General features: G+C 39.3%; 1 protein-coding gene across 1 annotated transcript; it reads left to right on the top strand.

The window, feature by feature from the left end:
- The first annotated feature begins 124,261 nt into the window (after positions 1-124,261).
- Positions 124,262-286,412, top strand: TRPC4 (transient receptor potential cation channel subfamily C member 4). The gene is made up of 11 exons (XM_056329817.1): positions 124,262-124,759; positions 185,262-185,666; positions 210,021-210,539; positions 244,066-244,402; positions 260,294-260,433; positions 268,857-269,170; positions 270,996-271,191; positions 272,890-273,084; positions 281,019-281,060; positions 282,861-282,950; positions 283,824-286,412. Exons 2-11 carry the CDS (start codon positions 185,289-185,291, stop codon positions 284,538-284,540), a joined length of 2,928 nt encoding a protein of 975 aa, XP_056185792.1. The 5' UTR covers positions 124,262-124,759; positions 185,262-185,288; the 3' UTR covers positions 284,541-286,412.
- Positions 286,413-288,358: the final 1,946 nt, after the last annotated feature.

Below are 288,358 nucleotides of genomic sequence, written 5' to 3'. Positions count from 1 at the left end.
GTGGAACTGCTGTTGTGATATGCTGGACTAGACGAACTGCTTCCAAGCTCCGTCACTGTATGTACTGATTTGATTGCTGGAGTCTGATGTTCTGGCATATGCATCAAAGGAGGTGATTTGGGAATTGCTGAGGACATGAACTACAACTTGAAGTGTGCCTAGCACTGAAAGCTCAGGGATCTCTGTTGATTTTCAACAGCTGAGAAACTCGTATTACACTTCTCAAAAAGACTGTCTTTCCGACAGCCCTGACAGACATTGTTGATGCAGGGTTACAATAGTCTGGCTGAGTCATAGTAACAGATCTGCCAAACAGCATATGCAAAATGCTTATATACTCTGATGTGGAAAGAGATTGTATTGTCATTCAAGTTATTATCCCCAAAGAAACCCAAACATTGGGAGAAATCTGCCTCTCTGTACTACTTGCTTCAGTCTGGCTGAAAATTAACTCCTTTAGGATTGCTAATAGAACTGAAGGTGTTCTACTGACCCCTGTATAAGATAGAATATAATTTATTAAGTGTTGTCTAATTAGTAAAATAAGACATACTTCAAAACTATTAGCTAGTGTTTTTTACTCCTCTTGTTTATTTAAATAGTGCCGATACCAACGTTAGCCAAGGACTATATTAATGATAATTAGCTAGTATTTAATCTCCTTAGTTTGAATAGATTTTTAGGAAAAAAAAAGCCTTTATATGAGCGGTAGAATTACTTATTGCCTGTTGTATATTTATGTGCAGTGGTTGACTTTGTGGTTATCTAATACTATCACCACTCAGAATTAAACTGTTCAGAGGGCTTGGGATCCGTATGATCAATGCAGGACACAGAGAGACCTCCAGCTCCACCTTCCTCTCTGCCAACGTACACATAGTGCTTTGGTACGCAGCTATCTGTGGCCATGAAACCTGCAGGAACTATGAGACCTTTTTGCCTAAAGGTGTACAGAACAAGAAAGTGTGGGAACACAAGCATACGCACATATTAAAATGGGATGATTGCCTAAAACTTGCTTCTGTAAAGCAGCCTAAATAGAATCATAGAATTGTTTAGGTTGGAAAAGACCTTTAAGATGATCAAGTCCAACCACTAACCTAGCACGGCCAAGTTCACCACTAAACCATGTCCCTAGGTGTCCCATATTATCTGGAAACAACCTCTCCCATAAGCAGGCACCCCAAATATTGCTTTTGTAGTGAATGGTACAACACACATGCAAGAACTACTGCTTGGGTAAGGAATTTCTGACAGGACCTGCTTCTAATGACTCAGTGTTTAAGCAATAGCAAGACATATAAAGGGGATGTAATACATGGAACCAACCCCCAAAGACCATCAGTCATACTTCTGCCTGTGAAGTAGAGGAACATAACAAAAAATGACTCCTTTTACATTTCCAGAAGGATGGGTGAGTGAGCAGGCAGCAGTAAATACAGTAGCTAAATGAGATGGTCTAAGCATTTTCTGTATTCATTGACAATATGCCTCTGGGTGTGCTTTTTTGATGAGGTGTTTCAGATTTTGTTCACACTTCTATCCACTTTGCCCCCAAAGTACAAGAGTTCTCAAATCAAACAAAGTAACAAATTGTTAGTGTAACTGCACTTTTCCAAAATGAGCACAAATGTCTCTCAAGAAATCACTGTGTGCTCTGTGCTTCTATGCAGCATGAGTGGAACTGCAGGATGCAAAAGCTTTGAATCTCATGGGAAGAAATACTGTACATCTTACAGTTCCATGAAAACAGTAGTCCTGTTTATAGCTAGGAAAAGATCCATGAATCTTACCCTGTTTTTGATTAATATGAAGTACACAAAAATGGTCTGTTTAACAGGGACTAGAACTCCTGTTTCCCCTCTCTGATGCAGTACGGTCCTGCTCACCTTCCTAGAAAACAAAGATCCCACTCACTCCTTATGACTGCTTCAATAAATCTTTCCTTCTGCTGCTCACAGGGTAGAATGATCAATAGAAAAGTAAAAAGCCTCCACATCAGAACACTCACATTTCTGGTACTTTCAAGGAGGTGAGAAAGAAGGCCAATGAAGTCTAAAAAAGCTGGTGAAGGGTCTGAAGCACAAGTCTTATGAGAAGCAGCTGATAAAAGGAGGCTCAGGGGAGACCTTATCACTCTCTAGAACTGCCTGAAAGGAGCAAGTGATAGGACAAGAGGAAACAGCCTCAAGTTGTGCCAGGGAAGGGTTAGACTGGATATTAGGAAAAATTTCTTCACCGAAAGGGTTATCAGGAGTTGGAACAGGCTGCCCAGGGAAGTAGTTAAGTCACCATCCCTGGAGTTATTTAAAAGATGAGTAGACATGGCACTCAGGGACATGGTTTAGTGGTGGGCTGGGTGGTGTTTGGTTTATAGCTGGACTTGATGAACTTGAGGGTCTTTTCCAACCTAAATGATTCTATGATTTTATGAACTGTAACTCTGGTGCTTCCACAAGCAGAGGAGGTTATTGCACCTGAGCCTTCTAATCTGGAGAGACTTACTTTTAACAACTGGGAAATTGTACAGGAGCAGCACATAATCGTTGCTAAACTTAAACAATGTGGTTTTGCAGATTAGATGTTTGTAAAAAGTTGGGGGCAAATTCTAGTTTTGCTTACCAGTTTGCACCTTTCAAGGGTTATAAATGAAAGGACCTAAACAAGACACCCCATGAAGGCTTGACACAGTTGCTGAACTGCCTGGGAGAGCTTTTAGGTTAGGGAATTATACTGAATTAAAAAAAAAAAAAAAAAAAAAAAAAAGAGTGTCTGTGGTGTCTGAATTCCACTTAAGCCCCAGTTTAAGTAGCATTATGGATCAAATCTCTTATGTTTTCTCTATCAAAAATAGTCCTATATGCAGCTCCCTTATAAAAGGCTGCTTAATTTAGGAATTCCTACCACACTGCTGAACAATAAGAAAATGTTATTCCTTATATGTCCTGTCAGAAGCACAATAAGACTCTAAAGAGGTAACATAAGGCAGTTATTTTATGAAGATCACACTGTGCTTTACAGATCCACACCTTCTTGGACCCGATTAAATTCCCTCATAAATAAATAAATAAATGTAGCACCTTCCCTTCACTTCTTGTCAAATGCTTTAGGCTGGAGTTCAAAGCAGCTACTGCGCAGTTTGTCCAAAAAATTGCTTTATGGATTTTTTGATTCTGAACTCAGTACCTGTAATCTTCTATGGCGAGCATATTTTTCTTTTGAGATCAGAACCACTATTTCATATTGATGCTTCAGGATTTTGTCTCCAGAGGTGAAGGAGTTTCTTTAAGTTTTAAGAATTCAATTAGGATCGTAAGCCAGACAGAGCCAGCTTTGGCAAAGCTTCCTCGGCTCTTTTTTCCTTATTTAGTAAATAGAACCTGCAGAGTGTGGGGACACTGCTATCTCCTCTGAAATCTTTGGCTTTGGTGTGCTGAACTGGAAATGAGATATATAGATCAAAAGAACTCTAGCAAAACAAGAGAGAGTGCCTTTGGAAAGCAGCAAATAATTTTTTCAAACCAAGAAACTCTGCCTGTTAATAGCAGCATTAAAGATCTGCGAAAGCTTTGTGGAAAGCTTTGCAAGATATTTTGTTTAAAAAATAACAATTTAAAAAAGTAATTTATATGCTTACACTATTTGTCTTCCTGGGAAAGATAATACTAAGCAAACAGAAAGACAGGGTTGTCTACACACAGGAAATCTTGCTGTTAATTGAGGTGGCTTTTACATTAGACAGGTGGTGTGCAGGCTGAAGTCACGTGTTTAGTGCAGCATAGTTCATGAATAAGCACTTTAGCTGCTGTAGTCCTTAGTTCTGCATGGGGTAATTTGCCCAGCCAGATGAAGTATTTCCACCCACACAGAGGTACATGACTTAGATACACAGTCCTTCCATCTGTCCTTTCACGGATCTAGCCGTTGGTCCTTGGTTGCCTGAACGTTTTCCTCTTACCAGTCCTCACTCTGACAGCTGTCTCTGGGTTTGCTTTTCGCTTATCATCCATTTACACACCATTAAAAACAGTGATATGCAGCTCGTGTATATATTCACAGCATGTGGACTTAGAACTTTAGGGTTTAGCTAATTAAATTTATAGGTCTCCACACTTCCCTTCTTCTAAAGCAGGTATAAAGATATAAACATGCTGACACTGAGCTTGCTTCTTAGTGACCTTTTATGAATCTTTTAGAAACAGGCTGCAACAGCCAAGGAACTCCAAATGCAGGTTTATGGTAAAAAGCACAGAGGGAATAAGGCTTTTTTCCATACTAACAACCGTGTGAATAAAATGCACCACAACAATTTTAAGTGTCCTGCTGTTTGATGGAATGTTAGCAATACTTTTTCCAAATTCAGCAGGACAAAAAAGCAATGACAAGGGAAGCTATAACTGTAGGATGATCTTTCAGATCCTACGTCTTCATATCCTATCCACAGAACATCTGCAAGTGCCCAGTATAAAGGTAGAAGGAATATTTCATTTCATTGAGGTTTATATAATATTAATGTGTGTGGCTGTTCTAAAAATACATGTCTGTAGGCAATTCTATCTTGCGTGTGAAATTTTTCCTGGAACTTAAAAAAAAGGGGGAGTTGAAAAGATCATGTAACTTTACATGTAAACATACTGGGAGCAAGCATATGCTGAAGGAATAGCTTGATGTTACAGAATTCCGAAATAATTTCAATTATATCCAATAAATTCAGAAAAGCCCTGGAACATCAGATGCAGTATTAGTCCCTTAGTATGGTTCTATTTTTGGGTTTTAGCAGTTATGTACATTTATAGAGATCTATTCTTATAAAAATAGTTTTAAAATTACACAAAGCAGAACCAACCAGGTGGTGATTCAAAGCTCTTTTGAGTAATCTATAGATTAGATTGGCCAGCAGTTACAGCTGTGAGGCAAAATTGTTTATAATCATTTAGTAAGGCTTTTATGTACTGACTTAAATCAACCTTTTTAAAATAAAGGCCTAGAAGACACACAGATCAACTTTAAGAAGCTGAAGTCCTGACTCCCTGCTTATGAATCAGCCCAGTACCAAGGAAGAACATTTAGATGGAAAATGACTCATGAAAAATCTCTAAGGACTGACTTCACTCACTTAGAAATATGTATATAAGTGAGAGCCAGAAAGCCCACGGATTGTCTGCATAGTTTAAAAATTGAGTCAGCGATCTCTGATAAGATGACGGTGTGTCATGAAATTTCAGGCTTTGATCTGTAGCCTTGTGAATGGATTTCCTTCTCCCCGCCCCCTGAATATTAACTCCAAGATGGAAGCTAAATAGTTGTAACATGTGCCAGTGGAAAGCTGGGTTGAAGGGTAGAAGGAAAGAAGAATTCAAATGCCTTAAGTTTTAGGATTTCTAATGCAGCTTTTGGTTTGCCTGACCTTACTGCAACTCACTCTTTTCCAAAGATCACATTCCTGGAGATATTGTCTTCCTTGTCCCCTGCTGAGATTTCTCCCATTGGTGGGAAATTTCATTAAAAAAATATCCTACCTTTGAATTAAATTCTTTCTAAATATTGTGAAGTTCTGGCAGTGGTGTGGTGGGCTTAAACACCACTTTGGAAGAGTAAATATTTTGCTTTAATAGAGCACCAGATTACACCAGTCTCAGAGATGTGTTGGCTTTTAGGAAGCTGACCCTTCCTGAAGTAGGATCAGCAGGATTTGCAGTCTTACTTCCCTTTCAAATTAGGTAGATTAAGCTTTATGGTGCCTGTACTTAAAGTATTTTATTTATTACAAATGTAATGAAACATATGAGGACTAGAGGCCAATAGAGTGCTTACAGTCCTAAATCCTTGGATTTTCCATAAGGATGTATTTAAGGCATTGAAATTCATGGTAGCAATGCTAAGAGTAAAACTCTGTTGAATCTGTGCCTAAAAGTATTTTGTGTTGATTGAAAAGAAGTATATCATTTATGTGAAGAAATACACTTGGAGATACTCAAGTCTTTCATTTTTGTGAAAATGAACCTCCAAAATCACAAGTACCCACACACAACTGCTTGGAATAGGCTTTGGTTCAGGCTTTGTGCAAAGGCAATTTTCCTAGGAAATGACTTTTTAAAAGACAGTGGTAGAATTTTGACTAGAAATGTCTTCTGCTGCTTGGTGTTACTGTACTGATTTAAGCTTCTTTGAAAATGCTGTGCTAGGAGACTTAGGTACCAATTTCTGTTATTGGTAAGGTAGGATTAGACATGTCTTCCTGTAACACTGCCATCAAATCTAGGAATCTACAAGGAGCTTTGAAGCTCCTTAGAAAATATTAGTCTCCATTATTTAAGTCACTAGACTTTCAATTGTGTTTTTTATAGAACAATAAACACAGGAGTTATCCCATCTGCCCTGAGCCTGTAGATATGTCCTAGCTCTTATAATACTCATGTTGTTCTACTTTTAATTTCATTTACCTTTTGAATTCAATGTAATGTACCTAGCTTTATTGGTTTAGGTAACAGGTGTCAAACTTTGTGTGATCCTGTTGATGGGATTCCTCTTATCTGACTGCACACGTGCACAGCTGAAAATGTAAATATCTACATCTGACCACCTTCCCTAGACTGCCTTTATTGTCTGTAGGAAGCAGAAGTATATTACTCTGGCCTCTTTCAATATCCATTTTAGGAAGAAATGATTCACTCCTTTTAAGGTCTTCTTTCTCTCTGTTGTAGATAACTATACTGCCAACATTTAATTTTAGCATCTATCCTATGTAATATATGCATAGTTGTTCTTCCCCGCCATGGGATACAGTATTTTTCTTACTTTTAATGATGGATTTTCTTCCTCTTGTGCCAGGCAAAAGCTTTCTCTTTTTTTTTTTTTTTCTTTCTTTTCTGTTTACTAAGCTTGCCAAACATATTTTACTGTAATATATCTTGTAAAGTGGGGTCTTGTCGATATGAAAGCATTTTGTCTGGGGCAGACTGTTGCAAAACAAACAAAACTGTGAGGTTTTTTCCAGATGCCAACCACTTCAATTACAGGTTCAAAAGTGATGGAAATTATTCCAAGACATCAGAGATCATAAGATCTCTCAAACAACACAAACCTTCCTATCTTGGCAGCAGGTTGTTGATAAATGCTATTCAATCCATTGTTTTCTTTCTCATATGCAGATTGTATTCAGAGATTTTATTAATGATTTAACACATATTAAAAGTTAATGGCCTGACCTGAGATTCTAGGACTTGTTAAAGATGTATTCCACTTGTTAAAGCTTTATTGAAAATCAGCTCCAAGACAACATTCTTGACCATGCATTGAACCATTTCAGAGTATCTGCTTGCACAGTTCTGTGCCTCTTACAAGGAACCAGTTCTACACCTTGTTTGCAGCCTGATGCCAGGAACAGTTTTTCATAGACAATAGGCAGCTTGATTAGCAAGCAACCAGTCGAGATTTAAAAGTGCCCTTATGCTTCCTGATGGTACTCTTGAACCAAATCATAGGCTAATAGGCTATAAATCAAAGAAATATAAATAGGAATATAGAAGCTCTATGTATACTAATTATCCCTATAGATAGGGGTATAGAAGCCCCATGTTTACTAATTACTGTATTGTGGACTGTGGCTGGGCAGAAGAAAGGGAAAAATGAGAGGAATACTGTGAATCACTCCTTTGTACTGCTTTAGACCTTTGTTTGTCACGTAACAACTATGAATAATTTTTCTATAGGAAGAGAATAATTGGTATTAATGACAGTAGTTGAAAGCATAATAAAGTGTGATGGCAGGAAAAGCATTGTGATCATGAGAGAACTGTCATTTTTCAGAAGCTACTGGTTTGTTCATAAGCTGACTTGGCTAGTCATTTCAGCATCACTGCAGCTGTAATCGTTTGTCTTAGCCATGGTAAGGTGTATTTGTAGCTAAGACTGAGTGGACTATGGAGCAGCTGATGTGGTACCATGAATCAGGCCCTTGAGTGGATAGGTGGCACACTTTTATCCATGATGCTTTCTGTTCCCTGCTTATACCAGCACATCTAAGAGTGCTGGGAAGCCAGTTACAGAGCTTCTATTACCAGTATTAGTTTCTAAGGTTCAAAAAAACCTTTTGGTCTTTGACAGTGACTGCTTCCATTTTGTGTACATCCCTGATTCCTCTGCTACTTCTAGATCTAGAACATAATTTTCAGAAATTGGCCTTGCCATGCAGTGCCTTTCAAGAAGCATAATTTGATAATAGTAATATTATAATCATCATAAAAAATAGTAATGAAAATCATACTCGGAGCCCTTCCAGACCATCCATAGCATCAAAAGCCTAAACCAATCTTGACTGATGAATGTAGAATTCATACTAAAATTTTAATTTGGGGGCATAAAAATAGTGAAAGAAATGTGCAATCATGCGTTCTTTCACAGTATATTTCCATGCACACACACCCACACAGAGTGTATATAAAATATCAGAATAGCAGCATATGAGCTTTCTAATCATCTTAAATTTAAGAATTATTTATAAGTGGTACTCTTATGAGAAGATGGATTTGTTTAAAGTTATACTTAATTTAAAGACATTCTTTAGCATGTGTTTTCCATCTCCAGTTTCCATGAATAAGTATTTTGGGTGGGCCAGGCTTTTGCAAATCATGACTAGCAGCTAACTTATTTAGCTAAAAGCCATGACTAATTAATTTTCAGCACTGGAAATGAATATTACAAACTAACAAACAACATTCAAGGACTATATCTAAAGATAGTATATATGTCTGTTATTTTAATTTTGTTACAGCTGAGGCTAAAGGGGCTTTTCAGGGTCTGCGTCTCACAGAATATGCCCCTGTAGATAAACACACTCTATATAAAAACCTTTAGAATTCCCATGTTTATGTTAAGGATAAATCTTTCATGTATAGATATACATGTTGGCTTTTTATATTGATTAAAATGTGCCATGGACACATGAATTAGTCCCTAAAATCTATATTCTTTCCAAATTAGGCTTGCAAAAAGCTGTTAACCCAATAGCTTGCTCATGGCATACAATTTTTATATTTGCCTTTAAGAAATTAGTTTAGTGATTTAGTGTTAACATTCAGTGAAGTAAAACAAAAAGCACCCTTGTCTTGCAGTACTGGTAAATGATGATTGCTGGAAGATGGTATGAAGGCACCAGAACCTTTTCATGGAGATAATCTGTCTTTCCAGAATCAGAGTTACTTTGAATCACATCACCAAACACAGGCAACACAGAGGATGCAGAAGAGACTTCCCAGCAAGCCATGGTCAAACAGCAGGGGGGGGGCTGAAGTTCTGAACAGGCTTTTGAAACAAAGAGTTTAATTTAGGGAAGAAAAATATGCTGCACTTACTGGATATTAAAAAGATTGAAGGTTACTCAGGTAAGAACTTTTTTTAATATTTTGAAAATAAAATGGATTCTTCCTTTAGTAAAAAAATTACTCTGACTTTGGGGTTAAGTGTTTTAAATTTAAAACTGCATCTCTGTGATGTGTTTAGTGACTATAACAAAGTGATTTCTTGGCATTGATTTGGCCTTCAGTCTGATGGTTTGGCTAAGTGTATGCTAATTAAAATTTATAATATTTGTTACAACTGAACTTTAAGAAAGATATTTTTAGACTAGGTAATGATACGCTAGCTACAGAACTACACATGCAGCTGTTTGCTGTTTTAAATGTCAGTAAATCTGCAAACATCTCACCTTTTTCCCCTGTCTTTCAATTTGCAGACAGGTTTTTCAAGGAAAGTTGGTTTGTCATATTGATCTGTAATAGGACCTGAAACAGTGAATCAATGCTGTTATACACAGAAGACATAAATACAAGCAGTCTGTTGCAGCTGGAGTGGTGCAATTCCCTCATAAGAGAGAAGTAGCAATATGTTTATTGGTATAAAACAGAGCTTTAACAAAGTTTGATAGCAAACGTGACAGTGGTTTAACATGATTCGATAGCAAGGTTCACTTGAGTGTTTACTGCACAGAGGACAGGGTCAGACAAAACTGTCAGGGAGACCCTCCCATTGAGTCATTGAGGTTCAGAAAGGACCCCCTTGCCCTCCAAACTCCTTCTCAGATGTGGCTAGATCCAGACTTAGTCAATGGTTTATTCTAAAGGATTATATGTGCACAATCAATCCTTTGTACCAGTTAGCTAAGATTTCAGTTTAGCATGCTCTTAATCACTTACCAAGAATCTGTTGCAGCAAGGAATCTCTCAGCCTCAAGGTGTATCCTTGAGAGGCATCCCTACTCAAGGGGAGATCCCGGAGGGCAGCCCGCTGCCGTGCAGGAGCACTCGACTGGCTCTGGGCTGTCCACTATTTATGGAGTAAGATAATCGACTCGGTCATATGGGAGTATTGACTACAGAAGTTAGGTTCTTCCACGCTTGGCTTGAGTGGGACCTTGACCAGCACTGTTAAGTGGGCACATTGTTCACAGCAGTCCCTGGCTGTTGTGTCTTTATCTGTCTCCTCCAAATCCACTTTAAGTCAGATGCTGGTGGTGATCACTGGAGCATTGCCACAGGAACAAAGGTCAGGATGAGGGGTGAGGAGCCCACCACCACACAGTCATGTGAGACCTCAAAAGAAAGCAATACCTGGAAATCAGAAACACAATTTTTACTTTGCAAATTAACTTAGAAGAAAGGGATGAAATGGGAAGGCAGGCCAAAACCAAACAGATGAACACATGAGACTTAAATGTTTTACTTAATTGCTTGTTAAAGGTCTGAAAGAAGAAACAGAGTTCAGCATCAGTCAACTCCAACATCATCCTTGCTGAGTAGATGGGGACCTGCCCCCCAGTCAGTGAAACAGAATTGTCCCAAGTCTTGAACAATCAAGAACACTGAGAGATTCACGTGTGTCTGAGTCCGTAGTAAGTTTTCTCAGGAAGGGCTGCAACCCTACTGTGTGTCACGTGGGCAGAACACAGTTGTTTAAGTTGAGGAGGAAGGTCCAGGAAGACCCTTACTGAACTGTTCAGGTGTGCTACTGTCTATGCTTGCAGAGCCCGCACTTTGTTAACTGGCTCTCTAGATGTCTCTGTTAGTGATGGAGGAAGGTTCCTCACCTCTTCCTTTCCTGAAGGCAAGTCAGCATGGGTAGGGATGGCAATACTTAGACTTTTCATATCAAACCTTTGCGGTTAGGGCTCTTAATGGGGCTTTTTTCTGGAACTCAGCTCTGACAGGGAAGGCAGTGGGTGTCCCACTTTAGGTTTTTCTGCTGAGCAGCCATAAAAAACTTGTCATAAGAGGAACAGGAACTGCACCTCCAGGCATTGTTTGCTGAGTGCCTCAAGCTTACGGTGTCAGGATTAGGTTGTTTTCCTCCTTGTCCCTTTTTTATTTTATTAACTTTTAGCTGCAGAGGGGCAGAACAGAATGAGTAGTAACAGCTCATACTAAGTCATTCCCAAAAACCTGAGTGCACCAACAGGTTCTGCAGAACCTATTGCACCCACTCCAGCACTTTGGCTGTGGGTGTTTCAGACCATCTCTGGCACAGTGTGGCTGTAACCTTGGGTCCAGCTGCTGGAAAAGAACTGCGGGAGAAAGAGCCAGGAGAAGCCTCACTGGGGCCTACCCTGGGCTCAGGAGCTGCATTCGGGCTCAGACCTGGCTCACAGCCCCTGCCCACATCACGGCCTGTGTCCAGCCTTGTGACATGCTGACCTGTTGCTGACTTGCTGTTCCACCACCACAGGCAGTCAGGGCTGTTAGCTGTTCCTGGTTGCCATCACCAGACCTACTGTGCTCCTTTTGCTTGAGTAAAGTGTGACAGGTTCTTTGTCCAAGGGCCTCTGCCCTGTTTGCCTTGGTGCCCCTTGGTTCCAGGCTCACCTTCCCTTGCACAGCAGCCTTGCTGCTGCATCTCCCTGCTCCCTCGTGACCAAGATACTTGCCCACATTATGAGAACTATGTAAATTGTATGCTTTCAGATGGACATGGTCATAAGTCTCAGGGTCCCCATTTATAGGGAAGTGACAACCACTATGATCTTGACTTACAAAAAAAGTCAGCAGGCAGCAACTCTTCCTCTTTTGAATAGGAAGCCTTAGGATAAAGCCATAAACTTTGGAGTGAGTGTCAGGAACTAAACCCCTGACAAATAAATGTACCATTATTGACAGAGAAAGACAGTTTCCTCAAGGTGTGCACTTCAGCCCTGCAAGGGATCCCTTGACACTTCTACACATCCCCTCCCATGCTGCTGTTGTCCTACTGCTGATCCTCACTGCTGCTATGAATCCCAACATTGTTCTCACTTCGGCTACCCCAGATCTAAGGATTTTGGCTACTGCTGTGAATCCTACCCCTTCAGCCCATGTCCTCACTTGTTCAGTCAATTGTACAAGTTTCACGACACGTAGGTAATCAGGACACCAGAGACCCAAGAGTTTTGGAAGAGATGAGATTAGGAATGTCTTTTTAGTTGGATGACAGTAGTAGAAGTTTTCTATGCCTGGGAGATGGTGAAGACCACCTTGCCTTTTCTACCTCTCCTAGAGGTGGAAAATTGTTCACTGGAAGACAGTGAAAATGTTGCCTTAATGTAAAGCAGGTCTTGGCAGCACTGGTGTTACTGCCATTGCATCTATGGCTGATCAACACCCACAAACATGGCTCAGCTAGAAGCAAGGACATGATGTATGCACGGCCAGCTGATGCTTAAACTCATTGTCTGTTAGCAGCTCAGGTGGTACAGAGCGCAAGACTCTAACATAAAAACACAGATCCCATATCTATGGAGTAAATGAAAAAAGCAGAAATGGGCTTTACTAATTAAGGGACAAAGCAGTGCAAGAGGGCATATTCGCTGTGACCAGATCTGGACAGAGGAACTAAATTAATATCACAAGGTCAAAACTCAGCGAACTTGCTGTGTTTAACTGAAGGTCATATATGCACCAGAGAAATTATATGAAATAATTCCTCTGTGTCTCTAAATCCAAAGAGCAAAGCATACCTACAACCTGGATTTAAAGTGTTAAACTTTATCTCTTAAGTAAGGAATTTTTTTAATTATTATTTTTATTTCAATTGCTGTAATAAGCACTTTTCTATTTTATTTGCTTTGACTTCCATTTCTTTTGACAGATGTTACATAGTCAGCATTTTATTTATTATTTTTTTTAATGCACTGCTTTTCCAGTCAGTAACACTGTGAAACCTGGAACACTAGAAGGAAGATGCTGCAACATTAGGAACCAGTAAGAAACAAAGGTATGCTCTATGCATGCTCTGTGTCATTCATGGCATCACTGTCACATCAAACTCTCCTGAGAGTTCCCTTTCGCATCAAACCAGAGAGAGTGGAGATACGCAAAAGAAGTGCAGTTGGTTTTGGCAGCCCCAGCGAGAAGACACAGCTTTGTTCATGTGTCCTGCCTAACCCTTTTCAGCTCCTTTTGCTGATGTAACCAAATTTCAAGGAATAGAATTTTAAGGAAATACAGTATATCAGGATATAAGTAGAATGTGTCCCTACTTTATACCTGTTAATAGAAAAAAATATTCACCGGTAAGACCAATGACATTTTTACACCCCATCAGGCTTTAATCTGCAAAGAAGGTTATGTGAGCAACAGGAGTTCACACATTGCAAAAGAATAAAGGCTTTTCATTGCTTTCCATATATCCTCCCCTCCCTCTTACTAAGTTAGCAAGAGAGTGGTAGCTAATAAGAAAACAGTCTTTTCAGTACTAGGCAGCACGGAGTTCTCCAGATTAGAGCCCCTGCTTTGTGTCATGGAAAAGACACAGAGATGCTGCAATTTGTGTTTGTTGAAGGGCTGGGTTTCAGTCCGGTCGTGTAGCTTGGGGGTATGCATCACAACAAATCCCAGGTGAGATTGTATTTCTTCTGGAATTAAAAGTGAGATGAATCCATTTTGATATACCTACTTCTACATCTGAAGTAGGTGGAGAATGGGAAGCAGAAGCAGAGTGTCAGTAAACTAAATTAGGTGTTCAGTGAGCTTCCTGAGAATTTAAAGGATAATTAAATTAAGCTTAGCTCTGGTTCATACCATTTGCAAACAATTTAGATAATGCAAATATGCACAAATAGCTGTGCCATTACATGCTGCATTGAGATATTGCTTCTCAAACTTGCCCTGCACTACATTTTTCTTAGTATATCATCGCTTACATTAACAGTAATGTCACATCATGCTCAGAACTAAAGAAATATAAAATTTTCTACTTTATAATGAACATTTGCTTACAAATGTTTATAAATAATGTCTGAAGGGTTCACAATGACCAAATGTCTCGGGTAATAGCATGACATGAATTTGAAGGAAACCTTTTTAAAGTACAGTTGAAATGGAACACATTACATCATACCATATCATACTAGAAATGTTTGCATTGTGAATGTAATTATTGCTGTCTATCTCTAATAAATGAAACATTCCATTTCTAATTGTTTTTCTGCTAAAATAAACTGTCTCAAAATAAGCATTATATTACGCAATAACTGCAACCATGTATCTTTTTCTTCAAGTTACATTTATGCTTTTAAAACATGCCTCTGTACACACTGACACGTGCTTTCCTATTAACAGCTATAAGTTGTTTGCCTCTATTTAATGAACTGTTGAATGTGGTTTAATGAATTGTGACTGAATAGTAGATTTCTGGGGATATGCTGAATGTGATAACACATTCTGTCTCTCTGAGACGTTATCGTCAGTGATCGTGCATATCCTGAAAAGGAGTAGTCTTGTGTTCCTTTCTGACACATAATTACTGATCTGATATGCAAAATTATAAAAAAATTTCAACATATAACAAGTAAAAAATACTAGAACATTTGCTAGTTCCTGCCACCCTGTTCTGTGCACCCCAGTTCCTTCTCCTGACTACCCAGTTGTCAGCACTGCTGATTTCCTCTAATTTAAATTATGAGGTATCTGATATGTGAAACATGAGCCTACTGTCTGTAGTTAACTGAGGCCCTTTATAAATTATAGATCCACTCTGAAATAGGAAAACATCAAATAGTTGATGCTAGTAATGCACTTGTGTGGTTTATTAGATTGTTGCTTGTGTATCCACAAGAAAATTGTTAGAGCTAGAAAACATCTATTGAAGTCAAATATCTTTTTTTTTTTTCTTTTCTTTTTTTCCCAGGTGAAATTGGTTTTAGGTCTAGAACAGAAATGGTGTCATATTCTAAGATACGTCTATTACCTTGTGCTATCCTGTCACTAGGGAGCAAGCCCACTGACCACTAATCTGCTGGAATATAGTCATTTTGAAGTCTGAAAGGAAAAAAAACTCCACACAATTTTAGTGAGCATATTTGGCCATTGAAATTTCAGATTTCCATGTTTTCTTTTCTTTCTTTCATTTGTCCATCTTTAGGAAAAAACCCCAGCAGTTCTACAGCCATGCCCCCAACTCAGACAGGCTTGCTGTCTGGAAGAATGACACTCCCAATTGCTTAAAAATTATTAAATCCTTACTGTATAACTTTTTCAAAAATACAGAATTATTTGAGAAAAAAAACATATCTCAGTAAATACACCAGAGTGTAATCATTCTGACTCCCACAATTATTCTCTCCTTAGGACAGTCATATCTTTGGCCAAAAATAAAATAACATTATATAATTATTTTTTAAATTTTTGAACCTTTTAGCTCTGAAGAAAGAGAATCTCTAAAAGTTGTTTTTCCAATCCATTAAAAATCACTAGTCACTAGTTGAAGACCAGCGTTTTGATAATTCATCCTTCTAAACTAGGATTTTCAGCCTTCAAAGATGAAATCTGCATTCTTAAATCAATATTTAAGTTCCTGATTGAATATGAGTTCTTTTAAAAGGAACTCAGCTTCCTCAAATCATATTGGATTTGTAGATTCTCAGTAGCTGAGAAATTAATGGATTTCTCTGAAAATTTTATTTGCAAAGAATTTATGGAGTACTGTTTTTTCAAGGCTTGTGGTTTACATGTGTTTTACAAGCCCAGAAGATAATATGGAAGAGAACACATTGATCTCACACAGATTTCAGTGAGACCGCTCCATCACCTACAGTGAAATGTTTCTGATACCGTCAAAGCAAGAGGTGAATGGGGGTGGATTTTCTAAGTCCTTCATTGCTCATCATTGGCCTCCCAGTGCTTCTGTTCCTTCCTGTCTAGTCAAGCATCTGCTACCAGAATAAGTTCCAAAGCTTTAATGAATCACATATTTTTTGCATTATATCCAAGATTTTCATCCTCAAGTTTTTGGCTTGATACTTTCTGTATGCCTGTTATTATTCCACCTGATTTTCTAACACAGTCTTGCTGCTTTTGTCTGTCAAAGACTGCAAGATGCTTGATCAGAACAATGATGGAAATTAGAAAGAAGAAATCCTGGCATGTAGGGATGATGGATTTAGAAAAAGCCAGAAAAGCTATTAAGAAAAGAAAAGAAGAGGGGGAAAAAAAAAGGGGGGTGGGGAATTATTTTTAAAAAGGGAGGAAAAAAATAGCACAAAATCTTCCAGGATTTTGCATTATTATATAGTTGGGCCTAATCTAGCAGTCTGGTCTTTTAATGAATATTGACACACCCAGGAGCAGACACAATGCAGTCAGCTAATGAACGTTATTGCCTTTTCTTTATGGCTTCTGGTGTGATGCTCTCAAAGGTAAATGACCATGGTGTACAGCCTCCATTCTTTTTGCATACATATGGCTATCTCGGCACGGCCTGGAGGTATAAGATCTAATTATGAGCTCAGGCTCTTTCATTTCAATAAGGAACATTAAAAGTCTGGGGAGCAGAGCTAAACATATTTTTTTTTTCTTTGTAGTATTGGGAAGCACAAAAATTCACAGTCATTTAAAAACTGAAAAAAAAATTAATATTAGAATATCTTGTCCAAACTTTTTGCAATTCTTGTTTTAACCTTTTTTTTCCTTTGTTTTTGGAAACAGCATTTTCATTTGAAGATTGACCAAGCTCTTATTTTACTTCATGTTTTAGTGGGTTTTTTAAAAGGTAGAAGTCTAAAATACTTGGTAGTGCATGGAAACATAAATCACAGAAAACATCCAATATAACCCCAAATACCTTCTTCATTTTTCCAGTTTGGTTATGAAAATAGAAGGCAATTCTGTGATTCAGAAAGCTATGTGTTCTGTTTACAGACAGAGAGCAGGGGAGCAAATGTTTTGCACAGCTTGGCAAGAAATAGGAATCACAGAACAAAGGTTTGTGTCTTGAATTATGTGGAATGTGTCCTGGAACTATTTCTTCATCAGCTGACCATCTGACCCATAAAATCTCATGGAACAAGATAAGCAAAGTGATTATGCAAATTGTAACACTCCCCCTCCCCCATATTTTGGCTTAAGAATAGATTTATTTTCTTTTAAACACTGAATTATTAACAAACCAGTTGATATTGTGACTGAAGTCTAAATAAGATTATTAGATATCCATTGATGTATATGGAGCCAGAAAGTGCACCCTCTGGCAATATCTGGTTTGAATCACTAGTCTGAATTTAAACATCACAGAAATCCCAGAAATCTATTTTAGGTACTGTCATGAGTAAACTGAATATGGTCTTTAGATTCTTGAACTTATGTCACCTATAAATAATAGTGTGCTTAGGCTGCCTTAATCTGACTGAAATGGAAATGAGTGTAATATGTAGTAAAACATACGCTATATAGTGAGATCTGAATCTTGCGTTGACACAAACTTTGATTTAAAACATCTTAGTGAGAAATGGATGTTTAAACAAACACACCCCAGCATGAGAAAAAGAATCTGTAAATAGCCTGTAGGAATAAAATCAATATATATAAATAGAAGTCCTATGTAATACTTTACACAAATATTTCTTTGAAAAATAATTGCACTGGATGGCTCATGAATGTTTGTATTTAATGATTTACTGATTAGCTGTTGTTAAACTGTACATTTGGTTACAGCGGACCTTTCATCTCTTCTTATATCTCAAAGGTACAGGCCACTGTTTAATCTGGATATACAATATGATTAAACATTTTTGACATATAGTCCAAACATCCCATGACAGATAATCTTTTTAGATTGTGGTAGGTCATTTTGCTGCTATGTGCTGTGATTCAAACTTACACATGAAGGATTTGAAAGAGTGTGTGTGGATGCTTTGGGATTACAAGGAAGTAATTTTGTAATAATGCATCTCATGGAAGGTTCTGTGAAGCTTCAGAAATTGCCTGGAAGTAGTTATCCTCACCATTTTGGGGTTTGGGGTGTGTGGTGTGTGTAAGAAAGGGTAGGAGAGAATTTTCCTACTTTACCTGGGTTTAGAAATAGCTTGTATTTTCAGGACAGTGTATTGAAAAAATGAGGTTAACATTTTCACAGGTCTTTTTCTTTGGTCAAACTTTGTTCCCTCTGTATTCTAAAATAAGCATTTTATCACTGATCCCAAGGAATGCTTAATCAGATGACGCGTGAGTGCTTTTGAATATAGATTCGTTGGTAATTTAAGAAAAAAACAGTACTAAGTAACTGCGTATTAGAAATAAACTTAAAGGACAGACAACTCCTATAAAAATAATATGGTCTACCTTGAAAAGGCATGGGTCAGCAAAATCAAGAGAAACTGACCATCTAAACACAGATATTTACCTTCTTCAATCTGAAACTGAAGATGTTTGATAATTACTTCATTGAAGTTTTCAGATGCATGCATGAGAAGTACAAGGGAAGTGGAGCTGTAGTGCAATTACAAGAGCTAAATTTCATCTGTGAAAAGAGCTGCTGAGAGTGGGCTGCTGTGCAGTTCGTTACCAAGGAAGGGTGGGTGGAAAAAAAAGCACAGAACAGAATTTCTATGAGGTTGAAAAAACTCCTGTTGTGTCATAAGAATGATCACTGGAGGATATGGACTGTAACGCAGCTGAAAGGGATTGCTGTGTACTTGTGAGATAAACAACACATAAGGCAGAAATTAGATGGCAAATATATGCTGTTTATTCAAGTGCATGGTGATATTTTCAGTAGTTTCTGCTATACAGATCATTTATCTGAGTGTTACATGCATTCCATTATTTAATCTGCATATTTGTTTCAAAGTGGTATTAACTTCTTTGTATAGCTTAACAGCATCCCAACTTTATAGTGCCATTATCCTGATCACCCCTCGGTCTGTGATCACTTCAGAACATGGAACAGCTGTGTTTTGTGTGAGTGCTTTGGAAAATGAGGGGCTGTGAGTCCAGCCTGTGAAAGAGAAAGACCATATTCCGTATGTAGAGGCAGCCATAAAAATGGTCTGGCAATTACCTTGAAAGAAACATCTCATTTAAAAAAAGGTGAAATGAAGTTGTAATTTTAAAACTTGACTTTCAATCCATTTTCTTAAAGCCGAGGTTAAAAATCAGTTAACTTAAAGGATGTGGTCCTCCAGGGTTTGAAGGAGGGAAGAGAATTATATTACAGATGAGATTCCTCTTGTCTCATGATAAATCTAATAGCCATAATATCTATCTGGATTTTACAGTAGGTAGACCAATATATTTAAAGCTGAAAATCTGGAACCCCCATAATGTTGATTATTTATGATATCTATACACTTACATCTTGTTGTGTATGGGTTCTGAAAATAAACTACTTACAATTTTGAACATTCTCTCTGCCATGAGCTGTTACAGTATTGCACCTTTCTAGGTCCAAATACTGCAAGGGATATTTGAACTGGTAAAACAAACCACTTCGTTATTATTAAAGGTAGTAAAGCAACAGTAACCTATTGTTCCACATTACAGACCTGAATATATATGATTAATTTTAAGCTCAGTATTCTTCAAATTCATATAAAACTGATTTCTTTAACATTCAAAAATTAATTCCTAGGAAAAAATTCCTAGTAACAGGCAACAGATTGATTATCTCAAATTAGACCTTCAAAGTATACGGAAGGAAAAATCCATCAGGATTTTTGCCTGCAGATCACACAAACTCTACTTTATCTGCAACTTTTACAAACTTGTAGTAAACTTTGTGTTATCCTCTCCTCCCCAAGTCAAATTGGGAAAACATGCAGCATATGCCCATCCGAGTGACTTGATGTTTATGTAGTGTGTCATACGTCATAACGGGCAGCTATAAATAAGTTGGTTTTGAAGGAAATCTGGATGAAGCTAAGAGCCAGACCCAAAAAAGGACTTATGTGGCTTAAGAAAGACTTGGAAGTATTTAGGCTCCTAGTGATCTGAAGAACTGCTAAACTGCATCAGCTTAACCCTAGAGATGCTTAAAAACTATATTATTGTCTATTTTTGAACATTACATTTCCCTAGGTAACATAACCTGCTTCTGTATATGCCCAGAATTGCCCCAGTGTGACTTAATGACTGTGCCCTTAAGCACTTAACTCATGCTTAGTGCATGATGTCTGCATCATAAACTGTCCCTAATCCCTTCCAGCTAGGAAAATAACTCATGCCTCTCTTTAAGGGGAAGCACCTGACAGAGGGTAATGTTCCCTCCTGCTCCCTTCTCTGCCCTAAGCCATGTGTTTAACTAGTGTCTCAGTTTCAGAGAAAAGTGAGGAAAATGCTCCTGGGCCAGGTAGCCCGGTGAGGAGATCAGTCAGTGAGGAGGAAAGAAAAGTGAGCTGAAAATATCTCAGGGAGCAGAGGGAATCGGTGCTGCTCTGCCCACCTTGTCTGAGGGCTGTAACACCTGAGCTACTGCTGAAAAGGTGGCTGTGACATTTCAGAGAGGGTTTTCAAAGAGCGACCTTTGATTCATTTGAAAAGGAAGGGTGCACACTTTAAGCTCCACAAAAAATATCCAAGGGTGAATCACCAAGACAAATAAAATGTTCCTCACGCTCCTGATTCCCGCACATTGGGCAGGAAAAGTTGGTGGCCCCCCAGCCAGATCTAAGGCAGCCAGATCCAATTAACTATAGGGAGCACCAAAACACCCACGTGGGTGCAAGATCCTGCTTTAGTACTTAGGAACATTCTTTCTTTTTTTTGGCATTGGAAAGATAAATATTTTGTTTTTTCACTCCCTTTTTATCTAGGGTCTAATGGCAAGCTAAAATTCAGAGCTTTGTCTTGCTTCACCTAGGGTCTGTCCTTTAACAGAACCTGTGAAAGCCATGTGCCATTTCATGTTAACCCTTCTTCTCAATGACATCTTTTCTTCCTTAGTCACACTGATGCCTCAAAGGACATCCTGTTTCTGTTGGATTTTAATCATAAGGTAAGTATGAGAAATTTGACATGCCATGTTTTAAAGGACTTTTATTCAGGCTCCCATTTTTCCAGTGCCTAATGGTCCTTGGAAATAATGGTGAATGTGTAAAAGATGGCTGTACCATTTCCTAAGGAAATAAACACAGATAAAAGTATGCAAAAAAGAGCTGTTATATTTTTTTGTTGCAGTTTGTCTATCTAAAGTCCTTGGCAATCAGAACTCCATGCCAGATGACTTCAAAATGACCCCTTGTCACAACAAAAGATTTATCAGGAAAAAATCAGCTGGATTACCAAGTGCTTTTCCCCACTTTACTTTCCAGCACATCTGCATTAATGGAGCTCTCTCCAGCTTCCGTATCAGTTTCCAGAGGCTTCATTCATTCATGAAAAATCACAAATGATGTGAATCAAACCACTAGTTCCATTTAATTTGTCCAATATGTTTCAGAAGAAATAGAGTGTAAGATATATGACTTTGATATATGGACTTTGCATTGGTAAGGTGTGCTTATGTTGACAGTGGGGTTACCTACATTTGAGGGAAATAACTTGCAACACAGTTACCTATTTAAACATAATGCTTCCAATATAGAGAAACAAACTCATAAAGGATTCTGGTCATCGATCCTGTTCTAAACTTTTAACTTAGAATTAAATCACTGCCTCTCCTTTGGCTATAAAGGGAATTCAGGAAATTTAGGAACACTGACTGAGATTCAAATACCTACTTCACAGACCTTTAAAACTCAGCAGCTCTGCACTCATCTATACAAAAGAGATGCCCAGATCGCAGCCTGAGCACACCACACCCATGAACACTGGACTACTTAGTATGATAGAAAAGCATAAAATACCTGAAAGACCAAAGCTTTATCTAGTCAGAAATGTATCTTTGTGTAAATCCAGTTTAAAGGCTGTCTTCAAACTGTGGGGAAGCAACAACTAGATGATGAAAATAAGATCTTTCACCTCTGAAGTACACATAATTAATCACTTCATTTCCTCTCGTCTGTTGCTACTTCATGTGAATATTAGAATAAATCAATCTCAAAAGTATTTTTAAAGAGTCCATTATTTCTTACACATTCAGCCTAACAAATATCTGGATGGCTAGGGGCATTTCACAAAGCGCTACAGATACAGAGGTGATAATAGATCGTGAGAGTCGAGTATGAAGTATCCAATTCTAATACTTGAATTCCCTCTAAAGCGTAGGTGCCTTTCCCTGATGCTGGACTGCTATGCAGTGAAGTCAATGAGATGAATGAATTTCTGACTGCTGATCAATCCTTACTGCAAATCTAAGCAGTATTAAATAAAGTATTTACAGAATGTCTCATAATACACAACACAAATGTATGTATATGTTCACGCCATGCAAATTCATGCAAAACCAGACAAAAGAAATTGATTAATTCAGAGTGCTACTTCACAAAGTCAGAATGACTATCCCTTGACAGATAAAATGAAAATACACCCAAATAAAAGAAGAAGCTTATTGGGCAGTTTCTTATTAAGTCCCAGTTTGCCACACTTGGGAATGGCTGAGCCAAGAGTTATATTTAAATATTAAGGTTTCCCGTGCTCAGATTTTCAAAGACAGCCTTGCAGTTCTGTGATCAGATATGCCCAGCTCTCTATAGATGATTGAGTTAGAACATTTAAAGATATCATTCTGACTCTAGTCCATGGAAAATAAACTGTTGCAGCTGGATACATATGTATGTATATATGTATATTTCTGTATGTATATGTGTATATATATGTGTCAGCTAGGGAGTTAGAGTTCTTTGTGATGGGAATGATTAGATATAGTTTTGAACTCTAAAATAAGCTTTGCAAGGCTGAAAATCCTTAACAATATACTCTATTGTGGTTTAACCCTGGCCAGTAACCAAGTGCCACGCAGCCAGTCGCTCACTCCTCCCCGAGGGATGGGGAAGAGAATTGGAAAGGAATGTTATACTTTCAAGTATAACAACATAATAACAACAGCAGCAACAATGACATTTATAATGAAAAGGAAGGAGAGGGGGAGAGGAATGAAATCCAAAGGGAGGGGAGGAAAGAAAACAAGTGATGCACAATACAGCTGCTCACTCCCTGCTGACCGATGCCCCACCAGACCCCGAGCAATGATCAGCAGCCCCAGCCAACCACCCACCACCACCACCCACCCCCCCAGTACATGAGAATGATGTCTCATAGTATGGAATACCTCTTTGGCTAGTTCAGGTCAGCTGCCCTGGCTGTGTCACCCCCCCAAGTTTCTTGTGCCCCTCCAGCCCTCTCACTGGCAAGACCCGAGAAACTGAAAAGTCTTTGACTTAGTATAAACATTACCCAGCAACAACTAAAACATCAGTGTGTAATCAACATTGTTCTCACATCAAAGCCAAAGCACAGCACTGCACCAGCTACTAAGAAAATTAACTCTACCCCAGGTGAAACCAGGACATCTATGAGCTAATGGTTCTTACTCATTTTCACTCATTATTGCTATGTAATCAAAGCAGTCAGCCCTTACCAACCAAATCCTGCAACACCTCGAGGCTAATCCCGTATTGTTAGCTCTGATGGCAACAGCCGTTGATGGTTTTAGCTACTGAGGTCAAGATTATCAGGTTCACAGGCATGTCAGTAAAAGAAGCCAGATTTGAAGTCAGTAAGTGCATAGGTGGGTGCTCAGCTCTACTCACCTTCTCAAATTTGTGATCTTGTCCCTTTGTGAGATGTTTCACTTTCTGGAGCATTGCCAGCCTTTGGCCTCCACCCTGGACTATGTGCTGCACAACACTTGGGGCAGAAGAATAGTTTTCACAGGTCACAACAGGTGCCTCATTCTGATGTGGGCTGTTTTATTTCCATTGCTTTGTTGTTGCTGTGTTGTTTCGGTTTTGGGGGTTTTTTTAACAGATATATTTTTTTCCCCTCCATCTCTCATGACTGTGCTTTCTCAATGTTTAACAGCTGATCATCAGCAAGTTGTAATTCTCAGGTGTCTCCTTGCAACCTGTGCTCATATTTTCAAAGCTTTTGTTGTTATCCCAGGTGTAAATTGTATATCTTAACAAGAAAAACATGGAATCAAGGTCTCTCTCCCACAGTAATTTCTTATACCAAGTTGGTAAGAAGCCTGAAAGTCCAGGACTGGGGTCTTGCCAACTTAGCATAAAGCACAATTAGCAAAAGGTCTGTTGCTAGCATGGCAGTACTGGTTTTATTAGCTTGTATGGGTATGTTATATTAGCATGCTTGTCTTTGGGTTCAAAAGACGATAATTTTAAAGTCTTCACAGTGCTGTTGTATGTTTATGAGAACAGGCCTCCGTTGCAGCTATGCGATTATTGTAAAAGGAGTTTTCTTATCCTTAGTGAGTCTTGTGCTCTGCTTGCTCAGTTTCATGCACCATTTACAACCCAGACTATGTAGCAAGGGAGAGGTAAAATGGCTAAAGTGGTTGTCAATACCTAGACAGTATTTCCTTTGGAGGAAAAAACTCATCAGCTTGTTTTTATGAATTCCCTGACTGCAGTAATACAGTGAATTTTCTGTGGGAGAAAGAATTATTTTTCTTTCCACCTTAAATTTTCTAAGAATCACAATGTTGGAAGGGTAAGATCGGTTGCGAAAAAGAGGAGATAGATCAGAGATTTTCACAAATAGGACTACTGTATATCCAAGTATCCATGAATATAGTTTTAAGCGGGGTTTGGTCCATAAAGTCAGTTGGGACATAATGTAAGGGGTTTGTATATTGTAAGAGGATTGGAGTATTCATTAGCCTAGTCAGATTTGAAGTGTGGGCAAATAAACTCTGTAGCACAAATAAAAAACTCTAAGAATGAGATAAAGCAATAAACTTTTTAAGCTGGCAGGTTGGTTCATTTCTATAAAGAAAAAGGATCACCAGGATGTGATAAATTAATGATGATGTACAGAGGCTGCCGAATTATTGCCCAAGCTCGCTCCTGCCTGTCTGCTAGGGAATTTGTCCTGTTGCTATTGTCTGGAAATTTATTACCTTTATGTCAGAAATAGATTTGTTTGAGAATACATTCAGGTGAGTTGAATAGGCCTTCAAGGTCAACTAGAAGAATGCTATAACGATGGGCTATATGCAGATGATGGGTATACCTTAATGGCAGTCATTAATCATCAGACTTACCCACTGCAACGTTCTCTAGAGCCTCTTTTTTCATATAAGGGACTATCTTTGTTCACTCTGTGAAATATCATTAGGTAACTCTGTCTCGATAGGTTGTTAATGCTAAACCTATCCTAACACAGTTTAATCAAAGACTGTATTCTACATCTTTAGCTAAAAGCAAACACAATGGCAGTTCCAACCTTTACTTGCACACTAAGGGGTACAAGTCATAATGTCTGAATAGGTTCTTTTTTAATCAAATATGACATTTTAGTTTGACGTATAGTTTATTCACATGGTTTAGAAAATACAGGTTACACTATAACCAGAACTCAGTAGGATAGCCCAAAACTAAAGCTAAATAAGAAATAAAAAGAAGTATACTGCTCAGAAGTCTTTCTTCTCATCCCAAAAGTGGGCGGACTAGAAAATACAGTTAATTAAAAAAAAAGTGAAGTGTTACTTTTTTATGAGTATAAACAAATCACTTCCTCCTGAAAACCACTTTCAATCACCTAAATGGAAGATTTCATAAGAAACACTTGTCAAATAAGAAAGCACAAAAGAATATTTTTAAAGGTTTTACATATAACATTCGTACATACTTAAAAATAGTTTGAAATACATAATACTGAAGAACATACAGTGCAGTCAACAAAATAAATGTTTTGCTGCAAATTGTACATCATTACACTACCAAGCACAAAATACTAAATAATGAATTTGACAGTAAATCACAATCCTAAATTCCATTTAGGGGAAACGAATAAAAAGAATTGTGAGAATAAATGCTGTCAAATGTAAGCTGAAGAATAAGATCTGTTATAATTCTTTGTATAAGATTCAAACCATGAAAAATAAAGTGAAATCTGTTCTAAAACAGTGGTATATATTTAACTTACTATTCATAGAAACCAAGTTTGGTAGGTTTTTTTGGTTTTTTTCTTTTAGTTTTAATCAGATTCCCATTGTGTTCATAAAATAGAAATATTTCATATCAATCTCACAGTGTCAGACTAGAAGAGGTGCTTAATTAGTACATTTAAACATTTGATAAATGTATTTTTCTGAACATACATATGTTTGAAATTCTTAAAAAAGTTAAGTGAAAAATTCAGGCAAGAAACCATGTCATTTGTTTGAAAATGGAATTATTTCTTGTCTTTTAAAATAGATTCATTTTTTTCATGGTTCCTTGACAAATGCTTCCTTTCCAACCCCAGTTTCCGGGATTCATAGAATCATAAGATATCCCGAGTTGGAAGGGACCCATGAGGATCAACTCCACACAGGGCAATCGACAAGTTAAACCACACATCTAAGATCATTGTCCAAATACATTTTGAATACTGATGCCACTTCCCTGGGGAGCTTTTCCCAGTGTTTGACCACCCTTTCAAAACTTTTTCCTAATGTCCAATCTGAACTTCCCCTGACACAGTTTTAAGCCATTCCCCACGTGCTATCATCGGACACCAGGGAGAACAAATCAGCGCCTCCCTCTGTGCTCTCTCGTGAGGAAGGTGTAGATGGCAATGGGGTCACCCCTCAGTCTTCTCTAAGCTGGACAAATCACGTATTTTCAGCTGTTCCTTGTATGGCTTCCCCTCTAGTCCTTTCACCATCTTTGCTACCCTCCTTTGGACACATTCTAGTATTTTTATATCCTTCTCATATTGTGAATCCCAAAATGAACACTGTACTCGAGGTGAGGCAGCACCAACACTGAATATAGTGGGACAATCACTTCTTTCAACTGGTTAGCTATACTGGGCCTAATGCACCCCAGGGTACAGATGGCCCTCTTGGCCAGCCAGGCACATTGTTGGCTCATATCAAGCTTACCATCAACCTCATCCTCTCTTTCTGTAGAGTTGCACTCCAGCCTTTTGTCTCCCAATGAATACACATGTCCAGAAAATGACACCATCCCAGGTACAGAATCTGACATTTGTCCATGTTAAATTTCACTTTGCTAGTGGTTGCCCAGCTCTCTAATCTGTCAAAGTTTCTCTGTAAGGCCTCTTTATCCTTGAGGGAGTCAATTGCTCCTCCTAGTTTAGTATAGTTGACAAACGTAGTGTGCATTCAACTTTTGTGTCCAGGTCATTGATAAAAGCATTGAAGAGAACTGTGCATAACATTGAGCCCTGGGGAACACCACTAGTGACTGGACACCAACTAAATGTTACCCCATATAGTACAACTTTTTGAGCCTGACCCTTAGCCAATTGTTCACACATCATGTTGTATACCTGTCTAGATATGTGCTGGACATTTTGTCCAGAAGGATGCTGTGAGAGACAGTATCAGAAGCCTCTCTAAAATAAATTTTAGCACACACACCCCGCCCCGCCCCCCCCCCCCCCCCCCCCCATATTCAGTGCCTCCCCTTCATGCATTAGACAGGTAACCTTGTCATAAAAGGAAATTAAGTTAGTAAAGCCTGATTTTCCCCTCATAAACCCATGTGGGCTTTGACTGATGACTGCACGGTCTTTCAAGTGTTTTTCAATAACTCCCAGAGTAATCTTCTCCATAGTTTTACCGGGTACCAAAGTAAGACCGATGCTTATAATTACCAGAGTCTTCTTTCTTGCCTTCTTGAAGACTGGAATAACATTTCCTAGCTTCCAGTCAACCGGGACCTCCCCAGATTTCCAAGACCATTAATAAATAACTAAGAGATGTCTTGCAATAGCATCTTCAAACTCTTTCAGTACCCTGGGATGAATCTCATAGTCTTATGTGTATTCAGTTGCAGCAGCAAATTCCTCGTTATATCAAACAAACATTGAGAAAAGTTGTGAGTAAAAAGCTGGCAATACTAGATGCAGGTAATTTGAGCTTTTTAAGGTCTTAAAATGTATACTACTTGCACACCAATGAGCTCTTGCTACTGCCTGTAATGACTGGGGTAAGTAACGTTCCTGGTCTGTGTCTCAGTTTCCCCTAACCCTCCTTTTCTTCTTCACTTGATGAAATTGGAAAGACAAGGATCATCCCTCCCAGTGCATGCTGACAGTATGGCCCTGTGAGACCTGCACTTCAACTGAGTAATCATGGTAATTTTTAAAATTTTTTTTGATAGGGTATTTCTTTCTGTCAGTTGAAGTTATTCCTACTACCTCACTCATCTTTTGCTTATACCCTGAATCTGGTGATGCTTAGGAGAAAAGAAGAAACTGGAGGCATGACAGAGGTGGCTCTTAACAATACAACTCTATTCAACAACATAAAATTAATCTAACTTTTCTTAAATGAACCTTTTGTAATTGTTTGTCATTAATGATGAGACATCCAGAGCACAGCAGTGTAGGGGAGCTTGAAATCTGTAGGGTGCCAGGCTAGAAAATTCAAGATAAAGGTTCATCTTTTGTGAAAACCAATTAAAAATTCCTCACAGCTTTGCAATTGCAAGTTAACTGAAGGAGGAAAAGCTCACACAGGCAAATGTCCCAGGTCATGTGCTTTCTCCTGGATTCTCTTGTTCTTTCTGTGAAACCAGTAGAAAGGAATTCATGGCACAGTGGTCTCAGGCAGATTAATTTTCGTTACCTTGGGTAGGAGTGAGTTATCAGTTTTCACTGATCAGCTAATCCAAAATGACAAGATAAAATGACTGGGAGTATGCCCTTAGCTATCTGCAGGTCATGACTCATGCACAGAACATGGGGCATCACTCAGGCTCTCAGAGCCATCATCCACAGCTCATGTAGCCATTGTCCCAGGCTGTTCCTTTGGAAGAGGAAAAGGAAGTATTTCATTTGAAAGGGAGGGAAGAGAGCTGCAGGATGCAAAGAAATGACGATTAGAGACTTTTAATTGTTCTGGAAAAAAACCCCAAAAACAACCAACCAAAAACCAACCACAAAACCAACAACCAAACCCACCAAGGATTTGTTATTGTTTTCTTCTTTATCCCCTCTCCTCACAGAGTAGAAGCTGCTCTGCTGGGAAGTTCTCATTTCTGTCTCTTCTACAGGCAGATGCTGGAAACTTTAGAGAAAAGACATTCCTAGCACAACAGCTTGCTGAGGGGGCCACAAACAAGGCAAGTGTGGCCGGGACCATCCACATAATTTACATCTTTTCAAATTGGGTTGGTGGAGATGGAGATACTTACAAGTTCAGGTGAGAATCACTTCTCACTGTGTATGCCAAAACTGACCAACAGAATATTCTCTCAGAAACTATTCCTATTTGTTTTCCCATTTAATATTTTTTTTAATATTTTTTTTCTCCTTTTATACAGAACGAACAGTAGATTCATTTATTTCCCTTTTTGGGCAAAACTTCACTTCTACCAATCTCTTTTGCAAGAATTACCTTTGTCTAAAACCACAAAAATACCATGAGGTGTATGAAATCTTTATTTGTAATTATTTTGTATACCCCCACTAACTTTTAGAAAACTATTCTAGCTGTGGTCCTTTATCTGATCTTGCCAAGGAAGCTGGAAGATTCTACTCTTATGACAATTTCAGATATTGGTTTTCCTATCTGTAGAATTATAAAGCTGCTGGGAATACAGGTACTCCAGGTAATCCAGTCCAACCCATCAGGATACAGCTAAACCATTTGTGACAGAAATCTGTCTAACACTCAGTGATAGAGATTACCTAAATTTACCAGGCAATCTATACTCTTACTGTGGTGCCTTTAGGACAACTTTTCCTTTGTATCACCCACATTTTTCTGCTGAAATCTAAATATATGTAAGAGTTCACATTCCTCCAGCATTTGTCTGAGTAGGCAGCTATCACAAATGCAGGTCTTCTTGTAGGCACCAAAGAACATCAGATGCTGAACATGTCTTAAAATCAACCCATCTTGTGTTCAAGCTTGGGTGACATAGGTTTCAGTAACCATTTGTAATCAACCAAATAAGTGCTTTGGATTTTGACTTTATTAGGATTAACAAATCACTGAACATATCTAAAAGTAAGCCACCTCTACTAAGGTACTGAAATTTTGAAAGAGATCCATAAACACTCAGTTTTGAAAATGTTGACTGAGACACGTATCTTATTAATGTTGTCTTTTTACTCCTAGGAAGTTATTGGATAGTACAAAAGTTGGTGATAACCAGGATATCTGATATAGGTATTGCTCAACCTATTTTTTGGAAATATTTCTTTGAATAATTGACATTTAAAAAACTAAATTAGCATACTTTGAATTATTTAGAAACCCTCAAGTGCTAAATAATATGTTTGCTATTGTACCACCAGCTTTTTGGCATGTACACTGGCAAAAAAGCTCTTATGATACTCTCAATTTTATGTTGTGTTTCCATTCAGATTGTCTGGTGAATCTTGTTGATAACAGCACCTAGCTTGCACACAGAATTGTCTTTCAAAGTATTAGCACATGTATAAATTCCAGTAAGCATTTGATCACACATACTGGAACAAAACTAAGGGACTCTACCCGAAGTGTGTGGGAAGTGATTCATCATTCCTTTTCTATTCTGGCTTCTCCATCATGATAGAACATTGAGAAACAAGGATTTAAGTGTTTTTCCCCCTTCTTCAGAGCACTGATGTTAGTCAAAGTCTTCCCTGCCCTAGGAGCTGCCCAAAGCCTAGCATAGGTTGTTCAGTGAAGGGGCTGCTCACTCACTTTCAGTGAGGTATTGGCAATTTATGCAAATGTTAGCTGCAATGGCTGTTTAGGTCTGTGATTATGTGAGTCCTGAAATTACTTTTGAATAGTTTATGTTGAAAAAACAAGCATTTTTCTCTAAATGAAATGTTAGTTTAAAACACAAACAAACAAATGAAAAGTTGTTTAGCTCGACATCTGACAGCAGTGTGCTTATGAACTTACTATAAACATCTTTTCAGAGACATGGAGAAATTCTGAGTGGACTCATACTAAAGCATTATTTATGTGTCTGTTTCAGTTCTGTTGATGGCAATAGGATGTAAATACACATACACGGCAAGTCTCGATGTATAAATGGGGTCTTGGAGCAAGTTTCAGAAATGCAGTGGCACTGATGGCCAACATTTATGCTTGAAGCAGACACAGCACAGGAGAAAGGCTGTACTTGTACTGCACTACTCATACGCTTTGATTCCAGCCTGGAAAACCTACACATGGGCTGTAATGGCTCCAGCAAAGCCAGAATTTCACCTGGAGAATACAATACTGTGCACACCCTTCTGAGCCTTGATCTAAAATTAAAATTATTATTCTGTGTTTACTTATTAATGGATAAGCAAGTTACTATGACAGATATTATTTTCTGTGAGTCAGACCATTAGCTGATGTCCTAAAATTATATGTTTTAAAACTCCTTAGCAATTTGGTAATCTTTTATTTCTTCTCCTCCTACCCTAATGTAAGAATATTGTATGTATACAAGAAATTGTGTACAAGTTCTATGAATGATCTGTGTTTTTGTAAATTAACTGAATGTTTCTCTCTCACACACTGCATATTATTCAAGTATCCCAATAACTGATGCTTACAAAGTAGTGTGTTTTGCATTACGAAGAAAAATAATCCTTCTTCTAAGATATAACACAGCAGTATCACCACAATTTCCACGCTGTTTTACACAAAGTTATGTCTGTATTAAGGTAATATGGACACAAGACACTGAAAATTGATTTTCAATTAAATATATTAGTCAGATTCTAACTCTAGGACATCACTAAGCAATCATCTTAGCTCCAGCCTCTTCAAAAGGATCTTTTTAAATTGCCAAATTTACATATAAGTGCATTTTCAGTGAGTGTACTGTGTTTCTCACAGAGGAGCTGACCTAAACTGGTATTTTCCTTTTCAGGATGTATAGTTAGATTTAAACATTCATTATTTAAAATTTAAAAAAAAATATATAATTTCTTTCAAGTGAATTAAGTGGTTTTTTTTCCTTTCCCAAAAGGAAAATTTAAAAATGAAAATTAAATATATTTTATTTATTTATAATATAAATAAATTAAAAATAAATAAAAGTTAAAATAAAAATTAAAAATGAAAACAAATCAGCATTTTGTTGCTCTCCAGCATCAAGCAGCTTGTCTTCTCCATACTAATAATAATGTTCAGATACTTGCTTCCTCCCCCTGTTGTCTCAGTACTTTCCAAATACTATACCTCAGAGAACACATGTATGAGAAAGCTGTATTTTTAAAAGCATGATTCCAAACTACCCCATGATTGCCCTCATCATTTGGCTGCCTTGCACAATTGAAAATAATTTTTTATATATATATGCATTTTTGATAATGTGTGAGTTACCTGGCAGACCTAGAGACAGAAATCAAACCTTTGGCTTCAGTGCCATTTTGAGAGAGTTTTACATTATTTTGCTTCCAGATTTAATATGATGTATACCTCCCAGGACTGTCTTCTTAGTGGCTCCAAGCAAACAAATAAGGCATATTTCATTGATTATTGCTTTTCCTAAAAATGCAAATCCAATGCTGTTTATTGATATGGGCACAGACCTAATGCAATATTCCGGTTCCTAAGAAAGATTAAGTCAGATTGTACCTCATGGTTCCCTCTCTACTCCTACTGAGTGGTCAGTAGGTGTTTATTTCCAAAAATCTGTGCCAGCTTAAAATATTGCCACCTCACACTATTTTTCATTTTCCCTTCCCTAGGTACAGCTGTTGCTACAGCTCTGCTAGGGAAACATATAATTAGGCAAAAAAAGGGAAGCTGTTTTGAGCATGTCTGGTGAGTATTAGAAAATATTTCTATACAGTCCTTGATATCAGCAAAGCTATAGAGCTGGAAATCTCCAAAGGGTGATAAATGAGCACTTGGGATAGGTAAAAATCTCACTGCTTGATCCAGAAGACAGCATCTATCCATGCTATTTTGAGCCCTCCGGCCCATGATTCTTATGGAGAAATTATGACTATTTGCTTGATTCAGCTTCTAATTAACCTCCCAGCACTGATAGCTCAGCACAGTCATCAGCTGTGGGATGTTCTGAATCAAGTAGCACAGCCTGGACTTCATTTATATCAGGATTTGGCCTGGCTCATTGTATTTGAAGAACTGAAGGAAGAAGATAAGTGAATACATTGTCAAATGCAAATTGATTCAGCACTCAGCTACCCTCATTCTTTTAAAATCCTTTGACTAGAAATTCATTTAGTCACGACATAGAAGCCCTTGGTCTGCTTACTGACACCTATGGAGAAGCTGTAGCATGAAATCTCTCATTACAATTTGTTCTTAGCACTGTTCCAGGCACTGGAAGGCATGAATGACAGAACATGGTTCCCATGAATGCAACAGTTCAAAATGAGACAAATTTACCTAAAAAAATCTATTCTTCATATTCAGATAAATTGACTTTGTTTTATGAAGAAAACTTCCAATGGCATACTATAAAAGATACAATAATTCAATCTCACCGGCTGTTTTGCTTCTTATCTAAAATTATGTCTTCTAAAGACCTCATCTCCTCTGTTTCATTACAGCATTCAATATTTCGAGAATGTAATAAATGCTAAAAGAAATCTTAATACACAGCTTAGCAGGAATCTGACAGACTGAACAGAAAAATTTACCATGAATTGTGTCTCACCGTGCAGGGTGTATGCCCGAACCCAGCTGACTGGAGGTGCAAGGTTGATTAGGGAGACCTTGATAAGAGAAGAAGATGTACAACCTGACTTTGTCATCCCAGTTTGTAAATGAACTATTGAGCCTGCAGAGAGGCTTGATTGAACACAGGAATAAACTAACAAACCAGCTAGCTACTCCAAGATGCAGCAAGTACAGATGTGGAAGGCAAGGTTGTGATGCTGTTTGTACAGGGTGACTGTGTATTAAAAGGGAGTGAGATCCTGAAGGGAGGACGTGCTCCAGTGCATATTATCATCTGATCTGTAATGTTCCAGCATTTACTATCACAATATTGCCTAAATAAGGTAACAACTGATAAATCGAACACGTGTCCTAAGGGCCTATGTTCCTGAATGATGGGAAATACGACCCTTGGGGAGAAGATGACTGTAAAGTCTTGAGGTTTGTTTTTTCTTCATTTGCTCCCCACCAGACTTGTCTAACACATATTTAACTGTTCTGAGTTGATCTGTCTAATACTGCACATATAAAATAACAAGTATATTGGGTCACAACAACCCCATGTAACAGTACGGGCTTGGTGAAGAGTGGTTGGAAAGCTGCCTCACAGAAAAGGACCTGGGGGTGCTGACCGACAGCCAGCTTAATATGAGCCAGCAGTGTGCCCAGGTGGCAAAGAAGGCCAACAGCATCCTGGCTTGTATCTGAAACAGTGTGGCCAGCAGGGCAAGTGCTGGGCACTGGTGAGGCCGCACCTTGAACCCTGTGTTCAGTGTTGGGCCCCTCGCTGCAAGACAGACACTGAGGTGCTGGAGCATGTCCAGAGACGGGCAATGGAGCTGGTGAAGGGTCTGGAGCACAAGTCTGGTGAGGAGCAGCTGAGGGAACTGGGACTGTTTAAGTGTTGGTCTCTTCCCCAGGTTACAATAGAACAAGAGGAAACAGCCTCAAGTTGTGCCAGGGGAGGTTTCGATTGGATATTAGGAAAAAATATATTCACTAAAAGTGTGATCAAGCATTGGAACAGGCTGCCCAGGGAAGTGCTTGAGTCACCATCCCTGGAGGTATCTAAAAGAGATGTAGATGTGGCACTTCGGGACATGGTTTAGTGGTGGACTTGACAGTGTTAGGTTTACAGTTGGACTCGATGACCTAAAAGGTCTTTTCCAACCTAAAAAGTTCTATCATTCTAAGATTCCATGATTCTAAGTGTATGAAGGTTCTTGCCTAACTTTCTTTTGAGCACTATGGCACATTTTAAGCATTTGCCTACTTATCCTTTAGATCTAGGAATCTGTGCAACACAGGATTCTGTAATCTAAGGTAAACAGCTAAATTCAAATTCTTCTCTTATTTATCCCTGTGTAGCTAGGGACTAAATTCCCTGAAGTGAATAGGATAATCCTGGTGTAAATAGGAAGAGAAGTACGCTTCTTTAGTTCTTGTAAATATTCCCTTTAGAAAATACTTTTAATGTGTAGAGCCGATTGAACTTTGAATGCTAACATGTTTTCATTATGGAATAAATAGAGCCTTTGAAAAGGCTTTTTAACTTTTTCTCTGTAATGTTCAAAATTACTCTGTGGGAACTAGCTCTTTAAAAAACCCCAAAACAAAACAAACTGAAATCTCCTTCTCCCCCAGAACCTTAGGGGTTCAAATTAAGTCAATCGAAATCAAGACCTTCTGTGGGCTGAGAGTAAATGCTCTTTTCCTCTGTAATCTGTGACCTCCAATAGGCCATTTTATTTCTAATCTCATGCTTTGCATGCTGTGAAGAATGAAATGTATTTAATTCTTTGACTCAGCCTCCCTTTATGACTGCATGAAAGAGCTGGTGAAAACTGCAGGTGAAGTTTAGTAGGAAAGAATAAAGGAGAAAGTGCTCTCACGCATGTTCCTGTATTCCTAGGGCTGTTGCAAGTGTACACACAGCATGGGAGATTACCTACAGTGATAAAATCGAGGGTTAGAAAGAAATTCAGTTCTGGAATGATAAGAAAGAAAGATAACCACATTTTATTTGTTTAGGATGGGAGAGGCTCTTTGCGTGACTCTAGGACTACCTCTTCAGTGTTTGTTAGAATAGAATAGGATAGAATAGAGTAGAGTAGAGTAGAGTAGAGTAGAGCAGAGTAGAGTAGAGTAGAGTAGAGTAGAATAGAATAGAATAGAATAGAATAGAATAGAATAGAATAGAATAGAATAGAATAGAATAGAATAGAATAGAATAGAATAGAATAGAATAGAATAGAATAGAATAGAATGGAGTTCAGTTGGAAGGGACCTGCAACAGTTATATTGTCCAATTGCCCAAACAGCAGCATAGCCTTTACTTCAGAGCAGTTACATCATTTCCCTCTGACTTGTGGGAAGCTGCAACTCTTTTTAATGCTGTTTGGCAAAGCAGATTGCTGTGTGCATGCAGTGACTATTTGGTTGCTTCTCAGGGAACCTGTCTGTTGGACCATTTATTTCATGTCTACCTGTGGCTGATAAAAATGTTTCAGGCTTTGGAAGAAATGCAATCACTTTTAGCCACTGCTGCTCTTTGGAACAAGATGGATCGTTTATATCTATACTAGTGAAAGAAATGTGTTCGAGGAAAAGTCTGAAACAAAGCAGTTCATACACACCCAATGAAATATTTTTATCTCCAAAATAGGGCATGTGCATGAAAACAGCCTACTGGGAACAGTGCTTGCTGCTTGCTAAGCTGCTGAACTTGGAAATGCATGAAAGCCATTTCAAGGATCATTCAAATAATTTTAAAGTATATTCCATTATTGTTAGCACCCAGGAAAGTTTCTAGACACTGTTTAATTTACTAGTAGAGGTGTAACCACAGAGGACCTGGGGATTGTCTGGCTGCAACAACTACTCATTTGCAGCCTGTATTTTCCTCTTTTTATCCTCAATGTTTCTATGTAAATGCCAATCTGCTTCTTTCTGTTCTTCCACTAATATTCAACGCTTTGTCTCCTCTACCCTCTAATACTAATATTTTACCCCCTGTAGTGCTCTTAGTATAATTCTTTATCTCTTCTCACTTTTCTTGTGAGTTCACTCTTTTCATAGGCAACACTTTTACTGTACTCCCACATACATATGATTCTTTCCCTCACCTCTATCTTTTTCCTCCCCAGCCTAGAAGGAAGAGGCTGTTCCTCCATTTTCATCCTCTCCATACTTACCTTTGACATTGCTGGACATTTATATTATTGTTCAGTGACTGAGATGCATAATTGAAGGAGATTTTATAGAATTATCCTTGCTGTCTATGTCATAGAAGACAAAGACTTCATACGAAATGGAGAAAAATCTAATGGAAAACACCTTTCTGAGACAGTAAAACAAGTCCATTATGGAAAAATCTCATTTTTGCTCAGTGAGCTAATGCCAAAGATTCCACAGCAGTGGGATTTTCTTACGGTGCTAACAGCTGTGTAGAGTTCTGCCCACCACTCCAGGTAACATTGTCATGGTTCTTTTCACAATAATCAAACTATCTATCCAGTCTAATTTTCCTCCATCTTCCCACTAATATATTCAAAGAATCATGTAATGGTTTGGGTTTGAAGGGACCTTTAAAGATTATCTAGCCCAATCCCCTGCCATGGGCACAGACATCTTGCACTAGACCAGGCTGCGCAAAACCCCATCCAACCTCACTTTGAATACTTCCAAGGGATGGGGCATCCACAACTTCTCTAGACAACTTGTTCCAGTGTCTCACCATCTTCAATGTAAAAAATTTCTTCCTTATGTCCAAGAGAAACCTGCCCTCTTCCAGTTTAAAACCTTTGACCTTTGTCCTGGTCCAGCCTTTTGACTGTTTTTGTGGACCTCCTCTGGACCCGCACAAACAGGTCCATGTCCTTCTTGTACTGAGAAACCCAGATACAGACACAGCACTGCAGGTGGGGTATCACCAGAGCAGAACAGAGGGGCAGAATCACCTCCCTTGACATGCTGGTCATGCTGCTCTTGATGCAGCCCAGGATAAGACTGGCTTTCTGAGCTGCAAGTGCACGTAGAGATCTTTGTCTTCAGGTGGAAGTTTACAAGCCAGAACTGAACTTTGTACATGGAGGCATACAATAAGCAGAGCATGGGACACAGAAATTCAGAAAGAGGAATTTTTCCAGTGTCATACTGTCAGTAGGGAAGTAGTAGAGGTTTCCAGCACACTCGCGCTAATTTTTTTGTCTCTTTGGTGTTCTGCCAACACCAATCAAGTTTTTATTTGAGAGGCAGTATTTTGTGGCATGTGGCATCCCTATTTCAGGAATAATAAAGGCAGATCACAAGCTGGCTTTTTAAGCTATGATATGTCACCTTTTTCTAAAAATGATTGTGCGACATGATTTTCGCTCCATTCTACATGTCACAAAATGCCGCAGTCACCTCTGATTTATTGATTTATATATTTGTCAGTATAGTCAATTCTTCTTCTGTCTAGAAAAAGTATAATATAAATTATGTCACATATATTAGCAGCATACATCAAAGTAAAATTCAAATACATTTAAAAAGAAGATTTATTCTAATTATTATTGAAAGAATGAACTGAGGGATGAATAACTCAGTGGCTGTATACTTTTGTTCTGTATCTTCATATCTTGCCTTATTTGTGCCTTTTTTTTTTTTTTTCTTAAATCTAGGATGGACCTGGAATTCCTTTAACTGAAAACCATGTTAAAGTTGTAAGACATGGTATTTTTCAAACAGTAGACAAAATAAAAGCCAATCAGATAGGTGTTTTTAATTTCATGATCCTTAAAAATCCCCACAAATGTTGCATATGTATTTGACATCTGTGCTGCCCTTCTATGATCTTATCAAAATTATCTGGAATATTTACAGTATAATAGGAATTGTTGGCCTCCCCACTGCCAATGCATCTGAATCTGCTCTTATGTGGTGGTCTTTCTAGAGTGAAATATGTTGCACTTATGACATGTGTCAAGGCTACAGTTACATTTGACAGGAGAACATGAAAAGCTGAAAAGTAACTTGCAAATATTTATCTTTTAGAAAACTAAACTTTTTCAGGAATAGTTTTAGTAAATGAAGGTATAACGTCTAAATGATAAGCAAAGCAGTAACTGACCAGTATTTTTCTTCATGAGACACTTAGCCATCAAGCCCTAATGAGCAAGCCACTTTCAACCTCTGAGTAGTGTTACATGTTCAGTTTGCCAAGCTACAATGACAGTTTTCATTCAAAACTCATTTCACTTAGTTTTAGGCATTGACAGCATAGAGCAAATGAAAAAACCCATGGCATATCCAGCAAGAGATTCTCAGCTCTATCATGGATGCTTTAAGATGCCTGCTAAGGCAGCCTATCTTAACCTACTATCAGCCCACTATCAGGAAATTGTAGATAGCCTTTGGCTAGATGCTTAACCAAACTGCCCAAAGACGAATCCTACACGAAGCTTAGTGAGCAAATCAGAGCAGTTATACTGCACAACATGCAAAGTGTTTCTTACTTATATGCAAGTAATTTGAAGTATACATGAAGTACACATTTTTGTTCAACAGCAATGGAGGCTTTCAAAGCAGAGTTCTGTCAATATCCTCAACTTCTATTTTATTTTTTGTCATTATTTCCTTTATTTATTTATGTATTTATTCATTCATTTATTTATTTTAACTTATAAAACCTAGATGTTTTGTTGTTTTTGTTGATTTTGTCCTTGTTTCTTAGTGATAACTTCCTGTTATGGATGTGATGGCGTGGACACTTACTTCAGACTAGAAAGAGACTGCAAAATCCAAATGTCAGAATCTCTTTATATGAGCCATTAACTAATACTTACAACAGAATCATGTCTGATTGTTGCCAACTCTCAGCTAGGCCTAAGCCAATGACAACAAAGGAAAATGTTCCAAATAGTTCCCAAAATCACACTCACTTCTACTAATACCTTTCATGTTTTATTTCAAGAAGAAATAATATGATACCCTGAAGCACAGAGAAAGTCTTGGGGTCATCTAAGGTGGAAAATGTAGTACCTTAACCAAAAGCTTACACCAGGCTCATTGCAGTCCCATATTGACAGCAGATGTCAGTATTTCTTAAAGGTTATATATATTAGAAAGCAAAAAGTGCCCTGAGGCTTTGAAAAGGATTCTGGGTGCTTGTGAACACTCTAAGTGATCTAATTTTGTAAGCAACAGATTTTGTTCTTTTCATCACCTTATTTTTAAACTGTGTTGAAGAAGGTGTTTGTCATTGAACCAAAGGACTAACAATTTAAATTTATGTATGGTCTCAATTCTGAGCAGTGCTGAGTAGCCTGAACTTAAACATGGCTTTAGCTGGGGTTGGAGGAAGAAGTTGCTGTCATTTCTAAGCAGCTCCCATCACAGTCAGTGGGGATATGAACTTGAGATATGGAGGAAGTAATTAGGTCATGATACAAGAAGGCAACCTGCTAATCTCAGAGTGGGATGAAAAATACCGTGTAAACTTTTAGAATTTGTTAAATATAGAATAAAGGTTGAATATAAACATTTCAGAGACAATGATGTTATTACCAAATAACTTTCAAATATATGTGTAAGAAAACAGATTTTCATCCAAATTATTCAATCCCTTACACCATTTAACTCAAACACGTCCATCTGTTGAAGTCTTTGAGACTACTCATAAAAGTAGTTGTGCATAAATCATTAAAATTCAGAGCAAGGATTATAGAATCTTTCCTCAGATCATATGACCTTGAGTGACCTGTTGGAAAACGGTTACACCTATACAAGCTGAGGAGCTGGCCCAAACCTTTGGCTTATCAAAGGAAGAGAAATTTATATTCACTTCAAAGATCAGCTCCAAACGTACCTAGTAGTTGTTAACGCTTTTAAACAGTAGGGAGTCAAGAGTCAGAAAACCTCATGTGGTGCTCACAACGAACAGTTACAGAATTAATGTTGTTCCAGCAACTACTCAACACTGAGGTAATGTCAGAAATACTGTGCACTTTTCCAAAATGCTGTGTAGTTACGAGGGCAGCTGTAGTCAATAGCAATGAAGACATGGTTACAACTTTCCCCAATGCTAAGAGAGAAACCTAGGCATAACAAAGGCAATGGGAAAAGTTTTAAGATATATTTGATTTACACAACTATAATTGTCCATTGGCATTCCTAACATGCACCATACCTGGATTCATGATATATAAATTCAGAGAACACTTTACAGTCTGAAAGATCCCCAGAAAAGCAAAGAGTATAGAATTATAGGCTTACTTTGATCAGATTCAACTTCTTGCAGGTGCAGAATTGGTTTGTGTTTTGTATGAATGAGATAGGAAATCCCCTGAATGACATTTCTGGCATTCCTGGAGCTGCTAACCACTATCACAATTATTACCACTGAAGGTAGAAATGGAAATTATACCACCTAACTTTAGACTACACCAGTCAGTCAAGCTTCTCTTTATAGTTATTGGAGAGAACTAAGCTGTTTTAGAATGTCATTCCTATGACCAAAGACAAATATCCTCAGGAACAGAAGACTCCACCATAGAAGTGTTTTTTCTTTCCAGTAGCTATAATGAAAAAGGTAATGGAAAACTAACACAGATGTAGATATTTTCTGTATAATCCATATTACCATGTATATTTGCTGTGATTAATTTCAGATGAGAGATTTTGTAACAGAATAGATGGTAGTTGTTTGCAGAGCAGAGACTGCTCCATTCCAGGTACCCCTCTATGGAACCTCTGTACTGCAACTGACTGAAGCATAACTTCTGAAAAGCCATATAGCTTTGGTTTCAAGACATGAGGTATGGGGAATCTACTTTTTTTTTTTTCTTGTGATAAATATTTTTGTTTCCTATGATTAATACAATGCTATAAAAAACCACTCACACTTAATTTCTACTTGGCATTTGCCTGGTTCTATGTTTTTATGTCATATGTCTTTCCCTTATGGATAAAGGAGCTGAGCCAAAGGTAATTTCATCTTTTAAAACATCTACATGCTGTAATCAAGTAACTTCTTGGTCCTCTAAGCTAAATAGCTTAAGCTCTTTAAAAGTCCCAATGTAATTTTCCAGCCTTAACATAATTTTTGTGGCTTTTTTTAACCCATCATGTAATGCCCTTTTACAATTTGAAACCAGGAGAACCTAGAATCAAATGGTCTGGTGAACTGAGGGCATCAGATCTATTACATGTTCACTATGAAACAGGTTGAGTGGAGTTAAAATTTATAAAGTATTCATCAGATAAAAAACTTCTTAAAACCTTCTGTCCAAAAGAATTGCTTCAAAAAATTACACAAGGTACTGATGTAGTATGCAACAGAAGGGGGCAAATTAGTCTCATCTTACTGTGTTTCAAAGTTGTCTAAACATCAAATGATTGAAATTTTATCTTGAACTATTTTGTGTAAACATGTGCAACAGAATGCAAAAAACCCAGCCAAACAAAGAAAAAATGAGCAAAAGTAGAGAGTAACATGAGTACAACACTCAGTAAGCTCTGAAATGTATGCCATCAAGGGTGCTCAACTGCAACAACCTGGCTTGATGGCTGCATCTACTCTTAATTCGTAGACAGGGTAAATTAAAAAAGATGTATTTACTAATCCTTAAACAAATTCTTTCTCTGACTTTAGTCCTGGTGGCACTCCACTGACTGGTTCTATTTATCAGGCACAAAATTCGCCATGTGAGTTCAAGTGATAGAAATATTAAGGATTTCCACATTTAGATTAATTTTGACAGCAAAATTTTGACAGCAAAATATTTCCTCATGTTTGCAGATATCTCACCTCCATGAGCTACACTCAGTTCTGCTTACAAACTGTGGCTGGGATCCTGCTTCTTTTGTCTGGGAGTAGGATTAAGTCCCATGATTTTTTAAGGGCAGCCCTCTAGGCAGTTTTAAAGCAAGTGGTAGGTACGGGAAAGGTTTTATAAACAATCCTGTTAGGTGTTAATAGGATCAGAATGATTACCTCTCCTATCATACTGAAAATGCACCCTCAGAGAGATTTTTCTTCACACTATTTATACTTAGGTAAGCCCTCTGCAGAAGTTTCAAACCAACCACAACTTTAAAGTAGCACGAGTCTGCACAGGCCAAAGAGATGTTATGACACATATCATTTGTGGTGGAAGAACAAGCTTTTACATAATCTCTCTGACACTTGGTACAGATTTTGCATCATCCCACAAAACCCCCTTCCTCTTTATAAGGAGTGGAAAGAAACAATGTTCAGAGAGCCAGGAGTTCTGGCCAGTTTGGGGTAGTAGAGAGTTGTCAGTTAAACAGCCCAGACTGGTCTAATATGTGTGTCAGAGCTGGTCAGCGAATCATGATAATCAGGCCTCAGCTTTCCTCCAGCAAAGCAAGAATGTTCTCCTTGAAGCATGCCACAGACTGAAGTTTAGCCAAAATGAAACTGTTGTTTCAGGAAAGACAGCGAACCCCTCATTTCTCACAGGCAATTGTAAAAAAGTAAAGAAGTAAGGTATCTGAAGTCTTGCCAGCTCATTTGAAGCAGTGGGTAGTCTACCAGCTTCTGACCAGAAGCTCTTGCTACAGGATTCTCATACCTCAGAAGGACACCCTGCTGATCAAAAGGCAAAGACATTTCTCACTGTGAGAATACGGATGTATTCAAGTGTGCACACATACATACACCAATGCTTCATATGCACACACATACCCATCCACACATATGTCAGGTGCCAGGAAATAAACCTTTCCTGGCCACTCAGTATGGCCATTACCACATACAAAAGTGCAATCCTTCAAGTGTCGTTCTAAAAGTTGTCAACACAGACTTCAACACTGCTCACTTTACAGGTAAATAACACAGTATTTATGCAAAAATACAGGAGAAAAACAAGATTTGTAATGTTACAGTGATGATCTCTGAACACATCTAGAGAAATGCCCTTTGTGTTTTGATTATAAGACAAGTAAGTTAACTGATAAATTCAAGAATGGAGAATTCTCCTGCTACTCAGTCTGGACATTCATTCTTAAATCTCTTTGTGTTCTATTTTGTGTTCATTCTGATGCCCTTGATTACCATACAGTTTAAGGAATCTTTCACTGTAGGATCTACTACCAATCCTGATAATGTCTTGGTGTTCTTTATAAGACAGTGTTTGCTAATGACCAGAGAAAACACCCAATCAAAAGAAGTGGTATTTTATGTTATTATTAGTATTTCCACTTTGAGCAAACTAATTGGACTAGAGTTTAAACTAAAATTTAGAAAGGCTATGACAAGGTGGAGGAGTTGGGAATGAAGCAGTGAAGTTGAGCCTAGGAAAAAGGGCAGGGGAGAAAGTGCAATTTTAATTAATCAATTCTCACTATCCAAATCTATTTCATTTGGTGATAAATTAATTTTCCCCCAAGCCAAGTCTTTTTTGCCTGTGCTGGTAATTTGTAAATGATCTCCTTCCCGTTATCCCAACCCATGGACTATCTCACCTTCTTTCCCCTCTGGCCTTGCTTGAGGAGAGGGGTGTGAGACAGAGTGGCTGGGTAGGCATATGGCAGCTGGCAGGGGTCAAGCCACCACACTAGCCATTTCCTTATTCCATACTCTATATTATTTTGGAATCAGACTTTTCTATCCCAAAGCATCTATTTTTTGCTATAAGTTTCTCTTAGTCATGTATTGTCCTTATAGTCTCTTTAAATGAATGTTTTGATACATGTCCTAGAAAAACACACAGGCATTACCTTGAGCCTTGGCTTCAGTAAGAACATTTCAGGCACATTGTTCCATTTCGATTGTCCTCTTCATTCTGTTTTATTTTATACCTCCTGTACTTAGAATGTAGTATTTTCTATCTTTTTTTCTGAATAACGTCTGGCTATGATGTGGACCAAAAATAACTTATCCTACGACATTGCAGATATTGAATGTGAATAGGCACCGAGCAGTAAAGACTATTGTCTTACTGCTGAGAAATTCTCATTCCATTTCATAAAAAAAAAGATCATAGAAAGTCTGTGGTACTTGTCCTAACTCTATAAGACCTCAGGTTCCATGACGCCAACATAAGGAATAAGCATAACACTCGGATACTTAGACCACTTTAATGCAGGTCTTCAGGTCAGCAGCTCTCAGTGCCTTATATACTACATTACAGGGAATAAGAGACCTGTGCAAACTCTGGAAATCAAGGAGAACAAAGAACTGATAAGCTTTATGATCAGCGTAACAGGCAGCTGTAAAAATGTTCTGGCCACTGTATTAAACCTAACCACTTGGTTAAGTTTTCTCACAGTAAACGAGAACTTCAGCAATTGATCTGAAAGACAATTTTAAAGTTAACACTTCTGATTTGTAAAAAAATTACAGAAACAAAGACTTCATGTCCGAGTAATGTCAACGGTATTATTAGCCCATGTATTAAATTAATATTGGTCTGAGATACTCAGAAGATACAAGCACCTGAATAACCAAAATGGTAATATATCTGTATATCTTTTTGGAACCAGACTTTTCTATGTATCATTTTCTTTTAGTCTTTTATAGGCCTTATAACTTCTTCAGATGACTGAGATAAATTTGCAGATATTAACATGGGAAGTGAGGACAAGAAGTAGCAAAAGAGTATGAGCTGGGTCTGCAAAATGTAATAGGCAACGGAGGCTGGCAGCAGGGGATGACTTGACATGATAGTTAACCTCTTGTAATTAAATGAGGTGTGGGTGATTGCTTCAGCTGAGGGACTGAAAGAGACCTGACACCATACAGGCCACTGAACTGAAAAAGTAATTATCTTCACAGCACAGACCAGGAAGCATAACAGTCACACAATATTCTGAAGAACCTTTTCCAACAGAAAACACTGGTCATGCCAGGACCAACACTATTAAATTCTGCATATTTTCACAAATATATCTAAGCACTATCAATTATTTCAGGGTCCTCTCCCAATATCTGGCAGCTATTTCCCCTGGTTTTACTTCTGATTTAATCTTATTGATACATAGACATTCACATAGAAAAGTTCTGGATAGCTTACTAGATCTTTTTATTTTTCATATTTTTTCATATTCACTATTCGCTATTTAGAGTCCAAACAGCAAGCAGACATCTCTGTACAGTGTCTAACAAAAAGAGAAATTAATCTGCATCTCACAGTCTTAGTCTTGACCCATGACCCATCCTTGTTCAACCATTTTATCTCAAATGCCCAGATAATTTTTCCCACAAAAAATTTGATTCTGATAAAGTATTTACTTATGCCTTCCATTTTCTCTTGACTGTAGGAATGCTAAGATGTTTGGACTTTAATAAATATCTAGAGTTTGAAGAAGTATAATATACACATATAATTTGTGATCAGATTCAATCAGGTAAGATATTAAAGACTCTAGAGTCCATTTTTCACAGATGCATTTGGTATTTTATACAAGCTTTTCTGCTAGCAATCTAAGAGGGCATTAGAGATGTAAGGAAAGAACCATGCGTTTGCCATGTTCTAAAACAATTTCTCTAAGTCAAAATGCAAAACATGATAAAACATTGTGAGGAAGTTACCCCCCCCCCCAAAAAAAAAAAGAAAGAAAATCAGAAAACAAACAAACAAGCAAAGAAAAACAACCTAAAATGGGCCTTTCAGAAATGATCAGTATTTCCAAGGCCTTCTTTTAGGGAAATCAGTAGATTTACACTTCATCATAGTCGTAGAACAGATTTAAAATAACAGGTGGCTGTATTTTATTTCCCTGAGAACATCTTACAAATCTGGTTTTAGGAGGTTGAATGGATATGGTCTATCAAACCAAACACATCTTTCATGGGAAAACAAAAACACTGAAATCAGTATTTTGGTGGAGTTTTTATTAATTAGCTTGTGGGGTTTTTTTTATTTCATATGTTGATTAATGAAAGATATAAAATATCACAGCAGAAAATATGTGGATGTTTAAGGTCTAGAGTTAGGAATGTAAAAGTTATTATCTTAGTTAATATCAGCTGGTTACCTAAATAACCTTTTCTGATAGTAGCACAAGCTGCCTTTCAAACATAGAAGAAATATCTTAAAAGATAATTAAAAGACCTGAAATTAAGGTTTACTTTTATGACTTTTTTCCTGCCTTAATAAGGGGGTCATGAATGATATGTGTGCTTGTGCATACATGTGTAAAAGTGTTAAAATTGTCTGGATTCTGTTTGTTCTGCTAATTATTGGTAAATAAACATCCACCAGTGCTCCCTGGAAATTTTATTAAATTTAATATCTCTAGTAAAGCTATATTAATGAAATTTTTAAGTTAGCACTTCTGATGTAAAAAAAAACAAAACCAGAGTTATAAACTTTGTATGTGAGTAATGCAAACAGTACCATTAACCCACATGTCAAACTCATGTTAGCCTGACATATTCACAAGGTCTCAAGAGCAGAATGATGAAAACAGTAATATAGTTATGCTTATCCATCAGTACAGGATGTATTACTACTCAGAAATCAGCTTCAACACTGGGACGTCTTAAACTAAAACAATATAAATAGATCCCATTTGCAATCTAAAAACTAATCTTAAAAATGTCAAAGTTCCAAACTTATTAAACTATTAAAAATTGCAACATTATTATATTGGGGAAAGACCATAAGTTTGCACACAGAGTCACAGAATCACAAGATAGTTGAGGCTGGAAAGCTTCACGATTGAGTCCTCTCTCAGACAGGGACACCTAATGCTAGTTGCCTGGAGCCATGTTCAGCCAGGTTCTGAATACCCTGCAAGGATGGAGACTCAGCAACCTTGCTGGGCAACCTCTTCTACAGCACATTTTTTTAAAAAAAACAAATATTAAATTGATGACCTATTGTTTCTCTATTCTCCCACTGATTAACTTGACTAAGTTTTAAACCCGTCTTGGATTAGAGCTATACAAGGGACAAGGCCTGGTTCTGCCATTTAGCAGCTTCAGCACTTTACATTTCTTAATTCAAAATACATTTTCTTTAACATTATACACCATTTTTTCTTGGAGTTAACCTTATACTAGGAAGAAAATGTTCTCAGAATTTAAAGTGGAATGCAAAACTTCCCTTATACAAGTACAGTTTTAAGTATGGTCATGCTGCAAGAGAAATTACATAGAAATTTATTGAAGACAACATCAGCTAATTATCCACACATTGATTTAATACATCAGAATGAATGAATCTTTTCAGAATACCAGTCTTCCCTGATGTCACTTCCCCACCCCGGCCCCAAATCAAGTGAATCATTTCTCGGTCCTTTGTTCCCACACACTCTAGAATTCTTTGGTTATACCACATACTGACTTCCAAGAAGTATGGAAAGAGTCAAGACTGTAAAGATGAGCACTTCTTTATGAAAAAAACTGATTAAGAGCACTAGAGAGAGAAGTATAACTGTAACCAGCATTTGCACTGGCTGTTTCCCCCATTCTTCCTTCAAAGGTCTCCTTCACATGCATCAGTTCCTGCTTCTACTCACTCACAGGTGAAGAGCACAATGCAGTGAAAGGCTCACTGTGAGAGAGATTCTTACTTCCCTAAACAGAAACCTTTGTCTTCAGTTTTCTTTAAGAAACCTTTTCTTAACTAAAGAGAAACATCTTCTGAGAGTTCTTGAAATTCCTCACACCTCTGAGTTCTATATTACCATGTACAATTATGCTGTTATTGCATGAGGACTCGTACCAAAACCAATAGATGGAGAGTTTGGAGGGATCAAACAGCTCTTAATAACAACAACAACAAAAAGATAATCAGCAAAACTAAATGTGTATTATCAGTAACCATTCTTTTTGTGGCTCTTTGGCATTCAGTATGCCCTAAAGAATCCATTTCTGTAAGATGAATTCTAGGATAATGCTCAAGAAACTTTGGGGAAGAAAGTCCCTTCTTTATAATCTCTACTGCATTACATAACAATTGTGAGTTTGGTTAATTAGTGCAATTAACAGGCAGTGCTCAGCAGTCTGAGGCAGCTCCACTAATCTGTCACTTTACCTTAAAATGAATCTTTGCATTCAAAATAACACAGGCAGTTAGAGTCCTCATCTGTTGTCTCTTGATGAGCTTCCCACTCCAATATACCTTGAAGATAGTGATCATGTTTTAAAGCTGCCCTCTAATAACTGCTCCTTTTTCTGTCCTCTCCAGCAGTGCTTGCCCACCCCAGTTCCTGTTCTAAGCCATCATTTCACAGACTCATGAAAATGAAAAACCCTCCTTCTCTGCCCACTTGCTTCTACCAGGAGCTGCAAACGCCTCCCACATTCCCTACTTTATACTATAATTAGAACAAATATTTGAAATACAAATACTGTCTACTTCTCCTGCTGCAGTCTCTTGTTGCTCTCCTGTCACTCTCCTGTACTGCCTAGAAAGACTTTGAGCCTTATTGAAAATCATTTTTTCTGGTGATTTTTTTTTTTTTTTTTTTACATAAGGTTTTTGTTTAGGCACCTCAGCACAAGAAATCTTAAACTGCTTTGTTACACATGCTTAAGGGTCTGTGCAGGGCCTGTATTGTCTTTAGAGCCACCAGTAGGTCTTTTAGCTCATTCTGTACCTCACCTTCTCCCTCAGTACTCACAACTTCGTAAGCCCTGGCAATCAGATATTCTTACACTAATTATTTCTTTTGAAGCAGACAATAGATGCTGTGATGCATTTCAGTCTAACTAAAACATCCTTCATTTATTGCTTTGTCCCTCAGAAAGTTCCCTGTGCTGGAGCTGGACCACTGTTCTCTCTGCCTTGCACAACTGAACCCAGTACCACAGCAGTGGTCCAGACTGAAGGTCAAGCTTTGGTAGAACAGTCTCTCTGGAGACAACCTGAGGTAGGCTAAAATGCAGCAACATAACTACCAGAAATGAGCAGAGAGAGAAGTTCATATTTTTCCTGTCACTCATCTGTTTGCTTGAAAACAAATAGCAAACCAACAGCAACATACCATGCATCTACTAAGATCTACTAAGACTACATCTTCCCACCCCCATCACGATGACTCTTCTACAGACCTGCTGAAGTCCCACAAATCCACCAGACTGTGAGCTAGCAAGAAGATATTCTAGGGTAGCTGGGAACTTTTATTGTTAGGTGTGGTTTAGGCAATAGAGGCTTCTTTTCACTTCCATCATGATTATTACTCTTCCAATCTTTTATTTAATGTTTCTGAGACTTTGACACCCTTGAATTGTTAAAGGGAACTAGCCTAAGAATGAGAAAAATGCTGAGGCAGGAGGGAGGAACACCGTGGTTTTACTGAAAAGACACCTTACAGATCCAATTTTGAAATCACACTAGTGTACCTGGTTTAAAGCATCTTTGATTGGGGCAGCTCCCCAGACACTCTCCATTAAAAAAGAAAGTGTGGGTAGGTAACCTTCTGCCTTTCCTTCAGTGGCTGACACATCAGGGAGTGGTCTTGGAGCCCTGAGAAGCGCAACTGAAAAGCATTCCCACTTCCATCACCAACTGTCTCTTGACACCTCTTCTGTCTGTGTTTCCAGTTACAAGAAAAAGATTGGGCTGGAAAAAGAAGTCAAAGTGGGACTCTACCTGAACCCACTGTGAAAACAGCAGTTCTTGTGAGGCACAGCTGTTAAGAATTACACTAAGATCATAGTCAGACTGCCTACTAGGAAATGTCCAGTTTTTTTCAGTTGGTGATCAGTATATAGGTGCTATTTGAATTCACTGATGGCATGAAAAGTGCAGGATTGGAAGGCATGGGGCTCTATGTCTTTGCTTTGCTGAGTCCACATAGACCCTTTATTGTATTGTATTGTAGAAACTGGAAGAGGTGGTGGAAGTACAGCCCTCTACCTGAATACCTCTGTTTGTTTGTTCCTCCTTTCCTTGCCTTATTGGAATCTGAAATTCTTCCACTGCCTTATCTGTATACAACTGAGAACCATGGAGCACTCATCTTGTTTGCCAGAACAATGAGATAAATTCACCTGTACATGCATGCTTATAGCTGCGATAAAAGAACACTGAAAATTGAACATTAGAAATTAAAAGAGCAAAGTAGAATAGTTTCTGGGGTCTGGAATCAGTTCTATCTTGTGTTTGTATGCTCTGTAATTAGAGCTGCATTTCTGGTATACAGGAGATGTTGTCTTCTGAAACGTAGTTCTGATTCAAATCTGACCAAAATGTTTTTTCTTAATTTTTATAGCAAGCAGAAATGAGAAACTGACATTATTGTCTATTTTCGTTGGAGATCTTTGGGTAAAGCTTAATGAGCCAGGCATGTTTCGAGAGAAATATCCGAGGCTCAGCAAACAGGGATGCTCTTACAAAACTTCTTGTATGCCCAGTGACAATTTTGATGCAATATTTTATTTTGTAATTTTGCACAGTCTTTTGTAAGCTATCTCTGGCTGATTCAGGCTTCATTTCCACAAGATAGTTAATATGTGTCTTTCCATCACCACATGTAGGATTTGATCAATGCGTTTTTCTTCTGTGGCTAGTGGTACCATGGTTTGTCCCCAGTATCAATCTAACATAATGTTGTGCTGTACACCCAGATCTGGAACTTGAAAGTATTCCCACATATGCAAGATTAGACTTAGCATTATAAAGTCAATAACAAGTTTTTTATTTATTTCCACTAATCAGCACTTTAAAATGAATGATTAATTTCATTATGAATTATTTTGGGTTGTTAATCCATAGATTTTTTTTTTGTTTGTTACAAGTGTACAGTTTCAGAGAAGACAGGAAAAGCTTAGCTTGTTTAGCCTAGTGAAATGGAATCTCAAAACGGTATGATTGCTCTCTATAAATATACCAGGAAAGTAAATATCAGAGGAGAAGAAGAGATGTTTAAGCTAAGGAGAATATTGGCGTAGACAGAAAAAAAAACCTGATTGTGAATACCAGGTTTACAGCTGCAAGAATCTGAATGGTTTTCCAGTTAGTAAGTGAGGGGATGAGAAAGAAAAAACTGAAAAAAAATTAGGATTCTGTGACATATTTGCCTGAGATAGCAAGGTCAAAGACAAGTATCTAAGAGGTTCCCTCCTGTATAGTGTTCCTGTATTTAATGTGTTTATCTTCAGAATGATTGAGACATCTGGCTGAAAATATCAGCACAGTGCAGAAATACTCATCTTGCAAATATCAATCCAAATGGTTTATTCTTACTTGCAGTAGGAAATTGCCAGCAGTAGGCATCTGAGTCTTATTAATGAGCGGTACTACAAATCTCCCCCACACTATCAGTAAGTGTGGCATATACAGGTTTTCCTTAAAATAAATGACTCAAGATTTAGGATTCTGTAAATGAAAAATAATTAAATAGCAACCACAGTTCCTCTCAGACACAGTTCTAGGCTCCCAACTCTTATATCTCCATATAGCTTACAGATCAAATTCTGCTCTGTAAGTGCACTGCTGTAAATACACAGGTATTTCTACTAAGTGACCCTCTTATTTTTTTGATGTACATGTGGAGGTGATGTTAGTTGATTGTTAAGGTGATCAGATAGGATTGTGAAGCCTATTCCAGTGCCTCTAGAGAAGCACTGATTTTTATTTTTTTTTGTCTTCTCCCCTATAGGAGCAGAAATAACAAGGGAGTCTAACACCAGCAAAAATTAAGACCTGGTGTTACTATGATATTAGTGTGGTGCAGACATACTAAAACTACTTTGGAAAGATCCAATTTATTTGCTAAATCTAGATGGCGCTACTATTGGCACTTTAGCTATGACTGAAAAGGGTAGATCACCACAAATTCCAGCTAAGCATTACTTTTATATTTAAGAGGTGCAATGGGGGAGAAAAGAGAAGTGCAGAGACAACCCATGAAAGAACCTAGCATTATGTCTTTACCAGCTGTCAATATGGTTTATAGATGGAAGATGACTAGCAAATTCCTGTATTGCAATCCATAGCCCTTCTCAATTGTTCCCATGTGCAATAAACAAGATAAATAAGTTTATTATATTGCCCCTAAACTTCTACCCACACCCTGACCAGCTTGTTTAATGTTACCTCTGCTGTCTCACTGATAGCCTTCAGTCAGCAGCAGCATCTATTAAGGGAAGAAGCACGTGCTCGTCTTTAATCCGTCAGAATAATATACTGAAGACAAGTAGATGATTCTGTGTCTATGAAGAATGAAGAAACAATTATTTTCCTAAGAGTGAAGACCAGGCAATTCAGCTGATAACAAATAGAAACAGCAGTTTTGAGAGTGGCTGGTTGTTGCCAGTGAGACTCATCCTAATCTGCACGAAGGGCAGAGGCCAGTGGCTCTTCTCTGCCTGATTAAGGATTTGCCTGCCTTGAATTTGATGAAGCATCTCAGAAGACTGGTGAATGTGGGAAAGCACGTGTCTTTTATGCATAAGGGCTGCATTAAGTCTTAAGAATTGCTTGATAACTAACACTAATAAAAAGATAAATAGATAAAAAAGACTGCTCTCTGTGTGTAGCAAAGGTACCCAGAGATACCTGGCCCCTAGTAAATCAGATAGATAGCTTTCCACTGGACCTGCTGGAGCAGGCACATACTGAAGGAGAAAACATGAACCAGGTTTCTTGATGCTGGGTATGTTGCTTTTAGGAATAAGTTAATGCAGAAAATGCTGTCTTTAAAAACATGCCCTCCTAGTGGGGTGCTCTTCTCACCAAAAAAACTCAAGGAGAGGAGTCTGCTCAGAAACACTGTCCTTAGTGTCATATTGTTTCCATTTCCGTAGCAGCGTACCGGCCAAAGGCCCCCACTAACCAAGGCATTTGAGTAGGACTACAGGAACAGTAATAAATCTTAAACTGAAGTGCCATAGATCGTTACCTCAGTTCTTCTGTAAATCCTTGTTTATTTTACTGTTACTGCCTGGAATAAAACCATATTGCAAAGCTGCTAGCCAGCATGTAACGTTGTAATACTGGGAGTAGAAGATTCCACCAAAGTCATTAAAAGCTTTGAGGTTTACTGGGAAAGCCTTACCACACTAGGAAAGGAAGCTTGTTCAACAAAGTCAGCTGCTAGATACACCATCATGAATTTATTGTCCTGGAAAGATGAAAAGGTCAGTGATCATGATTAGCTCTGTAACACTTGGCTTCCAAAGGACTGCAACTGGTCAGGTCTCCGAGTTGCTCATTGTGGTGATACTCCTGATTTCACCCCAAACCTTGTGAACTGAAACAAATGAAGAACAAAAATATGGCACTTCAATAAACTTTTTATACTCAAAATATGAATAAAATTTCACTGCTGACTGTGTACATCTACTTTAACAATATGCTATGTTGAAAGGATTTTGTTCTTTACTCATCCTCTCCAGCATGCCATTTTTGTATGAAGGAGCACTAGCATATATGTACAAATTGTACTCTGTGGGCTTAAGCATCACATGCCTCTTTCACCATTAGTCCAAGGGTGTGCAGATAGTTTTTGCAGTAGTTTAAAATAGTCTTCAAGAGGTAGCTAGCTGATTCTTCATGGTAATCAAAAATGTTCTTGACTGAAGGGATGTTTTCAGAGATCATAACTCTACTGCAGAAGTATTGCCCTTCAGTTCCTCTTTACCGTTCTTATGTGCCACAGAAATTCTGTCACTAATTTCCAATTTTATAATTCAGTCTGAGTGACAGTATGTTCAAAGTCCCACTCATTAGTTCTCTTGGTGATTGAAATAGTCCTTACACATCAGGGTGCCTATAAAATAAGCTCCTGTGATCATAGAACCCTGAAGACAAATAGCTATATGTGCCTCTAGCACTGCCTTCTTATTCGTTTTCAAAAAAGTAAAACATTAAAACAAATAATTCTAGAGACAGCTAAGCAGGGGACAGTATAATAAGGAAATACAGTCATTTTTTTTCCTTAGTACATTTTCATGAGAGGCTGTGAACGGATTGTAAAAGCTTTGCTGTAAATAGGCTTCCTGATATAGCTGTCTAATAGCTCCAGGATTTTGACAGGACCCCAAAATGCATCAGCCACTGCAGAGGCATACAGAAATCAGTATTAGTATTGTGCAACAATTTGGGCCAACAAAAATCTGAGACAAAAAGGTATATTTAAACAGACAGTACATGCACTTACAAGAAATTGTTTTAAAAGCAAATTTATGAATGCATGTAATGAAGACCATGCCTTTTTTAGGACTGCGGCACCCAGCTTGTTCAGGCAGCTGAACCAGGACCTCAGTTGTAGCAGCTAAGTGCTGCCATCTCCGATTAGCAATGCTGCTTCTGCAGCTGCTTGCCCCAGGCATCTTTTCAAATGTCGGAAATATTCCTGGAGATTTGAGCAAGTTTAAATGATGAGGGGGGAGGGTAGCAATAGTCTAGGACAGAAATTCATTATGAAGGGGCAAATGGAAAATCTAGAATGGCTATCGCAGAAGTCTTCAGTGTAAGTCTGAGGAAAGTAATGATCTCATCCATGTCCACTGAATTCAGTAGGAATTGATTCAAGTTCATAAAAAAAGAGTGGTAAGAACTCCTAAAAAACTTCTGTGAATTCTAAAAAAATCAGTTAGAATGTTCTCATGATTTTTGTAATTTATGCATTTGTTTACATAATTTTCTGAACTCAATTTCTTTTCAAGTTACTATTCTCTTTCTAATATAAGTAATGGATCATTTGAGCACTGTGTGTTTGTATGTATATAAATATGCATTATGCATATATATATATAAACCATTTTCTTTCATTTATAAAAATGGGTGACTCAGAATGTGCCCCTAAAACCACTGAAATTCTGTACAGAGATGTAAGAAACTGCTGCCAGAAAACTCCTTTAAGTCCTTAGTCATCAAGCTTTTGTCCATTATTCTTTCTGCCAGAGTACCTCATCAGCTGACGTTTCAGGCAGTATTGTTGCCCTAAGTCATAACACAAAGAATAATTTTTTTATTTTGTGTTTTATTTGAGAAATAAAATGTAAAATCTCATTATCGGGTAGCTAGATGATTCAATGTGTGTATTTTAGATTTTAACTAATCTTAAAGTTTAATGTGCCTGAAATCACAAAAAGAAAACTACTTACTGAAGCAGTTTACAGTTCAGATGCAGTCTTGCATAGAAATATTTAAACATTTTAGGCTAGCTGTCTTGGTACATCTATTCCTGAGTCTCTGTACTATACAACAATCCAAGGGTTAATCTGCCATGGCAAGGAGCTGGATTTACCTGGTTATTTACATGATGGATGGATGTATCCTAGCCTGCAGCCTGCACGGTGGATAAGCTTATAACCAGTGAGCAGCCACAGCCAGTGTGTGTACTTTTTCCTTCCTAATCTTATAAGCAATGGTGAGCACAGGTTGGTTTGTGACGAAATGATTCATGTTGTTGGTAGTGAAGGTCATCTCCTGCTAGAGAAATTTGGCTAAGTTAAGCAATATCTTCCACAAATTGCTGGGCTGTCCTCCTGAGCTCACTGGCAGCACCCAGCTCTGGGTGACAACTCCTCAGCTGATGTGCAAGGTGCTTCCCCAGGGCCACCACGTCCACCTCACCTACAGGGGAAGATACTGCTACTGCAGGTATGCAAATCTCTTGGGACCAGGCTCTGGTGTGCAGACAGCCATGATAGCATGATGGGCCAGACACACACAGTCATCCCTGCATTTTCTCTGACAGTCTTAGCAAAAGAAAGCCCAGGTCCATACAGATGCTTAAAAATATTGATTTCAGCAAGTGCAATATTTTTTTCTGCAGCCTGGGCTGCATAGGTGAACCGTGGAAATTCACTCCTGTCTTGGAATTGGTCTGCCTCCTTGGTTTTTTTTATACTTCTAAACATTTTCCTTGCTGCCAAGGAAACCTGGCGTAGGAAGAGCAGTTCAGATGGCTCCTGTTGCTAAGGAAACGACCAAGGATGCCTGCAGACCTCTGTGCAGAGCTCTTAAGTACAGCTGTGCACTTGGAGGGCTGAGTTCCATGTGGATGAAAAGGCTATGGAGAAAACAGAATTGCTATTTTTCATTTTGTTTGATATCATGAAGGTCTTTAGCATTTAGTGTCTGAGATGGATCTTCCAAAACCATAGCAGTGAGAGTATCTCCCGTATTCCCTTAGCACTATTGCCTGCCTGTACTTGCAATCATTTGTGTACAGAGCAAATAATCAAGCAACATCTGTAACTGCCCTATCCAATTCCCCTCAGTCTCATGTTGAGTTATTCCAAAGAGATAGACAGGAAGGAGACATAGACAGATGTGATCTGTTTGGAAATGCAAATGATGACTCTTCAAAAGTTTTTTGTACATCTGTCTAGTTAGTATACAAAACCAGCAGCAACCTTCTAAGAGCAGTAGAAATTATATGTATTGGTAAATCACATGCTGGAAGGGTATTAGATTAATTCTTGAGAGTCCCAGTGATATTTCAAAAGTGTCTATTTTGTGAAGAGTTTATGTATGCAAATTCATGTAGCAAATCCGATGACATTTCTAGTCTCCCTCAAGGACTTACACTTGGCTGCTCATTAGTTGACCTTCATGGGCTTCTTATCAGATATGCACAGGCTTGTTCAGCTTTTTTACTATAATAGTACTTCTCTTACTAATTTCAGCTCACACGACACAAATTGTTTGCCTTGTAGCTTAACCAATGGTCTTATAATAATAAAGATTCAAAACTAATTGCTGAATGAATTATTGACCAGAAATAAACTGAACACAGAAGGCAAGTAGCAATTCAAGATGTGAAATAAATAAGATTTTATATGTCAGTCCAGTGTGTTCAGTGCACATACTGAGTGTTTCTCTTCTAACAGGTAATTTTTAAGCCATTCCTGTACATCATTTGCAGTATGTGAACTCTGGGTATATAGACTGTTATAGCCCTTTCTCTGCCTCAGTGTTTGAGGCCCTCAGTAAAAATGCTAACAGGTACACAAGCCATTATGCTCTGCATCTTGTGGAACTGGCCAAATAAAAAGCAGCTGCATAAATTAATGACTCATATGGAAAGCTGCAAGACCTTTGGGTTTATACTAGCAGCAGAATAGGAAGCAACAGCTGGAAATGAACTGAAAGCCCAGCTTTTACCTTTTGTATTAAAAATGTAGTTGAGGTTGCAACAGTAGAACGCTGTTTTTCTTTAGCATGTCTCCAGACACCAAAATACTGACCATATCATGGTGAAAAGAATATAGTTCAGCTGCATGTTCAGCATCTCTCTGTCTGCCAGCCACAAAACTAAGAAGCTAGTCACACTTTATCTTTGTGTTCATTGTGAGCAGTTAATTTGTGAATCTGACTCATCCTTAGTAGTTTTGGACACATCTTTGAAACACTATATTGCTCTTTTCCATAACTGTCCTTCCAAAACCTTGCCAGTGTGTTACCCTGTTACTACACTGTAGTGCATGGGGGCTGTGAAGAGTCAGAAAAAAATTTAGACATTTGAGAGGGTTTTGAGAGGATACCTTTGCAAGTTAGGCACTTGTATCAAAATGAGATCCGTGGTGGGAACAGCTGACTTCTTTCCTCAGACAGGCTTTCTGAGACAGAAGAGTCCAGGAGAAGTAAGAAGAAAAAATGTTTCTTTTCTTGCAAAGACATCAAATTAAGAAACATAAAATCACATTTTTTACTGTAACAAGAGAAGTCTCTTTCAGAGAATCATGAAAACTGAGAGAAGTAGCAGCTTATTATTTCACTATACCTCTTGAGCAGAGTGCTAGCTTGAAGAATAACACACTACAAGGTCAAACTCTTGGTCTAGATCAGTCTGACTATGCAGTTTAAAAAGCCTTGGTCTTCCATAACCTGTACAGGTGAACTAATGAGAGGGCAGGGTCAGGTTCACTATTTTGCTGTATGACCCTAAACTATAAAGTTTCATGACAAGATATTAAGTAGAACTGGTACATTATAGTAAAAATCCGTCACAGAAATAAATCCAATATTTCAAGAAGAAATTAAGAAATGGTTTGTTGAAAGCAAAGCCCAGCTCTGGAATCCAGCTTCTTTAGATATTGATAAATAGGGAATCATGACTCACATTGCCTTGCACTGAGATGTTACCTTCAGGAAACAAAGGGCTAGATGCAGTTAAAATCATATCTAAGTGTCATGTAAAGCTGTGCTAAAAGATTTTTTTTTTTGCTGCTGTTTTCCACTATTCCAATAAAAATAACTGAGTTCAGTGTTAAACTCCACACTTCGTACAAAGAATCCTCTGATCCTGCTGAAAGATGCTTTCCCGAAAAAGATAAAAGAACATGTATGACCAGGGTACTCAGAGCAATCCTGTGGAGAAGTGACAGTCTAGCAAGCAACGGTCAGCAAGGTTTAGGTGCTGTATACCTACCAGAAATCCCAGGAAGACCCCTGGGGAATCTGTTGTTGGTCCATCTTTGTGTTTTTCAGAAATCACTTGAACAACCAAACTCAGGTTGAGTCTGATGGGGAGCCTGTTATTCAGTTAGTCATTGATTTCTAGTTAGTCAGCACTGTGAATTCACTGCAATGCCACTCTTTCTAACCCTGGTGATCTGTGATTGGGAGCTGACTGGCATTTTTACCCAATGAAAGTAAATGCTCTTTTCCCAAGGGTACAATAATTTCTAACACATGGATAAATTCCCCAGTATTTCTTTAATGGTTTACCCCTAGATTTCTTATTTTCATGAGTTTACAGAAATGGTCATTTTACTTACCTATAAAAAATGATGTTTAGTTTTCCTGAACACATCTGAAATAAAACTCCATTTCCACAAAACTATAAAACTGAGATGAGTGACTTCAACAGCTGTAGAGAAAAACAAAATTATGAATTGGGAATATTAAAGCAGGTGGTTCAGAAGCCCCTGGTTAGAGGTAAGCAATAGTTATGGCTACAATTATGATTACTTGTGCACAGTTTATGTTAGAAACCTATTAGCAGGCAATGAGAACAGATCCTGTAATGGCAATAGGGAAATGGTTTTCTCTAATGAAGCAGAACTACGATTCTGACTGGGAAAGAAAAAGCTGTTACTATGGCTGGAATAGGAGAAAAAATGAGCAAAATGTTTGCCTAGCTCATGATGATTTTCCTTACATGATTTTCAACTCACTGAAGATTTGAATTTTCAGGGACCTAAAGATTATTCACATTGAAACACTGGTAAATGTGAAGCTGTTATTATAAAAATACCAGTTCACCCATCTTGAAAAACATCTGGAAAATGTAGATTAAACACATTAGCGGAGTGAAAGATACAGGTAGAAGCACACTACTCAGAGCTCCATGATCCAGGATTCTCTTCTTTCTCTTAACATAGTATTACCACACCTTAGTTACCACTTACTTACATTTTTTCAATAATCACATACCACTGGTATAGTAACAGTGTGTATCCAGGAGATCAATACCTCTCAAGCTCTGAGCAGTTCACAGAATCACAGAATGGTTGAGGTTGGAAGAGCTCTGGGAGGTCCTCTGGTCCAACCCACCTGCTCAAGCACTTGGCCCAGGACTGTGTCCAGATGGCTTTTAAATATCCCCAAGGATGGAGACTCCACAGCCTCTCTGGGTGACCTGTGCCAATACTTGGTCATCCTCACAGTAAAATGGTGGGTTTTGATGTTCAGAAGGAACCTCCTGTGTTTCAGTTTGTGCCCATTGCCTCTGGGGCTGTCAGTGGGCATCACTGAAAAGAGCCTGGCTCCCTCTTCATTACAGCCTTTCATCAGGTATTTATACATATTGATGAGGTCCCTGCCCTGAGCCTTCTCTTCCTTCGGCTGAGCAGTCCAAGCTCTTTCAGCCTGTCCTCATATGAAAAATGTTACAGTCCTTCCATCATCTTAATGGCCCTCTGCTGGGCTCTCTCCAGTAACTCCATCTCTCTCTTGTGCTGAGGAGCCCAGAACTGGACAAAGCAGTCCAGGTGTGGCCTCACCAGGACTGAGTAGAGGGAAAGATCCCCTCCCTTGACCTGCTGGCAATGGTGTGCCTAATGCAATCCAGGATATCGTTAGCCTTCTTTGCTGCAAGGACAGTAGTTCTTCCATTAATGGCAGGTGTCTCACTAACAGCTGGGCAGGAGCCAGCTATTAACATAGTGTCTTTCTGGTTATTTGTTTAATTCCTTTCACAGTGAAGAAGTTGTGGATGAGGGATCACAAAGATTCAGTTCTCCTTCCAGATTTCCTAAATGTGGTGAATAAACTTGGGCAAACTATCAGACCTCTATGTAGCTTTTCCTGAAAAAATAGGTATCAGTATTTCCCATGTGTGAAGTATATTGAGACTTATTCATGAGAAAGAAATTTAAAAAATGTAATTTTTTTATATAAGAAATTGAAAGCTACAAGAGTTATATTATGGAAATGTCCAGCAATAGACAGAGCTTTGTCAATGAAGTACCTTTTGTAATAACTCCATGCAACAAAGCAGGCTGGGCTCTATCTGATGAGAAGCAACTTTGGAGGGCAAGACCTTGCCAGACACTTGAATCAAAGCAAAGGACTCATTTTTGCTGCAACCCAACAGAAATAAAATCCCAAGTGCTGCAAACAGATTTATTTTTTTTTCATTCTCATTTACTTTTGCTTTTGGAAACATTTAAATATGTTCAAAAACTGTAGAAAAGTTAGTGAAAATGTTTGACCTAGTTTTGTTTAGTTTTTATGATGAGCTTTTGCCCACCCTTATCAAACAAAGGGAAGTAGGACTCTTCTTGTGATGGAGCCATAAGGACTGCTGCAGTCAGGCTAGGCAGGAGATAAGCCCATCTGGGAATGAAGGGGTAAGCAGGATCCCAGCTTTAGGAACAGACGTGTCTTCCCAGCAAGATTCCTAAAGGTGCGTCAGTGGTAAGTTTTCTTATATCTTTTCAGGGACAATAATGACAAAAGCTATAGAATAAAAGATTTTTGTCTTGATTTCTGCCTACATTTCTATTTATTTCTTTACTTTTCTTTGCTTGGAGTTTACATTCACCATGAGTGAGCTAGTCCTACAGTTCTACTTGCAAAATTTGCCTTACGTTAGCAATTCTGTCTGAGATCACATTTCAAAACTACACCCAGCTGTTTTAACTCGGAGGATTTGACTTCCCTCCCAGTGGAGTATAACCACCAATTCAGATATAATGACTATGCAGCTACCCTATTTTCTGTACCATTATAAATCATCCTTAAGCAGTAATCCAAGCATCCTTGACAGAGGTCACAGTTGAGACACCTGTCTTTGAAGGATCACAGTGACAGGAAGCTTTCTCTTTGGAAACCATCAGCATTTGCTAAACGCCCTACATTCCCTGTCTCTGTAAACGCACAGGTCTGAGCAGTGGGATGATGACAACCAAACTGTAGCGATGTTTCCTGAAAAGGAGGAAGTGATCAAACCTTATTTATTCCACTAACTCGTAATTTGCTCTGTGTGCTGGCTTTGACCTTGACTTACTGCCAGACGCCCACCCAGCTACTTTATCACTCCCCCTCCTCAACAGGAATGGGGGGAGAAAATGAGATGAAGAAAAGCTTGTGGGCTGAGATAAAGACAGAGAGATCACTTACTAATTACCATAATGGGAAAAACAGACTCAACTTTGTGAAGATTCATTTACTTTATTGCCAATTAAAAATAGTGTAGGATGTTGAGCAGCAAAGACAAAACTGAAAAAGCTTCCCCCTACCACCTGCTTTTTCCCAGGCTTAGCTTTACTCCTTTATTGCCAACTCTTCCACCCCCCACCCAGAGTGGCACAGAGGGATGAGGAATAAGGGTTGTGGTCCCAGAGGCTCCTCTCCGCTGTTCTTTCCTCCTCACACTTTTCCCCTGCTCCAGTGTGGGGTCCTTCCCACAGGAGACAGTCCTTCACAAACTGCTCCAGTGTGGTTTCCCCATGGGCCACAGTTCCTGCAGAAAACTTGCTCCTCAGTGGGCTCCTCTCCATAGGTGGCAGCTCCTGCCAGGACCCTGCTCCTGCATGTACCCTCCATGGGATGCACCATTTTTCAGGGCATATCCACCTGCTGCAGCATGGAGTCCTCCGTGGACTGCATTGTTGATGTCTCCTCTGATGTTATTCTCCACAGGCCGCAGAGAAATCCCTGCTCCAGCTCCTGGGGCACCTCCACACCCTCCTTATTCCCTGACCTTGGTGTCTGCAGGGTTGTTCGTCTCATATTTTTCTTACTGCTTTCTCACAGGTGCTGCACACCATTTTTACCCTTTCTTAACTATGTTATCACAGAAGTGTCACCAGCATCACTGACAGGCTCAGCTGTGTCCTGTGGTGGGTCAGACTGGGTGGGCTGGCACTGGCTGTGACCAACATGGGCAGACCCTGGTCTCTTCCCACAGGCACCACCCCTGCAATCCCCCTGCTGCCAAAACTTTGCCACAGAAACACAATACACTGTGATAGTCTCTCTGCTATTGCAAGCATGTTCATCCTTCATGTCACCTGGCTTAAGCCTTCATTTCACATCCCACTTTCACAAACAGTGACACACACACAGGGATACCAAAGCCATTCTGCTGGAAGCTCCCACACTACAGTGAAGCATGTCTGGCTCATGTCATAATTTTACTAAATATCTTTATGACAATGTTTTAGGGATTTTCACAAACAGTGACACACACACACAGATACCAAAGCCATTCTGCTGGAAGCTCCCACACTACAGTGAAGCATGTCTGGCTCATTTCATAAGTTTACTAAATATCTTTATGAAAATGTTTTAGGGAGATTTCTCTGTAATTTCAGGAACTGTTCAGTACCCCCATATTTTCTAAGTGTTCTCACTTTCAGCAGTGGAAGATGTTCCACTTGATATCAGAAGCATGGCTGACAGAGCAGAATCAAAATCCTTGTCTGTCACAATGTGAGATTTCTGCCTGTTTATCATCCACAGTTTGGATAAGAAAGCAGGTGATGCAAGACCGGCAAGCAGCAAAGTTATGCAATAAATTAAAAAAAAAAAAGAATTCAAATACTCAAAACCAGAGGGAAGAGTTTATGTTTTCTCTTATATGCTGTCTCTGGGGCTCTGAACAACTGCAAGGCGAACGCTGTGATGTCCACTACATCAGACCTTTTACTGACATCAAAACAGCACATCCCGTACATGGCCTCAGACACAGGGGACAAGCGTGCTCACACTACAGAGATATCGTGCTGTTGGAAGCTGTCTGCTAAATATAGCAGTAGGACTGGTTGGTGTAGGTCCAGTGACTCTGTGTGTGTGTCAACGCCTTTTAGTCAAGCGTCCCAAGGACATGCTGTTTAGGTGTGCAAGGGTGTATCAGTCTATTCAAAAGTCCTTTGCCCTTCCACCTTAATGGCTGAGTCTTGTCACTTGCAACTGGGTTTCACAGAGGAAAGGAAAGTTAGGCTTCCTCAGCTTTTACAGCAATGGAAAGCTGGGTAGAAGAAGAGGTTAGTCTCCCCAGTTAAAGCAGGGGTAACAGCTCATCTGATGTATGTTATGCAATCAATATTATGCTTGGAAACAAGAAGTTGTAATGACTCCAGCTACAGAGAAAGCTTTGATCCAAGTTCACACCTTAGCAGATATGAGGTAATTTAAGTTACAAACCCACCAGAGCCCAAGCTCCATTAGGTCCAGTGGCCCCAGGGCTAGCTGGTTTTCTCTATGATCGGGGTTCTGTGATTCTTAGATCCAAGTTTCACATTCTTACTTTTTCTAGAAATCAGGCCCTTTTTAGCCAAAGGCTACCTATGTTTCAACCAGGTATGACAGACAGAGCTTTCAAAGATACCAGTTTTGTGGAAACAGGCTGGAGGAAGAAGGGAGTTTCTGCTGTTGCCTCCATTATGGAAGCCTGGCATCAGAGGTCACACAGGCAGAGGAACTCAACCCTGCATAAAAAATTTGTAGGAAACTGGGCTTCTTTGGATCTGAGTCTCACAGCGATGAATCGGGACTTATAGACCTCAGTGACCATCCCGTACACCAGATGTCCAGCCACGGAGGTCAAGGGGAACAAGTTTCAACTTTTTACACCTCAACAGATTCAGATTTATATCAAAGCTTGTGTTCAACTTCAGCCTTTTTTGTCTCTAGGGCATTTGAAGCCTCTGGAACAACGATGTGTTTTAGTCTGGCCTTTCTCCACACCCATGAATAGGTTCTTCTGCCAGATCCAATTTTAAATAAGGAAAGGCTATTGCTTCTGCAGGAAGGGAGGTTTAGGATGAAGGGATCTCAGTGCACAGCCCATACTACTACTTCTCAAAATTTTTCTAGGATATAATATAATGGGTTGGGTTGGGTTGGGTTGGGTTGTTTGGGGTTTTTTTTTTAATGTTTTACAGTCTTTTAAATAGCTTTGCATTGAAAAACCATCAGCAATCTGTTAGGTATAGGTTAATCTATGACATAAATTGAAACAGAAGCACAGTTCCAAAATAAGTGCTGTTTGGTGTTTTGTCTTTTCTTAGATAAGTTTTTGATATTTCCAGCTTGGCTGACAGGCTGAGCTGTGTCCTACAGTGGGTCTCTTTGGGAGCTATCTGGAATTGGCTTTATCCAGCAAGCAGCAGACCCTGGCCTCCCCTTGCAGGTGCAGCTTCTCCACCTGTTAGCAAAACCTTGCCACCAACACCTTCCTAGAATGAAAACAGAAGATGGACATGTTATACACTGGACAACCAGAAATATTGCAGTGAGAGAGCAGAATCCCAAGATTTTCCTCCATGCTCCCATGAAGCATCCTGAACCTCTTTCTCCCTCTTTGCTTAAACTCATGGATCATGTCCTGCTCTGCATTCTCCTCTCAAATCAGGCACTTTACATGGCACCTGCTTTTTTTTTTTTTTTATTTGATTTGCCTCACTTAAAAACATTCAATCAAAATTTCTTGCCATTGTGTTACCTTTTAGCAGCTCTAAAGATATGAGAATGAAATTCTGTTTTAAAAAGGCAAACGTGGTGAAAAATAATTGCATGTACTCATTGAAAAAAATGCAGGTTTGGCAATAGGGTCACCATCCGTATCATATATTTTTTCCCTTCATTTTTTTTAAAGATTTTCTTCTTTTAAATTATGTTGTACATATTGATGTTGGGTATCCAGTCCTTATTTAAATTCATAAAATGTACAGTAGATAAACTTCCTAAATGTAATGTATAGTTTGGACTGTGAAAATTAGAAATGATTGAGTTGTTTTAAGCACCAAAAAAATCCAGCATGTAGAAGCTCAGTATATTTTAACATCAGATGATAAAATTAAGATGATAAAATTCTAATTATTTTTCTTGTGTTGTTACAAATAAAACAAAATTTCACACAGTGATCTCATTCAAAATATGGGATTTAGTTGAATATGTTTTGAATTCTGTTTAAAATAATCTCTGAAACTTGTTTTCCCTCTTTTAATGTTTGTTTATCTTTATGCAAAACTTAGGAAGAAGTTATTCATGAAGAACAAACCAACCTGTCCTGGTTTCAACTGGGATAGAGTTAATTTTATTCTTAGTAGCTGGTGCAGCGCTGTGATTTGGATTTGGTTTGAGAACAATGTTGATAACGTGCTGATTTTTTTTCAGTTGTTTCCAGGTAATGTTTATACAAAGTCAAGGACTTTTCAGTTTCTCAGGCCTTGCCAGGCAGAGGGCTGGAGGGGCACAAGAAACTTGGAGGGGACACAGCCAGGACAGCTGACCTGAACTAGCCAAAGGGATATTCTATACCATGTGATGTCATGCTCAGTATATAAACTGGGGGTGGTGGCCAGGGCTGCCGATCTCTGCTGGGGGACTTGCTGGGCATCAGTCGGGGTGGGGGTGGGAGGGTGGGGGTGGTGAGCAGCTGTATTGTGCATCACCTGTTTTCTTTCCTCTCTTCCCTTTGGATTTCATTCCTCTCCCCTTCCTTCTTTTCATTATAATGGCAGTTGTTATTATTATTGTTGTTTAAATTCAATTATTAAATTGTTCTTATCTCAGCCTTCAAATTTTACATTCCTTTCCAATTCTCCTCCCCATCCCTCTGGCGGGGGGAGCGAGCAGCTGCGTGGTGCTTAGTTACCAGCTGGGGTTGAACCACAACACAACCACCGAAATGACAGGCACCTGCTTGTCCAGTCTGTCAGCTTATATTGGAAGTGAGTACATAGCAGCAGTTAATCTCACCTGTAAAATTATAGCCACAGAACTAAATACTGTTCCTAACTGGTACAACCAGATGCCGAAAATATGCTTTCATGGATTTTCCTTTCCATTTTTAATGCAGTATATTTATAAGATACACTACACTAAAAAAACAGTGTCCTTTTCAGTTAACAATTTCACTAATAGCCAGGCTAGTATTACCACTGAAGCAGAAGCTGGAATTAAACATCTCTGTCTGTCTTTATCTAGATTTTCATTATCACAACATCATTTCTCTAGATACATTAAGAAGAAAAGCCTTTTCTTTTCTGAGTGCACAGTGAGTACAATGCTACCACAAATATAGCACAGTAGATTATAGCACCACATTTCCTCTGGGTCTTTATTCTCACATCCTGTTCACCTCACTTAGCATTATAACATAGCTTCATAAAGTTTTTTGCATTTCCTCAAATGCACCTTTTCATCATCCAAGATGGTCTTTACAGGCTGATCGAAACAATCCATATTTTGCTTTCTGGTGGAGTTATCACATGATGTTACAGGGGAATCGAGGCAGAGGATGGCTGTTGGGAGGTTCTCCTCCCAGGGAAACTAGAAAAGGATGGTCTAGAAACTAGAAAAAGTGATGGTCGGAGCTGATGATGATAAAAGACACACAGAGTGGAAAGGAGGCATGACGGACATGATATGCAGCATGGATGAACATATAGATTTGACCTTAGGTATTGATATCAGAAAGGTTTTCTTTGCAGTACTGCATTCACACTTTTGTGAGAAAAAGGCAAAAGAAGGTTTTATTTACCGTTGCTGCTCTATGTGCAATAGGATTACATCACCTACATTTTGCTTATCTCAGTACCAAAAGAGCTTGCTGAGATGGAAGCACTGAACTATTTCTGCGCTGTGTCTAGAGTGCTGTGCCATGAATGTCTCTGTAAGATAAGGCACCTACAGCAGTGAAGACAAGGCCAGTAACATCCAGTTTGCACAGCTCCTACCCACACCCTGGTTCAGTGCTGAGGCTAGCATGAGATTCGTGTTATGCTTACTGCTCCATAAGCCCTTAGATTGCTACTGATGGTAAAGCAGCACTTAACTTTTGGGTACTTCACCAGTGGAGACCATGCCATGAGACATTAAGGATATGTCTATACAATAAATTAAATATAGTCAAAACAGTCTCCAGTACTAAGAACAATTGGCATGCAACAGCTGTCTCCGTATTCTCAAACTTCCCTACGCTCCAAAAATAGGCAAATGCCTTTCAGAAATTGTCCCTGGCCTGCTGTAGCTCCCAGGCCATTCCCTGCTATTGTCTGAGAGAGCTGGCTAGCTCGCAGAGGTGAAATTTATGGCTCAGACTTTTCTAACAACCTAGAGTGAATTGATTTCTACAGTACAAGTGATGTTGCCTGGCACCATTTAATTTTTGACTACACTAGGACTCTGTTTTACAACTGGCTTATACGAACAGGCCTTTGCTTCCATGCAGGACTCCAGTAATTTAGCTGGAATTCTGCATGATAACAAAGTCCTAACACTGCAGGTGCAATGGGAGTGCTGGGACCAAGTTGAGAGGAAAGATAAAATGTCAGTGACAGGTGAGAAAAAAATTGGAATACATAGTCATTAGCCATGAGAAAAAAAAAAAAGTAGGTCAGCCCTACTAAAGGCACTTGTAAAAGAGTGGTTTCAGCAGGATTTTGTTGTGGACAAGATTCCAATCAGCATCTGTAACTTTAGTAACATAAAAAAAAAAAAAAAAAAAAAAAAAAAAAAAAAAGAGCAATAGGAAAAATATTGCTTCTAGTCTTTTAACTTGACTATGGGAAAATACTTTGTTGGCTTTTTAACTATTTTACTCTTTTGCAGTATGTACACAGTGTTGCAGAGACCTTGGCCTAAATTTAATGTCTTAGGAGCACCAAAATATTACCTGTGGGTTGAATTTTTTAATGCACTCTGTTTTCCAGTCATGTCTGCGATTAACAAGTAATTCATGGGAGGAAAAAAGATGCGATGGAGAAATAATAGATTTTGAAGTGACCATTAATTAGAGCTGATCAGAAGCTGATTAATGTAGCTTCTGTTTTTAAAATAAATTCGCTTTAGTAAAAAATTCTGTCTTTTCACAGTCAGAAACCCAAAACTGTCTCAAGAAGAAATGCAATTTTCATTAATAGAGATTAGTACTACAGTGACTTGTGGATCTAGAAATATTTTTTTAAGGTATGAAATATTTATTTTATTTATAACAAAGATATAATTTGCATACAACAATATAGCTTTTATAATGCTGCTTCCATTTGAATCTGACTCCAGAGAAATTAAGGGAAATATATATATATTGCAGAGAAGGACTCCAGATCCTGTATATGTTAGTATCTTAAAAAAGGCTACAAAAGTAATAAAAAAAAAAAAAAAAAAAAAAGCCTAAAAGAATTGTAACAAAATGCCTCCAAGGAAAATTACACTAGGTTAGGTGCCTAAAAAAAGAAGGTATCCAAAACAGGATGATGCTTTGGAACCACTTGACTTTCTTCCTGGACTAGCAAAGGTGTTTCAGTGGCTGCTGGCTGTCCAATAGTATAAATTAATTAAATTTAGATTAAACTATTCATCCTTAAAAGACCTCAATTTCTTACAAAAACAGCAAAAATCAAAATAACATCATCATAACACCAACAAATGTGTACTATTTACACAGACGCCACCTCCCATCCCTTCACCACAATTACCACAAAAATTCCCCACAATTATTCGGCTTTCTAACATTTTCACCTATCAAGTGACTCTATCGCTCTCCTTCCACCAAGCGAACAAGAAAGAAAATAAGATAAAAAGCTCTGAGTCAAGGTAGGGATGGGGAGGTCACTCAGCAGTTACCATCACAGGCCAAATAGACTCGACTTGGGGAAATTAATTTAATTTATTGCCAGTCAAACAGCAGGATAATGAGAAACACAAACAAAGGTAAAACACCTTCCCCACACCCCTCCCTTTTTCCTGAGCTCAACTTCATCCCCAACTCTTCTAGCCTCTCCCTGTGAGCAGTACAAGGGTATGGGGAATGGGGAATGGGGGTTGTGGTCAGTTCTTAACACTTTGTCTCTGCTGCTCCTTCCTCCTCACACTCCTCAACTGCTCCAGTGTGGGGGTGCCCCTGTACTGGATCTGGCTGAGCCCCACATCAGCCCTCATAGCACTGTGCTGATAGTACTGGTGACTAGAAAGGTGGTGATGACACGCCAGTGTTTTGACTACTGCTGAGCAGTGCTCACACAGCATGAAGGCTGCCTGTCCAGCCTCCACCCTCCTCTCACCAGCAGGCTGGGGGTGGGCAAGATCTTGGGAAAAGACATAGCCAGCACAGCTGACCCAAAGTGACCAGTGGGATGGGATATTCCATACCATATTATGTCTGCTCAGATATAAAAGCTAAAAGAAAGTAGGAGAAACACGGGGGGGCATTCATTATTTACAGTGTTTGTCTTCTGAGGCAACTGCTACACATACTGAAGCCCTGCTTCCCAGGAAGCAGCTGAATGTCACTTGCTGATGGGAAGTAGAGAATAACATGTTTTGTTTTCCTTCACTTCCACATGTGTGACTTTTGCTGTTGGTTCATTGAACTGTCTTTATCTTGACCCACACTTTTTTTCATCTTATTTTCTTACCCCCTGTTTTGCTGAGGAGGAGAGTGATAGAGCGGCTTGGTGGGCACCTGGTGTCCAGTCAAGGTCAACCCACCACAGCCTCCCATGGGAGACAATCTTTTATGAACTGCTCCAATGTGGGTCTTTCCCACAGGCTGCAGTTCTTCAAGAACTGCTCCAGCATGGATACTTTCCACAGGGTACAGTCCTTCAAGAACAGGCTGCTCCAGCGTGGGTCCCCCATGGGGTCCACAATCCTGCCAGAAGCCTGCTCCAGCATGGGCTTCCCATGGGCTGCAGCTTCCTTCAGGGCACATCCACCTTCATCTGTGTGGGGTCTACACAGGCTGCAGTGTGGATATCTGCTCCACTGTGGTCCTCCATGGGCTTCAGGGGAACAACCTGCCCCACCATGGTCTTCACCACAGGCTACAGGGTGATCTCTGCTCTGGTGCCTGGAGCATCTCCTGCCCCTCCCTCTTCACTGACCCAGGTGTCTGCAGAGTTCTTTGTCTTACATTTTCTAACCCCTCTTTCCCACCATTTTTTTACCCTTTCTTAAATGTGTTATCATAAAGATGCTACCAACATCAGCGTGGCAATGACAGTAGCTGGTCTGAATACAGCATAGTATGCTGCCTCTGTGCTGCTGAAATGAACTGTTTTTCAGGAACAGATTTGCTTTCTTGCTACAGGCAATTAAATTACATTTTTATATTAGGTATTTAGTTCCCACTTCAAGAAAGGCCACCAACCTTTACTGATCAAGTCGGGAAGCGTGAAATAAATTGGAACTTTCTCTTGTCTCAATTAAACCTTTTCAGCTAGTATATGGTTTGAAGGAACTAAAAAGACAAGTTTTCTGATGGTGTTTTGGGGATACTGGCCACAGTTAAAGACGTTCATCTTGTAAACAGAGGAGTGACACTACCGTTATGTAGGTCGGCAGTAAATTCAGTTGCTACTTTTGAAACCAAAAAGGATCCTGCTGCTCTTGGTGTACATCTCCTTTGCATGACCATGAAATTAGAGAGTCCTGGGTGAACCAGCAACTGCAGATGAATTCCTGAGATTTCTTAAAATCCAGTAAAGCAAAATGTTAGGACCTAAAGGATATTCTTTGATAAACTGCTTAGTCTTTTTATGTTTACAATAAATGTCAGATGTTTACAATATGTCAGATGAATCACATAGAAGTGCCCATTTTTCTCAAGTATGGGATATTTGATAAGAGGATTAGCCCAGCTGTAGATCTTTGCAACTAAAACAGGAGAAATAAATTCCAGTTTTCACACACTTTTGTATACCATAGTCACACAGTTATAGGTACTTCTCTGAAGCCTAACAATCCAAGTTGGCATGTTACATATAGTATAGACAGAAAATACTACCTGAAGACACCTCCACTATCATCATCAGAGCAGATGTATAAAACACTCTACCTCCCTAGTTTAACTAATTGAAAAATCTAAGGGATTCACTGGTTATCCAAAAAGAAAGGAGAGGCAAAGAATTTAGGTTATCTAGTCAGAGAAGTAGGTCAACATATTCCCTAATTTAGAAGGAGAAAATAAACCATAATGAGAGCAGCCAATCAGGATAGACCTTTTTTCTTACATTTAAGTAAATTATGGAAATTAAGGAAAGATCAGAGAATCGTTGGAAAGTTACAGCTCTCCCTGAGACGTATCAATCATTTTCATTTCTCACATACAAACATCACACTGCCTCCCTTTTAGGCTGCAAATTAAGAAAATTAATATACAAACATGAAGTTTGAATAATTTAAAAGTGTGATGGTTAACCTCATTTCTCTAGTTAGTAAAAGGAAAGGAAGTCTTCAGAAAATATTCTTTGTTGATATTATAGTCCAATTCTTACTTTCTGGTGGCAACAGAAGTTCAATTTAATGGCTTTGAAAGATACACCAGTAATGACCCAGAACCAAAATAAGCATCATGCCATTAGCAGGCACTCAGCAGGCAGTGAGCAGGTGGAAGATGATTTTGTGGTTCAGACTCAGTTCCTACATATAATGATCCTGTTTCCTCTGAACTATCTGAAAACTGCCCAAAAGGAATCAGAGAGGACAGATACGTGCAAGATACCCACCTTACTCATTCATGAAGGGACTTTTTCAAAACATTCCAAGAGCTGGACGAGGTGGACAGCCATGGAGTTTAGTCCTAGAGTCAAAACAGAGGTTCAGCAATGTGATGTACAAATCCAGATTAGGATCCCGAACAACTGTGAGTCTAAAGAAATCTGTGTTACACATCTAACCGTATTGTCCAAGCTGTGACTGAATCAATGCTAATAAACACTGGTTTGCCTGGAAATATTCTGAGGCATATTCAGTATACTTATATAGACACCACCTGTGACTGTATTTGGGTGAGTCCCTTAACTCCTCTTTACTTAATTTTTTTGTATGTTGATGCTTTATGCAGAAACTGCAGTGATACTGCCTTACACAGAAAAGCAAACCTGGATACATACTTTGGGTGTTATGTGAATGAGTTAAAAAAAAAAAAAAGTAGTAGAAGTAGCCCATTTAGAGTGCTGCATTCTCATATTGCATGCTTTATTTAGAAAGGATTTCTTGAGAAAATATACTAGAAAAACAACATTTTCTGTATTCTCCACATCCACTACTTTAAAAAGAAAGAAAAATTCTTATCTGAGGGGCAAAAGAGAAGAGTCGTAATTTTTATGCCCTTTGATTAACCTGAGCAATGACCTCTCTGCATGATTTTCTACACTACATGACTCAGCTATGGGAAAGCATTAATTCTTGCAGGATGTTTCCAAGCAGAATATCTGCATTGACTCCCTGTCTTCTCTCAATATTAATCTAAGCATCATAGGGATGATGAATTCTTCTCATATCTTCTACCTTCTCATAGTATTTAGGTTGTTGTGTTTCAAAGTAGAATATAATCCTCAATAAATTAAAAAAAAATAATATAACGGAAGATTTTCCAGAAGGTAAATTATAACTAATAACTTGCTACAGTCATACTCCATTAAAAGAGGTCAGCAGGTAAGACTAGGTGCTGCGTTCCGCGGTTTGCATTGTGCTAGACTGTTCCCATCTCCTGTATACTTTGTTCCAGAAGAAAACCCTGAGGTGTAATGTTCCCACTACATGTAGTGCATTTGTTGGGAAAATATATTGTGAGTTTATACATGGGTGAAAGCAGCTGTCATGTGGCTGTGACCAACCAGCACACCTCCACAGCAGAGGAGAGTTCAGAGAAGGGCAAAAAAATCAATGAGCTCAGGGAAGAATGTACCATAAAGAAATCTAAACTTGTCTCAGCACCAGGGAGGCTGGAGGGTAATGTTAGTTTTAGATAAGACACCCGCACCATTGAATCATCAGGTTCCCTGAGATAATACAGAATAATGTCTTCCTAAGCTACCCAGATAAGCATGCCAGGGGTGGGAGGGCATACACATGGCTCAGCCCAACAGAAATTACAAAAGCTGGTCAACTACTAGAACAGATTCGGAAGAGACCTTGATCAGGCTTCAACTCAGGCGTGCCTTCCTAGAGACTGGGGACACCCAGCATCGTGACAATGAGCATACAGAAACTGATAACCAGAAACATGTTTTTACTACGATTCACCCAGTACACTGCAAGTGGTATATTATTTTTCTGTTGTGATTTCAGTACATTGCTGCATTACTCTGCTAAATCAAAATCCCAAATATACCAAATAAGTAAATTTGATGGTTCTCTCCTGGTCAGAGAATATTGAACTCTGAAAGTGGCAAATGTGGAAATGTTTTTCTCAAGATAGTCAAGACAAAAGCTAGATCAAATGTTAGATCAAAAGTTGAAGTGGGTCAACTGAAATTTCAAATAATACCATCAGAGTTCACAACTCATGGAAAGCAAGGCATAGGAAGCATACAGTCCACACCTGGTTCTCATCCCAGTTTTTAAGTCACAAAATGGATCACACCTGTCTCTGAGTTCTAGGAATATTCCCATGTCCCAGTCTTTCATTGTTGAGCTGTAGACTGTCTGGGATACTCGTAAACAATTAGTTACTCCTAAAACTGCAGATTAATACTTACTATGAGATATATATATATATATATAAATTAAGAAAACTTCCATGGCAAGATTGTCTATTATGCTTTTGTAGGAAAGTAAAAGAAGACTTGTAGACAGGGACACAATGTGTGCTTGCCTCTGCAAATCAGTGTGAAACGCTACACAAAAATAGCTAGCTTTCAAAGCATAAAGAACATACTTACAAGGATACATTAGATCAAACTGTCAGATAAATGTCACTGGGCATTTTAAATGTACAAATAAAATAATTTGGAATACTACTGTTTTGGAAATTTGTAATAACATTGTTCCTTTTTTATTGGTAAAATATAGGGAAAAGCAGTAGTGTTTCAATGAAGAAAGCATACCAGATGATTCTCTCTCTACTGTTGAATAAAAGACTGTGATAGCAAATAACACAGCTGTAGTACCATAGTATAGCATTGAATGCTCCTTGAGTTATTTATTTTCTGTGTTTAGTAAGGTGTATATATATTTTTAATAGAGGAAGTGTATTTTTTTTTCCTTAGAGGATGTCAGGTTTGGTTTTCTACAGTGGCTTTTATTAAGAAGAACTTGTCAGTCACTTCCCAAGTGCAAAGTAGAAGTAAAAATAAACTTGAGGCTCTTTCACTCACAGCCTCAAACACCAAAGCTGGTGTATGAAGCCAGCTGATTTGCTGCATGTGCCATGTCTCTTCACACATTTCATTGAGTGAGCAAGCCACAGGGGGAAACAGGGTGACTCACAAATGAAAGTAACAAACTGCAGCACACTTTGACCAGATTAAATTAGTGAGAGAGAACCTTCTCTCAATAATAAAATAAGACTGCTTGTAACAGACAAAGCACTGGGTTTTGGGGTTTTGGGGTTTTTTTTTGGTCATTGTGACATACGTCATAAGGTGAACACATAAAGCAGTAGGTGACAGTCTACATTCCTCTTTGCAGTATGTGGGGTGGATTCAGCCACACAAACATATGTGTCTACTGTCACATTAGGCACTGTGGGGGTAGCCTGCAAGCTTCTAGCTGGAGCTCCAGAAAGTTGTAAGTTGCCTGTAAACATGCCATCAAGTAGGTATCTGGGATAAAACAGGATTTTTAAAACAGCACTAAATGTCTATAGGACAACTCAGGCCAGTTCTTACCTTCTTTGCTGAAGTATATACGTGTTGGTGTCTCTGTCTATCTATACACATACACATGCATGTATGCCACCCACAGTCAAAGGAGATAACCATCTATATTTATGTATGTGCGTGCAATTTCCCTTACACAAACACATCCATCCTCTGCATCCAGAACAAGGCTTTTTACAGACTGCTGCACCACATACACCTTCTGACAGGCCATGTCACCTCAACCAGCTCTGCAGTGTTCACTATGCAATTAATGCACGACATTACCTGCTCTCCAGGTAACGTTATTTTTTTAAAGTTATGTAGTGATCATTTTAGTACAAGCATATTCTCTTTTTTTTCCCTTTAATCTAGATGACCTGGTCTTCTAATGGGGCTGATGGGTTCTTCCAGAGAAGAGTTAAGCACCATCTGCTTTCACAGACAAATTCCCAGTCACCATTTCCCTGTTGTTGAAATATTGTCAATCATTTGCTAAGGTCTAAGATTTTTAATAATACTGGGGTTTTTAAAGTTCCAGTTTCTTCTCTGCCAAAAAGACTTTTTTTTTTTCACTATTTTTTATTTTTTTCATTATTTTGTCAGCAGACAACATTTGGCTAAGAAGAAATTTACTCCTCATTACTGAACATTACTCACTACTCATCACAGACCATATTCTCAATCTGTGAATCAAGTGAATCTGTGCATCAAGTGAGGCATAAAGGGGTACTCAGGCTTTCTCCACAGGTGCTCTGTATTGTTGATAGCAATACAGAGAAGGTAATGGTTAATCAAGCATATCGCCTCCCTTCTTCTCTTTACTGCGTGTGAATTGCGCACAGTCTTGCTCTTTTCTCCTGTCTCAGAGTGCTAGACAGTGTGTTTGATTTGGTGAGAGGAGGAAGAAAGCAAGTCATCCTGGGAAGCAGGACTGCACTTTATGTTTTGCCATAGAACAAGGAAGAATCAAAGTCAAGACTGCTTTTCAAAGATGGGGGTTCTTTTCTGAGGAACAGTTTCCCCCCTGACTGAGTACATACAGACTGAAATCTAAACTGGAAATTGTTGTATTCTGTATGAGCAATGCAGCAGACACAAGTTACATCTATCCAATATATTCAGTTAATAATTTCAAATGAGCATTGCTTTGCTTTCAATAAAAGGGCTGACACACCTTCATACAATCAAACAGTCATACAATGATTATAAATGTATCCATATTTTATTTAGGAGAGATGTTTTGTTCCAATTAGAGAGGATTACTGTACAATAATTGGCATATCTCTAAGGGCTGCTTTCTATGAAAAGGCAATAAAAAACCTTAATTCTGAAATGCAAATTGCATTTAAACCAACACTTTTATTCTATTTCAGTAAACTCTGATCTCAGTTGGAAAGAACTGTGTAACAATTATATTTTTGTACAAGATGGGAGGAGTGGTGTGGGATATTGTCCGCTATAGATGTCCTTGGATCAGTCATGTTGGATGGAATTCATTTCACCTGTCTTTAGACAAATATATGTTAGTCATCTAGTTTAATCTAGTTTTCCTGGACTGCATGGAGACAGATGGGCACCCACACAAGACAGCTGAGCCACCCTCAGCTGTTCTGCATCTATGGGATGGATGAATTGTACTCCAGATCATCTTATGTCTTCCCAGTAATTAAAAAGAGGGCATAAATGGCTAGTTTAGAACAGATACCTAAATTTTCAATAGCTGAAGCTATGCTACATGAACCCCGAGTCTTTGTCTCAGTGTGACTCAGTTCTTCATAGTAATGCAATTTCATCATTAAATTAATGCTTGTATTGGGTTCGTGCAGCAAGGCTTTGGTAGTGGAGGACGGGCTGCAGGGATGGCTTCTGTGAGAAGCTGCTAGAAGCTTCCCCTGTGTCCCACAGAGCCAGTGCCAGCCGGCTCCCAGAGGGACCCACCGCTGGCCAAGGCCGAGCCCATCAGCAATGGTGGTAGCACCTCTGGGATAGCATATTTAGGAAAAGGGGGAAAAAACCCCAACAACTTCAGCCAGAGAAGAGCGAGAACGCACGAGAGGCACATCCCCGCAGCCACCATGGCAGGCAGGAGGGGCAGGGGGCTCCAGGCCCGGAGCAGAGGTTCCCCCCAGCCCGCGGTGAAGCCCACGCTGAGGCAGGCTGTCCCCCTCAGCCCGGGGAGGCCCACGGAGGAGCAGATCCCCACCGGCAGCCCCTGGAGGCCCCACGCCGGAGCAGGTGGGTGCCCGCGGGAGGCTGTGACCCGTGGGCAGCCCACGCTGGAGCAGCTCCTGGCAGGGCCTGTGGCCCCGCGGGGAGAGGAGCCCGGGCTGGGGCAGGTTTGCTGGCGGGGCTGGGGACCCCGGGGGGACCCAGGCTGGAGCCGGCTGTGCCTGAGGGACGGCACCCGTGGGGGGACCCGGCTGGGGCAGGGTGTGAGGACTGCAGCCCGTGGGAAGGACCCACGCTGGAGAAGTTTGAGGAGGACTGTCTCCTGTGGGAGGGACCCCACGCTGGAGCAGGGAAGAGTGTGAGGAGTTCTCCTTTGAGGAAGAAGGAGCAGCAGAAACAATGCCTAGTGAACCGACCGTAGCCCCATTCCTCATCCCCTGCACTGGCTGTAGGGAGAAGGCTGTGAAAATCAGGAGTAAAGTTAAGCCTGGGAACAAGGGAGGGGTGGGAGGAATGCGTTTTTAAGGTTTGGTTTTTATTGTCTCGTCATTCTACTCTGATTTGATTGGTAATTAATTAACTAATTTCACAAAGTCGAGTCTGTTTTACCTGTGACGGTACCGGATGAGTGATCTCTCCCTGGCCTTTTCTCTGCCCATGAACCTTTCTTTGTCTTTTCTCTCCCCCGTGCAGCTGAGGGGGGAGCAATAGAGCGGCTTTGGTGGGCACCTGGTGTCCAGCCAGTGGCAACCCATCACAGTGCTGGTAGGTTTTAACTTTAATCCACAAGAAGTTCTAAATATACTTTGACTACATACATCTTTACTTACAGGGCAGTGCCACTGACATCAATTCTATTGTTCATATAAGAGCATCATTCATTGTCTTCTTCCTTTCTAGGGGAAAATTTGTTTCCATTTCCTTTGTGCTTTGTTCATTCTCTCTGGCCTTTTCTAAAGCTGATAAAGGACTAATTGTCCAGTAATTAAAAAATAGGAAATTAATAAAAAGTTCTACATTTCCAGAGTTTTTCTAGAAATGCCAACTGTGACTGAATACAATATAAGGCAGCAACTAGTAAAAACTTTATAAACATCTACCTGCAAATTTTTAAAGAGTTGACTAAGGAGTTCTCTAGTTACTGAATACTGATTTTCAATAATTCTTGCAATATTGGGAAGGTTCCTGAAGACTGGAAAAGGCTAATGTTGCGCTTACAATGTTGCTCAAAGTATTTAAAAATAGACCAATCTGACCAGCATCAGTAAATACGGGAATGGCTGACACTCTGTTAAATGAACAATTAAGAGAATGATTAATGATTTATGGAAAACCATTAGATATTTTCCACGTAGTTTGCTCTTTTAATGATCTCAGTTTGGGTATTAAAGGTAATGGATGCTGGTGTAGCATACCTTCACTTCTGTAATGATAATGACTCAATATTGTTTGACATTTTGATTAAGAACTAAAATGATCTGAAATTAACATGATGCACCAAGTGCATGCATTAAAAATAGCCATGACAGATCTCAAAGATAATTAGAGAATCAGCCAGTGTGTTTCTGAGAGAGCAGAAGGAACTGCAAGAGTGAGTTCTTTTTGAAACATGCAGTTCTTTTCAATAACTTAGAATAAAGCAAAACCACTGACAAATATTGTTGATGGCACGTATTTTTGCAAAATAGTAAGTATGAAGGGAGAAGGTGAATTCCCCAGGGCTGAGCAAATGGATTGCCTTGTCTGCTAAATGGAAGCAGATAAGATGCTTTTTTGTACTGTCAGTGGAAGTTAAACATCTGGAAAATAGGTGTTATTGAGAGAACAGGAGAACTTCTGCTGGTTGGCGGTGCTTCTGGAAAGGACTCTGGGTTGATGGAGGAGCAACAGCTGAACTCTTACAGAATGTCTGTAAGACCAGTATACAGTATACAGACCCAAGCAGGACTTGGGTGGCTACATTTCCTTTATACTGATAGAGCTGTGACTGTCATCTTATCCACATATGCTGGTCACAATTTGTGAGGGTTGTTGATAGCCTGGAAACTGAGAAATCAAAAATCTTGCCTTATAATGGCATCCTGGGAGAGGAAGCTATTTTGTTTATCAAAAATTCTAGAGTGATAAAGACTTCCCTTCAGTACCTATACTGTGATAACTGGATAACAGGTACTTCAGTCCAGCTGCCAAAGATATAACAAGATACAATCCATACTGGAAGTCGGATTAGGCAAATTAAGGTTAAATTAAAGATGTATTTTTTACAGTTTCAGCCTAATTACTCACTAAGAAAATTTACAATAGTTCCCAGGGCATATTCCTGACATTGAACATTTAAAACTAGGATACATTAGTCATTTTTAAAAGTCTGATTCAACTAAAAATATGGTAAAATGACATGGCTGATGTTAGAACCAGCCAGACTGTTTTCTTCCAGGAAGTCTCAGTTGAGGTTTTTAAACAACAGTGAATCAATGAAGTTGACCTAATAGACGCAGATACATTTATTTTTGAAAATGTTTAGAAGCTCTTAGCATCCAAAGTTCAGTCACTTGCTCAAGGTCATGCAGAACGTGTGCAGCAGAATCAGACACTAAGCCATGATCTCCAGTACTCTTCTTTCAATATACCCTTCTTTCTCACCATTTGAGGACCATTCAGACCCAGCAGTGTCCCCATTCTGAAAATCTTGAGTGTTGAAAATAAGCAACAGAAACAAATGCAGTTGCAAAAGCTTTTGTTTCTCATTAATTTTCAAATCACTTCTAAGCTGATAAAGCACAATTCAACCCACACTGGATGCTATGCATGGTTAACTCAGGGTGGTGGTAGGAATGTTATTACTTCAAATGAATTATTTACACCTAACTTCAAAATCTTTAGTTTGCATGCTTTTTAGCTCCAATTTTTGTTACAGATTTGCTAAGCCATCTTGTCACGCAGGCCATCCTGTTTTGTGCAGTACAGCCTCTACCTAATGCTTGTCATACAAAAAATTCTCTACTACACCAACAGCCACCATCTAAGTCTCCAAAATGGCCAACGAAACCTCATGAGAAGCAGTCTACTTTTTATACGTACTTACTTTGTTTAGCTGAATGCTTGGCATCATGGTACTATCTTTTTTACCTTTAAATATAATGGATTGACATTCCTTAAAGGATATTGATCCTTCATGTTTTACATTTGACTGGAACTCACACCCAAGCATAAGACAAATTTAAAAGTAAGAGATGTGCATGCAGAACTCAGAGTCTGAGATTTGGACTAAACACAGTGGTGCCCAAGACTCTTGTGGTATTATACCAAAACATGTCCTATGAGGCACATGGGCTTGGACAGATGGCTGGCATCACAGGAAACAGAGACAAGTGTGCAAAGACAATTAAAAAAATATATAATTGAGCTTTAATGCTTTGTTTCCTCAAGTCCACCTACACTTCAGATGTTAAAAAGAATTAGGTCTCATATAACCTAATTATCTATCTGCCCAGATAAAATTACGCATTTCAAAGGATCTTTGTGGCACATTTTTTTTTACTTCAGCTTTATTCTTTTTTCTTTTGTTTAAAAATGAGCCATTTCCCCTAACTTAGTGTGCATGAAAACTAGAAAGGTAATTTAAGTCACCTATTCTAGGTATTTGAGGTTTTTTTTTCTAACTACTTAACAACAGCTAGTTAAGAAAAACAGACAGTGGAAAAAGAGAGAAGTGGGAGAGCAATGTATTTTACAGGCACATTAAAAATTCTCATCTGTGCATCGGTAAAGGTGTAGGTGGCTGAAATCTGTTAGGTACGTAGTAACCTAGCAAGAAAGGGGTTACTCAGTTTCTTTCTTCATGTAGTGTCAACATAATTGCTCATTACATTAAAACATTACCTCAAAGGATCCCAAATATTTGTTAGCATGGGTGTTTCTTCCCCCATAAAAGTGGGCTCAAATAAGAACCATTCACCCACAGGCTTCCCGACAAGGAAGCTGGAGACATGAGAATTCATGTGTCAGCCAGCCTGCGAACCAAGTCTGGCTCATCAGGCTAGGCAATACGCAAAAGAAAGGTCCTTGTTTTTCTCTGTCTCATATCCAGTTCACCGAACAATTTTTTTATTGTGGTCAGGAGGGCTTTCATAATATAGGGCTCAAACTTTGGTATTTCAATCTAGCACAGTATAATCAAAAGTTACTGGCTTTGTTTATTTTATCTTCAATCTATGCTGTTATATTACAAAACCATTACAGAAGATATCAAATGTTTTGGGATCTAGGATCATTATTTACAGTGCAGGAGGCAGACTGTGAACATCCCATAACAGACTTTCTATCTGTCCATATTGCTTGTTAGGGGTGTTTCTTCTTAAGCACATTAGTCAAAAGGAATGCTTTCAAATGATCGAAAAATACTTAGTTCAACTAGGGGCCAAGGCTTTGCATCCAGAACAGTTACCTTTAACATTCTACAAGTTGTATTACCTGAGGAGTGTGTCAGCCCCTCACTGGAGCACCAGGACCTCTTTGTAACCACATTCCAGGGAGCGTGGCATGCCATGGGAAATGGTAGCTATTTTGTCCTTTCACAGACATTTTTATCCTAAGAAGCAGCACCGAATAAGGAGATCAAAGATTGCTGTCCTGGAAGGTGTTACCTTATTTTTGATATTGCCTTATCTTACCAGGTAAGAAAAAGAACAGCAGAAATACCATATAGCACATGCCTTTGCGTCTGCTCATAATGCACAACTCATTGCACAGCCCATATCTACTGAACACCTTTAACAGCCAAGAACAGCAGCAATAAAACAGGAAAAAAAGAAGAAAAAAAAGAAAAAGTAAGTGTAATTTTCCCTGGGAAGCCAAGTTTGAAGGAATTCCAGGATCCCTAGTGCCTGAAGGCTCTGACTTTATGTGAGGCTGGAGCTCAGCCCCCACTCAGCTATGTTTTGCAGGTGAGCAACTTCATGCCTAAAACTGTCAGTCCTGGAATAATCCGTAGCTATCCCACTGTTACACACCCTGTCATTCTGTCAGGCAGAATTTTGTAGGTTTAGGAACACACTGCTTCCAGGGTCTTAAAGCAATTCATTTTCATTTCCAAAGTAAACGTGCCAGATTCCTTAACACAGATCTAGGAACACTGAAAACACAAACTTCTTTGTAGGGCAGTTCATCAAGCATCCAGACAAAAATACTTCCAATCTGACATGTTAGAAAGTAAACATTTCAAGCTCAATGAAATAGAATTTTCTGCCAAAATAGTTTAGTTGGATTTTTCCCTACTATGTCTAACTTTGTAAGTCATAAACATTGAATGAAGTCACTACACTGATACAGTCAGCTAGGGGCATTTCTGCAGGGCAATCAATTTCTTGAGGTGTCTGTCCAAGTGGACAACACATACCATGTAAGTTAGATCTTTGGAATAAGATTTTAATAGCTGAGGCAATAAATCACTATGTTTTATTTTCTCTATACATTGCTCATGTTTTACATTCTTAACTTTTGTCATGTATTTGTTTCCCTTGAATCTTTGTTTTCCCTGCTATGTCTGAAAACCCTGTGGCTAAAAGTATTTGTTGTTTAAATATCTTTCTTATGGTAAGATATCATCCAAACTGGAATATTGTGCATCTCTGTTGCAGGGAAAGGACCTCTAATAAGTAATCAACATCTGAACAAGAGAGTTTATGTAAGATTTATTATGGAATCAGACTTCAAAGCAGCCTCACTGTGTGCCAAATCTCCTAATGAACACCATTTTTCATCTTACTGTATATTGTACATGATCCAAAGCCCTGCATGCGCTTTCTGAAGGTGAGAAGAAAGCCAGCCATATAACATGTTACATATAAAAATAGAAGTGCAAAATGTCAAATCCCGAACTCATAAGATCCTTGAGAATAGTTCTGACATATCAGGAACCAGGACTGACTCAGGGTTTGTACCCTGACCTTCTGCCACCCTAGCGAAGACAGTTCAATTGTTACTGAAACTGTTCTTCTGTGGAATTTTACCATCCATTTTTAAAGCTAATCAGCACAGATTTTGAAACACCACCCTCCAAATTGTGGCATTGGAGGAGCCAGTCCACAAGAGTCAACCTGCATAGCTGAGGCAGCAACAGGGACCTGGGGAGCGAAGCCGTTCAGCTGTCCCACTGTCAGCAATACCTGCTCCTCCAAAGCCAGACCTTGAGTGGTCTTAGTGAGATCACTGTGCCTCTGTACTGGCATATTCAGACTAAGAACACACCACATTGAATCTCTGCCTTATCTTTATATTACTCAAGTGCAGGTATTTATTCCCAGATTATTTTAACAGCTACAATAGTCTGAATGTACCATTTGCCTTAGTACAATCCCATTGCAAAGTAATGCAGTCAGGACTTGGGTCTTCTTTTTATTTTAAGCTGATGAAGCCTCTGCCTGGCAATGGTCTCCTTTCCACTATGACTCATGTCCTCCTGTGTCTCAGTGATCATTTTTATGTCAGCATTTGAGATTTTTATTTGGTCTGGAAATAGTATAACCAGCAGAGATTTATCGGTTATAATTGTTAGCTGACATACCTGACACTCAGTCAGAATGGTTAACTCAATTCCTTATAAAAATCCAACACCTTAAGGAATGAACTTCAAAAAATGGAATGTGTAGACTGTTAGATGCCAAAAGTTTATGCATTCATGTCTCAGAACAGGCTCAAATGATCAAAGTATCCTTAAGATGCTCTATCATTACAAATTGTTCTCATCTACAAAATAAGTCGCTTTTTGAGAAAAAGTTTTTAGGGAAAGTTTTTGTACCTGAGGGCATAACAGAAGTTTCCTATGAGTACAAAAGAAAAAAAGGTGTTAGGAATTTAAACAGTTGGACAAGAAAAGACTAGCAGGTAATTTTGATGATGGTGACCCCTTCCCTAAAACCTAGGCTCAATATCTGCAAGTTTTTCTTTTCAAAGTTATTTTTCATATTCATTAGCACACTGATCTTTATCACTGGCTTTCAGAACAATGGGTCATGTTGGCTGGAATACTAAGAAAAATGAAGATACGTAAGATAGAAAATACGTTATTATGATGTTTGCACCCCCAGACTGGTACTCCCTGTGGATTTTAATTCCTTCTTTTTTTTTTTTTCCCTTCTTTTTTTTTTTTTTTTTTTAATTATTGCTGCACACAAAGGGTAATTTTCTAGGGCTTGGTATTTTTTGTTCTTTAAGAAACATTAATTTATAATTAATAGAAAATTTAACAAAAATTTTGTAAGTTCTAATTGTTTAAAATTGGGTCTAGGAAGATTTGTAAGTTTGAATTCTGCTATTCCTGATGCAGTGGATGACAGCTGAACTCTGCTAATGAATCTAAGAATAAATGCAAATGGAAACAAACGTTTCAAAGAAAGCTTCAATTTCTGACACGCCATGCCAAGGACCACCACAAAGGTATTTATCATTACAAAGGAGCATAAACTTTACAATGTGCTGTTTTTCCTCCAGAAAATGCTGTTTTTTCAAAAGCAAAGTTTCTGTGAATATGTGGCTTTTGGTAAATCTTCCCTGATTTTCTGCTAAGTATTGTTCTTAGCTTCTTGGCTAACACCACTAAGCCTGGCATGGACTGCCCTGGTGGGTGTCCCTTGGGGCTCCTGGAAACCCTCTCAGCTGGCTGCCCATGTTGGTGGTTGCAGGAGGCAGCCAGCCCACCAGGCCGGACAGGTCCTGTGCTCCAGGCGCAGAGCTGGTACTTGGTCTTCAGAGTGTTTTTCCTCCATGGCCTGGGCATCCCTTTTCCATTTGATAGCTATTCTGCAAAGGTGGGCAGTGCAAATGCTGTGCCAGTATCATTTGGCTGCTGATCGTTCCATAAAGCACACATTATTTTTCCAACACTTGGCATGCCAATAAAGAGTGACCCTTTGGACAGGGTAATATGCACATGGTGATCAAATTTGGAGGCACACTTTCAAGACTTTTCCTCATATAGGAACTGCTGTAGAGGCTGCCAAGCCCCTATGGACTGGCCAAGGAGGCAATCCTTATCTACTCCACCTACCTAAAGTCTGTAATGTGCACACACACACCAAGAGACAGATTCAAGTAAGTGATGTTTCAACTTGTTGGCCACATTTTCAGTATCCCCCAGTAAAACAGTTTTTTTTTCTGTTAAGAAACAAAACTTAGACATCCAGGTGTGTTTTACAATATTTTTCGTTACATTTTCTATACTATATATAAGTAAATCTCTAAAATAATGTGTAATTTTGAAACAAGAATCTGAAACTCTTTGACTATAAAGATTAAACATTTATTTTTGCTAAAAAACCTGGAAAAAACAACACATTTTTTTAGCTTAAATACATTTATAGAAAAAGTTGAAGACATTTCCACAAATTTTGGGGAATTTTTACCCCAAAAATGCTGTTTTAGTAGGCAGCATTCATATAGATTGTAATGAGAAATATACCGTGCTTAGAACTTCCTCACTGCACTGTTAAGACTACCAGACAACCTAAATCAAAAAAGAAGAATTTGAATTCTTAAAAATAAAATGCACATATTATGTGCAGTTCTCCTGTAGTCTCTAGAAACAGCCTGGATTGTAACCTTTAAGATATCCATTTTAAATTAGTCTTGAAGAATGCAAACTTTGAAAAGCAACAGAGTTGAGAAGGTGTGGGAATCATGGAAGTATTTATAATGCAATTTCAAATAAAATTATTTTCAAAAATGATATTCCTGTGGACTCAAAATTTTTTTTAGGCTGCAATACAGATCTCTCTGGTTTTGCTCAGATGCTTTTAGAAATTTAATTAACTTAAAAAAACCTCAAATTTATACAATACAAATAATGAAACAAGAAGGAGTGAGAGTGTCACGAACAAAATAGCTACCATATTTCTTGGTGTGTTGAAAAAGAGACTTCTTGAACAAAAATGCTACTTCCTCCAATCTGATGATGTGCTAGGTTTTAGACCAATATAAATTGAACCTAAGTGAAAAGTGGGAGAGAACTGGATTCCTGGCTTAATGGGAAATTACTCAGATTTATTTATTTTTACTTCTACACTAGAACAAGGCCAAAAAAGTCAGTATGTCTTATGAAACAAAATTCTTATGGAAAACATGAAAGTCCCCACTTCAGGCTAATGAGCATTTTTTTCTCACTTAAATTTCTCACTTCAAATTAAATTTTTAGAAACCCTGTCCTGGTCTGAATCTTTCATAATGCTTGGCTTCCACCATCCAGTGATTCAAGGTGAATGCTGCTTTCTTCAAATTGCTGACAGAGAAGAAAGATCGTTTGGGAGCAAGGATGGGAAGAAGGCAGAGAAGAGAAGAGCAAAAGGGAAGGACAAACAATAAACATAAATTTCCAGCAACTCTTTCCAGAAGATTCAGCTACACCCAGTCTTTATTTTTGACACTGTACCTGGTGGTGCAAATCAAAGTTCTTCACCTTTCTCAAAGCTGCTTGGATTTCTGCAGAATGAACTGAAATCAAGAAAAAGGTGGTTTCAAATTCTCATTTTATATTAATCTCCCCAAACCCCTCAACATGAAACCAGTGCTATTCCTAGGAATCTTTCACCACTATTTAACCACCTTTAACACATCCTAACAAAGTGTTTCTTCACTGAAGTACTCTGAATATTTGTGTGCTTGCTGTGCTGATTTTTATTCTTTGAAATACAAGACCTTCCATGAATAAGGTTCACATGCTTCTCAGTAGCTTACAGTGTGTTGTGTCCCCTGTACGCAATAACTGACACTGTGATTTTTTCCAGAAAAAAGGGGTATCATCATTTTCATATCTCAGCACTCCGTATCTTCCTTCATCTCTCCTGCAATCTACAAGGAACAGAGACATGCAAAACCAAGATCCTTTAGGATCTCTGCCTGTTCTTTAAGCTCTGTGGAGCTTTTTCTGCTGAATTCCAGGGTGTGGAAACAGTAAAATCTCAGTCCAAGGCATTCTGCTGTTTCTGTGCCTGGCTGTTTTGCAACCATCTCCCTTTTGTGTGTTTTGCCCCAGTCCTCAGCTCCATGCTTTGCCAACATGGGCATCCTGGCCCATGGTATCAGTGTGTGCTGGCAAAGAGGACACATGGGTTGCTGCTTGTATTTCTGATTTCTGATGACAGAGTCCCTCTCCTCCCCATCCCTTTCCTTTAACAGAAGAAACACCTGGGGACATATAAGTTGCGTAGGTATGTATGTACAAGTACAGCTACTGCCTCTTGTCACTGGAGACTCGGGGTTGTTCCAAGGTGGATATTTGACGTGAAGCTACAACTCAGCAGTGCATCAGTGGTCATTGATAATTGAGGTTTTCCCAGATCTTCTATAGATCAGGGTTTTCACATAGTGCAGAGGAAGACAGGCTGATACAACAGCAGAGGCCTTGAGAAGTAGAGATGCAGGATGTGGTGTAGGGGAGTACAGGGATGGGATGGTAAGAGATGGGGCAGAGGCTGGCACTGGAGACCTTATGGCTATAAACAACTCACTAGTGGTCAATTGCAGAGACATTGGACTGGACTTCAACAAAACACATTTTGGGGGTTGAATGACCCTGAATGAATCCTAGAGCGAGTAAGAAGAAACCACCAACACGGGCATACTAATCGTCCCATCAAAGGACTCCAGACACTGACAGCTTCATGTAATAGCCCCAGTGCCAACACCAGGATGAAACCAGTGAATTTATGACCCTGAGGAGCAGAGGAAGATGAACATAAAACCAGGAAAAGGGGTAGAAAACAAGAGAAGCATGTATAACGAGTTTAACTGCATTGTTATCATTACTGGAAAATTTTCTGCATAGATGTATTCTTTCCCTTTCTGCAATAATTACTCTTGGATTAGCAACGATTCTTCAATTAGACTGTTAAGATTTTAATTATACTAATAAACGCTTGAGTTTATACAGAAGATGTGTTTTCTTTTTTACCAAAACAAATTTTTTTTGAGTGAAACACCAGGTCCATATCCCAATAAAGAAGTAAGAAATGTACTTACTGGTATAAACAGTAATGTTAATATGACAAGAAGACATGGGTGTTGTCAGAATAGCATCTATCGGTTGTAATATTCATACTGGGGCAGGCCACTACATGAACCCTTGAAAAATGTCCTTTTGCCCTGCCCCTAAATGTTACCTGCTGCAGAATGATACATCCTGAAAAAAATAAGCAAAATATATGGTTATATGGAGCTGTGTATGAAGCTGTCTGCTGCTTTGCCTTCTGCTGAAACAGTCTCAGATGACATTAAAAGTCAAAGAATCTCTCTTAGCTAACAGACATCTGCAAGACAGGAACAGTGAATTCAGCTCATCCCTGGATTTCCATGCCTACCTGAATGGACTGTTATTTTTCTTTTATGGAGAAGACTATCGGACCCTATGTTCTGAGTTTTGTTACTTCCAAAATATACAGGGTTTAAAGCTTACAGCAAGCCTATAGTTTAAAATGCTTGTTTCTTGAGTATGTGAATAAAATCGCTGCATATATCAAAAGAATAAGAATTACAGGCTATAATCCATTACCCTTGAGTCACCATCTATCACAGCCAATAGCAATTTATTAGTGTCGGAGAAAAAAATGGCATTCCCCTTGTCAAGATGAATTCTGAACAGCCTGTTATTCAATGAAAAAGCCATCATACTCTCCTTAATCAGCAGACAATAGTAAATTAAGACAAAACCCAATGATGTTTCTTCCTTTAATCACAATTTAAAGAGAAACAAAAAGGCTACAGAATGCTGATATGGGTCTGCAAGGGACACAGTGCACTGGTGGATGCCAGATGCAGAGTGCAGCATTTATTCTATAGGCCTATGAGACAAAAGATACCACCAGTAATTAAGGAAAACTGGTCCAATTGCAAATGGTGAATAAGTTAAATTTTCTTACAGTGGAAATCAGTAAGACAGTCAAAAGCCATTGGGCATGTAAATGGAACAGGAAAAGCAGATCTATTGGGCATACTTTGAGCTTGATCTCTTTCCTAATTATTCTGTTTGTATTTTAATAGACTGACTATTACTTCAGTGGTGTAACTCTAGGTTGGTGCTGGTAATGAGATTATTCAAGATTTTTATTTGTAGACCTGAGGAAGTTCCAGATAGTGTGACTAATATATTCTGCTGTGACATCCCTTCAATAAATACACCATTAATTTCTTTGCTTTTTCCTTAGCTAAAAATAAGTAGCCATAATTTACACAGTACTGTCAGCTTAATGCATATTAATTATGGCTGTAGGAATTCCCATCAACCTCTCTAAGCCCTCATGGGTTTAGGAAGTATGGCTTGCTGCAGAACCATTTTTTTAGTTACCATTTTGACACTGATAATTCATGCTACAAAAGATACTTTCACTATGCTCCCTCTTTCAAGATACCCTTTACAAGGGTTATTTTGTTACCCCCTTTCTGTTTTGTCTCTGGTTAAAACTAAATCCTACAGATGCAAAGGACTGACAGATTTTGTATGAGAAAAAACAAATCCAGTCTCAGAAGATATGATTTTAACACCAGACTCAGATCAGTAATCCTAAATTTTACGAGCTCCTATGAGTAAATGCAGCTCTTCTACTCTCACAGAAAGCTACAAACTAAATTAAGTCTTTGATCATGAAGTAGACCTTACTCACCTCAATAAATCATGGGGGAAGGCAATTTGGCAGCCTATTTGTCAAAAGACAAGTTATGTGAAGACATGTAAGCAAATGTAATAATTTGTTCTGTTTTCTGCATTCTATTCACTGATTTTGGGAGGTGGGGAAATGTCTTCAGGCAAACAAAATGTGAAGGACTATCCACTAGAAGATTGCTGCTGGAAGGAAACCACCACTTTTTTGGCATTGAGGAGAATGTCACAACTTAAAACAAACCTCAATCTTTGGGCTTTTTCAATTAAAAAAAAAAATCCAAAAAATAAAAAGATTTTTATGTTCATTCTGTTTTGCTTAAAGAGCTAATCTAGTTTTTACATATCTACAACTGTTCCCACAATGTTTTGCTCATAGATTCATGGCTTGGCTAAACTGATGGTTGGCTATTAGCATGTGTGATTATTTCAAGGCTCATTATGGCTCTGACTTAGCACATTGTTTTATGGGAGATGGTGAACTTCCTCTGATCTCCCCATGCCTGATCTCCAGGATTAACACCTTCATTCTTCACCTGAAAGCAGGTCTGAAAATCACTAGACCCCTCCATGACCTGATGACATTCACCATAATGTGAGAAAGGATTTTTTTCAGTCTGAAAAGGAATTTTTCCTAAATTCAGCGAATTAGCTTGCACCCAAATCTATTCTCTCAACTGTCTGAATGTGAAGGAAGGAGATTAAAATCAGAGATTAAATGCACTTGGGCTGCTGTGGAGCCATCAGGGAAGAGTTTTATTTTTATATCAAAAGTTAATAACCTCTAATTTTCCCCTTTTCTTTTTCAGGAATAATATCATACAGTTTATAGTAAAAGGAGCCTGAGAGGTGAATCAGAATGGTACAATATTGGTAGAAGTGCTTTTGCTTTCGAAAACATATGGTAGGAAATCATGTAACATTATGAACATTACGCTACCATGTGAATAAAGCTCATGGAACATAACATGCCTACCTTCAAAGATTACTTCTGAAAATGCATTGTAGAAAGTTGTGATAGACATGAAGGTCTTCTGATTGCAGTGCATCTGTTCTAAACAAGAGACAATGTTTCATTGATTTAAGAACTTTTACTTTTTTTTTTTTCCATTTAAAATGCAAAGAAGGAGTTTTGTGCAAAAAATTCTTGCTTGTTTTCCCAGCTGCATCAGTTTGTCCAACACAAAAAAAAAAAATCCCCTCTCTTAAAGTCCTGTTTTGGTGCATATACATACTGACGGATGCTGATACATGCATCAAACCTACATTTATGCAAGTCAATAATCAACCGATACACTGACTGAGCAAAGTTGATACAGTACTATTTACTAAATTTTGTACCTATAATTTTAAATATTCAGTTCTACAGTGCATTCAAAATGTTAATTACTAACTAGATCTGATATCAATTCTAATTTTCCAAGAAATAATTGTTGCCATATTCCTCTTTTTCAGACATGAAGACAATCTGCTATATATCTGAATAGCGATCTTTGGTTTTATGTTGTTTATAACAACAAACTGTATTCTGAATTAGTCTTTTTTAATCCTTCATGTATAATTGCAGCTTAAACAAACTGATACTAAATATTCTGATGGTATATTTATTTATAATGATAAATCATTGTTCTGCTTCTTTGTTCTGTCAGGATGTGAGTAAATAAATCTGATATAACCATGAAACTTATTTGCATGTTTGGAAGACTATTAACCTTAGGGAAATTGATTTATTTGCACAATTCAAAGGAAGTTGTATTTGTATTCCTTTTAGAAGTATGGCACATACTTCTAGTACATAAGTGTTTACCATTAAAAAATTTCTAAAAAGTTATCAGACTCATTTTGAGAAAAAAATATTTCTAAAGTTACTGTATCATAAAATATAAGAAGTCATAATGTTTTAATTAGACATGTAACTGTGGTATAAAAATAGGCCAACCTCTAAAATCAGATTGTATGACATTACAGATATGTAAAAATCAGGTTTGGGGGTTAAGTATTCCATTTGGAAACAAAATAGCTACATGCTATAGTTATAGCGTTAAACTGCTGGCTTCTTTCAAATGTCCATAAAGGAGAAGAAAGCACATGTGTTCAAAAGGTTTTTCAAGCATTATTAAGTCTAGCGCTGTCTAATTTGATCATGGACTCCATTCTGCTAGCCTTCCTCATCTTAATCCATTTATTGTAAGGGACTCTTCCAGGGCTAAACCTTCAGCCAGGCTGAAAGCATTAGCCTTCATTTTGTAGAACATTATTATCTAATTGAGTATGTGTCTGTATTACTGCTTAATATGAAAACAATACATTTTTCTATGCATATATTTGTTTTTGACATTTTTGATCCTATACTATATTTGTAGTCATCATTTTGATACCTTGTTTAACTTATAAATAAGAACATTATAGCTATCTGAAAAGTAAATTAACTGCAAATAAAAATCCAGATAAATCCAGTTAGAAGCTATGTTCAAGCTATGCAGGAGCATGCAAATACTGGGGTTTTAAATCATGGTTGTATTACAGATGTGAGAGCCTCTCCTAGTTAACGTCTTGATCTGTATACCCTGGTAACATCTTGCTGTTCAATGAGGAGCCATCGTATTTTTTACTGTAGTCAGGAACTATGATTCCAGGGTATGTTACAATATGCATTAGTCAGTAAGTCTAAATGCAATCTATATAACTGGCAGCAGCTATTAATTTTCCTTGTGGGAGAACTTTATGTTTGAACAAAAACCAGCTTTCAGGATAAATTCAGCATTGGATCTAGATCACATTAACTTCCCACAGGTCATAGAAAACCACATAAATCAGTGAAATTTAAAATCAAGACTGAATTCAGAGCTATCATACTATACACTATAGTTTATAGTATCAAACTATATCATAGTATTATTATATTGCAGTATAGTATCACAATACATTACACTGTTTGGAGAATGGATCTAAACAAGACTATAAACTCCTTTAAATCACTGAAAAAAATATTCCAAAGTACCCAGAAAGAACTAAAAATGTTTAGCCTATATCACAGCTTGTTTTTACAGGCACCTTTCCAGCCTACGGACCAGCTGTTGAGCTTTTGCCCTTCTGAGTTCTAACTAAAACATTTCTCCTGTTTTTTTAGGAGCGTGACTGCCGTTCTTTACAAGATGATGGCAGGAATATGGAGAAGTGGGGATGCACAGAGGAAGAAAGAGAAAGGCACAGATTCAACCCATTCCTGGAAGCTATCAGAAGTGCTTATTTCTGGTATTATGCCCATTTCATCCCCCAAGTGCCTCTTCAGTAGTTTCTTTCTTTTATTTAATTAACTTTCTTCAAAGGTTTTCCAGCCAGAGATTGAAAGGAGACAGCACTATGCTACCATACTCGCAGATCCCAGCCCCCTCATCTGAGAGGAATTTCCCTCAGTGGGTCCTCCTTGAAACAGGTAGATAGCAATACACATGCTGGGTAAGAGCATCCCTAAACCTACCTTCCTTCCTTCCTTCCTTCCTTCCTTCCTTCCTTCCTTCCTTCCTTCCTTCCTTCCTTCCTTCCTTCCTTCCTTCCTTTCTTCCCCAAAGCGGATGCTGTTAACAGATAGGTAGGCAACCAAGAAACTGGGAGAAAGTTAAGGTGACATAATTGATTAACTTTCTAATTAGACTGACATTCAAAAAGATAAACCTATATGTTGTGAAAAAGGCATGACAATCTGTGTGACCTAAATTCATCTCTGTAGAAGTAAGAGTGCATCCATGTGGAATAGCTGTCCTGCTTTTGCAGGACAATTCCTTATAGCATTTCCCCCCAGGCTGGCTGTTTTGATGAGACTTTTAGCTTTGCTTTCATTTGGGTCCCACGTGAGCCCAGTCAGCAGGAGTCTGCCCTGACTAAACCATTGTTGTCCAGGGATGTCAGGGAAAACTTGTGAGACTGAGACAGTGCTGGCTGTTAGGGGCTGCCGTCACACCAGGCAGCAGGCTGAGTCCTGCCCAGGTAGGGTGACCTATGGCCAAAGCACAGACCCACAGCCCAGCCCTGCTGCCTTCACCACGTGCATACGCTCAGGAATTTCCTTTGGTGTTTTCTGTTTGAGGTTTTCTGGTGATAAAATACTGACGGAACAAAAACTGAACCAGTCATGTCTGGGTGAAGGGAGCTTTCACTGGAAAAGTTTAAAGCTGTAGGGGGATAGACAGAAGAAAGGAAATAAAACCAGGCTCTGAAGACCAACTTATCTAACTATAAAAGCAATTAAGTGGGATGCAGAATGCCATATGACTGTAGAGGTTTGACCATTTAGGATTCAGTTTGTACCTACTGCTTTGTGGAAAACTTGGAGATAAGTTTGTTGGTTGTTTGTTTTTTTTCTAACTGGATGAGTAATAGAAATGTTTTTGAAGACTTGAAATTTTAAAGGGGTAAGAAATATGACTGTCTGCATTCAATAATTATCCCATCACTGTACCATTGACATATGAGCATTGTCTTAGGAGATATCATCCTGAAACCTTTTAAAGCCATTCATTTTATTTTAAAGTCATAAAATCCCTTGGTTTTATCTCCCATCTCTAATGTAAACAGTGCTTTTAGAGCCAGAACCAGGCCAGTTTGAAACATTTTGTTCTCATACTCAGGAGGGACTAAATTTAAAACCGCTAGTGAGCCAACACCTGCTACGAATAAAAGATAGGCCCAACTTCATGCTCCAAATTTATTTTTCAGTGCATATGGGAGATGAGGTAAATCTCCAAGAGGCTGCTCAAAAGTTTCTGGGGGAAAACACACATAAGCAACAGTACTAGGAGCATAAAGTATCATGATAAGGGAAAAGTAATTGTTTCAAAGGATTATCACTAAGGGACAGCCCAAATTTGTAAGCATTTTGAGATTTTATTTCTTTATACCCCAACTGGTTAAAACATAGAAGTAAACTGCATAAATCTATTTCAGAAGAAACTGAATACAGAGAAGGAAATAATCAGAGGCTGTGGCAACGTTTGATTCAGAGATGTAGCTGATGAGATCAGACTTATATTTGTACTTCTCAGAAAGGATGAGGGCCAGTGAATCATGACATTTCTCTTCTGGCAATGAAATGTACATTTAGTTCTATTGTATGCCCAGAATAAGATTTTAAAGCATTGCGTATGTTTTCTTCACGTTCTCCATGCAAGAATGAGTGTCACACTGAGAGGACTGACTCCTTATGCCATTAATAGGCAGAAAAATGTATTTTGCTTTAGATATAATTTGAAACATCACTTTTAAAAACATTAGTTTTCCCACACTTAAGTTTGGGTTTTTTTAATCTTTCATTTTTTATATATTGTTGTACACAGAGCTCCTATAGAGAGCCACAGTCCAAAAAAAAGACTGTCTGAATGACAAATCCAGCTGCATGCAATCACACTGCTTTTTTATCCTTTCTACACCCCTCCCTGAAATACTCTTCTGCCAAGTTGTCTACCAAAATAAGAAAATCTAGTTAGCAGGTTTTCTATAATCACTTTCCCCATGCTGATGAGTTAATATTTATCCTTGTATTCTCCACATCCATTTGATTTATCCACCTGTGGACGAGAAGGGATATTCCTTTATATACACATAACTGTAATACAGGCATGATGGCATAAGGCTTCAGTGAAATCTCCAGAAGCACAGCAAGGATCCTGGATATGTGCCTAGGCTGCTAGTGTATGCTGAAATCAATAGCAAACCTCACTATTGCTATTGTTTTGTGTGCTAGTTGTATTTAGGATGGCATTGTTATGACAAGATGAAATACAAGTTTTACTCCACTGTGAATAAAATCTCAGCCTTCAATACAGAGATAATCTCTTCCTTAAATATTAGTAGACAACCTAGCTTGGACCTCTAGGAATCATCATACTACTTCTAGTGCTACTGCTACTACTAAGAACATGAGGAAGTTTAAAATTTCAAAACCACAATCTAACAAGGAAACAAGAAAGGAAATAATGTAAATCAACTCTGAGGGCACCAGGGCAGTACTGTCAGACCAGATGGAAATTATCAGTACAGCTTTTCATTTTATTGGATGCGTTATAGTCTCCTGTCAGCAACTTTCAGAAACCCCTGGAGTTGTCTCTGACAGGGAATTTTCTGAATGGCATCTGTTAAAGCAATATTGAAAATAAAATGTTATTTGTTTTTACTGCTATTCTAACAATAGCCTTGATAACATACAATTTACATAGTTTGCAGACATATAAAAAAGCAAAGCAGATACAGACAAATCTGCCCTTATCTGCCTGCATGCTGCTTAAACTTTGCAGATATGCTGTTACAGATCCTGTTGCATCCATTTTAAATTATAAGGCTATTCTTTTGCTGGAAGATGTTCCTCATCGTTATTATCCTCTTTAGTGGAGTTCAACAAATAGAACAGATATTTGGTTTATAACTGAAGTGCTGAAGTGGTACTTAATGTAGTAGAAACTCAGAATATTCCCCATGAAAGTAGAGAAAGCTGGACCATGACACTCCTGTTTCACATTGTGAGTCCAAGACAGCCTTTGTATCTTGACTGTCTTTCCCACCAATAATTTTGCCATGACCTGTTTTCATGAAGTTTGTAAAATCAAGCTTAAAGGCAACTCCTCAGTTACAGCACATCCACAGCCCCCCTCTAACTGTAATGGAGTTTTACCATGTTTTTCATCCCATTTTGTGCAGGCTCAAAATTAGGCTCATATTTCTCACTGTTGTTATAAACAGGCAAACACGCTGGCTTCATAGAATCAGAAACTCTTTGTGTTGCCTCTTTGGCTCTAATTTTGGTTTACGAGAGCTGTTCAGTTTGGCAAGTTAAACATCACACTTCTGCTCCTGACTTCTATGGCTATCAATATAATGAGCTAATTAAAACAGAAAAATCAGCTCTCTGCTACCTACAGAAATGTGTGCCTCCCCGTTCTTCTTTGTAATGGCTAGATTTCAACTTTGATGACAATGACATACTATCTAAAAAGTATCCTCATGGTTTCTAAGAAATATCATTAAACCTGATTTAGCATAGCTGCTATCTATTTACATTTCACTCATTCCTGTATGGATGAAACATTAAAATGTAGATATTTTGTTTAAGTAGATGAGGACAAAAGCTTTTTTCCCCCTCTCATAATAGCTGTTTATATTTCATTGGAAAATCAAGTGATGAAAATATTTGAAAATTTGAAAACAGACATTTTTATACAGAAAAACTGTAACAGCTTTTACCCCAGCCTGATAGTAAAAGTAGTTCACATGTTTTCTGTTATTACTCTCTTCCATATGACAGATTTCCTGGCTGGAATACATTTTTCTGTAATGCATTACTGCCTCCCGCTCCTGGGACTTCTATCTTTAGGGAATCATTGAAGGCTGAGCCTGACTGGGGAAGGTGACCAGAAGGAGAAAGTGGCAACAGCAGGAAATTACACTATAACTTCTATGACACAGGCATTTCTAAACAGAAAAATATATTTTCAGTGAATTACATTAGATTCCTATGTGCAGTGCTCCATTGTTTTAATTAAAAATTTTCATGTGATCTGGTCTGCTTTGAAGAAAAATATCTTTAATCAAAACTCAATTTCCACTAGGAAAATTTGGGGTTCTGTTGTTTTGCTTTGTTTTTCACTATGAAGTGTAGGTGTAGCATTCAAAGGTAAAACATGGCAGAATTGGACTGAAAGCTGCTGAACTCTACAGTGTAGTTTTACAGAGGTAGAACAAGCATACACTTGTTCTTTTTGCACTTACCTGAATCCTCCACCCACGGCAACATATTTCCAACACTTTCTACATCCTCAGCTGTGCTCCCACAAATCCTAAAGGGTATGAAATACCTTCTTTAGGTGCTCCACTATTCTGTGAGGGAGAGGACCTTGTACTTGTATATGGTCACTGTTTTCCTGTGATAGGAATTAACAAAATAAATAAATAAATAGATTAAATAAAAAAATATTATTTTAAAATGCCTGCAAAAGACTTTCCATATCAATGTTTTCTATTTTCACAAAAAAATATTGAAGACATTATAATATGAACTTTAAAGAATTTTAATTTAAGGAAGGTATTCTTAAAATCATACTGAAAAAAATCCATTTATTTATGACAATTATTAAGGACATATTTTCACACTATTTTTTTATTAACTTTGATATAATCTGAAAATATCAAATCACTAATTATAAGCCAATATTATGGAATTCACACTTGTTTAAGTGATGAATGCAAAAAAAATATATTATTCCCTTGCTCTTCTAACTACAGCTCTTACCACTTCGTTCCTAACGTTTCCGACTGTTAGTATATTGAATTCAACAATTCTTTTCTGGAGAAGTTAGTAAAATACAAGCATTTTTACAGAGTAGTGCAAAAGCTGGCCTGTAGTGTATTCCTGGATCTACTCCAAGAGCACTGGTGTCAGTAAAAGGGTCTATTAATCTCAGTGATCTTTTATCAGGCTCCGCAGAAAGTGTGGTATTGCAGATTTCCTTAGCACAGAAGTAACAGAAAAAAGCTTATTTTAATAAAATTCTTGTAATCAAAAGCATTGTAAATATGTTATTTCTATTTCAGGATAGGATGGTAGTCGATTGTATCTGAAAATGTAAAATCTTTCAAAAATATTTTCCTCTACAGACTGGAAACCCAAAGACTTCAAAGTGATTTCCCACCCCCACCCCCTTCCCCCACTGCATTTCCTGCTGGTGTTTTAGTTCCTTCAAATATATTTAAAATAATAATTATTTTACTTCCAAAACTTTCTAGTCATGGAGGTCTACCACATCTCTCCTTCCCACTCTTTTTTGGACATGTCTATAATATTTTTATCATATCTCAGAAGGGATTTACGCTTATGTTTTCAAATGTTTTCTGTAATCCTTGTGAATCCTACAGATTTCAAAACACGTTTTCTTCAACACCTGGAGTGGCCTGCTTTAACCCATTTTTAGTCAAGCAGTCTGCTGTACAGTGTCTTGTATCCCAATGACATATTAACATTTAGATTTAAAATGTTAGCGTTCAATGAGACACTGTACTACACTATCTTTAAATCATTTCATCTATCACTTTCTTGCCACACTTTTATGTACGATATGATGAGAGAACTAAAATACTTATGACCATCAGTATCTGTGATGATAGAATGAGCCAAAAACTTCAGGGAAAGGTAAAACCCATCCTTCATCCAGTAGTTGGGAAAAGGAATCAGGCTTTTGCTGGTTTAGATCTGATTCACAGTAGGTGACTAAGAACATGAAGATGGAAAGCAATTTGGATGAAAGCAGTTCCAACACAGGTGTTTGTGATTGTAAACAAGGAGAAAGAAATTCCCATGTGGCAGTTTTCCACAAACTCAAGAAAACAGTGAGAGCTTCTGAGATGGTTCTCCAAAGGATAACATGGTTCAGATGAGCAAGCAGTTTTTAAAGGGAGGCAATATTAAATGTGAAGGAAAAAACTGCCCTTTTGTTATACGTTACCATTGCAGTATCAAAAGGCTTGTAATGACCATAACATTAACAGTCATATAAAAAAGAGGCTCACAGAGAAAGTAACAAGGATACATAGAAAAGTATAGTACAAGCTTGTACTTCAAGGAAAAATAAATCACTTAATGGAATATACAAAGAAACACATAAAACTGAAAAGGCACAAAAGGTACATTAGAAAAAGTAGAGCAGTATAGGCCTCTGTAAGGAAGACAATAGGTTTTTGACATGGAAAAGAATGAATTTGTGTTTTTTCTTTATTATTATTATTATTGTTGTTGTTATTATTATTATTGACATTTATATTAATATTCATGTTAATGTTATTTATCTAACTTGTTTCAAGATTCTGTAAAAAGGTTAACAATAGCTATACATTCAGCACAATTACCAACAGAAGCACAGGTCAAACCAGAAAAAATGGTATTTGGAGTTGTCAGCAAGACAAGAAGTATACTGCAGGATTTCCTGGAGGAAACACAAGACCTCAAAGATCTTTAATGGGCAAACACCATAGCTATTTTTCAAAAGGTATAAAATGAGTAGTCTAGGAATTTATAGATCAGGCAGACTTGCTTCAATATCAAAAGGGATCCAACAAAAAAAAATGCAGCATTAAATTTGTAAGTGTTGAAATATTCTTGATGATAAGAGAAGATGATAGTGAGTGTGAATTAACAATAATTATTATGCCAATTATATGCATTTTTCTTCTTTAACCTTTTAGACCACCTGGTAAGAGACAAGTAGATTACTCCATAGTTGTTGCCTTATGTAAGGCTTTATGGTATCCCAAATTACATTATTGTAAGCAAAATAGAGAACCATGGTCTGGATTCAGTGATTTTGTAAGGTAGGTACTAACTGAAAGACAACATTCAGACTAACTGAAAGACCAGTCAAAGACTTCAGTTGAACTGAAGGACCCTATCAATGAAGTCTCATAGGCAACCTCTGGAGAGCACACTGGGGAAATGTTGTGCTGATGTCCGGGATTTGGGTCCTCCAAGCCACCAGGACAGGAGTTGGCTAGAGCACATTGTGAGCCTCCTCTTCCCTCAGATCTTGCCTGATACTGTTTTCACAGAAGTCAAGGAGAAAAAAAATTGAAAGGCAAGAATATGAAAGAGGGAAAACTGGGTAGAGACAACTACCACAACAATGCATCTCAGCTTCAACTGAATCATAGGGGGAAAACAAGTCATCGGTGAAATGCAGTTATTCAAAACTGACAAGCATCTTACATGTGAGACATGAAAAGTCCTCAGAACTAGTTATGCTTTGATGGGAGTACCTATGTCCACTGTTGGAATCCACACCTTCCAAACTGCAAACAAGCTAGGAGTTGGAAAGAGAAAAGTATAAGGCATAAGAAAATAAGATATCTGAACAAAGCATATGTAAATTACATTTTTGTGTGACCTGGAAAAACAACCAGAAAAGGTGACATGAACATGTCTTTGAAAAGAAGCTGCTGATTGATTGTTCCATCTGTGTTCCTTATGGGCAGGAGGAGCTGTACCAACTTATTCTGCAGAAAATCTGATTTAGAAGAAATATTAATAATATTAGTAAAAAATTTTTCTAACTTGAGGTTTGTTAAATGACTTCAGCAAACTGCATCACAAGGTCAGCAAATTCCTATCAAACAGGATTTTCAGGAACTAATTAAGCAAATATTTGGAAGGACACCAAGTGTAGGATACACTTAATTCTGCTTTACAATATAGGATGAATTGCAGGGTGCCTTGCAGCTCTCCCTAGACCTACATTTTTATTATTATGTATATAACGAGCTTCAACATCAAATTGTTTTCACAGTCTAGGAAATGATGACCTGAATGTCAAATTTGCTTATGCTGATTCATGCTAATGTAATCAGCTAGGTAACTGGTGTTTCTACTGATAAAACATAACATGGGCATGAAAAAGAAAATAAATTTTACATGGGTTCGATCCTAATTAAATGCAAAAGAGATATACTTATTCCCAGTATTATGATTATTCTGGTTCTCTCCTAGTAGGTAAACATTCATATTCATGGAGATCTGAGGGACATTTGTATTCCTTACTCACAGTACTCAGAGTACAAACAGGATCACACCTGATTTCATCATAAGAAATAAAACAACCATGGCAGTGGTTTAGGATTTGCTCTTTTGTTGGCCTTTTCCTCCCTGCTTCAGCTGAGAAATATTTACTGTATAATGATGGATCACGTAATCTTACTCTATTTCTTAAAGTATTAAATAACCTTTCTTTGTTTTCTATGTCTAACAGCTTGCCACATGGTGTTTTTCAGTGAGGGAACACAAGGTCTTCAGGTAGCTGTTGGCCTGTATTGGACTTCCCATTTTACCCAACAGTGCGGGATTTGGCAAAGCCATTCACAAAAGCTGTTTGACAATAGCAGAGAGGAATACAGGGGCAATGAACAATTTGACACTCACCGCTCTTCCACCTTCAGGCCTTTCAGAGTGACCAAAGAAAATCTTTGGTCTGAATGACAGTCTTTTGTTGATATGCCATGTAACTTGCCTCTGGGGTTTTTGATGTATCTTTTTGCACGCTGAGCCAGCCCAGGCTCTCAATAGTATCTGTCATAATAACATGACTTTATTTAAGTTTAAACTTAAATAAACACCCTCAATGAACAGTACCTCTTGAGATGGTCTGCTACCCACAGCAAACACATTAAAATCACAATTCTTATACTCACCCTCCTTTTTCTTGATCTCTTGTGGGGTGTCTCATGGCTACCATCATCATCACATCTACCCTCGGATCCAGAACTTTCCTTCCCAGTACTTCTTCGAAGTGATGTGCCAGCAGGCTAATAGACCTCTCAAGTGCTGACAAATTGTTTCATTAATACTATAGGTAACTCCCTCTTTCTTTCCAGTGGTTACTAGAACCTGCAGATGCCATTTTTGTGGGCTAACACAGTATGTCCTTATGTCACCAGGTTTCTATGGATGGAGCTGTATGTCCCTGTCTTTTCTATAATCTTTATCAAATATTTTCTTAGCATTTGAGAGCTCAGGTTTGCAGTCTGTATTTCCAACTGACAGTTTCTTCAGCACTGCAGACTTCTAAATAAAGTCCTGAATTAAACTGTTTTTTTTAAATAATGACATTTAGAAAAGCATTAGATTTCTAAGGAATTATCTACGATATCGAGATATAATTTTATCACCAATTCACAGTTATGTTTCTATCATTTGATGTAAAGATAGGAATAGAATATCTAACGTCATCCACCACAGTCAGTAAGATGAAGTCATCATAATTATTACCAGCATAGTAAGAACGTTTCTGATAGTAAGTGACAGGATATAACAAGGTATGCTTTGTTGATCTGTATTAAGCTCATTGACTTGCCAACAGTTACTGAGAGACTTCAGGTGGGTTTGTGGGGTTTTTTTCTTTCTTTTCTGTGCATAAGTTGAAATTGCAGTTTTGATAAGTTTCTTAAACTCTTTTGTTCCTTTTCTCCATATTCATGCTGGCTCCTAACTATAACCTTCCAATGTGATTTAAATAATTCACAAAATATGACACCTGCTGATGCCAGGGTAGGATATGCCAGGGAGGCAGTGTGGTTTCCATTGGAAACCTTACAAAGCTTTTACATGGGAACATAACATATTAGCCTATGTTTTGCTTTGAGTGTTAAGAGTTTTATGAAGCCAGAAGTCCCAGAGTCAAGCCTGAGGAACAAAAGAAAAAGCTTACAAGGAGTTCAGGAAGCCACTTGATGATTTTCACACAACTCTGTTAATGACCACTGAAGTTTTCAAAACCTTGGGTCTGAACTAATTTCTGCCAGTCTGCATGTAATTTCTATTGGCTTCATTAGTGCTGGAAAGAGGAGGGTGGAATTCCAGTTAGCGTATTTGGGATTGCATGTGTGGTCTGTGTTTTGTTGTTTTTTTTTTTTTTTTCCTTTGGACGTGGTCCTACCTGTCCTTCAGAAACTCAGCCAAGCAAATTTGGAGACATTTTTTATTGCCAAGGAATCTTGATTCATTGACTTATGTGTTTCCCACCTACTAGCAAAGAACCTGCATTGCGAAAATTTGAATACCCTCATCTCTGACCATCATACACATTCTCTTTGTCTTTGGGACTGTGAGACTATACTGCAACTTAGGAAAACCTCAGTGTGGTGAATAAAGCAGCCTCTGCCTTCACCATTATCTTTGCTGGGGAGCATCATCAGTAGTTCCTGGGTCATTGCAATTTTTTTCTGGGCAATTCATAATTACCTTCATAAGTACAGATTTAGGCTTTTCTACTATGGCCACACAATTTACTTCATCTTGCAACAGGTCCCTCCAAAAGCTCACCAACTGCTTTAGAGTATCAGAGAAAGGGAAAGGACCCTCAAGTCTGTAATTGATCACACATTAATGTGAGGATTGATTCCTGCTGTTCTGTGGAAAGAAGACACCATTATTTTAAAACAAAAACAAAAACAAAAACAAAAACAAAAACAAAAACAAAAACAAAAACAAAAACAAAAACAAAAACAAAAACAAAAACAAAAACAAAAACAAAACCAGCAGCCGGAACCACTGTTATAAAAACACCCATCAGTGGAATTGTTTGTACTGATGGGATCATAGACCTGATTTTTGGTGGGGAATTGCATTGGGTAATTGCATTTTGCACAAAATGCGGTTCAGTTGAATGTGAGATTCTTTTGCCTTACTCAGTTGTGTATTGCTGTTACATTTTGTTTAATGACTACCTCTGTCTCCTGTTTTCAATACAGGCATCTGTATTTCGTCGGTAAGAAATGTTCTTTGTCAGTGAATTCTTGTCCAGAAGCATGAATTTTGTTAACATGTGAAAGCAGTAAATTTTCAATGAAAGTTGAAATCTAGCATTGTGTTGTTTTGAGGTTTTTTCCAGGTAGATGGAGAAGTTCTTATTTGTTAATTATAATTGTGTTTTATTATAGATTTTTTGCCAAATATAAAATAAAAATAAAAAGAATATCTGTGTTCAGTAATGTTTATAATTTAAATCAATAAAAGGAAAGGAGATAAGCAACTGCTTTCAAAAGGAAAGATGCAAATCATACTTAAGAAATTAATGTGTTTTCCTTCACTCATTATTTCCATATTTCTTTTAGCTGCAAAGGGGAAGAGGGCCAAAAAACCAGCTACAGTCATAGATGTGGTAAGGATTTTTTACTTTTCTCCCTTCAAAGAGCTACTGAACCAGAAAACAATTTCGACAGCAATACTTGCCATCAGCAGTAGCAAAACATGTAGACCTAGTATTTTTCAAGATGCAATGCATTTCCACAATTCTTTAGTAAAATGGCCATGGGGACTATTTAAATATGATATTCATCAGCATTATCCAGGGCTATGCTTTTTCTTTTTTTCATTGCAGCACTCTACCTGTACCAGAATGAAAACCATTGTGTTTCATCAGTCAACAGCCTAGAAAGAGAGTTTAACATGCTGGTGTAACCTGTGCTTGGGTCAATTGCAAAAATACATCCATTAGAAAACAACCTGGTGCCCAAAGAGCAGGTCAATCAAATATACCTAGTGTTGCACAAGTGACTGTGGAAGAACACTTAAAATTTGGGCATAAGTTATCTAGAGAGACGCCACATTCACTCTGATGTTCCCTTCAGGTTTGGTTCGTTGCCTTCAGAAGTTTTATTCTAAATATGTATAGGGTACTTGTTTGGTGTTCATTGTTAATATTTTGGACCCAGCTGTGTTTTTATAATACATGATGCTGTCTCACATCTGTACATGGGCTTATAGTTCATATTTTTGGATGATCATTTGCACGTACAAAACTTTGAACAAGACAATTCCTTTCTGTGAATGGGGTTCTTAAAAAACAGCATCCTCATCACAGCTCCTGTAGTTAACAATGTTTCACACCCAGAGACCTCTATTATTATTGCTACCAGTGGTCCATATTTTTATCTCTAGAAAAATTTGAAAAGCTAAGCTTTAGAAGGAAATAGAACTGTCCTTGGCAATTCTACAAAACTACAAACTAATTCACTTCAAAAAAATCACTAGAAAACAAAATAAATGTCATTCCTGATACCATCACAGCTATAACATTTAAAGTCTTTCTCATAGTGCCAATAACTTGTTTTATCTTTGAGCAGGCTGCCTGACTGTCCATCTAAGAAAGAACTTCTTTTCATTTCATTTGAAAATACAACCTTTAAAAGAAAAAAAAATAAATTTCATTATTTTGGTATAGAATGCCATTTAATTATACATTGACTAAGAACTGTAAAATTTTGATCCATTCTTATTTTTGTATGCTATCACTGGCTTTTGGTTTGCTTTTTTGTTTGTTTTTATTTCTTTTTTTTTCCTTTTTTTCTTTCTCAGTATGTTATTTACCATAGTTTAAACCATTTCCCTGAGACAGGCTATGGATTGATATTGTCTGCCAGACAGCCCTGGTTTGTTCCATACATTTTGCCTGGGGCCATATGATGATCACTGATTCTTTCCAAATTTCTGTCACAATGTTTGTCCGCTCATTGTGCTGAAATAAATAAATTATTAAGAGCTACTGGATTATGTTCTCTACAACACTTGAGTGAAAGACCTTCACTTACCTCTATGTAGAGCAGAGTACTTCAGATAATTACATTTTGCCAGAAACACGCTTACAGGTTTTAGCTATCTTTAGAACAGGAGGCATTGCAAATGATTATGCAGTGTGGTTTTCATAATTAAGTATATATTTGTGGTTAGGAGATCTGGCATCAACTTCTTCACTGTCCTCAGTAAGGCTGTTACTTCACCCAGTTGCTGACTTGTCAAAGTCCCTGCACAGTCTTTCTGTTTGATTTTATCCTCCTGTCTTTCATTGCTATTCTCAAACTGCCATTACTACCTAAATTCACAGAAGATGAGGCCAAAAGTCCTGCAGGGCAGCACAGGGCTTCCGTGGTGGCCCTGTGGAGGCTGTGTGCCTGCGGCAGGAGCACCAGCCTGATCCCTGTTTCCTGGCCACACTGCTTACCCGTGTCATGAGCTCCACGGAGCCACCCAAGACACCTCTGTACCCAACTAGATAGTGATTGCCAGAAACACAAGTCCTCAGTTTTCATGTTTAGCGGTTTAAGCACCCTCTGATAAATAGTTACTCTTCTTCATTAAAGGCAGGGATGATGACAGTGGTATCACTATAGGGAACAAATGGCACCTCATCACCACTTGACACCACCCATGCTGTGATGGATGCTTTTAACATAAAGCGCATATACCGTAGCTCTGTAGTCTCAGGCAGTGCTGTCACAGCGTACTGATAATTCTCAATTCATTCTGATGCTTGCATGCCTGCACACAAGTGCACACTCTCCTACACATATGCTTATCTAGTCATGATAACCATTCTCAGTTAAAAAAACATAAATTAAAAAAATGAAATTTTTCCCTGAGAGAGAGATATCAAAATTCTCTTAAGTGGGGATATTGCCTTAGTGTCTATTTAAATAAAGCAATGGGAAGGTTGGTAACTGGCATTTGTGTGTGTGGTTTTCCGTGTACTTATTGTTTCTCAAACCAAATGTCTAAGTGAGACAGTAATAATAAGGAAAGAATAGGAAAAAATGTATGTAAGAATGTAAAAGAATTAGAAAAAAACACACTTCCTCTCTTACAAAGCTAAAATGAATTTGATAGCTTTATGATGAATTAATGAATTATATTTTTGTTTTAATTTTGTTTATTTTGTTTAAATATGTGCAATCACACACTTAATAATGTATGAACATGCCATATAAAGTCTGACTCTGAGTTACTTTAATGTCAAAATAATTAAAAAATAAACCAAAGATTTTAAATGTATAAAATTTGAATTTTAAGCTATACAAAGTGGGATATAAAAGTGCAGTAAATGATAGCTCAAAATGTGCTTTCAAATTTTTGTAATTACTTTCATGTGAATAAAGACTATTTATGCAAAAATAGATCTACACGAGTATCTTCAAATGGATATTGGTGACTTAAACATGAAATAAATAGTTAATTGTTGGCTTTCTGAATTGTTATAACATTTATTCTTAGGATAATATGGCATTTCCATGACTTTTATGTCATGGAAATACACGTATGTAAATATACATTTATGAGTATATTTGCCAAGTGAGTAATAGAATTATCCACACATAAATAATAACAGTAAAAAAAGTCTATGAAGAAATGAACAACCAATATAGTTGCTCTGAATTTCAATAAATGAGCACAACAGACAAACATACCTTGCTTCAAGGAATCTCAGCAATATTCAGGTCCAAAAAAAGAACAGTGCAATTGCATTTGAGAAAATTAGTATCAGCAAATGTGCACTGTAGAGCACATAAACATTATTATTATAGCCAAACTATGCTCATTCATGCACAGTAACTTCATTTACTCATATCAGATTGATGTAATCAATCAACATATATATAGTCTCTTTACAATAGGCACTTCCCTGCAAATAGATGACAAAATTAAATCGTGAGAGGGTGGGTAAATACTCAGCAGCGTTTGGTGACATTTGTTTAACAGCTAGTTAGAGGGGTCCAAAAAAACCCCCTAAACTGTATGGATAGTTGAAGCCCAATGTTCAAGCTCATTCCCTGACTTTTATTTAGTACATTTTTCACCATGGTTATATTCATTGTGCTACGGTATATACGACAATTTTAAAACAAGAAATAGGAAAAGACATGGTAGCTTTTCTTTGTGAAGCTCTGGGTATTTTTGCACTGTCAAAAAACTTGGCTCTTCATTGCACTCCTGGGCCTTTGTCCATATAGCAATACAGTTATTTTATACTGGAGTTTCTTTTCTGAGTGTTCCTCTCACAAAAAAAAGCTCAGCATGGCAGGATAGGTGTGGAGCACATGCTCTGCCCCCCTCCCCTCCTTGCCAACACTATCCCAGCAAAGTCTGCACCTCCGAGCACCCACCCATGACTTCACGTCACACCCCTGGACATTCAACTTACAGCTTTGTTTCTTGCCATAAAAAAAATAGCACTGTAGTACAGTCCTCAGACTGTTTTGGATGCTTTGAACAGGGTGGGGGTGGGGGCACAAAAAGTAAATAAATAAAAATATCCCCCAAACCTCACAACTACAAGAGACCCCAAGCAAGTAAAATCTGATCACTACAGTTTAGGTTTGCCAGTACATGCGCAGATTCTGTGATCATGTATGTCCTCTGTTTAAAAATACAGATGTTCTCTGTGTATCATTAATGACATAAGATGAAACCTTACCAAGCTCCATTATAAACAAAGGGCTGCTTGTTGAACAAGACAGTTATGAATAGTTTCATGTCACCCACATCTTCAGGCAGATTGGGTAGCAGCCTGAGAAACACATTCATTAATGTCTGGGTCCTTCTAGATCGTAGGTTGGAGGTTGCCTAATGAAGATTAATAAAGAAAAACAGAAAGTAGAAAAACAACAAGCATTTCCATTCATATCGTTACCTAGAATATTCCAGGTGGGACACCAAGACATAGGACTAAATGCTAGAACTGGAACACTGCCTCTGTATTACGTAAAGAGACTTTAATCACAGGAAGGAAGACTGTATATATTTTCCTTCAGCTTCTCTGTCATTTTCTAAGATGGATTTATTTTTTATTAGACACATGCTTTTACAGGCAATAGACAGAAAATAGCCAATGTTCAGTTTGGATCATGTCCTGCTATCAGAGAAGATTTATTTCTTCAGATGAAACTGGCAAGGTGCAGCAGATGGTGACTGAGACCATTTGTTGCCAAGAAATAAAATATTTTACAAATCCATGCAAAATACAGAGTTAACTTTCCATGTGAGGTAATTCTGGATTAAGCTGACTTCCTCCAAACCTTCCCATGAGCTTCAGTAGCTTTGAAAAACATTTCTGAAAATACATCTGAAAATAATACTTCAGAGAAACATGTCAAACAAAATAGCAAAATTAAAGAGCATTTTTGGAGCATAGCTAGGAAGGTCAGCTGAGCTTGACTTTCAGAATTACTGGTTATGCTCCTGGTGAAAAATTTCCTCATCTAAACTGCTTTTGATCTTTTAGTACAAGCCAGTTAAGTTGTGAGAGAGAATACCACTGCAAAAAAACCATATCTGATTCCTTAAAAGAAAGTAGTTCTCTATAAAATGTCTGAATCCAGGAGTAAAAAGCCAGGGAAGTTCAAGCATGTCTGTGTGTGATTTAGTGCTTCTAACAGGGTTATTAATAAAGCATTTTGGGCTTCTAAAATAATTTTCTCTATCATCTTGTGATAAAGAAACAACTACAACACAGCACGCACTGCTCTCAGTGTGGGGTTTTTTTTAGAATAATGAAAAAGAGGGAAATTTGGATTATTTCTATACAAAGAGGATATTTTCTCCGCTGTAGTTGGTAGGACAGTATAGCTGGGGTGGTGGTCTGGGTCGGGGGAGAGGCATGCTGAGCCAGCTGTTGAGAGCTGGCTGTGGATGCTGGGGTGGAAAGGAGCAACCCAAGCTGTAGGTCCCCATGCCCATGCCTGCCCTCGGGGATCCCAAAGGACTGGGGGGCTGCAACCAGCTACGCTGGTGCCTGCGGGTGGAGAAGCCCACCCCATCAAGCTGGCATGGCACGTGCTGACTTAAGGGGAATCCAAAGGGGTCTGAAAAATGTCTCATACCCATCCAGCTGTTTGACTGTCACTGCCTCACGCTTGAATGACAACTGGCGATGTTTCAGCAAGGTTACCAAGGCAGTGGAGCTACGACTATTTGTGTAATTAGGCTGATGCAGTGTCACTCTGAAAAACAGTCAAAAAGGAGATAAAAGAGAAGTCTCCTGAATATCTCAAATTGCCTGCATATCAGTGCAAGAAACATACATTAAAAAGAAAAAAATCCTTAAGAAGATAGAAGTCAATACTTTAATTGGCTTATCAGAAGCTGACAAGAATATTAATAGAAGTGTACAGCTTGGTCAGGCAACAACAAAGAATATTTATTTGCATAGAAGTGGTCAGTAATAGAGATCAATGATTAAAAGCATTTGTCCTGGGTGTTTTAAAGGGAATAAAACTGAGAAGAAATATGAAAGCAGTATTTTAAGTATGCGCATGAGGGTTGCAAAAGTGAATTTAAAAAGCTCTTTCCACAGGACCTGGATGACATAGCTTATTTATTGAACACATATAATTTATGTGTTCCTTATCAGGGTTAAGTAAGATGGCCCATCCACCTAAGGCTGGTAAATTGTCATGGTTGGGTAAGATGACACATCATGATACTGAGTCCTTTCTAACTCCTACCTGCAACTAACTCCTAACCTCTCCTCAAGCTTTTGTCACACATATGAGATCTCCTTTGTTCCTTCCTTGCTCCTTAGGGTCATGACTCCCACAAAAATCAGTTTATTAACAGTCCAATTAAGTTTATATAACAGTTTGCACAATTACAAAAGGAGGCGTTAGTCTAGACGTGAGGAGAAGCTTTCTACCAACACTGGGAATTGTGCGCTAGACTGGTTTAGGTGGCAGGACTATGGTATTTCCAACTTAAAAATAGTATAGAGCTGTACAAGGATCTGTCAGGCAGGGTTCCGTGGTGGCCAGTTCTGCTTTAGGATGTTTTAATTTCTCCACCACAGCACTCCTAGCAGCTCCAGAAAGCTACTCTCCAGTGAGACACTGCAGCCACCACCCCTGACGTGCTTCAGGACTTACAGAGGTCCTAATGCAGAGTCTGAGACTGAGTATCCTGCCTTTTTTGTGTGTCTTTTCCTCTAATAGTTCAATTACTCAGTAGCTGTGTTTTGTGTTTTGATTTTGGAGACCCAGCTTGGTGAAGTGGAAAACAGATCTGAGTGCATCGCTCAGCTCCCGCAGCATCACTGCATCTCTTGGGGCTGCTGCATTCCTGGCTCCAGCAGCCCTCCCCTGTGGCTGGAACAGTGATGAAGTGAGAGATGTCTCCCATATCAGGACAATAATTAAGGACACTTTTGCACCATGATCGCGGTCCTGTTTTCTGTCTAACAGGACAGATCAAACCCAGGGCTATCTGGCACCAGTGCTATCCTCTCATGGGGCAGAGACAGCAGAACCAAGAACTGGGAAACGTAAGGCTGTGCTCCATGAAGAGGATTTCTACCCCATTCCCCTCCTGTAGGATTTCTCCAAAGACCAAAAATAACCTAACTGAAATTCTTTCCAACATATGTTTTGTTTATTAACACACAATGGTGTTATGTCTTACTGTTTACGTGGGTTATTTCTTTTCACTAACAGTAACCTATTAACACTAATGCAGAAGGTTAATTTTAAAAGATTTATTGTCTCTAAATTAATTATATTAATTTAATGAGCCATCAGACTTCAGCAGTTTTCCCAGATAGAAACAAGATGGAAAAGTGTCATTATTATTATTATTTTTAAATTACCTTCTTCAAATTTAGCATTTTTGATGGTCGATATTGCCTGTTTTGGAAACTGTTGTTTAGGAGACAAAGCATGAAGAAGTTCTTTATTCATGTGTAAGGTATGAAAGCAGCTAGCGCACAGGAATTTTTTCTAGGGTGACAGATGAAATGGTTCTAACATTATGAAGTGATTTAATGTTAAAACCAAATGATGACAAATACAAATATTTTAGCAGAGGGAAAGGTCTCTATAGACATAAAACTGTTACAGAAGTCACATCCAGAAAGAAAATGATTTAACAGTCACAGGACCTCAGTGATTAGAATATTTGATTTTCCCATAGGTCAAGCAATCTCTTTAGTTTTGGGAAACTATTCATAGATTTTAACGTGCATACTAAAACTAAAAATTCTTGAAAACCTTGACAGTTGCTTGCATAAATGTTACACAATTACACGAAGGAGTATTTCCACCCACAAAATTATTGAGGGGGGTGGGGGTGGGGCGTGGGGGGAAGATTTCTAGCAAGTCATGAAATACTACATTATGTATTTAGGCAAAGTCTTTGGGTAGCAATGATGGAAAGTGTATAATCTCAGTGAAAGTGCCAGCATTACATTGTTTTACAATGGATATGATTTTAACCAAACTCCAGAAGGCAGTTATTGATAAAGCTTTTGGATTTCCGTATTCAGGTCTTTTTTGCAATGTATCTAATTCTTTTTCCATAAAGTCTTACTCGGCAAAATCAGCATTAGCTTTTATAAGTCATTATTACCAACAGTGCTGTTCTAGTTTACACAAGCACAGGCTACTCTATTGCACTAAACATCTTTTTTGCACTTTTTGTACACTTATTTATTACCATTATTTTACAGCAACAACATGTATTACTTCAGTAGCATTCCAAAGTCTTTAATCTCTACCTCAAATTATCTAAACAGCTGCTTCAAATATTTTTCTCCCCTAGAGAAGTGTCATGAATAAAGCGGATGACTGTTAGAAACACATCTTCATTATCTCTCATTCTGACATTTAAAGTATATTTAGATTAACTGTATCTTCTCCTTTTGCATTCTTATCTGCATGATCATTCTAGTTATTGTATTCATAGTCAGGAATTTTCAGAATTTTAGTAAATTTAAGAGAATGCATCAGAGCATTTACAAAATGTAGATACTCAAGACTGATCTGGAACAAGTTGAAGTAAATGTAAGGAAACGTTAAGGAACTGATTATGAACAAACTGATTTATTTCAAAGCGATGAAACAGTTGTTTCACTATTTTTCTCAGTTCTGCCTCTGATGTCTGAGTAATTGTGATTGTAGAGTCTTTACAGACCCTGAAAAAGGCAATTCAGTAACTCCACTAGGCTCCACAGAGAGTGTGTAGAATAAGACAGTACAGGTCCAAATTATGTTCACATCATACTCTGTTGCTTCATAGAAATTTTCAGTTGAAAAATAGTGCCATGAAATACAGTTACTCTTTTATTGTGTCTCTCAGTTGTTTATCCCATCTCAATGTCTGACAGGTCTAAATTTTCTTACTGGAAAATGTAGTACCCCTTCAGCATCAGACCATGTCTAGGTTGAGGGCCCAGAAGGCACAAACCATAGCTGCCTGCCCAAGTCCTCACTAACCCTCACTTCCAGTTATGGCACTTTATAGACCATGTGGTGCCTAGAAAATGAAAGGATTCATAGATTATCAAGCAATCTGGATCTTGACTTAAAAGAATGCAGTCGAGACGATGTAACTCATTTTACTCCATACACTTACGGACATGACATTTGTAAATTCCTTATTCCAAGTTGCAATATTGCTTACCTGTCCTTCCCAGAAGGCTATGCTCGGTTGTGTTTCTGTGGGCTACAAGGCTGAGATCCGTTGCAGATATTTATATGAAGGCTAAGTGCCATGTTCTGTCTTGAGGAGAACGTGGCATTCCTGTGGCAAGATGTATCTCATCCATAAAAATATTTTGCCTAAGCATTTTGTCTACATTGATTGCAGTGCAGCTTATATACAAGAAAGTATCTCATACAAACATCTATACTGCAGTTTTTTTAACATCTGGTGAGGTGGATCTCACTGGAGTTCTTAGGACCTGCATAGAAATGAGACACCCATGGAAGCAGGATCTGAGCACCATATTACATGCTAAGCTATCCTGAGATATGGAGGCTTCAGGTTCTTGAGGAGATGACAGTATGGCTATGATAGATCTCTATTTTCTTGATCCCAGCTAGTGGTCCCACCATAGCATTGATGGAAAACATACTCTTGTGTAAATCAATCACCCTTCCCGCAGCAAGGGCAGCAGTGACCAGAGTCAGGGAACAGATGCAGCAAAGCTGTTGCCCCTTACTCCCACACAGTCAGTCATCAAGCAATGAGTCTAAAGCTCTGTGCACTAAGACATACCTGCACAAAACACCCAGAGAGAACATGCTGTACTACACCTTCATCAAACAAATCGAATGGCTGTGTGACTATATTATGGTGAGTATGGTGCCATAAAATACTGACCAGCTTCTCTCCTTCAATAAAAAATAGCTACACACATACATGATACACATTTTTCAATAAGATCGTACATGGTTTTTATTCATTGGTTTAGAATTGAGCATGAAATTCTATAAAGTGTGTGAGATAAGAAATAAAAGAAAGAGAAGGGTAAAATTTATTCTTTATGTGAGCCTATTTCATGCCTTACACAGATGAGCACCTTACACAGCTGTGCAGGGACCGCAAATTGTCTCCACAGCACCATCTATCGGTATTTCCTTGGCCATGAAACGTGCTGCTGAAAATACACACCTGGGAGCTACACACCACGCTTGTTCTTCCCACTGGCCTGTCCAGCTTCTGTCACTTCTCTCCAGCTAACAGGTATGGACACAACACACTGGAGGAACTGGGGAATACAATGGCATCCATTTATTTTAAGATAAATAGGAGCTTGCTCTCTCAGAATTACTCATTAATCAATGTTCTAAAAATCTACGCAACAAATTATCCTGCTTTTCTGTTTCACATAATCAAATGTGAAGTAAATTTCTGTCAGAATTTAACATCACTAGGAGAAAATAATACCAAAAATGTAGTTAAGGACTGCATTAAGCTCTTTGAAATCCAGGAAACCAATTTCATACTGTTCTATTACACACACACATACAAAAAAAAAAAAAAAAAAAAAACCAACAAAACCAACCCAGAAAGCTATGAAAGCACTCTAAAATGGTAACAATAAAACCTTTAGTCAATTTTCTTTTAATTTCTTTCTGCCTAGCTATATACAAGCATAAAAGATCTGGCAAAGGATTTTTTTTCTAATTGTTAAAGGAAAGCAACTTCAATCTTGAAACATCCTTCAATATCATCTTGATATCCTGTGGCTCAATGTCATCAATATGACCTGCCATAGAAAATTACATATGACCATTATGCTTAACTGTTAGTGAGTCTCAGTATGCATAGCAAGACTGGTTATAAGCAATCCTTCATAAACAGAAATAATCCTTTTCCAGCACTTTACATTCATGAAAACATTTAAAAAAAAAAAAAAAAAGATTAACTTTTTATCTAAAATGCAGAATCAGTGCAGAACTCATTCTAGGCAAATCTCTTATTGTTACTACTTACAGGGCATTTAATGGTTTTAAAAGTATTTATGATTTCTTCCTAGGTACTGAGTGCACAGTCATAACGGTGTTATAAAAAGAGGTGATTGCGATATTGTAAGAAAGAAAACCAAGTCTCAGAAACAGGACAAAAGACGTATTTACAATGTAGGAAGAGAATTGATGTCTCAAGCCTGAATATCTTCCATCTCCTACTCATTCTAGTGTCTGTCTGCAAAATGGGTGAATTTTATACGCTGTCTGAGGTTCTACACAGTCTCAACACAACCCACCACCAAGATGAACTGTTATCCTGCAGATTGTAGGAAACAAATCATTAATATACCGTAAAAGCCAAAGTTTTAAAAACATCTCACTTTATCACACAATTTAAAAGCATCACTGATGTATTTGTCTGGTGGAGAAGGAAAATTATGGGGTTTTTTAAAGGCTTGGGTAATTAGTCTGTGATTTTCATTTACAACAGAGTTCCAAACAGAGTTTGAGGAAAAAAATATGTATGCTTTATCAAAGTGTGAGTTGAAAAAAACATGGAAGTGATAAAACTGCCAAAAAGCACCTTTAAGGACAGGATTCAGTTGCCTGATGCCATTTTAGGCACTGCAGAGCTCTTGGCTGGCAGGATATCCCGTCTGCTCCTTTGGCCAGCTGTGGATCTGCTGTCAGGCTGGGGTTACACCTGCCAGCCTTACATGGACCTTTGGGATACCCTAAGGAACCTAAAATGGTGCTGATGGTTGGGCAATGGAATTCCTCATTTACAGTCCTATTGTCTTAAACCATAATGGGCACAAGCCAAATTCCTGTGCTCGAAGCCACTAGTGCCCTGCTGGCTTTTATGGGACTCTGCCCAAGGGGAAGAATTGCCCGTTTTCAGATGTAAGGGCCAGGACAGATATTTGCTCTCTTAAGCTACATATGCTTCCAAAGTTGAATCACGCTGTTCAAATGGCATCTGAGAGTGCAAACAGATTGGCTGCATGTCTTTCTTAAAAGCATGAAAACTTAGTTTCCCAAAATATCGTCTGTAAAAAGGGGTACACTAAGTTTTGGACAAAAAATGTCTCATTACAGGCACTCAGAGAATCCTAAAATAGGAAAAAAAGCTACTCTTAGGAAAAAGTTCACATGTTTCAAAGATATGGAATCCGCAACTTTCACATGTGAAATCTTCCAGTATTTAACTCTTTTTTTAGTTAGAAACAACCTACTTATGTACAGTTCAGGTTTTCCTTGCTAAGACAAAAAATCAGTTACTCCTACTTCTCATGAATATGTTAGCAGTCTCTTTACAACTGTCTTTTAGACAACTATAAACTATATAATACAGCTTAAAGGTATCTTTTCTTAGGCAGAACAAGCCCAGTTGAAATATTTCTGGAAGATGACATTACCTTATCATCCATGATGCTGACCTCTAGGCTCCCTGAAGGTGTTTTTTTTACACCACTGCCAAACATGAGGTCTGAGGTTGATGTAAAGTGTTGCTTGGCTAGAGCAAAATCATGATTTCTCATGTGTTACACTCCCACTACTACATTCTGAACAACTACTGCTTTCTTGTCAATACTGCTGGTTTTGCAGCAGCTTCTCATGGCTGACTCTCCGAGCGCATGTGCCATTAGAACCTCCCAACTTTTCCTACCAGCTTTCTAAGTATGTCACCACCTTCTTTCTTTTCAAGTGCTGTTCTCTGGTGTTCCCATTCCTGTTATTTCAAACTCACTTTTACCAGATCCGAGAGGCCTTCATCTTTACATTTTCAGCTGTTCTGCCCCAATAAAACAGAAAAAAAAAATCTTTACACTCTACCTGCTGAGGATGTAAACACACATCTTGACAATTCCAAGAGAAGTCTCCTTTTTTTTTCTTATTTTTTCTTTTTTTTTTTTTTTTTGGGGGGGGGGGGGGTGGCGTGGGGTGGGAGTGGGTGGGTAATGTTTTAGCTTGTGTTAAAGATGTTCAACTACCTCCTCTCCCAAATTGTTTTGAGGTAGACCTCTTTATTGAAACCCTGTTTTTTCTTCCCTTACAGACCTCTGAGGTATCTGCCTTCTCTTACAAGATCATGAACACATTCTTGGTAATATAATGTTGCCTTCTTTTCCCAGCCTTTCTTTCCTGAACAGCCTGTACCCTTCGACATCAACACTACAATCCTTTGATTTATCCTACAAAGTCTCTGTCTTGCCAATTAAGTTATAGCTTTGTTTGTGTAGCAAGACATCTCGTTCTTTCTGTTTATTCCTCATACTGTTAGAGATGCCTAAAATGTCTGGCTAGCTGCCCTGGAACCCTGTCTCTTGTTTCTTTTTATCTCCTGACTGAAATATCCCACTTGTTTCCAAGATTTCAGGTCTTTTACCAGGTTAACACCCTTATAAACACAGGTAAAGGTTTCAACTCTCTCAGAAAATGAGAAAGTGATCATTGCTTAGGTTTACATTTACTCTTCTTAAACAAACTGTGCTTTGCCAATGTTGCTGAATGCTTTTGCCATGTAACTGTAAGGATCATGATTCAAACACCTAATGTTGTGTGTCTGTAGTGCTGGGGTTTACATGTGACACAGGAGTCCAATCTCCTACAAGAGCCAAAAGGGATCTAGTGGATTCAGGTGCCGGTGCACGTGTGTCCAGTGCCCTGTGAGATGCTGGAGTATCTGAACTAACCTCCAGAAAGGTACAGGTCGCCTATAAGACCAGTTCCTTGGCAAGGCAAGACAAACCTATCTGTTTGCCTTCTGCAGGTGCCTTGGATAGCCTTGAGAACCTCAAACAGCATGAAGTACCTCTGCTCCAGTGTTTGCCCCCTTCAGCAGAGTGCTTAGTGACTATTTAGCTCATCTGGAAGTCAAAACTCACATTCAAAGCTGAACTTTTCTCTAAGATCCCATGACTGTATTGAATAGATTTCCACGGACTCTAAAGTGAGCTTAAGACACTCAGCAGTTCAGATGTGTACACCTAAATTTAGATGCCTTAAATCTGGAGCTGAATCGTATTTCTGCACTGGGTTTGATCTGTTAGACCTGTGCCTTCCTAAAACCTCTACACTGAAAGACTGTGTCAGAAAAATCTCAAAAATGTGACAGCTGGGTATTCTGAAAGAATTTAAGTGCTTACTTGGAAGCACAGACATTTGAAAATCATGGATGACAAAACCTAAATGGCTTTGAAAAACACCAAAATTTTAAAGGATGTCATTCTGCTATTAGTTAAAAAAATGGAACAGACAGCAGTGAACTGTAGTGCACCAGTTTCCACCCTCTGATGTCAGAAAAATAAGCTTAAATCATTCAAAAACTCTGGGTAGGAGAGGAAAGGAGAAAGTGTTTGTAGCATTTCAGTAAGAATAACGTGAACTCTGGAGAACTGACAAATGTAGCTAGGTAAAGGAAGTTTAATTGCTTGCTGTCCACTAAAAATATGAATTGTTGGGATTTAAATAGTAACTAAATGGGAAGCCTACTTAGGATTCTGCATGCTTCTAATGTAATCTGCAAAAATAAAATTAAATAGCAATTTAATTGCCAATAAGCTAAGGGACCTGATTTCCTCTTTTAAAATACAAACCCAAGTATCTTCTCACCTGAATAACTTGGAAGTCTTGAGAAAGTCAGACAAGAATCTGCTTGTCATGACCTAAAATTAAGATAAAGAAAATACCAAAATTTGGTATTGGAAATTTTTCAGTAGTTTACTTGTGTTTCGCCCTGTCTTCACCCCCAATCCCCACCCCCCTTTTAATGAAAACAAACTAAAAAAGAAACAAAGCAATATGATTCAAGAATCTGGTTGACCTGGCATAGAAAAAGAGCCTGAGTGTAAGGGCCCCACAGCTGAGGTCAGTACTTGCTTTAAGGAAAGTGTTACTGTTTATTCACTTCCTTGGATCAATGTCCTTTGCTTCTCTTTTCCCTTGTATGTTCTTGTCTCTCTCTTCACTCTGACCCTTTTCCCCCACTAAACCTTCACAAGAGCAATTTCTTCACCAATAAGTGTTTCATAAAGATCAAATATTTCCGCTGTCTGTTCCCCATCATTGTGTCTCCCCCCCCCCCCCCCTTCTTTCACAAATTCCTCATGTTCTTCAATAATTCAATAAAAGGAATCTCTTTTTTCTCAAGTCTTGAAAACTTGAGTTTTGACTAATGGTATTTAAGCACATAAATGGCAATACGCTGAGTTATGTGGAAGGGAAGCTTAACAGTATGGAATGCCTGGTGTGGGCTGGCACACAGAACAATTTAGCGCTTGCAAAAAGTTCTGGCTGGGAGAAGTACATGGCTTGTAACAATAGAACTAACAGAATTAACTTGTTACAGATTTCATAAATCAGAATAATACAGAGAAAAAGAATGTAATCCTTACTCTTTGCAACAATGTAGTCTCCAAAACAAACATAGATAAAATTTTAAACTGCAACAAGGTATTATTGTACTGTGTGATTTCACATTTTACACCATTGCTAATGAGTAATAGACCAGTGGAAGCATATTTAAAACTACATGAAAAACAGAAACCTGAGAAAATCTTCCTCCATGTATCCTAAATTAATAAAAAATAATACAATTCATGTTTTAATTAATTGGCTAAGATTATTTTAAAGAACTGCTCTGAATTTCTTTCTTATATATGTAAATCTCCATCTTAGTGAAAATTTCATAATCCTTTAAACTTTCATGCTACTAGTAAGAAAAGCTTTCATTAATACAAAAAGAAAAGATGCTGAGACGTAGGAATATTATGGCACCAGAGCAAATCTGGTTAAACCTTCTGCATTGCTTTTTCTTTCCTCTCTAAAGATAATGAGCCATCTCTTCAGGTAAGCCAGTTCAGCTTCACTGATTTGGGTAAAGTTACATTGATTTGCATCTGCTGCAGATGTTTTTACTGGTACCCATTGATATCAGAAGGCAAAATCAATTCGTATTTTATAAATGCTCCAACTTGGTCATATTTTTCAAGCTGCTTTTAATCTTTGGTTTTCTTTTCGTAGTGGTTCATGACATAAAACAAGAGATATGCCCCAGTGATATTTGCACAAACTGCAGAGGGAAAAATCCCAGTCTGCTTGGTATTTTGGATATATAAGATTTAGCTGAATTGCAAATGGTCAGCTGCCAGGCGTGCATCAGGTGTTCTGAGGAGAATGGTGTAACATGGGGATAGAAACAGAGAAGATCCCAAGGGCAACGTAATTTAGTGTGACACTGTGAGCACATTAAAGGAAGGCCCAGTTACCACATATCCTCTAAAACCTCAATATGCGATATGGGTTTCACAGAATGTTTAATTTTCCCCCTATACCTCTCTCTCCCTGCCACAATACTTACTGCTGAGAAACAGTTGGCAGCTAGCTGCCTGCTAGGAATAAAATATACTAGCATAAACTCAGAACGTTGCAAAGATCCAGACCCCACTGTCCTGAACCAGAGATAAAATTGTATTTACTTCATTTTCATCTGAGTAATACCACAGAGATTTTATCTGAATGTTAGTTTAATCGGGAATTATAAGCATTGCTCAAGACCCACAGGAGGCTGCAAACAGGTTATCGTGTGTAAAATGCCAGAAAGTGTAAAGCACATTGATAGTGCCATGTTGCATTCACCGCTGAAAAGGAGAAAGGTCACAAGCAACACATAAAAAGACAAAGGAAATACTATTAGAGGTATTTGCTTGTGGAAAATTAAACATTACACTCAGAACTTGGCTTCTCAAGACCCAGTAAGGAAATGTACGGGGGGAAAAGCACGCTGCTCTGGGAAAGTGAACATCAAATACCTCTGAAAGTAACTCTTGTCTACACTTCCAACCTGTAGTAACACAGTGTGGTCTCAGTAGTGGGCATAGCATGCACAAGGGGTACAAACGCTACAGTAACAGGCAGATCAGCTCACACTAACAATTTCAATGCAATCTAATGGTGTAGCCTTTCCCACACTTCATTGCAGGCTTTCAGGCTCTCTGTGCACTAGGGAGCCTCCACTTACCCAATTCTCTCCCCTTGCTTTTGTGTGGATGTGCACGTATGGGTCTATGTATATACATGCATTGCACACACGTATGCGTGTGTACTAGAACAACTGGCTCAGCTTCCCATAACAGCTGCTTTTGGCATTTGATCTGTATTTGAATCAACACGAGTTGATCTCATGAGTTCAATTAACATCTCTCAGGGGAGCCATGCAGAGGCCTGCTTCAGCGAGCCTGCATCACATGCCGCTCAGCACACTAGCCTGCCTCCCGAGCAGCTCCCCAAAGGCACGATGTTTCTGCCGAAATCCTAACAGATTTGGGGCACATCTCAAATATGCATGCCGGTGGTTCCCCACAGCAGCCCGATGCAGAGGCTTGATGCTGCAACCGTGGAAGTCCCAGAGCAGAATCAACCTGCGATCGGCATCCTCACCGCTCAGCTCCGGCCGCACTTCAGGCGGAGTAGCTGCATCACAGCTTCGCTGTGCTCTGCTCCCCCCGGAGCCGTGCTGCCCCCGGAGCCGTGCTGCCCGTGCGCGCAGCTGCCACCCAGCCCGCTGTGGCTGCCAGCTCCCTAACGTTGGCTGTAGCGGCGTTTTCAGGTTCGCCTGCCTGCTCAGGCGCTTCACGGCTCAGTGCGCTGACGCCTGCGACAGAGACAGGAATGAAGCGCAGCACGACGGACACTCTCGCTCTTTGCATTTCTTGCACAAACACACAGACACACCCCACACCCCGCGGCCCGGGCAGCCGGGCCCTGTGAGGGCGCTGCTCGGCGGGCAGCGCGGAGGCTGCCGGTGGCCGCGCTGCCCGCGCCCCGCTGCGCGCCCCGCCGGGGCTCGGCCGCGCTGGCGGCTCCTGCCCTGCGCTGCCCCGGGCTAATTTCAACCCCCGTCCCCGCGGGAACGCGGACTTGGGCGCTGTTCACCCACCGGACGAGCCCGGCCGGCGCGCAGCGGTGTCGGGCGGCAGTCAGCCCCGCGGCGGGGCCGGGGGTGGCAGGGGGTCTCGCCCGGGCTGGGGGCAGCGCCCGCCGCGCAGCCGGGCCACCGCAGGCTTCGCGTACGATGGCAGGTTCCCCCCCAAGCTCCGTGTCTGCACCGTGTCCAGAGCACAACGCGGAGCCGAGTCCAAACGCTTCTAAAAAAAGAAAAAAAAAAAAAAGACCGGACTATCTTGTCGTGCATCTTTGTCTCCGCACGTTGCGTCTTTTTCCTACCATTTCTAAGCTCGTGCATGTAAATTCCCAGATTTTTAGGGAAAGAAAGAGCAAAGGGAGGAAACGCTGTCTAGCCTTATTCCGCCCGATCCTCTACTACGCATCCTGGCTCGGCTCGGCCCCGCACCCCGTTAGCGCCCAGGCCGGCCTGCCCTGGCTGCAGCGGGCCAGGCTGGGGCAGCGCAGGGCACGGACGCTGCAGGGCGGCCGGCGCACGGCAGGGCGTACCCGGGCGCAGCCTGGCCCGAGCCCCCGCTGGGCGGCGCGGCCGGAGGCTTCGCGGCGCCTCAGGAAGGCGCAGCGCGGCCGGTACCGGGACCGCCCAGCCGCCCCGCGCTCGAGGCGCACCGGGAGCGGCCTCCGGGCAGGGGCACGCACAGTACCCCGCTGCGACTGCAGGTAGCGGCTTAGGTCTTTCCCGGCTGCAGAGAGACGTAACGGCAAACTTTCTGCGGCGCGGGCCGCCGCTCGCCGGTGCGTTCGCCTGCGAGCGATCCCGCGCGGTGCGTGGTCTCGGCTCACCTACAGCCGGGCTCCCGCTCCAGGTGCGCGCCCGCCTGCGCCTTCCCCCGCGTCTCTGCCCGGGGGACACACCTGGGTGCGCACCCGGCCGCGGAGCATCCGCGCAGAGGCAGGGCGGTGCGCGGAGCCCGGCGCAGCCCGGCGCGGAGCCGCGGTGCGCGGCGCGGCCGCGGGGGGGCGCAGGCGGGCAGCGGCGGTGCGGGCGCGGCCGCGGGGGGCGCCGGGCGAGGAGAGCGGCGCGGCCGCGGGGGGCCGGCGGGGGCAGCGCGGCGGGGGCGGCGGGAGGGGGCCCGCCGAGGCAGACCTCGCCGCCGGCCGGGGAGGGAGAGCATCGGCGAGGACGGGAAACCCCAGCGCTTGCCCCTCTGCGCTCTTTTTGCCTTTATTTCCGTGTCTTTCCTCCCTCCCCATGCTGCGCAGCCTGCGCTTCGGTGGGAACCGTCGCATCGGAAGGAGCTGTTACTTTTTACAGCCGGCATGAGGCTCCCCGAGGGAATAAGGAGGTGCCGCACTAAGCAGCCGGGGAAGGACCTGCCTGTCATCTGTTGCACCGGAGCCCGGCTGCAGGCGCGATCCCCGCAGCTGGAGGTGATGGACACCCGCTAACTCGTGGGCGTGTATCCGAGAGTGCCTGCATGTGTGGCAAACATGAAGAAAATAAAAATGGGGAAAAGTGGCTGAGATGGATGAGAGCCAGTGAAATAAAACAAACACCTTTTAACGGGATTTCATTTACAAAAGGGTACTTATTCCAAGGGGAAATGTAACCTCTAAAACTGTTGGAGGAAGATGCCGGCAGTCAACGCATGCACCTAAACCAAGTAAGTTGTCACCAACTTTGATATATTCTCTTTCTGAATCTTTGACTCCCTTCTTGCCCCTCTACCAAAAAAAAAAAAAAAAAAAAAAAAGTCCCTAGGGCGGTCTGGGGTAACTTTTGCGCCGACGCAAGCGTAAAGCCACATTGTGCACCTCTTCGGTCACAGTCCGGAGGAGCATTGCGATCCCTTCTTTTCTCTTGCGCGTAGTAAGCGTGTGCTGTTCGCTCGCAGCCGCTGCCGTGGGACGCGGCATCCCTCGGTGGCTGGGCGCAGCGTGACACCTGCAGGGCAGCAGCCGGCCGGGCACGGCGACACGGTGGGGCGCTCCGCGGCCGCCCCCCGCGCCGGGCAGCAGCGAGGGCGGCCGCGGGTGGGGGGCAGCGCGGCCCCACGCACTTGGGTGGGCTGAGGGACCCGCGCCGCTGGGTGCTGGCGGGGAGCCGGGGCGCAGCTGGCGCGTCCCCGCTGTCCCCCTGGAGAGGGACCCGGCTCCCCGGCGGTGCGGTCCGCAGGGACCCCCTGGGAAGGTTCAGGTCCTGCCGGGAGCCCCCGAGGGGAGCCGGTGGAGCGGCGGGCAGGTGGGCAGGGAGCGCGGCGGAGCGGGCCGTGGGACGGCTGCTGGGTGCGTGTGGTGCCCGGTGGGGCTCGTCCCCCCTCGGGTTCACGCTGGCAGCAGCCCGGCGGCGGGCGGGCACCAGCCGCCCGGTCCTGTTGGAAAAGCAGCTGATGCTCCGGGGTCTCGAATGCGGACAGAAAATTGCGCTCTGCGGAGGGGCACTGCTGTGGGATGCACTGCAGCTGGTAAAACCTGCAGCCTCGTTCATCTAGTATTTCCCTGTTTTTACAAGAAAATGTCGTTCATGCACTTTTGTTTCACTGGACTCCGTTCCTGTTAGCATGGCAACCAAAATTTAGATTTCTCAAAGCGTGCCTCGTGAGATGGATGTTGCAATGCTAAAACACCTTTGAGGTGGAAGAAACTAAACCCGCTTTCCAGTCTGTCTTTTTCTTCCAGAGAATGGTTACTACTCCAAAAAATGAATGAAAAATAATAAAACTGAGATTGCACCTCAGTTTTGTCCAAGAAAGAAATACTTCTTTTTGTAAGAATTGTGTTTTCCTACAGTACAGACAGAACAGGAAATAGTTTATTCTAAGTCCTACACACTGAATTAAATGCCAATATTGCAGCACCTTTAAATCCAGTCTACTTGAAATTTCAAATTTAATTGTACTGCAGTGACATAGCATGTTTCAGTGTTTACATTACTTTCTCCAAAGCCGAGGCCTGGATACCTTTGTAAGGTTATCTACGCAAACTTACAGGTTTTTTTCCGATCGTTTAACCTCATTCTCATAAGCAAGAGTTTTCTGTACAGTCAGCGAAGCCAGGCACCTGAGTAAGACTGCTTTAGAACTGTCTTAGAATAGCAGAAATTCTGGACTTACAGAAGACCTGAGTTTACACCCCTTTTTCAGGCAAGACTCCAAAATAGGCTTTGTACTGTAATAGAAAAAAGATCTGAAACTCTCATGCACAGTTTAGCTTTCCTTGGGTGTTGCCTTCTATACTGGAAAACATTGGTTTTGCTTGCAGAAGGATCAGGTTCTTTAATATAATTTTTCTTTTTCTTCTGTTGTTCAGACTTAGGAACAGATGAGACTGTATTTGGAAACAGCAAAACAAAAATACGTCTGTCTTTTAAATTCAACTTCAGCCACTTATTCTGGCTCTATATATAGTAGTCATGGCCCTTAAAATAGCTCCAGAAAGAAATTCCATTTCTTTTTATCTCATCTTATTTAGAGCCAAATACTGCTAGTTGGAATTTAAGTCGATTGAGGTCACTATAGATCTGGTATGATTTTGAATGTGCCTGCTGAAAATGCTGGGTCCTGAGCAATGTGGCTCCACTCTTGGTGAAAGTGGATTTCCATTATTCCACGTTGGAAAGCCCGCCAAGTATGTATCAGGGGACACATGTAGAGAAAACACTTAAGGGGTTAGCTTTCACCTTTTTGTGTGTGTGTGTGTATATTGCCTCACTTAAATGACAAGTAAAAATGAGCATGACTGCTCTTCCCAACACCTGAGACCCGTCTCCATGCCACTGCACTATTGAATCTGTCAGTGTTTTCTGGGACATGATTCATTGGAGTGAGGTGGTAAAACCAACAGGGAAAATCCTGTGCAGCATCTCTGCCTGCCTCTAGTGATTCTGGTAATCAGTGCTAAAAGGGACTGAATTCCTTTTGAGAATGATGACTAAAGCACCATGGCTTGTCTTGTGGAAAGGCAGCAAGAAGCTGGAAGAACAGACTTTTTTTATAACCTGTTTCAAGAAAAAGCAGACAAGAATAGAGGAAGCATTGTTCTATTCAGACACTTAATGGTTTCTATGAGTGTCAAATTTACTGTTACCTTTTCTGTTCAGATTTCAGTTGTGTTGGATTATATTCTGGTTGCTTTATCAAATATAATATTTAAAATTACTGAAAACAGGTTGAAGATAAAACTTTGCGTATAAATCAATCTTCCATCACCATGTTTTGTGACAACAAAAAAAATCCCAGAAACCATCTGTTTTAGAAGCCCTGAATCCATTGAGGATGATGAGACAGACTTGCCCTTACTTTACTACACTGACACTACTTTTAAGTAGTGTAGTATATAGCATTAGTATAACACTAGCAACAACGGTGCCAGGATCCTCATGTCCACTGTGGTTTGTTCCTGCAAAACAAATTCACCTGATTAAATACATATTAATTAATACAGTTTTAAATAGTGAACACAGAGGAAGGCTGAGCAAATTAAATCTTTTTGTAACAGATATCCATGCAGAAATCCTTCATAGGTGCATTAGCTTTCAGTCAACTAGAATTTGAAACTGCTAAAAGAGGAACACCTGGAAATAAGACACAATTCTTTTGCACAGTGAAGTTTTTAAAGACATTAAAAGGGTTTTTTGGTGTGCCACACAGGCAAAAGCAACAAATAAATGAAAATTATTTGTTGTAACAGGTTTTTCTTAGAGTTGTGGCTAGGTTTGGGTTTTTGCTCCCTTCAAACTTCTGTTTTGGTTTAAATTCTCAAAGTACTTCTTCCACTGTTTTACAACCACTTATAATTTAGAAAGTGACTGGTGTGAAACAAAAACTGAAAGGAACCTTGGGTAAAAATTACTTTTTTTTTTTTTACAGCTAAGCTGTTTTTCAGAGACTGTGGGCTGAGGTGGGACAGGAAAACTTCCTTAAATTTGAGTGAATTTTACATATGTCTAAGAGTATGAACCCGAACAAACCTAACCTCTGAAGTCTATGAGAGCTTCTGCAATTGCTTGGTTGCTGAGCCTCTGCTAATACACTCATCAGAAAAGCTTCTCACGTACCTGTGCATGTCAGGTGAACCATCTGAATGCTATGACAATAGCATTACCTGTTATATTATGCAATGGGTAGAGACAGGAACAGTGGCTAGAGAAAGATTTTTCACTGGGCTTTCCTGAGACAGAGGTTGTGGGATTATTCTGGAGATACTTTCCACATATTACTGACAACTTCTGAGGAGCAAGCAACCTTTCCCCAAGAGGCAAAGGCCCCCATGCCACCACTGGTGCGTGGACAGTCATTGAGCAGCCAAGTCTTGTGGTGGTGCCCCTAAGGTCTTCCAGTCCTAGGTCAACACATGCTGGTTTTCCATGACACACAAATTATTATTTTTATTATTATTAAGTGATTACTTTTATCAGTTTTAAGGACTAAAAATACAGCCTTCCTTGGCTCAGAGAATTGTAAAGTTTATGCTACCTGCATTCACATCTAAGAAAAGACTTGAAAAATAGATACCAGGGTCCTCATGTCCTGGTGGCAGCTAGTCATGTGAAGCACAGTTCAGTTGACTTGCAACTGCCACTCTAGATGGATGCTGGTCTCCTGCAGGTCTTGTAGCATACAGACAAGCCTTTTGTAGCTATGCCTGATACCCTGAACTGACATGAAATACCTGTTCATCAGCTATTGAGGTGAACCTGTATGTAGTGTCTCTCTTCCTTTCCCGGAAAGAGAAAGGCAGATGCAGAAAGTGAGCCATCCTCTGTATTTTGTCATCTCCTTTATAGCAGAGCAAGCATCCTCCAGAGATGCCTGTCTCTCTTTGCTAACTGTGCAGTAAGACCCAAGACAAGGAACCTTCCTTCTTAGCTTGGATTCAGCTAACCTAGCTTGTGCAGATCAGGCTGTACAGCATAAAGGTTAAATAAGCACAGAGGTCAGTAGATCCAGGACAAATGGTTGCTATAATCAGACTAAAATGCATATTAAAAAAACCAACACCCAAAAACAAAACAAAAAAAAAACCCAAACCAAAAAACCAAATCAAAACATGCATACACATGCACATGCTCCAAGCTGCTGTGCTAACTTTAAAACGCTCCGTAAATGGCATGAACTCACAACTGCCCCTTGAATGCACACTTCTGGGAGTATGCCAGCTGCCACCTCTGCAATCCAGTTTCCTCACACAAGATTCTTCAAAATATATATAGTCTTTTGCAAACTGTCAATTACCTAAAACATTTGTCACTTTTCAGCTCAGGTGTCTGGTTCTCATGCCAGTCAGCGAGAGGCAGCAGCTGCTAAAGAGATGACATTTTTCTCAGTGAAGGCCAAGTAGCAGGGGTGATTATTAAACTAGGTCATAGAGAATGAGAGGGAGGAGCATTAGTACAACTGTCTTATCTGCCCCAAAATGTGTGGTGACAAGTTGGCCTGACCCGAGAGCTTTGCTGCTCCTTGTGAGAGAGATAGAGGCATTCTGTGGGTAAAGACCTTCCTGCAGGAGGCTCCGTATAGGATCGACTGAGAATTCAAATTTCTCATTTTAACCATCATTTAACCAAAGCACCCATTCACATCAGAGGAGGACAGCAGTCCTAGGAAAATCAATGCAGTCCTGTGTCCATTAGATGAATGGACACGGTTTTGCCTGTGTTCCTTCTGTGTTACCCTAAATCAGGGGAAGAATACTAAAGGATTCTATTTTGAAGATAAAATCTCTAATAGTTTAGCAGATTAGCAGTTTGGTATCAGACTTGAGAGTACTGGACTAAGAGGGAGCAACAAATTTGCTCCCAATGAAAATTCCATTGTCCTCTGTATTTATATGGGTTTTGATTCTAAGAATTGATATATTTTAAATTTAGTTTGTATTTGCCAATAAAAAATTTATTTCATGCATTGATTGCTACTATCATTTCCATTCTAAAAAGTAGAACAGGTCAATTTACTTTTTGAGTAGAGGAATGAACAGTAGGTTTATCAGAGAAGACACAGGGTCGTATTGTCTCTGATTTAAAATTAACCCCAGTACATTTTTATATAGTAATTTATATCAAAACCATGATTGCTGACAAATCTTGAAAAGCTATAAAAAGGGATTTTTGTACCAAAGCTCAGGGTTTTTTCATGTAGCCACCACAAATCTGATTGCCAGTCATAAACCAACCATAGATGTTCCTTGTATAGTCACTGGAGAGAAACGGAAACCTCCAGTGGACAAATTAATCCATCTGATTCATACACCTGACAGAGAGTGGGGGGAATCGGGTATTTCTTGTTGATGATTGTTGGATTTCACACAGGTAAAGTAAGGCAAGGTGAATCTCACCTTACTGGTATCAAAAAAATAATTAAAAAAACATATTCAGAGGGGACAGAATAGAGATGTCTGTTTTCTTCTAGGGTCTCTCAGGGTCCTATAGACCTTCATGGTACTGATGCAGATGATGATGTCACTTCGTAACAATAACTAGATGACTACAACGTAATTCAAATATCCTGTTGTCTGCTTTCAGAATTTTTAGGAATTTGTGATTGGATTGGGTAGCTGAAATACGGCTTGTAGCTGTGGCAATGGGAATGGGAGTGTCAGCTGGACCCTTGTAAAAGAAGAACGCACTGTCCTGGGCACTCTCATCCTGCCTCCTGCGAGTGCAAGGTGTCTCTTCTGGAGAGAACATGCTGCATCTGTGGAGCCAGGGAAAGGAGGCACAGATTCTCTTCCGATGCTCTCAACATTGACATCTCCACAGTGTACGTTAGACTACTGAATACCTAATTACAACAGAAATCATCTTTCAGTGATGACAGAGTGGTTTTAATCTCTGTTCCTGTGGAAATGTTCATTATTACCAAAACACTTCAAAATAAATCCTTTCGCTATGCTTCAGCGTTGACTGCTACATACAAACTGCCTATCTTCCACTGGAAAATAACTAAAATGTCCCATTTGTGTTTCGCTCATACTGGCAACATTTTGTTTTAGTTTGGGAGAGATGCTTCCCTTTAATTTTTGCTGGTAATCACTTAAAGCGATTAGTACTGCTGTCAGTCCCTTGAACTTGTTCATGCTACTTGGTGAGTTTGATTTTCACATTTGGTGTGTTCTTTAGTACACTTGTACCTGCAACACTGTCAATTTAAAAAACGCATGCTTTCCCTGTGGTGGCTTTATTTAACCGCCTAGCAGATACCCTGCAGAAGGAATTCTGGCCATGAATAAAACCAAAACCAAGTTGCCTGCCAAACAGTTGTCTAGTTTGCCCTAAGCCTCTTAGCTACAAACCCGTCATTCAACAGGCAGTAATTGCTTGTCTTTGAATTCATCTCGACACCTTAACATCAGACCTGTGAGTCAAAGCTAGTCTTTATAGCTTTTAGAAGGAACCTAGTAACTTCAGAGAGTGATTCATGTGACCTATCTTGAAGGAAATTAATTGCCCTCTGCAGAGCGTGCATTTCTTCCCATTTCTAATAAAGAAAGATTGGGGTGACAAACCAGCCTTGGATGCCAGTGTTTTGGATTCCTAGGTTAGCAAATATGAACTACGCCTTTATTTTTCAAGTGTTTTAACTCAAAGTACTTCATCACGCCACATAATGATTAATAAAGCCTCCTAAGACTAATATGAAGTATATGCTATACTAATTTTTTTAAAACTAATCGGAAACCTGGCACCTACGGCACAGAGATCACAGATTGCAAATTGATGGCATAGTATTATATATATTATACTATTATATACTATGTATAAAATACATAGTGTGTATATGTACACACTATATATACGCCATGTATATCATATACTATTATATAACATTATATATAATAGATGGTAGGTATTTGTACTAAATCCCGTGCTATAACTATTCTTGTATTTTCTTGTAAAAGGCATTGGGCTTAGTACAGAGCAATTGCAAAATAATATTTTGGTCTGCCCACTTAATAAAAATATTTTTGTTCATGATTGTTTTAACTTAGTGATATTAACTTTGAGCATATTTATGCAGAGGCCAGTTATATCAAATACTGGCGTGATCTGAGATGATTTCATTTACTGCTGCCGTGTCTTTACGTAGAACTAAACTTCCACAATTATTTTTTTTTTATTTTTTTTTTAGGATTTGCTTCTTCTACAATACCTAAAACAAGCACACTGAGCATGAGTTCGATTATCTCTTCTTTTGAGTGTGAATTTGTTCACAGGGGAGGGAAGCAGGGCATGCTCAGTGAGCTGGGTTGCCTTTCAGTGGTCAGGCACTAGTCCAGCCTCAGAGCTGCGCTGACTTACTGAACTGACAGCACACACTGGGTTTTGTAGGGATGGGTTGGGATAAAAGAAGGATTTCTCGCTCATCCCCAGAGTGCTTCCTCTTCACTCACTTCTTAGAACCCACCCTCATTTTGCTACCACTTCTGCTGGCTTTTGACCAGGTAGGAGCTTCCTTCCATCTGAAGTATTCCTTTCTGAAAAATAACCTTTGGGTTAACTGCAGACAGGATCCAGCTTTTTAGATCTTTATAACTAAAAAAATGATCCAGTGCATAAGATGGGATCTGGATATATGCCTTCAATCCATTCTGTCATTTTGTTTTCTTAAAAGAACATTACTCTCATAATAAGCTATTTCCTTGCTTAGCACCTTCAGTGAAGCACCACACTGGTTTACCAATGTCTTCTTACTGATGTGCTCTTGTGCATTCACCCTTGTCAGCTATTAAGGTTGGATTTGCCGCTTGCTCAGCATGTCAAGTCCAGAAATAGTAGTTGAGCTCTTGGTGACACTGAAGAAGATTTTATTTGTCTTCAGTGTTACGAAGCACCAGAATCTCTGGGGAAGAGCCAGCCACCTCACCCTGAGGAGCAGTGCCCATGTGTGGGTCTGCAGTTCTCTCTGATGAGATGGCGTTCAAGGAGCTCGTTAGCTGGTCAGTCCTCAAACTTCTGTAGTTCTTCAGGGCACTGCTCATAACACCTGAGAAATGTGTAACTTAGCACAGCATGTTTTGCACTACCCAAAGCCCACGTGATAGAGTCCTTACTTTCAGGAAAAATCATTGCTGATTAATTATGCTTCTCAGTGATAATATACCACCAGGCTTCTCTTAAAACCAAGGTTTTGCTGACTTTGGGCAAGCCTTTTGAGCAAGGGCATGAGTGGGACTTTGAAGAGGAAAGAAATAAGTTGACGTTTCAAAACAAAAATGGACAAAACAGTAGGTGTTTTCATTTCAAAGCAGTCATATAAATAAAAGGCGATAAAGACCATGACTGTTGAGAGACTCTAGCACATTCAGATAGGTCAGCTTGTGCTCATATTCTCCATAATATTCCCGTTGACAATTAGATAATAGGTATCTTTCAAGGCTTGATTTCCTTCTGGAAACATAGTGGTTTGGCAGAGAAGTATGCTGGGCAAAATGACACTTTAGTCATTCCATTAGTGCTTTCTTGCCTAATTGTCTATTTACTGATATTTTAACACTCTTTACATAAACCCTTTGCTACAAAGCAAAGCCTACAATAAAAGTATCTAGAACAATCAACAGCTCATACTGGCAAAGATATATGGTCAGCATGTGATGGAATTAATTTTGAAGAAATAAAATGCTACCTGGGTTTTGTAATTTAACCTTAATTCAAGAAAGTATTAAAATGTAAAATCTTGGTGTTCTACTAAAAGCAATGCTTCAGAGCATGCTTCTTGTTAAGCATTGACTTTATTCTTCTTAGTACAAGACGTTTGCCTGAATCCCAGTTTAGGGAGTATAAGGTGAATGTTTTACATACGAAAACAAAGAAAAACATCAATATTACACAAATGTGTATAGAGAATCCAGCATCACACATGCTAGAACTATATTAAAAATGTTTCTGCCATGCATGTTTGCATTTTCCTTTGGAAGTGTTGCTTTGGATCACAGAGATGCAGCCTATTACTTGATTTTTTTCCATTCCTTTATCATAGCTGTCTGAGAAAACTCCTTTTATTACGTGCTTTTATTACATAGGTAGCTGTCACTAAACAAGCCTATTTTATAGCCAAAGATGACATACGCAAAAACTCTTTTAGCAGCTTTTGCATATTGTAAAGCTTCCTAAAATCCCACAAGTTGCCTGCCTTTCAGTTTATTTGCATACTTACTTGTTTCAGATTGTAACTGTGTGTGCTCTTTGAGCTTAGAGAAATATGAAGATCACAGGTGAATTTAAAATGATGGTGATGTCAAAGTAATTTGAAATTCTAGCACCCTAATGTGAAATTTTACAAAATACAAAATGAAACAATTGTGCCTTCTCATCAATCATACATGCATTGGTTCAGATGGAAGATGTAATTTTGGAAATTTGCCCCCTTGGTTCCAAGAGAATTATAATGCTCTGGCAGCTTCTTGTTTCTTCTCAATAATTTAGCAGTTTATGAAAAATGTATTGTGTCTCCTCCACTCCAATGCAGTCAATGCAATTACAAGTTGTGGAGAATCTAGTCCAAAATCTTGCTGCTGTTGAGTATTTTAGAAAAATGTGTAGGCCTAAAACGTTAATCTATTTGCGGTCATTGCCATGGTTGCACCCTGCATCTGCCCTGTGTAATGTTGAGATGGCTTTCAATCATTTTCTCCATTCTTTATTTAAGTATTTCTTTCTGTTGCAGTTCACAGACTGATATAGTGAATCTTTTCATGGAGGGAAGCAGTGAATCTTTGCTTTAAGTACACTGCTATAGTTGACAAGGACTAAAATCACACTGTATCTGATTATAAGAATTCCTGCATCTTTCTGTTGCTGGGAAATTGATTTTAAGAATGAAAAATTAAGTAGGCAATGACACATGTAATTTTTACACAAACCTCTTTTTTAATAGTTTGTAAAATATTCAGCAGCCATTCTGAACAGATTTTTTATAGAATTGCTAGAAAACTGATTGCCATTTCAAGATTATAGCACATTAAAGCAAAAAAAAAAACCCAAAACAGTCTTGTAAGTCCCTGTTATAAGCAAAACTCTAGAGTATTATTACATATTCAGTATCTTCAGGCTGTTGTTCATCATTCCAGTAGATCACATATATTTCATTGAACGTGAAGTAACACAGTTTTAATGTTTTACCTACTTATGTCACCTGTGAAACCAGGTGTTGTTATGCAGGAATCATCAAAATTTTTGTTCAATTTCCTCACTCTCGCTTAATGTCTTGTAATAGCTCAATAATTCTTCTGAGTAAGAGCTCAAAACACTGCAGCAGAGCTAATTTCCAATGCAGGCATTCCACTAGCCAGTTTTTTTTTAGGAAAGGTAAATAGTTCTGTTTATATTTTGATAATTTTGAAGGAAATAGTAGTGTCTATACCCATAATCTGAAAGGTTTACAGATTTATGGATGCCCAGATTGCATTCTGTGTAAAAATATGTTTATAGATACTTATAGTTTTATGTGTATTTACATTAACACAGATACCTTTATATACACACGTAACAGAAGAACACATATGTATGCTTACAGATAGAGATATTTATGTGCACTATGTGACTGAGACATATTAAAGGTTAATTTTTGCTCTGGTGAGTAAAAGAGAAGAGCTATCCAAAAGTCAGGAATATAGCCCATTGAAGTGTCCATCTTGTGTGTGTACACGCAGAGTTATCTGTATCTCGTCTGGGAATATTTACCTCTCTCTGCACTTGCTTATGTGATTTAAATGCTAAGTGTTTGAGTCCAGTCCTTGGCCAAGTATGGCTTCTTTGCCACCCCAAGCAAGAGCTGTGAATTGGAGTGTGATGGCAACCCTCCAAGACACAGAAAATTTGTAGCCATCCAGAGGCAGTTCCTTTCCTCACAAGAGTCTTGCAGGAGGTGGAGGCTTCTTAATAGCCAGCAACTTCTGGGCATAGAGCTGACAGCCCTGACGCTGTGCAAACTTACAGGCAGCTTCTACTAAAGAATTTTTTTCTTAAGCCGGGTAGCAAATACAGCTTGACTAGGACTGAGCTAGTATCTTTCACTTTACTTATTATCCAGAAGGAAGTTTTTTGGTAAATATTTACGCAGAAATAATAACTCATCCATTTTGAAAACACAGCAGCCTATTAAGCAGCTTCACGTAAGTCTAATGATAGCATTTTTAACTGTTTGATCCTTAGATGAACTGCACATGGCAGCTGTGCAGGGAAAGCTTTTGAGAGGAGGCAGGATACTCTTGTGCTCTCCTGCTTCAGAACTTCCTCAGAAACCCGCTTCTGAGTGCGGAGACCACAGCGTGCATGCTATAGAAAGAAAAGGTAGTTGATCCTTCAGCATCCTGCTGGTGGTTTCACAGAGCCATTGCAGCAGCAGAAGCGTGGGAGCTGACAGCGTTTTGCGATCTCCTGCACTCGGGTGCAAGAACTGGTAGGAAAATAGAGGAGGAGGGTACAAGTACAATGAAAAAGGGATTTTAGAGTAAGCGGTGTATATTATCTAAGCCAATCTAAAAACATCATCCTGGCCTGACAGTTTCAGTCCCCCTGTGACATGCACCTGGAAACGTTCCTGGGTGATTGGTTCAAAAAAGCAGTTACTTGAAATCTCTGCCAAATCACCTTTGTTGGCAGAAACAGGAAACACATAACCACCATACTTAAACTCTTCATCATCTCTGTGCTCACCTGTCTACGACACACTGAGCAAGCAGCCCCTTTTTTTCTTGAACTTGTGAAGCAGCTGCACAGGGTGACTGAGTGTAAAAGTCAGAGGGGCAAAGCCAGCTAATCCCTTTGACTTCTCCAGATAACCATGTTTGAGTTTCTCACAAACTGCTCCTTAGAAATTACTTTTCTAATCTTCATTGCACACGCTTAAAAAAAAAATATTTAATTTTTTTTAGAATTGTGGCACAGAAAAGTTAAATCACTTCTGACTCATTAATCTTTAATATCTATCATCTGTAGATAATTTATCCAGTTCCTTTGACTGCTAGCTAATAACTTATACAGTGGAACTGGTAAATTCCCAGATCAAATAAGGGTAAGTGCTAATACCAGGACAAAATTAATATAAGGATTTGGCTTGGATTGCCAGGTCAGAAATTAAAATGATAGCCAACAGCTGTACACAAAATAGATTTGGTAGTTCAAGTGAAGTAAGTAGCAGCTGTCTGAAGAATGCAGATAAAACAGAGACTCGTTTTTGCTGAGGTCCATAAAGCAGGCTCTTTATTGATTTGGTGATAGGTTTTCAAATAAATGTTTTCACAGTTCTTTCCTTTAATAGTCTACTGCTTAGCTCCTTGTTGTTTATAATAATATATTCCCTTTATAATCATTATAATTATATTACTGTGGCATAAAAAAAAAATAAATACACAAGGTTGGAACACAGACAGACCTGAGGGCATTGGGATTCCTCCTCCAGCTGTCTAAACCTTGGATGCCAATGCAAAGAAACTGAATAGCCCTCCTCAGGGGCAAATCATTGTCTTCAAGTATACTAGAAACTGAATCAACCTCTGAAAGTTCTTTTTTGAGTAAGAGATCCCAAGTAATTATAGCTTAATATCTCTAGACTGCTGACAAAGAATCTGTTCTTGATCAGAGTGGTGATGTTGCAAGAAGAGTGACAGCTGCTAGCCTCATCTCTCCCTTTTTCCCTTTGCTGCCTTTCTGGGTTTCAGTAGTGATTAGAAACATGACTGACCTAAAATAGCTAAGTACAGGCACCGCCAAATTTCCTATAACATTAAAACCAAGAAGAGGACATTTCCAAAATATCTATATCAAGTTTTATTTAAAAAAAAGGAAAAGAAAAAGAAAAAAAAAGGTTGCTACAGGATTACAGGTGTAAAATGGATTAGAGATGAGAACAGAAAACAATAGTAATTAAGACCAATTCAAAAGAAGATTTAACAGCTGTTCAATTCCAAAAGATTAAGAGAATGTTTAAATAAAACACACAGAATAGGAAGAAGCACACCAGGGAATAGAAAATACTAAAGAGATTTCAAAGAGGTTTTAAGGGTAGATAAAACCATGGCTTGTTGAAGAGGGAAGAGATGACTTAAAAAAAGAAGAGATTGAGGGGCCCAGTGAAGCCAGATTACAGTGAGCCAGAAAGCCAAGAAAATCACTTGCTTTGCCACTTGCTAGTGTAGATGACTGAAATGGGTACTAGTAATTTGACAAATAATAGTTTTTAGGGCATACAATAACCAGAGCTATTGAACTGCATTTGTAGTGTAACAGTGCTGTTGTCCTCATACACAGGTATGTCTTCATTGCTTTCTGACCTATAGTGTCTGGCACATTTAAATAGAAATCTTAGCTTAATGAATTTATGAAATAATTTATCATTTCCTAAGCTCCAGCCCTGCAAAGATTTGTTTTATGCACTGTGAGTGATTGCCTACCCAGTTAAGTCAGTTTGCTTTGCCACTGACTTCAGCTGCGGTATTACTTCCATTACTGAATAGTCATAATGCCTTTAGTATTTTAGCAGCATTCAGGATTGAAAGACACTGTGAGTGGTGGGACAAACTGGCTTACTGGAGTGTTGGCAGTAGAGGGTGGAACATTTTACCGTATACCATCTTGGAGATTTCACATGAAAGAAATCAAAGGGTACATGAGAATGTGCTTAAAATTGCCTGGGAAAGCACAAAGAAAACAAAACATGATAATACCACTGGAGCCTTAAATAACATTATCTGAGTGACACCAGAAGTCAGCTATGTAGTATCATGGATGTAATTGCTGAACTTTAGCAGTCCTGGCAGCTTTTGAGAATCAAATGAATCATGTATTTGGGTGATACAAAATTCTTTTCATATTTAATTCTCAAAATATTCTCTAGCTGTTGAATAAGAAGCAACCCAGACCAAGATCTACATCAGGTCTTGGCAGTCAAGTAGGAAAGACTCCAAACAAAGGAAAAAGTTGTAACATCTCTTAAAATTAATATAATGTAATAGATAGATGAAGCTGGGCAATGGAAACAGTCCTTTTTTCAAATAAAATCAATTGAAAGTGTGAGACTGCCATTTCAGGTGTCAGCTTATCTTAATAATTTGTGTTTTTCAGAGCGCTGTAAAAATGGTGTAACTTTCTCTAGAAATAAGTGTTAATTTCCTAAGTACAGGGTATGTAAATCTCATTACTTGTGCATAGTAACACAGTGAACTGGTAAACTGAGGTGGATTAAAACCTAGAAGATAACTGAAATGAAGAAAATAACCTGTGTTGAAGTTAATGGAAGTTTTTCAAGTAATTTTAATACAGTCACAGCTTTACTGCTTCCATCTAAATTCTTTAAGCCTAATAGCTTGTGTTTGACAGTGGCAAAACCCATATTTCTAGATAGGAGTACAGTAACAGGAAGCATATATCATCATTTGTTGTATTTGTTGTACTCTCCCAGACTCCAACCACTTCAGTGCACGTTATTTCTTTGCCAGATACAGTTTCTCTGTGTTTTGTAATCCTCTGCAGGTTTGTGTTTCATGAACTCAACCAGTCTTCTGTGTAACCCATATATACTTCTAGCATCTTCACAATTCTTCAGCAATGAATTCCTCAAGTAACTGACTGAAGACTCATCAGCTCTTGTTTTTTCTTGAACCTGACTCCTACTGCCTTCACTTGATTGCTCCTGGATCTCATACCTGAAAAGCCAGTGAACAATTAATCCATGTCTGTCGTCTTCTTGACACCCATAATTACACAGACCTATATTAGACCTTCCATCTGTCATTCTTTTACAGAGTGAAAAATTGTAAAAGACTTTGTCGTTCCACTTCTGGAAGCTCTTCTGTAAGTTTAATCGTTCTAGTGCCCTTCTCTGAATGTTTTCCGGTGCTTCTGGCTCCTTTTTTTTTTTGAGATAAGGAGCCTAGAAATGCATTTTCAGTCCTTTGTGCCACTCTGAAACTAAAGACATATATATTTCCATTAGTATGGATGAAGGAAATTCTGTTTGACAGGAAATGGGCATATTAATTAGATAAAATTAATCTTATCTTTTGGCAGCCATGACTCCAAATTCTTTGCCTTGCCTCTTGTTATAAAAGAAGAGTTACAGAATACTTTCCTTTTTCCTGAAGCCAACTTGGCAGAGGTAGCTGAGACACGTGGGAATATAACTGGTCATGACTCATTTAGGCTTAGACAAGAAAGGAAGATTTATAAAATATCTTCTATTTTGTTTACGGAAGTGTATTTCAATGCTGGGAGCTTAACTTCTGTTCTTCTCTTTGAAATAAAGATCACACAGCTCTGTAACACCTGAATCATTATCTTGTGGAAGTGCTTGCTAAGAGTAGTAATCAGTCCTTTTAATTCCTGCACATGTGTTAAAATTCTGCTTATTGCTTACTGTAGCATATGGATCTAATGCAAATTGTACACGAACTTTCATTACTCACTTCAATTTTCACTGCTTTTGCCCTCTAATGATTCTCTACCCAGCTGAACTTGTCATTTCAGTTTGTCAAAAACGTATCTCAGGCAGGCTGTTGAACTTGGAATTTAAGAGAATAGGAATTTGCTGAGTATTCAATACTGAAAATAAGAGCAGGGAGACTACACATAGAGCCGTTCAGAATCTACTGTTCTTTTCTGTCTGTTGCACTCTAATTACATGTGCCACAAAGTTGCAGTTCCTCTTTTTCTTCAGACTTGTGTAGAGTTTCAGTGTATGTGCTTCTCTTCAAGGCATCAAAGGAAAATAAAGCGGAGATCCTTTAGCAAAAAGTTAACAGTTCATTTGTTTTTTCCAATTTGCCCATTGAAGGGAAAGGAGTCATGATTCAACCTCATTTCTCTCACATCTATCAGGAAGGTTTAGAATTGATGTTATAGTAGTGTTGAGATGCATTCATAGTCAAGTTCCCACTCAGTTGGCATTGACAGCAACATAACCCAGCCACGGGCTACAGCGATGCTGATTTTCATCAATCATGTTTTGAAACTTCGCACATGCCAAAGGGTGATGTCAGTTCCCTAATACCACAAGGTGTTGTCTTTGTTACTGTGTATGAACAGCTGAAGCAGAGGGAGGGCTGAGTATGTGAAAGCCACACAGAAAGCCCATGGCTGAACTGCTTCCAAACTTTGAGGAAACATTAACCTTGGAAGTGTTTTACTGTCTACATACCCATCCTGTCTTATAATCAATTTTTAATTACAAGCAATACAAAAGTGATATGATTCTATCATGCATATCTGTGGCAGAGCATTAGGGAAGATAATCTTATAGTTCAGAAATGCCACAAAGTCTAAAACTTAAGTCAGTGCTACATAATGTGAATAAAACACCCTTTGTGCTTTTCATTTTGTTGTGTTGCTGGGTTCTTTCCTCAGCAACTGCATCACAAAGCTTGTTCTGCTTTTGACGTGTTTTGATCTGGGATTCAAATATTCACTTGATTTCAGCAGTGCCAAGCATCTTGATCTTATTGACATAGATCACACTGTTTGACAACATTTCTCCTTGCAAACCCTTGAGACATCACACATTTGCATTACTTGTTCAGAAGGAAAAAGGCTCAGCCTGTGGTGACTCAGTTTGACTTCTGCTGAAAATCTTGACAGAGTTACAGAACACCGCAGATAAGCTTTAGTCATATTTGACTAAAGAAAAAAAAAAAGGTGAAAATATAAATTAAGTGGTGACACATACAAGCATCCTTGAGGTCCCTCAGTTTTCTCTCTTGGGCATCAATGATGAATAATACTTATTGTTATAGGTGGCCTATTCTGCTTATGGGACCCAGGGGGTTTCCTCCTGTCCCAGCCCAATGGATGGGAGGCTGCAGTTACATGTCCCCAGGTCCAACCTGCCACCGTGCTGATCATGTATTCCCAAAGGACAGATGTGCATGTGGGCACGCACACATACATAGCGTGGCTGGCCACATAAATCAGCACAAGCAGAACACGATGCCTTTACCAGCTTCTGCACCCAGTACTCAAATAAAGGTGAACACCAGAGAAGGTCTGGTCCTGTCCTTCTTTGTATGGAAGCCCCTCTGGCTGCTGGCCTTAAGCGCGCAGTGTAGCCTGGAGCTGGTCCCAGGTCCCCTGATCTCCCGTGGTTGCTGGCACCTGCACCTATGAGTTCCTTAAGCTCACTGTTCCACTCCAAATGCTGGCACTCAGACCCCTTACCCTGGTTTCATGCTACCCAGTTTTAAGTTTGCTAATATTCAATCCCAGCCACTCAGAGTAGAGAGCACACCTGCACAGAAGATGGTTAGAATTAAGATTTAATGAGAAGAAGGGTCAGACTGCGGTGATCAAGTGCAGGGCTCAGTCAGACAAGTGAACTGACCAGCAACCTGCCTAAACTTGACCAGCTCCTTTTATCCTGTTGTCTCTTTAGTTTCCTGTATTTGTTTCTTCCTAATCTATGACAATCCCTTCTTTTCCCTGCTTTTGATCGTTAGTCTAAACATCCCTTAGTAAGTTTTGCGCATTCCCTAGCCCACCCTAAAACATCCCATAATAATTTTTCCACAATCCCCAAAATATCTTCCCCCTGTGTCTCACATGAAGTCCTTTACCCTGTAGGCAGTAACCCCATCTAGCTGCTAGCATGGCTTTCCAGGGAAGCTGTACTGCCTTGGCTCTTCTGGGTGTGTTTCACACTGCAGAGTGATTGAATCATTTGCCTGCAAGGATCTCAGAGAGCAGCCAGGTCCAGGTGCTCCCTTTGCATAGGTGGGCTATTGGGGTTCCTCCACCTGACGCAGCTCCTCTGGTCCTCAGGGGTCACCATCTTTACTGCAGTTAGCCTTTAGTCAGATAATGTAACATATACTGTCTTTGTGGTTAAATGACTGAATGAGCGGATTTGCCAGGAGTCATCTTTGTGGCTCATTTCACCTTTTTAGTTATCTCTGTGAAAAGTCCTGAATGGCCACTGTAATTTGTACCGTATTTGAATAAAGTCAACTCCAAATAAAACTGGACAATGTAACAGCAAATCTTCATTTAGGGAAAGGCAAACTGAAAGAATGCAAAGCAGAGAAAAGATTTTGCCCTTTTTAGTTGATGCTGCTGGACTTCTGATGATGCTAGTTACACACATGGTACTCCTTTGCTTTCTTCACTGTGTCATGAAGCAAAGTGCCGGTAGAACATACTTAGCTCTTTCTCAGCATTTTTAGGGTGGGCAAAGTAGTAGCTCTGTACTGTAGCTCAGCGCAGAAGTGATCCTGTTTCCTTTCAGTGCACATTATAGTAAAAGCTAATACTGTGCTCTTCAGCTTCCTGGACAGAAGATAACAAGTGCATCATTCATACTCTAGATGAACTCCTTTGTAGCTTAATATGTTATCTTCCCTGATCCAGTCAGACAATTTAAACTGTCTCTGTGCCACCGATGCATCCAAGACTGTTTCATATTTTATAAAATCCTGGTTTACCTGGAGGAGTCTATTAGATGCCAGATTTTTGCTTTCTTCTCTAGTGAATGTAAGTTGCTTGAAAAGCATTGCTGCTTCATTGTTTAAAATCTCTGTGATCTTTCATTAAAATTCATTGTTCCTACTGTGATGACAATTACACGCTCCAGCTAGGACTCTGCTGAGACCCTGTGGTGGGTTGACCCTGGCTGGATGCCACGTGCCCACCAAAGCTGCTCTGTCACTCCCCTCCTCAGCTGCGCAGGGGAGAGAAAATAGCACAAAAAAGCACATGGGTTATCATAAGACAGGGAGAGATCACTCACCAGTTGTCATGGGACAAACAGACTCGGCTTTGGGAAATTATTTCAATTTATTACCAATCAAATCAGAGTAGGCTAATGAGAAATAAAAGCAAATCTTAAAACACCTTTCCCCCCACCCCTCCTTCTTCTCAGCCTTACCTTTACTCCTGATTTTCTCTCCCTCCTCACCACCGGTGGCGCAGGGGACAGGGAATGGGGTTGTGGTCAGTTCATCACAGTTGTCTCTGCTGCTCCTTCCTCCTCAGAGGAGAACTCCTCACACTCCTCCGCTGCCCCAGCGTGGGGTCCCTCCCACAGGAGACAGTCCTCCTCAAACTTCTCCAGCGTGGGTCCTTCCCACGGGCTGCAGTCCTCACACCCTGCCCCAGCCGGGTCCCCCCACGGGTGCCGTCCCTCAGGCACAGCCGGCTCCAGCCTGGGTCCCCCCGGGGTCCCCAGCCCCGCCAGCAAACCTGCCCCAGCCCGGGCTCCTCTCCCCGCGGGGCCACAGGCCCTGCCAGGAGCTGCTCCAGCGTGGGCTGCCCATGGGTCACAGCCTCCCGCGGGCACCCACCTGCTCCGGCGTGGGGCCTCCAGGGGCTGCCGGTGGGGATCTGCTCCTCCGTGGGCCTCCCCGGGCTGAGGGGGACAGCCTGCCTCAGCGTGGGCTTCACCGCGGGCTGGGGGGAACCTCTGCTCCGGGCCTGGAGCCCCCTGCCCCTCCTGCCTGCCATGGCGGCTGCGGGGATGTGCCTCTCGTGCGTTCTCGCTCTTCTCTGGCTGAAGTTGTTGGGGTTTTTTCCCCCTTTTCCTAAATATGCTATCCCAGAGGTGCTACCACCATTGCTGATGGGCTCGGCCTTGGCCAGCGGTGGGTCCCTCTGGGAGCTGGCTGGCACTGGCTCTGTGGGACACAGGGCAGCTTCTGACAGAACAGAAGCCACCCCCGTAGCCCCCCCTTACCAGAACCTGCCACGCAAACCTGATACAGCCCCAGACTAACCTAATGCTTGACCCACTAAATTCACAATACCAGTTCAAAAACAGCACTCTTCACATTACATCTTAATTTCTTTACAATTAACAGGTCTCACTTCTCATTAATTAATTTCTCCCTTTTCTTCTTGATGTTATTGTACTTATCTGTAACTGTGCAAAACAGATATTGTTTACCCTGAAGAATCACATTTCCTAATGGCACACTTACTATTAACAATAGCACATTATAAGACAGGGATTGGTCAGTGATTATTTTATCTATTTTTTTACAATGTTACGGTTACATTTTATCTAGTTTTACAAAGATGAATAAAGAAACAGACATCCAAAGTTTTCATTATTCATTGGTGTAAAATAATAACTAAGCATATTTCCATTTTAAGGCCAATTGGGATGAAAAGTATTTACACATACATTTTGGAGGTAATTATCCACAGAAATTATTATCTGTTCATGAGAATTAAGATAATTTTGTCATCATGAGAATCACAAGTGAGTCATAGAGAAACAGGGGAAGAGAGAAGTCCTGTCAGCCAGCTTAGACCTCTCTGCTCCATCAGCATTGCTAGAAGTGTAGCTAATGAAGGAACAAACCACAAAGGCAGACATTAGAAATATATTCCCAAGCAAGGCATCTGGATCTTGCAGTTGCCAAGTATGGTCTGTTTATACTCATCGTAAATGTTAATGCTATGACTAGAAGAGAAAAAGGAAGAAGAAGGCAGGACAAAAGAGCAAGTCGCAGCAGTAGCAGAACATGGTAGTAAGTCATCCTTCCTGGAATGGACTGGTTATGTTACAGGAGATGAGGCCATATTTCATTCTAATCACTGGGCTTTGTGTTTGCAAGCTGTAAATAATAACTACTGCCTTGGAAAAATTATCATAGTTCATAAAAGGACCTAAAAATTCTAGATGAGTATGGTTGGACTGTACATTTCACTTAGCTGACTGTAACAAGAGAAAATACTTCAAGAAAAAGTATGATTTTGATTTTTCATAGTACTTTTAGTGCACCATATGAAAAGCTAAGAACTAAAAGACAATGTATATTAAAAATACTGCCAACAGGTACTTGCAAAACAAAAACTGTACTAGACTTAGAGCAGTGAACTCCACAGTAAACACTGTAGTATGTGGGTGGTGCTACTTCTGCTGTTCATATACAGTAAATACCATTTCACTTTTGCTTGAGAAAGAATACTTAAAATTGCAAAATAAATGTCATAGTGTAATCAAGTAGTTAACATTTAGAAATGGTACTATATTGCTTGTCCATAGCTAGAGAAACTAACATTAAAAGATTACTTTTTAGGTACAAAATTTCTAGACATTTCAGCCTAAGAGATATTTAAATTTGCAGAAAAAAATTATATGCAGTGAGAAAGAGCTTAAAAAGATACTCAGCTTTATTTGAAAATAATCACATCTATATGGTTCACACAGGTGATACTAAGTACCTGAACACACCTGCATATGCCAGTGAAATGTTTCATAAATAACTGCCAAAGGAAAGTGCTAACCCTGAACTCGATAGCATCCAAATAGTTTGGAAGAAGATATTAATTTTATGTAGAGCTTCTTTTTATTAACAATTGTAATAGCAAACCAGCATTTTTCTTGCATAGAGTCACCTTTCAATAATTGTGTTTATCTGTGAACATTTTAATCTTTAGAAGTTGTTTCAAATGTTTCATAAGACAAGGGCAGCTGTTCTGTAATTTTGAAGATTTCTATGTGTTAGGCAGAGCAAAAATGAAGAAACGACATAAATTTTAAGATTTTTTTGTTTGTTTAATTATTCCAAAGCAGTGAGGCATGTACAAATACCGCATAATATACACACATGTACACAGTGTCTCAATAGCTTAGTCACTTCAGGGCAGAATATTGTCTTAAAAAGTGGGTGCCCCTCTCATTTTTTCTCAGTCACTGTGGGTGAACTCATGAGCACAAACATTCATAACTGAACAGAAGCTTCAAAGTTTGATAAATTCATTTCAGGCTGATCTTTGAAGTGAAAACAAGGAAGAATCTCATCTGCTACATGCTAAAGATGAGGGGAAAGCATTGCGGTAAACAGAGCAAACAGAGACATTTAAATGCCTGCAATGGTATGGACATCTAGCTATGTATTCCAGTGTCTGATTATGGCACAGTGAATGCCAGATAATCTCCAAAGTTCTTCCTGTGGTATTGATCCAAAGATTTCTTCTGTCTCAGACAAGCCAGTGGTTTATTGTCAGTAGGAGTCTGTGCCACATGAAGGTTCCCCACATGCTGCAATGATTAGTCAATAGTGGAGGGTGAATATTTGCGAATTGCTCTATGATATAAAAGAAAGAAGAAAAAACTGTAGAGGGATGAAGCTGGGTTAATTATCATTAATAATATACAGCTGTGGGCTGGCTTCAGGGGCGGTGGGTTGGTTGATGTAGATAAGGTGCAGCTGTGGCTGGTTCTGTTAAGGGGTTGGGCAGCCGAGGAAGGGAGAGTAGCCGAGGAAGGGAGAGGAGGAAGAAGCGCATGGGGTGAGGAGAGACCAGGAGAAGGCAGCAGAGGGACTGGTGTGAAGAGTATGTTGGTGTGAGATGGTAAAAGACCTTGTTGCAGCTTGATAGTTTGGAGAGTGCTGTGACAAAAAAATTATTTATTTCTAGCTTCCTAACCATCACATAGATTAATCACACTAGACATAATCATGTGATGGATACTTCCAGGCTGATATAATACCAGTCAAGACTGCTAGTGCTATTATGATTGCCTTTAATAAGAGGAAATTGTTTTAATCTGATGATTTTTATATTCTCAGAAGAATGTTTTCTCACTACTATTTGTTCAAATTATGATCTTGGCTTGGTTCAGTTTCCGTGAAAATTTTGCATGTCAGAACTAGTTCCTCACAGACACTCCTGACTACATGAGCTAGACTTACTTAAGCAAGGAACAGAGATGGTGTCAACTGACCACAAGAAGTAGATTTACAAAAAGCACACCTCCTGTTATACCTGTGCTGCTAATGACAGTTGTTTACCTAAAACATTCTTAAAATACTCTTCATTATGGTGATTCCATAACCTTTTCTTCACTGTGCTTACAATTAAGAAGTTTTCTATTGATGTCACAGATAAGTTGAAATGAATAAATACAAAACACAGTACCAGTGAAGAAAATGCATGAAAGTAGGTTTTAATAAAAAAAAGTCTAGTTAAAGTAACTGCTACCCTGTACATAAATCTTTTGCAAGCAGGCTGAGCAGCAAATGGAGACTCTTGGAAACTCTCTTGTGCTGTAATGAGGATATGGTGTCTGTCATTGTGGAGGTTTTTCCCTGTATAAGTCTAATAGGAATTTAAAAATATATTCATTTAATATATATGATTTCTAGAGCTCCTAACTTCATTTTGGTTATTTTTTTATGTGTGGTTTTTTGGTGTGGTTTTTCTTTTTTTTTTAAATGGATAAATACAGTGTTTTAGAGCCAGTCCAGTATGCCTATGTACATTTTAGATGAATGTATGAGTAGGCCAAATAACTTCATTCCAGATCCATTCTAACTCATAAATGTTGACTTAATTTTGAGTTTTGAGTCATGTCAATCTGCAATATCTTCATTAAGTTCAGTAAGGGCAGTATTAGACGTTCTTCCCCTGGCAGGAATAAGAAAAAGAGCTCTTCTGTATGCAGTTGTGCATGCCCCAGGTAAAATCAGTTTTACAATCCTAATTCTGTGATTCACTGGGCAACATGACTCACCCAACAGTATCTTGAATTCCAGCCTGATGCTCTTTGCTCACCAGGTAACTGAGCAGAAGCGCAGCTATTCTGAAAGCTTTTGTTCCCCTTCCTAAAATTCTGTCCTAAGCACATTATACAAGTGTGATCAGACTTCTCGCTGGTACAGTAATTGTGACTATATATGAGTGTATGTATAGTTCTGCAAGGTGGAGCTGCATGCATGGGTTCTTTTACTCAGTCTTGCAATATTTGTCTTTTTATCCCTTTAAATGGTGGTAAATGGGGTATGTGCCGTTCTTCTGGAAAAAAAACATATATGTAATTCTTAAACAGGCGCTTAGAATTTAAGCACACAGTGAACTCAGAGGCTACTTTACTTTTAATAGTGCAGGATGAATGTCTGAGGGAGGAGGAAAACAAAATAATTAAATGTAGGAACATAATCTGTAAGTGGAACAATTCCATAAAAATTTTGTTAGAGGCCAAAGTTAGATCCACTAACTACACATTTAATGCCTTTAATTGGCCACACTGCTTGCATTTCAAATTAAATTTGCTTTTCATTTATATTAAAAGTTGCTTTTATGCAGTGGCTCTGTAAAAAAAGAAATCTCTGCATGTGCAGGAAGAAATTCTCTGAATACTTTATGTCACTTGGCATTTAAGGATCTGAAAGTATGGCACATTTCTTGAATTCCTATACATAATTTTGTAGCGAAATTCTGGCATGTATTACTCAGTCTAAACCAGATCTTTGTGTAGTTTCCTTTCTGTCTTGGATTTTTGCTTTTCAGGATATGATGGACAGGGAGTGATGTAAAACAGTAAACCCAAAAACTTGTAAGTAAATGTAGGCAACAAAATGACCTGAAGTAATGGTCTCCTTAGAGGTTTGCTGCATGTAAAATGGTACAACTCAAGGCAAGATGAGAAGGTTTTCATAAGCTGAATACATTCAATTTTTTATATGCTCTGTGCCCCTGTGCATTCATAACATCACTTGTAATGGCCGTGTAGGGCAAAGCCTTCAGAGTACCTTTAAACCACGTTAAACCCCACTGAGATTTAAGTAAGTGCCAGAGTGCTTTCTGAATCAAGGATAGTCTTCTGCTAGCTCTGTAGGGTGGTTTTAATAAAAATGCATTTACAATTTATGTTCATGTCCCACCTCTAAATTTAAATCCATCACAGATGCCATTTTAGAAAAAAAAACCAAACAAACAACAAACCAAACAATGGCCCTACCCATAGCAGTGATGTGTTACAAGAGATGGTAGAGAAGAGTTGAGGGTGAGTGTTCATTTTATGCAGCATCCCCTGTGATGCTTCGGTTCCACTGCCCCTTTGCCTTTGTGCCCTGTGTCTCAGTGCTGATACACTGCCCTGCAAGGTTGCACTGACAGAACCCAGTCAGACAACGTATCTCCTGCTTGTGCGTAAGTATTGGAAAGGCAACTGAGAGATGTGTACCATCCATACCTTGAGGATACAGACAGTCGAAGGCTTATGCTGTTCCTGCCACGCTCCTATTCAAAACCTGTCAATCACTGTCCTACTTTTACAGACCTAGTTTAGATTATGGAAACATGGAAACACTCACTCAAGCAAACATTGAGCTTACTGGCCTGAAAAAGGACCTGTTTTTTTTTCTTTTTGGGGGAGGTGGGGGAAGGAACATCTTCCTGCTGGGATGGGATTTCCTTTTGTTGCTTTCTCCAGCGTTCTTAGTATCTGAGCATCTCTTGACAATCTCCTAGGGTGCCATTTGGCTTTTATGGATGAAATTCTTGTTAGGCTGGGATCGAATGTTGTTGGCATAGCAGCACTATATTTTGGAGGAGTTTTAGGGAAGTCCATGTTTGGACAGCTTTTCATGATTTCTTCAGTCTTTCACTGGTTCAGTGCTTCATGATCCAGCTATGTGAAACCCGGCTCCTTGACTAGAGATCATTTGCAGAGTTTGTCTCTGGGCAGTGCTGTGAGTGTTTTCTAAATTGCCATGGGTGTTGTGGTCATGGGAACTTGAGGACCTGGCAGCCTTACTGAGTACGATGGGTAAAAGCTTTTACCACCTGAGTTGGTAATCACCAGTGTTCCTTTATCAGGAAAAAACTTTACATTAGTCCATGCCTAGTGACCCACACTGACCTTATCTCCCAAGCATGTATTCTCAGCTGTGCAGCACACACAGTCATGAGGACGGTTTCCTCCTGTCTGTCACAGTGAGTCTGTGTCCCCTCTTGAGCCAGCCTGGGGTTCCCTCACTGGGAGGGTCCCAAGTTATGCTGACAGATCACCACAGACATAATGAAGATTCATAAAGTCATTTTCCACCTAAAATACCAGAGGGGTGGAATTTTATTCTAAGTACAGGTCTTAAATATGCAATTTTAGGGTCTTCCATAAACCGGTGAGTCTGGAGTATTAACCTTTTATGCTTTTATGTTCTATGTTCTGAAGCTGCTTTAGCTCTGTCTGGACTGCATTGCCGTGTTTAGTGATAGCAATTGCATTGTTGCCTCTTTGTAAGATGACAGCGTGTTTGGCAGATTTTATCTAGTATGGCTGGTCCAACCTTGTAATAAAAATGTTATTTTGTTTTCTGGACTAATTTACAATTGGAGGAACAGATCTCAGGTAATAGCTATTTTCCTTTGCTGTTGCTGCTACTACTGCTGTATTGTTTTCCTCAGCACTGCATACCCAAAGGTTTCTGTGGATCTTAAATTCAGCCAAATACAGTGAAATACCCTCATCAGTGTCTTGTAGGCTTTGAGTGTAAGGTAAGCCAGAAGGACTGCAGCTCCTTGTGGAGATGCAGTTGGTGAGGTTGGGGATGGGTGGAGGAGGAAGGGCAGAGAAGGACATAGCCTCTTCTGTGGTGTAACAGGAAGCGTGGGGCCCAGAGGGTGGTGGTGATGGGCCGCTCTGTAACCCGACAGCTCTCCTTGCCCTCCCCTTCTCCATGTAAGCAAATCCATGACTGACTCTTCATCAGAATGACTTTCAGTCAAATGAAATATAGTCTTCTCTTTTGCGTTTGGACTAAGACATTAGAGAGAGGACTTTGCCTCCCCCCAGGCCATCAGCTGCCTTTGTGCAGCAGTGCCAGTCAATACAAATTCAGCCTCAGACTTTGCCTGTAAAAGAGAGATAATCTCTCGTTCAGGGAACAATTTCAGCTGGGGTTTGCTGGTTTATGGACACCAGAATACAATTAGCTGGCAGTGAGACCAGCACTGTGCCCCTCTCGGCAGGGGCGTCCTGTCAGCGTGGCCGGAGCAGGGACACGGTATCAAGCACTTGAAGACAGAACTGACAATAAACGCATTCTTTTCATTTGTATTTCTAGCTCTTTCTGAACTAAGGCTTCTCGCAGGGACTGTGAAGTTCAGAATTGTACCTTCTAGACAACGCAGTATAATTCTTCCGTTATTTATCATGTTTTCTTGAATAATAACAGCACAAGCTGTAGAACCTCCCTGAACGTATGTCTTGCAAGGACTGTGTTTCAAAGTCATTGCTGTCGTGTTACGTCAGTGTGCTGTGTTTGAATGTCAGTGCCATCTATCACAAATAGGAAAGTAACTTCCTGTGAAAATAATTAAAAGAATAGAAATGAAGTTAAAATGAAAGCTACAGGCTTTCCCTGTCAAGCATCTAGCTTGCGCCTCTTCTAATATATCATTAATTAAAGCAAAGTGTTCCCATAAGTGTATCAATAATTTCAAAATATTACAAAATCTTACCTTTATTTGAGCTGCAATATTAAATTAAGGAAAATGTAGCAGGTTTTATTCAATATTTCTTTATTTGCTTTTCTCTGTGATTATTCCTCAATATGTAATATAAAAATATGTCATTCCTAATTAACTTTTACAGTTACATAATATTTAACTGTTACATTCTTCACCCTAACTGGGAGAGAAAACCTCTGTCTTTTGCTGACATTTTCCCTGTCAAAAGACTTCTAAATTTACTGAGACTGTTCATTATTCCTGCTTTCATTTAGCTGATTTGTGATTTGCATCATCATGCAGCCTCGTTTATCCTTCAGGCACTGAAAACCAAAGTACAACCAAGGTAAATTTTTACCAAGCAAATCAAAACCACACAGCCAAAGTAAAAATGATCTTCACAACCAGGCTGTCAGCAAACACAGTGTGAAGACACTATCTCAACTCAAGCTGCTCGGCACTTTGTGGATAGCAAAACTCATTTGCAAATTAGTATTGGGTGGGTGGCACCTGAGCACTCCCTCACCTGATGAGGAGAAGTCTCTCATGGAGCAGCAGGGTGTGCATTACTTCTCATGGGGAATGTTTAAGAGGCATTTGGACAGTGCCCTTAATAATTCACTTCAACTTTTGTTCAGCCCTGAAGTGGTCAGGCAGTTGGACTAGATGATCGTTGTATGTCCCTTCCAACTGAAATATTCTATTCTATTCTAGCCCAGTCTATTCTAAAGACCTATCCCAGGCAGGTTGGTTGCATCTCTTTGCCCAAAGGGAAGAACAGAGAAAACAAAGTAATATATAAATTGTGTGTGTCTCTGTTACCTCAGTACAAGGCTGTATATAGCTGAAGCCTATTCTTTTACCCACCTCTGTAGACAAGTCACAAAACACCAAGGAAGATCAAGGCCTCATTCATATTGTAGAGGTCAAGATGCCCAGGTGGAAGAGACATGCAATTCATCTGACTAGATGTGCCTGGCAGGCAGAAATGCAGTGTGACGCCAGCGTGTCTGGCCAAAGGTGGGCAATGTGGTCCTCAGCTCCATCCTTGTCCTGCCCCTGTGCTTGGAGCCCAGGATTCCAGAGAAGGTTGCAAATGGGTTGACCCAAGTCTCTCAGCATGTTTGAGTGGGACAGTCCAGCAGCAGCTGAATCCCCTGAGTATGGGGACATCTCCCCTCTGGCCTTAGTGGGTTGGAGGCTTCTGTTTTCTGTAACAGGGTGGTACATAACCTGTGATAACATTTTGTAGTGAGGAACGCAGGACTGTTGGCAGATCTTCACAGACATCAGGGGTGCTGGCAGACCAGCGTAGTTAAGGCGCGTTAAGGATCAGTAAACTCCGAAATAAGGCTTGAACCGACATTTTTTGCTCTGTGGAGATTCTTTAGCAATACTGCTGTGGTGCCTCTTGCACCGTATCCTAGGTGCTTGCTAATTCTCTTCTTTATGAGGGTCTTTACATGAGAGCAAAACACCTACTGAGGAAATGAATCAGCGTTGCACGGTTCAGCTCTTGGTTTATTTCAGGCAGTTAAACATGGGCACATGGGACATTTTTTTCAAATTTCTAGTTCCATTAAGGTGTAATGAACCTTGCCTGAGGGTGCTTTATACAGATCACCTGAATCTTTTATAGCTGCTATTTGCATATTTTATATAAAGAACCCTGAATCTCGGTGTGGCATCCCTCTAACTTTATCAAACAAATATGAAGATAATAAGAGGGAGGCACCAACTTGCTTGCAAGAACAAGTGAATTTCCCCACACAGACACACACACACACAAACCAGAGGTTTTTATTAATTAAATTAGATTTATAATGGAATATTTCTATAGGAATAGCTAGCCGGATTGCTTTCCTGTTATGTGAAGAACAGAAATTTCTTTTAATATAATTTGGTATTTATGTGACTTAAAGATTGTGTGAGCATTTTTAATGAAGTCACCTAAAAAGTTATATATGCCATATTTTGTAACCTTACATTTTGATCCAAAAATCTGTTTAGTGTTACAGAGATTTGGATCTATTTCAGTCTTGTATAACATAACTGCAATTGATTTTTGTCTTTAAATATGTAATCCATAACAGAAATGTCATCACTTTTAATAGCATAATGTTTAAGTATTCAAATATGAATACAAAAACATAAATATCCCAGTAGGAATGCAGACCTGTTATATGGTACGAGCATCTGCAGTAATAATATTTTTTCAAATAGTTCATATTACAGTTTGTTCTGTGTCCACTCATTTGGTAATGTGTACTTAACAAATTAAGACTTAAAAAAATGTACATCACTGCATCTGAAATCTGAAGTAGAAAGTAAAGAACGTAATACATTCCACTAATGAGATTCATGAATTGCCATTCAGTGCCAATCAAAGTCAGTAAAACATCAAGATAGTAAGAATCAAACAGATTAAAATTGAGTCTGACATTTAGGAGCACAGTTGAGATCAGAATTATATTTTGGATGAAAACTGCAGGGGGAGATTAATATTTTCAGAATGTTGAAATAATCAGATTTGATATATTTGGAACGATGTTTCAAAAAGTTTTAGTTATTTTGTATTTAATTTTTAAATAATGTAAATGCACTATTAATGTCAAAGTTGTAACTTTTTTTTGTACTTTTGATTCATCAGTATATTTTCTCCCCACACTTCCATCTCTCAGCATTTCATCTTCTTGAGGAATATTGAAATAGTCTAATTTGGAACAAAGCACAATTTTGAAACTTTGAAATCCACTGTAAAAAGGCATCTTGATCCTCTGCAGAGTGTTAGTCTGTCATTAAGTAATGACCCCAAACTAAAAGACTTTGTCAGTATTTCAGCATGCAGATTTCATCCTATTGTTTGGCAGCACATTGTGTAATAAATACTCTGTAAATTGTAAGAGTTGATTAGCACATTCATTAGCTGTTTGGACTGTTGATATGATGACAGAGTTTTAATGTGATTTGATTTATGAATTATTGACATAAAACATGTTAAGTATGGAAGTCTGCAGAGAAGAGAAGGCCCAGATAATACACTCAGACTAACTAGCTATTATTACAAGTATCATGCGTTTCATGCCAGCTTTCTGGGCAGCTGGGGCAAAGCTACCACCTCTGGCAGGGCCTTTCCATGTTATTAAATTTTCCTGAAAAATTACTTTGTGATAAGTAATGGAAAAGATAAGCAGAGTCGTGAGGGACAAACTGAATGCACGTTGCTCTGAATTTGCATGAGTTTCCAAAGAAATGCAACACCCAGGGCTCTGTGCCTCTGAGCTGAAGGTCTTCTGTAGGCAGAGCAAAGGAGAGGAGAAAGTACGCAGGCAGTCTGTTCACATCAGCTTTATTTTCCTGAACGTTTCCTTGGGTTGTTTCTGTGCTGGGGAAGAGAGTAGAGATTACCTAGTACAATTTAACTGTTACGCCCTCTCTCTGCTCTGAGTGGCATTAAATTCAGTGGTTCCTGGAGCTCTGTCTGTAACAATATTCCCTGCCTGGAGCTACACCAAGGTGGAACAAGTAGCTACACTGGGAAATGTAAGAACAAATTAATGAAAATTTAACTTTTAAGTTATAGGAAGAAGGAGAAGGAAAAAAAGAAATACCAAGGCGGCAGTTTGGTTTTGTTGGCAGATTTGTCAACACAGTGTCTCAGCTACAGTCTCCACAAGCTAGAATTGCATTGATAACCAACCTTTGTTTTTGCCATTTCTGTTCAAGCTCAGCAGGTTCCTGCACCACACCATAAGGAGCGACATATTCACATCACAGGCTGGAGCTCCATGTTTAATTCACTAACACCAAATAAATCCAGCAGCAAACATAGCTCTGATCAAAGTACAGAGGAGGGAAGGTGTATGTCTGCGCACTGTTCATATGACATGTACGTGTACTACATAGGCACCGATAGCATCCCTGGGCAAGGGCTGTAGAGCCATGTGCTGGCATTCACACCACCCAGCACGGGGGCACTAGATGCCTCCTGGTGTTAAGGACTAAACTCACCCTAAGCCCATCTGCACTGCCTTTAGTAACACCTTCTGAGCGTGTCCGAAGGACGGGTGGGTGGAGGTTATGCGTGTGTGTATCAGCACAGCAGACTGTTTTCATTTGAAAAGGCTACGGGGAGTGTAATTTATTTTAGATGATAATTGCTGGCTTTCTCTTCTTCCATACAAAGGAAATCAACAAAGCAGACATTATTACTCCAACTTTAATTAGATATTTCCACACCCTCTAGCTTTCAGGTTATTGTTTTTTCCCAGTAACTTTCTCAACCTCTGTTGCTCTTCTGTTGGAACAGATGTAGTCTGTAAGAGCTACTACAGCAGCTCTTTAAAAAATTCTCATCTAAACTAGCAGTACTTGCTACTAGTAGTTTTTACTCTTAGTTCTATGTGAAAAAACTGTTTGGTTTTTTTTTTCAAATTTGGGTATTTTGTATAGAATTAAAATTGTATGAATCAAACAACTTATAAGTAGAAAATAATTTCTTTGTCAAAAAAAAATTGTCATAAGCTATTTCTGCAAGCAGAAATACGTTCTTGCTCATAGCAGTGGAAGATGATGCAGTAATTCACCTGATTTTCAGTAAAGCTACTGATCTCAAATCTGAATTTGATCAAACCAGAAGAATAGACACACCTCAAAAGGTCATACTTGATTTGAGAAAATTTGTGAGCAGTATATAATCTGGTTTACATTTCCTAACACAGAGGCTTAAATAGAAAAGAAAATAAATAACTGGACTCTTTATCTTTCTCTAGCAAGAAATACCGTAAAAGATGGTTCTACAATATCCTAATCTCAGCTATGTGTATTATTTGCTTTGGACAGTTCTGGTGGGACTTAAGAAAATGGGGATGTTTTCCCATGTCTGACGCAAAACAAAAAAAAACCCTGAAAATAAGCTGAAAAGGCACTTATTTCCAACTGAGTTGTGTTTCCCTTTCAGAGTACTTCCTGAATCAATGTCTTCCACACCTTATTTAGAAGATACTGTAGCAAAAAAGAAGCACCAGTTGATTCCCACCTTTTAAGACAAAAGTTTACAATCCTTAATTTAAGGCAAAGATTAATATGTTTTACTTTTAAATTAGGAATTGCACCGAAGAACAATTATTGGAACTGTATGTAATGATACCACTTTTGGTGTTCTGTGTTAATATATTTTGACTACTTACCAAAAAAATTAATAATCATTTATTAATCAATTTGATAATCATTTCAGCCTTGTGTCCTATTACATTTAATAATTCAGGTGGTGTCAGTAACAGTCAGTCAGTGGTTATAGTTTAAGATCCTATTTTCAAGTCTGCCTTCAGAAGCGTTCATTTGGAGACGATGTACTACATCCACTTAGTGAGTAAACGTCACTGATCCATTAAAAAAAATAATTACAATCTCAGAGCAGTTTCTTAAATATAGTCTCTAACACAGATGAGAAGAATTTTGACATGGTCCACAGAGAGGAAAGAAAATGTTTAATTAATTAGAAGACTCGAAACCTTCAGTTATTCCACAGACTTCTTGCTTAATTTTGAGGAGATGTCTTTTAAAATATTTTCCGCATGTCATTTTGGTGGATGAGAAGGGCCACACTCACCAGAAACACAGCAATACTTGCAAAAATGCTATGGCAATGGACAGTGCTTTTGTTGGCATAGGTGATGTCACTTAGGGTGGTACTGGAATTATTTCGGGGAAGAGTCCCTTGAAACATGAGACTTATCCCACATTCCAGTCCTCACATAGCATGTTTCTATCCAGAGTGCAGTCTGCTGAGGGAAGCTGATGATGGCTCTGGTGCTCTCCTCCTAAACCACCATCTTCTTCCTTCCCAGTAATGAAGGTTTTCTTTCTTCACACTTCCTCCAGTCTGCAGTGGATTGCACCCTTTTTCTGCCAGCTTTCTGCAGCTGGTTTTCCTGGGTGCTGGCATCTGAAATTCCCAAGCTGTTGTTCTGGATCACCTGCTTCCCTTTCTGCAGGTCTCCTGGATTGCTCCCTGAGCACCTGCAGACCAAATTAGCGGCAGCTTCCCACATGAGCACGGTTCCTGGGTCTCAGGTGGGACTCATCCTGTTTGTTGCCTGATCCCAATCCCTTACTGAATATATTGTGATTTAAAGTAGCTGTCCCGTAGAATTTAATCATAAAGCCAAAGGTGTTGTTGCCTTCTGATTAAATAGAGGTAGATGCTTGTCACAAAAAAGTGGCTGCCTTTGTGGAAGAGCTTTCTGCGCTTATAAACAAACAGGCAATATGCAGTGGATTAAGCAATAAGCAAGCATTTCCACAGCTCTCTGTCAGGGTTCACATGTCATCTGGTGGACCATGATCTTTTTTTGGACCCACAAGGAACAAACTGTGATATTAGAGATGTTGAGCTTCTGTTCCATGGCAGCTACACTTTGTGTACATGCTGCAGGGATAGTTGTTTCTAAACATATTGGGGTTTTTTTGTGTTTGTTGTTTTATTTTTTAGTTTCCTATGTAGCCTTAGTGTCTCTTTAAGACTGTTGTGTGGGAATGAAATGTTTAGTGCTGAAGGATCGGATCCAAAAATAGAAAAGAAGTAGTTCTGAACATAAACAATCATGTGAAGTACAAACCCTAATGATGAATATCATTATTAAAAATAGGAAATGGTGGTAGAAATGCTACTGAAGTATTCATTTCTAGTAACAACTTATTTGTTCTGTCTCCAGTAAGATAAGTGTCCTGGAGAAACTCTATGGAAGGATGTGAAATTGAAGGTAGTAAATCAAAGTTTCACAATGCCAGGTTTTAAAAGCTGTAGTGTGCACTCCTTTGCAGCAGAAAGTCTGGAGAACCCTTCCTTCTGGCTGCTCTCATGATGAAATTATTTACATAAATAAAAGCAAAATTTGCAGAAGCTGACATCTCCTGGAATTTGGTCTTTCAAAGCTATAGCAGCTGAAAACCCTGTTGATAAACATATGGGAGTTTTAGTGCCATTAATTATTTACAACCACTGTTGTGGCTTGAAGGTGGCTTCTCCTAAATAACATGTAAGAATACGTCTGATGACGTTTCAGCCCATGTGTCCTCTTTCTGGAAGGGGTGGTATGTGGGGCAGATGTTGATGTTTCAGTTTACAAGGTGAAGGGTCGTGGAATGTTTTGAGTCTTGATTTAGGACCAGGAACAAGCCCTGTGGCTGCTTGGGAAGAATATTCTCAGCTGAGAAGCAAAACATTCCACGGTCCTTAACCAACTCAAACATCAACATCTGACCTTCACACAGTGGCATGAATGAAAAATTTAAAATCCAAGAATTGTACCATTTTAGATCTGAGTTGTCCAATGTGCCTGGCATTGCCATACTGTGACTCCATAATTTTTAGATACAAGTTGTACCAGAGACATTGTGTTCACCTAACAAGAAAGGGAAAAATAAGTTTTCCAGTGGTTCATCATTTTTTTTATATAGCAAGTATGTAAATGGCTACAGGGGCTTGGGTCAAAGAAGTTCGTATAAATTCATTTCATAATAGATGAAAATAAAAAGAAGGTTTCCTTAAGGATACTATAGTATAGTCTCCCAAAACTGATAAAACTTGTCAAGCTTCAGAGCAGCTACTTTGAAACATGAACTAAACTAAGACCTAGTTTCATTAAGGTTTAATACACATACTTTATTAAGTGTTAAAATTATATGTCACACCTTTTTTTTTTTTTACAAAAATGATTGTTGAAATAGTTACAAAGGTGAATATTAATTCTACTATGCAAAACAACTCTAAATCTATAAAAATGTGTAGTACAGATCTAAAGAACTATCTATCCAAAGCACATATTAATATATTATTAAGCTTTCTCCTGCTGCCTTTCATTACTCTTCTGTGTCCCACATGGGAAGAGTTTGTGGGTTAAATCCATTTCCTGGGTCACATCCTAAGAGTCTTGCTACTTCATTTAGGCATGTCTAAATCTAAGCAAATCCATGTCAGCCTCCCTTGTAGTCCCCGAGATCTCCAAGAGGAATTAATCTGATCCTAAAGGAAATATCTTAAGGTATTTACGAGGAATCTCCCTCTGCAGTGGCCTGTTTCACTACACTAACTGTCAAGGAGGACTCCCCTTAGTTAATCAACTAAATTTAACTATGCTTACTGTAGACAACTAAATTTAGACAAGTAAGCTTAGGTGGGAGGAATTCCTCCACAACAGTTTACATGCCAGTTAGAAATGATGATCTCATTGTCGTGGGCAAAGATGAAACTGGCTGTTTGTCTTGGTGAGAGTGAAGGCATAGTACAAGGACATGGGGAAGCTTTCACGATTGCCCCATTCTGTGTCTGTTTTGAGAAGCTACTGGAGACAGGCATTAGTCACTCCAGTATGTTCTTCAAGCAATTAACTTTAAAACTGATTGATAGTCATTTCATTTCAAGTCATTGTCTTGTCACAGTTAGATGATTTTCTTTGCCTGCATCCTCTCAGTCAGGGTGAAATAGTTTGTTACATTCTTAAACTGCACAGCCTTGGGTACACTTGCAATGTGAATTAATGACCAGGGATCCAGAAAAGTACAGAAAAATCTCAGTTCTTTTTTTCCAAGTCTGTTTCTGGCATAGTATGTGATACTGGGCATTTATAGCACTGTTTCATTTTTCATACATCATCTATTACATTCCACAGTAACTTTTGCAATAACTACCATGATGGCTTTGTATTTCTGGTATTAGCTTTTAGGTATTCCAATAAGACAAATCATATATTTAGGTAAGTAATGAGGTATTTTTTATTTATCAACTAGACCACTGTGGAAGGTATAGTTCAGAGCATCTTATTTTAGCTACTTTTTAAATATTATTATTATTTACAAGCTCAGGATGGAGGAATTAGAAATATTCACCAGCTGACTGACAGAATCTTTGATTTTGCACTTTGCAACTGCTCTCTTTGAGGTGGAGAGTGATGGTCTTACAGGAGCGGTAACTATTTGTGGTGCATTAACTGGATGCAAGATGACAGCCTTTTCCCCTTTAACACAATACTGCAAATTTGATGGAATAGTCCTTGGAGTTTCATTATTCTGCAAATGTCCAACTATTAAAAAAAGTCGTAACTGGATCCACTTTAAAGGTGGTTTAAGTAGCAGGAAACATCTCATATCCCCTTTACCTGGCAACCTACCAGACTGCTTGACATCTCTGTCTCCATCCTCCAACAGCATTTTGCAAACTGTACAAGTAGAAGATTCAAGTCATGCAAATGTATTTTCAGAGGAAATGTGTGCTGAAGATGTATTTGACCATATGATCCCTGTAATTTAGAATATTGCCACGTCTAACTGAAGCAAACATTAAAAAAAGAACAAAGATTTCTCATGTGAGGAACTTTTTTTAAATTTTTTTTTAGTAAAGATCAGAAATAGTATCACAATACAATGTGTCTCCATTTAGGCATTTGTAGGTGGTGTGTGGAGAACATTATCTTAAGAAAAAAGAATATACAAAGCATCTTTATTCAGACTTAATGTGGCAGTAAGAATTAAGCAGATTTGCTTCTAAAACGGCCACATGATAATTAATTCAGCAACTCTAATGGTTTTCTAGATGACAGAGTTGGTTCTGATCTGTAAATGAACATAAGCAATTGGAAATCCCTCAGTTATTGTTCCTTGGAGACCTTACCGGAGATAGTTTTAATCATAAAATAGTTTTGCCTTGTCTTACGACTGAAGCAATATTTCACTACCATGATTGATTTGCAGAATTTCTGAAGAATAGTTAAAAAAGCCAATGAATCTTTCATATCATTCTGCCTATGTTGGTCCATTATATATAATGATATTACAAAATCACAAAAACAGCTGCAGAGGTTTTTCTTCAGTCAAGGGGATAAAACAGTAGAGGTAGCTAGAGACAAATCACTCTTGACTTTTTCTGGAGTCAGTACAAATCATGGTTAGAGTTTGAGAACTATAATTTTAAGTCTGTAGTGCCATCCAAAATTAAATGACTTTTCCTTGTTTAATGATTCCCTGTTTAATGATTATACTCTGCGTACTTGATCTGTACAGTAGAATGCATAGAAAACATTAATCCAACTACTTTCCAATGCATGTTTAGAATCCAGATTACACACCAGCAGAGCAACATTTTTCTATGGCCAGTTATAACTGAAGAGTTTATAGGGCAAGAATTATAATTTTCTGTTCATTTTCTCTATTTGTAGACCATATCATAAATCTGAACATATTGTGATTACAGTCCTGCTGTAATTCTAACATCATGCTTGGTAAAAGGCATGTCTTGAAATCCTCTCCTCCCTGAAGGTTTCTGTTTTATCTCCTTACCCTTTAGTACTAGCCAGTCCTGGATGCAGAACTGAACACTGACTCTTCCAGCCAAGTGCTATAAGCACTAGGCATTGGCATCACGCTCTCACCCCTTCTGCCTACTCTAGGTGATTTTGAATCTCTTCTTTAGTGGCAGAATTCAGAAGGAATACTCAAAAATATGATCCTTCAGAATAACATTGTGATTAGGAGATAAGGATATAAACCATCTCAGGATAATGCTTTCAAGGTTTGGCCCGGTACTCTGAGCACTGAGCCATTTTCTGAAATGCAAGAATCACATGCCTTTCTGGTTTGAAAGCAGTGAGGCCAGCTCATTTTCCTGAAAAACAGGTTATAATGCATTACCTTCAAGATGAAGACTGTGAGTCTTACCTGAAGAGGAATAACTTCCTATAGATCTGTGAATGGAGACGGGGAGAGCAGACACAACTCTCTTCCCACAAAGAGGTGGGGTTTGAAACACGGAATTATAGAATGTTTTGGGTTGGAAGGGACCTTTAAAGGTCCTATTGTCCAACCTGCCCTGCAGTGAGCAGGAACATCTTCAACTAGGTTAGGTTGCTCAGAGCCCTGTCCAACCTGACCTTGAATGTTTGCACTGAATAGTCCACCCATCAAATCCATATCTCTCCACTTCAGAGAGAAGGATGTCACTGGGGACTGTGTCAAAGGCTTACAGAAGTCCAGATAGATGACATCTATAGCTCTTCCCTGTTCCGCTGGTGTAGTCACTCCATCATAGAAGGCCACTAGGCTGGTCAGGCAAGATTTGCCCTTAGTGAAGCCATGCTGACTGTCTTGAATCACCTCACCTCCCAGTCCTCCACGTGCCTTAGAATAGCTTCTAGGAGGATCTGTTCCATGATCTTCCCAGGCACAGGGGTGAGGCTGACAGGTCGGCAGTTCCCAGGTTCCTCCCTTCTACCCTTTTTACAAATGGGTGCAGCGTTTCCCTTTTTCCACTCACTGGGGACTTCACCTGACTGCCATGACTTTTCAAATGTTGTGGAGAGTCGCTTGGCAACTATATCAGCCAATTCCCTCAGGACTCTGGGATGCATCTCATCAGGTCCCATAGATTTATGCACATTTAGGTTCCTCAGGTGGTCTTGAACCTAATCTTTTCTTACAGTGGGAGAGACTTGCTCCCCCAGTCCCTGCCTTGAGGTCCATGCATTCGAGGGGTCTGTTTCTTCCAATGTTGCTGTCCACAAATGGAAGGACAAAGGAAAAAATAAACCTATTCTTTGGATTCCCTTACAGACCATCCCAAGGCCCTGAAGTCTTTTGATTGCCTTTGGACTTTGTTGCATCTTAATTGCCACCTGCATGGAAGAGCGGAGATGGGTGATAGTCCGAGGGCTGTACCAGGCTAGGAATTTTGCTGGTGATGTCCTTAACTCAGGCTCCAGTGAGGCAGCAGATTTCCCTAAGGGGAGGGTCTGTCTGGCATGTTTTGGACCCTCTGTTCCCCTCAGAAGGGAGTCTCGTACCACTATAACCCATCTTTTCTTCCTTGTGGAGGTGAACGTGATATGGAGGGTAGGTCTTTCTGACCTCAGCAACACCTCTAGTGTAAATGGACCATCATCCACATAATCCATTCACTGATCTTCCAAATCCAAAGCCTCATGCCTGTTGTGTAGAGGCACCTGGGAAGGCAGGGTAGTCAAGGAGGGGGTTCACCTGCTGTCCAGAGTGTGGGCTTGCCTCCTTTCACACCTTTCCTTTAAGTTACTGCTTTCTGCTTGGCAAGGGGAGATACAGGGTCCCCTTGATTTTGTTCTTTTTTTTCCAGTGGCAGTTCATGTTTCGGCCTGAGGGAAGGCAGACCACGGTTCCAGCAGTCTGTCTCTTTCTTGGACTCCCTGAAGCTGCTTAACCTTCCTACTTCTTGTAGCTCTGCCACCCAGCTGAGCAGATCACCCACCTGGTGACATCTCACACAGCTGTCCTCCCTGCTGCCATCTGTTAGCAGTGAAAGGCTATGGCACACTCTAGAGCCTGAGATCTGGGTGGCTGCATGTTCTTACGGGAGCTCTGCTGGGATTGCCACATCAGTTCTGGTGAGGACATAGCTTTCTGCTTGGTGAATACCGTATCTAACCTCTTTCTGGGAGGGTCATGATGACCAGCTGAACTCACCTTTTGAGCTGGTAGGGTGACAATGCCCTTCCTGCATGTCCCTCTGTGTATGTGATCTCCTTGGTTATATTTTTTTTTTAAATGCTCTCATTTTGAGACCCCATCCTGAAGGATTTAAGTGTTTCAACACTAGAGTAAGAACCTATTCATGCACTGAAGATCATGCTGTCGTATAGATAACTGAACCCTTCCTTTGATCAAACAAGTGCGTCTTAAAACAAACCCCAACTGACTCCATGTACCAAGCACCAGAACCCATGAAAACAACCTCAATACTCTCAAGTAACAATGTGCCAGGAGGAACGTTCTTAGTTATTTAATGTTCAGAGCAATTTATGTCAGCACTAGAGTTTGAACTCTGAAAACAACAGGTTCAGCTATAGTTGCATCTGTAGCCTGGTATCGTATCAGCAGAGTACCCTGTAAGTGAATCTGCTGATTTTCCTCCTCCTTTCATGCTTTGTTTGGCACTGCAGAGCAGCCTGAATCATGTGGACCAGATTCCTCCATGGGACCTAAAACCAGAGCATGCCTACCACACTGCAGCTGCTAATACACAGCTCACAGGACCACGACAGAGCTCACCTGACGTAAATCTGAAATACAGGGCTCTCAGCAATTTTTGTTTCACTCCAGAGGTCTGCTTCTATTGCACTGCATTATTTGCTGAGGCAGATGCGGTCTTAGAGTCTCTATTCCTCTCAGCATCACAGCAAGAAAAAATAATGCTCAAGTTCCGGCACACTATTGTGACCCACTTAAGGCTTGCAGATGCTTTTAAGGAGCACAAAGCAGGTCTAAGCAAACGGGTGCCTGCCTTGTGTGGTTCTGTGTGGCTTGGTTCTGTCACATGCAGATCTGCAGAAGCAGGTGGTTTCTGAATAGAGCCAAAGCAGCGGGGCTTTTGCCACAGCAGACACAGGTACAGGTACGCCTGCTCCTGCTTCCTCTTTGGTGGTTGCTCTTGATCGGGCTTGGTTTGCAGAGTTAAAAGCAGTGTTGCAGTGTTTAGTTATTTCAGCAGTCACTCAGGTGCTCTCATCAAATCAGACTGGACTTGTAGAGTAGAAGGAGAGCTGGTTACCAGCCAATTCAGTTCTTCACTTCTACCTTCTCACCTGACACAAACTGAAGTTTGGCACATAGGCTGCTAACAGTTTTTTCAAGAAGGCTGGTTTGTTTTCCTTTATACTCGCTATTTTTGGTTTACTCTGGTTTGGGTTTTTTTTAGAGGAGAGGCGTGGATGAAATGAAAAGTTGATTGAAGAAGTGTGAAAGTAAAGGTAAGGATAAAGGCTATTGCTTCAGAGATGGCACATGTTACTGAAGCTGTCTTATGCTGTCACCCCTGAAAATGTGGCAGCAACAAGTTGTGAATGCACTAGAAAGCTTTGCCCATTTTTCCCTAGCAAAGCGCAGACATATAGCCAGTATACCCCAAATCTTTCTGCTTAATAGATGTCATAGATGAGAACAACTGGGATGAATGGCTGTCAATAAGCAGGCTGTTCACAACATTTACTTAAGTAGGTTGGTGTAAGTATCATTAGAAATAATGGGGTGAAAGTTAGCAAAGTAAAATATTAGCTGAATATCTGGTAAGCATTTTGATTAGTGAAGTGTGTTGGGCTGTGAATTTTTCTCTCCTAGTGTTGACACACTTGCATATGTATTCATCATTTATATTCTGTGCTTTTTTGCCTTTCTAATGTGATATGATAATCATGTATCTATGAAAATTATTGGGAAATCTTGGCACCTCTGATTTAATCCTAGCAGTATATTATATATCTCTAGTGGGGCAAGTAGCAAGCCAAATATCATAGATCAGAAATAACCAGATGGCAGCCCAGAAGGGCTCTGACGTCTGCTCAAATGTGGAGTAACAGGGTACCAAACTGTGGGATGATGACACCCGGTTGCCTGCTAGCACTCTGTGTCAAGGCAAAAACTTCAGTTGCCCCAAAAGTGGAGCAGTGCCTGCAACAGCATCATATGTGACAATAGCTGCTAATGTTTTATCTCTTCATTTTCTCATCAGATATGGATTTAATGGGAGACATTCTTGACTTCACTACTGGTAGCAGCAAGTGCATGTCAGACTCTAGATTGTGCAGTGAGATGCAACTCCACAGGCATCTCCTGTCCACCCCAGTATGCTGCCAGCATCTTTGAAGTCTCAGTCTTTGCTGACCTCCTGACACCAGGGGGAGAAGAGACATGCTGCTTTGCATCCCTCTGACTCAGTGTGTGGCTTCTTAGAGACTGCACAGTTTGACAGTAACACCCCTGGTGTTGCAGCTGCCTTGCTGCACATTGTATGCATTCTTCCTTCCCCAGCAGACATCTAAATGCAGCGTGCTCCTTGGCTCTTCCTAAGGAGTAACCTGGCAGAGGATGTCGGCTGTAGAGACAGCCAGTTTCCTGCCTTGTCGTGAATTTCACTGACCCAGTTCAGGTAAACTGACTCTTCTTTCCCTACTGACACTTATTGTCCTGCTACAATTAATTACAGGTGATTGCGGGCAGCCACAGGGAGTCTGTGAGCTGGAGCTTTTCCTGCTGATCAGAGACACCAGATGGTTTACCTCCATCATTGGTTCTTGGGCAGAGTGACACTCGGGGTGTGTGGGGCAAAACATGCCTTGCCTGTCACTCCAGAAGGGCATGGGTCTTCCACTGGGTTTGTGTCATAACCATTAGTTCCCTGTGGACATCTTTGATATCCTGAGGTATCATCTCATACCTCTCTACACACCAGTGTTCAGGCAACTGATTTCTTCTCAGCATGTGGGATTTGCCTCCAGACCCGCATAGGATCTAGATGCAGGTGTCTGTAAGTATGCTAGGTAGTGTGTAGCCTGGAAAGCCTTGCAGCTGACTGGCATGTAGGTACCTAAGGGGTGAGTTAAATCACTTTGTAAGTGCTGCTAATTCTACTGATGATGCCAAAACGGCACAGAGTAACTGCTCAGAGATGAATTTTGTCTTTAAGCAGCAAAGGTCTTTATTTTGTGCAACGCTGGGGAGCTAGCCGATTCGGACCTGACAAACTAGCTCCCAAGTTTTCAGTGAAAAGTCAGGTAATTTATACAGTTTTCCTGAGAGGTTACAACATCTTTACATACATACTCATTTGATTTCGACACCTAATAATTCTATTCATAACAGGTGGGATCTAGGTGGAGTAAACCTTTCAACTTTCTTTGTTCAACGATTTCCTGACTCATGGTCTCCTTATCTCCTCCAGATGTCCACCTTATCTTTTCTAATTATTCAGAGTATGTTCCTTTAACATTGTCAGTGGTACATTGCTTTACTTTAACATCCTCAGTGAAACTTTTTCTTATTCAGAGTACTTTTCTTATTGTTCAGAGTACATTCCTTTCTCAACACAAACAGAGCATCACCCAGAGCATTGTACCAAACTCATCCCGGCTAATCTTTTTAAGACTTTGCTCTGTTTCACTGACTAAAGTTGTGATAATGTTGCCTAAAGGCAGGTATCTAGTGACATTTGAGATGGCATCCTGTTAGCCTTCTACCTGTGGGGAAAGAAGGATATAATATACCCTTTTGGGCCAGTCCCCAGGAATTTCTCAGCTGTGTAAGATATCTTAAAAGTCATGGTTTAAAAAAATCTAATCCTATCCAGGCTATCCACAGACAACAGAGGGATTTTAGGGACTTACTTCAAATGTTGATGTCTACATTTAGACATTTAATGTTGGTGTCTTAACCCTTAACTGAATCCTGCCCACAGTTTTATCCTCCAAAAAGAAGTAGTCCTAAGGGCTTGAGATTGCCTGAAGCAAAATGCCAAGAACTTGCCAGTAAATGGTCATCAAATATATGCAGCACCTTGACACAGGTCTCATCCAAACAGTTGCTTGCTTTTCAGAAAAAAATATGAGTATAATTTCAGGGTCCCCTGCCACTAGTATGATTCTCAGTTCTGTGTAATTTACTAAATTCAGATGGACACATTCTGTTACTTCATCCACTGCCCCTTTTGTTGTTGTTTTGTTAGTTTCTTTTCTGGTCCAGTCCTGTCAGTTGCTAAGCCACTGCTAAAAATGGTGAACATTTTGTGCTCTTACTGATATCCACAATATTCAAGATCAAGATACCCTCATTCAGTCAAACTGGGTAATTGTTTCCGAGGAGAGGGTTTTATTACCAGGTGGGTTTTTTTTTTTATCTTGAGGTTGGCCTCATGCTTTCAGACAATTAGCTTGATGAAGTTCTTCCTGACCATGCTACTGTGCAATGAGCAGTGGAATGACTCTGCAAAGGTGATGTCTGAATTATACTACCTTTAATTAGTCCCACTTGTTTCACTAAGCTGATAAGTGTGATTAGTGTAGAAACAGTTTGACCTCTGAAAAACAAAGTTGCTCTTTTTTTACCATGAGAATGGTTACTGCAAATGACATTAAAACCTCTTCCAGTGTGTCCTTACTCAACCAGAGTTGAGTAAGCATTCAAGTAGAACACCTACCAATTGCAATTTCATTTCCCCCCTTGTTCCAAGCAGTGAGTGCAGAGGGCTGAGGGATGTGTGCTTCAGTAACATGCTGTCCCAGGCATCTGATAGTCTTAATTTTTTGCTGCTGTAAAAATATTACTTTGAATATTTTGACTCTTCATGTTTCCCAAAGGGAATCTTCGTTCTATTCATAAGCCTTAACTTTAAATGGGATGATTTTAATTTGTTTGTCTGCTTTTCTCCTCAAAGCTCTGGTAAAATAGTACCAACTGTTTTTATGGTGGATGATGTGATGTTAACAGTTCCTGATTATTTGTTAAGGGCTGTTGCATGTCTAGAGCTGTAGCTCTTGATGGAAAGAATGTTATTATGTAATTTTAGATTTCCTTGAATAGAAACGACTGGTGTTGGCCAGAACATCATCAGTGTGCAGTGTTCACTATAGCTGGTTGTGGCTGGATGGGTGGTGATGTATGTCATGTGGGGCAGCACAGCCCAGCAGGGTCTGATGGAGATTCCTGCCAAGGATACCAGTTTGGTTGTAGGGAAGCAATGGCTGGAGGGCATGTTGCTATAATGAGATGTGCTTTCAGTGAAGATGTTACTGTCAGGCCAAAATAATTTGTTTCTTACTTAGTTAATGCACGTCCTGCACATCGAATTCCTAACAGAGTCATTGTTAGTTTTCCAGCATTTTCTTTGCCATTTCATTTGTGACCTGCTGTTCTCCCTATATATCTGCCTCGGATACTTGTTTTTCTTTCATCACTTCTTAATATGTCCACTCTTATCTACTTCATAGACAATTTTATCTCTTGCTTTGCCTCACTCTTTTACTCCAGCAAGTTTCCCTGGCAGCTAGAATTCATCTTGGCCTGGATCTTTGTCTTCCATCTTGCACTTACTTGGAGTCTTAAACCAGTTTATTTGGTGTCGATCTCCTATGTTCCAAAATCTATGTGTAAACACTTCAACATTTGTTCTGATTTTATGAAATACAATCTTCTGAGAACCTGCACCGACTTGGATGGAACCTGATAGTATTTTTTTAAAATCATGTTTAGAACTGTGATGCTTTAGAAAAATTTGCTGATAAATCAAAACACTGGCCTGATCTCAGAACATGGCAGTGTAATAAGCGAGAAGATGAAATACAGAATGCTGCAGCTATTAATATGTAGACTTACATTGTCTTTACAAACTCATTGGTTTTTATAGCTACACCAAACTGTTCTCATTCATATCAGTAATGTTACTTTATTCCTTGCTCCCAGGAAAAATTTTATTTCAGAAGTTTGGTATCAAAGTACATTATTTTCAATTTCTTCCTGTTCCCTGAAGTTCAGAAAGAAAGCTGAATTCCTTCTTAAAGGGAAAACGAAAGTACAGGTAGTCTATCTATTTCCACTAAAGATACCTTTAATCCATTTAAGGTGAATCCCAGTGTGACTGTATTCTACAAATGTAATATGAAGGCATATGTTGGGGAGTTTGAAAAGTTATTCTGTGAGCAGGTGCTAGAACTACAAAAAATAAGTATGCATTGTCTATGAGTAACTTCAGATTGAAAATCAGGATTTAAAAAAAGGGTATTTTGCAATGATATTCTAGTAGGTGCATGGAGTCAAGAAACAAATTATTTTCAAGACATTATGAAGATTACTTAGTAGAAGTATCTACCAGTGTTACTAATAGCTGGGTTTACATTTGGTTTATGTGGGTTGTGCTCAGCCTCATATATTAAGCTCTTATCTTTAGAAAAAATAAATTTGCAAATGGAATCTCCATCACTAGCAGCTGAGTTTGAAAGAAATTCATACACTCAGTACATAGCTGTGCAACATTATCAAGAAAGGGACTATGGAGAATGTAGGATACATTCACAACGATGATTAATTGCAATAGCTTGCACATGTGTATTTGAAGACCATCTTCTTTAAGTAGCTTAGGGTCAATTTCACCTTTTAGAAAACTAATTTAAAGGAAAAGTAGCTATTACTTCCCTTACCAGGTATAGTGGATTGCACATATATATCCCTTGAATATGGGTGAGCTTCTTTTATCTTTGAGGACATTTAATGAGATTTGTAGTAGTCACCAATGGTTTGGTATGTTGGTTTAGCACAGTATCTGAAAGAGGACATGTGCCACAACTCATGGTGCAGTCCATCACCTGCTGCTATAAGTATTCATATTTAGAAGGGAGTTAGAGTAAGAAATACAGGTTTCCTGAGAAGGAAAATCTTTCAAAACAAGATTGGTCTATAGCCTGCAGTTATGCTATTGCATTATCTGATTTACAATAGTGACAGGAACCTGCATATCCCGCATATCAGGAGGTATTCCTAATCAAGGTAGGGGCATGTCTTCCTTTATATATTTGTCTTCCTTTGGTTTTGACCAAATGCAATTTCGTATTTGCCATTCATTTCAAAATGAACTTTTTGAACATCTTTGGTTCAGAAGCTTATTCAACTGCAGATAGAGGTTTAGGCCTAGATTTATATCCACCTATGCCAGTAAAAAGAAAGAAATGGAGATTTGACTGAATTGCTTGCAGCAGGACTTAACTTCTCTTTCTCTAATAACTGTAGAAAGATTCCAAGACAAATATATTCCAACTTAGAAACCTTAGCAAGCTGTCTAAATTTAGGTAGGTTGAATCTAGGTACAGCACCACTGAATGTGGTTAATGTCTACAGTATTTCCCTCTTGCATTCACTGATATAATACGGATGTCATGCTATTTACTTGGAAAAAAACTCTACCAGTAAACACTTTAAACTTACCTTTTTAGCCACTTGATGATGGCCTTTGTTTTGCCTTACTGGCAAATCTGATAAATGAAATAAAATGAAGAAAGAACAAAATAATGGCTCATATTTATGTTCCACCTATCATACCAATAAAATAAAATGGTGGCAGATATAGTTAGAACAAAGTTTTCAGGAACAAAGTTCAGGCAGTTCACAAGGATCCTTTGACATTCATAATTACAAGAGGTCGCAGGGTCAAAGACTTACTGATTACTAACAGAGGCAGAGATATATGTAAATAAAGAGAAAAATTACTAGAACTCAAACACTGGGGAGGAAGCCGATTGCTGCAAGGCTGGAAGAAAAGAATTCTGATATATATGCATCATTGCAGAATTAAGTACATGCATCGTGAGGTTTCTTTTGCTTTGCCTTTGAGACCAGTTACTTCACTATTGCAGGAAGCAGAGTATGAAACGTTAGTCTAATCTGTCCAGGAGTGCAAATTACAATATTAAGCATTTATAGAATAATAAAAACCATGATTTTTTTAATTTTATTTTTTTGCATACTGCTGAAAGCTTATTCATGGAAAACATCTGAGGAAGAAAAGAACATGGAGCAGATTAAAGGTTGATGACTATGATACAGCCTTGAACAAGGTGATTGTAGGTCTAGAACCTGATCAAGCAAAATATCTAAGCATCAGATAGGGACATATTAAAATAATTGAACAAGAAGGCAGAGAAGTGTGTCTTGGAATAACATGTACACTTCAGATCACTCAGAGAAAATGATATGGCAAAGAAATAGTGCAAACATGGAAGGAGACTGAAGATTCAATTCAGCTGCCTGCTTGTAGGCACCTGTTACCGGTTGAGTGCCTGAGGGTACCAGGGGTTTGGGGTGTGACACAAGAGCTGGAGGGGACCCTTGACCTTTCAGGGCAGCAGCTGGGTGACAGGTAGGGCACCGTGGGGCATTTCAGGTGGCATCAATGTGCAAGGAATAGGCTGGAGCTCAAAAGGACCCAGGTTTGTGCAGACTGGCAAAGTGAAGTCTAAAGGAAGGACGGAGTTTTCTCCAAATATTCTGAAGGAAGGATAATCCTGTCAGGAGTCCTCAACAGCTGAACCTAATTTAGGATTGAGGAAATTATCTTGCCAGAGAAATGAGGCTTTGTCCACCGCTACTCACAGAAGCAGCCGAGGGGAAGGTAGGTCAAGCAGGGGGATCCTAACAGCTTCTAACAGGGAGTCTGATCTGTTCAAGGGAAGATTTTCTGGGAGAGCTTCCCGTGATAAAGAGGCTGGGTTTGATGACCCAGGAAGCATCTTCCAGTTCTGGCTTCTCAGGATCAGGAAGCAGCGCTGATTTTCTCTTGACTTGCCTTATGACAGAGTTCAGATGAGGTATTTGTAGTAATCTTGCAATCTGTGAATCTCTCATAACATCTAAGTTTCTTGATAGCTAAAGTAATGTTTCACAGAGATTCTGGTAACCAAATTGCATTTTGCTGAAATTTTAATAGCATTCCCTGTTCTCTTCAGCTTTTATTTGATTGTCTTGCTAAGCAGGTATGCTCAAACTGAGAACTGGTTGCAGCTCTGAGTTAGGCAAGTTTGTCTTTAGATGAACTTGTCCCCTCTGGTGCAGGAAACATAACACAGAAGCGTTGCTTACTTTCTAGTTCTAGAGGGAATTGAATGTTTACTTTTTAAGCTAGATGAGTGAAAACCTGGCCTAAAAGAGTGCAGAATTAATCCTCTGCTAGTTGGAAATCATGACAAGATCCATTTTCCACAGTGAAAGTTTTCTATATAAATTATTTCCTACTTTTATCTCTATCAAATATATTTTTCCTGTGAATAACATGCTGGATTAATTGTATGTTTGGGAGAGGAGTCATTATTTAGGTGAAAAGTCTTTACATAATACTTAATAAAGGAGCTCATAAATGAGTGTTGAGCTAGATTTGTTGTTAGGATTTTCAGATGATCTGTTTTTATAGGTTATGTGTTGTAATATGGTGATGTACGTTCTTTTGACCTTTTTCTACCCAAGGAAGAAAATACAAACTTCATGAAGGGTGCTCAAATTTTTGCAGCTATAACCAAGCTCACATAATTACTGCTGGGTCAGGGATTATAGAGCCCTATGGTAGACATGCCTTTGTAAGCCAGGGAGTCCACATGACAGCTTTCTGGTTTCACCACTTCCTAGCAATGAGAATTCTCTTATTGTAACTATTTTTAATTTTCATTCCTGTTCTCATATTGCAGGAGACTTTTAATCTTGAATTGTGATTTGGGCATATGCATCAATAACAATTTGGCCATGCAGGGAAATTTGTGGGAAGCAATGTTCCCCTGGATTTAAGCAGCCTTATGTAATACCTCATCAAGCTATTCATTAGTGTATGTTCTGTGCTATACATTTAAAGGTCCTGAATGACATGAAGCTGGCATTTAATGAGTTATGTTAAATAGGAGTTGTCAGGCTTCTGGCTTTCTCTTCTGTTCTTTGAAGTCTATTGCTACAAGGGCAGGAAGGGGTTAGTCATCACATAAGAATAGAATTTATTGAAAAAAAAAAATTATTATTGTCAGACTTTGGTTCAGATACTTATTAGGTTTTGGTATTAAGCTAGTTAACTAACTGAATTCCATATTTGATTGATTTCAATCAAATTCTTTTGTTGAGGTTTATAGCCAATGGGCAACCACCTTTTCCAGACTTCTATAACTACATTTTATGTTACCTAATTAGATTGTGGAATATTGTCTACTATTGAGTCTAATTCTTTTGCTTTGCTGTCAATTTGATTTTTATTTGACTGATCATTATAATTCTTTTTACTTGAGTTAGTGTGTTGTTATTGGTAGCTGAACTTAGGTAATAAGTTTTCTTGATTTTATTGTCTTACGAGGTCTTTTAATGAAATATATTAAAATGCACTGACTCACGTGTCTCTAAGCAGTGTGAGGGCAGGATCATTAAAGATCTGGGTGGAAACAGGCCAATAAATTCCAAAGACCGAACAATTTTCCCTAACTAGTCTTTATTTCTTGCCAGCTGTATTTTTTATTTTAGTTCAGCCTCTTTCGAGGCTCCCCACAAAATACACATACCACTCTGAGAGCAGCAGCCAGTAATAAATGTTTACATGAGCATATATATTTGTACACAGAGCTCTTCACAGCTGGCTCTCCATTTGTCCTAAATGCTAGAAAGTGTTTTAACGTACCCTCAGGGTGGCTTAGCTGGTATATCTGAAAAGGGACACACATTGAGTGTTTTTATTGAAGACTTGCTAATAAAGGTAATTGGGCAATCTGCCTAAAACCTCCTTTTTTGGGCCAAACTGCATGCTGGCTGGACCTTCATCCTACGAAGCATGGATAGACATGTGGATCTGCACATAAACATATACTGAAGCTTCAAAAAGTCACTGCCACTTGTAGCATAACTCCAACAAGTAATGCTCCTGTCTTCTATTTCTCAAACTACCCTGCCTCCTCTCCCCATTCCTCCTCAAGTGAACTTGTACAGTCAGACCATTTCTGCCCAACCATAGTTTGATTTCTCAAAATTGTGTACTTTTTCTTTTCCCATGCTTTCCTCATTTGTAGGAAGGCTGCCCGCCCTCTCCGTGAGCAGGGGGCAGCCCGATCCCCACGTCTCCTGAGAAGTGTTGCGGTGCTGTATGAATGCTGCAGGATTACATCCACATAGCATAAGGTCAGCACTACTGTTGGAAATGCTGGAAGAAGGCCTCCTGTGTAGCCAGATGACACTGAAGTACTTTCTCTTGAAAATTATTGGAGAGCTGCTTGAATTTACCCAGGAGAATAACACCAGCCAAGGAGACAGGGAGGTCAGCTCAGCTGGATGGTGCAGTCACTCATTAAGATCATTACCTGTGTCATTGCCTTCTCTGTCATTCCCACCCCAAACTGGCTGCCTACTGCATATAGGCTGGGCTGACGTTGTCATTCAAGCTCCCTCATTTCAAAGAGCAAGTTCACCTCAGCGAGTGGAAAGCAGTCCTTCCTTTGCTCTGGTATCAAGCTTAAATGCTTCAGTGTTCCCCTCTGAGCAAGAACAAGTGGTTCAGGCTTCAGGGTCATTCCCCCACTTTCCCAAGGATATTTGCATACTGCTACCCATCAGCAAGAGGTAACCATACATCCTGATTTTTTCAAAGGATGCTTCTGTCTAGTTTAAATAAAACTGGGAAGATGAACTAATTTAGCATGTGCTAGAGAGCTATTATCAGATACTTCTGTGAGCTTGTGGTGCTCATTTTTTTTCATGTGTGGAGCTATCTGATTTTTGGCCCATAAGGTAAGTCAAATTAGGCTCAGTTTTGGCTGTATTTTGAAGAAGCAAGTTCTTTAATATTTGTTTACATTAACAATGCATAAAATGTATGCCTGGCCCCAAATCATCCTAGCCCTATATGATCTGTTAATTTATTATATCTCTCAACGATGATTTTTCCATAATGTTCTAAAACAGATCTTTTTATATTTCTCAAACCTCAAACTGATACCAGTCCTGACCTTAAAGGTCACTGTTATAAGAACCTGTCATTCTCAACTAACATCTGATGTGATGTCAGCCCTAGAAGATGAAATTTTCCTCCCATTCCGTGTAGCCTAAGTGAACTCACAGAACATCCTTACACTATATACATAGCACTATGCTATAAACCCCCAAAATTGCTATGAAATTGCATCCTGTCTTAAAACTGACAAAAAACCATCTAGTCTGTGTCACTGCACTGAAGGTTTATCGCATTCAGTGTCAGCATTTACACTCTTCTGGGACTTGATCTCTTAAACTGCTAGTGTAAGACAGTGGGAGAGTTTAAGCTGTCATACATCCATTGTGTCTTGGCCCCTAAGTTATTCTTTCTAGCTGATGTCCTGCCTTGTTGATTGTGGAGCCAGAACACATATAAGCAAGCAACATGACAGCCTGCCTCTCATCATCCACTGACAGCAATATACTATGTCACTTTTTTTGCTTTACTGCAGCTTGGATTATGGGGTACTTTAAACCCAAGCACAAACAAGACATTTACCTCTATTTCAAATTAATCAACAGCCTCATAGAGAACTTACACCTTATTGCACTATTCTGCTTGCATGACTCAGTGTTTTGGACTTGTGCTATTGTTAGCTTTTAAGTCTGAAGCGGATCATAGTCCTAACAGTGAAAAATTACTTTCGGGTGAGGACCCCATATACTGTATTGCCAGCTATAACAATTGTAAATTACACAGTGCTAGCAGGCACACATGGGTAGTGGAACTCCATCACCTGCAGCTGAAGTTGTTAGAAGCCAACATCTTCCTACACAATTTGCAGGCACATTTTAGAAGTTAGCATGGACCCCAAGTTATTCCCAATAGGCAGTTCTCATCCAGCTGTCTTATTTTGGGACCAAGAGAGTTTAACAGTACGGGCACAGCCTACCCAGTCAACCTCAGTGCTAGAGGCATGTTTAAATTACTTGTCTAGATATTTGGTTATACAGCAGTATCTGGACTGATGCTGGGTTCGAAAATCAAAGGTTTATGTGCATTTCTTTTGTTCTTGTTCAAATGAAACAGTCTGTCCTGGTGACTGAAAGTGAAAGAACTTCATACTTCTTTCAGTGAGTGATTTATCAGAGCTAGAATCTTGCTTTCAAAAATTCCCTTTGAACATAATTGTTACTGTGTATCAAATAGTATTATCTGTCAAATCAAAGCTGGTATGTCACAGTTCTATTTTAGAAAGAAAATTTAATACTTTCATGAATATAACAAACGTCAGAAACTTTCCTTTACCATTAAAAGTGTGTATAAAATAGTTTCAGATCACAGAGAAATCTGCATGCTACTCACTTGTCATAAATGTTCCTGTTTCCTGCGCAGGATGATTCCATAGTTACTTCTTAGGAAGTTTCACTTTTTTTTTTTTTTTTTTTTTATGCAAATAGCCTGAAAAGCAAACTCATGAGCAAAATCAAAGTTTACTTTGGATGACATCAGAAGAAGCTATATAGTATAATAATGCTATAATAAGCCTAGCTTAGTGATCAGCAATGGAAATAAAGTCTCTTTAGAAAGGTAATGTCAATGAGGAGGATTTCAGAATTTGCATGTGTGGATACTATGGAGTGCATCTGTGTCCATCCAGCTGCCCATCTGCTGAAGGAGGTATGTGGTCATTGGGTGTCTTTTCCTGTCTCTGAAAGGGTTGTGATGAATAAGCACAGGTACTGTGGCTGGCAATAGAAGTGTCTTGTCACAGAGGCCCTTGGTGCTTGTTGGTGGGTCACTCTGATACTCCTCTTTCACCTGGCTATGATAATGTTTTGGGATAAGGAAAAGCAGGCAAGGGAAATGTGAGTCAGGGTCCTCCAGAAAAATAGTGAGGATATGATCGTACATGTAGGAGAAGCAAATAAGGCAGAAGCAGAGGTTGAATAAAAGCCAAGGAATTCTGATTGCATTTTTTTTGAGCTTTGACTTTGATGGGGAAACAACTGTGTACCTGTGGTTATAATATGTGCATATATATACATGAGTAGCAGCAGAAGATAATTTATTTTACCATCAGTAAAATTAATTGTATCGGCTTTTCTTAAGAAATACCAAATTATCAAATAATGATAAATAGAGTGGAAATGTCAAAGGTTTGCAAAGAAGGTGGAATATTGCCATTCGTCCCTGAAAAAAAAATATGGAAAATACAGTCCTATATCATTTGAAATAGTGGTCTGTGGCCACTGTAAGTTAAGCTGCCTGTTAAGAAAGGAATCTTAACCTCATAAGGATCTATTTTCTGTCAAAGTATGACGGTTTTCTTCTTTTTTTCTCCTGCTCAGGTGCTGATGATGTTTCCCTGACATCTGCAGCAGGCAGGAAGCACTGTATAGAGAGTGTGAGTGTGTGTGTGCATTTTGATGGGTGCAGCTGCTGTAGGCTGATGATAGCTGACTGTCTTCAACTATCATAGCTATTTCTTTTTCTTTCTTTTAATTCCGTATATCAGAGAGGGAGAGATGCTAGAAAATCCAGTAACTTGGTAATTACCAGACCCTCCTGAGAAAAGATTTAACTAAGATTTCCCCTCATTTTAAGCAACTGTTCTGAACTCTAAGTTACTGGCTGTCCCAGGTCTGTGGAAATTTTCTGATGAAAGAACTGCTGAAAAACTGGCTCTGTTTTTGAGTCTATTCACTATTTATAGTTACCAGTGTAAATGAAAATACAAGCTTTCAGAATCTCAGTATGCTCTCTGATACTGGTTTGCTTACTTTCATCTAAAATCCACCCCACATTTAATTTGGAATAAAGATTAATGCAGGTGTGTCTTAGACTTTTTTTTAGCACAAAATGTAATTGTGACTTTTGCTGCCACAAAGATTTTAAAAAAAAAAAGCGTAGGGGAAAGGATTCTAAACCTAATTGACTGAGTCTTGAGTTTAGAAAGGAAATTAGAGTAACCAGGAGCCTACAAACAAGGGAGAAAGGACTGATCAATACAGTAAGCTAGGTTTTAGAGGTCACAAAGTCCGGTAATGTGAGAGTAGCCATAAATCAAGCTGAGGAGGCCCTTGAAAGGAAAATTAAAACCAAATTAGTTTTTAACCATGTTAATAGACGTGTATGGCTTTTCTCATCATAGTGTAGCTGTCTAAAACAAGCCAGGCAAATTACACTTGGAAAGTGCCTTGCTCTCAGCTGTAAACAATAAGGGCGGGAGTCAGTTGCTAAAGCAGAATCTGTGTGTTTGGGCCATTTGAGATGTCCAGGGTATGAGCACAGGGCTTGCATTGTCCCAAGGGTAGCAGGTATGACAAGGGACCTGCCAAGGAAACCCGTGCCCTTCTGTAGAAACAGTGGAAGGTAGGTTGAGATACCATAGGCAATGTGAATATATGATAATAGATGTCAACATTAAAATAAATCAACTATGCTCCTAAAATTAAGTGAGATGAATTTTCCTTGCGTACCCCATTTGGACACATCTCATGCCATTAGAGAAGCACTAAAACATTCTGCCTGGTTTTCTGTCATTGCAGATGGCTTGACTCTAGGGGTCAATAGATCCATTATATTTCATGTGTTATAATTACTTACCTAATAGCTAAAAGCTTTACCAATGCCAAGTTGCATTGTATTTTAGATTTAGTATTGTATTTCCAAAACCTTCCCTTAAGTTCTTAAAGTATATAGTATATAACATGGTCAGACTAATGGCATGAAATTAATTGAATATTTTTAATAATAATGTATATAACATTATTCAATATTTTTGTTAATATTTGTTCCACGATTTCTACGGCTGGCTTGGTGATGAATAGCATATTTGCAAATACTGATAAAGAAAATCATAAAGAAAACACAGAATCATGGAACGATTTGGGTTGGAAAGGACCTTAAAGATCACCTAGCTCCAGCCCCCCTGCCATGGGCAGGGACACCTTCCACCACACCAGGTTGCTCAAAGCCCCATCCAGCCTGGCCTTGAGCACTGCCAGGGATGGGGCATCCACAGCTTCTCTGGGCAGCCTGTGCCAGTACCTTCATTGTAAAAACTTTCTTCCTTGTGTCTGATCTAGACGTGCTCTCTTCCAGTTTAAAACTCTTGCCCCTTCTCCTGTCACTACAGCCTTTGGTCTCTCTTCATCTTTCTCATAAGCCCCCTCTATATAATGGGGCTGCCCTAAGGTCTCCCCAGCACCTTCTTTTCTCCATGCTGAACAATCCCAAGTCTCTCAGCCCTTCCTCATAGGAGAGGTATTCCAGCCCTCTGACCATTTTCATGGCCCTCCTCTGGACTTGCTTCACCAGGTTGATGTCTGTCTTGTGCTGGGGACCCCAGAGCTGGATGCAGTACTGCAGGTGGGGTCTCACCAGAGCAGAGTAAGGGAGGAGACTCACCTCCCTCAACCTGCCAGTCATGCTTCTGTTTATGCAGCCCAAGATACAGCTGGATTTCAGGGCTGCGGGCACACATTGCTGGGTCATGTCCAGCTTTTCATTCACCAGCATCCCCAGGTCCTCCACAGGGCTGCTCTCAATCCATTCATAGCCCAACTCTCTGACCCTGTTTGATGCTGGCTTGTTTTTCTAGTTGTGGGAAAGTTTAGGCAGGTGTTTTATTGGGTTTTACCTGTATTTAGAGAAACATGCACTTTCATAACAGATACATTTGCAGCTATGACATAATTATCTAGTAAATATTCTTTTGAAATTAATACCTCTTTGTTTTGATATAGTGAGGCTTTGTTTCTAGCACAAATTTTAATCCTAAAACATTTCACAGCTGGGTTTAGAGTTAGTCACCACAATTTCAAAATATTCTGTGCATATAGTGGTCTAGTTACTCAGGTATTCCAGAGACACAGTATGTTGTGTAATATCTTCATGTAAAGTGCCTTAAAGAGTAAGGTTCATCCTTGCACGGCTTGATATTATTAAGTTTTTGCTCTTTTATTATAAGTGCTTTACCTAAGTTCCTTATCTGGATTAGTAGAGCATGGATTAGTAGATCAGAATACTGATCAATGTTCTGTCACTTCCTAAAGCAGTAGTATTTTTCAGTGCTATCAGTTGAGTCAGAGGAATCACCAAATGTCTTGCAAAGCCAGGTGTGATGGTTTGTTTTCCTTTCAAAAGTACAAACCAATCCACAGGTTATGTAGAGAAAGGATATTGTAATACTTCTCCAAACTGATCAAAGTATTTGTTTTGCTTTACCAAGTCCATTATATGTTCTTCCTCAAGTCAGAGAAGGTTCCTCCAAATTGAATAAATTGTATTAGATATGTTATGTTTTAAATACACCCAGTTAGGATTATTGGGATGACAGGCAAGAGCAGAACAATGCTGAAGATCAGTTCTTCCCTTTGTCTCGAACTTCTTTCCCAGTCCCTAATTCTCCTCACCAACTTCAACAAAGAGACAAAAATAATTCCTCCAGGATATGAATTTGAGCCCCATGAGTCTGAATATTTGGATGACTCAGGTACAATGTATCACATGGTGTTTATTGGCTTCTGGTTATAATGAGAGTCTGATAGGTGATTACATTCCTGTTTTCAGGGCAAGTTATTTTGTCTTTATCTCTCCTCTGAAGTATTTTTGTTGTGTGTCAGGTGTATGGACTCTGTGCAAACTGTAATTCCACTTTTACTAAGTTTTGTACCGTAAATTGTTTATTTTCCTTCGTTCCTCTCATACTGGTCTAGTGTACTGGACCTCTTTTTTTCCGTAGACTCTTGTTCCTGCAGAGGAACTCAAAGCAAATGGAGGCGTCCTTACTGTTGCTGGCTACTCCTAGCTCTTACAGCTCTCATGGTGTGCCCATGTAAATCTGTCATACGCGCATATTTACATGTGACAGCACAGTATCAGTCGTTGCATAACACTATCTAGCAGTAGATAATACAAAAAATAAATGTTTTATTTTTGTAAACACCATGAACCCCTGAACTGTTATCTTTGATGTATATATCATCTTCCAGGAGTGTACTGTATCAGCAATCAATCTCTACTTTCTAACTGCATGTAAACATATTTCTGGTTATGATAAAACTTAATTTATGGCTGATTGTTTTCAGGAAATGGTACTGGCAAAAGAGAAAGACTAGCTGAGGACAGTTATTTAGAAGAATAACAATGTGTGTTTAATGTGTCTCTTCTGAAAGAGACAAACTAAGCTTAGATCTAATTTTCCCCATTCAAGAATCACAAAAAGGTAAACACATGAGGTTCCAGCAAGTATTTTCCTTAGGGCTTATAGGAAAGCAATAAAAATAAGTCCTCAGACTTACCATAAAAACAAAGAAATAAAACCCTCTAAAATCATCCTCATGATATCATCATAAATCCTGTCTGTAAATTGCTGTACTCTTCTTCTACCATAAGCATCTTTATGATGCCAAATTTGACTAATACAATTTAATTGCTGCTTTAACTCCCTATTAGGAAATGATCCATTTATTTGTTAACTGTGCTTTCAAGAGAGCGGAGCTTTTAGCAATAACTTTCCAGTTGCAGTCATTCATTTTTTTCCAGGGGTCTTGAGGAACACTTTGTAGATATTAAAAAAACTGAATAATGTTTGTGCATTGTTGTGGGTTAACATGTTTGTGCATTGTGGGTTAACACAACATCTGCCTGACAGATGTGAAATAGACCGCCTATGAAACCCAAGTCATTCTGAGGTGGCAGCTGGAGGCAGGCAGGATGCCCTTTAGCATCCAGCACCAGATGACAATTTGTGAGCAGTGGAATGAAGCCCTAGATCTCCATGGCTGTAACAGGAATACAGCAACCCACCTTTCTTGTAGATACCTGTTGAACATCTACGTTTAAGTCTTTTAATTTGGAGCTGAAGATATACAATACTTTTTTTCTTCTTGAATCCAACTTGCAATTTTGAAAAGCAGGAATGAAAAGCAAACTGGTAAAATACAGTACACTAACAGTAAGAATGTGATACCTCTGTTCCAGGGGTACAAAACTGTGCAATGTATATGTACTTGATTTTACTTTGAGATTAAAAGAATATGATCCACAAACTGTGCAACCTCTAGCAGCCCACTGCAGACTAATACCATCTTGGAGGGATAATTGGGAAACATCTTGAAAAGGATTGCAATTTGCTTAGCCCCTATATATGGATCTAGAGGGAGATTCTTTCTGATGTGTCTCCTTTGCTGTCTCCTGCCTGCCTCAAGCTCTGTTGATATGCTCTGAAAAACAAAGGAAACAGTAAAAGCTTTTGTGCTTACCTCTCAATACACTGCATAAGGAGACTGAAACCTATGGATTACTACGTTCCTCACAGTGTTTAGTGAAATTTTTGATGAATCAAAACTTCACAATAATAAAAATACATATTATCTTTTCTAAACTAGGATCTCAATAGAGGTATTTTGGTTTTTAATGCCTGAAGGAAATGGAGGACAAGGCAGTGGGTTACTGTAACTTGCATTGTCAGTTGAGGGAATGACAAGAAACTCGAGTTGACTAGTATGTTGTTCAGTATCTAATTGAACAGCTGAAGAAAATATTTATTGTGTACTTTGTTCTTTGAAGTAAAATTTTTCTCTTCCCTCTTTTGTCAGGTAGAAGATAGAGCCAGGAGAAAATAATCTTGTTAGAGGGAGTTATTTTTGCAAAGTCTTTGAACAAAGTATGAAGAGTAAAAGCAGAAACATTAGATGCTTTATTATATGTAAGCCTTTAGAGTTGTTTTATAGTTGTAGTGTTTCAGTATTAGTTCTAGTTTAGAAATAAGTAGTTCAGAATCACAACCATGATTACTATCTATCAGTCCTTGGGAATTTATCTCATATGGATTTTGTTTGTCCTTTTAGGTTCTGAATTCTAATTTATACGATAGTAAGTGCTGGTTGGAAAAGTATTTTATAGGAATGTTTTTTCTGATAGCTTATGAGATTGAATCAAAATCTTAATACAAGAGCTCACTGCTGAATTGTGCCTGCCACACATAAGTCAGAGTATTTCAACAGTACTAGGAAGACGTAAATACTGGTAACTATTCCAACACTAACATGTTCTTTCTGCCTAGGCTAAAGAAACAGATAAGAAGGGCTGTATTTAGTTGTCCACACACAAGCATCAATGACATCTGGATTGTGTAGGATATCAGAGACATTTGTATGGAGGTACCATATGTGCCACTGGCCTTATGAAAGACCCAAGCCATGGTGGAGTGCAGATGAGATAACTAGTTCATCTCAAAGAAGTCTAGGTACCTTAGATGGGCAACTAAACCAATCTCCAAATGACAAAACCACTACCACAGTCAAGCTTAAAAGGTGTAGTGCCCTGTAGTCTACTGGGCAGCAGCAACTGGGTATAAGCATGCTCTCAAACTGTTGGCAACATGAGGTAGTGGCACTTAATGAAGAAATTAAGGAGGAAGTGGAGCTACACATTTGGTGCAAACTACATTGTATTGTATCACCTCATGCTTGCTACAGTTTTAGGGAATACATATGAGCAAACGGTGTGCTGGCAGATACGCTTTGACTTGGTAAGTTGCAACCACTTGGTTGTATGTTTTGGTTTCCACATTTTGCTGGTGATCTTACAAGTTCTGTTGATAGAGGCCATTTGTACTTGTTTCAGCATCAGGTTTTTACTATGAGTTTTAAATGCTTATATATTGCAAATATTATTTTGGTGCGGTGTACCCCCAAAACATATTATTAATTTAACCTTTCTTTTTATATTGCAGAGACAAAGTATTAGAATGGCATAAAATATGGCCCAGTTCTACTACAAAAGAAGTGTCAATGCTCCTTACAGAGATCGTATCCCTCTTCGTATTGTACGGGCAGAATCTGAACTGTCTAATGCAGAGAAAGCCTATCTGAACGCCGTGGAGAAAGGAGATTATGCCAGTGTAAAGAAAGCTTTGGAGGAAGCAGAAATTTATTTCAAGATCAATATTAATTGCATTGATCCCCTTGGAAGAACTGCACTCCTTATTGCAATTGAAAATGAGAACCTTGAGCTCATTGAGCTGCTCTTAAGTTTTAATGTTTATGTGGGAGACGCTCTGTTACATGCCATACGGAAGGAGGTAGTTGGTGCTGTGGAGCTGCTGTTAAATCACAAGAAGCCCAGTGGGGAGAAACAGGTATGTGCAGGATTTTCTCTAGGTCTGTAATCTACTCTAATGAAAAGAGAATAATTGTGCAAAGGGAGTAAGCAAAAAGAAAACCAAACCTAACCATCATCCTTGCACACAAGTATTTAAAATCAGAAAATTAATGACTGATACTGTGTGCATTTTACTCATACCATAAGGTGTCTCTAGAGCCTTTACCCCAAGTCTCCCAGCCTTTCCTCATAGGAGAGCTGTTCCAGCCCTCTGACCATTTTTGTAGCCCTCTTCTGGACCCATTTCAACAGGTCCATGTCTGTCTTGTGCTGGGGCCCCCAGATCTGGAAGCAGTACTGCAGGTGGGGTCTCACCAGAGCAGAGCAGAGGGGGAGACTCACCTGCCTCAACCTGCTGGCCATGTTGCTTGTTCAGCCCAGGATATGGTTGGCATTCTGGGCTGTGAGTGCACGTTGCTTGCTTATGCTCAGTTTTTCATCCACCAGTATGTTCAAGTCCTTCTCAGCAGGACTGTGCTCAAGCCCTTCATCCCCCAGTCTGTATTGATATTGGGGATATCCCCAATGCAGGTGCAGGGCCTTTCACTGGGCCTTGTTGGTCTTCATGAGGTTCATGTGGTGCCCACTTCTCAAGACTCTCAAGGTCATCTCTTGACATGGAATCAAATCTGCACAGATCCACAAGGCTTATCAGTTTAATGTAGTTAAGTCACATGAGATCTAGGTTCCAGTGAGAAAGGGCAAACATGTCCTGCATCCTTCCTACCTGCAGCCTGAATAAGGTTTTCCACTTAGAGCTGAGTGAATTGTTAACTGCCTTCTATATAAAGCCAGAATCGGGCTTACATTTAACTGATCATGCACAAAACTTCCTTCCTGGAAGACTGTGCAGTAAGAAAAGTCAAGCTTTTTCAAGCCAGAGCTTTGCACCCATTATAAACTCACTCAGAAGAATCTTGAAGTTGATAAACAGGTTTTGCCCATGACACCTCTGACATGGTAACATTATTCCTGCAGATATTGTGGGAAATCTTTAATGATTCAAAGATCATAATAATTCCAAAGAGAATATTAGTGGTAAGATGTGGTCCATTTAAATTAATTATTAAATTCCCTTTAAAGCTGATGAAGGTTTCAACCCCTCCGTGTGGAGGTCCCTGTCTCTTAACTCAGCAAGGCAACACTGGGAGACATGACCCAATTGATCGGTCTTTCAGCCCTGTCTCCTCCAGTAGTCACCCAACCTATCAAGTACAGCTAGAAAGGTACAAACTTCTCTCCCTTTCTCCCTGTCTTCTCTCAAAGGAAAAAATCATTATATACAGTCTCATTCATGATAAATTCAATGCCTGCTCTGCTTCCCCTTGCACTGCCTTGAGACATCTCTAGGAGGGAGCTAGACTCTTGCGTATCCTTCTCATTTTAAGAAAATACTGGGGACAGGATAACATAGCCCATAAATTCTGATATTCCTAGGATTCTTGCAGGAAGAAAAAACTTGAAAATAGTTACAATATTGTATTATATTTTCATCTATTTCAATTTTCATGTATTACAGGTACTGTATTAATGTATTTCAATGAATAGTATGTTGAGATGATTACAGCCCTTTCACAGATAATGCATGCAATATACTTTAATTACAGTATAATGCACTCACTATGGATAGAATTGCAGATAATAGGTAAAGAGTGTAATTTTTGCTGATAAAATAACATGAATTCTATGCTTTTTTTCTTATGGAAAGAAAGAAATACAGTAAGTCGGTCTTTGTACAAATGTGTGTCTGCTTTGTCTTCTAGACAGTAAAAGCAGAGCTCCTTTGTAATGGCAACAGGTTTACATCACAGAAAGGGAAGAAAACTAGATTCACATTAGATTATTTCTCAACTGATAGTGCAGATGAGAATACAACTTACAGGAATTTCTCAATGCAGTGGACCAGGACCTGGAAGGATCAGTGCACAGCCCTGTGTCAAAACAGTTAAACCACCTGTGTCTCCATTCTCCAGCCTCGATAGTGGAAGTTGCCATGCGCAGAGTGGAGTTCATCTCAGTTGATGTTAGCCATCTAAGGCTGTGTCTCATCTCTGACCTGGCTGCCTGGGCTTCCCTTACCAATGGACGAAAGGGGAGATCCCTGGAAAGCAGCTCTTGCTGTCTTTGTCAGTTACTTAAGATGGCATAAAACACTTTTTGGACTAGCTGGAGAGAGAGTCTACAAACTTCCTTACACTAGTTTCCTACATTTCAGGCTGTTGTTTAGACTTTTTGGTATGTGCCGCAGCTACTGTAATGGAAACGCTTGAATACAAAAACTTGGTTTAGGTGAGCTTCATGCTGTAGCAGACGAAAGATAGGTGTACTGTTTGGGTGCATTCTACAGTGTTAAATTAGCCACAAACTGCTTTGCTCCAAACTAGAGGTTAGCTCTCTGGGCCGGAGTTTAAGTGCATAGTTTCAGTGCTGGACTGCACTGCTGGCTGGTGAGAGTGCTGCTTCTCCTTCTCGTCCTTTTTTCCCTGGTTGTACTTGCTGAGGGTCTTCCCATTACTATAAAGCATGACAAATAATCATGAATTATTTGGACAGAGACATCTTTTGTGTCTGTACCAGGCTACGCTTGCCCATTGCAAATGCTAATATTGCTTGCAAGCCAGTGCTTTAAAAAAAAATGTTCTCTAAACAAATAGATTATTTGCATGCTCATGGTGTTGTTTGCACTGGAGACCCCAACAACCATTAAGCATCTGTGGATGCCATCTGTGTAGATAGTCATGTTGGTTCTTTTCTAGAAACAGGACATGCTGAAGTATGTATGAAGAATGTAAAAGTGGATTACATTTTTACAGTAATGCTGCAATGAAGCAGATAAAAGTGTGCATATTTAATATATTATTTAATAATCAAAAGTACCTGCTGGCTGAAAAATCATTACAGTAGGCTAAAGATATAAAATCTGGATGCTTATAATTTTATACTAAAATTTACATTTTCGCTGTTTAGACAGAGATATGAGATATGTCTTTTTTCCCTGGAGAATCAAATTCTTGTGAAACTATTTCAAATTGCAACTTGACTTTTTGATTACTTTTATTTGTAAACATCTGACATATTGTTTAGATGATGATTCATTTTCAGACTCTGTACTTTTAATGACATGATATCTTTGCCTGTTTGGTTTTCCTTTGTTGTATAAAGCTAGTCATGTGTGGTAAAGTCGTGGCCCTTTGAAGTTAGTGGGAGTTTTGCCATTGATTCAGTGAGGTCAAGATTTCATCATTTTGCTGGGGTTTTTTTGCCCCTGATGGAGTTATTCACGGAGGAGACAGATAATAGTAAGAAAGATACGTGTGCTAAATACTGCCAAGTTCAAGAAACAGTTTAGATTCCCAAATATTAAATTACTGATGAAAGTTATGAACATTCAAATGCAGAAAAACCCCAATATGACTCATGATTTACAAGTCAATGAATTAGTTCTCACTATTTCTTTACAATCATGAGTTAATATACTATGTATGATGCATAGCTAATTTCACCTTCATACAATAATGTAATTGTATTTGTAAACCAAAATAATTTTTACGCATAGGTTTTCCTACATAATTCAAGACCTCATTGACAATGTCAGAAAGCCAGAAAATGTATCTTCTTGTATCAGCAGAAAGGTACAATTCTGCAGGACTTCTGAAATGTATCTTTTGAAATAAGTGATTTTTCTCCAAAATTTAATTCTTTAAACAATTAAATGTCTAAATAGAAAAGGAGGAAAAATGAAAGATGTTAATTCTGACCAAGAATCAGTGCATTTAGTTAAAATAATATATTTTTGCATTTTTTGAGAAGTTTTTCAATCAATATCTTCAAAATTAGGAGATGCCACTGAATCTTACTCTTTAATACTTCTTCCTCAAAAAACCAAACCAAAACAAAACCCCCAAACCAAACCACCACCAAAACCCAAACAACAACAAGCAAAAGTCAGATCTCATTAAAGGTATATCTAAAGTCTCTAGTCTACTAACCACTCAGCTGTTTGGCTCTAGCTAATACCTATATGTTTTGTGCTTTGCATTTCAAAGTCCTTATCGGTTACAGTGGCCTTGAGCTGATTATCAATATATGGATACATCTGGTGCCACCTGGTGACTACAGATGGGGCATGTACCTTTAACAGCTTTGAATTGTATCTGACCCCTGTTAGGCAGTTTGTGAGTATTTTGTGGTACACATTTATGGAACTCAGGAAAATCATGTTGTTTGCATTATATTTTCTACACTTCTTTAGCTGTAGCAGTTGCTAAAGTACACGTGAAAGAGAATAACACAAATTAAGGTGAATGAGTTGAGGAAACTTGTCCAAGTACTTTTAAATTACCAGTTCCTCAAAGCCATATGTCCTTATTTATCTGCCAAGTCACTTGTTGCTTACCCGGATGGATAGTTGAATGCCGAATTAAGAGGGGAAAAAAAGCTGTTCTTTAAAATTTGGTATCTGCAGAAAATGTTTTTATCGTGTTAAATTGCATGCAGCATCCACATATGGGATGGGGGATAGGTAGAATAAAAAAATGCGTAGAATACCTTTATTTAAATCGCAGTGTGCTCTACTGCTTGAGGAACCCAGGCATCGATATCTGACTGGGTGCTGACCACCTAGGTATGCATGTATACTCGGCGAAGACTGAAGCAGAGGTGTGGCTGTCTTCTAAGGATGCTACAAAGCACATAAATGAAGCTGAAGAGTCGGTTATTAAACTTGAATCTATGTATTTGCTAACAGTCTAGATTTAGGGCATGGGAACCTGACGGCAATGTTTGCAGGCATTGCCTGGCTAGCAAAAGCACACGGTGGTGCTTTTATGCCTTCCTGTTCACTGTTAGATGTCAGTCTCATGATACTGTGGGTATTTTTATAGGTGGATACCCTGGGGACAGCTTTCTGCAGATGTGTGAAAAAAATACCATGCTAATGGCAGACTAGCGTTTACAGACATAAGGGAATTGGTAGAGGAGGGAGAACTTTAGGACAGGGAGGGAGCTGATTGTGCTGATATGTCCTTGGTTCACTCCTCTGGTGTGGAAGTCAATTAATGTGAAAACACTGTTGGGCACAAAGGGAGGGTTGTGGTAAGAAAGTGGAAGCTGGCCAACTCCAGCCCCTGCAGCTTTCTTCCAGTTAGTTTGGAACTGCAAATTTTTTAGTCATCAAGGCAGTTTGGGAGGTAAATCTCCTATATAGCAGATTACTCTGTGGGTGCTTTGGATGTACAGAAGAAAGGTCACACACAGTCTTTCCCAGAGCTGCTGGTGTCCTTAGTGAGACTTCTGTCCCGGTCTCCTGTCCACTGGCCAGACAGGTTTCTCTATTAACAGGAAGATCTTTCTGCCTGTAGTGCATCAGCTCCTTGTACATCACCTCTGCATTTCCAGGTTGTCCCAGCAAGGGACACAATATCTAAAATTTCCATCTCTTGTTTGGTCAACATTAACAGAACAGTCAATGTGTAACAGTCAGTGCATACTTTCAGATGCACTAGCTTAGGAAACCTTTGTAAGAATTGCTTCAATTAACTCTCGCTCTGCAAGAATGCTGTGAAATGTGCATTTCATTTCCTGAAGGTCTTTTGGATCAGCTTGACTCCTCTCTCCTTCTGTGTGCTGTGTTCTTACACTATGTGCAGAGAAAAGAAGAAATTGCTGGCATAATGCTGGAAGTAGGAAGCTGAAAAGAGACTATATCCACCTCCTACAACTTTCATGGCCTTTTTGCTTTCCTGGGACAGCAGTAAAATCACATCGTAAACTGCTTTATGCAAAATTGCTGCCTTCTACTTACTGTGCTAAGAAATGTTATACATGTTGAATTTCTCCATCTCATACTTGCAACCTGTGTTTCTGCTGCTTGCTCACTCCCGCAGAATCAGTCATGGTTCCTACCAGTCAAAGTTGAACCAGGGAGCCAGGCATCAGCTGCTTCAATGGGCTGGCCTCTAAAAATGCAAGTCCATGGTATAGACGTGTTTTCATTGGATTTCATGGATTTTCCTGGAAGTGTCCCAAAGGGCCAAAAGTATAAGTTCAATGTGTTATCTAAGTATGGGGAGGAAAAAAAAAAATTATTCAAAGAGGCAAAACCTAAGCCGCCAAAACTTAAAATTTACAGACAGGCATTTCTGAAGGACTGAAAGATGCAGCGTATTCCTTGGTGAAGAGTGTATTGCATACGGGTACCAGAGACAGGGTGTAAGAGTCTGGCATGTGGTTAGGAAGTGGTAGAAGATACTGATACCTGAATTAGCGTCTCAGCACCTTCCTGCGCTCTTATTGCCTTTCCAATGCTAGTAGTTAAGACAGAGGTGACCACAGCAGGGATTGTCAATGCCACCTGGTTACAGTGGACCTGGAAATGTCCATCTACCCTGAAGTAACATGTAGTCACTCTGAAAAATCCTCTTCCACCATCCCAATTCTTCCCATGGTTCCCATGCATTCTACAAACATGGTTAGCTACTGTTCGGGTTGCACTCAGAACTATGGATTCAAGTTTCTGATTTCACTACCACATTCTGAGTCTCCCTCAGGAAGAGCATAAGGATAGTTACCATTTTCTCTCCAGAGAGACTCTCTCAGACTGTGAGCAATCCTTCTTCATCACATTTAAGGACCTCTTCAGTAGTCTTTCTGGTCATGGTCATGGTAGGCTTTACAACTGGGATATTCCTGAGCAGCTGGGTGAAAGGTATGGCATGTTCCAGCCTTTATCTCTGAGGGAAAGGACTGAAATGAAAGAGACAAAACTTTTGTGTAGAGGGTAAGGACAGCAAGCTGTGATTATATGCTTTTATTTTCCAAGGAAAATGGCATCTGGGAGAGATGGGTGAGGTGAGAAGTCATATGTAAGAAGATAGCAGCTCTGATACTTTGCAAACCAGATGTGAATCCAGGAATCTGAGGCAAACACAACCTAATTCTGGTGTATGCCACATGCACAGTGCCTGCCAGGGACATTTTAGCCATGTGTAAACAAGAGGATCCAGAATGTTAGGAAGCGTTATCCAGGTGGACCAGTAGGAAAGCTTGCTATCCTGGGACTTTTTGAGAAGTGGGGAAAGAAGGGGCATTATTTTACTGTTACAGGCTAAAGTTATATTTTATAAATCTTGATGCATTTAGCTGATTGATAATTATTTGGAGTGTGGGAAGGTATAAGAGGAGGTGTTGACAATACAAGTTGTCTTTCACTTGGATCTACTGCATGTAGTTATCAGAATAAACAATGATTGATCTTATGTCAAAATGTGTCTCTTTATTTTTAGCAGTGTTGCCATGTACTTTTGGAGAGAATAAAAGGGCGTAAGAGAACAGCCAGGAGGAGGGGAGGGTCCTGTGTGAGGATGTGTCAAGGATGTTGTACAGTATAGTTTCCAGACCACTGGGGCAGGCTGCTACGTGGATGTTCAGGCACTCACCTAAACTATCTGAAAGGGGTTACAGAAGCAAGGCCAGATAGCTTTGCAGGCAATGTGTCTTCAGTCTGGCAGTATTCCCAGAAATATAAGAATTCTAAAGGTGAAAAGTCAGGAACCAGCATGAAAGCAGTACAGAGCCTGAAGGGTCATCTTCCATTCCTGAAATGCTGGCAGTGTAGATTCTGCTCTTCTGACAGAGTTCCTATCTCCTAGGAAATTCCCCATATGTGCTTCATTACCCACTCTGTTCCTTTCATGTCTCTTAGTATCTTTGGACTTGAAACTGCCCTTTGAGGAGTCCCAGGGTCCTCTGATGAAGCCAGTGCTCTTCTCAAGCTGCTCATAGCCCAGCTACAGTCTCAGGCTCAGGCTCCTCTTAGCATGTGCAGAGCTTTGGCCCATTATTTTCCTCCCAAGCCCTGTGGGATGGTACTGTTTTCCCAGCCCTGCACTGCTCCACAACCCAGTGGCATACATGGGGAAGTTGCTATGTCAGAGTTGTACCTTCCCCAGTAACAGTGTGGGTCGTCACAGAGACGACCAGGGAATACGTACAAGCTGTAGGTCCAGCACACCTACACACCAGGCTTTAACTGCAAAGGTGTTGGACCTGTTATTTTAAGATGTTATTTTGAATTTTCACCTATTTACTGAACTGGGACTTATATTGGTGAGGCAGGGGCAGGAAGAAGGAGAAAGATTTTATGAGCACTGCATGATACCTTGTGGTTTTTCTTATCTAAACCCTTTCTACAGTAACTTTGGAAAATATCAGTTGCAATCACTTGTGTAATGTTCTTCATCTGTTGAGATTAAAGCATCATTAATGTTTTGAAAATGTCTCCCACAGAAGTTCATGAACTAAGTGCCTTTTTTGAGTGTTCTGATTAATGACAGTCTAGCTAGTAATGAGTATGGAGGAGGCAATGCAAAGCTATTTTGTCGGGCTTGAAGTACACAGTCTTGAAGTGCAATGTGAGGGCACAAAGTTGGTTCTTCCCACTCCTAACTGCCTGAGTGGGTAGCTGGATATTTTTTTTTTCCCAGTGGCATGTGATTAATTAGAATTTTCTGACAGGTTTTAACATATTGATAGACAGAAATGAATGGGAGAAGCTGTGTAGGGAGATGTTTCAGTTTACTGATGAAATAGATGTAGTAGCCTATCCACATGTTCATTCTTTCATATAATCGTGAAAAAAAAAACCACACATGAAAAGCACATGAAAAAAACAGGTAGCTTTTAAGGAGAGGTGTACTGTAAAGGTGGAGATGAGTAATTGCATATGAGGTGGAGATACGGATTTACAAAAGTATTGTTCTTTGATTTTTTAGAGGGATGCTGGCTGTTTTCAAGTTCAAAAAATGCTGTGCTTAGGTGTCATTACGTGTTGGCAATAAACTCAAGCTGTCTGTGTTTATATGCATCAGAGGTAGGGTGGGTGGCTGTGTAGAAAAACCTGTCACAATTACTGAAGGAAGATTCCAGAAGCTGGTATGCTGGTGCCATCCAATAGGGCTGCTAGCAGGTTCGATACTGAGGTAGGCAATGTGTTCCACAATATGCACCCATCACCTTGTAATGAATGGTAAATCATAATATTCCAAAATTGAAGCAGTGGCAAAAGAACTATGGCAAAATATGGAGAAAAGTGATAGTTTCTTGACCTGTAAAAAATGAACCATTTTTTTGTTGGCAACATAAAAAATAAAACAAACCCAAACCAAAAAAAACCAACTTACTAGCAGGATCCTTACAGATAAATCCTGGCAGGTGTATATTCTTGATGATGGCTTGCACATGCTGTGAATATAATCCTCCATTTTAGCAGTTTGCTGAAGTTCAGAAGATAATGATGATGACGAATACAGATTTAGTTCAAAGACTAGTGAACCAAACCTATACCTAAAGTTTAAGTGTTGCAGATTCAGAAAGATTAAGTGCTTTTCTGTCATTATTTGCTGTTTTTTTCATACTTCTTGTTTTCAGCTCATGCTGGAAATGAAAACAGTTTTCTACCACAAGAAGATGAGTGCAGATAAGCAATACACATTTGAAAATCTAAAAGAAATAAAAATCTTTAGAAGCTTAATGCAAAAAATAGTTCTGTGGGAAAGTCAGATTTCTCCTCAAGAATTCTCCTCCACATTTTCCCTTCTTTTTATATTTGTTGAGTCTCACTTTACAGCACTCACCCAAGTTTGCAATCAGAATAAGGACAGCATACAATTAACAAAAGAAAATGTCAAAAATCTCTGCCTTCTACAATTAGCAGTGCTCTACTGTCCTCTTTATAAGCCTCCCTGCCTGGAATAATTTTTGCCAAACCTACCTGCTTTTACTACCTGACAACTCAACAACTGCAAAGATAGTTTCAACTAAAGATTTTAACAGCCTTTCAGTGCTTGAAAACAGGTTAAGTATCAGCTCTGAGGCCAGTAGTATAGTACAAATCTATTAAGACCAAGAGGTTCAACAAGTAGAAACTTTGAGGTAGTCTTGTCGTCTAAGGTCTAGAAATCCCCATAGAGTCAATTATCTTTACATTTGGCTGTGCAATGTAACTTATGAAGTTAACAAATTTATAAACATTAAAGCAGTAATATAAACAAACCAGTATCTTCTATGCCTGGAGCAGCCTCTCAGGGGACAGTTAATGACTTTGCCCTTGATAAAACAGATTGAGAAGATCTGCACTATATATAAATAGAAGTATACAGTTGTATGTAAGGGGTGGAAGTCAGCTCCTGATTCAGGTATCTGAAGCTGAATGCGATAGATAGATAGTAGCAGTAGAGCCAGGGGTCTATGCAGAGATGTCCCCTGCATCAGGGTAGCCGTCTGCCCTCCACCTGTGCTGCAAAGGGGTGGGACCCTCCAGTAGGTCTTGTGTCATGTCTACGTAGAGCTCTGATTCTCCAGGGTATTTTAAATGGTTCTACATTCTACATGGTGTGTCTAGATACCTGAATCACTCCTTTAGTGCTTGCATATAAGTCAGGTATCTGAGCTCCCAGTAAGGTCAGTGAAGAGCTCGATGGTCTGCTGATGAAATGCAAGTGTCTACTGTAGGCTAAGAAAAACAGTTCTCTGGATGCTGCTGACTACATCAGCCAGGGGACCAGCTGGAAGGATCACCTGTAGTGGATAAGTGTAATGTGAGGCATCCTAGTATGTCTGAGATGTGTATGGGCCTGGCAGTTATGACACAGGACCTGTACAAGACCTGTGCCTTTGTGGTGAACTGGATGGAGGTCATACAGGACACCTGGACGTATTTGAAATAGCACTAGACACCTACATGGGGGCAATTGAGATGAGCCTCAGATTTGCGCTCACTATCACAGGAGCTTAAAAATCTAATTCACATAACAAGTCTATAATTAGGTGTTTAAATCTAGGGATAAATGCTATCCTGTGGGTTCAGCTACAACATACCTCCTCTCTGACAGTGTCCAATGCAGAAACCCAGGAAAGACTTTAGGAACAAGACCACTGAAGTCCTATTGTTGAAAGAAACTATTTCAAAGGCACAGCACTTTCTGATGGACATAAACTTCCAGGTAATCCCAATGCTGCAAAATGGTCCACTGAAAAATATTTTCGGAGCCATTCCAGACTTCTTCCTTGTCTGTGAACCACTGTGCTGAAATGGAGTCACCTGGAATTTGCCTGTGGAGATACCTCTTAAACAAGTTGTATTCAACAAAGAGTAGAACTCAAAAGACTGTTCAAAGTGAACATTAGTCTTTGAGAATCAAACATGCAATCATACCTAATGATCTTTAAAATTAATCACTTTCCAAACATTCAGCCATTGGAAAACCATATGAAAATTCACAAAACAGAAACATGCCACTATCAAGAAACTTGCTTATTTATGGCCCTCCATCATCAACTTTGCTTTTGTCATAGTCCATCCATTGTCAAATTGTCATCATTTGTCAACAGTCCTGGCTAACTGGGGAGGTCCCAGAAGGCTGGAGGTTAGCCTGTGTGATGCCCATCTACAAGAAAGGCAGGAAGGATGATCTGGAAAACGGTCAGGCCTGTCAGCCTGATTTTGGTGCCGGGAAAGTGAGTGCCATCATGTGGCACATGCAGGACAACCAGGAGATCAGGCCCAGCTACCATGCGTTTATGAAAGGCAGGTCTTGCCTGACGAATGTGACCTCCTTCTGTGACAAGGTGACCTGCATGTAGTGGGTGAGGGGAAGGCTGTGGATGTTGTCTGCCTGGACCTTAGTAAAGCCTTTGACACTGTCTGCCACAGCATTCTCCTGGGGAAACTGGATACTCGCGGCTTGGATGGGTGTACCCTGCACTGGGTAAAAGCTGGCTGGACAGCCAAGCCCAGAGAGTGGTGGTGAATGGAGTTACGTCCCACTAGTGACCAGTTACAAATGGTTTTCCCCAGGGCTCAGTATTGGGGCCAGTTCTGTTTAATGTCTTTGTCATTGATCTGGACAAGAGGACTGAGTGCATCCTCAGTCAGTTTGCAGATGACACCAAGCTGGGAAAGAGTGTTGATGTGCTTGTGGGCATGAAGGCTCTGAAGATGGATCTGGACCTGCTGGACCAATGGACCAAGGCCAATTGTATGAGGTTCCACAAGGCTCAGTGCCAGGTCCTGCCCTTGGGTCACAACAGCCCCACGCAGCGCTACAGGCTTGGGGCAGAGTGGCTGGGAAGCTGCCTGGTGGGAAAGGACCTGGGGGTGCTGGTTGACAGACACTGGACAGGAGCCAGCAGTGTGCCCAGGTGGCCAAGAAGGCCAACAGCATCCTGGCTTGTATCAGGAACAGTGTGGTCAGCAGGACTAAGGAAGTGATCGTCCCCCTGTATTGACACTGGTGAGGCTGCACCTCGAATCCTGTGTTCAGCTTTGGACCCCTCATTACCAGAAAGATGTAGAGGTGCTGGAGCCTGTCCAGAGAAGAGCATCGAAGTTGGTGAAGGGTCTGGAGCACAAGGCTGATGAGGAGTGGCTGAGGGAACTGGGGTTGTTTAGCCTGGAGAAGAGGAGGCTGAGGGGAGACCTCATTGCTCCCTAAAACCACCTGAAAGGAGGTTGTAGGCAAGTGAGGGTAGGTCTCTTTTCCCAGATAACAAGGATTAGGATGAGAGGAAATGGCCTCAAGTTGTGCTGTGGGAGGTTTAGATTGGATATTAGGAAAAAAATTTCACCGAAAGGGTTGTTGGACATAGGAAGAGACTGCTCAGGGATGTGGTTGAATCACCATCCCTGGAAGTATTTCAAAAAAATGCGTAGATGTGGTGCCTCGGGACATGGTTTACTGGTGGACATGGGAGTGTTAGGTTTACAGTTGGGCTTAATGATCTTAAATGTCTTTTCCAACATAAATGATTCTATTCTAATATTCCTTCCTGTTAACATCCAGCTGAAACAGCCCAACAAATTCTAAAGTCACAATGAAGTGACTGATAGAGTCCATTAACATGATTGCAGAGGCTTACTCTTCCTAAGAGACTGCCAATTTAGCCTGTCAATTTACCAACTGTTTTCTGGATAGAGGATACATGTCACATACTGTGCTGACAGAAGTGTTCTAATTGTCCTTTAAGGCAGTGCCAGGATCTATTTCTTCCACGTCTTCACCCCAGAATGGCAGGAGGCAAAGTTATTTCCCCTTTTAATTCAGCTACTAAAATATTGCTGATGATTAGTAATAAAATATTATCAAAGTTTGCAGGCTTGTCACAATATGTGAGGCCTTCTGGCAGAAAAAAAGGAAACCTGAAATATCTACCCTCAGAGCCTTATATTTCATATTACATACTGCTTAGATGCAGCTGAATATGTGCATAAAATACAAAGAATTCTGCCACCATTTTATGTGCTACCAACCAGCTTTATGACATCAACTGTAAGTACAAACAAGCTGGCTGACAAGATGGAATTTCTCTTCCCTGATCATTTAATCCTCTGTTACTACCATGCACTCAATTGAGTAAAAGTGTACTTACATAAGCTCAAAGAAAAACAATTTCCCTATCGTAAAGCACATTAGGAATACCTCTTTACCCATTTGATTACTAGGATGCATGTGTATGAGATAATGTACAGATCAAGATCCACAGTCAGTGAGTAAACTCAAACACAACACTAAGACTAACTTGAAACAAGGGGAAGTCACAGTATTGAAGAGTTTGCGCCAATCCATTCCCCTTGGCACCAGTTTCAAAGGCTTCTTTCTAGAAATCTACCCTTAAATAACTCTAACTACTTATTCTGCCCCTGGTCTCTCACCACATAGGGCAGGTTATAATAATGCACGCCTCTCCCACTTCCTCTTTGATCTCTTTGCAGTGAAAATTCAAAAGGATTTTTTTTTTTTTTATTTCTGGCGCTTTTCTATTTTTTCTGAAACCTCATAAGCAGTAGGATTGTTCAATTGATTCTTGCATGCAGGGAGGATCTTAAAGCATCTGTCATTAAGGAATTGAACACAGCTGAGAATATCATTAACCTGTAATAAAAATCAATTGCCAAACCTTTGCCTGTCAAAAAAACTTTCATTTTTCATTCCTAGCTTAGTTGCCTGAGCCTTGGTCTCCTCTTTTTACTTCAGAAAAAAGTTCTGTTTGTATCTATGAAACATAGAAAACTTATAGTATGATTAAAAACTAGAACTGCTGCTAAATAACAAACCACTGAATAACATACCAGGAATAATATACTTATGTAACAGATTTCTATGTCATTTTTCTGCATCCTCTGCGGGTTTATGGAGTTTCTGTGTCCCTGCCATACTCTTTTGTATTCCTTCCTCATACTATTTTGAAAAAATATGGAACATTTTACTTAGTGTTTTGCAAATTTGCCTGATTCCTACTTTTTTCTTTAAGAATATAACCCTTTTAATTTTCTCAGACACAAAATTTACTTTCCAGCCATGAAGCTATCTCAAATTACTTTGCAATGCTAAATAATTGCAATCAGCTGTAAAGAAGTTTAGCTAATTCCCAACCTTCCCTCTGAGACACTCCTATCTCCTAAACAGTTTATTGATACCTAGAGAGGCTACTAATCTGTTATTGTTCTTGCTGCAAAAGCTCTTCTTCAAGAACAGTCTTTGTTAGCCAGTGGGACGTCTTTTCTTGTTTCTAATTCATGAAGCTCAGGACAAAACAAAGGATCCATCTCAGATTCTAAGAACTCATTTTTTCTAACATTTCTCTCAAGACCTCACTGGATAAGCAAGCTAATTTTCTCCTGCCTCCCCAGTTGAATATTTGAGCCATTTTGGGAGAAAGCAAAAAACAGGGATAAGCCAGAACTCTTCCACATTTTCCTGATCAGACTGAAAACATGGGGTGTCAGGAAATGGAAGGTCAGACATAAACTTCACTAAAATTATTTTGCCTTTATGAAACATTCTGTGTTTGAGAAAAGTATCTGTGCATGCATTTAAAACCATGACTTGGTGAAGGACCACACTAGGTCTACTTTAATCATTCAGGAAGTTGCAATATTGGCTTCACTCATCATGCAAACTTTGAGAAAGGCATATATGACCTTTATTATGAAGCAGCAGAAATAACTTGAGTTCCCCTTTAATCATTTCCATAATAAGATTATTTTGCTTTCTTAGTTGTCATGTTTTTCCAAACCATTTCCAGTTTCTTCTTGCACTGTCCCTGAGTAAAAACACAGTTTGCCTGTCATTTTTCATTATGAGCACTTGAGCAATGCCCCGAATTCTTCCTTGAAAAACTCCTCCACCTAGTTTCAAAAAGATACGCGCTGAGAGAGCAAGTATGAGTTTCAGAGCTGGAAATAAATTCAGAATATCCTGACAGCCTTTTACTGAGTATCTACTTTTAAGTCATTTCCCATCCTTGCTCACGCTACTGACATTGAAGGAAGGGTATATCCATCCACTAATAATGCTCATAGGAAAACATTAATTGAAAATGACCGCTCTTATGTAGGGGCTGTATTTTGGATTAGCTGCCAGAGATACAAGGAGGAGGATAAAAAAGAGAATTTAAGTACTGAAGTCTTGTGTCATCAGTCACACCTAACAAATGCATGTCCCACATCTTTGAAATCAATTATTTTTTCCTCTGATTCTATCTGGAAATTGTCACCAATTCATTTTGCTGCATTTCCTCTCCATTCTTTATTCTCCTTTTTCAAGTAAAAAAAAAAAATCTATACTTTTACACACCAGGGAGTTTCCTGAAGAAAATAATCCAACATTCTACTTGTAAGCACCTAAAAGAAAACATGGACATGAATAGCAGCCTACCAGGATTTATCAAGAAGAAATCTTTTCATAACAGTATAGTTTTCTTTCATCGCCAGATAGCAAGCTCTGGATGTTGGGGAAAAGCAGTACATATCATATATAGCTTGAGTTTTGTAAGATTTCATAAACTGTCACTCAAAACACAGTCTACGAAAACCACTTGTAGAACAGTTGCCAGTAGTACCTGGTGACACAGGCTGAGTGACTCAAACGGAGGGGTGAAATGAGCAGTTCTGCAGGGGTCTGTCTCAATCAATATATTAATTCCTGGCATTTAGGATGAAATAGAGGTCATCTTAAATCTGTAGACATCACAAAGCTGGGGGGGATCACAAGGCTGTTGCAGGGCACAATTAGGGATGGTTTTGGCAAAAAAAGAAAAATTATTTCTGTAATAAATAAAACAGTTCAGTAAGAAAATGTGTAAGCTTCTAAGTAGAGAAGAAGTAATCAAGTATATATTGGAATTGAAAATGATTAAGATAACAGTTCTGCGAGGGGGCTTAAAATAAGACTAACAGGAAAAGACTGGACAATATAATATTACTGTGCAAAAGTCAACATCGTATTTGGTCACATCAGAATGGGCACAGATTGTAAGCTATACATGAATTTGTCCTCTGTTATACTCAGAAGTGGTAAGGAACATGCAGAAAGAATTAAGAAGGTTCAGAAAATTAGAAAGTCTTCCCCATAAGGAGAGTCTGAAGGAATGAGTGTTTAGAAGAAAAAACTGAAACTATAGTAAAGAAATAACGTGTCTTCTGTATCCACGTTTTGTAGAGCAAGACATTATAGGCTCAAACTGGACAAAGGTAAAACAAAGTCAGAAACATTGTCAGGAAATGGTGCAACGTATTAACCCAGGACTGCAGGGCTTTAAGAATACATTGGTCAAATACCTGTGGGGTTTGATCTAGGTATAGATACCATACATTTGGTTCAAGGGAGCAAACAAGACCTTCTGACAAGTTCCTTCCTACTGCCCAGTGCTCCTATTGCTGAATTCTTCTTACACTGTTTGGCTCAAATGTTCTGCAGATGTGTTAAGTATATACTGTTGTTTGTATAATGTGGTTATGCATGTCATCCTCGTTGTTTCCAAAAGTGATGTTGGTTTCAGTGGGTTACTAAATGCTATTGTAATTCTTTTTCTTAATATGTGACATTAATGCCTTTTGTGCAATGTGGCTGGCACAGACTAGAAGTCATCAGTCCATGCTGTGACTATTGTGACACACAAATTGATTCAGCTGTAATAGGATGAGCATGAAAAAACATTAGAAAACTATAGGCTGACATCAGGTAGGTTAAGTGTAACTGAAAAAAAAACCCAACCCAAAAATAAAAACAAAAAAACCAAAAAACTTTGAGGTTTTGAAAACTCAGCTTGTACTTGGAAAAAAATAGAATGAAAATAACTCAACCTTGTAAATTTAACTGTGCAAAATTCCCATATACACAAAAAGGCAAGCACTGAAGCCTCCTTAAATGTGACAGGGATTTTGTATTAGCTGTGGCAACATCCCTGTTGCCAGTCATGTCCCAGCAAAGCTGAAAATAAATTTTCAGCAAAATAAATAGACATGATATTCTAACTGGGGGGAAGTTATCCTTTGCTAACAATAATGCATATTAGGACAATTAGTCCTGATCCTTGGAAATATTTTATCACACATGGGATATATACACTGAGAAGGGCTTGCAAGGAAGCAAAAATGGCAGCTCTCTACCCTGCCAATAGGAGACAGACAAAAGCAGCTCCTAAAGGTAACACAATCTGCATTAGCTGTTCATACCTTCCTCTTAAAAACCCTGGAAGAATGGCCAGAATGATGAATCCAGTACTTTTGAAAAATACGTGTCTTGTATCCCAGTAGTGCAAGTTAGGAAGCATGAGCTGTGGTTAGCTGTGGGTTAGTATTAGGATGAGATAGCATAGCCCATCAAGTTTTGAGCTAGTTCAGCATACGGTTTGTGTCTGCTGAATAAATTTTTTGGGGGCTGTATGCTAAGGGGAGTGTTTACCTTACCCAACTTTAGCTATCTAAAATTAGATCTCTGTTTTGGGTTGCTTTTCAAAAATTCTCTCTCCTAGACACCTTTCTTGGCTGACTTGAAATATAATATCTTTGTAAGAAAATATTTGGGACATTTTTTAAAATTAAGGGTTAGAATTGTCATAAGAAAATATTATAATCACAATAAGCAAATCTGAAATAAAATAACCTTCTTATTGTTAAATTATAGGCAAATTTTGGAGCAAAGTAAGGTTTCAAAATAAATAAAGTAATCCAGAATCTTCCATTAAAAATGTCCACGCAAAAAATATTTTATTTTTTAATTATTGATTTTTCCCTATATCTTCCTGGCATCAATTCATAACTGGATTTACATCCTGGGTTGATAAAACATGTGCTCAAAAAAGTGTATCCAACTGGGAAAAGAAGCAGAAAGAGTTGGTCTGCCTTGGCAACCTGGAGTTACTGGCAGAACTTTTAACAAAACCCATGTCCTGAGGTCCAGATAGGTTGTCCAGCTGTTATTGCCTTGAGTCAGATTTATGTTTTTTCTTTGTCTCCAGGAATCCTCCACTTTTCTCATTCATAACATCATTTGGAAGCTGACAAAAGATACTTCCATCTCAAAGCTGCAGCCCAAAGAAACCTTCCCACCATAAAGTCTCAACTTGTGGTTAGGATTTCATTTTGGCTAGTCAGCCCTTTCATTTTGCTATGAACCACAACCTATAATTAGCACAAGAGTGAGGTTTTATGGCCTTATGCATCTGGCATTCAGAATTTTAATTGGAGGTCTTAATATGTTTTATATAAGAACCAATATTTTAATTTTTTAAGCACAATTTAAGACACAATATTTTATTTAAGACCCAACAGGGTGCGCATCACTTAACCTCAAAATATGTACTGCCCCATTTTTGTCATCTCTCTTGCTTGTGGTTAGACTCCAGAGGAAAGAAATCTGGAAGATGAGCATTAAACACCTTGACAGCATTGAGCTGAACTGTGGGCATGGAAATGTTAAAAGACACAATTTGTAATGAAATCTTATCTGCTGAACTTAAACAGGCTCCATTTCAGATGTTTAATAAGTATTCAAAGTATGCATTCTTAAGAAGTTACAATATCTAAAAAATTTAATTGCACATTCATACATGAAATGAAATGTTTATTTCATGCACATTTAGTCCTCAGACTATTGTCGATTAACTTTCAGTGCCTTAAAGCAAGGGTGAGGTTTGGGGGGGTACATCTGCTTCCTAAAAAAAAAAACAGACATGGAGGCAGAATGTTATAAAAGGAAAGAAAATACTTTAAGTAGCACATTAGAAGTGTGGCACTTTACCGTTAGGAAATGTAGTGAGGCCAAGGACAATAAAAAAGTTGAACCTTTTCCAGGGAGGCCAGGGAAGCTGCCTATGGAAAGCAGAAGATGATAGCATACCAGATGGGTGTTGCATGGCTTAGGATCACACACGCTGCTCAGAAATGATGCTGTCCCTGAGCTCAGCTTGGCAACTTCCATCCACTTGCCTGCCTTACATGCTCCATGGCCCAACAACATACCAGCTGTGCAATGCACAGCAAGCACCGGGGACGAGGAAAACGACTTTCCGCCAAATCTGGGGCCGTGGTTGCAAGCCTGCAGTTTCTGCAGTCTTGTGAGGATAGTTTCAGCACAGCTTTCAGGATAGACTGTGTACAGACCCCTTCAGTGGTGTGACAAGTGAATTCAAGTTATCTTGAAGTTCTATCTTCAAATTGTCTGATAGTTTATCAGTGACAGTGCGTGTGAAAGGAGTTGGGGTAGGAGGAAATTTTGAGTCCTTCCTGGTTGGAGATACTTCCATCATCATAACCGGGATGTATTGCAGCTGATATAATAATATGAAAACAAAGAGAAGAATTGAACAAACCAGAATGTAAGTCAGAAAACTATATATGCATAAGGGTAACTTGTGTGCAGTGGGCTGTACTGAAATGTAGAGTTCAGCATTTTCAAGGTGTTTGGCTGATGACAGCTATAGAGCAGTAGCGCTGAAGCAACTGGTGAGCTTGATGACACAGCTTTATAATATCAATTTTCTTATATAATGTGGTGCTGCAAGAGATGACATATGTATTCATCTTGTTACCTGTTATATATACATTTTTTATTTTGCTTCGGACTTTTCCTTCAATCATGCTGTCATGATTGATGTGACTCAGAAATTTATTTACCTAACTACTTTCAGCCATTGCAGATTTCCTCTCTTTTACAAGCAAAAGGCAAAATAATAGTAAATAAATAAACCAAGACAAGAACCAGAAAAGCTATCTGTTTGCCCAAGGAAATAGGTTGCTTTACATAGATTTTGAGCTCTTGCACTTAAAAAGTAGGACCTACTTTTTAAGTGCAAGAGCTCAGAATCTCTCTGTTAAGATACTGCAGGAATGAGAACCATTATGAGAAATCTGGGTGGAGAAATGGACACACCTAGGGTTTCCATTTTTCCTCTTCCAAACTGACTATTACCTTTTCCTATTTCCTGGATATCTCAGAGATCGTCAGCAATCAATAGTCAGAAAAGTCAGAAAATCAAAGACTCTACTTTGATGTTATAGGGACAGAAATGCCAGATCTAACTGGCATTAATTTAGACTGGATTTCTCTTTCTTGTCATAGCAAAGGGGCTTCTCTTCACACCGACTGTACACGGAACTTAAACACATATTGAAGAGGGCTGTTCCACTTAAAATCTAAAAAGAATTGTTAGATATCTAAGTTGGACTCACTCATTCCCACTTAAAATAAGTGCAGAGAAAATGAACGCAACAAAGAAAATCCAATATCCTTGAGCACTGAAGTGTACAGACTTTCAGCTACACTTTCTTTTCGTTTTTTTTTTTTCTTTTTGCCTACTCATTCCCATACAGATACGCGTACAATTACACACAATCATCAGACTGCTTTGCCTCAGCCCTATAAATAGTGCTGAAGTAGAAAATTATCAGCAAAATATAAGAAGGCAAAAATCACTTGGCCTTTCTAAGTTTAAGCAGCCTCACACTTGACATACTAACTCCAAAGTGTATGATACAGTTACACCACTGCTAAGCCTTGGAAAGTCACAGTCAGTCACTCTAAGACCTAGTTAGCTTCCTGTTCTCCCAGGATTTAAGGATCATATGCTGCCTGTGAATGTTCTGTCAAAGCTTTAGATTGTGTGGCTAATATCAATGTGTGCTGGTTATTTGTTTTGGCTTCTCTAAAGAGAATTATTTTTCAGCAGTTTGAAAGTAAAATTCATCATAAGTCTGGTGACTTCAGAGCAAGTACTCTGGGTCATCAGTTAAACGCTGAAATATTGAGTGCCATGAGACCACTCAGAATTTCAAAGGAGAAGTACTTCATTATGCTCCAGATGAGGGAATAATTTGACCTTATTGCTTTGGCATTCTGTATATCTTTGGTTTAAATGAGTAGGAAGTCTTAAAATAGAAGGTAGAGGGTCAGAGGTTAAATTCATGATGTAATTAAAGTTGCAGTCTTAGGGTTTGCCCTTAGTTTAAATGTTTCTGTAAGTTAAGGCTGAAATGATTTAATACACACTTCTATATTTGGGTCAATTATGATGGTATGAATTCCAAAATGTGTGCATTAGCCTTATAGCTTAAGATGAAAGGTTTTGATAAACTATGAGAAAAACAAACAGCTTTTGAGTTAATGGACCCCATGTATAAGTCAATCATTGTAATGCCATGTTGTTTGAAGCTGTCTCTGTTAAATTTTTAGAGAAGATTGCAGTTAATGACATGTTAAGATAGCCTTCAGTTCTGTCAGGGCTTGAAGCAAGTATTAGTTTAGTCCTGACACAAACTACAAAGATAATGACATGCTAAGTGACAGAAGAATACTCTGAGCAGTTGGTGAGTTTGGAGTTACAGCTTTGTATCCTTCAGTTTTCTGCCCTTGCAACTCTCTCCTCTGCTCCCTGGTCGCCTGACCCTGGGGCCAAGACGGAGTCTCATTAGTGGTGGTGGATGCTGTCAGAGCACAGCATATCCCTCCCTGTAAACCCTTTTTAGACCTGATAGCCCAAAATGCTTCTGCTAATGCACAGTTTGGGACTCTTCTGCCATTTACATCTCTTTCTAGCCTCAGAAACATTGGCCACAGTTGCAATTGGAGAGAGCAGGAATAGTGTGTGTATGCATATGGTCTCTTTTTTCCCTATATGATATGTAAGTAAAAGAGAAGATAAATCTAAGACTGAAATAATCAGTGAGGTTTGGGGTTGGAAATGGGTCTCATTTTCCCCACTGACACCACAGACAGGTGTAGAAACAGATACGGATTCCGAGCCCCGGCTTAACTAACTGGACAGGAAGAATGAAGCGATCCGGGCATGTGGGCATCCCCAGAGGGGCTCTGCGCAGTGTTCAGGCTGGCTGTGACATGACCCAGAGGTGCTCTGGAAGAGACCTGGCAGAGCAGTGTGGACATAGCCAGAGTCCTCTGAGAAAACATATGCCCAAATCGTGTTTCTTGTCCTGACCTGAGACTGGGCACAGCACACAGACCTTCCGCTTATTCTTGTACCCAAGTGTCTCCCCCATCCATCCTTACCTTCAGAATATTCTCAACTGGATTCTTTACCTCCCGAGTAATTTTAAACCCGTATTTTTCTGTATGCCTGCACACACTGCACTGTTTTGTTTGCACCTCAGAATAAAGAAAGCAGAAGAGAACTTGCTCAGGAGCTGCTCGGCTCACAACTACTGGTTGTAAACATCTCCTGTAAGCCTGCGGGGAGGACTGTGACAACAGCTGCTCCCTTTGCATGGTGTCGTGGGGGTGGGTGGGCTAGCTCAGGCATCCCACAGTCCTGCTCTAGAACAGACTCTGAGCCAGCCTTACCCAGTGCCAAGCCAAGTGTGTGTGTTTGAGTGTGTGGGAAGGGAGAAAAGGGATTTCTGCCCCTTGCCTCCACATACCTTCTCAGAATCCAGCACAGCTACTCGAGGTCAGCAATTCATTATGGCCAGGTGGGGATTGTTTCCCTAGGGATGTGCGATTACAGTCCTGAATGCCAGATCTCTAGTCTTGACTTTCCACCCCATTTTACATGAGTAAGTGGCCACCTCCCAAAGTAATTCTCTCATGCAGCTAATTAGTGCTTCAGGCCTCTGTTTTACAGCCCACACACATAGCAGCTCTTATGCATGGACACAGTTCCACTGAACAAACATGAGCTGTTTTACACACAGAACAGCTAAAAAAATGTACAAAATACACAGTGTCTTCATTAGAAAGAGGGGGAAAAAAATATCCATGATCTATGTATTTTATTTATGGATTTAGATCCATGGACCAACATTTCTTTTCAGCTTAATTTCATTCTAGTTCTCTTTTCTGCTGAGTTTCTGTCTGATTTTGTGCATTTCTACTTCTTTCCCTCCCAAGGCTCTAAACATAGCTCTAAATATAAACACTGTTCTCATATGCTTTATGTGTTTCCTATTAACTTATCCTCTTAGTTATCTGTGTTTTTTCCACCTGGCAACAACAAGGTCATTCTGCCATCATAATACTTCTATCAAACATTTTTTCCTCCCTGCAATGGCCATCTATTTCCCTAGCTTCCAGACAACTTGAGTCAAAAGTTTTCTGGTTTTCTTCCTCCTAAAGGAGCATCACTCATAGCACCTCACTGATGTGGACTGAGTTTATACTTAGTTATTGAACTATGGACCAAAGGCAGTCCGTAATGATGATGCCAATAACATTTTTGATAGACATTGGCTAATTACACTTATATGGTTTCATTATACTAGTCTAATCAGCTGTCTTGATCTGGGAAAGACTTTAGAGTCTGGTATTGTAAAATAAACAAACAAGCTTAAAACGAAAGACCTTACAGTCTTCTGATAAAAAGGACTGAAAATACAGAAATGCACACCAGAAGAGGCTTTAAAAATGCTTTCTTGGGGCCCTTGTCCTACCAACTCCCCCATTTTCCAACAGAGAGGATGTTTGTGCACGTGAGTTTAGAACTGAGCCTTAAGAGGTCACACTCTTTGCAGCAGGTATCTTTGTTGCTCTACACTGTCATATTTCCAAACTTCTCTGTCAGAAAACTTTCTCATTTACTTGCATTTTATAACTAACTTGTCCGAGTCCTGTTCACCGCTTCCTTCAGAGAATCACAATTATGCCACCCTGATTCTCTTCCTTATAAAACTGAGATTAACCCGTGAGAGATGGACAAGCTTTTCCACCTTGCTCACAGCTGGCACTTCAAGGGACACAACAGGAGGATTTGTGTCTGACTCTTCCTTGTTTATCTAATCATTTGCTCCGATGAGTCATTGCCCATGAGCTGTTTACATACAAACAGGTTTTATGAAAAATCACACCCTGTTTATAGCAATTTATTAACTGGAAAGAGCCTATTTTAGCTAATTGAATTGTTATGTTTAAAGCGTTTCCTTCAACTCTGGCCAGAAGCAAAGACCTGTCAATAAGTGTACTACCTGGTGAACTATTCATAGCTTAATTTTCTATGGCTCTTATTCAATTAAGAGGCCTGTAATTGTTTTTGACTTTTTTCACAGGTGCCACCAGTGCTTCTGGACAAGCAGTTTTCAGAATTTACGCCGGATATCACACCCATTATTCTGGCAGCCCACACCAACAATTACGAAATCATAAAGCTCCTTGTGCAGAAGGGGGTCTCCGTGCCCAGGCCACACGAGGTCCGCTGTAACTGCGTCGAGTGTGTCTCAAGTTCAGACGTGGACAGCCTCCGCCACTCTCGATCCAGACTCAATATCTACAAGGCTCTGGCAAGCCCATCCTTGATTGCTTTGTCCAGTGAGGATCCTTTCCTTACTGCTTTTCAGCTGAGCTGGGAGCTGCAGGAACTAAGTAAAGTTGAAAATGAATTTAAGTCGGAGTATGAGGAACTGTCACGGCAATGCAAGCAATTTGCAAAAGATCTCCTGGATCAGACACGGAGTTCCAGGGAATTGGAAATTATTCTTAATTACAGAGATGATAATAGCTTGATAGAAGAACAAAGTGGTAATGATCTTGCAAGACTGAAACTGGCAATTAAGTACCGTCAAAAAGAGGTGAGTGTGCTGGAGAATAATCAAGCATATTTAGTAGTAGTAATGTGGTAGATAATAGCCTGAAATACATCCTTTTAACTGAGACAAATTGATGCTTATCTTTTTTTGTTTTACAAGGTTTCTTCTTTTTTATAGTTTTAATTAGATGGATTTGAGGAGCTGTTATAATTTGATATTACTAGAACTTAAAATCTTCTGTTATAGCACAGAACCAAAGAAACTCTTCTCCTTTTGCACCTGAATAGACATAGTCTCTGGTAGTTGTGTTTTGAAGAGCTCTTCAATAATAGGATGAGAAATATATATAGCATACTTCAAATTAGCTTTAATTGTGTCTGACAGAAAAAAGAGACTATGTGTTTAAATACCTATAAATTACTACAGGTACCTCTATAGAGAGGTTTCTTTAAAAACTAGCTATTATGAATAGATACTGAAACATAAGATTAATAGCAATGCATGACTCCTCAAAATTTTGACATTCAGATTCTTTTTCATAAAGAACCCAAAGTAGCGATACCTGGGTATTGGTTTCCATGACAGTTAAAAATTCATGAGTTTGCTTCACTGATACAAATATTCAATGGGAGTTAGAAGAAGTCTGCATTTCTTTTAAAAATACTGAAGTTCTTATGTGCATGCAAAGGCAAAGAAATCAAGACAGTAAAATGAGTGAGGAAGACAGTTCCCCTGATATTTACAAAACTTCACTTGATCCCTGCTCATCATCATGTCAGAAGGTGTTTTATCATCTCATTTGGAACGTGTACATCCAAAATCATCTGAACTGTGGAAGCGTGTAGGCAAGACAGGTGCTGTTAGTAATTTAATGTTATTTGTTCATACAAAATACAGCAAATTCTCAAGAAAATTATGTGTTACATTGAACCAGTCTATCTATCACTGCTAAATCTCTTTTCTGCAAAATATAATATTAAATGGATTAATATATTAAGTATGTTAGAAAGGTTTGCAGGAACAATAACCAAACATGTAATGATTCTGTTGTCCATTTGAAATACAATTTAGTAACGCTAGGAAGTTATCGTGAAGTACTGCTGGGAAAATATCTCAATTAGTCTCTGATTTCATAAGTCTCTAATAAGCATTTTTTCCTTCAGGAAATGTATTGAATAATTTTATATGTGATAGTATAATGTTTTAGGCAACATATTCACTGCCTTAAATTATTTTCAGATGGTACTATTCCAGACTTAACAACTACTATTTCTATTTATTGAATTGCCAGTCCTGTCCTACAGACATTTAAGAGATTCTAGCTTGGACTTCTGTTTTCCAAAGGATTCATGCATTAAAATGAAATTCTAACTTCTTGTTTGTTTTTTTTAAAATGTAAATACAAAGCTTGAATTTTCTTAACTTGAGATAAAGACAGTGAAAGACTTCTGTAGGATGCAATGTTTTTTATAGTTGCATCTGATTCCTGTACCTCATTAAACTGCAGTAATACAGCTGATTACACTTCATTGATTCTTTGTAATAGCAAACATTAAAGCAATACTTACTTAGCACAACAATTCCAAATCAGTGCATCTTTTATAGTTTACATATATTTTTCATTTCTATAAATATTTCCCACTACCCCTACCATTTGAGTCTCCCTGAAGTAAAATCAAGCTTTATTAAATACTTTTGCTGTGTTCCTAAATGTAGTCCCTACTAGATGCTGGAGCAAATAGTAGCCACTGTAACTGATCAGTCATTTTATTTCTGATTATTATAACAGTGTTCTGGTAGGTACAGGTCCAAGGTCAAGACACTTACCTCAAGCATAATAAATGCTTGGATTCTGCCTGTCCTGGTGCACATGGATCATGATGAAAATAGATCAGATGGATCTTTCTGTTTCTTGTGATAAGGATGTTGCAGGAGCCACTGAATCCAGCAGCCTCCAAGGGATTCTTTCAGCCCGGTCACTGGAGCCCAGCCAAGAGCAGGTTCTCCATCCCAGGCACAAGCATACTGACTGGCCCTGCTTACACATATCCAGCCCCTTGACTGCCTTCTCCTCTCCATTTTGCCATGCTTATTCCTTCCTAATCCTTCCCCACCCTTTACCTTTCCCCTAAACATACCATAATAAATTTTACATAGTCCCACAAGACCCCTCTGATAATTACTTTGAATTTCCCATGAGTCTCATGAACAACCTCAAACAATCCATAACACTTGCAGTAAAGATGTTTCCCCCTCCTTATGATCAGATACAAAGTTGAGGTTGGCCCTCCTTCAGGCAGTTGCAGCCAGTGTTTCAGTGGCCTGTTCATCAGAGCATGAAGAGTCTTGGTCTTCATCATTGTCTCTGTTATACCCTGGCTTCTGTGTAGAACGTAACACTTTTCTTGATATTTTCTATTTCTGTTACACAATTAAACATTAACCAGATAAATAAATGAACAAATAATTTAATGAACCAGATGCTCTCACATTTCATATACCCTTACACTACAACTATCCAAGGTAAGCTTGATGGCAAGCAGCAGAAACAGCTTACAAATTTCATTTTAAAAATGTCAGGGAAAAAATGTGGACTGGATTTTAACTAGCCCATGAATATATTATTTTGAAATTAACCTATTTAAAAATACTGGTTTGGGGTGATACGTCTGCTTCCTTTACCCTATGTGTCTCAATCACCAAGAGTCAGTTCTCTACCAAAGACTATTCTATTATGACAGGAGCAAACATGGATTTGCAAGGTTTTTTGATGCTATTCAGTTCTAGTTATTGTTTGTCTTCCTTGTAACTTGCCTGGTATCCTGCAAAACAATAATAGTAAAACAACCACAACCCAACCCCCCCAACAAATCAGCAAAACAGATAGCAATGCATTGTCTTCCCTCCTTAGCTCCCATCCCTAACATTTCAACCTTTATCCACACTATTACCAAAGGACGTTGCAATAATATATTGGAGCTGAGGTCAGAGCTCCATGAGTAAGCAATGAGGTCTGGTTGTTCAGAACATCCAGTCTAAGTCCAGAAATCACAGCTAAAAGTAACAAAATAATGAAGAATGAGGACAAGTAAAATAGGAACATATATCCTTTTACATTGCTTCTACAATTAATTGCTCAGGAGTTAAAGATTACTTTATTATTATTATTATTATTTCAAGTTGAAAATAACACTGAATGTTATTAGCAGTAATTCCTCTTGGCATTGATAAGCAGGTATGAAACACATTAAAACTAAACCTTGTAAAGGATCAGAGTAGGCTTTAGATAATTTGGTTAAATCTCAGACACAAGAATGGGTAGGAACAGCAGTTGAGGGTACTTGTAGAAGCAGACAAGTGGATGGTTAAGTATTTTCTTTGTGTGAATAAAGGAAAATGGACAGACATGAAAAAAGATAATTAAACAAGCTGGAAGTTGTTGAGGAGCTTCTAAAATTACATAGTGTTTGATCCAATGTATATGTAGAAATACCTTATAACAGAGAAAGGCTCTTAGAAGTGAAGTGATTAAGCCATGCTTGGTATAGGGGTCTGCCAGGCCCTGGTACCACCTCTGTATTATCATCGTCTCTGGAAATGAAGAAAGCACATTCATTCTCAGAGCTGTCTGGATTGTTCATGGTCACCTGATTGCCCCTGAATTGGACCTTCTCCAAAACCCCAGATAGTTTATGCCAATTGGATTGGAGGTTCTCCACAGTGAAAGATGTTTATCTTCTGCATTTCGATTCCTTTCGCACTTGCCATAAAACTGTGATCCTCGTTCCTGTACTGTGTAAAGGCATCTCAGTGGTGTCGATTCTTAGTCCGTGAATTCACGTCAGAGGGAGTCTACGATGTATTACCAAGGAAGAAACTTCACTAATAAACCCATCCACCTTCTTTCATTACTAACTAGTGAGGTTAAAAGAGGTTTATAGTTTCAAGTTTACGCTGCAGAGTAATGTCTGGCAAGACTGTGGGTAATATCTGTTCCGAGTCAAGTGGCAGAACCAGAGGGTATGGGCAAGCATTAATGTTTTGTGTGCTTGCCCACAATTTCTTTAGCATAGCATATGGGACAGAACACTCAGGGTACCGTTTTTTTCTGATCCTTTTGTACCACTGATGATGTTTGATTATAAGCAAACACACATTGCTGATGCTTCAGGTGCCTGTTTCTGACACCTACCATTGCGTGGGCTGCAACTAACAGCAGACAGGTTCCTTGAAGTCGTGCAGCCACTCTGCATTGGGCACAAACATTTTGTTGTCTAATTATCTACTGTATAATATTATCTCAGCTAAGGGAGACTGGTTTTATGAAGGCTGTTACTTACAGTTTTATTGTGCTAGACTCTAAGCATGCAGTGATCATGGGGAAATAGTTTCCTGTTTTCCTGAACCAAATAAAGATGTTACCTGATTCAACTGCACTTTCATTCAAGGATGTAGAAGGGAAATCCCCAATTCTGTATATGATTCACAAGCAAAAATTATCCTACCTGTAATAATAATAATAATGTGGCATTCTGAGTTCAAGAAAATTACAAACCCCTGGTTGAACAATGCACAACTGATAATTAGTAGACAGTCGTCTTTGCCACTAATTGCAAAATGCATGCTCTGTGCCATATATAGAGAGATTTTTTAATAGAAAAATCACATCAAAACCCCATTGTCTCACTCTTCAGTTAGCTGTGGTTTAGCTTTGGTTCTGTTTAGGCGTTATGCACGTATCTGCACGTATGTGAAAAAGTGCTTACTGAAATGCTTACTAATTTTAGTGAAATAAAGAAAGAGGGAAGATTAATAGACTGAACCAATATCCTCTGGTTTCTCAGTAAGTTTAATCACTGCAATTTAAATACTTATACTAGAAGTTTATATCTCTGTCTCATTTTGCCTCATACTAGAAGTTTATATCTCTGGTTCATTTTGCCTCATACTAACTGGCCCATGTCATTTAAGCTGTAGCTGTATAAACTGAAGCATAGGAGCAGGATGAGGTTATAATTATTGGCAGTACTATCTCATTTTGCTTTGATATAAGATACTGGGATATCAACACAGAAGAAACATGAATTTTTAAGTATTTGTTAAGATTTTCTTTCACTTTTCAAGTAAATAAAGACTAGCTGCTTTTGGTTTGGTTTGGTTTGGTGTAGTTGTTTGGGTTTTTTTTAATTTATTTTTATTTTCATCTTTCCCTTCCTCTGTAAATACAAGATTATTGGAAAAATTGGAATACTTGATATTAGCTGAATGTTAAGTGGGTTACATTCTGCACATTTCAGTTTGTCACTCTGGAAACGTTTTAATAAGCTTTTATCTGCCTCTGTCTTTAAAAACTGAAGTAAATAAATCGTTCATCTATCATTCATGCATGATTATGTATTAAGTTGAGGTGTGGATAAAGAAGCAAGAACTAAATTTGCTAAAAGGTACATTCAAGAAGGACACTTTTCCTGATCCTGAATTAACTTTAGAGGTTTGATTTAAATCATAGAACCATTTCTACATGTTCATTTCTCTTTTCAGTAAATTTCTGTAGAGCTGAATAATCAATGTTTACCAAAAATTCAGCTGCTTAATTACTAAAAATCTCCCAAATACCTCTAGTTGGTCTTCTAGCAGCAGGCGCTGGGTTTCTGAGATGTTAGCACCTGCAGAGCCTGAACTGGCCAAGGGGCAGAGAAAGTGCGAGAGAGGGAGTGGATTTAACAGTTTAACACAGTTAAACATGCTTGGCTTTAACAAGAGTACAGGCTTTATTAATAAGAATCTCAAGGAAATTATTTCAGGGAAATCAGTTTCGTATTAGCTTGCTCACATATTTGCAGGCAGAAAGGAAGTGAGATAGGGCTCCCCTACATATGAAACACACATCATGGATCAACTGTTTTTAAAATAAACCTGTATGTTCCTGTAAAACACACAGCAATCATTACTGATACAAGCAATATCACTAAATTATTAATTGATTAATTAAATCTTAAATACAATAGTATGATACTCACATTTCATAGATAATTTCCTGTGTTCTAGGAAAATGGTGCTGCAGGATAAAAAAAAAAAAAAGTTGTTTGTTATTGATAATAAAAGCCATCTGTTTGCTTCTGCTCAAAAGACAACTTTTCCAAATGGAATCATCAGTTCTTCACTAGTTTTCTTTGCAAAATACAGCCTCAGTGAAATGGAAATGTTTCATAATAATGTCACAAATTCAGTGAAATTTTCGGTGAAAACATGTCAAATCATTTCAAATTTGTCATTTCACGTCCATGCTAAACACTTCATTCCAATGAAGTAAAACATTTTGTTTGCAGTTTCTTCTTACTTCACTCAGACATTAACATTTTTGACAATGCGATGCTTATACCTAGTATCATCCATATCATATTATACAAAGCAGGATAAACATGGTAGAAAGCAAAAATTATTCATTATCAAAATTAAATATGTCAATAATGCCTAGAGAAAATAATTTTAAAGTACTGAAATGAAAAGTTGCCATGTTCTTAGTAATGTTTTTTAGAGTTTAAACTGCCGTTCTGTTGGGAATGTTGGCTTTTTGTTCAGATATGGTATATGAAATATGCTGGAGATGTTTGTATAGCTCCTCTGACGGCAATATAGTTCAAGAGTCTAAGTCAAGCTCTGTGACTCTGAAAGAGAGTAGAATTTTCCTTTGGAATAATAGATTGATTTTGAGTAATTTTAGTAGCCATTATCATTAAAGTCTTTCAAATGCATAAACCTGAATTATTGACTCTGCAAGCAGGAATGACTTTTTTTAAAAAACCAAAAAACAACACAATAAAACACACCTGAAAGATAAACAAAACCACAGCAGCCATGTGTTAGCAAGTCACCATGTGTGAATATTTCTCAAAAGACTGGAAAGGTGCAGTCAAAAGTCTTCATGTAAAAAATAACAAAACCCCACAAAAACTGGCTCTGATAATATTTAGACATTTTTAACACCAAAGGAAGATGTGTTTAGTCTATGAATTGCATAACTGAGAGGAGTGATGGATGCACGTTTGGGTGCACGTCTGCAAAAGACCCATTTCTGCAGACTCTCAGCCATAGTATTCAAAAAGTTTGATAAACATTTTTCCAGGCAAGAGCGAGGTACTTTAAAACAGGTAATATATTTGCTTCATAAATTGTGTAAAAGTCTCTGTGTTTATAGCTAAAGTCTCCACAGATTGCTAAATAGCATAAATCATATAAGTAGCTTCTTTGTTATACATACTTAAAGTTATACTGTACTTGGTTACAGATTTGCACAATCATAGAATCCTTAAGTTTGGAAAAGACCTTTAAGGTCATCAAGTCTAATACCAACCCAGCGCTGCCAAGTCCACCACTAAACCCTAAGTGCCACATACCTCCAGGGATGGTGACTCAACCACAACCCTGGGCAGGCTGTTCCAGTGCTTGACCACCCTTTCGTGAAAATAATTTTCCTAATATCCAATCTAAACCTTCTGTGGCACAACTTGAGGCCATTTCCTCTTGTCCTGTCGCTGTTACTTTGGAGAAGAGACTGACACCCACCTTGCTACAACCTCCTTTCAGGTAGCTGGAGAGAACCATAAGGTCTTCCCTGAATCTTCTCCTGTCCAGGCTAAACATCAGTTCCCTCAGCTGCTCCTCATCAGACTTGTGCTCCAGACCCTTCACCAGCTTCGATTCCCTTCTCTGGACACGTCTTTCTGGTAGTGAGGGGACCAAAGCTGAACACAGGATTTGAGGTGCGTCCTCACCAGTGCCAAGCACAAGGGACAATCACTGCCCTTGTCCTGCTGGCCACACTGTTCCTGATACAAGCCAGGATGCTGTTGGCCTTCTTGGCCACCTGGGCACACTGCTGGCTCCTGTTCAGTGTCTGTCAACCAGCACCCCCAGGTCCTTTCCCACCAGGCAGCTTCCCAGCCACCCTGCCCCAAGCCTGTAGCGCTGCGTGGGGCTGTTGTGACCCAAGTGCAGGACCTGGCATTGAGCCTTGTGGAACCTCATCCAACTGGCCTCAGCCCATTGATCTAGCCTGTCCAGACCCCTCTACAGAGCCTTCCTGCCCTCAAGAGTCCTGCCCAACTTGTATCATCTGCCAGCTTACTGAGGATGCACTCAATCCCCTTATCCAGATCATTGATAAAGACATTAAACAGAACTGGCCCCAATACTGAGCCCTGGGGAACACCACTTGTGACTGTTCACCAGCTGGATGTAACTGCATTCACCACAGCTCTTTGGGCTCAGCCATCCAGCTAGTTTTTTTACCTAGCAAACTGTATGCCTGCCCAAGCAATAAGCCTGCAGTCTCTCCCCGAGAATGCTGTGAGAAACAGTGTCAAAGGCTTTAGTAAAGTCTAGGCAGACAATATCCACAGCTTTTCTCTCATCCACTACACGTGGGTCACCTTGTCATAGAAGGAGATCACGTTTGTCAAGTGGGACCTCAAAACAGAATGAAGTGTAAGTGTCCTTGCAGAAGCTGTACTTACTGCTGCTAGAGAAAAATGTGCTTTAATTACAGGGCGGTTAGCACATTAAGCACATCTGCTTAATACAGCATTTAATTGTGGTGAAGCAATCCTCCTACAGTATGTAAGCGAAGTCCTTATACAGTCAAAAGACAGAGGTATGCACTGAGGGAGGTCCTGTCTGCTCAAGATAAGACATATAAGTTAACTCCAGAGACATCTGTCTCTGCTCCCTTGGCTGGGTAAGGAAAGAGAGTGCTTCAATTAGACGAATTACTTCACTAGGCATAGAAAATGTAGATGCAAGTTTGACAACTTACTGCGTCAGCTGCAATTTCTACCCTGTGGTAACAGAGATACCAGATTCTGAAGGCTCAAGAGCCCACATAAGGGGAAATGAATCTCATCACTAACTTTTTAATGATGTCTCAGAAGGCACTGATAACTTTGAATGCTATGTGCTGCACACAAGTTGCAGTCCTGTCATCACAGTTCTAGTTAAACTATTCATGAACTGGCACCAACATCTTTTTTATTTTGAACACTTGCTAGAAGTAATTAACTCAAAGAGGAGGAGACTTGCTGTTAATGAAGTACAGTGAAAATCTTTCATTTCAGTTCCTTTTCTGCATCTTCCTTAAAAGAAATGTTGCTGTGATGTCTGCCTCGAGCAGGATCAACCAGTAGTGCATATCCCTAATCAGCAGTGCACACCCTTCTGTTACGATATGACTGGCAGCAACAGAAGTTGGCTTTTGGTTGGAAGGAGTCACTAATAATGCACATACAACTTCCCTACAAACCTGGGGTAATTTAGCACCATGAGGTATTTTTTTGTTTACTTACAATAACAAAAATAAAATTGCTTAACAAACCAAATTTTAGAGAAAAACAATCTTGAACAAGGTGAATAAATAAGATAGTGCACAGGATTTAATTTTGAATGTAAACCTATAACTGTAGGAATTTACAGACCTCTTTTCTCCCTCCATATACTTGTTGGGGATCTGGCTGTTCTTCCTCCCACCACTGCAACAGCGCCTAACCCACTGCTCAGGTTACATGGTTTTGCTGGATGATGAGCCCCAGACTGAGCTGTGGAGGGATTTACATCTGCCAGCTGCCTCCATTCCTCCCATGGCCTCCATCAGCCATTCCTAACTGCTGCCACCCCCTCCCTTGTGCAGCTCCTCCTTTGTGCTCCCCACACCTCCTGCCACAGCTGCACCAGCAGCTATGCTTCACTACTCATGGCAAGTCATTTTGGCAAAGCCCAAAGGCTTCAAATAACTTGTATTATTTCAGCTCTAGTAAATGCCCTTGTAGCATGAAGACCTCATACAGGCACCTGACTTCATAGAAGAGTATTTGACTCCTTTCTATTTTTTGTTTCTAAGCTCCTAGGACACTCTTAAGCAACCCCTCCTTCCTCACGCATCTTGTAGGCATCTCTTACACAAAGCCATCTGTTTTCCTGTCCAAGATCTAACCTTTCCATGCCTGTGCTAGGTGCAGTTGGCCTAAGGTAGAGTGACTGCTTAACCAAGACACATTTGAACATGCTGGCTGAAACTTTTGCATGGTGTTGCAGTGCGAATTTTTCTGCTGCTTGGCAGGACTCTCTCCATCAAGATGATGTTTATTGAACAATAAAAGAAGACAGCTAAATTAAATTTGTTTTAGGCCTGTCTGCTAGTACTTTCAACCTACCTCCTCTTTGTTCCACCAGATCTCCACAGACCATTCTTCTCTTCCCTCCTTACCCCATGTTTTTTCTGCAGGTCTTAGTTATCAAGATGAATATAATAAAGGATTTCTTCATCCATTGCCTCCATCAATATGTACATCCGTTATGTAAAAAAAAAATTATGAGAAAAACAAACTCTTGTTATATGAACTCACTCTTGTGCCTCCAAAGAGATCAGATCTTTATTCAAATTTTTGAATAAAGAATAAAATTTTCTAAACTTAAAATTCCAGGAGTTAAAGTAGAAAAATAAAGAGAGGTGTTGAGTATAGTGCTGGTATGATGAACAGGAGCTTCTGTTTGTGGAAGTCATATAGCTCTCAAGTTTCACTGTTGGCATTTGAACTTCTAGGGTAGTTTTTAATACTGAAAAGAAAATATTCATACTAGACTACTCAAAAGTCCTCCTTACAGAGACACTTGGCTTTCTTCTGTAAATAATAGGATTACATTCTTCCCCACTCCATTCCCTCTTTATCAGATCATCATCAAGGCATCTCCTTTGGCATGGTCTAGCAGTGTCTCCCACTCTCCTTTGTCCCCCTTCCTTCTAGCCCAAGACTTGATAAAATCTGATGCACAGTGGAGGTTTCATTGCCAGCAATCTGATAAAGTTCATTTGAACTTTGAGTTTTCACAATCTGTCATTTCATGGTTAGTCCAAATACTAGAATAGCTTTCAGTTAATAATTTGGATTGAATGAGACAGCTGGGAAAACTGGGAACTTCCCTGGTGGTTATTTGGACACAGGAGACTCTGTATTCTTATTTTACTGTCTCAATAGCTTTCCTTTGTGATACGTTTAAACATACTTTCTCCTTTTTATTGGCACACCCTAGGAATCTCAAGATCCATGTTTATTTCTTTGTCAGTCTTTGTCTCCTTTTTTTCCCCTAACACTCCTCTTTTGTTACTGAGTTACAGACACCATTATCCCTTGGCTGTGCTCTATTGCCCTGCCCACAGGGCCGATACTACTGCAAATACTCCTGGGTCCCATCCACTGCTGCTGCTGCTTTTGCCTCCCAAAGAGGGAAGCTACAGACAGCAGGAGGTAGAAAGAACCTGAGATTAAGATACAAACATTCCCTAGGCAGAACACCCGGAGAACAGCGTCTCACACCCATGCAGCCTCATGCATTTCTGTTGAACCTTGTTTTGCCTAACTTGATGACTCCATCCTGGGACACAGGGCAGATCAAACAGGAATCGCAGGACTGAAACCTCTTGTAAATACACACGGGTCAGTCATGAAAGGAAACTTATTTCACATACTCAGTTACACAAGAAACAGTATGGTTAAGTAGACAGAACAGTTACTTTTAGTCCTTTTGTCACCAGCTTGCTCAGTAATTTTGGGAAGCTGATTGTTTGTTAGATTCACAAATCAAATATAGTTATCAGCAGTGTCTGTCTAACTTTGTAAGTATGTAAACTCCCTAATCACCTAAAGATTTATGGAATAATCACTTGGGTCACAACCTGTGCCTCTTGGCTATTCATCCAGTCACTGGATTTTGAGTATTGTGTGTTGAGTTTTCCTGGTGCATTATTCATACCCCAGGCTTCCTAAGTCTGAATGTGTGCTCCTTGAGAATGCCATAACCATGGAGAGTTCCCCCAGGCTGCCCTGCCTTGAGATTGTCTCAGCCCTTTCTGATGAAGCTGACAAGTGTGCTTCAGATCAGATTGCAAGGTGGACTTTGGGGCACAGCTACCTCACAGTCTATACATACACCTTCAACATCAGTTTCCATATCTGTCCCACTGAGCAAATCTTCAGTCACTTTTCTTTCCACAAGAACTTAGTGCTTTGATCTGTACGGAGCAGTGTGCTTTCAGCCACTTACCACTATCTATTATGAACTGGGATTGTGGATAAGGTTTGCCTGTTGTTGATGTGGTTTGTGTTATGCTCAGCACAATCAGGCCATAGTTATAGATAAGGGCCCCTTTGTGCCATTGTAATACCTTCAGAGCAATAGTTACATTGTAAGGCTGGTTGCAGCTCCTGATGATGAAAGTGAAGTTGTTGGTTTTTTTTTTTCATTTCTTAAGGCTTGTATGTTACTTGTTTTGTGGATAGTGCACTCACTTATGACAATCACAAAACAAATAATCTAATGCTTCATTTCTGCTTAATGAATTAAACTAATTTAACCTATCTCAGCAGAAAGAGGGTATGGCTAGAGCAGCCCATGGTACTCATTGACAGCTTCTGCTTTTGTATTACTTGATAAAGTTCCTGCTTAGACCTGCCACAGAACTGCTCTGTTTCTTACCCTTCAATTAAATTTTGAGGGTTTTTTAAAGTTTGTATCTACCTAAGAGAATGTCTTCTTGGGATAAGAAAGGAATTTTTTCTTTGTTTGCTTCTGTGAATACAGTATCATCCATTTTGTCAACTTAAAATAAATTCTTCTTTCTTTTAAAACATTGCAACAGAACATAGGCAAAACTCCAAAAGAAATTGTTATTGTTAGTTACAGCTTCAGTTGCCTGGAAAACAACACATAAATATCTGCTAAGTACTGTTGTGGGGATTGAAGGAAGGACTGGGGGGGAAAAAATGCTGAGTTTTTACTGAAAGACTGTGAAAAGCTTGCTAGTTCTGTTGCTTAAAGAAATCAGTTTTATTTCATCAGTATCATTAATGAATGTAGAATATAACCAGTCTTTTTTTCTACTTCTGTGTTGGTTAACTGTCCTGGTAATTTCACTTACATTTATTTATATGGTGCTAAATTTACAGGACCTGACACAACTTAAAACCAGTCTAAAGGCACACTGAAACACAGTAAACAGAGGAATGAACTGAAAGCACATGGGTTTTTTTCAATGGTATTTTTATCAAATTTGGTCTCTCAATAATGGAAGTAGACCATTAAGTAGGTTGTATGTGCTGCATTTCATGCTTTGCGGACTGGTCTGCTTATCTGATATGTAACTGCTTTCAGTTTTCTTTTTTTTTTTTTTTTTTTTTTTTTTTTCCCTGCTTAGGCAAATGCTTAGCAAGTCCCAGAGACTGGAGATTGCAGGCTTTTCCTGTGCACATCGCATGCTGTACACTCCACATTAGAAGGTGTTTCAGGGATTCCACAGTTCAACAGTTTTCCTTTTTACAATAACCCATATTTCCTGTGTCATGTGTCTCAGTCTTGTGCAGATGCCTTGGATATACTTGTGCACGTCAAATGGTGGGAGATATGTAGGAACTGAAACCTTGTTAGGACCTACCTGTTGTTTACAGATGAGCTAAGTGGGTAAATGCCTGTTAAATTCACTAATTTACAGTCAGTGGGTCTTAGAGCATGATTCAGCTTAACAGGCACTAACAATCAACTTAATTTCCTAAGCACAGCTGTCTAGTGTTATTTGAGATAACCCAAGTTATCAATGGTGAATAAACAGAGCTGGTAGATATGGCACAATGCCTACAGGGGTTATGTGCCCTTTCAGACCAGGAACCACAGGCCAGAATACTTCAAGACATCTGAAAGAGCACGAGAAGTTTGTATGCAGGTAACTTTGGATCTCCAGATGTAAGGCAGATTCTCTCCTAGGATCCATTGACTGTATTAACTAGATAAGCTCCCATCATCAGTGACTAAGGCACGCTGCTTACATATGCCTAAATTTAGGTGTTTCAAACTCACACTGGATCCCTAACCTGTAGTAGGCATTCATAGATGAATAAAATAATATTGTGGAAGTGTCTATTCCTCTCTAATCTAAAATGAGATTATTTACCCTTTGCAGCTACCTTTGGATGGTGAAGAGGGGTTCTGATAACTGAGAGCTCTATTTTCTATAGCTAAAGTTATAGTGGAATTTATTGCAACTTGGGTGTCCAGTTTTGCAATATTCAGAGTTTCTTTGGAATGCTGTCATCTACTAGTCATAGCACAGGAAGGAAAATGCTTTCTGATATCACTATTTTATACTGTCACTTGCCCCTCAACACCATGTACAACAGCAACTGGCAGTGTTTCTTAGAGAACATAGATCACACAGCTGTGGTTTGCTAAGGACTGTTTCTTTTCTTTACTGCCCAGTGATTTAGTGCTATCCTTAACCAGTTCCATACAACTATGTGTCCATTCTGGAGGGGTGGATTTGCCTGTCCTCTGCATATGTGAGTGAACAGCATCTTGACCAATTAGATAGGTTGCTGTGTTTCTTTACTTCATCTCTATTCTCCCCTGATACAATGAATCCATCAGTATTTCCACTGAACTTTTAGATTCATTCTTTGCTTGAATCCTGTGATCTCTATGGCATCCCCAAATAGGTGTTTCATAATTATTCTTTTTAATCTTTCTGCTTTAATTCAAGTCCTGCCATTCTAATTTGATATTTACTGTTTCCATTATTGTGCTCATACCAAATACTCCTCTAGCAAAAGATGCAAAGTTTTAGCAAGGCAAAAAGCTAAAGAAATAGTTGTTGAGGTATTTTGCAAAAATAAGACATTTTGAGGAAATGTTTTCACTTAAGAAAGTGAAAACTTGCTAGGGAGAGAATAGGCTCAGTTGCTGGTGGGCACTTGCAAACAAGCAAGGACTTGATAAGGAAGGATTTTACAGAATGTTTTGAAGAACAGGGGAAAGTCAAATGGGAATGCATATGAAGAAGAAAGAAAGAAATCCAGAGCTAAACATCCTCTGGCATATGCTTTGTTACATCAAATCATGGCTTTTATGCTTTGACTGTGTTTAATTCCTGAATAATATTGGAGAAATGTGAGGGTCCCTAACATTTGTGGGAGAGAAAGACCAATGCAGATCTTCAGCAAGTAGAAATTGCTGAAGGTCTACAAAGTACAACATACCTGTGCTCTGTTGCTCAAGTACAGGACCTGGCTCATTATTTTTTAGGTGGATGAACAGGAAAAGAAAATGTTTTACTCTGCCTGCTGAGCAGAAAAGATAATAATATTTAATTAGCAGGGTAATGTAGTCATTTAAATTAGAGGTTGTTCTAAATAGCTGACCTTAAGGGCTTCGTTAGCAGCCCTGTTTTGGTTCACAAAAAGACATGACTCAGTGATGCAGTATTTGACATTAAGACAAGTTGAAGGTGTCACAGGAAGTAAAGAAAGGTTTGATATATTATTAATACAATTAATTCAAAGCTTAGACTTTTTTTTTTTTCTTCTGTCTTCTTAACGGCATGCAGAAAGTAACTAGAAATAGCCATTCCTGTAGTGTGTTTGTGCTGTGAGTCCCTGACTCATTCTGCATAACCTCAGGTATTTAACTAAGGTACCTATGCCAGCAGTCTGGGCTGGGGTCCATTCATAGTTGATGGGAAGAGACATGTCTCCAGACAGCAGCTCAGACAGTCTAAGAACTAAATAATTTTCGTCACTACCTATGTTACTTACACTTATTGCAGAGGTGACACGGGATAACTAGATTTGTTGTACAGACTAAAAAGAAGGTAAAAGTCTTTGAGAAGAATAGCATGTAATTTCTGGAAGGTAGGTAACAGTGGGAAAAAGCTAATTTTTTGAAGTCTTCATATTCTGTTGCTCTGAGAACTAGAAATGCCTGCTAAGCTGAAATAGATGAACCTGTTTACAGGAATCCATTATAATGCATTACGTGATTTAAGGGTCTGCCTTAGCAGGTAAATTCAGAGAGAAACCGCATTTCCCACAAAGACTTATCTATATTGTTAATATGCGGTTATATATTTAGGGTTATTGGGCTTAGACTCACTCTAGAGTTCATTAGAGGGGGAAAAGCCTAAACAGAGGATCTTTAAGTTCCCTTTCAACACAAACCATTCTATACTAAAAGTCTGTCTTGGTTTAGGGACAAAGCCTCACTTGTGCAATCTGGAGAGGTCATGTTTGAGTTATAGAAATGGTCAAACAGTCTCAGATCAGCTCTTCCTAAGCAGTTTAATCTTTCCAGACCTGAGCTGGTTAAAATTAAGAGCCAGCAATTTGAACAGAAGTACACTAGCCTCCGAGTTCACTGGACTAACGTCAAGAACTAATGTTCTTGAACCTGCTCTTCACCTTTCAATGAAATATAACTTCTCTTTGACCATCATTATCCATGTATCACCTTACAGAAGAGCTGGAAATGTGTCCCTAGATAATAGTTTTATCGAACTTGTACTGTTTCCCCCGGCAGCAGCTTCCTCCAAGTAAAACCAAGTATTTGGGAGCTGCCATCATGTCGTGCTGGGACTTTTTTCACCAACATACAGAGACTGAGTGATGATTTCAGATTTCACCTGGAGGACTAAGCATCATGCAAATCTGCATTTCAGAGATTTGGTCTGAGAGAAAAATCCTCAATTTTACACAAAGAATCTCAAGAAAAGTTATGCAAGAGAACTGTTGTTAGACCTATGACAGCCTGTAAGAGTCCAGCTGTGCTTAGTCATTTTTTCATCATTATTTCCAAAGCTGGAAACCTGTAGTGAACTCAAAATCAATCAAAATCTTCACATGTAAGACAAAGCTGCTATATGCACTGAAAAAAAGCTTTCTTTCACTGCATTCTCATACAAATACATTAATCAAATCACATTAAAGGTGAATACCACAATCACATTTGAATGAAGAACGTTCATAATTTTCATTACCATAAATTAAGGTTAGGTTTTCCTAACCTGGCTATGAAAAATTGTCCTTTACTCTATACCTAACCTTGGCAAAAGTAGTGTGGCAGTAGGAGCACTTTTTGTTTTCAGTGACAGATACTTCCAGGTATAATCATTGCAAATTATGGTGTATAAATGATGGTTAAACAAAACCTTGTTAATACTTAGGACTATATTGGTTTGAAATTGGCTTGCTTTTTTGTTGCAACGTTTTCAGTTAAGAGTATACATACCTGACCAGAGAAACACTGCTTGGACACTAACTAGATTTGTTGCCAAAGAGATGTCATTTACCTTGAATTTAGCAAGACCTTTCACACCATTTCTCACTATATTGTTATTACCAGTTATCCTTAGAGTATTGAGTGCCCTGAGCTGGAAGACAGGGATGAGGAGCAGTATGAAGTCCCTACAGCCTGGGAGGAAACAATTAGTGATCTGCTGCTCCGCTTAGACACATACAAGTTTATGGGACTGCATGGGACCCACCCAAGGGTACTAAGGAGCTGGCAGAGGAGCTCTACGGGCCACTCTCCATCATTTATTAGTGGTCCTGGCTAACTGGGGAGGTCCCAGAAGGCTGGAGGTTAGCCAGTGTGATGCCCATCTACCAGAAAGGCAGGAAGGATGATCTGGAAAACGGTCAGGCCTGTCAGCCTGATTTTGGTGCCGGGGAAGTGAGTGCCATCATGTGGCACATGCAGGACAACCAGGAGATCAGGCCCAGCTACGATGCGTTTATGAAAGGCAGGTCTTGCCTGACGAACGTGACCTCCTTCTGTGACAAGGTGACCTGCATGTAGTGGGTGAGGGGAAGGCTGTGGATGTTGTCTGCCTGGACCTTAGTAAAGCCTTTGACACTGTCTGCCACAGCATTCTCCTGGGGAAACTGGATACTCGTGGCTTGGATGGGTGTACCCTGCACTGGGTAAAAGCTGGCTGGACAGCCAAGCCCAGAGAGTGGTGGTGAATGGAGTTACGTCCCACTAGTGACCAGTTACAAATGGTTTTCCCCAGGGCTCAGTACTGGGGCCAGTTTTGCTAATGTCTTTATTGATGACCTGGACAGGGGAATTGAGCATACCCTGAGTAAGTTGGCAGATGATACCAAGTTGCAGGGGGGACGATGACGACGGGGAATGTTGATGTGCTTGTGGGCATGAAGGCTCTGAAGATGGATCTGGACCTGCTGGACCGATGGACCAAGACCAATTGTATGAGGTTCCACAAGGAGAAGTGCCGGGTCCTACACCTGGGTCACAACAACCCCACACAGTGCTACAGGCTTTGGCAGAGTGGCTGGGAAGCTGCCCGGTGGGAAAGGACCTGGGGGTGCTGGTTGACAGACACTGGACAGGAGCCAGCAGTGTGCCCAGGTGGCCAAGAAGGCCAACAGCATCCTGGCTTGTATCAGAAACAGTGTGGTCAGCAGGACTAAGGAAGTGATCGTCCCCTGTATTGACACTGGTGAGGCTGCACCTCGAATCCTGTGTTCAGCTTTGGACCCCTCATTACCAGAAAGATGTAGAGGTGCTGGAGCCTGTCCAGAGAAGAGCATCGAAGCTGGTGAAGGGTCTGGAGCACAAGTCTGATGAGGAGTGGCTGAGGGAACTGGGATGGTCTAGGCTGGAGAGTAGGAGACTCAGGGGGGACTTTATGGCTCACTGCAACTATTTGAAAGGAGATGTAGACGGGGTGGGTGGTCTCTTTTCCCAGATAACAAGGATTAGGATGAGAGGAAATGGTCTCAAGTTGTGCCATGGGAGGTTTAGATTGACTGTTAGGAAAACATTCTTCACTGAAAGGATGGTCAAGTATAGAAGCTGACTGCCCAAGGAGGTGGTGATATCACCATTTGTACACGTCTTTTACAGATGTGTAGATGCATTGATTATTTAGTGATGGACTTGGTACTCCTTGCTTAACGGTTGGACTTGATCTTAAAGGACTTTTCCAACCTAAATGATTCTATGATTCTATCCAAGTTAGAATGTTATAGTCTGGATAGAAGAGGAAGATGGGTCAAAAACTGGTTGGATGGTCAAACTCAAAGGGTCGTGTTTATTGGGTCATACTCTACTTAAAGATAAGTAAAAACTCTGCAGTGCTGGAAGGATATGTACTGGCCCGTATTTATCAGTAACCAGGAGAAGATTCATTCTTGAAAAGTTTGCAGATGATACCAAGTGAGAGAAACCAGCTGATATGCTCAAGGCAGAGCTACCTTTTAGAGAGACCAAGACAGGCTAACAGGACCCTAGTGAAATTCAAAAAGGACAAATACTAAGTCCTGAACCTGGGAAAGTAGAAGCCCCTGCAGTGACACAGGTTGGGGGCTGACTGCCCAGCTGCAATGCAGAAAAGGAGCTGGAGGTGTGAACACCTCTGGCTGAACAAGGGCCAGCAGCAAAGAAGATTAACAATATCTTGGGCTGTGTTAAGAGGAACATAAGTAGTGTATTGATGTAAGCGATTGTCCCACTCTAATCAGCACTCATTCAATCACATCTTGATACTACATTCAACTTTGGGTCCCTCAATACAGAAGATACATCAATAAACTGGGGCAAGTTCAGTGAAGGGCCACTGAGATGGTGGGGGCTGGAGCACTTGCCCACCAAGGATGAACCGAAGGAGCAGGGCCTGTTTAGCCTGAAGCAGGGATGGCTTTAGGGGAGATGAACATTGCCCCTCAATGACTACGGGGACGTCATCGGAGGATATGGAGCAAGGCTTTTTGCAGCGGTTCACATTGGAAGCACTATAAAGAATGAGCATCCATTGCAAGAAGAAAATTTCTGACTGAATACGAGGGGAAAAAAAAGCTTTCCCCATGAAGACAGTCAGGCAGTGGAACAGGTTTCCCAGACAGGTGATGCTGTCTCTTTTCTTGGAGATTTTCAAGATTTAATTGGATAAAGCCCTGAGCAGCCTAATCTGATCTCATACGTGATCCTGGTTTGAGCAGGAGGTTGGACAAAAGACCTCCTCAGGTTCCTTCTAGCTTGAAGTATCTGTGATCTGATGACAGGAGCTGAGGAGCCATATGCATTGTAGCCAGTGTGCTGGGAAGTCTCCATGAAGCTGTCATCAGGTGTACAGTGGATGACAGATACTTGCCTCTCTCTTCTGTGGTATTAAGAAATCTGGCCACATTAGTCTTTCTTGTTTGTGTTTGCTGGTATAGGCCTGGAATTTCAGCTGAAAATGTAAAGAGATGAATGTCCTATGAAGTCAGGCTGAGAGAGTTGGGGTTGTTCAGCCTAGAGAAGAGAAACCACTGGTGAGACCTTATAGCAGCCTTCCAGTGCCTAAAGGGGGCCTACAGGAAAGCTGGAGAGGGGCTTTTTACAAGGGCATGTAGGGACACGACAAGGGGGAATGGCTTTAAACTGGAAAAGGTGGATTTAGATTAGATGTTAGGAAGAAAGTCTTTCCTGTGAGGGTGGTGAGGCACTGGCACAGGCTGCCCAGAGAAGCTGTGGCTGCCCCATCCCTGGCAGTGCTCAAGGCCAGGCTGGATGGGGCTTTGAGCAGCCTGGTCTAGTGGAAGGTGTCCCTGCCCATGGCAGGGTGTTGGAACTAGATGATCTTTAAGGTCCCTTCCAACCCAAACCATTCTTTGATTCTATATTTTTGTTTTATCCTCTTAACCCTTGACACCTTTTAAGGGTACAGAAAGAATATTGCCACTGTTACTAAGATTATAACAGTATTCCAGGGATATTTAACTTTAATGAGTTTGAAATAACCAAGTAATATGACTTTTCAAATGATTAAGGAAGGAAAAGGGTGGATCAGTATAATATTATTTATTACTTCAGAAGATAGAACATGAAAGTGTTCAGTTTACAGCTTTTTCTTTTTTTTTTCCCCAGGAAGGAAACTTAACTTGGTATTAGTAGTAAAAGCAACAACAAAAAAAAAAAAATTGAACAGTGTACTATTTAACAATTGTATATAATTCTTCCTGTACTAATATTTCAACAAATATGATAAACTCTCAAAACATTTAGGTGGAAATTATTAGACATGCACAAGATTAGGCAGCAGTAAGTAACAGAGAGGAATAAGGAGTCTTGCCACCATCACCTCAGCAAGGGGGAATTTCAGTAGTAAATTTGAGAAGGTTATTTGGTAAAGAAGAGGCCTTGCTTCCCCAGTTACAATATTTGATAGTATTAGCGTGAGACATTTACAGCTGCAGGCTGGATGTTGTGGAGAAAAATAGATACTGAACATGACTGTAGTGCAGGAGGCATCACCCAGCCTGCCTGTGGGTCAAGGCAGAAGTCCTCCAGCTGGCTGATTTCATTAAAGCCTGTATGTTATGTATAAGTGCGGGGGGGGGGGGGGGGGGGGGGGGGGGAAGGTACATGTGCAATCTAAATTTAAATTGCATATCACATAGGAACTTCAGTGTTTTTTTAGAATTGTCTGGGATATTTTCTGTATTCGCTTAACTCTTACTATACTATAAGCTTTATTCTTAATTATAACATGTGTCTGATTCGTGAATCAATTTCAGTTTAGGGAATCATGATTTCATGCATATGATCAGGATACATCTGTTTAATATCACAGAAGAGTGTAAAGAAAGCAGAAAAAAATACTCCTTCAGAGTACCAGTGAGTTACCTTTCACAAAGATTAAAGAGCAGCTTTCTAAGAAGTGTACCCTTTCTGACTTGTTGGAGCAGAAGCTAGAGCATTCATGTCATGCAGGCAGGGACAACAGCCTGTGGAGTGTATTTCTGTCAGGGAAAAAAATCTCTGTTATTTGTTGAGGAAGAATGTTTCAAGGACTGAAACACAACCTTTGCATATGTTATTACACATATGTCAGTTCCACCTTTAGCTTTTTGCAAATTATCATTTTCCTCCACATTTTAAAATTAAATATATTCCTTTACCTGGAACTATAAGCCAATGTTTTCTATTCCATCTCCATAAGAAATAGCTACGGAAGTTGGGCAAACAAAAACATGTCCCGATTTAATTAGTTTCTAGGAGCATGCAATGAATTTTAGAAACACCAGTCTCACACAGAAACATATGATGTAAATCACTAAAATGTGTAAGGAACTGGTCTTTGGGATGTTGTCCATACTGCTAAATGAAAGTAGACCATAGCCTGACCCTATGACCAAGTGATACTAAGGGATTTCTATGCCAACAGGCTACAGCAAGTTGCAGATTTGCCTTGCACAGAGCTGGCTGGAGAGGTCAAAACTTCAGCCAGGCAAGAGCAGATAGGTAGTGGATGTGACTGAGGTCCAGTGCTCAAACTCAGTCACTGTTTGATTTCTTCAGACTAGGTGTAGCCTGAACATCCCTAAAAGTGACACATATGTAAAACTCAAGTAAACCTGGATCTTTGTTGATTGCTTCCTTGCTCTGGTTCTTCACCATGAAAGAAACCAAGTGTTCAGACATCTGTCTGTACAAGAGCAGTGAGAGTAGCTTCAGGTTTTCATTAGAGATCCCAAACTCAAATGTTTTGCCACAAACAGCAGAGCTTCATAAGGAGGAAAAAACCCTACCCAAGGATTGTCTGCAGGCTGGCAGATGCTCGGTACACAGAATTTCATTAACAGCTGTTGTAGGTATCTTCACATTATGGGAAAGCACAATATTTCTTTGGTCAGTTCATGAGAGGTCATTTTCTCCAACCACAACCTATTCTTAAGTGTACTGGAGATTTTGGAGAGCAAGGCTTTTGAACAAGAAATTCTGCTCAGTGCTATTCTTTCCAAGATTCGTGTTCTGTGTTTAAACCACAGAAGCTGCACATGGTGGCTGTCAACCAGCCGTTCAAGAGCAGTGCCTCTGAAATCATCTAAGGCAAAACCGGGAAGAAAGGTGAATTGTACAGATAATGAAAAAATTGGAAAACATAATCTCTGAAGGCCAGAAGTATCATTCATGAAGGCCACACTTGACTGATCTAATTGATGTATCTGCTACAGACTCAAGCGCATTTCTCCTGCAGATGGTCTCAGAATAATGCTCACTGAGCATCATTGCCAAAGACCTATCATTTCAGCTTAGTCTTTATGCAGGAACTGGGTGATTAATCTGATTTCTCAGCATTTAACATTCTCAGATAAACACACAGCCAAGTTAAACAAGAGGAACTTAAAGATGAAAAACATTAAAATACTTGAAAAGAAAGAGAAGCAGATTGAGTGACTATATACATTCTGTTCCTAAGTATTAATGAAACTACAAAGCCAGACCTCCTTACAATATGTTAATACAAAACTTTCAAGAGAAAAATATGCAGTATATTGTTTTATTCAGTTTGAGTGCCTTTGTAATCAGTCTGTGTTTTTATTTCCCCTCAGCCCTCTAATTTTGTATTCAGTCAGCCTTCAAATGAGTGTTATGCTTTCCAGAAAATGGATTCATACTGGTCTTGGGGAACTTTGGCATCTTCAGTTTCACACAAGTTTCACATAATAAAAAATCACTTCTAAAGAAAGTGGGAAACCTTGGAGTTCAGCATGACTCTGTTGTTTGCTCTCTTATCACTTGGCTAGAACAGCATAATTTTGGAGTCAAGAACAGTTACGCTTATATTCATATTTCACATGAGGGTACAGGATAGCACCTCATAAAGCTGAGCTAACAGAGTGAAACCTAAATTTGCCTGGTGCTAATGGTTGATGATTACCATTGTTTTTACAGAAAAAAATCAAATAATGTGTTAAAATATCACTAATCCAAGAAAGTTTCTCTCACAGAAACAGGCAAAAAGCCTGAAAATGGAGAAAAGAAGGAAGAAGAAAATTTTGTAGTCAGTTTTTTTTCCAAATAGCTCAATACCCTGCCCAAATTTGAAAGGACATTCAAAAAGAGAAAATGGCACTAAGAATGTCCCTCTGCCTTGCCTCGGCCTCTGCAAAAAACTGCACAAATGAAGAACAGGGTGGTCTCCAACGATGCCAATAGAAATTTTCAGATGAGCAAGTAATGCCCAGAGGAAGAATCTAGCTTTTCTAGTCACTTTCCTACCCTTCCCTCACTCAGAGCTTTTCCCGGCTAATTTTTCTCCAATTAAACTCACACTGTGTTCTGTGCTTCAGTTGCTTTCAACATATTTGCAGATCCCTCATGAATTTTGAAAGGTTGGTTTATTAATTTGTAACTTTTCCTTCTGGTGACATGGCAACTACAAAAGTAGACAAAGTGGTACAATAAACTGGATGTGCGGAAACTTGTTGATTCTGTCATAGAACAGGAGTATAACTAACTTAAATTCTAAGCCCTTCTGGTTGATCAGTTAATGCTTAGAAGCTTTACCAATACAGGACACAAAACCAAATTGGATGTAAGAAACTTGCTATAGTGTTTGCTCGTTGGTCCAGAGCCCAGTGAACCTGGGGTAAACAGACTGTTCTTTATACAAGTGGCTATTTGTTTCCAGTTTCAGTTGATAGCATGACTTACATGAACTGTATGCTATGAACAGTGCGTGTGATTTCTACCTGTGTTAATATATGAAGTTGCTTAGAATATGTGTAGAGGGATGAAGCTGGGTTAATTGTCATTGATTAATATACAGCTGTGGGCTGGCTTCAGGGGCGGTGGGTTGGCTGATGTGGATAAGGTGCAGCTGTGGCTGGTTCCGTTAAGGGGTTGGGCAGCCAAGAAAGGAAGGGAGAGCAGCTGAGGAAGGGAGAGAGGAAGAAGCAAGAGAAGGGAGAGCAGGCCCTGGATTAGGTGAGATGAGACGAGAAGGCAGCAGAGGGACTGGCATGAAGAGTATGTTGGTATGAGATGGTAAAAGACCTTGTTGCAGCTTGATAGTTTGGAGAGTGCTGCAACAAATATGTATTGATTTTGGTCACCTAAAATGACCTTGGACTTTTGTGCTGATAAACAAAATGTGTTTGTAGTTTCAGTTTATTCAGCGTTAGAATGAATACTGTAAGAATGATCAGCCACTAATCTCTATTCTTTTATCAGTTAATTTATTTGATAGAAACTATTGGTACAGACAAGAAACTTGGTGTGAGAGGTATCTGAAGACTGCTTTGGAAATAATAGGATTGAAGTGACAGAGACCTAAGCAAATACTTATACTATTATGTCTTTTTTCCCCCCACACATGATGCACAGATTATTATACCACGAGTGTTTGGAACAGCTGAAATGGTTTTACATATATTTTTTGCAATAATATGGTTCAATGATATGTGAGACAGGCTCTGCTTCTTTTCAAAGGGAATACCAATGGTGAAAAAGATCTTAGTAACACTTTCTATTCCTAGAAGAGTAATTAAAACCTAAATAAATAAATTCAAATCTGTAAATGCAATTACTATGGCTCTTACTAAGAATTTTGTTGCCGTAGAAAACACTGCTTGGCTTAATATACTAAATTTGTAGGATTATAAAACATACTTGGCTGAAAGATATCTCTCAGGATCGTGTGGTCCAACCTCCTGATCAAAACCAGGCTAACGCTGAAGGTTAATCAGGTTGCTAAGGAACTTGCTCTACAAGTTTTGAATATTTATAAGGATGGAGATTCTGCATCTTTCCTGGACAACCTGTGCCAGTGCTTAACTACTGTCATAGGGCAAAATATTTTCCTTAGATCAAACTAGAATTTCCTTTGGTGCAGCTTATGATCATCGTCATCCTTTCATTGTGCTCCTGAGAAAAGCATGCTTCTATCCATAACCTCCCTTTTATTTTGTAAGACAGCAAGTGAGTTCCCACCATTAATCTCTTTTTGAGGCTGAGCACACCCAGGTCCTTCCGTCTGTCCCTGTACGTTATGGGAGCCAGCCCCATAGCCTCTTTGAGGTGTCCTGTTGGAGTCGCTTCAGTTTGCTCATGTCTCTGTTGTAGTGAGGGACCGAAAACAGGACACAGTGCTCCACGTGTAGTCTCACGAGTGCCAAAGAGTTGAGAATTACCACCCTTGTTCACATGCTGGCTATACTTCAGCTACTGAAGCTCAGGATATACTTTTTGCACTGCGTGGGCCCAGTCATATTCAGCTTCTTGCTTAACGGCGTCCACAGGTCTTGTCTGCAAAGCTACTCCCTAGACAGTGAATTCCAACCTGTGCTGTTGCACAGGTTATTCTCTCCCAAGTGTAGGACTTTGCATATAAATACCGGTCTTATTTTGTGTTTGCTGTGCATCAAAATACACCAGCTAGGTGTGTAAAAACAGGGATTCAGTCTAACAGAAGCAAGTTCATATTGCATTCTATCTGCAGAAACTTACAGGGGTTCTTTAATTGTTTTTCCCTACAAAAATGTTTTGAATTAAAGTGAGTCAAACACTTGCCCAGAATGGGAACCAGAAGTATTGTACCAGCATCCCAGCTCTGATATTTGGAGCTATTTTACACACTCATCCCAAAGCCCCAAAACTGGTTCCCTTTTCTTTACAACTGGGAAGTCTAACAAGGCTATTCATGCATAGCTGGTTCCCAAGGACTACATTCTAGTTTCACTTGCCCTTGCCTTTTCTAAGCAATTAATCAGAATCACTGCAATTATAGATAAGTCTTGACTTATTAAATAGATATGTAATAGTTTTCTCTGTGTGTATTCATTTTACTGAGAAGGAGCAATGAAACAAATGAGCTTCAGCTTGTGTTGATGCAGCAAAAAAAGAAATTTGAAATTTTAAAAATGCAGTGTCATTGTTTGTATAATAATGTTCATTAATCCTTTTAGTGAAACATTTCAGTCTTCACTTTTATGTTTTCCTTTTCTTTTGTCTTCTTCCTCCTCATATTTGAAGTTTAACAATAGAATAATTACAATAAAAAAAGCCTGGCATTCTCGTCTGTTCTGGGTGAGAGCAGTGTAAACTCTGGAGTTCATGGTGAAGGCTTCTATGCTACTTATTTGTTTTGCTACAGGACTGAGCTGAAGCAAGCTGCCCTGGTGTTACACAAGCTGTGTGCTCTGATCCTGAGTGAGCTGGCTAGTTCCTTTAATGACGCAGCTGCAGACAAAGCAGAGGAAAAGTAGGCTCAGTGGTTTAGGTCCAGCAAGAATCATGATTATGGTGATAGTCTGCTCCAGTTGGCACTAGGCTTAGACTGGGTGGACATGGGTTAATGGTTGGACTTGATGATCTTAAAGGTCTTTTCCATCCTAAATGATTCTATGAGAAGATTTGCAGGAATTGGCACAGGAATCAGGGCTTCAGGCCCGAGGTAGAAAACAGATAGTATAACCATACCCAATGGAGTCCAGAACATAGTCCCTAGTTTTTAGAAAGGAAAATGTAGTGCTGATCCAGTCAATAACATTAAGGCATTTAAATTGCAATTAAATGTTATTTGTCTTAACAAATCAGTCCTCACAAAGTAAGTGCCATAATCCACATATATAATCTTTGGGGGAAGATAGAGAAAAGAATATGCAGTGATGTCTCCAGAGGGAGAAACAATCTACCAAATTTAGGAGTCTACTTAATGAGGTTGGGACTTGAATCTGTCATTAGTGCCAAGCAAATATACTTTTCACAACCAGTAGATAGAGAATTTTGACATCTAAATTTGAAGTTAAAATAACTAGAAGAGCTTGGGGTTTCATTAAATATCTGGGAAAATACTTTGAATACAAGAAGTAAAATGTTCTAGAGAAAGAAAAAGTAATTGGGTTTAATTCTCATTGAATTGGAACATGATCATTGGAAAATGTGTGTGACAAAGCAGCAGACCTCAGAGCTAACATTTCCTACCAGCTTGGCTGTAATGGCAGTACAAAGTGGCACAACAGAGAATCTGGCCATGACTTTAAAAAAGTATTACCAGGAAAGATGATGATAAACATTTCCTCCCCACCCACCCCCCCCCAAGATCTTTTATATTCATCTGTTAGACAATGGTATTAGGGGTAGTTCTTTGTGTTACAGCATAACACACTTCTACACAAGTCTAAAAGGAATTCACTTTCCTTTGACAGCTTTCTTTTCTAGATGACAAATCACGTTATTTTCCTATGTAACATAGACTAAACCACCCACTGATCTCAGAATGAGAATTTAATTTGGTTCTCAGATTTTGTTAAACTACTTTGAGTATAAAAAACAGCACTCTATTACAAGTGGGTTGGGGTTTCTTTTTTTTGATATCTGCATATTTCCTAATACAATGAAATAAATACTTCAAGGTAATATTGTGCTATTGACTTATTGTGAAGATATACTATTTATAAAAAGAATTATTTTTATAAAAGTATTATTTCTATAAAGACCTTATATAGTCAATAGAATCACTTGTGTTATTTCTTCATCGTTTCCATTGACTGAAGGATATGTATTACAGAAAAACTAAAGACCAGATTTGATCAGCAGTAAAAACAAAAATCTGGCTATGTATATGTTTGGATATCACTAGAATCAGGCTCTGCTATTACTTACACCAGATTATTTTTGCTGGCACTATGAATAATTTCTGATTTTCACCAGTCTCAGGGAAGAGCCAATTCCCAGCATGACAGCTAAGAGAATGAATACCAAAACATTTTCAGATGGGCAGACTATGAAGGAGCTAAAGATGTGCAACCATGAATAATCATTACAGCAAAATCCCTCACATAATTACAAACTGCTGGAAGCTATTGGAAGCCATTGTAATGTGAAAATATAAACTTGCTGATTGCTAATTATATGAAGACAATGTCAAAGTCAAATAACATACAACATAATACTGACAGTAAAAAAGATACTTTGAATACCTCAGAATGTAGTATCTCCAAATATGGAAGAAAAAATATACTGCAGTGAAAATATGTTGGCATAGACAATACAAAACTAGTGAATTAATGTCACAGAGTATTTCTATTTCTGATAGTCATAAAATATTTGTGAAAAATATATTTTTAAAAAATGTTTTTTAGCTCCCAGTTCAGCAGAGGACTTGTAAGTCTACTTAGCTTTACTATGTGATCATCCCAGATGTGATCCCATCTTTTTATACAGGAAGTCTCTTGGGGCTTTATGCATGTCTTTTTTCCATCCACCTCTACTGTTCCTTTCTAATAGAAGGGTTTATAACAGAGTATAAATCTCTTATGACCAGATATTTATTTATTTATTTTCTGGAGCAAAGGACATTTTAGTGGATAAATCAAAAAGAAGTGTAATAATTCAAGATCAGTAATAAAATATATTAATGAAACTTACCTGACCTGTGTAACCATATGTGTCATATGAGTAGTGTCTCTGAGACAGCCTACACAGGTGGCATTTACACTGTGCATCCCAGGAAGATTTCCTTGCTCACGGTTCCTGTATGCACTCAAATACTTATTCCATGTGAAGACAAGATGTGTGGGTACACAACATCTTCCCCTCATTTCCTCTGGAGGACATGGGTCCACAAGGACAAGAAGGGAGATGCAGTGTGTAGTAACAAGCTCCCGTTCTCTAGGTAACTAAGGAACAAGACTGTGATGTTCATCAATGAGTATACTATTCTTCCATCAGGGTACCCCAACTGTTCCCCATTCAAGAAATTCCTTCATTATTCAGGTAATGTAATAAAAGTAGGTATCATTACTGAACGTATTTTGCAGCATATGATGACAATCTCTCAGCCACAAAAATGGAGCAAGTAGTCAAATTTGTGAAAACTAATTTGGACATTTTTAATAGTCATACAATTCCTTGATAAACGAAGCAGAGAAGTGTAACTGTAACAGAAGTGTCAGCAAGAGATTTAGGGTAGTTTTACAGCTGTCTGAAGAAGACACTAGGGAGTGGTTCATATTGTATGTTATATGGCCAATGGAGCTCAGAACATTTGAAAAAAAAAAAAAAAGGCTGGAGTAGAGATGGATATTTTTGTTGCTTCAGGACATTGTTAAATAACCCTACCAACAGTGGTGTTAGATAAAAATGGCATCATGAAACTGGGTATCTGGACCTCTCAGAAGTGCATTATATCATCTGTAGACACTGTGCTGTGGTTTCTGTTAGACCTTTGCCTGCAGTGCTAGAACTGCTTCATTATGCATGCAGCTCTTAAAATGCAGACGTAGTATTTATATGCTTGCTCCATACTATACTATTAGTTGCTGCTTATGTTTTATGTCTAGTAAGTAATTGAAAGTACATTACTGATCACGCTCCCCCTAACTCTAACCACATCAAATGTATAGTCTATATTAGCTTTCTCCTATAGTCAGAGGATCCAATCAGTGCTAAAACTGTTCTGTCACAGTCATAATTTGAAGAAAAGTATTAAGTAATTTCTTCAAAAATTATAATTTATAAAATTGACTCTTTGGTGCCTGGGATTTGAAGATTTTCTGCACTTACTGAAAAACTTCCTGTGCCTCAGAAAGCAATCCTTATCTTTTAACACATCGTACCGTAGCGATGCAGTTACAACACAACAAAATCTACATGGGTATTAGGAGACAAGAAACAATTTTTCAAGCCTGCTCAGAAACGCTTTCTGTATTAACACTGAAAGTTTTGCATATTTATCTGTTTAAGGTTTAGAACTGAGCAGCTACTGCCCACCCGTTGTGGAGCATCCTCCACATTGTGCAGTCAACAAGCATCAGCTCATGGCATGAGGTAACTCTGTGTTAGTTCTGGTCTGCCTAGCCCCAGGACAGCCCAGTATGTGATGGACATTGGAAAAAAACCCTTTTTTTTTACCTAATTTCCTCCACATTACAGCAAGGGAAATTCATTCTTTTTTATCCATGCTTGGCAAGGAGTAGGCCCCCTACATCTACCCCCAGCCTTTGCTAGCCGCTGGAAATTGTTCCTTCACCTGGGTCCTCCACACCGTGCGAGCAGCCCAAAGGTCTTGAGAAACAGGACACAGGAAAGACTTGGGAACCGATTACTTTTAAGTGAGAGGGTATGTAATGGGAAGATATTGTGAAGAAGAGGAAACAAACATGGATCTGGCACACTCTGGGGCAAAGAAAGGAAAATATTTTATTCAGGAATTAGTCCATGAGTTATACTTTTTCACTAGTCAAGTAAAGCACTAATCTGTGCCTACCCAAGCAAACTGAGGTGAAAAATTTTGTGGGAAGACCCCTGTTAAAAACCTGGCAAAAACATAACTTTGAAACCATCTGCTCTGACCGCATACAGTATTATTCCAGACATTTCTATCTTGAAACAAACACCCTGAAACCTTGCAAATGCATTTTTCCTAATGGAAGAGAACAGTCTGTTACTCTTCTTGAAGGCTATTTTCAAGATGCTTATGGTATGAGTAAATTTTCTTGTCTTTCACAACAGTCAGAGACAGCTTCAGCACTGGTGTATGGTAGCAAATACGTCTCTGCTAAGGACATTGGCATTTCATTAACAAACACCAGGTTTGAAGTTGGCTCAGGTTAACATTTCTGACAAGATCCAGACATATATAGAAAGATGTGTACTGACTCTTGTTTCATTCCAAACTAAGTATTTCTTTTTTTTTACCAGTAGTAATCCCTATGATTTAGGAAACTATTTGAGAAGGTACATATTATTCATCCCCAAGGGAACTTGGCACCTGTATTTATAAGTATTATCAAACTAAAGTAAAATCTCAAACTAGGTGCATGTGATTACAGTTCAAATCTGAAATTACTTGGTGTAAATTAAAAATGTTATTATTTAATAAGTAAAGAAGTTTCTGCATAGCTTTCTTAAGTCTTCAGCTAATGATTTAATCCAATGTATTTATATATGCATATGTGTACCTGTATTTGGTTTGCCTGGCGATGTTTTGGTGGAGGTAGCTTCTGTGAGAAGCTGCTAGAAGCTTCCCCCATGTCCCACAGAGCCAATGCCTGCCAGCTCCAAGACAGACCCACCGCTGGCCAAGACTGAGCCCATCTGTGGTGGTGGTAGTGCCTCTGGGATAGTGTATTTAAGAAGGGGGGGGGGGGGGGGGGGGAAGAACCCCAACATCTTCAGCCAGAACAGAGGAGTGAGAATACGTGAGAGCAACATCGCTGCAGCCCCCCAGGCTAGTACAGCAGGGGCAGGGGCACTCCAGGCACCACAGCAGAGGTTCACTGGCAGCCCATGGTGAAGCCCACGGCAGGCAGGCTGTGCACTGTAGCCCATGGAGGACCCAGCACTGGAGCAGGCAGATGCCCCAAGGAGGCTGTGACCCGTGGGCAGCCCTCGCTGGAGCAACTCCTGGCAGGGCCTGTGGCCCCGCGGGGAGAGGAGCCCGGGCTGGGGCAGGTTTGTTGGTGGGGCTGGGGACCACACCAGAGCAGCTCATGAAGAACTGCAGCCCATGGGAAGGACCCATGTTGGAGAAGTTTGAGGAGGACTTCTCCTGTGGGAGGGATCCTACGCTGGGGCAGCGGGGGAATGTGAGGAGCCTCCCCCTGAGGAGGAAGGAGCAGCAGAGATAGTGTGTGATGGACTGACTGCAGGCCCATTGCCTGTCCCCTGCACCACTAAGGGGAAGGAGATAGAGAAATCGAGGAGTGAGGTTAAGCCTGAGAAGAAGGGAAGGGTGGGGGGGAAGGCATTTTAATATTTGCTTTTATTTCTCATTAGCCTACTCTGGTAATAATTTTTTTCCCAAGTCTTGTATCTTTTGCCTATAACAGTAATAGCCGAGTAATCTCCCCATCCTTATCTCAGTCCATGAGCCTTTTGTTATATTATCTTTCCACTGTCCATCTGATGTCAGGGAGTGATAAAGTGGCTTGATGGGCACCTGGCACGCCAAGGTCAACCCACCACAACAACATAAGGAAAATGCTCCTCTATTTTTTTCTTTTTCTTTTTTTTTTTTTTTTTAAAACAAAATGCAACAATTCTGGTTCTCTTTGATGCATATGTTGCTTCTATTCCTTATCTCTTACATCAATTCTAGCATGTTGCTAATCTGTGTCCCCTTTATAAAAGAAAACATTGGGAAGTGATCAAATAAAAATAGGACATAAACCCCTGGAATATACTTAAAGCTTCTTTAGAAAGCTATCTGAAAAATATTAAATTTTACTGGATTGGGGGGGGGGGGGGGGGGGGGGGGGCTGTGCCAATTCAATATTTAGAATAATATTTTAAAAACTCAAATACCAGCATGGAGAACAGACAGACCATAAAATATTGCACGGTATAGGAATATATCCCAACAAGGATTAGTGAAACACTGGAGAATGCTCGTGCATAGCTCATATTGTGCAAGCATTATGTAATGTATCTGTAAGAGTTTTGTCAGTATAAAAGCACGTGAGCCTGATTTTTAGGGAATTAGCAGGGAACATACTGAGAATAGCTTTTCATGGCTGTGGAGTTCTTTCACTGTTTACAGAGCTCAGTCATGCTTCTCCTTTTCATAGTTACTTCCATCTCTTGTTCTGTGAATTCCCCACAAATGTTGCTGGTTGAATAATGGAAGTATTTGTGAACTTGTTTTTCAGTTTGAAATCAGCTTTTGAGGTGCATGTGTTTTACAGTCTGTTGGCTCCTTGTTTACTCGACCAACAGGGAAGTCAGTCTTTATTGTGAAAAGAGAATTTTGATGGCTTTGTGCTATACTTTTTGCATTGAAGGAAGGGCAGGCTGACCCAGCCCTGTCTTACTGGTATTATCAGTATGAGTGGGCTTGCACAGGCTGTGGATTTTTCTTTTTAATTTCTAGCCAAAAGTTACTTACCATAACTTAAATAGCATGGAAATGACTTTACAGAGATAACAAGAAACTAACTGTCTTCCTTTCTTCTTCTCTCTGTAGTTTGTTGCTCAGCCCAACTGCCAGCAGCTGCTCGCATCCCGCTGGTACGACGAGTTCCCTGGATGGAGAAGGCGACACTGGGCTGTGAAAATGTTGACATGTGTTGTGATAGGACTCCTTTTCCCGGTGTTCTCTGTGTGCTACCTGATAGCTCCCAAAAGCCCATTAGGGCTGTTCATCAGAAAGCCATTTATCAAATTTATCTGCCACACTGCATCCTACTTGACTTTTCTGTTCCTGCTGTTGCTTGCCTCTCAGCACATTGACAGGTCAGACTTGAGCATGCAGGGACCACCACCAACCATCGTCGAGTGGATGATATTACCGTGGGTCCTGGGTAAATGTATTACTAAAGAAAATACAGTCAAAAGTGTTTTGACCCCTGCAGTTTTGCCAAGCATTCCTGGATCAGGAAGATACAGTAGAGAGTTCTGTCATGAGTCACTGACCTACCAAAACAGGCAAATAGTCCATCTTCTGCAATACCTAGCAAGAGTAGTACACAACTTGGGAAGAGTTTAAAAATCCAAAGTGTCACCACCTGTTGTATTACAGTGAGCCAAAAAAAAAAGCAATTGGGGGTTCCTTCCTTTGAGTAAGCAGTGCCTTGAAACATATATGTTGATATTCTTTTTGATATCTATTTTCTCCAGGCCAGAAATTGTTCTGGTTCTTCTAAGAGTCCATTTTTTCTGTTTGTTAGTCTACTTCTAAAAAAGGGTCCCTTTGCCACAATAATGATTTTTCATGTATTAGAATGAAACAAAGTGTCATTTCTGGAGCGTTATCACTAACCTTAGTTACCTAAAGTATGCTTCTTTCTAATATGACAGATCCACCTATTGCAAATAGAGCTGACCAGGATTTTTGAGTATTTTCATTAAAATACACACGCAGAGTATTTTTTCGATGCAAAACCATTGATGTGAACTTTTCAGTCAACTTCAAACAAAATATTTTACATCAGAATATGGATGTAAGTACGGATGCAGGAAAATCCCCCAGCACTTTTAAAATGGAAGAAAAGATTAACATTCTGTCCTGATAGTTAACAAAAATTTCAGTCTGGGATTACTGAAAGCCTACTTTGTGTGGGCCATGTTGGCCTTGAATGTCTTCCTGTGTGATTGCTCAGGCTGGTCATAGTGGACCATCCTAGGTGCTCCCTGCCTTTGCACATCTACCCTGCTAGATGGTGTGTCTCTTGGTGTGCCATGGTCTCTTTCCTGTCTCCTGTTTTAGGAACCAATACAAGTTGGACCAAGTCAAGCCAAATATACTTGGTCTTGACTGAAATGAAATTGTAGGAGGAGGGACTTAGTAGCCTTAACTGCAAGAATTTAAGTTTGATAATTTAAATTGTCACCACCTAGACAAGTTAATGCACAAACTTTTCTGAAATGTTTTGGTCAGGCTTTGATACTGTTACTTCTCTGTTAAGATTCTGTTTCTCTTTGCTTTTTCAACTTTTCCCAAACACCTGGCTTTTTTTAGAGCAACCAAACTAACAAGGCTTTTGGTATAATCGATCGTGTACAATTTACAATGCAGTGTTGAATTTATAGTACACTAATTAGCAGTGCCTAATACTCCAGAGAAGAATGAGTCAGTGGCTTTTCCTCTGTATGTTCCTTGGTAGAGCACTGGGGGAAGCAGGAGGCATGGTTACATCTGCCTTTCACTTAAGAAAACAAGCATGCGTGACTGAAAACCCTGTGTACACTCACTTGTTGGGAACCTCTCAGAAGGACCTGGCTTCCACAGATTAACTGCTTTCTGAGATTTCCCCCATGATAGCACAGCATAAAAGAGACCTCATCATCAGCCTTCACTGTAAGATGTGCTATCCTTTGCTGGGTAGATATTGCTACTGTTATGAAAAAGCCAATACCTAGTGTTATTGCAAAGGAAGTAATCAATCTGGTGGGCTGCTTAAAACGACATTTCCTACAGACGAGTCAGACTAACTTCAGTGGGTGAGATTCACATATAAATATTTAAAAAAATTTCCTCCAGTAAATTTTCCCAGTTTTGTACCCTCAAGAAATCAGAAACCAATATAAAACTGATTACTTTGATACATTAGTTCCTTAGAAATAAATGCTGCAATGCTGAAGGGAAGCAAGGGGCTCTTCTGTGCTGTCCCATGCCCAAAGGAGATATTAGTACATTTTCTGTCTGGCCTTCCAAAATAGCAGGTGTTCAGTGTCTGTCCAGTTTTCACAGTATCATGAGGCTGAAGGATGCCAAGAACAAATGCATAGCTGTCACATAGACCTTGACATGCCAAAGTGGGGTTTATTATTAACCTGTCTTTTTGAAGAAAGAAATTAAAGCCCAGAGAAAAAGGCACAATTTGAGAGGGGCAAGAGATAACAGTTTCAGCTAAAGGCAGTTCTAAAATTGTGGTGACTAACTCCTCTCCAGAAAACATGCAGTGGGAAGAGGAAGAATCTCCATTTCCCTCAACCTCTGACACTGTTGTTTACTTAGGAAAGGGGTTAAGTAACTCATCATCCCAAAATACTTGTTTGAAGAAGCCATTGACCCTGATAATTATGACTGTCAAGATGACTATAATTTTTAAAAGCAGCATTAATATTTGAAGTATATGGCCAGATAATGCCAGTACTGTCTGTGCTGAATAAACCCTAATTCTGCAAGCAGTACAGCTTAAGTCAAGGGAACTGCTTGCATAAACAGGTATTCATGAGCATGAATAGAGATCAGTAGTTAGACACCATGTGGTCAAATAGGTTATGGTTAATCTAGACTGTAATCTTCAGAGAAACTGTGCCTTCCAAAATCTCTTGCATCTAAACCTATGTATTTTATACACTAATGTCTAAGTAGTTCGTAACTAGTGGTTTCCTCTAGTTCCAGTTTCAGGCTTGCTGGATTCAGCTTTCAGGACTGTGGTTGCTGCAGTGCCTTAGCCCATCCAAATAGTAAGGCCCCAGATTCACTCATCGTAATCTCAAGCAATTCATTAGGGACCCAAGTTCTGCCTGTCATTGAAGGATACAGACACACATCTCCACAGGACATAACGCCTCACAGCATATGATGAACACGTCTATTCCCACTTTTTTTTTTTTCTAAAATGAAGTTATTCCAAGGCAGAACCTAGTTTTCATATTCATATACATACAAACTGTGGCCTAGTAATCTTTTAATAAACTAAACAATTTTATTTAGTCCTTGTCTATAAGGAAAGTTAGTTTCCAGGTGACAATTTAGTCTGTCATCTCATCTCTTCAAACTATACACTTATGCAGTATCCTTAAAAAGAGTAAATGCTTCACTCTTGAATTACACAGGTGAGCCTAAATCTGAAGTACATAGGTATATCTTTGCATTTTCTGGATGTCGATGAAAAACATGGATATCTGAGACAAAACTACTGTGGCTTTAGTGTTGTAATTTTTCTCTGAAATTGGAAACATGACCAAGTAAACCCTTTCCCCAGAGCAAAGGTTATCCTGGAGGAGCATGTCAAAACTATTAACATTTTAAACAATAGAATTTATTATTTGTCATCCTCTTAATTCAAATAGCTCTGCAGTCGGTTTTCAATTTAAGAGTTATCTCCCTTAAAATGAAGGCAGGAAGAGCAGCTTTCCTTTCCAGGCTTCTCATCAACATGAATTTCATAAAACTTTAAAAGTTTCAACATGGTCTGTAACAATCTAGGTGCTCCAACGATCAAATAGTAATTAGCATTTGCCTACTACTACGTAATAGAAGGCTGAATGTGCATAATTAGAACATATTAAAAGTGTCACTAGAGTAGGAGGCTCAGAGGAAAAAACTGTATTGGGCTACATTTCCATGGAGACTATCGATTTTACATTTAAAAAGTCTCTTAAGGAAACTTCTGTATTAATTTTGTCTTTTACATGATTAGATGATTACACAAGTGGTGTTACAGTATGCGGTGATTATCTGTGGAACAAGAAGTCAGTATAACAAGGCTAATGTTACAGCTTTAAGAAGCAATTGTGGAGAAATCTTTTGGTAAGAAGAGTCAGAACCTCCTTTCTTTTCATTTAAGCAAATAAGAACAAGCTTTTACTGGTAGGAAAAATTAATTTTGTTCTTGTTAGCTATTGATTCAGGTCTCCCAGGCATGCCAGATACTTCACACTGCAGAAACAGGCCTGTTTCCTAAACTTGAGAATCCATCACCACTGAAAAAAAGGACAGGAAAAACAAGAATCCCATCTTGTGGAAAAAAGTGAGGAAGAACAATATTTTCCATCATCAAATTCCCCATCCAGCTGCTGAGTGGCCTCCCTCTGAGCATAACAGTGATGCAAAGGGGAAATCAGATCAGACCCAGCCTCACCCTCTGTGTGTTTTGGCTGCAGCTCACCTAAGGATCATATTGATCCCTACAGACTTGTCATACCTGTTCTTCTGCCCTAAACCCTAGCTTAAAACCTAGCAGCGACCATGATAACTGTCCTCATGGTGGGCATTTGGCTCACCAGGAACGCTATGAAATTCAGAGTAGAAAGCCAACAACCAGACAAACTTAGTGCTTAGTAGATGTTGTTAAAAAGCTCCCTGCCAGTTTTTCAGGGTGGCTGCAGCAAAAATAACATTTTTAGGCAAATTTGTTTTGATGAGTTTTTTGCTCTTTTATGGACATCTTTAAATGTTCATCGTAATTATGTTGTTCAGAATACTGCCTGGAGCAGGAATGCAGCCTTACTGGATCTCTTTAACAATGTGTTCCTCATCCTTTCTGTCAGGGTGGTTTATGCTATTGGAGTACGTGAATCTATAGAGAATGTGGGTGTTTGGGAACTGTGCAAACTGCAGGCATTTGTGGTCAGCAAACTGCTGGTGGGAGGTATGGGAGTGTACAGTCTTGTCGGTACTTAGCACAATGTATATCCAAACCAATGGTACAGCATGACACTTCAGATGAAGTGAACTTAGAGGTGGCAAGTACACTGTGCATCATCTTCTAAATTTGGTCAAGAAAGCGTTGTGTAAAATACGAAACAGTTGGTACAAATCAACATGTTCCAGGGAGCAGATATAAAGGATATTATGGCCATTGAGCTGAACCAGTACATAACCAGTAGTGACAAATAAAGTGCGGAAGAGAAAAATTATCCCAGACAAAGCTGGAACACAACTTCAGTCATAAAGAAGGATAGTGCACATCATGACCAGTCAACGCCATCTAGTCCAAACAACTTCTCTACATGGGCTAACTGCAAAGACAGATCAGATTGCTAAGATTCTTGTCCAGTCAAATCTTGAATTTTCTCCAGGGACCAATATTCCACCACCTCTCATCAACCTGTGCCTGTGTCTAGCAACTGGTAAACATTTTTCCTGGTATAAGCTGTAATATCCCATGCCACAACATTACCTCTTGTCCTTCCAATGTGCACCTCTAGGACAAGTCTGACTCCAATTATTTGTCAGCAACGATTTTGTTAGTGAATTACAGCAGTAATATCCCCCCATTAATGTTCTCTTTTCGAGGCTGAACAGATTCAGCTCCCTCAGCCTCTTCTTGTACGTCATGTGGTCCAGCCCCCAGTCAGCTTGATGGCCTTCCACCGGTTTCACTTCAGTCAGCTAATATCTATTTTCTGTTGGGGATCCCAAAACTGGACCCATTAATGAAATTATTTATCTAAACATCAGAAGAGCCACTTCTTGTCAGGACTGCATGAATCTTGACGCAATAGGACCTTTTACTCAGTTACTTGTAGGTTTACCAGGTTTTACATATTTTAAGATGAACATTTTCTGTGTAGATGATTGTATTTTATTCTTTGCTTATTTGTGGTGTTGGCTGATATGTGGCTTTTTTTTAATGTAAGATTTAATATAGAATCGTCTTGCCATTTGCAAAACTGAGCAGATGAAAAATATCTTATTGTCAGTATGATAAAAAAGTCAGTAGACTTTTCCTTTGTGAAAACATTTTAAATGGTGCCACAATCTCCAGTTAAATATGAGTAGCCATATGTATTATTGGGTATTCTAGTAAAAATCTATACTAAATTTGAAAAAAAAATCTGTAAATGTGTCTCCATCAAAAATGGAGCTACAGACTGTGCTTTGGTTCCTAAATCCCATCCAGTGTCACAATCAGCCTTAACGAGTGGCTCCTAGTCACAGGGGCAGAGGTGTGAACCCTGGACAAGGATACCCTTGAATTTAGCAAACCTAGAAGCTTTTGATTTATCTTGTCTTCAAATCCTTTCCTTAGTCATTCAGGATGAGATGCAGTTTAGACTAGGTGGAGCAGTGCTCTGCCTATCCTTACTGGCCTTTTACAGTGTTTAAATAGAGTACAGAAAATAAAGGGAGTTCTCTTCCTTAACAATGACTGCCTGAATGTTCATTTTACTTACACTTACATTAGGTATGGAAAACTTCCCTCCCACAGGCAATGCCTTAAAACTGCAAACAAGGACTCTGCTTTTACAAGATAATATAAAATAATCATATATATAGACAAGTATCCAATGCAATTAGATGTTTTCCTGCAGTCACAATAGTTTGCTGATGGAAGCAGGTTTTGGCAGGATCCTGACTCTTTGGACTTCGGTTCTGTTTTTAGTTGAGTACCATTGTGCTTGCTCCTCCAGCTTTCAAATATTTCACATAAACAAACGTTTCAAATAAAATGTAAAATTTTAATTTTACAATCATATAGCTTGAGGATAGAGAAAAGGACTGCAGTGGGCGTGCAAAGCCTAGCTTCCTGGCAGGCACCCTGATTAAGGAGGCTAAAGATACCTGTTGGGTTTTTTGTCTTCTTTAATTCTCCCTCCTTAAGTTTCCCTTTCTTCCGTTTTTAGCAGGAGTGGTGAATGTTTCACCCCCACACTGTTGTCCCTACCCTAGTACTGACCTGGGACAGAGGTTCAGTCTTCCCTCAGGATGATAAAAGGCAGGTTTCCTGTTCCCTGTGCAAGAATTCTATCCGTAAAGCTGCAGTGCCAAACATTCACACTACTCTTAGGGGGTATAGTTTAAGCATTTCAGGAAAGGAAGGTGTTTTGGACACTGAAACTCAGTTTCATAGCTAACTGAAGCCCTGAGATACGCATCTTAGTGCTGGTGATACGCGGTGTTTGAGACTCGTTCCTCTTTCCAGTTCCTGCAGTTCCTCTTGTCTGGGTGGTCTTAGTACTCAGTATTCATAGGCTGTGCACCTCAGCTAGGCACTTGAAACTCAAAGTGAGCATAAAATACAATTTATGGGGTATTCAGGTCTCTTGCATGGTGAATTTTACTTTCAGTACTGCATACTTAATTTAGACATTGAGTCACTGAATATTTCAATGACTAAACCCCTTTACAGGACTGGGCTCCCAAATATGAAGTTTAAATCCTCAGTATTAAGATGCTCAACTCCTTATGTTAATAGGAGAGAAGGGGATGAGCAGTTTTCTACATCCCTAAATATCCACTTCTGCCCTTGCCTATTGCTGTATGTATGGTGCCAAGCTGGTCTGTGCAGGACTTGGAGCTTTTGAGCAATGCTGTAAAGACCTTTCTGTGTTTCATAGACAAGCTCTACATTAATTTATTGTGCCTGCAAGTCTTGTATCCCTTTATGGATCTAAGCCGTGCATGCTTGAAAACTGTATTTTATACTATTAACTACCTGGTAAGACTGTCTTCACTATATTATTCTAGCAACACTGAGACAATATTGTAAGTGCTGGCAAAGATAAGGGCCATGCAGATGTTTGGAGATACAACACTTTAATATTAGATTGCAGTCCCGTACATGTTGGATACATATTACTTTATAAATTAAGACTGACTGTGGTAATAGATAGGGTATAAGCCTTGCTCCTTACCCTCTCCACAATATTTTTGTGAAAGCAAGAAACTGTTTTATGTATTAGATCAATTTTGATAAATATATGCCACAAAGAGTTCCAATGAAGCTGTGGGGATTAAAGGATAATGAGTAAAATTATGTATGCTCCACTCCTCATGTTAACCTCTTGAGCTTAATAGGGATTTACAAGCAGTACATGAGGATATACTTTTTCTTTAAAAAGATTTATAGGCTCTTATGCAAAAGTACCTGAGAGAATAGACCAATACTTTTGGCTGGCTAAATTTCTGTCTACTTTAGTGCATTGTCATTACTGTAGAGCAGAGTTCAAAAGCAGAAATGTGCAGAATTTCTGTACTCTGCCTCCAATATATAGGTACCTGTACATAGCTCCTTACACAAAACTCAGGCATTTAGCAGGTTTGGTTTTATGAATTAGGAGGTTAAATCAAAGTAAACATAACGAAAGCAACTCAGGTGCCTACAAAGAGACACCTTGTCCTATTTTTTAAGTAGTATATACTTACAAAGAGGTTGTTTTCCTATGATAAATACTCTAAAGGAAACCTGTACCTCTTTTGGCAATGCATGAGGTGGCCAGCTTGGATACATAGGGTGTCTAAAATGATGCTAGAAACTTCTGTTTAAGCACATGATACATTAAAAAAATACAATATCTTTCTTGTTTCTCTAGATCATGACAACTACACATCGCTGTCTACAGTCCATTGGTGTGGAAGACTTAAATGCACAAACCTGAAATGGTTTGGATGAGCATCTTTGATTAATTTGAACTTTATCAACCCTACTAGCCAACTCATATTGAATATAACAGTCAATCCAGGGTTACAATTTATTTTTGCATACACTCCAGGACAGTAAACATTTTTTCTTGGCTTATACTCCTATTCATTACCCAAACCCTATTTTACAGAGGCAATAAAATAGAAGAAAAAGGGCCCATAATGTTAATATAGATGTAGTAAATTAAGTCTCCTTTAATCTTCCACTATGACAATGAACTGCAATTCATTTGCATTTCAGGACATTTTCCAAAGGAAATTCAAAAGAGTGCTTAAAAAAAAATATAATTAACTACTATTTAAATATATTAGCTTTTAGCATTTATAGGAGTACTATGCAAGTCAGACTTCTTGCTGTTCAAGTTATGAAAGAAAGTGTGTGGTCTAAGAATACTGGCTACTGTCCCTTCTAAAGATACTGGGTTAAGGGAACAGCTATCCCACTTACGTGGATGCCTTACTGCATAAATTCTGAAGGAACTGAACAATCTGATGCTATTGGACTAGGTGATGAAACTAAGCCATAAATATTTGAGGGACTATTCACTGCTGACTGTCCAAACTGTTTGCACCTGACATTCCACAGCGGGTGAAATACATATATAACGCCATAGTTCATAATGCTACGCCTAGACCAGTTTCATTGCTGATGGTCACTGTTTCTTAGAAATTATGCTTTTCCTTGAACACAAGAGTGAATTCACTTCTGGTCCTGAATACTCTGAGTTCTGATAGAGTATAGTTCATCCAAAAGACTCACATGCTCGATAATCCTTGCATTGTTCATTACCTTTTCACTGCACTTCAGAGGCATTACTAAACTCATCTTCACTGCTTCTGTGAGGGAAGGAGTTAAGTTCAATTGTACAGATAAGAAAGTGAAGATAAAGAGTGAATTGAGGTTAAATACTAAGTAGTCTCAGTGTTAAGTTGTGTGCACAGATAATTCAAACCAGCAATTCCCAGACTCAGCTTGCTTGAGTATAACCATATTGGGAAGAGAGCTGGGACATAGATTGTGCCCTTGGCCATGTCATTCCCAACTCTTTGCCTGACCTGACACAGGACGCGGACACTGTGCACAGTTCCTTTCCCAAACAGATATTTCCCTGTCTCCATGGGAAAGCAGAAGGCGTGTGTTTGGTTTTGTCCATGTTCCTTTGAAATGGCTGTCTTCTGTTAACAAAATATGCCCCAGAGATTCGGAGCCCCTGATTTATGCCAGGATGCCTCTTTGTTCTTCTTGTTACCTTCATATACCTTCAGCAGAGATCAGTTCATCAGCCCAGGTGTAAAACAAAAGAGATATTTCAGGCTTTATCAATGCTTACTGAATTCCCTGGAATGACTTAACTTTGCCTCAGAGAGCTGTATTAGCAGCTTGTCTCACTTCTTGTTGGATCTGTGAAGAACTCTAGATAGCATAGTAGAGCAAAGCTGAGTTTGTCAGTTAAATGGTTTCACAGTCCAGTGAAAATATGTTCTCCAAGAAACATACTAAAAGGTTGTTGTTTAACTTGGCATGCAGAGATTTGCCCTGAGGAACCTCTTGCTTCCCATCACTTAGTGGTAAGGAACAAAAATAGCACAGGGGAACTAACCTTTTGTGGGAAAGGTAAGGCCAAAATTAGCTAGGGATCCACAAATCTTTTAAAAAACAAAAATAGCTCAGGGTACTGACTTTCATATCTTTCTTTGACAAATCTCAAAATTATTATTTACAGTGAGACTTTAACCATAATTATAAACAACAAAAGGCAGTGTTGTGGAGATGGCATAATGTTTTTGTGAAGTTCCAAAGTTTCTGGAAAATTATTTTTGTGGTTGCTCAAGATTCAGTACAACATCCAAATTTAGGCAAGATGTGTCTCTTTTTTTTTTTTTCTCTGAAAGATTTATACACCTTTAAATGGAATTTATAAGGGATTTATTTATTTATTGTTTGTTTCTTTTGCATGGAAATGAGAGACGTTGCTTAGGAATAAAATTACAGATCTAGGTAGCTGCAAATTGGTAAAGGGTCAGTCCAAGATTTTTACATCTTAAAGTTACCTGCCAACCTGCACAAAAAGATACTGTATCTATCCCAAGGCTTTATCCAAAGGGACAGAAAACTCATAAGAGTATTGAGCTGCTGGACCTTGTCAAAGTCCCAATGTTTCCAATGTTTGCCAGTGGAGTCTTTATGAACAGAATAAGTATGTCCACATTTTTTAAACAGTATCTCAATGTCTAATATCCAAAGATTTCAAGACTAGAAGTACAGCTTCAAAATCTAAGTCTATAGGTAAGTACATAAAATAAAAGCTAGTCCTATCAGTGCATATGTATTGATTTATCTACAGATATAAAAATCTACACATTGATCATATGTAGTATGTGATACCCATTACTCAGTTCTTAAGGATTTTTTAAAAGTGTTATGAGGTAACTTTAATGAAAGATGTTTTTTTTCTAAGAAAATTCTTATTTTATTTCAGCACCTTTTGTTCTTCAATAAGAAGCATTTTAGTTTCTGTCTGTTTTCTTGCTTGGGTAAAATTTATTGTTACAATATGTAGGGTTTATTTTAGAAGAAAGAACTTTTTTCATCAATGTTCAGAACTGTTTACTGCAAGAAAGAAAATATATTTACCATACAGATTATTCCACCCCCCCACCCCCACCCCCCCCATATTTATCTGATATATTTTAGTCCCTTTTTTCCATCAGGCAAACTTGACTTCAGTCAAATGGTTGCATTGATCAGCTTGCATGTATAATACTTCACAGTGCTGTGTGAAACCTCTCCATGGTGTCTGTTATTCCCAGGGCCTCATGTGGTCTGTGGGATTCCTGCCCTGAATTTACATCTTGTTTCATTCCATTAAAACCACAGGGTGTTTAATGAAATTTGTTTCTATCATCTCAGCCTGTTTAAAAATATCCGTGCTATTTTCTTTTACTGCTCCAGTATCTAGTTATAAACAATGCAACAAATGCTTGAAAGTCTTACCTTCAACTTTCCAATTTAAGTCCTTGATTAATGAGATGGAAAAGCTGCATAACGTTGATAATCTCCTTGTAAGTGGCAATAAATCATAAAAGCAGGTTGATGAGGAACAGGTATAAGAGGCAGGTATAAAAATCTAACTGGTGTGGAGAGATAGGAAAGACACAGTTGGAACAAACAGACAACCAGAATATAACAAAGATTATCCAGGTAAAACAGTGACATCTGCTCTGGGTGGAACTATTTCAGCTAAATACAGGCACCTGGAAATTAGAGATCTGTTTTAAATCAGCCTAATCCTCCATGGCTCACTTTGCAGTCAATGGGAAGATTGACCCACCTGCAGATGACAGGATTATTGCCTTGGAGATGCTTGTTGTCTCTCTGGAAGTTAAAAGAGAGCTTTAGACAATTATCTGCAATCTGACTGTCTACTCTTGCTTTTAGATCTACTCTTTCTATTTAGCTGGCTCCTCTTAGCAGTTTTTCCCTAGCACCTGTGTGCAGGCTGGTGGTGTCCCTTCTGCTTTGCTGAGACATCATCTTTCTTGCTGCTGAGCACATAGCTCTGACATGAGCTCTGTCACCATGTGATAACGTTACTGCTTTGGCACATTAATAACACGCAATACCTGGACTCTAGATCTCTTTCCTACCTGTAATAACGCAACTATTAGACGGTCTTATTGCTGCATGTCTTCTATGTCAGGTTCTGTTTTGGAATTGCCCAAAAGTCTCCTTAGACAATAAAGCCAGGTTGTGTCCAGCTATCCATAAATCTTCTAAATAGAACAGGGAAGTGTGCAAGGTCACAGAGAAAATGTTTTTAAAAAAGTATGCATATAAAGAGATTTTCTTAGTCTTTTCCTCATTCTCCCAGTGAATGTAACAGAACAAAATTGGCATATGGTACCAGACCCTGTGAAGATAAAAGCTGACTGACTTCTTTCCCCCCCTGACCCTTCCTTCTTGCAAAAAGATATAATTATGATCTACAACAAGATTTTAAGACCTCTGGATGAGTGACCATAAGTTAATTCTAAACAGAACAACTGGGAATCTCTCATGGCTCAGAATAGCTCCATCAAGTAAACTGACCAGGCCTTAGAGGAGTCTTCAGCTTTGCAGAAAGGCTCTGGGATTCAGAGTACACTTTTATAGGATAACCCTTCAGGCACACTTGGGAGGATTTACAGAACTCCAGAGATCCCTGTTCTTCCAGCATTCGCTGCTCCAATTGAGCACCCCTCAGTAAACCTAGCCATAGAGATCTGGTGCCTGCAAAGACTCTGATCTCAGCTTTCATGGTGAGATTGCCCTGAAGTTGTGGTTTATAGCTATCAACATTAGGACTTTGTACCTTCAAAGATCTGCCTTCAAAAAGACATGTCTGGAAAGCCTGTGTAGCATACATGGACTCTGTGTCTGTCATAAACATAGCATCCATCAGTCAGCCTAGTTTCAAGTTTCCTGGAGCCCCATCAGATCTCAGTAACTGTATTTGTATAGAGAGTTAGCACTTAGATTCTTTGGCTGGCAAAAAAAGATTGAACTGTCACATCTCCAGCCAAAAAAACATGTAGTACTTCCAGTTTTCCATTATCATTTGCTCGAAAAGATTAAGTCCTGCATCAGGCTGAACATAAAAGTTGTCTTGAACCAAGAAAAAATTTAGAAACACCATCGTTATGACGTCAAAGTATACTCAGAACTTTCAGCAGCCAAATGACTTCAACTTTGTTGGTAGTTTGGATTAGTTGTGTTTCTAATTCAAAATGATCAAATTTACAAAGGCTATATACTCTTTTCCACTATTCTATAATAGGTCGGTATTTCTGTTAGTGTCAACTTTACAATCACACTTCATCTTCTAAAGCCCAGGAAATACTTGGAAAAACAGTCTAGCTTTTCAGTCACAAAACAGATCAAATGCAGCAGCATTAGTCAGCATTTCTTTTTAAATCTGTGCATAGTTCTATTGTATTTTAGGTAATGCTATCAAAGCATATGATGCTGAGGAACAGTCTTACAGAGAACAGCCCTGTTGTGTTTGTGTCAGTTCACATCTTTGCCTGGTTGTGAATCATGGAGAATATCTCAGCAGAAGACTTTACTGAACCTGCACGCTCTCACTTAAACCTTCATCTTAATAATCATCCCAACCTATTTCTGCTCTGTTTTTAAAGCATATTTTAAAGCAAATGCTTAACTTGGTGAATTACAAAATAATTTATATTTAAGCCTTTTTCTTCGAGCATCTTCCATCAATGCAACTGCCTGCTTTCTGTGCCACAGCAGCATTCCCAATGTCAGGATCCTGGGGCTACATCTGTATTATTAAATAAACAAAAAAAAAACCAACAAGGAATTGTTCTCTAACACTGAGGCTTAGGGGCCATATCCATATTACACAGCCGTTGGCTCCAGGTCTCCTCTGAGCCTGGAGCCAAGTCTCCTCAGGCTCCTGCAGCACAATAGTGATTTGTGTGTGCTGTTCTGCAAGTGGAGCAAGGGTGACTCAGAGCAGTGTCTGAAACGTGAGGGGTATATTGCAGCCCCCAAACCAGCTGCTTTTATAACCTGGTGATGTTTAACATGTTATGCCTAAAACATAGCGGAAGAGCAAGCAGGGATATTTGCAAGTACACGGGCTGTGTGTTGAAGGTTGGATGGGACTGTGGTGGGAAGTGGGAGCCAGACTGCTGTCATCATGTTCATACTGTGTGTTAGGAGCAACCAGCTCTTGAAGAGTAAGTAGATGAGTCATTTCACAGGCTGAAATGGGCAGGCTTTTAGGAGCTTGCCTAGTAGCCCTGTGAAGCTGTGTTCCCTTTGTGGTGGTGCTTGGGCAGTTAGCAGCAGCAGTGGGTGCTGTTAGTGGATATTGACCCCTGCCACGCAATAATGTTCCACGATTTTCTTACTGTTTCTCATCAGAATTGATTGCAGCTTGAAAATACATGTTAGTTTCTTAACAGTGCTATATTTTGTGTATTAGTTTCATCTGATAACCTAAACACAGAGTTGCAGTCAGCCTGTCTAGGCTATTGTAGATACTAAAATGGGTGTATATCACTTTCCTGTCTACATGTTCGCATCATGGTCCTTTCTCAGAATGTGTTCCCCGAGCTCTGCAGAATGCTGAAATAGTGATGGGGGCATAGTTGAAAATGAACCCTATGAAAATAAGTTGCTGGACCGATCAGATGATTCAGGTACTCCTAAGGCTTGTGATTACTGATGATGACACACAGAAACAAGACGGGAACTTGTGGCTGAGATTTGATGGGGAGAAGGTAGTGAGAAAGGGAACCTTTCCTTTTGAAAGCAATCAGGAGACAGAAAGACTCAAGCCAAACCACTACAAAATGAAATTGTACTCCTCCCATCTATACCCCTCCTGCCTTCCAAATAACTCAAAAACCTACCTGGCTTGAACAAAAATAGACCAGGAATCACTTTTCAGGGATCATGTTTGAGAGAAGACACAGGTTTTCCTGCAGTCAACTAGAAGACCATTGAGACAAAATGTTAAGGTTCAAGGTGAATTTAGCCCTGACTAGAGTAATGCAGGTCCCTATAGGGACCCTCTATAGACCCCTGCACAAAATCTGTTCAACATTTTCTAAAGGAGCATGTGATAAGCAGGTGGAGAAAAGCAATGTTGAATTAAATGTATCTCAACAACTCTATGTGAGAGACTGGGTTGTTGTGGTGAATTTTGTCCCTTTAATGAGCACAACAGTAAAAAATTCCTTTAAGAAAATAATTAACTGTAAAAAATTAAAAGCTCTGTTCATATTGTGATCAAAAAAGCTCTGTAGGGAATAATATGAAATATGCATCTAAGTGTTCCATATTGTTTTATGATACCATATTATACAATAGTGTGGAGTATCTTCTTCAGAGAACTATTAATGTTTATAGCATCACAGTCTCCACACAGTTGTCTCTGGAGCTGTTGCACCAAGTTCATGTCAGACAACTTGCAAAATTTCCCACTGGGACTGAATACTTCTGTAAACACTTTGTGTCCAGTGCAATGTGTGCTCTGCACACTTGAAAATAGTTTTCATTCCTTCATGTCCCAAAGGAAAATATTCTGCTGGAGACACTACTCTTTCTGATGGAAAAGGGACACTTCAGTTCAGCATGGACAATAACAATAGAAATTCTCTTCCGTATTGTATGGGTTCCAACTGAAATAAATTAATGTGTTGGATTGACTCCTGCTGTCATAGATTTTCCAGTTTTAATTATATTGCAGCAGATACCAAGGACAGAGCTGGCAGTGGTGACTGGGTTTAGGACCCTTTTTGTACTTATTAGAATACAATGGGGAAAGAGATTGGAGAAAGCGCAAGAAATTGCCCTTGTACAAGCAGATGATTTTTTTGTTTTGTTTTGCCTGACAAATTAATTCTGGAAACATTAATGGGAAGATAGAATTTCACCTAACTAGATGTGTAATTTCGAGCACTTACCCACCTTCCCTTTATAATTAATGTCAGGAGAATCAATCTGTTGTGAGATAAGTGTCTAGAATACTCACAGCCTTTTTTATTTAATATACATGCTTAATGAATTATGTTCTATTTACAGGTTTTATCTGGGGTGAAATTAAACAGATGTGGGATGGTGGACTACAGGACTACATTCATGATTGGTGGAACCTCATGGATTTTGTAATGAACTCCTTGTACTTAGCAACAATCTCTTTGAAAATTGTTGCATTTTCAAAGGTAAACTTTAAAAAAAAAAAATCAGTAGAATATTTAAGACAAATCAGGCTTCTTCAAACTTTCTTCTGTATTTGGAGGTTCTCAGGCTTAGCAATGCAAGAGATGTATGATGTGCTCATTGAATCTTCTCCAGATATGACAAGAAACTAGACCAGGATAAGAATGAACAAAACATTGTGATTTATAATTTTTTTTTTTTGTTCTGGGACTACACAATCTTTTGTTATTTGATCATGAATAGTCATAATGTCATTTTCTTGGAAAAGGGAGATCACTTGTAATATTTAATAATGTTTGCACAAAATTATGTTTTGAATTAGTCTTTGTGTATTTATCAGTAAGAAATTATTACCTCTAAGACAAGTTTACACACCATGCAAAACTTCCAGACAGGACTACAAAAAAATACATATACTTAAAATTGGGGGTGGTAGTGGTGGTGGTGGTGGTGGTGTATGTGTGTAAAGAGCAAAGTTTTAATTTGTGTTGAAAATTTCTGATAAGTGCAACATGAACAAGTAAAGCTGGAAGGAATAAGATAGTCACTTGAGGCTGGTTATGTTCATTTTCTCATCCTTTTCATGGACTTCTTATGAATGATTTTATATTCCCACTGTTTGAAGTATCTTCCAGAAAAATAGCCCTCCTTTCCAAAGCTATGGAACATATTGCATTTTTGTATGTATTCAACATCAATCCATAACATGATAGAAATTCCTTATAAAATGAAAGATTTTAATCATAACAATGGTCTCAAGGACAAGGAAACCACATCTGAAAGGAAACTAAAGCATCTTAGCATCTGTCATGGATCTTATCACATCCAAGTAAAGTTAACAAGCCCATTTTTACTGGCCATTGTGATCAGCACTGTATTTCAGCTGTTTCAAATTCCCTGCCACCAGCTACTCTGCGTGTATGGAAGAAGTCTCTCCCCAGCCAAGGATCTTTTGGCTGGAGAAAGAAGAGGATACAGCCATCAAGTAGCTGGTTACAGCTCCCTTACCCTCAAACAGCAGCTGTTCCTGCTGCAGCCCTGCCATAAGCATAGAGGAACATAGGAATCTCTGATTTATATCATCTTGTGTCTCTTCACAAGTGCCTACATGTCAGCCAGTCAGGGGCAGGGGTGACCAAAGACCTGTGATCTGTTGACATCAGCGTCCTCCTGTGACAAAAGTTTTCTGGCGTGCTGGTTCTCTGGCTGCAATCCTTTGGAAGTGTTCTCACTCAAAGAAATTAGAAGCTGTTGCCTGAAAGAGCAAGCTGCTCACAAGCGTGAGGAGAGCTGTCATTTAAAGCTGATGAAATGCCTTTTTACACACAAGGGCGCCTTATCATAAAGTGACCAGAAAATTGTCATTTCAGCATCCCATGTATCAAAGCAAACAGTTCATGGAAAAGGCATGTTTCCAAAGCATTTGTGATGGCCAATTATTCACTTTAGAATAATATTTGTTAGAAGACATTTCATCTCCCAGACAGCTTCTGCTTATGGTAATTAGATTCCAAGGTGACAGTATCTGGGATAATATGCATCCATTACTCTCTGAATTAGTGCTTGCATGCCAATCATAATCAACACAGTGCATAAAGCACTATCTTTGGTTCTGCAGATATTATATTTTTACTGTGTGTGCAATGTTGCACCCAAATACCTTTTTGTTCCTTAAAAGAGCCTCAGTTCTGGTAGTCAATTGAAACACATGATGAGGTAATAAAGAGACTAATACAAGTGTCATTTAATATCCAGCCACATTTTCTTCAAATACCTACAACAGAATTCCCCACCTCTATCCCAGAGGAGATTGAGAGAATGCCAAATGTAACCAGTGTTTTGATGTAAAGCTTTTATTTTTGTTTTCTAAACCTTGCAAGACGATTTTTTTCTGAAAGAGCTTTTCTGTTATTTATTAATTCAAATATATAAATGCACTTCTTAGAGGTATTCTACCTCCTATAAAACAGCTAAATCTACCTAATTAAACATTTTTACCAACTCCCTTGAATAAAATTATGAGAGTGCCCTCATACTACTCTCTTGTGTGATAAATGTTCCCAGAGAAAAACATAGTGTATATTGCCCATTCAAGGCTCTCCGACTGACACAGTGGTTGAGCAGATGGATATTATTTGCAGCAGCTGGTGGAATAATGTAAAATACACCAAAAAAGTGTAATTTCAGGATGCGAGAACTGCTAAGATAATTCAGTTACCTGTTTCATTGCCAGTATTCAAACAAAATGAGTACATCTCGTGTTTTTCAAAGGGCTATGCTTTTTGTCTCTGATTTTATATCAACTTGTGAGGTCTTTTTAAATTATCCAGTATATCCACTGAAAATACTTTCTCCCCAATAAATAATATTATAAATAGTGCATTGACACGTTTAATGAGAGTACAAGATAACAGATTTTAAGCAACACATCTGTTTTGATGGAGGGTTGTAGATATAGATAGACATCTCGTGCTCTAAGAGAAATGGTTCTTTTTATGGTTTTGGAAGATAATTTAATTTGTACTATTGCATAAAGTTAGGTGAAGTGCCAACTTATATGCAGACCCTGCTTGCTTTATCTTAAATATTTCTTAAACCTGAGCATTTGACCTAGTGCAGCTTGTTCCCAGTTCTGCTAGAAACTGCATGGAAGTTCATATTACTGATTATGTGTCTCAGCCACTGACATGAAAAGCTAGTAAAAAGGTTCCTATTCAAGGCAAGAACTCTGAAAAATAACTAAAAATACATTGTTTGTCTCAATATTTACTGCCTTAGTGATCACTGTGTCAGATCTACTCTGTTCAGTAGTAAATAAGTTTATATTTCTCTTCTGGCACCAATTCTGCAGGAGCAAACATTGACTTTGTACATTGTAAAGTGTTTTTGATTAATGTTTCACCAGATTTACAGACAAAATGTCCATTTACGTAGGAGTATTAATGCACAACCCTCCCCCCAAAATTATGGACTCAATTCCTAAGTGTAATTACTGTTTTAAAGCTCTTTGCTAGATCAGCCCCCCACCCTTTTCCTACTGCTGTTCCGAAATTCAGCATAATGTATGCAAAGATTGGGACATACATTTTAAAATAGGAGGAGTTCACATTTGCATATGACCTTTCAGGAAAGGATTTAAAGTACTTTTGCTGAAATGGGTATTATTTAACCTTTCTTTTGTTATCAGAAAAAAAGAGGGTCACATTTGACCAAGGTCCAGCAGTCCATTGAACATTCAGGTAGCCTGATCTACATGTCTGTTTGATCTTTCTTGTTGCTTTCATGAGTTCTACAGTTAGTGACTTTTGTTTTCATGGGAAAACTGATCGCTCAGCTTTTTTCCTCACAAATGGTTCTGATACTAGATTTGCATTTTAATTCCTTTGAGTAAGGATCAAGAATTATTATCTTGTATTCCCTGGGTGATATCACACAATCATCATATATTTGCCTTGAAACTCTACTGTTTATATGCCGCTCAGTTTGTTTTCTGATCTTCTTAACTTCCCATTGATGTGCCATGTACATTTCATTCAACTGACAAGCCAATGATAGGTATCATTTAATCATGTTGAGTGATGGCTGGCTTGTTACAAGTCAAGAGGTTGTGTTTGCATTTGAAGTGGGGAGAGAAATTCCTCAGGGTCACAAAATAATAAAAGAAGTACTAAGTATCAACATCATGGTTTACAAAAAGCTCAGTGTTGCTATATTTGCTCTTACCGTTTTCCATTCCCTAGAACAATAACCATTTATTTATTCTGTATAGAACGTAAGAACATCAACAAGAATGAGTGAGAGAACAAATGCTTCAGTTCTGCATGTTTGGGGTTGTTTTGTCCTAAAATACAGTTTTTCTTTTTTTCATATTCTCAATGTTTCTGTTTTTAATATGCCTAGTCTTTTTGTGCCTCTGCTTTCTTCTCCTTCTAACACGTAAGCTTCTTTGTTCTGCTGGTTGTTCTTCAATATTTCTAGATTTCTTTTTCAGCATCCTCTAGTTAGTGGAAGCAGTTTTGTTGTCAGAACCCTCTTAAACTCTTATATATATATATATATATATATTATATATATATATATATATATATATAACTTGCTGCCTTCTTTCAGCTATTATGTTTCACAGATAATTTCCAAAATTGCTTCTCTGGCCTTCACCTTTCTCACAATTTTTAAGCCAAGTATTTCCAGTCTCTTAAATCACATCTCTTCAAAACTGAAATAACAGCAATCAATTTCTACTTACAGTCATGACTTTTTTTTGCATTGTATCTAAACATGCAGCAAGCACTTGGGCCCCAGAAAGGCACAGTCAGTTAAGCTGAAATACCGTGTGCCTTTGATTTCCCTTTTATAAATAAGGGGTCATTTATCTTTTCTGACTGTTTTAATGCACCAGTTTTGTGTCTCAGTCCAGAACATCATAGATAAATTCCTTTCTTCTCACCTTTCTCCTTAACCTCATCTCTTCTAGAAAAGGTGACATTGTATACATCTTGTCAGACTACAACTATAAGATAGCCTCTTCCCTACCCCAGTAATCAATGAGAAGAAACAGAGAAAGTTAAAGAGCAACTCATCTGACCTGTTTGGGATATCTGCTTCCCTAATACACTAGAAATGCCCATTTTTCTTTGTGGACTGTGAGAGGAGGGGACAGAGCACAGATGTGGCTGTCCACACCTGGCTGGTTTAACTTTATTCTTGCTCTTTTACTTTATCATTTGCTATCCTTATTCAGTGTCCTCTAGTTCCGTGTTTTCCTCTCCTGCTTGTTTAACTTCCTTGGAATCTGCCACTACTTGGTTCATCTAAAATATATCTGCAGTTGGATGCTTTTGATTCTCTAACAAAAACTCAATCTATTCCTGGTTTCAAATATCTTCTTTAAATTTTTTTCATTAATATTTTTCCCTTATTCCTCCAACACACCTTGTGTATTTTTCTGTAATCTGAGCATCTAGTGCACTGTTCAGCACCTAGTCTTTGCTTGTACTGACAATTGTCCCTAGTTATTTAACAGGTGCAAGTTTTTACATACCAGGGTTTTACAGTTCCATCAGAATTCAGTCAAATCCTGTGTCATATTATTCAAAGAGAGGCATTATAGAAAACATGCTGAGTTCTCATCTCTCTTTTCTCAATAAAAATTGAAAATTCTGCTTCATTTTCTTCTTGCTTTTATCTCTTAGCTGATGCCTCTAGTAACTCAGTTCTGTTTTCTACTGCCTGTTACTTCATCACCGATCTTGAATCAGTCAGAACTGGACTGAAGGGTAGTAGTGGATGAGGCAGAATAGCAACTATCTTGGAGCTACAATGTCAAATGCAGTAAGACTTGATTTTACAGCATGATCATTAGGGAGAGGATAGTCTAATGAAAAGAGTACTGAGCTATGACTCCAGCAGGTCTGGATTCAGGTCCCTACTCTAAACAGCAAATATCAGTGGTGGTTGAAATGTAAGGCTGAGTAATTCTTAACTCTGCAACGGACTACTGCTCTCCAGTTTTGCAGTTCTCATCCCCAAATCCACAAGACTGTCAGATGCTATTGTTGCTTGTACATAAGTAAATAAAACTGTGGCAGGGATGGCAGTCAGGCACTGGGACTGTCTGACTTACACTACCAGTCAGTTAGAGCAGCTGTAGGATGGTGGGGTCCTGTGCCAACTAGCACTGTCCAAGACAATACTCAGTTCCCATCTGCAATTTGAATCATAGAATGATTTGGGTTGGAAGGGACCTTTAATTCTCATCTATTCCAACCCCCCTGCAACAAGAAAGGACATCTCCAACTAGATCAGGTTGCTCAGAGCCCTGTCCAACCTGACCTTAAGTGTTTCCAGGGATGGGGCATCTACCACCTCTCTGGGCAACCTGTGCTAGTTTTTCACCACCCTCATCATAAAAAAATTTCTTCCTTATAGCTAGTCTAAATCAACTCTCTTTTAGTTTAGAGCCATCACACCCTGTCCTATTGCAGCAAGCTCTATTTGAAAGTCTATCCTCATCTTTCTTATAAGCCCCCTTTAGGTACTGAAAGGCTGTAATAAAGTCTCCCCAGAGCTTTCTCTTCTTCAGGCTGAAGAACTTCAACCCTCTCAGCCTTTCTTCACAGGAGAAGTCTTCCATCTCTCTGATGATTTTTGTGGCCCTCAGGTCCATGTCTTTCCTGTGCTGAGGACTCCAAAGCCAAAAGCAGTACTCCGGGTGGGGTCTCACTGGAGTGGAGTAGAGGTGCAGAATCACATCCTTGGGCCTGCTGGCCATGCTTCTTTTGATGCAGCCCAGGATACAGTTGGCCTTCTGGGCTACAAGTGCACATTGCCAGGTCACGTCCAGCTTTTGATCCACCAACATCCCCAAGTCCTCCTCAGCAAGACTTCTGTCAATCCCTTCACGCCCCAACCTGTACTGATATTGGGGGTTGCCCTGACCCAGGTGCTTGGCCTTGTTGAAGGTCACATGGACACACTTCTCAAGGTTGTCCAGGTCCCTCTGTATGGCATCTCATTCCTCAGATGTGTCAACCACACCAGTCAGCTCGGTGCCATCTACAAACTTGCTAAAGGTAAACTTGATCCCACTGTCTATGTCATTGATGAAGATATTAAACAGTACTGGCCCCAATGTAGACCCCTGAGGTGTTGCAGCACACACAAACAAACTACTAGGCTGTAACAAGGCCTTTACCATCAGTGAGAGCCTACTGCCCATCTGCATCTCCTTCCTCCAGAGGTCACATCACACTGCTCCTCCCCCCTCCAACAATCCTTAGGGCTATTTAACTACTTAGTGGGAATGAGCTACAGCTGCACATTGTCCATGTCAATCAACCCACTGCCTCCACAGCAAGGCCACAGCTGTATACCATCAATGCCAATCATTCCACTGCCTTCATTCCTCTACACTGAGGGACACCGCTTGTCACTGATCTTCATCCAGACATTGAGCTGGGGACCACTACTCTGGATTCAACCATCCAGCCAATTCCATTTGTGGGGGGCCATGTCATAGGCCTTACAGAAGTCCAGATAGATGACATCTATAGCTCTTCCCTGTTCCACTGGTGTAGTCACTCTATCATAGAAGGCCACTACGTTGGGTCACGCAGGAATTGCCCTTGGTGGAACCATATTGATTGTCTCAAATCACCTCCTTGTCCTCCATGTGCCTTAGAATAGCTTCTAGGAGGAGCTGTTCCATGAGCTTCCCAGGCACAGGGGTGAGGCTGACAGGTTGGCAATTCCCAGGTTCCTCCCTTCTACCCTTTTTACAAATGGGTGCAGTGTTTCCCTTTTTCCACTCACTGGGGACTTCACCTGACTGCCATGACTTTTCAATTAGCATGGAGACTGGCTTGGCAACTACATCAGCCATTTCCCTCACAACTCTGGGAATAGCTCATTGGGTCCCATAGGCTTGTGTCAATTCAGATTCCTCAGGTGGTCTCAAGCCACTCTGAGAGCAGTCATCTTTTGAGCATGAGAGTCATGTGGAAATGTTGTGGTGCCTGGCTATGGTGTTTCATCTGGCCCCAGCAACACAGAAAAGCCCCTTTCCTGACTATTGAGGGTGTGATCAGCAGCTCTGAAGGATGCATCTGGGTGTCCCACAGTAGGTAAATACAGACTGCACCATAGTCCCTCTTTGAAATCTGCTTCATATTATATTACCCCATCATTTTAGAGTGCCTCATAGCATACATTCTGTCCTCTAATAAATTCTGTAAAACAGATAAATGAGACCAAAGAAATAGTAGAGTCTGCCACGGTAGTTAAACCTTAGTTCAAAGTAACATCTTTCATCTTCAAGGAATTTTTTGGTAGAGCTGAAACAGTGGAGAGTCACAGTTCCATGGATCAGACTTTAATAATGAGACACACAAGCAGTTTGCCATGGTTCATTCATAAACAGCTTTTTCATCATTGGTCCTATGTTAGTGATTAAGTAATATACTTATTCGTTAATTAAATGTTTTCTTCCAACTTGCCAAAGTTCTTGTGTGTTTCTGTCCATCATTGTCATATCCACACTGTTCTCCAAAGAAATAACTTACCTGATTTTACAGCTGAAAGTTTCTATAATTCTAAGAACCCAGGTGTTCAAAACTGTTCCTTTTCCTCTGTCAGAATTTTTAGACTTGCTTTTGCTACTGTGAAAATTAAAGGCAAATAAAAAAAACAGGCGAAAACCTGGAAAGTGTAGACCATCCTGCAGATAAAAATGAAGGACAAGTACATGGGTGTTGGTCATTTTTTGTTTTCCTAAAATAAGAAGCTCTTTTGAAGACATGTTGCTTTCTGAAAGGTATTTAGTTTCATTGTATTATCAGAAAATTAATTGAACAGCTTATAAAAAACTGACATACTTTTTTGTGCATAAAGATAGAGAAGTAATTTCTTCCCTTCTGCTTGTTTTCAGTATAGTGGGTTAGTTCCACGGGAGAGCTGGGACATGTGGCATCCAACCCTGGTGGCTGAGGCCCTGTTTGCAATTGCAAACATCTTTAGCTCCCTACGCTTGATCTCATTATTCACTGCAAATTCTCACCTGGGACCTCTGCAGATATCTCTAGGAAGAATGTTGCTGGATATTTTGAAGTTTCTCTTCATATACTGCCTTGTGCTGCTAGCTTTTGCAAATGGATTGAACCAGCTGTACTTCTACTATGAGACAAACGAACCCGGCAACTGCAAAGGAATACGATGTGAAAAGCAGAATAATGCATTTTCAACGTAAGTGGCTGATCTATTTCTATCTTCCCCTTCTGCCCACAGTATTTTAATCACTTAGATGTTGTTTACAGGGGAAAGACTGCCTATTTTCTATTGGTATTATGGTGGTGTCCTGACAGACACATCTAAAGTTACCCTAATAAGAAAAAAACAAACCCCCCCACCATTACATCACTCTGTAATAATGTTCAACCCATGCCACAGTGAAGTCTGTACAATTCAAGATAACTCAAAAGATCAAAAGATAAAGAGGAGGGGGAGATAGTACGACATTAGAAAGTACATATTTAGAATTAAGGGGAAAAAGGTCACCAGATCAGAGCTTGCTTATGCAGGCAGCTGTTGCTCTGCATTTCTTCCATGTCTACTTGTGGGCATTAAGTTTGATGTTCTAAAGCATGAAGAATCCTTGTAAATGTGATAGCTGAGGCAGGAAAAAACATTCAGTCCAAGCTTCTACTGACCCTGAGTCTACTTTACACAATCAAAGAATATATTCTAATTTCTGTTTTAAAGTTGTTTTTTTTTTCTTTCACTTAAAAATCAGTTTTACTTCACTCTGTTCTGTAGTTCCTCTATCGTACCAAAACACTACCAAAGGAATACTAATTCTTTCATCTTTCAACTTGCATTCTGAACCAAACGTCTGCTATAAATACCTGTTCCATATTACCTTCTATGAATCATATCTAGGCTGTTTTTAAAACACATTTATTACCAATGGCTTCCTTCTTAACGTAAATAAACAACACCTTTTATATCATCTTAATCAAGTAACTTTGCTCAGACACAGCATATTTATCTTGCATATTAATGGCATCTTATGCAGGTCTAAACTTTGTGTGATCTGAACAGAAAAGCATAGGGAAATTTTTCTGAGTGGAACATCGAGGGAAGCGATGTTATTCGTCTACTAGTACTAGTGCCAGAAGATGGTGTCAAGGCAAACTGTGGTGCCTTGTGAGTTTGTTCTGCAACTGTGAGCAGGGGAGAATAGTGGTTGTTCAATTTTTGCTCAGACAAGTGTAAACCATGCAAGAGACTCCAGACCCTTTACCACTCGTATACACTCTATTACGGAAGCAGGGATTCAGGATCTAGAATTTCCATAAGTACAAACACACTGCCCTCCCAGGTATCTCTGCAGGACAGCACTGTACTGGATTCTGTGTCACAGTTCTGTTTCACAGGTGATGCTGCATGGTAGGAAAGGGTCTGAAGGGTTAAGTTTGGTCCAGTTCTGAACAACAGGCCCCAGAGTGCAGGACTGCCCATAGTGGTACAAGTCCCCACAGTTCAGCAGCTTCCCTGCTCCAGGTGCAGGGGGGACAGCACTGGTGGCCCACTCATCTTGTCGGGGTAACCTGTTTCTGGTGTCAGGGTGAAGGAGTAGGAGAGAGGCCATGGAGGAAACTCACTGCAATTATTGTCAAGAAACTCTTTGGTTGAAACACCATCACTGAGTTACATTTGGATCCTTATTCTACCTTCTACAGTCAAGACAAAGGGTCAAAATACTTCAAAGGAAGGTGTCTGAAATAAAATCTCTAAAACTATATTTATGCTGCAGAAGTTTAAACAAAACTGGCCTTTTATTCTCAGGCTTATTTATAGATTCAGTATTCTATATCTAGAGCCTCAGATCTGAAACATTAAGCTACTGTTTCCCTAGAAATATATTCCATATTTGTTGCCTATATTGTGGTAAGTATCATTCATCTCAATCAAGTCAAGCGCTTTTGTGTGTTTGGGGAAAAAAACCAACAATCTGAAAAGTACATGTATTGTTATTATACAGCTATTCCCTTTGGGTTCTGTCTTTCAGATTATTTGAAACGCTGCAATCATTATTCTGGTCTATATTTGGACTCATCAATCTCTATGTGACCAATGTGAAAGCAAGGCATGAATTTACTGAATTTGTTGGGGCCACCATGTTTGGTACCTATAATGTAATATCTCTGGTTGTTCTACTCAACATGCTAATAGCCATGATGAATAATTCTTACCAACTCATTGCTGTAAGTTGTTGCTTATCCTTAAATAATTTATTATACATACGTTCTGTCTGTTCCTATATCCCATTTTTCTGACAGTAAATATTTTTTACAGACAGGATATTGGGACAAATTCTGTGATTCGTTCTAATTTTTTTGCACTTTTCTGGAAGGACCCAGAAATCAGGCCCAGCTGTACTGGGCAAAGGGGAATTTCCCCACAGCTTTGAATGAGGACTCTGCTGCAGAAGCCGGCTTGTGGGTTGGGAAGGGTGTCCTGAAGCTGCTGGAAAGTGGTATGGGCCACAGTCCTTCCCAAGCTGCACTGTTCCAGGACCTCTTCTGAGAAAGAGACTCTGCCAAAGATTGTTCTGCCTCTGCTTTATTTTTAATAATTATAATTATTAACCTTCAAAAGGCTGTTACTTTTAGATTTTTGTGTAGTGTGAATATACAGTTAATAGAAATTGGATGCCCATGTTTCATGGACAATTTTGGACTCATTAGCAGTTCCAACAAAAGGTTATGGCTTCTCATTCAGCAGTGTAGTGTTTTCTCCTTTAATGAAAACTGTCTTTATCCTTATAAGAGCTATTGGGTTATTTTTATTTCTCATCTGTCTATTAAGGAGGCTAATGAAAATAAACACTGATTCATCATATGATAATTCAAATATGATCATGCAGAAAGCAAACAAACCAAAGAAAGCGTCACAGCCTTAAGACTTTAAAATGTACCTTTTTTCTAATCTAGAAGTTACAAGTTTTCCCACAAAAGAAATACTGACTACATGACAACGCTAGCTGGCCAAGTCTAGTACACAAATATCACAACATACTAGCATTCATCAAAAATACTGCAGGTAGAATACTTTTCCTACTACAACTTCTAAATAACTGGTTCGATTACTGTATATCTGACTGAATATTAAAGGCTAGGGCTAGACCTGTAGTTTAAATTCTTGGCTACTATATTTTTGTCCAAATCTAATATTAGTGATTTAAACTTTTCAACTGCTAGGATTTAGCAATCTTTCCATGGACTTTAGTTTTGATTTTTTTCCCCAAAACTTTTCAAATTTATACAATATTATATAGAATCCAAAAGAAATAAACAAAAAACCCCCAACCAACCAAACAAAATAGCCCACACAAAACCCACTACAACCTATTCCAAATACATAATTCTGAAGTAGTAGGAAAAACAAGATACTTGACTCAACAATTTTAAGTAGCCTCATGATTTGTTGGATAAACTGTCTGTGAGTTTTTGGGGATGGCAATTACTGAGAGAGTGCATGAGACCTACAGACTTGTTGAAGCTGCGACAGAGCAGAGTAATTAATGTGATCTGTGTGGAATAATGATGAGCTGCTATTATAACAAAACAACTCTTCCAGAACAGTAGCATTTTTCTGCTTGTAATTATCCTTTGTTGTTTGAGATACTTTTAATTATTTAAAAACCTGTAGCAAGGAAAGAAAGGTTGAAAGTAGATATATACAGTACGTATCTAACATCTCTTTACTAAGTAAAGCAGCTTTGCTTTGGTTTGTTTTGTTACATACAGACCTTCTGTCAAAAGAAGATGCCAGTATTTTAACAAGAAAATTCATTAGTATTTCAAGCTTGTTCTAGTTTTAGGTTTTCAGATTTTTGTAGAGTTTTGTTTCACCTTCTTAATTACAGCAACATCTGTGCTGATGTTGTTTCTTGTGTGCAGGATCATGCAGACATTGAGTGGAAGTTTGCTCGAACAAAACTTTGGATGAGTTACTTTGAAGAAGGAGGAACTCTGCCCACTCCTTTTAATGTCATACCAAGCCCAAAATCTCTGTGGTATCTGATCAGATGGTTATGGAGACACCTTTGCAAGAAAAAAATTAGAAGAAAGCCTGAGAGCTTTGGAACAATAGGGGTAAGTCCTGTGTTTTGCTCTGCCTGTAGTCCTCCACTTCGCTAAACAGATGAATCTCTCAGCCTTACAGAGCATCTGAAGTGGCAAATAATGTGCACGTGAATTAGAGAATAATTCTAGCAGTGTTTATTTTTTACATTCCTTTCAATGTATTTGACTGAAGAGAAGGCATCATTGTACTCCTGTGCAATGAAAATATACACTGTGACTGTGCTTCATCTACTAATAATGCAAGAAAGATTAAAAGCATTACAAATACAAGAGATCAAATGTGTATACTTGTCTACCAGTCCCAGAGGTGTGGTTGATGATCTCTAGCTCAAGTGTCACAATGACATATCGTGAACCACAAGCTTGTGTATAAAGCATTCATCATGAGATATTCTGTCTCTCTGTCTCTCTCTCTACATGTAATGAAATGGGTTTACCCTAAAAGCATTCTTACCAAAAGCTGTTCCCATTAAAGAAAACCTGTTGAAAGGTAACAGCATTTACTTGGAATTGCTTACAAGTCATTTCAGAATCACATCGGTACCCTGTTCTAACAGTGTTGATTAGCAGAGAAATTTCTAGGAAAAAAGAGGGGATAAGACACCCAAGGGGAGCAAGAATAGTCCTGCACCTGGCTTCAGCAGATGCCTGTGTAATACCTCGGCCATAGACTTTCTCTGGTAGCTGCAGTGGGTAAAGCAGATTTGAATTTGTCCCACCTAGCTTTATCCAGTTGACATACCTGTCAGCAGCAGTTTTTCTGCATTGTCAGAGCAAATATCTGGGCAACAAGCTAACTCACCAACAACGAAATCTCTCTAGTTATGATTTATGCATTTCTCATAGTGAGCAAAGCAGTACCTCAGTAACTAGACTGCAATTAGCCAACTCCAACATAAAGAAAACTATTGAGGGTAAAATGTGTATAATGGCGCTTTCCCTATACCTTAGGGATTTGGTGAATATAAATGTTTTCAAGCCTTTTAGGAATGCAGGTAGCAAAGCATTAAGTGAGAGTGTGGGAGTGTCGTGGGGAAGGGGAAGAGGAAAGCCTTATAGTTCTCATGCTGTTGACCCTGGTAGCAAAACTTCCATTCATTTCAAAGAAGCCAGGGGATATGATACAATTCTTTGCTGATTCATTATTCTATCAACCTTTTCTTTGCATTTCTCCCCAGTTTCTTGGGAAGCGAGTAGTAAGGATAGGCTTTTCCTACATTTTCTCCTGTCGTATCCTGGCATTTGGTTTAATCACCAGATATACTTGGAGGAACAAGTTCACATGGGTGTACAGATATATGATAAAGAGGACAAGTGACATATAAAACTAATACACAGTTCCTAAGCTGATGAGTGGATTTTGTCCTCTTTGTGGAAAGCTTCTAATCGGGCTTATTGCAGTATTCTGATCTTGTTGGCCAGTATCTATATTGTGAAAGCAAAATATGCTTCACTTAACTGTCATACTTGTAGACAGGAAAGAAACAGACAGAAAAGAAAGCTTATAAGCATAAGGATGGCATAGAAACAAACCAGTAATACAAAGAAGGAAGAAACACTGAAAAAAACCCATTGGAATTAATATTAGAAAAGAAGTGAAGAGAGACAGTGATTTAGATAGAAATAAAAACAAAAGACATGAACTAGCATGAATGGTGAAGAAGTTCAAGACTCAAACATCCCTGTGTAACCTAGCAAGGGAAAGAAGAAAATGCAGAGACCAACAGAAGGAAAAACTGAGATTTTGTTAGAAAGAGAAAATCAAGAGAGTGATGTATGTGTGTGGGGAGGAAAGTAGGCAATGCTTCATGGCATTTGTTAAACATTTAGTAGGGATGATTAGCTAGTGTAAACTGATAGAGTGATATTAAAATTAATGGTATGATGCCAATGTAGAGCTGAGGATCTAGGGCTGGTTAACACAATAGCCCTGTTTGACTGAATCAGATCCAGAATACCCTTATACATTCCAGAAAAAATTCTGGACAATATTTTCTATCAGACTTCCCATCCACGGTAAGGGATTTTTTTTCTTTTTCTTCTTCTTTTTTTTTTTTTTCTTTCAAACTGCAGCTCTGGGACTAAACTCATTCCTGGCTTTGTGGAATAATAAAGGAAGAGACAGGGTGCTCTCAGCCCTATGCTGAATGGCATGATGAGGAAGCTGGTTCAGAAAGATCACCCCCCAGGTCCTGTGGCTACATCTTGATGGGGTACATAAATACCACCATCTAGATATGAGCATCTTGGGTTTTGGAAAACTGGTGCAGCAAAGGGTCAAAGGGCAGGGAGTCTCTCTCACTGAGCTGGTTAGGAATATTTCCAAATAGATTTTTTTAATTATTTTTTTTTAATGGAAGAAATACAAAAATCTTTTTCAAGACTCTTCAGCTTCAGGATGGAATTTCTGTTTGGAAAGAGAAGAAGCAGGTACCAAGTAAAGAAAATAGCTTGGGCTAAGGGAGACCCAGGTTCATTTCTATTCTCCAGTGGATATTTAATTATTTACCCCAAGCAGAACAGCTCTGACAGGAGAGATTTCCATCTCAAAATCATTAAGACCCTGGGGGGGAAAGGTACTCTCTTGGGACAACATAAAAGAAGTAGCTGAACCTGACTTCCTTACGATTTGAGTGTGAACCACTAATTACAAAACTATTTGGCAGCGGAGGACACAGGTGAGTGAGAGATGTAGGATGGTTTTGGTTAATTTCTGTAGAATAAATTTAAAAAAAAAAAAAAAAAAAGAGTTTGATGAGAGACACTGGAAATCCAAAACAACTGTGAGACAATAGTGCCATATCCATTGCTAGTTTCCACTGCAGCGTAGGTACTTAGCTGCAAGTGCAGCTGGAACCCCTGTGAGGGATCCATCCAGCAGCTATCATGGCAACAAGACTTCCAGCTGCCTGGAAAAAATGAGTGGCTGTGGCTGACCAGGCATATTCAGTCCACACATCTGGGCATCTCATAAAGCTACAAAGTTCTTCAGCTAGTTCCTCAGCTATAACAGCAGCCCCATTAGGGCTATCTGAATTTGGAACATTGTGCAATATCCAGGCCCAGTAATGCACCCAAGCTCCAACATGGATTAAGGTGTGGGTATGCCCTATGTGCTCTTGTTTCCACATTGGTAAAACCTGTCCATACCCAATCACACATCAGAGTGTGAGAGCCTCTGTTTGCTCTGGTGGTCAGTTCTACACACAGTTTGGGTAGATGTAAACCAGACACTGTTAACTGGATTTTCCTGAAGAGGTTAAGTGGTTGGAGAACCAATGGGCACACCATGGTGATCTCACAGTTTGTTCTGGGGGAGTGTGCTGCTTTCTGGTTTTGAAAGACTTATTCACATCACCCACAGCTCAGCCTTGGCTTCCCAGAACTTTTTCAACTGTCCCAGCCAATTACATCACAAATTAAATTTAGAACCTCTGTGCCCTGTCAATCAAAGGGAAATGAAGAGTTTTCTCTGTCTTTTGTTTGGGGATCTTAGAAGACAGCTCCCTGATTCCAGCTCACTGGAATCTCCCCTGTAATAACTCTGGCCTCAGAGCTACAGCAAAGATAAGCTTTGGGGAGACTTACTTCTTTCCATTGAGTCCTGCATTATAAACTCTGATAATTCCCTGTGACCAGTACTGGGGAAAAAACACTGTAGACTCAGTTTCAGGCTCATTTTCTGACATTGGCTATATGGATGTATGGATGCCGTGTTTTCTGTAAGGCAGAACTCAGATTTCAAAACATTTTGTTCTGAAACCTCTAAATGCTATCTTTCATGTTAGGAAGCTCTAATCAGTGGTGACGTACTATGGTGTTTTCCAGTAGAAAAAGCAATAGTGTGCATCCAAAGGCTGAGTCAGTGCTGGAGGATGCAGAACAGACGATAGACAGAATGGAGCTGACTTGTTAAAGCCAGCATTTTTCAAGGATCAGGGATGATATCTGCGTAAGAAACCTTAGTACCAAAAAGCCAGGAATCATAAGCTAAGAATGAATCAAGGATGTTTTAAACATGTCACCAACAATCCACTGTAAAAATATAAATAGTGTACACTTGAAAGTTCACTGTATGCAGGCAGAACTTGTAAAGCAAGGGTCAGGGTCAGGGTAGTTTACATCAGACATGCTAGTGAAAGGATTTATCTGGCTCACATAAAGAAGAAAAATGTCAGTAGAAAGAAGTGTGGCATGGGTACTTGGGAGGACCATCTACAGTGCTTCTTATAACAAAGCTACCATGGGAAAGAACAGTGTCTGCAGGGAAGTGAGGTGCCTCTGCAGACAGCTGATTAATTCACTTCTTGGAAGTCAGTTCTGTGGTTCCGCTATCCTTTGTTATAGTGGGACAGCTGAAGCAGTGTGTGGTGGAATCAAGGAGCAATTTTTCAAGGGACAGGTTTTTAATCCAAAGCAACGTGCTGCCCAGCCGTGCTGGTGGCAGCTTCTCTCGCCACAGCTACAGCTGAAGGAAGGGCGTGATGCTTGCATGTGATCTGCTAGTAGTTCAGCTCTACTATTAATCAGACAGAAATCTTCTACCTTTCAGATTTCAGCACATTTTTATTTTCTGTCATTTTGACAGATCCCAGGTATGCAGCATGCTCGTTAACTATTATCACAAAGTATCTCCTACACTTAAAACCCTGAAATAACAGCGTGTGCTGCTCTTTATATATATATATGTATAGCAGTTCTGTTAATTTTGTCAGCTCACTTTTGCAAAAGCCAGATTAGTGGTGTAATTCTGTTGATTAATCTGAAGTTTGCCATTGGGTGTTTTAAAGCTACTCCTGTGAGCCACCTGAAATCCATTGCTATTTCAAAAAAGAAGGGATGTAAGAAAAGAAACCCCAATTGTACTAATTTCCTAAAATTACATTCTACTTTGTGTCTGATCAGTCACCAAAAAGTGTTTTACTTGTAATTTTAAGTATTTCAGAGAAGAAAATGGAAAGGATTGTCAAGGATATCTTCAGTAATTTTTTTTTCATGTGTGTGCTTCTGATGTCTAGATAAACAGTTAACTCTTTTTTAGACATTCAGATTTTTATGCCATTTTTCCAAGCAACGTGAATGATAATTATTACCATTTGCAAAGCAAGCCTCCGTTCGCCTTCTCCTATTCTTTGCTCTCCAAGTGGAAAATGATGCAACTCCTAAGTCAGTATAAGTCTTGTATTTTCTCTGTAATGTGTGTTATTGAAAGTTGAGCAAAGAAATAAACTTTTAATCTGGAATGGAAAACACTAATCTGAAGTGTTTGTTGTATAGCCAAGGACCATCTCATGGGGAAACCTCTTTGTCAACACACATGAGGTCTTACCCTTTTTATGGGATGCTTTTATTCAAGACGAGGAGTATATCCCATGACTTCAAACAATCTTTACATTTTCTGGACCTTTATCACTAAGCAGTTTGGGGTCAAATGCAGACATTAAATTTGAATTCCTGCTTTATAAAATATATAATTTGATAAAACATTTCAAAAGGAACTCTCAAATTTCTGACTGCTAAAGAGATTTTTCTTCCAAGCAATGCAAATTACTAGGCATGGCATAAGCAGAAAAACCAAAGTAATTATCACTACTAGCAGAAGTACTATTAAAGCTTCCTAAAGGGTATTAGTGCCCCCTTTGGAAAGCAATAAAAGTATCCCTTTCCAATTTCATGATCTCATACAATGTTGTCATCAGATGAGTGTTTCTTCCCCTGTTGCTAATTTTAGTCAGATTTTACTTTTATCCCTTTGTCAGCCATAGCATTCAACACTTGTTCATGCACGTAACACTGTGGTTACTTGAAACAAATTTTGAACAAGCACAAATTAGGTTGAACAGGTAAAGAAAAACAGGCTGGCTGAGAACTAAATAAGGATGATATGAGTGTTAATGTGATTTTATTTATAGTGAATAACTTGATTTTCAGTTGTATTTAAGAAAAAAATTCATTCTGCTTTCAGAAGGAATCAAAATGCAATTACGAACTGGAGACTAAATCTGAACAGGAGATAGAGAACTTCTGGGGGCAATAACTTTGATAGGTTATGTGTACACATAATTCCCTGTGCAGTATGTGTGTTTCTGTGTATGAAAACACACCATTAAATGCATTCTCTTTCAGCTTCTCAGTGGTATGGATTGAAAATAGTTAAGTGCAGTAGAACTGTTCTGGACACATTACTACACAAAGAAATGTATAGTCATCCCAGATTGCACTTGTTGACATTGCATTGGAAAAGCCACAGCCTCCATTTCTAGGAGTTTCAGAATCGGTTGCAAAAAAACCCGCCAGCCATTTCTTGTTATGAGTACAGAATTAAACCTAGGCATTTATTTTGTGTTTCACTGTAAAATAAAGCAGACAGCAACAGCAGAAAGTATTCTGCTAGACAAGAACCAGCATTTGTTTTATTTATAGGTGTTATTTGCTTTAGCTGTACTGAATTGCATTTCAATTACCTCTTTAAGTGTTTTTCCCTTTACCTGTGAGTCAGATCTGTTGTTGAGAGCTCTTTTAGCCACGGGCTCCCCCAGTGCTCTCTCAGCGGGAATGAAACATCTCCATCGTGCGGTCAGTTGTGAAAAATCAGATTTTTTTATTTTTCCTTTTCTCCTAAAAACCGGCTAAAGACGGTGGTGGGAGGGTATCAGCCTTCCCAGGCCCTCCACCCTTAAACACCAGGAATTTCCATCTTCCCTTTGGATGAGGCATAGCTACAGAAACACAATCTGGAGAAATCCTGCAGATAAGATGCTTGTGTATAAAGCCCTACCCCACAGTGGCTGTTCAGAGTGACTAGGAATGAGTGACTTTCCCCTTTCTGTTATTTTTTACCCAGCCCAACCACACAGCTACCACATCCCTCAAGTTAATTACAAACAAGAAATCAACCCTAAAGTGTAAACCGATTCCGAGTACAGGGAAATCGATAATCATAAATTGCCAATCAGTTTCAAGTAAAAGATGACAGAATACCCTACTGTGCCTGCCTCATTACGCAACGGAGGTCAATTTTAACAAGTCTCTTGGATGTGCTTTTATGCTGTTTTAAGATGCTGTAAGTGTTCCGTTTTGTATAAATACAATCAGTGGTCAGACACCTTTTCTCGACAACAGCAGACATAAGAAGCCAAGTTAAACTGTTAAGTATTTCTGTTTCTTCCACCAGTCAGGGATACTTAAGGTAGAGAATAGGGAGATGTAACTCGGTATGCTATTGAGGACAACAGTAATCTGAGGACTAAGTCAGGTCTTTTTTCCCCCCATCATCTTCTGGAGAGCCCTTAGACTGGCAGTATGAGCTAATGCAACACTTGCTTAAAGCCTGTACCATGCTTTTGTCCTACCACATTTCTTTTTGCTGTTCTTCAGTTACTAGCCTTCTTACCCTCTCTCCTTATCAACGCCAAACTCTGTATTGCAAGCTAAGTTTCTTTCTTCCATACTGTAAGAAGGAAATTTTCTCTTCAGTATGGTTTTATAGCGCAGGTTTTGGTTAGCTCTGTTTTAAACGAGACATAAGGAGCCATAGCAAGTGTCTTGCTTACACCATACTTATGCCAAGCTTTTCTCAATTCAGTAAAATACGGTTCAGCCTGTGCAAGTGAGTGACATCATCACATTCACCTTCTTTTTTAGATCAGTGACTTTGGGGTTCTGCAAGCAGAGGCCTGACTGCGCCACCACAGCCATGCCAATGCTGCAATAGCAGCACATTGACGAAATCTAGAAAATCCATTTTGCCTTTGCAGTAACAGCATTCTCCCTTCTATAAAGTTAATGACAGGCTTTGCTCCAACAGTGCCATTTTTCAAGGGACTTTGAACCATCTCTTTTAGCTTGCTAGATACCACATATTGCACAGACCTGCTGTTTTGCCGTGCTGTATTTTACTACCAGACAGGGATGCATTATTTTTGTTCTTTTCTTTTTTTCAGAGGAGAGCAGCTGACAATCTCAGAAGACATCATCAATACCAGGTACAGGCCCGTGTTTATTTTTTGGGTAATTATTTTTCTATACCTCTAAAAGGTCTTCATGAGGGGAAAAAAAAAAGGATTTAATGAGAAAGAAAAAAAAATGGAACACACACACAAAATACATACTTATTTCATTATCAGCAAGTGAGCGTAGTATTTTTGGTGTTCAAAAAACAGCATTTGAGAAGTAGAGTTGTCTGCTTTTGGGGTACAAAAGGATATTTCCAACAGCAATAATATACTAACCAGTATTTTGCCCACTGTATACATGGATTGCCTATAAAAAGGCAAACACATAGTCCCAGCTCCCTGCTGGGATTCATCAGGATCATATGTGCAGGTCACTGACATGCTCCATCAGAACCTGCTCTCCATACCTCCAGCTCTGGTCTCCCAATGAGAACTTCCCATCCCTTAACAACTCCTCTGCCCAGATCCCCTGTAAGCTGTTCTTCTCCATCTATCCTGTGTCGGCCTCTGATTTATTGAGATTATTCTAGCACAAGGAATAATTTTCAGATTTATTTTGAATTTTTGTCGTGTTAAAAGGGCTGTTACTTAAACAAGATGGGTGTACACTTGTAGGTTTGGTAATTAATGGATTCCATATTGGAAATGACTAGGTAAACTAGGACTTTTCCAACTAGAAAAGGAGACAGCTGTGGGAAGTACAACAGGGATCTATAAAATCATGGAGAAGGTGAACACAGAGCAGCTGTTTACCATCTATCCACAAACTGAATACGATACACGTACTACACTGCATTAATAAGGCTGTAGGCAGCACTTTGAAGGAAGTGATTATTCTCCTCCAGCCCACACTTGTAAGACTGTATCTGGAGCAGCGTGTCCTGTTTTGGGCCCCCCACTACAAGGAAGATGTTAACAACCTGGAAGGAATCCAGAAAAGGGCCACCAAGATGGTTAGAGGGCTGATATAAAATTAGAAGCTCAGATTTCAGCTTGGAGTAGGTTAAGGGGGATCTAATTGCTGTCTTCAATAACATAGTGTGTGGTTAATAAGAAGGAGCCAGATTTTTCTTGGAGGTGCACAGCAAAAGAACAGGAGTCAATGGACACAATTTGCAGAAAGGGAAATTCTGTTAGGAAAATTGTCATCACAGTGAGGGTAGTAAAGAATTGGAAGAAGTTGCTCAGAGAGGCTGCAGCATCTTCACCCTCGGAGATATTCAGCACTGGACTGCACATGGCCCTGAGCATGTGTCCAGGCATCTCTTTCAAACTAAATAATTTTAGAATTCTTAGAAGTAGAAGATAACAATGGAAACTATAAGAGAGCAGGTTAAAAATAAAACCCCAATGGACTTTTATTCCAGCTATACTGTGGAATTTGTTGGCAGAGGATTTGTGGATGCTGAAAGTTTACAGAGTTCCAAAACACATAGGAAAACCTGTCACAGCCCATTAAACCTAGAGCTATCATTTCTGATTCAGAAAGTCTTTGAATCTCACATCACGGGAGGCTTGGGAGAGTGTAGCTGGAAATAACATTAGACAACTGCACTAGACTTACGCCCCTCATGAGGCATCAGCAGCTGCTCACTGTCAGACTGCATGTTACTGGCATGAGACATACCTTTGGTCAGACCCAATACAGCCCTTCTCAGGACAGTAAATATCAGCACTTCCCATTGAAAAGCAGAACAAATTTTCAAGCAGACCTAAAGTTTGTATATTTTTTGTCATGTACCTGAAGCACAAAGAAGTCCAAGCAGGCCCAGTGAATGTAGGTTTAGTAACTAATACCAAGAAAGCTAACACAATATTTTATATTTTTAGGAAGTTATGAGAAATCTGGTTAAGAGATATGTTGCAGCAATGATAAGAGATGCCAAAACTGAGGAAGGACTGACAGAGGAAAATTTTAAGGTATGCATTTATTTATATGTTTATAGGTGGTTTAATAAGATATTATAAGAATGTGAAGTATATTTCTTACACTCCTCAGTTGTTCAGGTAGCATATAACTTCATTCCTAGAGTAGTGTCGGTGTCCTGATGGACCACACACAGATAATATTGTACATGGATGCCAGCAAGTCGTCTCCTTGCTTTAGCCGGAGCAATAATCAGTTTTATCAGCTAATTTGAATTGTGCCCATGTGAGAGGGGCACCAAAGTGGGACTAAGTGTGTGTAACAACCTATTTGCTGAAACAAGATTCAAATAGTTTCAGCACCTTATCAAATAAAATTTTTAAAAGACAGGAGTTGCGGTGGCTGAAAGTAGCCTGCAGTGATTAGCTCTGACTTAGCTACTTGCTGCCAAACGTAGTGGAAATGCACGAAGCCCTGCCTGCACTGCTGCTCACAGGGAAACGCTTATGCATGCGTGTGTCCCCGTGTGTGTGTGTTTGTAAAGGGGTGGCGTTAAGAGCTGATCAAAATGCTGTTATTATGATGGGATAACACTGTCTAGCAGGTTGGCTGTAGGTCTTCAAGTTGTCCATGCTCCTTCCTTCACCACTGTCAGCGATTTCTATGAGTAGTCTAGGCTAAGACACATTTCTTCTCAAGTTTTCTCTAATAAAACTGCTGATCACTTTTCTGTCTCACCTGGAAGATGGATTAGACAGTCTGCAAAGCACCTTGAAGATGCCAGGTATTATTCAGATGGTAGTTTATTACTGATACATAGAATAAGCCTTTTTTGGGTTTTTTTTGTTTGGTTGGTTTTTTTTAATTACAAGAGAAAAAGTCAAATTAGATTTCATGCTCTGATGTTTCATCTTCCTAATTTTCAGGAGTTAAAACAAGATATTTCAAGCTTTCGTTTTGAAGTTCTGGGTTTGTTAAAAGGAAGCAAGCTGTCTAATTTGCAGACTGTAAAGATGAACAAAGACACTGCCTCTCTGTCAGAAAATGAAGAAACTAGTGAGAGTGATGGAAACAAGAAAGGAAAGAAAAAGACCTTCAGCCTTTTTGACATAACAACGATGATTCACCCAAGATCAGCCACTATTGCTTCTGAAGCACATAGCGTAAGCAATGGCTCAGCAATGATGGTTTCAGAGTCCACTAAGGAAAAACAGAAGCGTGTAAATTTTGTAACAGACATAAAAAATTTTGGGTTATTTCACAGACGATCAAAAACAAACTCTGTGGAGCAGAATACAAATAAAATATACACTGTTTCTGAAGAAGTTTCCCGTCAACAGGCAGAAGAACAATGTGAGAAAACTGCTGAACTGGAAGAGGGAGAACTGACCATGAACTGTGAATTAAACATCCAAAGTCCTGACAAAAAATGCGTGTTAACTGAGTCACAAAATGGTAGTGACTCTCCAGATTCACTGGAAGAGGGAAGTATTTGTGCTTCAGAAGCAGAGAAAATGGAGTTGCAGAACTCAGAACCAGCCACACCACAGGAACAGCTGGACAAGGAGTTGGACATTAGCATTGACTGTGATGGGAAACAAGAAACAATTGATCAGGGTGATTATGTGATAACAAGGTTGTGATGCTTACAGGAGGAAGCATTTAGAAATATATATATTTTGCATAGTGCTTTTTTCGGGGGGGGGGAGGGGGATGTTTTAAGAATTATATTAGCAAATGCAGAGTTACACTTTATAGTACTCAACTGTGGCACATGATCTTGTAACATAGTAGTCAAGAGAAAGATAATATGGGGACCTTCTGTTTTGTAGCCTGCTTTAGCTTTCACAATTCGTTTTACATTTTTTAATAAATGGAAGCATCTTGTATTCTTGTACTGTTGCAATAACCCACAGAAACTTTTTAGCTATCTTTTTCAATTACAACAAATGCAATTTCTCTCATATGATAGTTGACTCCTATGATAAATATTTTTCTATGCAAATAAAAAGTAGCTTAAGAGACTTGTAAGCCTTTATTTAACTTTGCAGGTTCTTAAAAATATTCTGGGCACCCTGATAATCATAAGCGGCTCCTGTCAGCATAATTCATGTCAAGTTTTTAGAATCATTATTTAAATTGCTAGAAACCTGATTTGTTTCAAAAGCTATACAGAATCAAAGATAAAGTATATTATTTTATTTATTGAAGGAAAGCTGTAAATTATGAAAGATCAGTTTATTTGATTATTTAATTACAGCTTTTCCTTCCCAGCAAGAGGATTATCACTGTCCTGATACCATTGTTAGAAATGCATTTGCAGGACTTGAAGACTATAAAAAAATGTTTCTTATAGTAAAAGAAATATCTGTGGCTTGCTAAAAACTGATGACGGATTGTTCCCCAGAAATCTGTAATCATAACAGCTACTGCTTCTTCAACCATTTATGTTTTCAAATGTGGACAACCTATGCACTTTAATATTCAGCTGCTTATTAGCTTTTGCCTTCACAATACACTCATATTTGCTAAGGGAAAGATACTTCAGGAATAAACATACAATGATCCCCTGAGTTCTTGGAAAAATAAGGCAGTTTGTCAAAGATTTTTTTAAAGGCAAGCCTTAAGAGAGGTTCTTTGACAATTTCAGAGTTTGGGGGAACCTGATTGGAGGTTTTATAAAAAATACATAGACATTTTAATGTATAAAGAAAACGTAATAGTATTTTTCATAACTGATGAGTGACTTACTGTCTTAGTCAAAACCAGTATTTTTAAAATTAAACAGTCTGTTTCTTTTTAAGCAGTGACTGGTGTCCTACATTATTAAAAAAATAATTTTACAACTGACCTAAGAATGACCACCCTCTAATGATCAGCACCATCCTTCTCTAACCTTGGAAACACATGAATGATTATACCATGTCAGTGGGGTCATTTCATTCTTAACTTTGCTAGCACTGCCATGATAGATTTTGTAGTTCATATTAGCTTGTGTTGAGGAACCTCCAGGTGCATAGAGTACACTTACATTCCAGATGGAATCCATCACATGTAACTCCCACCTGGTAGGACCTGACCTAAAGCTATACCATTCTGGGTCTAAACTACCCTGGTACTGAACTGAATTTTGAAACTCAGTTCAGTTTCAAACCCCTCTACACGTTTAGGTGTGTTTTCCAGCACTAGTTTACACATGCTACTCTCCCTGAGCTCACATACTGAAAGCTTCCTTCCCACACTTCTATCTGTGCCATGGCACCTAAGAGTGGATCAGTTGAACCAAAATGGAAAATATGAGCAGTAATGGGAAAATAGTTTTGTATAGCTTTGCAACAATGCATTCAAACCACATTTGATTGCTAAGGTATGGTTGATTTCCGTCTTGGCCGCTTGACTTTGTGGACCTCCGCTCTTTCACGTCTCTCTCCTTGTCCACCTTTAGATTGTGAGCTCCTTGGGGCAGGGCCTGTAGCTTTTCTGTTTGGAAAGCACCTGAATTATTACAAGCATAACAAGAAATAAATAATAATAATAATAATGGTGGAATACCTTCATATCATTTTTACTAGGTCAACTCTTTTAGAGAGTTCTCTTTTCTACTGTAGAATCTGTGCTAAGAATGACATGAAGCCAATGTTTCAGTGTGGTCACAAAGTTCTCTATATTCCAGTTAACAGTCCTTCTCCACCACTGATTCTACTTTCTCATTCTTCGTCGTGGTTGGCAACACCTCGGAGTCCTAAGCTTACTTTTCTTTCACTAGCCGAATTCAAAATAGTCCTTGCTCCAAAGAGCTTTCAAGGCATTCCAGCCACATGGTTTCATTCCAGACAAAATGTTCCAGAGTGGGGTATTTATAATGCCACCAGCACCCTTATCGGAACAAGTTAACTACCACAGGCCTAAGAGCTCTGCATATTATTATGCCTTAGTAAGATGCAGTTTCTCCAGCACATAAAGTTCCCAACAGGGCAAAACCACAGGACAGTTAACCTCAAACATCAGCCATGTCATCACAACTCCACTGTGCATGGAGTTGGTCCAAGTCTTGGAGTAGGTACAAGACAGAACAGCAAATACAGCACAGGTGAGCAAGATAATTAGGAACAGGGCCGTGACATTACATTGCATATCATTAGGTGGTCAGTCTTTCACTGTCTTTTCTTTCTTTTACAGCCAGATATTGAAATGAAGGTCTATTAAAAAAAAAAAAGCATACTTCAAATCAACATTTACTCTATTTTTATGTGATTCTTAGGTATCGAAGCCTGACACCAATAAGGATCTGATCCCATTCCATTCAAATTTGATGGCAAATAAGTACCTCATTCTGTGAGAACAGATAAGGGCCCAAAATATGTCCAAATTTAACACGGTGGTGGACTTTTATTGCTTTGCAGACAGCCCAAAAATAAAATAAAAAAAACCACCTTTCTTATTGGATGCCACCAAGAGGACATCTGTGCCAAGAAAGTTTTAGAGGTGCACAAAGCAAGGTTTGTAGTGCTGCAGCAGAGGCATTATTAAGCTTTGCAAAGCTAAGCATACTTTCTCCTCAAGAGAAATAAAAAGTTCAAACCCACCCATCCCTGCCTGCAGCTTCCATTAGCATCAATATGAGAGGAAATCAATAAAAACAGGATATAAACCCCTATAAAAGACTGCCTTTTGAAGCAGAGCTGAAAATAATGAAATGTTTTGAGGAGTTAGAAAACTGACTGGATACAAAGGGGTTTAATCCCAATATTAGGCTGTTCAGAATGGTTAATTTTTTTATTATTATTATATTTATTTATTTATTTTTAATTTTTGTAAGGAAAAAATCTAACTGTACTTTGCATTTTCATCAGCTTCTGGAGAAAGAGAGAGTGCACAGACAGCACCACAGAGCTCTTGTACCCTGGCATAGCTGGGCAGGAGTTAGTTTGAATTCTTGCAACCCAGCCCTTACAAGCACAGCAGGTCTGAGTCAAACCAGACCGGGTAGTGGGTGTCTTTATCAAGGTTGTTTTGACTTCCACTCTCCCCAGAGCACACCTTGAGTCACAGTCAGAGGTCAGTGATGCAAGGACTGCATGCTATACCTTCAAAACAGAGTTGCAAAAGCTGCTTCTGACTCTGCGTGCTTTGCTGGATCTCAAGGGCACTGCAGAAGTGAGTGCCATGCATCAGAGGGTTCAGAATGAGAGTCCCTGTGAGCTGCCAGAGGCCACTGCGCTACCTGTATATTGTACAATATCATCGGAGAGCTAGCCAGGTAGATGCCTTTCAGGGAGGAACCATGGCTCAGTGGCTGGTTTTATTCTTGTTTTCTTGATCCACAGATTGAGACCATTATATTTTGACTGGTGTGGGCCAAACACTTCACATGTTGTGTTTGTATGAGGCACTTGACACACAGGAGTTTTTTACTTTTTTTTTTTTTTTTTAATAGGTTGGGATTTAATTAGAAATTCTA

Source organism: Falco biarmicus, chromosome 2 (genome assembly GCF_023638135.1).
Source record: "Falco biarmicus isolate bFalBia1 chromosome 2, bFalBia1.pri, whole genome shotgun sequence".
Classification (NCBI taxonomy): domain Eukaryota; kingdom Metazoa; phylum Chordata; class Aves; order Falconiformes; family Falconidae; genus Falco; species Falco biarmicus.
This window is presented reverse-complemented; position numbering and strand designations above follow the sequence as displayed.

Excerpts from the sequence above, each read along its gene's own strand:
- TRPC4 (XM_056329817.1), top strand. The coding sequence starts at position 185,289 with ATGGCCCAGTTCTACTACAAAAGAAGTGTCAATGCTCCTTACAGAGAT. Across the intron at positions 244,403-260,293 it reads GATATTACCGTGGGTCCTGG|GTTTTATCTGGGGTGAAATT; the intron begins GTAAATGTATTA and ends TTCTATTTACAG. Across the intron at positions 281,061-282,860 it reads GAAGACATCATCAATACCAG|GAAGTTATGAGAAATCTGGT; the intron begins GTACAGGCCCGT and ends TTATATTTTTAG.